This window comes from Cebidichthys violaceus, unplaced genomic scaffold, assembly GCF_023349555.1.
Source record: "Cebidichthys violaceus isolate CVI_PGR_0920_01 unplaced genomic scaffold, fCebVio1.0.p SCAF_6, whole genome shotgun sequence".
In the NCBI taxonomy this organism is placed as follows: Eukaryota; Metazoa; Chordata; class Actinopteri; order Perciformes; family Stichaeidae; genus Cebidichthys; species Cebidichthys violaceus.
In genome coordinates, this window is record NW_027176816.1 from 17,214,994 (window position 1) to 17,437,493 (window position 222,500).

The window sequence follows — 222,500 nt, forward strand, 5'->3', positions numbered from 1 at the left end:
AGAATTGTGTGTGTGTGTGAGTGTGTGAGTGTGTGTGTGTATATATATATATATATATATATATATATATATGTATATATATATATATGTATGTGTATATATTATATATATATATGTATGTCAACTATATAGTTCATAGTGAATGATTTCAGACAGCCACAGTCTTCATCAGCAGATGGATTTATGTCAGTTGTCATGGAACTGTAGATTTTTTAAACTTCCCAGGTTTAGTTTTTTTCTTATGGGACACTATAAACAAAGATCAGTGACTGAGACCTTTTTCTGATATTGCCACCTCCCTCTGAGTATTGCCATACTCCTACTAGCCAAGTTGACAGAATATCAGCTTCCATTGAGCTATTCTTAGAGATTCACCGCACCAGACAAGACACAGCTCTACTATAATTGTTGTTGATACAACACAACACACACACACCGTATCCAGCAACTTGGAAGACCTCCGGGGGATCACGGCGTACGTGCTGTGCCGGGATAAATTTCCAATTCTCTGCTCCCTGTAAAAATATCTAAGGAATCCGCGTGCCACCATGTTACCCCATGGTAGGAATAACTGGACGCATAGCGATGGCTCAGCCTCATGCCACACAATTATCTCAATTAGCACCAGCCACGGGGCCCTGCAGTTTTGTGGGTGCTGTTTTGGATTCATCAGATGGAAAAGAAAAAAAAAAAGTTGGAGAGAGAGGAGAAAAAAGAGAAGAGAGTTCACATTGTAATGTGACTCTGGTGTGAGGACCGCCTTGGTCGTTGCTCCTCATTCCATCGTTTGATATTTGCCTTGGCAGATCCAGGAGGCATCAAAACATGCATCCTGAACATAACTTCTGTAAACCAACCAGGACGTAGCACACCAGTCATCGAGTGTCTTTCTCCCTCCAGCCACCTGTGCTGCTATCACAGCTCAATTTGTCATTTGTCCCAGTCAGGTTTTGGAGAGGTTTTGCTCTATAAATACTGAGATTAGATGGGACATACAGGACCGTAGAGCCATTGAGTACCAGGTGTCATCAACATATAATAAATGTGAGGCTGGATTTATACTCCTGCATTACCAACCCACCTACAACCTACGTACCTACAGCAGCTACATGTGGAGGCTCTCTGGTTACGCCATATGTAACCGTAGGCTACCTGTGCTTCCTAAACAACCATACACTGTATATATAAAGTGGACGTAGTCATTGTGACGTCACCCATTGGTTTGTGGACTGCCGTTATGAAGCCTTGAGTCCGGCGATTTTGGTTTACGCCTGTGGTCATGTTTGTTTTTTGCAGGTAATGAACGGAAGTTACCATATTTGGAATGTGGAGGAGTGATGTAGACAAGCCGTATGTCTCTGGTAGCTGCAGCGACCTGTCAATCACAGTAAGCCCGCCTCAAAGTATACCCCTGCTTTATGGTCTATTTGACTCTAAATGGACCATCATTTACTAAATGAACATCATCCTGTATTGAAGAAGACTTACCATGAATCTATGTACCAAATTTCATGATAATCCATCCAATAGCAGCTGATATTTCACTGAAGATTAAAAATGCCAACATCATGGTGGTACTTGAGCTGCTGAGAGAGTTCAATGGATGATTGAAAACTTTGACCTGCTGGTGCTGCTGGACGAAAGGTCTGGATTACTAAAGTCATTAGGATACACCTTCCTGGGGACCATGAATGCCTGTTTCAAATATCATGTCCCCTTGAAGTTGTTGAGATATTTTGATGACTTTCAACTGATAGACCGACAGACCAACATTGCATCCCTAGAGTCATGCTGTTAGCGTGGCTAAATTTAAACACAGTGCCACTATAAATCCCACGTAAACTGAGTTGCTTCTCTGATTTTAACAGTGGTTTTCATGTAACTCCTATCGGTGAACAAAACAATATCCGTTCAACACTTGATTAACCTTCTAATCACAAGGCCTTGGCATGTAGTTGACAGATTAGGGATTGGACATTCCTTTACCCAGTAATTTGGGTTGTTGGGGTTTTCATGCGTTTTAAGGATGTATCAAGGATGTCAAACAGATTCAGCAGTGACAACAGGTTAGAAGACAGAAGCTAAAGCCGACAGATCACGTTGTAAAAGTGAATCACCACATCACCTGGCAATCAAGACAGAAGACAATGAATGGAACAACACTGTTCACGGGCGGTCATTATTCACTGTTAAAATCATTAAAAAGCAAAAGCAGCACATGTATTTATGTATAACAGAGTACGTTATGTATAACGTACTCTGCCAATGTTAGCTCCACAGGTTTTTACGAAGAATCTTATAATTCTAGAATTCTCTTTCCAACCTCTCAAGGTAATGAGTATCACTATTGCACAACGTTTCACCATGACTTGCTCCAAATCCACAAAACCAGCCTAAAAATGAAGAAAATTTGAAACAATAATGTAAGAGTCTACAGAGCAGAGCTGGTTGGTTGTCAGGCCCAGGTCGGAATTGGACAAAGCTACTTTTTCTACTACATCCTTCTAAGACAGGTCCCAAAGGGCCCGAGGAGAGTCAGGCCCACATCATGAAGAGCCCTCTATTTAAAGTTTTTTTTATTTCATCAGTCATCGTTAAACTATAATTTAATTTGTCACTAGGGCTAACTGTTTAGTCCCAAATAATAGCTTAAAGAATTGTCTGAGCAATAATAATACAAGTTGCCAGAGCCCAAAAAAGGGTAATGCATTTTAAATGACATGAGAAAGCATAACACGTCAGATTTGTTTGATACTTGGGTAGTCAGTGACTAATTAAATTATTTTTTTTAAATATAATATTTTTCAAATATAATTATTTTGATTTTATTTTTTCAATTAACAAATTAATAGTTACAGCTCTATCGGTCTCTAAAGAATACAATTGAAAACACTGTACATTTGTTGTCAAATTCACCTGATGAACTGGAAAACGTTCAGAGGTACAGCTCCATTGGGCAGAAAGCTCTAACTGTGAAGCCGCATGTCAGTCTGTAACCATATCTTAGCAGCCTGTCTTCACCCACTCCATCAACACTAGCACTGCTGTAAACCTCATCCCTTCACTCCAGCCACTGACTAACCATTCTATATTAAGGCCCACTGACCACCTCCCCTTGTTTGACCATCAGAGCTATTCTGTAGTACGTTACACATGCACTACTTAGTGAGCTCTGATTACTATTTATTATGCATGTACGATGAAACTCACTAAGTCTGTGCATTTTATTATATATTAAAGACACATTTGTTAGGATTTGTTCATCATATTTCTGTAATTTGTATGCATCATTATTAAATATGATTACTGGTATTCACCAGTTATGAAGTAAAAGTTGTTGATTAATACATTAATAACCTCTTCAAATGTCAAAATATCTGCATACAGTAACTTTACACTGTGTTCCACTCATATATTAAGTGTCTATAAACTGCTTATGAAGGCCAATCATTTTGTAATCATGGACACTAAATCAACCATCAGGGATTACCAATACAAAAGGACAACAGTAAAAACAACAGTTAGATGGATGATCATTCTGGAAGGTGCAATAATCAGGAACCTTCAAATCTTAAAAGCAGCAGCTGAAGAATGTATTATGTAATGTTGAAGCTGTGTGTGTGTGTGTGTGTGTGTGTGTGTGTGTGTGTGTGTGTGTGTGTGTGTGTGTGTGTGTGTGTGTGATTGATTGATGTACAAGACGAAGCATCTGTCACTAAGAGTTGGAACGGCGAAGATGCAGTTTCTCACGCCGAAGAACCCTATACCCCGAATCATCACTGGTAATTAATAAATCTTTTCTCCCACAGCAGTTGCTTACACCCGAGTGTCTGGCCACGTCTATAGTTCAATGTGTGCTGGGGTCAAGCGTTTCACTCTCGTAAGATGGGCAAAACCACACTTGCACACAATGCACCGACACACATGCCACATAAAAAGAAAGCGGCTGTGAACTAGCCAAATGACTGAAACATCGTGTACAGGGCGATTTGTGCACGTACAAAAAGAGTGAAGTCACAAGTTCAGATTAATGGACTGGACAGTACAGAACAGCTGTCAGATATGGGCTGTGATAAACGCGGGCGGCCCTTTTGAAAATGATGACACGCTAATGTAATTTCACGCAGGGCTAAATTTCTCAGTCTTAGCGTTCATATGTCGTCCAGCCTCCTGTTTGTTTGGCTATTGTTCAGAACAGCTGTGTGAGAGATACGCAGTTTGGGAGGAATTCCCCGTTCAAAACACCTGCTGCCTGTTCTACTCACAGTTGGGGATAAATGGAGTAAAAGTAAATTGCATTTGAGGGAAATGTCCAGTATTTAAGGTATTTTTTAAGCTAAATTATATTCTGTACCATTCACAATGTTAAATAATTGATGCATTAAAGCTGCTTTATCAATATTTTGTAAGACTGGATGAATTGACAATGTGAATGTGTCAATGATAGTGACTAATCCTGAGATAATAACCACCTGACAAACCTGTTCAAACGGCCCCAGATTATTAAAGACATTAATATTGATAAGCTCTACATTACCGGTTCTTTTATCAGTAGTTTTTTTTGCAGTTTTCATATTATTTATTATCCTGCTTCAGTTGAACTTCACTCAGGATTGTGATGTCAGGAATATTATTCATTTTATTGACATATTAGCTTCTCAGATATAACCGAGTTGATATAGTGACTTTGTTGTTGTAAACAGTACTGTTGCTGCTCTAGCAACAACATTAGTTATTTATCAAATATAAATACATTCTAATTCTGTTCTGAATTTACTCTTTTTAAAATATCTTTTTTAAAACAGCAAGTAATTAGAAATTAGAAATGAAAATTAACCTATATGAATATTGATAAAGAATTGAACCCCCTAAGCAGTATTGAGTATTGACTAGTAGTAGTATTAATACATATCCTAACGATACTTCAGTTCCCCTCAGCTACATGTTTATGTGTTTTAGCATCTTCTGAGCAGTTTTTATGGCCTGCAACTTTACTGTTTTGGTTCCGTCTCATCGCTGTTTCCAGCAGCAGCCAGATGTTTTGCAGTGAAACAAAACCAGAGCCAGAAATTCCATTTACACTTATCTAGTGACCAGAAACATAACATGACAAATGAATGCTAATGTCACACCCAGTCTGCTGGATTTGTAGCCTAAACCGGCAATCATCTTCATAAGGTGATTGGTGTGTCAATGTTGTGCTTACATTTTGTTGTGCTGCTCCCAATTAATGTATTGTAGCGGGCCCTTGTGACACCACACCTCAAAACACAACTACTCATTTTATTTATTTATTCATTTATTGTGTATTTCTCATGAAAATAATTGATTACTGAACAATTATTAGTAACTACTGCCACTCAATGTAATAGAGTGCCAAGGTGCAAAGTGTCCCTCTCGAATTCACGTACTTTAGTCAGTCTGAACTTGTTGCATTATCATGACAAGCATGTTGCCACTAGTGATGTCAGTGCTCTCTGGCAGAAGTACAACTATGGGAGTGTGTTTCCACAGCCTGTAGACACCGTTATAAGAAGTAGGATATGAGAATTAGAACAATGGCTACACATGGTAACCACGGTACCATGAACACCGCCACATACTTGCTGAACTTGTCAACTGACCGGCTGGATGGTTTGTTGACACATAATCATCTGGGAAGCCGTCATTGGAAACTGGGAAAAGGCAAGCACTTTCAAAAAAATAACTGCAGCATCTACGGTAACCTCTTTAGGAGCCACCATTGTTTTTTTGGAACCAACTGAAGTGTTTCTGTGCTGTCTTGCACACACCTAAGACACGCATGTAGTTGCCAATAGCCCCTCACAGGATGCCGATTGGTCCGTGCACTAGCTTGTCGCACACAAATGCATCGCTTGAAGCCTGATAAGATGAATTTTCATTTGATATGTGATCCAGCAATTCTTGCATGATCTTGTGACATCGTGAGAATCCAGCTGCCATGCAAGGTCAAGTCTGTCCTCTCCACTGGTGAAGAGAGTAGCAAAATGTCCACCAGAGCACTCTGTCTATGCTGGTAGGTGACATTTGGGAAACTATGCTTGTTTGCAAGTGTTCCTGTAAGATTTTGACTGATTTCTTCAGAGAACTGTGGGCACTATGAACTTGAAGACACCCCAGCTGATTAATAAGGCACACGGTCTACTAAGGTATGTCAACTGAAAACTGATAATCTTTTAAAAACTTTGGCCCCATTTCTCCTGATGAACTTTCCATGATGCGGTGGGTGGAGCAATCATCAGTTGGGGTTGATATTCCCTCCAGTTTGTTTTGGAATTGATAGTCTTGGCTACATTTTCACTTCATGTCATAAACAAGGACATTTTGAATGCCTCCCCAATATTAATAGTGGAAAATAGCAATATTTTTCTCACTGATATCCCTGCACTGACAGCTGATTCTACACTCCATAGTGCATCTTCTTAAAATTGATCTCAAAATGTTTGCCAAAGGAACTGCAAGAACTCCTGGTTTGTCACAGCTCAGTAATTCCATTCCTGTGAAACTATGAGGACAGCAGTGGTACGGTGATGGGATGGGAAGTTGGGATATGGACCCCGTCTGGCGCCTCGAAGACTCTGCACCATCCTGGGATGTAAAAGATCCCAAATATGAAATGACCCCCATGTCTGTGGTGACAGCGTAACATGATGATCAAAAACTTCATAACACAACTTCAATCACGGCAGCCTCACACAGCCTGACTGAGCGCTGGGGAGGGTTGCTAGGATGTTGGTGGACTGCTACAGAACATAACAGGATGCTTTTGGGATCCATGTAGTAGAAAAAATAGATACATAAAGGTGCATCTAAACTTTGTCTCAGACTATAATGAGCTGATTTAAAAATTCAAAACCTCAATCCATGTTAATGTCCGACCACTTTCCTTGGATGGGTCACCCACTTTATTTCCAACAAAATGACCTTTAGCTTCAGTGAAAGCCAACAGCCCTGGACTGTAGTGACTGACACCTCATTAACCCACCACAGTCCTGTAGAGACCAACGCACCAAAGTATCTGTTTCTTTGTACCGTTAGTCCTGCTCATGTGGGCGCTTGGTGCCTCCAGAATAGCTAGCAGAGGTCACAGTGTTGAGTGAATTAACTGTAAATGAAACACAGGCTAACACACACGCACTCACAGACAACGACACACTTACTCGCACACAGGTGCAGACAACACCCCATTAGGCCTGCCCGAGTTGTGGGCGACACCGCAGGGGATTTGTCTGTATGAGTGCCACAGCTTGAGTGCATTCATGGCTTCCAGTTCAGGGCCATGTGTTGAAGTGGAAAGTTCTAATCAGTCAATGTTACTCTCACATCCATATTTATCCTACGCTGCAAAAACATTGTTTGATAATCAGTGTTACATTTACCGAGGAGTCTTTCGTGTAATTTTTTCTGCAACAGTGTAGACGATGTAAGAATCTCACAACAAGCCTGAGCTTTAGATTCCGTCTTGCATTCTTCCTTTATTTGAATTTCTTTGCAGATGAGATGAAGTACCACACAAAAAAACAACTAACAAGACAGGAAGTCTCATCCATGCTAACAGCTCTGTAATGCCTACTTCACACCATCGGCACATGGGAATTGGTGCTCAAGTGCCATTTATGTGAATTGTGAATTGTTTCCAGATGTATCCCAGATATCTAGCAGGTTAAATATCTGGGGGAGGGGTTGCCTGTAACATTAGGAACTTTACTGTCTGTGTTACATTTGCAACAATGACCAATGTTGTTGTTGCGCCTAGAAGAAATAGTAAAGACGTGTTTAAACCATGGATGTATAAGTGAAAACAGGTATTTTGTGGACATATGTGCCAACGACAAGCATAACTAGGAGAATTACGCAGATTGCTTGGAAGAAAAGGGATTCCTCCTGATGAAAGATCTTGTATTGTGTACCGCTGTTACGTCCCCCTTTGTTAGTCTAGGAGGGAACGTTGCAGGAGGAGCCTCACGTTCAACAATGTCAACAATTTCCCAGGTGTAGCGGGTGCAACCTTTTTATCTGGAACAGAGAAAGCACCTGGTCCAGCAAAAGGAACATTGTTAACAGAAACCTCAGCCTTAGATTGTGCAGGATGATGCGGCTCGGAGTTTGAGCCGGTCTTCCACTAATTGGATGATCGTTGTGTCATGTGTGTGGATGTGTGTCAAGGAATATTTAGATTAGATCCTAATGGGAAGGTTGGCACCGTGCATGACAGCCTCTGCCAACAGTGTAAGAATGCTTTTGTGAATGTTGACATGTAGTATAAATTGCTTTGAGCAGTCTAGAAAGAAGATATATAAATACAAGTCCATTTACTATTGACTTAGAAACCTTGACAATGCTAATGCGAATGTTTAGCAGGTGTAATGTTTACCATGTTCATCTTAGTGTAAGTATGCCATCATTTTCTAATTAGCACTAAACAGAATTTACAGCAGGCAATGCTTTGGTCAAAAGGTTTTGGTCATAAACCAAAGTGTTCGATACCATGACATTTTGAACTGATGGTGGTGATAGATGAAAAGTCAGTGTCACCAAATTCATTAGGATTCATCCTCTGGGCACCATATATATCAAATTTCATGGCAATCAATCCAAATGTTGTTGAGATATTTCAATAAAGAAACATTATCAACCTTGTGGTGGCTCTTTGAGGAAAACTCAAAGGAGCATCAAAGGAAGTAGGATTCATCCTCTGAGGGCCATGAACATTTGCGAGAAATTTTAAGGCAATCCATTCGACGGACCTGAGTGGTGGTGGATTGAAGTGGTGGACCGAAGTGGTGGACGGACAGGGCCTAAGTCTTGTTGCAGGATAGGATGTTTAATTTCCTTCCACGGCAACTTGTATTCGCTTTTCTTCTGTAACTGTAAAAGTTTAGTGCTCTCCAGAAATGCTTATATTCTATTATTTCTTCCACAAGATCTGAAAATTATAAAGCCACAGCGTCACAACTGTAGAACATGATTCTGACCAAATGTGGGATGACACTAGTATTACAGTACCAGTGTTTAAGTTTTCTAATACTGACTAAACCACAGTGTGGCAGGAGCCTTGCAAGATGTGTGTGTTTATCTGTGTGCAATCTAATCAGAGCATAAGACCCATGTGTTGTTTCATGTATTTATTTAGACCTGAGATCTCAGCTCAGTGGTGACAAAGTGGCAAGAAATCCCTCTACAGAGGTCAAAGGTGGAATAATGGAGGAAAATTCTGATAATGTACAGAAGTAAAAGTAGCATTACTACACTATAAACAGATCAAAATAATAATTAGGCACTGTTTTGAAGATGTTAATTACTAAAAGTACTATCAGAAGTAGTCGTAGTAGTATTAAAAGTATCAAAAATAAGCTTTTTATTTATAGGCGGAATACTGCTGGAGCTCACCAAAACGCCACTTTTTTTCTCCTTAAGTGAGGAATATCTGGTTGAAAGTCCCATACGTGTTTTAGAAGCTAAAAGATCCAGTCGTCACGAAAGCCTATGTTAAGTAAGAGAGACAATAAAAAGAAATGGAACGGTCAAAGTTGTCATATTGACATTTAAGTTGAGTTGAGAGATTCACAACGTCAACTCATATACTAAGTAACTTTCTCAATATGATGAAAGGTCTGTTATAGTTGGCTGATGTATGTAAACTTGCCATGGTAGGAACAGTCGTTACATGGGGGCCCTCCGGTACTTAAACAAATAGCACTACAGCCCTGATTTTACTGCTTTATTTTTGGATCAATATAGAGATCATTTTACATATTTCATAAACTCTTAGTAGCTTCTTCTTTAACAATTCATGAGTCCATATGTTTTTCTTAATTTATAAAGTAGGGTGTATAACAAAGTGTAGCTTCTGATGAAACATTCGGTTCAAGTATCTCACATTGTTACATCGCACCACTAAAAATGCTTTGTGGTAAAATGTTTTGTGTCTGAGATTAAATAAAATATAGACGGGAAATGACATGTGTCATGAAATGACACATTTGCAAAATTTTAGGGACCTTTATTTCTTTACAGTACTTAAAGATCATTGTTTTATTAATTTAATCCAGTTTAAAAAAACAACAACATGCATACATGTGTGTGTGTGTGTGTGTGTGTGTGTGTGTGTGTGTGTGTGTGTGTGTGTGTGCACATGAGCTTATTACATCGTGGTGACAGACCCATGACAGTTGATATCTGTGTCAAAGTTTATGCCAATGCTTTTAATATGCATATGCATTACATACTTACATCTATATGTGTGCAGCTGATTATACTGTATGTAGGCCAGTGTGTCTGTGTGTGTGTGTGTGTGTGTGTGTGTGTGTGTGTGTGTGTGTGTGTGTGTGTGTGTGTGTGTCTGCCCTATACAGAGGCAGTTTATAATCAGCTGTCAAAGTGGGCTCTGTCCACATCGCAGCAGTTGAGAGCAGAGCTGCGTGTCGGGCAGTGAAAAGCTCCCAGGTCCACTCTGCATGCTGATCCATGCAGCAGCAGCAGCAGCAGCGAAGGTGGCGGACGGACAGGACAGACGTTCAACCGACACTTCTACTACATATTGATAAACTAGATTTTGCCACCTGTTAGCATGGTGGTGTGAGTCCTTTTGTGTGTTTGGTTTCGCCTGTTTTCAGACTCCAGTGACTATATTGGGAACCAATTGAAAAGAGGTAAGATGTGAAACTGATCAATATCTAATCATGGTTAATATCACGTAATGTCCAATACTATTGTTTGCTATTACTGCTACTGTTATTAATGGCAAATGCAATTGTTTGTTTAATAACAGGATAACACAATATGTATGTTATAATATAATACAAAATGTAATATATTATAATGTGCAAAGTCAATTATTTAAACTAGCAGCTTTGCTACACAAGGCCCAGGATATGCAGAGGTTAGAGGACTGAGTTCAACATCCTAATGCCCTGAGGAAAGAAGATTTTTCTGAGTCTCTGTATTGGACTTGTGTTAACAAAGATTTTTGCCAAATCTTAGAAACGAAATGGAACTAAAGAGAGGAAAATAGTATGCAATAATGAGGGTAATGACGGAGGTTAATGTTTTTATGCTTCCTTTTATCCTTGGTCCTCGGCCAGAATCAATCCAAGGAACTCTGCGGTTAGATAGTTCACGTCTTCCACACTGGGCCACCAGGACCAGGACCCATTAATAGTGTTTTAATTGTCAAAGTTGCCAATGTAATCACTTATCACCAAATCTTTGAAGTAAATGTAACACGTGAAATGTTCTACCATGAACAAAAAATCAAGTAAATTGTCTGTGTAATTGAGGACATTAATAATGAAATACTATTGCAATTTTGTCACTTAGATCGTTGTTAGAGTTGGGCTCGAACGGATTATACTCAAACAGAAGTAGTTTGTACAACGTGTTTTCTGACCAAGTCCAAAATCAAAAGTATTAACTTGTTCCAAATATATAAAGCAACTGACAGGAAGTGATTTGTTAAAAAATGCATCAAAATTTTTGGTAAAATGTAGGTAGGTAGTCAAAAATCTGTGTGTGTTCATACTCCTAAGATTTGTGGAAAAGTATTGGTTTTGTCCTGTCGTGTATGGGTAGAGATGATTGAGCTGGGCCTCGTTGACGGCAGCCTGATTGACGAGCTGATAGAGCTGACGGCACAGAGCCTCGGTCAGCTGGAGATCCAGGAACATTTCAACATCATCAAGGAGATCGGCCGAGGGAAATACGGCAAAGTGCTACTGGTCACACATCGCTTCAGGGGTATGACCGCACTTCGATTTTTTATCTCTTCCAGTGGAGAATAACCTTGTAGTGATTTCCTTCTTTTCCATCACCAATAACAGTAATTTAATCATGTAATAAAATGTTTTACATTTGCTCATTCTTTGTTGAATTTTTTTTTTTGGCTGTACAATCCCAAAGATGAGCAGTCCAATCTGCGAAAAACCAATACCTTTCCAAGACTTTCCAGCCAATGCAAATGTGTTGTAATTCATAGCACACAAAGTTGAATTGGAGAGAGAGCTAAGGAGAGAGAAGGACGGACCTTTATGTAGCCATCACACTGAACAGAGAAGCGGTGGGAATAGTAATAATTGAGAAAAAAAAGACAAGATGGGTGACTGCTCTCTTCTGATGGGAACCTCAAACTCTAGAAAACCCTGAGAGGACAATAATCGAGCTAAAGTGGAGCGATGATCAGGTCAGTGTAGACCAAGGAGAGAGCAGAAGTCAGAGGACGGGCTGGCATGTGGCTCGAGGCTTGCAGGCTTTGAATTTGAAAAGCATTGGGACGGGGGATTCGGGTGTGTGTGTGTGGGGGGGGGGGGGGGGGGCTTAAGGTTTTAGAAGAGATATCCAATGATATGTTAGATATTCATTATAGTATACAGCACAGTTTCACTGAAGAGGTATTACTGACTCAGTTTCTCTAGTAAGACAAAGAAGATGTGCATGAACAGTGATAATAATAGCGTAAACTATGATCTGCAGGAACTCCCATGGCCTTGAAAGTGATGCCCAAAGCTTCGACTAAGCTGCAGGGCTTTCTGCGAGAGTACTGCATCTCCTTACACCTGTCCTGCCACCCTTGCATCGTGGGCCTCTTTGGCATCGCCTTCCAGTCCAGTGAGCACTACTGCTTCGCCCAGGAGCTTGTCATCGGAAGGGACCTGTTTGCTGTCATCCAGCCAAAGGTGAGTCACACATTGGCAAAAACAGAGACTGCCGGGTGAATTCACAAAGAATGGGTTGCGGCCGTTGATCGAGCCATGAAATGTGCATCACCTGCAATCGCTATCTGTCCCGTCTCAAGGTCTGATTTGGAAATGATGTGGCACTAATGATAATACGGCCCAAACACGCTCATAAAGTTTTGCATCTGATTGCCATTATCCATGTGGCAAAGTATAAATGTTGCCTTTGTAAAAGAACATTGCAGGCAGAAAAAAAATTGCACAGAGAAAAAGATAAATTAAATTGTCAGACCGCAACCTACGCATGTCCTGAACGGTAACGTGAAGAGGCATTCCTCAAAACTTATGGCAAGAAATTGATATGTTAAGTGAAGAATCCGTATTTAGGATTTTAATAATTCAAAATGGTGGTTCATATGGACTCTCTACAGACTTTTCTTAAGCCGAGAAAATAATGAATTGCGTAGAAAGCAACTGTAACAATGATCCTGTGCACAGTACGCCTGAAAGTCTGGAGGCTGGACATTTGGATCCTGCCATTCTTCCTTTCTTTCTTAAAGCCGTGCTTTGTGATGAGCGCTCACTTTTTTATTCTGGCTTCTTTGAAAATGGATCAAAGAGCCCAATCCCTCCTTTGTCTGATTGTTCTAGGTGGGTATCCCAGAATCTTCGGTTAAACGCTGTGTACTCCAGATCGCCAGTGCTCTGGAGTTCATCCACAGCCACGGCCTGGTCCATCGAGACATCAAGCCTGAAAACATCCTCCTGTTGGACAATCGCTGCTGCCAGGTCAAGCTGGCAGACTTTGGACTGGCCCAGAAGAGAGGCACTCTCATACGCTTCATCACGGGAACCCTGCCCTACATGGCCCCGGAGCTCTGTACCATGGCCCTGCTGGAGGGCCAGAAAGAAGTGATCGCTCCTCCACTTAGCGTGGAGCCAAGCCTGGACACCTGGGCCTTTGGGGTGGTTATCTTCTGCATCCTTACAGGTTTGTTCCCCTGGGAGTGCTGCCTGGACTCGGACGACTTCTACCAAGAGTTCGCGGACTGGTGCCAAATGGAGGAGAGACCCAACACTGAGGAGGACGTTCCTCCCTTGTGGAAAAGGTTCACTCCGGAGGCCATGGAGATGTTCGGAAAGCTCCTGGCCCTGGATGTAGGAAAAAGGTGTACAGTGGGGGAAGTGAGAGCGTATGTGGAGAAGGACTGGCTTAAGAAGGTAAATGGGATGGGGCAGCAGCCAACAGCAGAAAAAGTCAGTGCCTCCGGGAATAATCCTGGGTGTGGCGAGTTGGAGGTACAGCCTAATGCTTAGTGTTGGATTGCATTTTATATAATCTATAGCTTCTATATGCCTAGACAGCATTTCACATACACAATCAGTGGTGCTTGGTATCAGCCATGTGATTTGCAGCGATGAAACACATGGTGTTTACATTATCGAGATGCATTTTTCTGAATCTTGTGTCAATTTAAAAGACACATTTGACAGGGAGATTCAGACAGCAACATAAAGTCCACAGTAGCTGGAGTTCCTGTAGTAGAATACATATTCAGATCTATCATTTAAGTAAAAGTCTTGCATTCAAAGTTGTACTTCAAGGAGTACAAGCAAAATACTTACTCACTTAACCAATCCTCATATAACGGTTCGTAACACCCTTTTCCATATTTACGTGGATAACATGCAAAATAATTTGATGGAATATCTACAAATAACAGTGCATTATTTTTTGTAGGCTACGAATGCTGGATGAGACCAGCCTGACTTAACATATTAAAAGTGAAAATACTTATACATCGTATAATTTCATTGTTATTACTGATGCGTTAAATGAAAGTAGATTTAACTGTTCAAGATAGAGCTGATTTTAACAATTTCATACTTGCGCCACAAAAGTACAGTAGTACATTGTTACCTAATCTTTGTCGCCCTGTCTTGTAGAGGGACCTTGTGTCAGAATCTAGTTTCAAGACATAATGTTGGTTTACGCTGCGCTCAGATGGGACCAAGTTGTGCTCCAGGGTAGGAGTACTGGTTGGTCTCTGGGTCTAATGGAGGATGGGAGCAACAGGTCAATCCCGTCAAGTGGCTGTTTTTTTGTTTTTTGAAAATACTCAAGTTTGTACTTAAAGGGGCACTTGAAAGATTTTACATAAGTTCAGTACAGTTTGCAGGTCACGAGTTTTTTTACATACTTGCATTTTGGGAATGTAGGACCCAGTGCTTGACCCATACTAGAGACCAGGATTCACGTCACCTCTGCTACTCTATTCTTGTGGTCCCCCGACTTTGTTAAAGTGCAATACTAAAATACTGGCATACCCCTTCAAGTATAAAATACCAGAATATGTACTTAGGTATTTTCAATCACTGTGGATTTCATACATTATTAGGAATAGAATGACTGAAAAAAAATGTATGTGTGAACTATGTTTTAATGAAATTGTTTCTGTAAAAAAAAGTGCTATAGTGTGTAAACGTTTTAACCATAGGAATATTATACAATACATGGCAACATAAACCGATAAATCGAGTCCTAGGAGTGGCATAATAAAGAATAATTCTGTAAAAGAATAAGAAAATAACTGTAAAAGTAAAAATAAATAAAAGAATAAATATATATATGGCAATATAAATTCAAATAATATATAAAAAAATAATTATAAGCATTTTCATTTATTTTCACATTTATTTGTTCATTTGTTTCTGCCATGATGTTTCCTTTCCAGATTCAAACCACTACCAATATCCACCCTGCATATGTGGAAGTCTGTTGCATCTACTGTGCGCACTAAAAAGCTCTGAAAAAATAATAAGTTATTTACATGTAAAAAATAAATGTTTTTTATGAAATAAATATAAATAACTAAATAAATGCTTGCAATTATTCTTTTGTTATTTGTCTTTATATTTCTACTTTGGGGGTTTATTTATTTCTCTTCATATTTTGACTTACATGTTCTTTTATGTTTAATGTTCTTTATATTTCCACATTCATTTGTTTGTATTCATTTACAGATTTATTCGTTATTATGGCACTTGTGAAAGTAAATGAGGGTTTGGAGTTTTCCAGATATCACTGTGGTCTGAAAGCACCAGGCAGCAGATGCTCATTCACTGCCAGACACCATGTGGAGTGCACCAGTATGCTGTTACATATTCAGACCTTTGAGCTTGATGGAGCTGTTTTGTCAAGTTATCACGTTGAGCTTTAAGGAAAAGCAGCCCAGTTATTTCTAGGTTTTCCCTCTGTTGCTGTACAAACTAATGCATAATGTTGAGAGTTTTAATGGTGGATGGTTTACCTAGATCCTCAACTTCAACACTTCTGACAGTCGATGCAGGATGCATGACAATTTATTGTATATTAATCAGTATTTTAAAAGTTGACATGTTCATGAATGTTAAAGCCATTTAGGAACCAAACTTTTTGTTCTATTTTGTTATTTTTACATAGATTTTATAACTAAATATTTAATTTGCAAAAGTCAGAAATGGGTGGGTATACTAATAAATCATAACGAAATAATAAAAATATATTACAATATAATAGATGCATCGTAAAGCATTGCACAGTGTGCACAGGTGACGATTTCTTTCTGTAAACAGTCCCCCCTCCCACCACCACAGTCTACGTGTTTGTTGATGCTGACATGCTGTGACAGCATGAATAAAAACCCACGCATCCATCCACTTAGTCTTGATCTTTTCATCCCCTCTCTTAGAGGCAGATATCACGTTACACCATTCGAAGCTAGAACCATGACCTGTGTCCGATGTCTGTGTGTCTCGTGTCCCTCCCCTCTCACCTACTTCACTGACCTTCTTCAGCACCTTCACAATCAACAAACTCCCGGGTGCTTTCAGGACGGCGTCGGTCTCAGCGGGGTGGCACGGGTCTTGGCCCGGGTCCGGAACCCTTTTGCACCCCTACCCCCCCCCCCCCCCCCCCCCCCATCGTGCTTTACAACATATTTAGGGCATTACACTAACCAGGGTCATCTTTCAACTGACCCCTGGGCCCCGACTGCACATCCAGGCCTGTCATGCAAACAGTTATACAGCCAAGTGAAAACTGACCACAAAGTTCTGTGTGCTGGCTTACACACACATACAGTAACAGACCCAGTGTTTGATAAAACACAGCATTACAACCAGTATATATTAACATTATAGACTTGTGAAAAATCTCGCCTCACAAAAGAACTCTAAATATATATATTCATTATATATAATATATATATATAAGTGTTTCATTGCTGATTTATTTTTTGCATATGATGGAGAGATTATGCTTTCCTGCTGAATTTAACGGCACAAACTCTTAGTGGTAGATGAAGCAGATGAGCAACATTTTATTTCCAGGAAACTTCAAAAGTCTTATCATCGTATGGTTCCCTTGCCTGCCAATTAAAGATCGTTCGTGCTGTTATAAAAGGCTGTTGCGGTCGTGGACTTCCCCCTTTTATCGTATCCACAAGGCTGCCGTGTTTCCGATACTCAAGTACTTAAACGACACGTTGGTAAATCCTCATGCACTGTAACACAGATAGGGCCTTTCTGACCCTTTTTATCGCCCTACACCAGTGGCCCCCTGCCAGGGTTGCTTTTCCAGTTACCTAGGGGTAACTGGATAGAATGTCAAGTAGCTCTGCTTGTATGAAAATGTATAAAGTATGATATAAATAATTGACTTAACATACTATATCTGTTGGCTCAAAAACAACTTTTTGTTAAACCTTCGAACCAATCTAATTACCTTTTAATTCTTGATTTGGTTCCATTTTTTCACCTGCAGACACAATGTCTTATTATATAATGAGAGAGCCATTAGCATATATTAATGTTGCTGACATTCATAACTGCGTCATATCCAAATGGAACAGAATAGATTGGTGACATTTGACTTGCAGCAATGACATGATTAAGAGATTATTACAGCTGTTTTACCTTATTCTCACTCATTATCTGTTTATACACCAACCTCCACCTATGGGTGACCACAGATAGAGTTGCAGTCGTTGGCAAATGTATTAATAAACACTTACACCTGCCTACAACCTCATGTTATAAACAATTTGTTAAATGTTGATCAAAATGAAATGTAGCCGATGAATAGGACAAAAATCATTTAAATGGATTTTTTACAACTTGGCCACTTATAAACTGTCAATAAAGTCACTAGTTACAGCTCAGCCTTAACCATACATTATAGTTTATCATATTATATTCAATTAAAATACATACACCTCAGTTTACCACAAACACAAGGGGAAACTATACCCCCAAAATGACCATTTGTACATCAACTACTCGCCCCGAGTACTGTTTTGATGTTTTAGATGCACATTTGTTTCCAGTTATGAGTCTTATTCGTATGTCTGCATTCATGATTTTAGGGGTCTCAATCTCTGCAACTTTCTTGTCATTCCTGTACTAATTGAGGTATTACCACAATCAGACATTCACCTGTTTTCTTGGTCCAATATTAATTTTAATTGTTTATTTTTTTTTCTACATTATACAGCTCAGAGTGCCTTATATTATTCTTATAATTCAAAAAATACTAAATGATTTTCCTTCTCTTTGGCACATCGTATGATTTGATACGGTTACAGTATGTGTGGAGTACACATTGAATCAAAAGACCATATATTGAGAAGTCATGTGTTTCCAGTTTGGATTAAGTCAGGCAGCCTGACGCGGCCTCTCTCTCACCGTTCTTGTCTGTTGTTTTCCCCCCCGTCTCCCACACACACACATACACATACACACACACACACATACACACACACACACACACACACATCCAGGCATTCTGGATGACACCATATTGGGAGCACTATTAATAATACCATATTGTTTGTGATGGAAAATCACCACAACTGCGGCCTTTCTCTCAGCCGATGGCTCGTCCGTCTGTTACCTCCATAAAAAGACACCGTGAGGTGTCTGAGGAAACTTTTATCAACACCGATTGGTCCAATTGAGGCCCACGAGAGCCACGAGCCAGCAGAGGAGACCCGTCAGAGTCTTCCGGATGCACAATGGTAACAGGAGGAACGTCTTCTTTGTTCTTTCAGAACATGAAAAGGTTCCATTTAAAGGACGTGACAGTGATGCAAAAAAAACTCTTCAAACTAAAAATATGATAAAAGACTAAAACTGAAATTCACTTAAGATAAAGAATTATTTCAGTCTGGACCAAAGTAGTGGGCCAGCTGACATTGTCATTCTTAAGAACAATGGTATTTTTTGGGAAATGAGACATTTTACATGATATTGAGGGCTAACAGACTCCAGTATGACGCCAGACATAAACAGGGTCAGAGGATCACAGAGACCAGCGTTTGCTCAGGACGGGATCAGTTCTGTTGTAAACAAAGCAGATTACTTAAAGTCTTACAAATTTGACTGAATGCTTACTGAGAAACGTTAGCGCTTTCTCTTACAGACCACTTTGTCTCTGCCATGTCTATTTCAGCTCCAGCCGCACAGCAGACTTAATCCCACATCTTGATCCCTCAGCAAGGCCCCTGACATCGAGGCTGGGCGTGATGTTTACATATCACAGGAGGGCTGCTGCTTTCAAATTAGTCCCTTTGGGTGTATCGCTGGTTCTGTGATCTCAGTGGCCCTTGGCTAACTCCTGACTAAACATGTGGGGCTCTAGCGGGGTCTGTCAGTCTCTTGAAAGCAGCACCAGTGTGTCTGTCGTTCCCTCACGGATGGCACTACTCATGTTAACATTTGTAGTGAGCAGCTGCTCTCTCTATGCCTCCTCTGCTGGGGGAGGGGGATGTTTAAGTGATTATAGAGAATGTCCAACTGCACGGGGATGAAACTGTATTCAAAATGTTTTGAGCAGAGCCACATTGTTTGGATTTATTTTTAAATTTGTTGTCGTCCGGGGTGACAGCTCGTCTCTGTGTGATAAATGCCGGGCAAAATAAATCAACAAATTTAAAAAATGTAAAAAATAACCAGAAAGTTACATAAGATTGTTAAAGATGAGAGCAGCGGTGAATTTCGGGCAATCTTGAGTCGCTCTGCGAACGGAGTCTTGTGAAGAAAACGGCTTATTGTGCTGTGTATCAAACTATATATGGCATATATAACATACAGTTTGATACTCAACATCTGAGCCATTTCCAAAAAAACGCTCTGAATTTCTGGGGCATCACCTGTTGCAAGTGGAGGATAAAACCTAAAAGTGGAAACACAACACACACCAAGTCTCTGCAAAGAATTTAATGCTGTGCTGCACAAAGCTGCTGTTAACATCAGGCTAACACAATGGAGCATTGCCACAGGATACACTGACTGCTTCACAGCCGATACCATGGTGCACTGACTGAATTGTGAACTGTGTAACATTAAGTGGCAAGATAACCGGCAATTTTACAAGAATCAAAAACAATGCAACAAACACAACACAGGGAAAGAGATCATTTTTCAACAGTTAATAGTAACTCGCCAAATGATGTTGAAGTCACAATAAAAGACGACATTCACGGCTAACTGAACGTTATATTCATGTTTTATAAGAACACTTTGACAATTTTGAAAGGATGTATATTTGCTTTCTTGCCGAGCGTTAGATGAGAACATCGATACCGCTATCGTGTCTGTAAGGTAAATCTGAAGCTATAGAGCCAGGAGATGGTTAGCTTAGCTTAGCACAAAGACTGGAAACAGGGGGAAACGGCTAGCCAGACTTCGTCCAAAGGTAACAAAACCCGCCAAACAGCATATCTTTATATTAAACACAATATATTGTCAAATAGTACTGAAACGCATTTGACAACGTTACTGTGGTGGAATTTATCACTGAAATTCATGCAATTGGATTTTTCGGGTTGCCAGATAGTTTATATGAAAAAATAAAACGATACAAATAGTCAAATCTTTGCTTTGAAAAGTCAAATCTGATTCAAATTCTAATTTATTTATGTTGTATCTATTTATTGTTAACTTATAAATGCTGCTATTTTAATTTTATTAAAATTAATCTTATTACCTATGTGCCTTTCATAACCTCTGTGCCATTTGTCTTGTTTTTCCTTTCAAACTGACTCAGTAAGCATTGCTTAAATAATTCCTATGTACTTTCTACGGTGCAAATGGCAAATACATCTTTTGAATCTTGAAGTTGAAGAATTCTGATTTGGTTACAGCCCAGCTGCCAAATGGCTGTTATTACCTGCGGACATACCCGGGTTTGCTTATTTACCCTGTTTCCAGTCTTCATGCTAAGCTAAGCTAACCAGCTGCTGGCTATAGCTTCGTATTCACCGTACAGACATTGTCTTCGAACTCTCAGCAACTATTAATTTTAAAAAAAAAACATGAATGTAGCCGTAAAATCTCAATGTTATACATTCTTACAACTTACAACTATGAACTTACACAGATATATACAATGTAACCATGTGATAATATGGGTTTACACTATCAGCTATGTTATACCATTTTATACACGTTTGACAATTTTTTCGACTACTATTGTTCACATACTGTATATGTTTTTATAGCAATCACATTTTCTCATAAAATAAAATCATCGAAGCTTTGTACAACAGAAACTACTGCATACACATCAGATTTAACAAACAAATCATAAAATCATACATGATTCTAAACCATCCTGAGCACATTTAATAATAAAAAAACATAAAATCAACAACAGGCAATAGAAAAACAGAAAGCTGTTATTCCAACTATGCTTATGGCTCTAAGTTCGCCTCACTTTCATCTACTACATTTGAAGAGGAAGGGCATTTTTACTCATCCACGGCAGGCTAACACTTTGTTTGTGATGACTGATGATACGCACTTGTGTAAAAATTATGAGATAAAACACACTTCAATCAGATCGTGTTTTCAGTGTATACAGGACATTTCTAAGACTCTTTTCTGTTCATAATCTATACAATATTGTCTTATCCGAAATTATCAGTATTTCAGAGTATGGATGATTCACTCTGATTCATCTAGAGATGCTTTTTTTTCTTCTTCTATTTATATATAATTTTAAGGTTATTTCAAAGTTTATTTGAACCCCTTCAGCAAATTTCTGCAGCATATAAAGACCCTGTACTGTAATATTCTTACTTGTCTGTAATTTTGACTTTTTTTTGTACGTTTGTCTCAGAGTTTAGCTCCCATAGTTTATGGGATCTAGGTTTTTGGGGAGATCGGTTTTGCTTAGCCAAACTCAGTTTTGGCTCACCCGTCTTGGCACCAGGTAGTCGTCATCCCCCTGCACTGATCCCAGAGGTGCCGCTGCGTCGCTCTCAGGTGTGGTTTGGGTGCTGTCGTGGACTTCAGCTTCAGTCTGAGTGATTTCAGGCCTGGCCTCGACGTCGTCGTAATTCTCCTGCAGGTCGTCCACCTCGTAAGTCACCTCATCTGTGAAAACAGTTAGTTGCCTGTTACAATTCCCTCAAGTCTGATTGCTGACAATGCGAGACTTTGTCAAAGTACTGGTATTCTAGTGTAAAAAGATGTGATCAAACTGGTTCTGAACTTTGGACGCGGTCGTCTCCTGAGGCCCCGTCAGTGGCGGCTGGAGAGATCAGCGGCTGAGCCACAGCCGGGTCGTCGATGTCGTCGTAAGGAAATGAGGAAGTGCTGCGCGCGTCGTTCTCCGTCACGACTTCAGGCTCGGATCTCAATCCTGCATGAACAACATTCATGCGCCTTTAGCAAATACGTTCACATCGTCCTGCGTTTCCAAATCACAATGCAGCGCAATTCCATTATGAAAACAGTAAACCATTCAAATGAAAGTTATGTTCTGTTATATAGACTGTGTGTAGAAGTATACTTATAATATACACACTATAAATTAATGACATAGTAATTTGAAGAATATATTATATTACATATATAATGATAATATTGTAAAAGCACAATGATAGCAATATAGTTGGGATGCCGAGATAATGCAAAGTAAAATGGAATATTGCTATATGAACAATTATATTCATATGCTGTAAATTATTGCTTTTACAACATCGTGCAATATTACGGCAATATCATGTTTAATAATATTCAAATGCGATACTTTTCTATTTGCAAGGTTTCTTACTTTTATTGTTATTCTATTAGGCACTGGTGTTAGCATTATTTCTTATTCACTTTCTGTTTTTTATTCTTATGTTGTATTTTACATTTCTATTTCAGTAAAATTGATCCTACTCTTATTGCTGTTCTATTTCACTTCATTTTAATATTACTTCTTTTATTTGATCTATGTTTGCTACTCTCCTTTGGGATTCATAAAGTTCTATATTATCTTATCTTTTCTTATCTTATGTTACCACACTTCCATTACTGCACACATGTAAATACTGGTGATATAAAACTAGGATTCACTCTTCTTCAAATTGATTAGGAAATTACACAAAAAAAAAATTCAAATAAAACAAATGAATGAAAATGTCTCGAGACTCACTGCCATGATTCAGCTCCTCCATTTCATTTGATTTGCTCATCACGTCGTCATAGCTGCCACTTTCAATCTCCACTTCTTTTCTTGACAACATTCCAGCTACACCAAAAAAAGAGCATTAGATGTTTACTGGTCAGGACAGCACATGTGTATTTTAAACTCTTTTTAAAGGCAGAATATTGCTCCAGTGCTGTACTTTAATCCGCTTTCAAGAAAGCATTGATGGGTAACAGTCATGTGCTGTTAGTTAAATTTTGAAATTTTAAGAGCTGAATTATAAATGCTGGACAAAAGCAGCTGTTATTTCTGATGGTCTTATACAGCAGCATACAGCAGTCAGAAATTAGTCAGCATGCAGAAAGTCTGGCCTCTTGTGGCAGCAGGCTCCAGTACATCTTTATTCATTACCTCTGTTCGAATGGTTCAAGACATTAAAAGTGAAACAAATGACCAATACTCAATTGTAACTCAAGCAATAACAACTAATACAGGTGTGATAGAAACATATACTCACACAAGTCGTTCGAGCCTTTCTTGGCTTTCTTGACCATGCAGATTCGAACGAACACGACAATCAATATCACCAGAACCAGAATGAATCCTACCACCAGCATTGCAGGCCATATGGGGGTGGTGGGGGGGTCGGGTGGATTGGTTGGTTTAGCCACATGTGCTGAAATCAAACACAGCCACCTTGTCTTTTACTCACAGAGCCGGGATGCTGCTGGATTCTTCTAGACATTCAGTGCCACGTTAATCAATTGTTTTTTTTAGTTGAATAAATTCAGATTTTACAGATTGCGAAAAGCGGATTCCGATGCCAGACAACTGAATGGGTATTTGGGGAACAAGCTTGACTTCTTGGGAAAAGGATTTGTGGTTTTGTTTACCGTTACAGTAGATCTCAGCAGGTTTGTCTGTCTTACAAGACTGGTGGCTGAGGCAGTGCTTGATGTTCCGGTTATTAAGGTCGCAACTCAGTGATGTTTCCAAGCTGACCTTGAAATTCAAATGTGTCTGTCTTTAGAGTGATACTTTTAAATTCAGCCATACAAAACAATGGAAAGTCTGACAGCTACAAGTGAGGGGTGAATGAACAGCATATAGTGAAACAGAAGATCCTGTGATGTCACAACACTTATTAGACTAATGAGTGGAAACAAACAGAACAGTGGAAATTCAAAGATTTACCGGCTCGTCGTTGTATTTTATTTTCATGTCTTTGTAGCCACCACAGTCAAGCTGTCGACACAGCATTTCCAAATGTGTCTGGGTAAATTCAGCGGACTTCAGGGGACACACTTTTTCCCACGTCTCTCGATAGTTGACTTCAATCTGACCTCCACATTTTTCTGTGGTCCTGAACCTGGCATTGCCTGTAAAAATGATAAGAATAAAAAAAAGGAATATGTTTAAAGGAATAGTTTGGCATTTTGGCTTATCCATTTTCTTGCCGGGAATTCTCTTGAATGAATCATAATGCTCTAATATATCCGTTTCGTTAATATTTTGTTAATATAATATCTGTATTTGAAGGGATTCACTATTTCGGCTGGAAAGATCAGAAAAATGATGTCACTCTCGGGACGCTTTCAAGGCATCAACAGAGAAATAAGTAAATACTTTATATCCTGATAAAATAGAAGAATCAAGAATAACGTGGAAAAACAAGGTGTGAGGGCCCTAAAAACTTAATTTGGCTCATTGGTAACATATTTTTTCCCTCTAAAATAATATTAATAACATTTCTTCAAACAAGGTGACAGGGAGATCAGATGAATACTCTGCATTTTCGACAAAAAGCACACATAATCATACTTACCAACACAGTAAACGGACACCAAATTTCCCTCACACTTTCCCCGGAATCTCTTGCACTGGCCAAGTTCATAATGGTTGTCCTCACAACTGACATGGTAGTACTTTTCATCTTTGATAGGCATTTTAACATGGGAGGTTTTGGCAAAGGCGTTGCTACGATTCTTCTGTTGGCAAACCATATGTGAGTTGTTCTGCTTCCAGTTACTGGCGCACACCTGGATGCCATTTATCATCACATCACCGGATGCATTTGAAAGGGTGACATTGGGTTCATCTAGGAAGGAAAGCAGTATAGTAACAATATCAAATATCAAAGGAGCAACGACGGTGGTTTTCTGGAGGGCTGTGTGCTGGAATATCTAGTTAGCTAGAAATAGCCGAACTCATAAACTCCTGAAAATTATTATTAGTAAATTAGTGAGCATTAGTGTTTCTTTTTTAATCTTTTGGATAGAACCAGGCTAGCTGTTTTCTCCTGCTTCCTGGTAGTCTTTATGCTAAGCAATGCTAAGCTACACTAAGCTTGCCGTCTGTAAAAACAAAACAGCTATAGTGATAGTGAAGATACTATGATCATTTACAAAGGCAATCCTGCAGACAATTCATTTTACCTTGACATTCAATAAGGAGCTGCTGCTTTGGTTGACTTTCAACAGAGGGAGAGACTTCCTTTTCACAGTCCCAGATGGTTTTGTTTGGATTCTCTACATCTGCACAGCTGAAGCTTGTGAACCAAAAAGACTCCAAAGTTGTTTTTGTGTTGTTCTTCAATGTGCCACATTCCAAATGCTTGCAAAGTTTCTCCCCCATAGGTTTTGTCCAGCCCTCAAAGGCAATGGCACTTTTTTTCCCCTCCGAGTGAATCATCGCAGCTCCGCTACAGGCCTTGCCTGTAGCCAGCGCCATCTTTCTCCATTCTAACAACAACAAGACGCAGATGACATGTGTTAATTATCTTACACTGTGATTAAGATTAAGGAAGACATGTTGAAATTTTTTGGACAAAGTCATTTGACATACCGGAGCATTGGAGGCCACCTGGCTTGCAGGAGCTCTTGTCAGGACTGACAGTACATGCCGCTAATGACTTTTTTGCAGAACACTGGATTTGTGAAATGGAATGAGTCCCTGCTGCCTTAGGTCCAAAGTAGTCGATCTCTTTGACGGCCTCACCACAGTTCAGCTCCTCACAGATGGTGTTTTTTGTGTTACTGTCTTGGAGAGCACCGGAGCAAACTGGGAGCCACTGGTCTTCATATTGCACCACCACATTTCCAGAACATTTATCTCTTGAGTCACTAAATCTGGGTTTGATGCTACCTGCAACACAACAATTCAAGTTACCAAGTTAGAACCCTTATGTTATTTATGCCATTTGTTAAAAGACAGAGAAATAAACAATTGATTGTTGGTTTTTCCCAATCCGTTCTCAATCTCAACTCATCAAATAGAGATGCTTGGTCCGCGGCTCCCGGCGTCTGATAACGACACACCGGGGCACCCTTTAGGATGAGACGCACCAGGCTTTCAACTCACTCCAATGTAAACTCATCTGACGGTATTAGACGGTCAGAGCAACTGAGGTAATATAAGGAGTAAGGAAGTCTGCTTAGGGAGGTCAGGGGGTGTGGTCCCGTCAGACAAACATAAGACTTTCCCCCAGGAGGCCACTGTTTGTGTCCCGTGTGACACCAAAAGTCAACACCACTTATTTTAACGTACTTTTGTTACGTCATGTCATTTATGTACTTCACTAAAACCACATACACACTTCGTAACGAGTGCAGTTATTTCAAATCAAACCACAATCTTTTCCTAAGCTTAACCAAGAAGTTTGGTTTCCTAAACCTAACTAGGTAATCTAAAATCTAAGGAAACTTATGTTGTACGACCATGTAACATTTCCCTGACGCTAGCAGCGTACCTATAGCATCATAGCTTGAATTGTAGGGCCACTGATAAAGCCTCAGTTTTTGACAAGTTGGGAGTGAGGAAGTATTTTTCCCAACTTGTTTTGACGTAAAATGATTTGGCCTATAACGAAAGGTTGTCCTTTGGAAGTTCCCTCTAGATTTCACTAGAATCTTTGAGATGTTCAGGTAGCTGCCTAATAAACAGAGTAACTGAAGGATACAATTGAAAATATTACCAATAGGGGCAAGAATCAACTGCAATTTGAGGTGGTAGGAATCCATGAGGCATTCAAGATGACCAAAAGGATAAACATTTCATTTTCCAAAAAATATTGGTTTTGAATATATATATTTTTAAATCAATTACCTGAGCAGACAACATAGGCTGGGTTATGGTTACAGGGCTTGTCATTGTCATCAATTCTGACGAAGTTGCACTGGTTCAGGTTGGTCGTCTTATTCGTGGAGTGGACACGTTTGAAAATCACCTGGCTTTTTTTAGGCTTGGTGATGGCTTTCAGGACTTCCCCGCAGCCCAGATTTTTACACAGCAACTCTGACTTTTGGTCTGTCCAGGTGTCGGCACACACCCCTCCGCACGTCTTGTTCAAACAAACTCTGACATTGCCCCAACACCCTTTGTCCAGCACCACTGTAATGTTTCCTGTGGTGAAAACCAAACAGTAAAAGGATGTTGTATGCAAACTTGCATCAGCAGATTTATTTCAGAACAGAATCATTTATCTCTATTCATGTATTTCTAAACTTGATCACAGGACAACTGGTGACGTAATAATTAATGGTTATGACGAATAAAAGACGAGTTTTCAATTAAAAAATGTAATTTCACATTACCTGAGCATGTCACAGTGGCAATAGTGTGTGCATAGTCAGATGGCGGTGTTTTGATTTTTTCACAGTCAAACAGAGATTCCTTGTTGGATGAGCAGCTGTAAGATTCATTCCAAATGGATTTCATCATATCAGCATTAGCGATTGTGGTATTGAGTAAGGCATTCCCACAGTTCATCTGCTGACACACAGTGTTTGCAGACTCTTGGTTCCATGTCGTGTTAGAGCCGGAGAGCCAGTAGATTTTGTTGCCTTGCTCTATCCCCACCATGCCAGAACAGGACTCACTCAGAAAAACCACCTTGTGCTCTGACAGGGACAGGAGAAAGACAGGCCGTTAGTATTAGGTTATTATAGACTAGCAACGTGTCCATGGTGTACCCTTCTTTCCTCACAAGATAGGGTTAGCAAGTACAGAAAGTTACTTTAGCCTAAGAATCATGAAAATGATGAGATGTAGTTTTAAAGTTTAGCAGTTTAGCGTCTTCCAGCTAATTGGGTTGATTGTACAACTTCACTGTTTTGGTTCAGTATCAGCAATATCATCAACCGCACTACGGTAGCAACTAGCTTGTGAACATAGTGGAACATTTGTTTTAATTTTACCTAATATTTCCTCTCAGGAGTTGGTGCTGTAGCAGAGCGAATATTGGACTGTCAGGTACCCTGAAACACGACTTGAATGCTAATATCGCTCCATGTCAGCTGGATGTGTAATGAAAACTAAATAAACTAAAATAAGCAAAATAAAAAGATAAAAACATGAATGTATTTGCTAATGCACTTTTCACAGGGCGAGACCATCAGAGGGTTAAAATGTGGAGTCAAATTTCACATACAAACTCCAGGTGGAGTCTTTGCAAGGGCTGTATTAGAATCAAGTTCACTTGAGTGCCTACACCTCTCTGCTGTAACTGACAGGTTGGATTTGGTGAATGAGAAAAACAGACAAATGGAAAGAAAAAAAACCACTCACCCTCACAGGTTATTGCTTTCGCCATCGCCTTCTCGTCTTGTTGCTTGATTGGAGTAGTGATGCAATCAGATATGTTTATGGCGTTTTTTGCGCATTTTACATTATAAGCCAGAAATTCACTTGAACCCTGGCTGAATTGTTCCAGATCGGATTTTTGGTTTTTACCGCAGTCCAATTGTTTGCAGATAACATCGGAGTTGATGTCTTTCCATTTGTTAGCGTAAACTCTTCGCCATGTGTCCTCATGCTGGATCTCCACTCTCCCGGCACATCTTCCAGGACCGTCTATCAATCTCACTCCTATGCTAGCTGCTCCAGGACAGCAAGAGAATTGTCAAACATGTAACATGTAAGTGTTCATATTGCACCCACGTGGGCAGAAATAAATGACATTGGATATACAGTATACTTTGTATCACAACATGACATCACAAAAATCTTTGCTTCCACCATGATGTCAAAGTTAAAAATAACAGGAAGAGACTATCACCATATGACTCCTGCCATATCTCACCTGCACAGACTACGTAGGCGGTGGAAGGACAATCAAAAGGGTTGTCGTCACGCTTGGCTCTACAGTGCCACAGTGAGGCTTCGTTGCCTGAGCACCACACATGGTCCATTATCCCCTGTGTGTTTTGGGTTTTTGGCTCACTGAGTGAGTCGATTGACTGAAAAAGCACAGAAAAAGTTACTTTGATGAGATTACTACTACTAATACTAATACTAATAATAATAATGGTAATAATACTCATAGGCACTGCTGATATAAATACAAAAAACACAAAAGTAATATTTTGACATTTGGGCTTTTTTGTCAAGAACTACATGAGAAGACCGAGTACCACTCTCACATCTGTCAGTGAAATATGAAGTCACAGCCAGGAGATGTCTAGCTTAGCTTAGCATGAAGACTGGAAATGAGGGGAAGCAGCTAGCCTAGAGGTAAAAAAGCCCTCCCCACTAGTTTCCAGCCTTACCGCTAAGCTAAGCGTCTCCTGGTTTCATGTTTAACGAAAAGATATGCGAGTGGTATTGATCCTCTGATGGAACTCTCAGTAAAATAGTGAATGAGCCTATTTCCAAAAATGTCAAACTGTTTCTTTCCACATTTAAAGCGAGACTATGTAACTTATGTAAAAAAATAATAATTTAAATAAAAAAACAACAGTCTTCTTACAAATGAAAAGTTATATAAAGAATGATAATAATATAAAACGCAATGCTCCATGAAACATACTCATGCTTAATTTAACACACTCAGGGGTTTTGCTGCTTCAGATTTACAAGGTCTGGCATGACCAGTAGCTTATGCTGCTAATGTTTGCTAATGTTAACACACATTCGATATTATTGTCATTTTGCTGACTTCATGACTTTAGTCTCTACTGCAACTGATATACTAAATTATACTATACTGTACGTTTGCCATTATCCTGTAATTGTCACTTGTGGCCACAGTGGCTGCTATTGAGCAAAGTTACATGAGCTTGCATTAAATAAAACATTTATTTTAAAAGTGCCATTAGCCGTGTTTCCATTCAATTGGCAAGCATGTTTTGAGCAAACTTTTTAAAATGCCACAAAAAATAAATGCTAGTTAGGCACGTTTTGGTCAGAAGTTTGGTCAGAAGTTGGCGCTCTAGGCTACATGGATGTAATCCGTCAGAAGAAGAAGAAGTAGCGGTTGTAAACCAAAAGTCCCTTAACGAGAGAAACATGGAGAGAGGTCTTTGGGAATTTCTTTCTATTGGTCAAGTTTTAAAAAGTTCTTTAATTTGAACAAGTATCGGCCATGTTTCAAACTGTCAGGAGTCGAAAAGACGAGCCTCGGCACGCTATGGGAATAACCGGGAAGACGGCAACAGCTGAAACAGCTGTTCAGACACACAAGTTAAATGTTTGCTACGTCAGAAGTTTTTTGGCCGAATTTGTCCGTTCCCATACAGGTTTATCTAATGCACATGAATGTACGTGAATGCCACATGTAAACACGGCTACTGAACTTCTGGTTCTGAAAACTCACACTCCCACAGTTTAGCTCCGAGCAAACCACTTTAGAATCCTCTTTGGTCCAGGTGGAGGCGCACACCGGTTGAGGTGTACCATTCACTTCAACATAAACTGAACCATAGCAGCTGGTGCGTTTCTCATTGACCATCAGAACCACTGACACATTGGCTGTGAAGGAAAAAATAAAACAAACATAGGCAAGTGTTTTTGGTATCACGATTAATATTTTACAAGTGGCTCAAGATATAAAGGTTGAATAAAAATGTAAAATAATATAGAAGACAAAACAAAAAAAGATCATGGTGATAAAAGTTGTTGATGATCTGGAAATTCAACAAATTAGTGGTTGCTTGTGGGAAAGAGGAGGTTGGATATGAATTAGCTCAAATACCTGAACATGTCAGATGTGAGCCACTGACATCCTGACTGTGATTGACGCTGTTGCCACAGTGCATTTGCTTGCACCAGTCATTAGGATTGGTTTTGTTGCTTTGGACAGGCTTCCAGTCGCCATTTTCCTTTTTTTGCAACTGCCCGGAACATACATTTGGGTTTCCTTTGAGTCCTTTGAGTTGCACTCTCTCGTGATCTGTTCATGAACCATTTCTTAATTATCTGCAACACTCGAGTAAACTTAATGACTGTATGTATGAGTGTATGTGTGTGTGTGTGTGTGTGTGTGTGTGTGTGTGTGTGTGTGTGTGTGTGTGTGTGTGTGTGTGTGTGTGTGTGTGTGTGTGTGTGTGTTACCTGTGCATATGACAGAAGCAGGGTTGTTGCATTGATGTTTTTCCGACTGGGCACACTGCCACAGGTGAGTGACATTTGTAATGCCCAAACAATTGATCGTCATCTTCCTCTTTTCTTTAAATCCCTTCCAGCCCATCCATTGCTGCTTAACAACCTCCTTGGACGTGCCGCAGTTGAGGGTTTTGCACAAAAGGTCAGCTTCATTCGTTCCTTTTATGTGAGAGAAATCACATGTACAGTGTTGAATAATTATTATCATACCAAACATATCACAACACCTGACACCTAACCCAAACAAATCCTTTTAAATGCATTACAAAGTCAAAAGTTAACATTAAAACTTCTTTGAGCTTTAAAATATAGAAAGAGAAAAAAAATTGAGTTATAAGTTGTCCCACAGCTTTCCCTGCTAAACTTCTCAGGTGGTTTCATTTAAAGTTACTACGAGGAACTTTCATTTTGTGTCGATTTTGGCGGTCCCTGTGGACGAGAGCGGTAGTGTTTCTGAGCACCAGATTCCCTTTAGAAAACCTCTCATTTTACTGCAGCAGGGTCTGACAGTCTGCTCCGCACAGTTCCTGGTTCTGGTTCTCCCGTGTCTCTCTTCCCTCCATCGGGCCCAACAATACGGCCTGGGCCTCCAGCAGCGCGGTGTCGGTGTTGGCTCCCAGTGAGGCAAAGCTCTGCTGGTCGGAGGCCCGGAAGGAGTTTCTGGTGAACCTGCATGATTTCATCTGATTTTGCACTAAATCTAACACGGTGGCACAGATGACAAGGATTGAGAATAACTTTGTAGAAATAGCTAATCTTCTCGCTGATGGTCTCGTCAAATGTAGGTCATATAGAGACATCAGTATTAAAATTTAAATTTCAGAACCAGTTAAAAGTTCCTCATAGTCACTTTAAATAAATACCTGAGGCCCAAAGATTTGAATGTTTCACACCAAAAAAAAAAAAGAAGCAAAAACAGGATTAAAAGAAGGAAACACATTTTTGAAGCAGCAGTTCGTCTCATCTCACAACCCCTCCGATTTATCTTGTGACCCTTTAGAGGGGGGGGCCGGACCACAAGGCTAAGAACCACAGAATGGAACTACCTGACTTTGTACAAAGTAGAGAAAACTACTGCACCTCCACCTCGGCCAGCAGTAAAATACACATTGATGCATAACAGGCCCACTTTTCATACATTTACTGAAGCCAAATTTTGAATGCAGGACTTTTACTCGTAATGGACGTCTTCTACCCACTGGGTCAAGACTGAATGCTGTTGAAGTGCACTGTATGCATGATGTTAACTCTTACCCCAGTTGGTATCACAAAAGTAACCCGAATACGTTTCCCCTCCATTTGTGGAGTACTGGACAGCTCCCGCACACCTAAATCCATCCAGGTTTATATTGATTTTATCTAGATGAGCAAACACAGGTAATCCAATTACATCATCATCATCAGGAATACTTTTAGCAGCACATTTTGTATCTTAATAAGTGTAAAAGCTCAGCCTTACCTGAACATTTAATCTTTTGCAGAGAATCTATTCGGGGGTGGCTGATGTCCCAGCCGGGAAAATCACAGTTCCACAGATTACTCTCGTGTCCTTTGCAGTTCACCTCGCTGATCCAGACTTTGTCAATGGGCCATGGCACAGGCTTCGTCGAGCTCTCATTGCGGTGCCCACAGCTAATGCTCTCGCACACCACTTTATCGTTATTCTCGTTCCAGTTTCTCCCCCCAACGTAGCCCAATTTGCTACTGTGGTAGATCCCGATGTAGCCTTCGCATGGGTTACTCCCATTTATCAGAATGGTGCTGTCCTTATCTGGTCACATGACAGGAGGTTTATAGAAGTGGGTAAATATACGCAGTGACCATTTTGTCATCTATTCATTTTCTTTTTGATACATTATTGCTACACATTTTACTGTGACAGAAAATGCTTTTCATTGAGTCAAATTTTATAAGAACTTTGCAAAAATGTGTGAGCTCTGTTGTCTTGAAGGCTTTTTTTTAGCTGTCACAAAAACCTGAACTCTCACCACAATGAAACATTCTTTTTTTCCCCATTTTTATCATGTGTTACTATTAGTTCAAAATTTAGTGCAACTTTAACAAATAAAGAAATTATTTAATAGAGAAGAAAACTTTATTTTACAAATATGTAATTTCTGTATTTCCAGGAATATCTTTTTAGGTCTATCTTTGACAAAAAAAAAAGGCTCAATTCAAACCCAAGTACTTTTTTATTCATTTTCCTATTTTCTATAATTTAAAAAAAATATATATATATATATATATGTGTGTGTGTTTATATATATATGTATATATATACATATATATGTATATATGTATGTATATATATATATATATATATATATATATATACATTTATATATATATATATATAAACACACATATATATATATATATATATATGTTTATTTTTTTCCCTTGCAGCTATGCTGACAACACCCAGGTCTACATCTCCACCTAATTCATCACCCCCACCACCCACTCCACCATCAACAACATGCCACACTGATATAAAAACCTGGATACAAGCCAACTTTCTCAAACTTAACAGTGACAAATCTGAAATCCTCCTCATCGGCCCCAAATCACTAAACAAATCTCACCACAACTTCTCCCTCTGCATCGATGCACCACTGTTCCTGCTTACACATATGTCCGTAAACTTGGAATCATTTTTCATCAAATCCTCTCCTATGAAAGCCACGTCAATCACATCACAAGAAACGTCTTCTTTCATCTCAAAAACATCGCCTGTCTCCGCCCCTCCCTCTCCTCCTGAGCCGCTGAAACACTCATCCTCGCCTTCATCACCTCTCGACTGGACTACTGCAACAGCATCCTGTACGGCTCACCCACCAAAATCATCAACAAACTACAATACATCCAGAATCCAATTCAACATTCTCCTCATCACATACAAAGCCCTTCATAACCCTGAGCCCCTTCATACCACTCATACCTCCTGCATCAACACGCTCCCACCTGCCTCCTAATAAAAGCAAATACTATATATATATATATATATATAATATACATATATGTATGTGTTGTCAAACATAAAAAAAACTTTCACTGCAACCTGTAAATTACTTAATCCAAAACATCGCAAGATTATCTTTGAAGTCATTTAAATATCACCCACATTGCTTTGTGACTTTACTAATGTATTTTAGACAATTTTAGACAAAAGTGTTCCGATGTAACTTCTATATCAAGAGACTAACATAAGCACTTACATAATATGAATTAATATATCATACAGAGGACACGTGCTATGACTGTTGGTCACCCTCATACATTTTTTATGAAAGATATGAAATTGGCACAAATTTGAAATGTACACGATGCATGGGATTTCTTTCTACACATCAAAGTTATCAAATAATATATACAATATTTTGTATTATTCAGCTTTTAATCTTGTATCAAAATGTGCCAAGTCAGTCAGCATCACTAAATTGAGGCTGTCAAAAGCTTAAAGAACATTTCTTTTCTGACACTTACATTTTTAAACCTTGATAAAAGAAAATGTCAAAAATAAACTTCTACTGGAACCATAGTCGCTAAGTTTCTGCCAACGGGTGTAATTCTAGTATACTACTGTGCTGTTCACACAACCCCTTATCTTTTCATTGGAGCTTTAACCTTCAGGAAATGACAAAAACATTTCTTTTTTAGGTTCAGCAAGACATTTCCTGCAGCATCTGCCTTCCAAAACTGCTATGCTTGACATTTAAGTGTTGAAATGATCCCAGATACAGAGAGTTGACTCTAAAGAGAATAGTTGTAACTTGCCTTGCTGACTGTGAGCCGTGCGGAGGAGGAGAAGGAGGAACCACATCATAGCCACAGCTCATGACCTGTCATGAGAGTGAGGCAGACGAGTGATCGGCTCCGCTTTATATTGCCAAGGATGTGCCCACCGAAGACGGACATGAGCTGCTACATGTGTGGTGCGTGAGAGTTAGACTCACAGATATTGTCTCATGAAAGAAAACTGAATGGCTCATATATGTGAAGGACCTGCGGCATAAAAGAAAAAACTAATATGAAATATTCTTTTATTATTTGCGACCAAAATATCCTGAATAAATCAGTGGGTGAAGGCTACAAAAATATATAACTTATAAGATATTTTACATACTTATATTTGTGTAAAATAAATATGTGAACACTAAAATTCACTCATCATTTGAGACACACTAGAAGTATCTTAGAGCTGCTACAGATTTCATGAGATTGTAAAATTCATGTCCGTTGATAAATTGTGAGGTGATTTAACATGCAGCATGTTTTACAACTGATATGCATTATGTATTTGAAAAAATGTGGTTTTGTCCTCTAGCAAGGATTGCAATGTAGGTTTTTAATTTTTACAGTCTGCAATATACGCATTTAATGAAAATGGAGGCTTGAATGTACGTCCAATCAAATCCATTTATATTCTCCTAATATAAGTCTGATATATTGAATTTATTCCAATTCTTTAAAGTTGCATCTAATTAAAGTGTCTTTTTTTCATCATAAATATGTCACGGCAACACAGATGGGGTTGGTAGATTCAAATTGATATTTATAAAAATAGTTAATAAATGTCAATAATTGCTGTAAAGCTAAAATCTAAATTTATTAAATTTTCATTTTTCAATTATGCGACATGACTGCTCAGCCAAAAGTTATATTAGTGTACCCAACAATGTAATTATAAGTCCTGAACAATCCTAAAACAAACAAAACAGACAATATTCTGTGAGTAAGAAATAGGATTAAATGATTTAAAAACGTAATAACCTTTTTATTTGTAGAGAGATCTCAGTCACATAGCAGACATGTCGTATAGTTGTCTTAAAATCGATGACAGCATCGTTAATATATGACAACTGCCTTTAATAAAAGTCAAATGTATGAACCTCTTTAAGTTGTTCTGACATCTGAGAATAAGTCCTTAAATACAAAGACTGAGCTTTAAGAGCAACACACTGCCGTCATCAAGGGAGCCAAATGCCGAATTTCATCAAAGAAATGTCAAGCTATTAATATTCTTGGAAAAGATTTATTATTTTACTGAGAAAAAAAAAAAAGCGACCAACCTCCTGCTGCCTATTATCAAAAAAGCATCTAGGAACTATAAAAAGCTCACATAGTGAAATATCCTGCTTCCTCAACAGAGACATCAAGACTTTGAATATCATTTGATTTATTTGTTGCGTTACAATGACAAAGAATATAAATGTATCAATTACTCAGATGTAACTCTCCATTTACATTTGATGCAATCGTTCAACCTGGACACACTTGGAGAACATGGGCACATGTAAGGACACAAGTTAAATGTTATATACTGTATATAGCACCTCAACAAAGTGCTCGACAAAAGAATAAAAATGACAACTGATGAAGATAGCACATAAAAATAAAAGCAATTAGAAGCATCTCAACTCAGATAGAGTACATGATTCAAGTACAAAGACCCTCAAACAGACCCAAAAACAAGTGTTCTCAATATTTTGAATGGGGGCTACCGGAGATAATGGCATTAGTATTTCACTAAGACACTCGGCAGCAAGATCATTCAAAGCCTTCTAGTTGAGGAGGTCAGGTTTCCTTTCTCTCAAAATGATGATTAACTGATTCTTATAGAAAACTCTAACACTGATTTCCTGATTCAACAAACTATTTGAAACTAAAAGACTTATTCCTTAGTGGTGGAAAGTCACTCAGTACATTTACTGAAGTGCTATGCTTTAGTACAAATTGTTTTGAGATACTTGTACCCTCCAAAAGTATCCAATATGCAACTCTATATTAAAACAACTATTAACTCTCTAGTAACGATCATATGCATAACCTGTACCGTTACTTTTGAAACTTTGAGTACATTTTGCTGACCTCTGTACTTTTACTTATGCACACTTTGAATGGAAGACTTTTACATGTAACGGAGTATTCTAAACTTGTCGTTTGGATACTTTACTGTAGTCCAAAGATTGGGTCGGGACCCAAAGGTCCGGAGATTTTATCAGGGTCGCCAAATAAATTAGCAAAATGTCTTCCATTGTCTTTTACTCAACATTTATATCTGCAGTTCACCTTTGAGCCGCATAAGGGAGCCTGAATGATTGTACTGTTCTGAAAATTGAAGCCTATAACATTCAATCTAATATGAAAGGCTAGCGAACATTGTGTTAGTTGAAAAGAATGAGATAGCGTTAACTCTTATAAAGTATTTACATGTGTATATGTTTTCAATAACACATGCATAAAATAAAAGTTGTGATTTATCAAACGTACGTCTCTTCTCAGTGGCTGGTTAATCTATTCAAGATAATATCAGGTGATCTAGAAATGACTGTTATTGACGCACAAATTCTCTCTTCTCAGGATTTAGAGAAAAGGCCTGTTTGGTCGCGATGGTTTGTCATTTTTATCAAGTGGGTCCAGTTTAGGAAACACTGGTTTAAAGTACGAGTGAAGTATCTGAGTTCTCGTTCCACCACAAATGATCATCGTCCCAAGTTTAATTTGTAGAAAGACGTCAATATAAACATTTCTGTTAAACCATGTTTCGTTAGTGATGCTTTTAATTAAAATGTCACAGTGATAAAAAAAATTTTTAAATCTACAATGTTGCAAGAACAAGAAACAAACTCCTTCCCTGAAACCAAATCAGCATGACAGCCTCTGGTGCCCGTGGTCAGATTTGACATGTGCATGCTGCCTGGATGTGGACTGTGGTTACAGGTGCAAACTGAAAAAAAATAGCACAGAGCTGCTCAGAACTGTGCCTGTGTGGTTTCAGACTCCAGAGATAAAACACACCAGCAAGTAAACATCAACCCCACGGAGCTGTGCAAAAACACACGTAAGGCCAACAGAAGTACTCTGAAGTGACTTCAGCTGTTAAAGAGCATCTCTCACAGGACTCGTTCAGATCCTTTACTGCAGCGTTAAAGCCCAGCACTGAACACGCTACTCTAGTAAAAGCACCTACGCATTATCAGCAGGATTCACCTAAAGTAGCAAATGTAAAATTACCCTATACAGAAAAATGGCCCCTGTGACTCTTATTACATATTATTTTATAATTATTCATGTTTTGGTAAGCAGCGTTTATCTGTTGCCTTCTGTCAAGCTGGATCACATTTCTAACCATTTAAATACAATTCAGCAAAGTCTATGAACTCATATACTATCTTTAATATGTCAAATCTGAATTTTTAATGTAACTGACAAAAAATGGTTGATAACAAATAGAAGTGTTAATTAATGTATTTGTCAACAAGGCAAGTTTATTCACATAAAACATTAAAAACATCAAAACATAAGGCAAAAGAAAAGGAGATTTAAAAACAATTAAGAACATTGATTGAAACATTGAAAACAGTCATTAAAACACTAAAAAGCAGTGTAAGAATTAAAATACAGTAGTAGTAAAATGCAGAAATTGATTAACAACTAGAACTCCTCCATGAGCCCCCAGAGCTGCAATTAAATACTGAATGACATATTTGCAATAATATAAACCATAATTGTTGACAAATACTGTACATAAATAAGCACTTAAAATGCTCTTACATCTCCAACTAGATACATGCTGCTCATCAATGTCATCGCAGCCTTTTGCCTACAAGATGAGATAACAGTGCCTTCCTTTGAAATACTCTCAAACCACTGTTTTCTTTGGCTTGTTTGAATGTATTTTATGTCTTATAAATACTCACTATTCTTATCCTTTAAAACAAAAAGAATAAACACAGATGCATTCAATAAAAGGGGTAAAATTGTTGAACAATATTGAGATTGATTTTTTTTTAAAACCTGTGATACAATAAAACAATTTCAAAGAATGCAAAAAATAAAATGTAATGTTGTTCATGCAATCTGTTGATATAATGTATTAATATTAAAAAAAGCTTGTATTTGTTTGCAGATTGTTTATTGATTTAGTAAATTTTGCAGGTGTAATAAGCAGTGGTTCCAGTTTATAACCTGCATGCTTATTGCTATAATTGCTAGTGACAGTGAATGATCTTTTTGTGGCTGTGCCAAAGGTTTTCTTATTCATTTTGAAAGTTTTTTACTCTTAATTTTAAGCACAAATTAAAGATGTTCAGTTTAGCTCAGCGTTAGACTATGCAAAAAAATTTCTCCTCATCAACTAGTGAAGCAAACATTTCTGAGATGATTTTCTGCAAAAGAACAGTCATTTTAATAGGTGTAATTTCCAGTTCAATATTACGGCAGAACATTCTGAGGTTTGATCTCGCGTATGACTCATGCAGAGGAGTTTTGACCGCGCACGCTACATTTATCAGCGCAGATCAGAGATTAGGCATAACTGACTCAACCACTAGCTTGTGAGCGGAGCTAGCTTAGCAGAAATGAAGCCACAAACCTCAGGGTGTTTGTGTAGGCAAATCGTCTATCTAGGCAGGAAATTGCGATCTCACACTCACTTTTGCATCAGATGTATTCTCAGAAATCATGAAATGATCCACTCCGAACTTTGTTTATTAGAGTTTAAGAAAATGGAAATGTAGCGCACAAACCAATAGACGTCTTTCAGAAGTTTTCAATGGCGGTTCTTCTACTCCCACAGAGTTAAAACAAGAGACTGAGTTTGTTCATTCATGTTAGAATTACCTCTTGTTGCCAACGGAGATGATTTGGTTGCTGGATAATGAACAGAAATGGCTGAAAATTGACTGAAAAGCTACATTTAGTCTTTAAATTGGGAATTAAATTAAATTTTAAAATGTATTTAAATGTATTTATTTAACATATACTACATATATATATATATATATATATATATATATATATATATACATACACATACACCATATATACCAATGATATATGTTTCTTTCTGTCAATAGGCCTGGATCCCATGAAAAGAACAAACCAACAATACATTGATCCCACCAAGTACTGTCAGTTAAACACATCAATGAGCCATACTGTTGCACTAGCTGACATGTTCCTTCATCACCGTGAACACACACACACACACACACACACACACACACCCTGTAGCATACTGTATATTAATAAGTCACATACACTGTCCTGCTGCCTTAAAATACTCACTAGTACTAGAGCGGAAATTTAGATCTGTGACTTTGCTATGTGCTTTGGCATGATTTAAAAAAGGAAATGTTTTGTCACTAATGAAAATCTTAATTCAACTGCAATAAGTGTCCTAAATATACTCCCTGTTCTTATTCTTAATTTTAAAAAAAGATGCATTCAATAAAAGGTTTAATATTCTGAAACAATCTTGAGATTGAAAAGAAGTTGATATTTCTGAGCCGTTTTTGAAGATTGACGCCTTTGGTTAGAACTAGTGCGCATGGAGCTGAGAGCCACAGACAGAGTGGGGAAGTCTTTCATTATGTAGAGACTGATGAACACATTGTTGTTTTGTTTTTTTAATTATGAAAATTGTCTAAAAAGAGAATCAATAATTGTATTAGGTTGAGATATCCTCTGGAGAAATTATGGAAAATAAAATTCTCCACTGAACCAACACTAATGGATATCATGTAAGTGTGATCGCACAATGAAGAAGCTGTTTAGTGAAATTCTCTTACACAAAACTCAAATCATTTGTCAGGCCAATAATCTTAAGGAAAATGACTAAGACAAATTCTTTAACCCAATTATTATTGTTAAGGTTCCTCTCTAATTCAATGTTTGTGTTTATATCATTTATAAAAGCCTGAAATTAAAGTAATTAAAGTATATATTTTATATCTCAGGGACTTCAAACTACATTCCTTGTTTTTTCTGTATTTCAGATCCCCAATTCTGAAAGAGAATGAGAACCACTTTGTATGATCTATGAAGCATCTAAAGGAAATGCCTTATCACAGTGTGTTAAGTGTGCGTGTGTGGTGCAAGAGATGGGGGGAGGCTTTATGGGTTATTGCAAAGGGGTGGAAGAGGGAAGGTGGAGGTTTTTTAAGACGAGACACGACAGTCAAAAGCAGTTTGAGAGTTTGGGCTATTTTGCTCTTATAAGTGGAAAGAAAACATCCAAAATACACGTTAAGGTGTTTATTTTGTCTATTTGCGTCTGTAGATTTAGCCAATGCCTCATTTGAATTTTAACAAAACATTTCAGAAAACTTGTAATATAAAAAATAAATGTCTTAATGTGAGTAATCAACTGAGGAAGTTTTATGGTGATATCCAATCATTTCATGTTTTACCCCATTCAGCTGTAGTGTGAAAATGTATGGAATTTAACAATACATATCTTTGAATGCCAAGTGTTTTTTCAGTCTGTGAGCATTAATCTCCACTTCAGCAGCACTTACACACACCAAACGTTCCAGTTTCATTCCTCTCTGTATTCTGAAGATTTTTACAGAGAGCTTTGTTTATATATCCTTCATATTTTATTCATAAACACATGGCAAAAGAGATTTTGTATGGCTGTTGAGAGCATTTAATTATATACATAATATACATGTGTGTCCCCACCCTATTTTTTCGTAGCCCATTGTTGGTGGGATTTTTCTCTATTCTATGGTAGCCTAATTATTAGGGTCAGAAAGGGTTACTAGTTGTAGTCGGTGAGGGCAAAAGTAAAGCAATTTTAATGTCATAAAAATGTAGTGTTAGACTTTAATATGTCATAAAAGTCATATGTCATAAACAATGTAATAAAAAAGTCATACAAACTTTCAGTATGTCATAAAAAGTCATACAAATCTGAGTATGATTATAAAATGTCATAGTTTAGTCTGCTATAAAAAGTAATGAAATTGTCATTTTAAAGTATATCATAAAAACATTTATAGTAGGATATATTTTGTAGTAAAAAGTCCTACATTTTTTGAATATTTGTATTCATGCCATAAACAATGTCATAGAAATAGTATAGCATGTCAAAACAATAATTTATATTTGTACTATGAAGATGGCTGCGTCGGCATTGTTTTGTGTTGTTTAGCCGGAGCTCTTTCACCAGAGATGAGCTCATAAACATCAGCCAAAGAAGTTCAACCTGCCAAAGACGATGATGGTGCACTTCTTCACCGCCATCATGGAGCCCATCCTCTGCTCTGGTAGGCTGCAGACACTGCCGAGGACAAGGGCAGACTTGTCTGCTGAGAGAGTGATTGGCTGCAATCTGCCGTCCCTCCAAGACTTGTACGCCATCAGGACCCTGAGGAGGGCAAGTAAGATTGTAGCCGACCCCTCTCCCCCTGGACACACACTGTTTGAGTCCTTTCCCTCTGACAGGACCAGGACCTCACGCCACAAAAAACAGTTTCTTCCCGTCTGTAGTTGGGCTCATCAGCAAAGCCTGGGACCCCCACTGACCTGGATATAACATCACAGACATTAACACATCCTTGCACAACCCTTCACTTTAACACTTTAATAACAGACTTATTATAACATACTCTTAATTTGTTGTTATGTGTTTGTTTATTCAATGGCGGGCCGTGAGTTTTATACCTGGGCCTTCAGTGTTGTCCTACTACAGTTGAACCACCTCCTAATAACCTCATTATGACGCCACAGCTGCGGGTTATTAGGGGTGTAACAATACACGTATTCGTATTGAACCGTTTGGTACGAGGCTCACGGTTCGGTACGCATTATGAACCGAACAATACAGTTGTATATTACTGTTGCATTTGGAAAATTCAGAAGCTTAAATTGTGGCAAATAAAACGCATTCCCAGCCATAAAATGTGCAACGCTTCTCCAACGCTGTCAGCCAGGAATACCGTTCGTGGCGCACAAATCCTTTTCCTGTCTGGGTCAGGGCTGATGTCCAGCTTTTCTTGAAATGTCCTTCTCCAGAAGTCTGTTTCTCCTCCTTCAGCCATTGAGTGTTAAAAAAACAAAGCTAGGTTAAAAAAAAAAAATCTACACTAAGCAAAATGCTAAAAATGTCATGTCAATGTCATAACTTCTTACATATCTTTCAACTTGAACTCTTACTACTACTAACTTCTGCTAGCTAGCTTCAGCTTCACAACGGTCATGCTAGCCCACTGACCAATCACGCCGCACGTTAGTGCTGACATACTCGGCTGGGCCAACCAGAAGCTCTGACATGTCAAAGAATACGCCCAACATGTCAAACTAAAAATCTGATTGGTTGAAGACTATGACAATCAACAATATCGTCTCCATTCACTTAAACTGCAAAGGGTTTCCTGCTGGCCTCAGGCCTCTCTTCTTACCTAGAGACATAGAGGTGAAATCTGATTGGATACCAGTTCTACTTAAAACAAGCTGCACTGGAAGTAGAGCAACAGAGGAAGACAGTAACTGTGCAATGAGAAAATAAGCTAATGGGAAAAATAATTAGAATACATGTAGTGTATTTATGAAAAATTATTAAATAGCTATAACTTTGTGATTCTGTTTAGGCCAGCAGAGAAGGCTTTGCTGGCCCTGACGGCCCACCACTGCTGTATGTGCAAAACGTACTTGACAATAAACCGATTCTGATGAAGATGGCGTCTGGCCTTGGACTTTGTTTTATGCGTTTTGATTTTGATCACATAATCATTCAGTGAAATGTTGTATTTTGGCCACTAGTTTCCAGCCCCTGAACAATACCACTACTACTACCACTACTACTACTACTATCAATGGCAATATTAATAATAAACTAAAGGGGTGGCTTTCCACAATGTGTCAAACAACCAGCTCTGACCAAAAACAACAACAAAAAACAAACATTGTTACGGATTTTAGTTTCAGGTCGAACAGAAGTCATAAGTGCATCTCTTTTTTTAAACAAGCATCTAAAATCATAAACCAGAGCATAAACCAGAGCATAAGTACAGTGCAGAAGCAAACTAATATGAATACAATATGTGCAGTTGCAGTGCAGGCCTCGTCTTTAGGACCTTTTCACTACTTCCTGCGTTGAGGCAAAGACCTGCACTAGTACTGAGTCATTGCTTTACATTATTTCTGTATATTTCTTGCAATTATTACAAACAAAAGGTGCTTAAAAAATTATATGTGGAATTTTTAAGTTAATTTTGTCTTTCCTCTCTAGTTTTTCTTTCTGCAGGTTGGGTTAAGTTTGCATTCGTACTACAACTACACTGCTGTATTGCACCGAGAAAGTTATTCAGGTGTGCATACATTCATCAAACTCTGTACCAAAGTACATTTTTGAGGTACTTGTTCTTTACATTAGTGTTTCTATTTCATGCTACTTTTGTATTTGTGTTTGTACTCCACTACATATCAGGAGGAAATACTCCCCGACATTTATCTGACAACTATAGTTGAAGGATCATTTTGCAGATGAAGCTTTTACATACAAAGATGTGTGAACTTGTAAAATATGATGCATTGTTCAGGATTTAAGTGATCACAAATTATACAAGAATTCAAATCAAACCCACCACCGCCAGCTGCATAATCAAAACACTGCTAGAAGTGATGCATTAATAATAACAATACAATTATATCACATACCACTCTGAAAAGAGCATTTTCACAATGAGTACTTTATTTCTACTTAAAGTACATGTAGCTGATACTATTTGTGTACTTTTACACACATACACACATACACCCACACAAGAAACATGTAAGGATGTTGGCGTTGAGCAGGGGGATGTTTGCACCACTAGATGGCAGAAACAGACAACTGCTCAGAATAGAATATCTGCCGTACCAAGATAAAAGTTAAAGTAAAAATATGTAATTCAAATTTGGTTGACGCTTGATAAAAATGTCTTCTAGAGCCTGTCCCTACACAAGAAAAGAGAGGTGATTAGACAGAAAAAAAGAAGTTTGTGAGGATGAAATGCAGCATAAAAAGATCATATAATAAACTACTTCATAACATAATTTTGATGAGTATAAAATAGACAGTGTATTTAAAAAATCACAGAGAACATCTCATAACGTCACATTAAGAAGTAGTTCATTATTCAAACCTTTGGGAGACGAGGTCTGTAGACTGAAGGGCTCTCGTTTCTTTAACCTATATGTAAATATATATGTATACATATGTATATGTGTACATATGTGTGTATAAAAAGTCATAGTATAATATGTTGATAAAAGTCATGAAAAAATCCTAGTATAGTTTATCTTAAAATGGTCATAGTATGGTTTGTAAAACAAAGTCATAAAAAGTAATTGTTGTCAAAGTCAAAAGCTGTAGTATGTTATGTAAAAAAAATATTTAATATTTTAGAAAAAAAGTCATTGTTTCAATGATATTATAGTGTCATAGTATAGTATAGTATGTTACAAACATTAGTATAGTATGTTGAAAAAAAGTCACTAAAAATCCTAGTATAGTACCTTTTAATAAATGTCAAAGCATAGTCTGTAAAAAAAAAGCCTTGTATAGTATTTCTCAAAAAAAGCTGTTTTTAAAAAGCCAAGTATAATATGTAAAAAAATGCATGAAGTCATATTATACTATTACAAAAATTCATAGTATAGTGTGTTGAAAAAAATCATAAAAAGGCATAATATAGTGTATTGTATATCAAAAATAGGATGTCAAAAAAGTTATTGTATAGTGTATAAAAAGTCATAGTATATAGAGGTGTCTTTCTGCATCTCACCATTCGATTCAATTTCGATTCATGAGGTCACAATTTGATTCTTGATTCAGTGAGTTGGGGTGAAAATGTCAGGACATACTCCAGTCATGTGTCTTATAAAGACAGTGTGACACATATGGCATGAGAGCAGAGTAAAGTGTGTATAAGGTTATAGACTTTTTGTGAAAAAGTCTTATCAACTGATAATTTAACGGCACAAAGGCAAAGGTAACATTTATTCATGCTACACTTATAAACAAGTCATGAAAAAGTAATAGAAAAGTATGTAAACAAAAAGTCAATGTATGTTGAAAAAGAAAAGTCATAGTCGAGCATGTTAAAAAAAGTTTTAAAAAAATCAGTGTAGTATATCAGAAAAGTCATAGTATATTATGTCGATACAAAGTCAAATTACAGTACATAAAAAAGTCATAGCATGTTGATAAAAAGTCATAGTGTAATATGTCAAAATAAAAAGTCAATGTAATATGTCAAAATAAAAAGTCAATGTAATATGTCAAAATAAAAAAAAAGATAAAATTATAGTATATGAAAAAGTCATAGTATAGTATGTCGAAAAAAGTAATAGTATTTGGCAATAAATAAAAAAGTTATGGCATGTCAAAAAAAGAAAAAAAAGAAGCAATGTATAGAATTTTTGATAAAGTAATTAAAATATATATATATATGTAAATATATATATATATACATATATATATATGTAAATATATATATATATATATATGTACATATATATATATATATGTATATATGTAAATATATATATATATATATATATATATATACACATATATATATATATATATATATATATATAGAATGTCGAAATAAGTCATAAAAAAGTCTTGGTATAGAATGTCAAATGAATGCATACTATTCCAGTAAGTTGAAATAAATGCAAGTCAGAATTCTCATGATTTTATTTACTTTGTGTTTAAATGCTCCAAGCCTGGAGAGGCTTCATCATGCATTCCTCCACTTTCTCGTGTCGTCTTCTTCTTTGCTTTTTTTTGCAGATTGCAATGCCAGCACCTAATAAAGAAAAGTCATAATGTAGTGGCATGTTGTGTTCAATATGGTCCAGGATTATTCCAGTACTCAGTGCTATGATGACATGGTCATAAACTCTGACTGTTAGAACAGATAAAGGGTTCATTTACTCCAAAAAATAAAGATCAACAAGACTCCCGCACGCTGTCCCCTTCATTCATATTTAGAGATATTTCATAACAATTTTTCGCTCCATACAGCATCATCAGGTTATTTAACCAGACAGTAGGAGAGCATATCTGCATTAGGTTGGTGGACCCACATGGACCAGTCAGGTCACACTACAGAATGACAATCAATCATGTAACATGATCATCACGTCATGGCACCACAGGCCTACAAAATATACATGAAATAATATACATAACCTCATATACAGAAAGAGTATGTTAAATAGTCATAATAAAGGAAAGCTGCCATATCAAGATAAATGTTTAAAATACGCGATTCAAATTTGGTTTCTTTTATTCTTCTCAGTTTTTTTTATGCTGTATTTTGTTTAGGATATTTTTATTGCATATGCTGTAAATGCACAGCACAAAAAGATCATATAAAAAATCACAGAGAACATCTTATAAGTTTTGTGGTCACTTACACGTTGCTTCAGCTTTCTATAGATGAGCCCACATGGACAACGTAGCATGTACACAGTGCAGTGATGACTCTCTATGGAAAGTACTTAGTTAGTGTATGGACGACAAAAAGTGCATCGCTGCACCACAGCGGTAGCTGCCTTTGGGTCGGGGGTTTAGCAGCCTCTGTAGTATAGGGACAGTAGGTGCTTTCTGATTAAGCCCCAAGGATTCATGGGTATTATCAGAACACACCGAAACACCGCTCGCAATTATTGATAAAAGCAAGAAAAAGGAGGAGAGATTTTCTGTGACTTGCATCACCTCTTATTTTCCTCACTAACGTGTCACAAAATCAGTTTTTTAGAAATCATCAGCATATTTGTACAACAGACCGTGATCTATAAGTGACCACAGAAGCTCTTTTTTAAAAACGAGGCCTATTTGCAGGCCTCAGCTCGAAAAAAGATAAGAAATACCTAATTGAGTGTATAATTAAATTAAAAAATTAAAAAAAATTAAAAATATATATATATATTTTTTAATATATTTTTGAGATGTGAAAAGTCATGGAAATATCAGTATACATGTTACAGGTTAACATAAGATAAGGATGGAACACAGCACAACTTGGAAAATTCTAAAGCTCGCCCTGGAAAAACAGCAATTTCAGGATATTGTTTTTTGGAAATTATGGAAATCCAAGATTTAACATATTCCCAGCTCTTATAACAACTGATAAAGGCTCTCTATACACAGTTATACATAGATACAGTGAAACATTTATAAAATATAGAGCATATAAAATTAAAAAACGGATTAAATATTCCAATATTTGAATAAAAAAATGTTTTTTAAATTAAAAAACACTCTATATCACTTCTATGTATCACTCCTGATGTTCAATGAATCAAAAGACAGAAGATTGGGCTTTTTTTGAGTGTTTTAAGCTCTTTCTAAGCCCTTTTTATGGTCATTTTATGGTCACATACTGCTTCAGATTCAGCCCAGTCTCTCTGTTCAGGGCTGTATCTCAGCCCCCCTTTCTCCGATTTTCACCATTGAGACCTCCTTCGAACCGTAGGAGCCAATAGAATTGCCTGGAATTGAAAGCTAGATGATTGACAGCACTATTAGCCAATAAAGCTCAAAAACGTCCCATCTGATGGCAGATCTGAAATCTAATTTGCTGAGCTTCCAACCCTCCCAAGAAGCCGAGGAGTGTCGGAGAGACACGAATCGAACGGATTCACACGGAGCACCAGCAGCTGGACATACCGAGCTGTGGAAGTACGGAGATATTTCATTTTTTCGCTGAGATTCGACCAAAAGTGAGTACAATATTCGATGAAAGCTGTGTGACTTTTTGTGTTCGAAGCTGAATATCTCTGCGATGGTTTACCAGAGAGAGAAATGGAAGATATGTCCGTAATCTCCGTCAAGCGGACATGCTTTTTCATGCTGCATGTTCGTAGGTAGCACGTTGCTAACGGAGTGTAGCAGCTGTTTTCTCCGGTCTTTTCCAGTCATTCGAGTTATGATTTATCGAGTTTTGTTATTTGTTTGCTTGGCTGATGGGAGATGTGTTTGTCTCATGTAGAAGTGACCGAGTTCATGTTGTTCCCAGGACGCTGAGGTTTCTGCAGAACTATAACATCATTATATTCGTTCTTCGTGGGTTCTCTGCCAGTTACTTTTAACACAAAACTCTCTTAAGTTTTTATGTACTCTGCGTCCAAATGGGGGACCCTCGGGCTTAAAAGGTAGTGGCCAAGACTTTCCTGTAGACAAAACCTAAAGTGTAAATGTCATGTTTTTCATCATTTAATGTGCAATTAAATGATGAAAAACATGACATTTACACTTTAGGTTCTGTGACATTGAAAAAGTCAACTCTACCACCTAGAGGTGGCGATCTTGACCTGCTGCTAAAGAAGCGTGAAGCCTTTTGGATCCTCGTCTCCCAAATGTTTGAATGATGAGCTACTTCTTAATATGACGCCAAGAGATGTTCTCTGTCATTTTTTTAATGTCGATTTTGTACTCATCAAAGAATTTTATGATCTTTTTATGCTGTGCATTTACAGACAAATTATAGCATAAAAATCAGAGAAGAATGAACATATAAATGTATATGTATTTTTTTTTTTATTTCTCTCAAAAATCATCTCTTCTCTTCATATAGGGACCGGCTCTAGGAAAACCTTTCTGGAGAGCATTAACATTTATCCTGCTATGACAACTTCTCTTCAGTATAACCATTTGCATTTTTAGCTAATTTTAACACTCTCTGTGTGTGGGTTTATATATGTTTTGTCATATTAGTATTGGCTGATTATCATTATTGTTTTGGCATTTAGAAATCCAATATCGGTCGACCTCACACAGCGAAAAACAAACAAAATCAGCCATTTCATTCAACATTCTCTTCGTTATTAAATACATTCGCTTCTTAAATCTCTGTGATCTTCTGCTTAAGGTGGGTTCTGTGTTCATTATCAGCTGTTCCCCTCCTGCCCATCCTCCACTATCTGTTTCTTCCCTCCATGTTGTTGATGAGCCTGTAGACTTGTCAATTTCGCTAAGTGCTCATCCACAGGTGCCGTTGATTTCCTCTGACTACAACAGTAGGAAACGAATGACAAAATCAATATAAAACGCCATGTTCCTTCTCACAATGATCGTTGGTTTTCGTCTTGTGTCATTAGGGTGAACATGATGAATGGACGGTAAAAAAGAGAAGAACTTAAAAACTCAAAAGGATTTGGAAAACCTGTATAAAATCTGTAACGTTATCTATTACAGTGGAGCCTGGGGCATCTAGTTTAAACATAAGAGCAGATACATTTAGAAATGTTGTGCTCCAGAGTTAAAATGTTACTTTTGATACATCTCCAAAAGTATATAGAAGCAATAAAAAAAGTTTATTTTTGCAAATAAAAAAAGTAAATTTTACTCCTCACTTTACACATTTTAGTTTACTGCAACACCTTTATCGTTTCAGTAAAAGTTTCTTAATTGATGTGATGATCTGAACTGTGGCAACATACTGTACCATCATATATTACCTTAGCTAAAAGTACATTTCTTTGAAAAAGGTGTCTGTGTGAAATTTCCAACGATGACGACCTTGTATCATCTAGTTTAATCATAAAGACATATCTTGATATTCATATTGCTTTAAGGGGAAGGGCAGATAAAAGCAAATTTGATTTCTGCATTTTTTTTCGCCAGTGGGGTGAGTCAACATATTGATCACTTTCGTCACGCCTTGCTGTATTTTGCGTATGAAATAAGTTTAGCTATGATCATCATCATCAATCATGAATGTTGTGTGTTCTATGTTTTTAGTGTATAGCTTTTTATGATGATTTTAATGTTTGTAAAGTGTCTTTGAGTATCTTGAAAAGCACTCAATGTATTTTTATTATCAAAATTATGAAAAATATCAAAATTTTCAATTTATATGTTCGACAACCGTAACATGACCTTGGGTAACAATGGCTGGAGTCACTTGAGTGTAAACGTATGGAGCACAGAGCTGCTGTGAAGACACACATTAACATCTATGGTGCCGCGCTCTGCGCCTATCGAAGCAAGCTAGTTAGCCGTGCGTGCTAACGGAGGGGTTTAGCAAACGGTCAGTTGAGGAAGACACTGCAGCAGAGAGCGGTCCGATGACGAAGCACACGTGTGTAATATGGAAATCCGCTAAAAAAAAAATCCATTTTCCCTCAGCTCTCTTGACTGCTGAGCAAACACGATTAGGTAACAGTGACAGCAGAAGATAGCAACGAGCGAAAAAGAAACACCCCCGCAGAAACTGCTGAGCCGTTGTTCCAACTTGACTGGAAGGGAAAGGGAATTAAAGCGATGGACACTATTCACACACACGACTCGCTGCAAACAAGAGGAAACATTTCAGCTCTTTGTGGCCTCGCTTCCGCTCAAGTGAGACCCAACATTAGGCCGCACAGTTAGAGGTACATATATGATGAATGATAATCAGTCATTAAAGATTAACAATCAAACCGATCACCTGGTCTGACCCAGACTCATAATTAGCATCATTATAACCATTGATTGAATGTAATGGCGATGATGAACCTGCTGTTGAAGATGCTTATTTGATCTCAACAGGGCAGACGAGAGACGGATAATGCAGAAAAATAAGATGGAGCGCAAGCAGAATATGAGTTTGCCCGAAGACAATAGTGTTGTATGAAACAATACTCTAATATTTGTTCTGGGATCCTATTCTTAATGGCTGGTGAACAAGAATAATGAGGCTTATTTCTCATGGGACACGTGCACAATGACTTTGGTAGCTGTCTGGTAAATGTAGTTTTTGTATTTTTGCCGAGGAAAAAAAAAGAAGAAGAAAATTAAATAAACATCAGAAAATCCCGACTGGGTGATATTCTTTCATCCAAGACACGTTGTTATTCCTTCCCTAGATATATTGTAACATGTGGTGTAAAGTCTGGCTGCTGTGTTTTGTCCACATTGCAACAAATACCAGAAAAGGACATGTTAAACATGAAGCATCGTGCCAATGCAAAATTGCTTTTTACTGGGTGGGCCGATTGAGCGCATGTCTCATGAGTGCTGAAACAAGTCCAGCCAAAAATAATGCAAGTCCAGAAAAGATCCACAGCTCCAACCCTCCCCAACCTGGAGCACCACATCTGGACCGTAAAGGTGACGTCATCTTGAACCCTGCAGGTGTCGTGAAAAGAAACCTTTGAAAAAAAATACCATTAGGGGTGGAAGACGGAAATATCACCAACACCCGTTTTTCCCTGGCCTCCAGGATTCCTCTCTGTGTTTAACGAGGCTGAAATAGAAAGCTAGAAGGATGACATTTAGAGGAGAGCAGTTAATGTCAGGAGGTGACAGAAAATCAAGTGGTGTTTTTTTAAAGTTAACTAGCAATAACAAATCAAACATCGCAGGAGTCACTCTGCTTCCCACATGAAGAACAAACAAGACTTTTTACACCACTCTCTTTTCATTTCCATATTTGTTTTTCAATTTTATAAAAAACTTGTGTGATGTTATTATAAAATAATTGACGTCCACAGTGCTTCCTCTGTTACTGTCAGTTGATACAATTCCAAACAGTTGTCTGTTTCCGCCACCTAGTGGTGCAAACGTCCCCCGCTCAACACCAACGCCCTTAAAGCGGAGCGCAGTTGCATCAAGTCAAGCTGCTTTGCAGATTGATCAACTAAGAACTACAACTATTGCATTGCTCAGAGTATCTGGCTTGTATTGTTCTGCAGTAGACTACCAGAACAATGCTGCTCCGTTGTTTCCATGTCTACGTAGATCAGCAACTGGATGGGGATGCTGTTTGCCAGCAACATGGCAGCATCACAACATGGCGTTAACAGCTGTTTCCTGAACACTGCAGCTTGTTTTTTATAAGAACAAATATTCTGTGTGACAGACGAAGGAGAGAGGAGATTCATTAGGCAAAGACGCTGACCATGGAGCCATGAATCTAGTTATTACCACAGTGGGAAGAGAAACGCTCACTCCAATTTCTTTTCCTCTCTATAGGAGCACTCCATCCATGCGCTGCGTTTGAAGTGGGTTTTGATGTTGTCGGCCTCATCTATTATGGATCGGGTGACATTTTTCTGATGACAGCCCCCGATACGCCTCTTAAGAGGCTGGCATGGAGATATGCACATGGAAATAGACGCCTGTATGCTCTTCTCTGTTATTATCGCCGCTGTTTTTTCTTCTCCACTTTTTCCCCACAAGAAGGTGCTGGAGTCAGACAGGAGGAGAGAAAAAAAGAAAAGAAAAAAAAGAAAAGAGTGGACAGGACATATGGAATCAGACAGCAAGTCAAAATAGTTTATTGTAGAACAGGATTCATAGTCGAGGCACTACCTCACATTTAGTATAGGCACTGAACTACTGCACTGGAGTCACAGCCACGACTCGGTCTGCAGACCGAAGCCTGCCCGCCACGCCGCCGCTCGCTACAGTTTGTCATCACCCTGACTGACCCCCGGCCAATCGAGACTCTAAAATATGACATAAATGCTAAATGAAGTGATCTGACGTGGATCTATATGCACCAAAGCATGTAATCATAATAAATGCTGCTAAGAAGATGTGAGGCTTTCTTTTTTTGTATTTGCTTCAAGGTGGTAAACAGGGCATTATTATCATTATTATTATCTTATGAAGCAGAGGTGGAAGTAACAGGTTTATGTATTTGTACTTTTTTTTTAGTACTTTAAAAAACTTTTGTAACTACTAGTATTTATGAATTTCGTTTAACTCCAATATTTTTAATCTCAAGTATTTCATCCGTTACAGAGCGCGGACAAAAGAAACACGAAAATGCAAATGAGCAGTGAAGAAGCTGCTGTTCAGGAGGGCTCCACCCACAGAGCGGTGACTCTGAACACGCAGCATGTTCTAAATGTAAATGTTGTTATAGTTATAGAGTTATAGTTAATGTTAGCGCTATTGCGACTCGACCGCTCCCTTCTGTGTCCACTTTGGGACCTTATTATTGATGTACAGCAATGAACGAGGAAAGAGAAATGACCTTTTTGATCCCGTATGATTTGTGCCATGAATTAAAACGTTTGTCAATTAAAGAGATAGTTTTGCAAGTCAACATAGATTTGACGTATGATCATTTAGTTTTGTGGGAAACCGAACTACATCTCCCGTCTCGCACAATGTATGTCACCAACACGGCCGTTATCTTCCTCGCTAGCTAGCTAGCTAACTTAGCGGTGTTCCATGCACAAATGTAACGTTGTCTTACCTGATGTGTTTTTATCCAGCGACTCTCAAACGCACCCACATGTTGCGTGACCAACAGGTGCATGCTGGGTCTTCCAACAGTTAATTCTACGTTCACTTTGAAACGTCTACCTTCAGTGAGGAAAGCTTTTTAAAGTCCACAGTTGTAACTGCTGCGCCTAATTCAGCTTGAGACGTCTGACAACACGTTTCAGTGGACCGTGTTATGCATTGAGAATGGCCGAGCAGAGAATGAGCTCGTTGAAGCTATATGGCAGACAGGCGAGTAAAACAATAAACTCACCGATGGACGCAACGCACTCTCCACAGGGGAGTGTCTGTAACTGTCTGACTTTTGTCCTAGTTTGGGGTTAATTCTAGTAAAGCGATACAGAGGAGGGAGGATGGTTCTGTTACTAGTTCTATCATACAACATTATCATCGTCGTATTGATGAAACTTGAACCCGTGTTGTCATTTTGAAAACCCAATGATTGGTATCATTGGCGCGACCATGTGACTGGCAGGCTTCGGTGAGGGGAGGCGGCCTTTCAATGTGTACATTACATCACCCAAACACATCCTGAAGCTAACGCGGTCTCGCCTTTTCCCGGACTTTTGTAATACATCATGATACATTGCTTGTTCTCTTCTGCGTATGTCGTCTCAACCAACAGTTGAAGAACACACCGCAGTGTCACATTGATCAATTACAACAACAACCACAACATAATAGTATTGTGATTTCTATCGTTATCATAATAAAAGTTACAATAACAAAAGTAACGCCGTCTCCCGTCCTGCTTCGCTCTCTTCGTCTGTGTGAGCGGGTTCAAGGAGACTGATGGAGCAGCACAATAATAACTTTGTACATCTGTGGAGCAGAATAAGTACCTCACAATCAGCGACCCAACGAGTTGCTTCTCCTGTTTAATTAGCGATGCCTAACCATTAAATCTGACCATCAGATCTGTCCTCACAAGTAAAGAAATACTATTTTGCTACTTCCCTACTAAAGCTGGTATGACACTAGTATTTGAAACTTGTACCATTGTTTCTCATTCACCCACCTACAGTATGTATGACCCCCGGCAGAGTCAGCAAATTCACAAAATGTGTGTTGATGAAAAAAAGATAAGAAGAACACCACTCTCATGTCAGTGTGTATGAAGCTAGAGTCCGGAGACAGTTAGCTTAGCATAAAGACTGGAAGCGGGGGAAACTGTTAGCCTGGCTCTCTCAAAATCCAAATGAATATATTGTAACTCTTTAATCCATACAGGACCAGACATGCACAAACAAGAGTTTTGTGGTTGAAGGGGGCGTGAACAATTACTTAGCAAACAGCCAGGCGGATGGATAAAGTGTTAACAAAATAGTTACAGCAGGTAACGTCCTCTAAAACCACAAATTGTGCTTTTCACACTTCTGTTTTCCCTGCTTCCAGGCGTTATGCTAAGCTAAGCTAAGCTAATCGCCTCCGGACTCTAGCTCCATACTAACGCACAGACAAGAGAGTGGTATCGACGTCTGAAGTCTCAGAAAGAAAGAGAATAAACTTTATTCCCAAAATGTCAAACTACTCAGTGAAAGGTTAATCATATATCATTTGTCAAATTTGGTTCAGTAGAGGCTGACATATCCAGATGTTCAGTCCTCCACGCTTTGTAAGTTCTCTCGTCTTTCAATGTCAATGGTCCAGTTTGTTATATCTCAACCCCAAACCAAAACGTTTGCTCAGACTGTAGAAAGCACGATCCGGTGTAACTGTTGTCTCCAGCTAAGCAGTACTCAGCATGAGAAGGTAACTCTTCATGTGTGACCTTGGTGGAGTGTCCCTTTAATACATGTTTAGAAGTGAATGTCCTACCCATAATGCTGTGAAACAACTGAAGCAGAATAGTATTTGTCTCGTTGGACATGATCTCAGTGCGATAAACAATTGTGTAAAACTGTATGTATAACTTATGTTGTATTTGTGTTGTTTTAGTTTTTTAAACTATAAAAAAAAAACTTGTCAGTACTGTTAAACTGGGGTCATATCTGGCTAGTTATTGGTAGTGTCACATGAGCATGGGCTTGATTTACTCTCAGTGCATAGTTTGAAGTGGCAGAAGTTACTGTGTGGGTCTATTTCACTGCAAGTGTTTCTACAACCAAATGTTTACAGTCATATGGCTAAGAATACAAAGTGTAAAGCATTATAACACAAATAAGGATATATTTAACTTTTTTGTATTTCTCACACACACACACACACACACACACACACACACACACACACACACACACACACACACACACACACACAGCATCACACGCCGTCTGAGTGAATCCAGTCCAGCCTTCCTTACACTCAGTTTTCTGTCTTTCTTATCACCTTGAGTGACATTTCAGTACATTTCATCAAGTTCAGTAAAACCTCCCAAATCACATTTTGCACATACAGTACAGAGCACATGGCAATACTGATCCACTGAGACCACAGAGCAGTTTACCAGGTTTTCTACCATGTCAATCACTGTTAGGGAAACGGCACAGCGAGAGGGACTAGAACAGGAGAGGGATTCTGGGTTTGTGTTTCCCAAAATGTCTGTACAACCTAGTTTCACTTCGACGCTCGTCGGTTGTAATGACAGACGGTTCTCAAGCCGCGTGGGTTTTTGAGATAGTGCTCATTTGAAGCATCTTGGTTCAATCACAGAATCTAAAATATAATCAATCTGTGTTGAAATGAATTAGTATTTTTATTTTGCTGATGACCATTTAGGTGTGAAAACCCAGGTTATAAATCACTCAACAGATAAAAAATACAAAAACAACATCCAAATCAATCTCTGTTGTCTTTGTTGTCACAATAAATATAACCTCATGTACGCATTTCTACTGAATAACCATACATTAGATAATTCTCCCCCCCAAGTATTATACAAATACGCTCTGATGCGTCTTATCTGAGCAACATGGTGAAAATAAACAGATGTCTGTATATAATTCTATTAAAAATATATTTGCAGCAACATCCACCCAAGCGAAGCTTTGCAAGAAGGCCCGACTAGTGACAAACACTTTGGGGAACCCAGCTCTGATCTGGACGACACCACGACACATCTGTCACCTCACAACCTCAATCCACGACACCAACAACTGGAGGGCAAAAAAAAGAGGAACAAACATGAACAATCAACACACACAGAGAGATACAATTATACCTAATCCTGGCAACCCAATCAATAATAATCAAGGGGAGGTTTGATATAGTTTTCAACTACAGGCCCAAATAGGAAACAGAACATGTGGGCATGTGAGGGGAACACGTTTATGCTACCTGCAGGTGTTGACACTGCCTGCACAGAGGGAAAAAAAACAAAAAAAACTGGAGAGGCTTTTAATTGTCAAATATAAGACACAGCTCTGCATTGAATTCATAAAACTGAAAACAGTGTAAATTCAGCATCCTCCACCCCCGGCTTTGCACCGTGCTGAATGCACCCCCGTTGTTTAGTCAGAACCTGAGCCTGTGGGGCTTTTTTTTTTTTTTTTTTTGTGAATTAAGGCACAAAGCGTGCCGCGCACAGCGTGCCTACACTAAAACAGGGCCCTGAATGTATCTTAGACATAGCGTATCTACAAATGTTTGAGAGGTAATGATGCTCAAGGCAACTTTTTGAGGCAACGCAAGTTGCGCCCCGTTTGCTCCTGATAATAAACACGTGCCTGAAAGGGAGTGTTGTACTTGTTTGCTCTACACTGTGCGGTGTTAAAGACCTGTGTGATAATTTTGGGCGCTTTATTGCTTGTAAAAAAATTGCCCCGTGCCTCAGGTTCTTCAGACTCCAGTTTGAAAACAAATGTCACCCAGAAACAAATTCAAACCATATTCATGCTCTTGTCGTGGAAAGCAGCTCCACAATGCATTGTGACTCCCAACTAGTCTTGTAAGAACACATTTACATAGGCTTGTGCATCATCTGCTCACAGCCTGTTAGAAAGGAAAAAAAGGACAACGTGTAAATTTGCTGCGACCGTACTGAAGCATCCAGCTCTTTTATGATGAAGATTTATGAGCCATCTTTTCTATTGAAAGATACATTTTCTTCTCTAAAAAGAAACAAAACAAACAATCGGACACTGCTAGGGTCAGAGAGAAAGAGACAAGCAAAACAAAAATAATTATTCAAAACCAGACAACCAAAAGACAGAGCTGGCTCTGGCAAAGTCCCAGAATTCCTTGGGGACTGCAGTGTGGCATGTAAACTGGAACGAAGAGCGGGAGAAAGAGAAAGACTGCAGAGGAGACACTGAGCGTCCTCCAGACAGCTCGCACAATAATAGATGGTGAGTGTGCGTGGCTTGGTGTCAGCAATTTGGACAAGCTCAAACACAAGCATAATAACAGCCACCTGACATGCGCCCACACGCAGTCACAAACCCACGTAAAACCGTGGACGCAGACACACGCGCAGCCGCACATTGAATATCATGACGTGTCAGATTTCAGCTTGTGGTAGAGTAAGTATCCCGGCGCTCAACAACCTTGTTTCCAGTCACAGACGGGCAAAGTTAGCTGGTGAACACAGAGGAACATAAGAGCCAGATGTTTCAACATGTTCTCTCTTGGTCAGTGGCCCTGCGTTTCAAACTAGGAGGCTCTACAAATAAGTGTCAGTTTTGGACGTGTCAGGGACGACGCGTCACTTTCTGCTCGTTACATGCAAAGTGTCTTTCCAAAAAATACTTCCAACGTAGGTTTACTTAGTTCTTAAGTATACTTAAACAACAGCAGTACTTGGTTAGGTTCGGGAAAAGAGCATGGTGTGGTTTAAAATAAGTATATGTTTGTTACAGGATTGTGAATGTCGGCTTGGTTTCACCCGGGACACAAACAGAGGTGTCCCGGGTGAAAGTTCCGTGCTTGTTTGACCCGTCCAACCTCCCGTCTCACCCGCACTGCACAGACTATTGTGTACTGCATCACTTCCTGAAAAGGACGCGGATGGGTTTACAATGACGATCGTTGAAAGCCCGCTGCGTCTCATGCAGACGCTAAAGGGTTTGTATCAGTTGGCACTGACCAAGCTGTGGTATTTGACTAATTGCGGGAGAACGGGTTGGATATTCTCCTCAGGAGCTGGTGGAGACTAAAGAGCTTAAAGAGAGTGAATATCAGAATATTAGACTCCAAACCAAAACGGCTCCTGGAATGTGCTAAGCAACTGTTTGCTAACAACTTTGTCCGATCAACTTAAGGCGATAATAGGTTCATGCTGAGTCAGCTTGAGCTGCTGCCCCCGAGTGGCCAACAAGAAATCAGCGAATGGAGCTTTAAGATCTAGTGTAGCAAGGTCAGCCTTGTTGCCAATTCTTCCCCGTGGCGCCATTAAAGAGGCATCTTTGAAATACCACAAGCCTCACACAAGGATGTGCTGCAGGAGCAAGTTACAGGCAAATAAACTGGACATTTTGCCAGACCTTATCTACTTCATTATCTACATTTTCATCTCTCCCCGTACACACACACACACACACACACACACACACACACACACACACACACACACACACACACACACACACACACACACACTCTCAGTGGATTCAAGTAGGCTGATCAGTGTTGAATGGAGAGGGCAACAGTCCCAAACCAGCAGTGCTGTTTACAGACAAAATGCTCTCGGTGTTCTCTCCCAGCTTTTGTTAATGTTGCCAGATAGAGCTGTGAGCGATCGACTGCATTTCTTGCACCCTCCGGCTAACAGGTCTGCTCATGGCTCTGCATACAAACGACACAAAAGGTGTGTATGTGTGTGTGTGTGTGTGTGTGTGTGTGTGTGTGAGTGGCTTATACCTGACGCACTCATTGGATGCACACAACACTGCACCAGAAATAGCCATCCCTCAACTGGCATCTCATCTGAGCTCCAGCGGCTCCAGTGCTCCCTCACAGCAACAGAAGTCTGACTCTGTTAACGAGGTCTGACCAGATGGTGCAGACCAGACACGTGTATGAAACGGGGCATGACCGGTAAAAAGATGCGTCTACCTGTGTGTGTGTGTGTGTGTGTGTGTGTGTGTGTGTGTGTGTGTGTGTGTGAGAGACAAGGCTTATGGGTCAGACACAGCTCCCTCTTCCTGTATGTCTCTGACTTATCTGCAGTCTGTTTCTCTCTACCGTCTCTGTATCCATGAGTGCATATGACTCTTTTGAAATAGAGTTTCCTGTATTGAGAGACATAATTGGTCAATTCCGTTTTTCATGCAACTGCAACAATTATTCAGTTATTGAAAATAGTTTTGAATGTAGCGGATGAATGTCGTCTCTAAATGAGCATCTCTGCTCTTTCTTGTGCAACTTTTAGTAAAAGCACACCTAAGTGCTTTGTCTACTTTAGTTGCAAAAAAATGCCTTTCATAAGCTAAATAGATTCAGTTTGAAGTTTTACACTGTAGTGTGTCAATAAAACTTTTCAAATTAAGCAGGAACCCATCATCTTCCGGCTGTAGCGCCATCTGGGACCAAGCCACATGGACTCCTGAGTTACAGAATATTCTTAATATTCTGATTGGAGAAGCTGATTGCAAAACTGCTAGCAGACAGAGGCAGCTTGCCACATGGTAACACAATGCACTGGGTAATTCCTTTGTTTTATGCCCAACCTCGCCTGCTGTCCATAAGTCACTGAATCTGTCACAAAACATTCTGCACTGCTGCTCCCTCTGTCGTCTTTCATCCCCAACTCTTGTACGCAAAGCCTGACCTCAGCCAAAACAAACTAAATCTCCACCAAAGGTCTTTAGAGTATCCGTTGCTCACCCACTGTACACTTTTGGAAATAAACTAGAACCATGACGGGTTCTTCGGTTTGTCCCTTGGAGAACCCTTTTTGGTTCCAGGTAGAACCTTTTATGAAAGGTTTCCAGCTGGAATCCTTTCAGAGGGTTCTACCTGGATTCAACATAAAGGGTTATATGTAGAACCATCTGTGAAAGGTTCCACCCAGAGGTCCTATCCAGAACTTTTCCACCTTCTAAGGGTTCAAACAAGAAGCCACCCTGGGGGTTCTACTGAGATCCCTTTTAAATTCAGAGGGTTTCATCTAGAACCTTCCCAGATACCATTATGTATTCCTATTAATATTTTTGGGATCTTTCTCCACCCTACCTTTAGTTTAATCTGGAGCCAAGGGAACCACGTCCAGCAGTCTTGGACCTCATGAGACTCATACAGGGAGGGGCTGATGTGGTGCAACACTCAAGGCTCACAATCACAGTTTTTGGGGGTCTGGCTGGGAGGATCTTTAAACACCCTTGCTTTTAACAACCCTCGAAAAAAAAGGATTCCTCAGAAGCAAATGGTTCTGGGTAGAACCTCACACTTCAGGAAGAACCTGTTTCAATTCTGATCCAATCACAAAAGTCGCATTGAAAAGACAAGTGTAACCACGGCCTTGGATTCACATTTTGAAAGGAGACCGTATGCATGTTATGAGCAGAAACTGTACGTTTCCTGTAACCATGGAAGTTGATTTTGAAAAGTCTCTATGCATGTAACGAGCTAGATGAGTACCTAGAGCGTCACAGTTTGAAGTGTAGAGCTACTGACCAAGTGCTGACCAGTTGGGAGTGAGGATGTGAGGATGTGTGGGTGTGTGGGTGTGTGGGTGTGTAGGTGTGTGAGTGTGTCGGGTGTGTAGGTGTGTGAGTGTGTGGGTGTGTGGGTGTGTCGGGTGTGTGGGTGTGTGAGTGTGTGGGTGTGTGGGTGTGTGGGTGTGTGGGTGTGTAGGTGTGTAGGTGTGTGGGTGTGTGGGTGTGTCGGGTGTGTGGGTGTGTCAGGTGTGTAGGTGTGTGGGTGTGTAGGTGTGTAGCTGTGTGGGTGTGTGGGTGTGTGGGTGTGTGGGTGTGTGGATGTGTAGGTGTGTAGGTGTGTGGGTGTGTGGATGTGTAGGTGTGTAGGTGTGTGGGTGTGTGGGTGTGTGGATGTGTAGGTGTGTAGGTGTGTGGGTGTGTGGATGTGTAGGTGTGTAGGTGTGTGGGTGTGTGGATGTGTAGGTGTGTAGGTGTGTGGGTGTGTGGGTGTGTGGATGTGTAGGTGTGTAGGTGTGTGGGTGTGTGGGTGTGTGGGTGTGTGGGTGTGTAGGTGTGTGGGTGTGTCGGGTGTGTGGGTGTGTCAGGTGTGTAGGTGTGTGGGTGTGTAGGTGTGTAGCTGTGTAGGTGTGTGGGTGTGTGGGTGTGTGGGTGTGTGGATGTGTAGGTGTGTAGGTGTGTGGGTGTGTAGGTGTGTGGGTGTGGAGGCTTTGGAGTTGTTAAAAGGCACCTTTGACAGAGCTGGGCTGAGTAAGGTAATGCAACCAATTACTTTTGTGGTTGACTAAATTCTTTCAGTAATAAAGTAACTTTATCAAAGAGTGAAATGTAATCTGTAATTGACTAGATTTGTTTCCATTAACTTGCCTAAGACTGACAGGTACACTATGCCTGTGTTGCGTTGTTGCTTCGAAGCTGTGCAGGAAGCAGCATATCTAGCAATTTATTGCAAACGTGACAATTATTTGGAACATACTGAACACACAGACAAATGGTGGAAAAGTCGAATGTGCTGCAGGATTGTTGGCATTTTGCTTCACCACAACACACTTCCTAAGCAAGCTACACACCTTTCACTCCTCTTTTAAAGCCTACAGGTATTGACTTGATATGAAGACTGATTACGCAAATATGCAGCAACTATGATCATGACAGCCCACTGGGGTTAGACCAAAACAGGCCGTTCCACTACTCTGCCAAAAATCACACTGCATCATTGTAAGCATAATCAAATCCATAAATACTGGATCCTACTGTAAATCCTCCTTGCTTAAACCCAGAGTAACAATAGTGCTTCAAATTGTACCTTAAAATCCTCTTCTCGGGTAAATAAAGTTGAGGTAAATAACACAATATACCGCTATCACTCAAACAAACTCGAGGGGGCTATAACATGTCAGGAGGCTGTTGTTCATATCAATCTTTATCTGTATGGATGCTTCAGTGCAGCAGGTACCACATGCTTGTGCTACTGTGCGACGGACCGTTTGAGCCTTGGGGACTGATTGGGATTGATTGCTGCGGCGCTAGTAGAGGCGGACAGATGGGTAGCAGAGCGAGGAGCCGGCAAGTTCGACCACAGTCAGCTTTTCTGCAACTAGGAACAAAGGAAACACAGTGACTGTGGTCAAGGTAAGCCAACGCTTCACTCCTTGTAGAAAAATGGCCGTTCTTCTGACAAGCAGTTGCTCGAGATGCAAGCGGTGTGAACGCATGTTAAGGGACACCGCTGTCGGACACTGCGGTAGCGCTTTCTAGCAGTGCTAACTTTCACACGTATGCAACAAAAAAAAGAAGAAGAAGAAGAACCGAAACATTCACAAAGCTAGAACGTCACTGTCTAAAACTCAGCTGTTGTTTCTAAGGTCATAGAAAAGCGTCCGAGTCTCACTGTCGCAGCAGCAGCGCAGAGCGACGCTGCCGCAAAACAAAAGGTTACAGATATGGCCCTATCTTCCTTTAATATCCAGAAAAGTACCCTGCTTTTATTCTGAAAAATGCTCAACAGGTCAAAGGCGTGTTGTTTCTCCAGACACCATGTGTGTGTGTCTGTTTTTTTTTTTTTTTTGCTCATGTTCTTCTTCCTCTGGTTTCCCCAGCGTAGAAAAGCTGTCCGTTTTCTGTCCTTGCCAGTCACAGCGGCCGGCTTGAACGTCCTTTCATCTCGTGTTCTTCCAGCTCCGTCACAAACCGTCTCTGCACCTGAAAATGCTTGTTGAACGTCAAAAAGTTTTCTTAAATCCCAGCGTCCATTGGTTGGACATAACGGTAGACAAATCAAATCCATGTGATCCATTTCCTCTGCGATAATGCACGCACATGAATAAAACATCAATGCCGGTTTGGGCTCCCACGTGTGTGTGTGTGTGTGTGTGTGTGTGTGTGTGTGTGTGTGTGCGTGTGTGTGCGTGTGTGTTTGCGTGTGTCACACCGTTTCCGGTAAGCAGAGGGCTTCCAAAGCGTTACTGGGTCCCTGGGCGACTCCGCCGATGACAAAGAGCATGTTGGCTGCCTGCAGGAGGGCAGAGGAGCAGCGCGCGGTGGGCATGGGCGCCACGTACTCCCAGCGCCGCTTCACCGGGTTGTAGCTCTCCACCGTGCCCAACGGCGTCGGTTCATTACCTGCCAAATGAAAAAGGAACACGTTAGGTATGAAAGCAATTATGTTTCAAAAGCAGCATCAGCCAGGCCTTTCATTCAGCTTGGAACAGACAAATATTCATGGCTTGAATTTACTGTCTGAACTGGACAAAAGGCATTTTAAGCAAACGAGAGAGCTTATTCATTTTGAATAGATTGTGATTATTATTGATTACTGCTGACATTTTAAAACAGGGGAAGTCAGACAGCAGCTAACACATTCATATGAATTAAGTTAAATAAGTCAGAGCTATGATTTTAATGGTGTTAAAACAGTCAATATTAATTTGGCTCCAGTTGCTTGGAAGATTCAAATCTTTACGGCACGTATTCATGACATGTCTCATCAGCGACTTGTCCAGCTGTGACACACACACTTGGACTCCACTGAGAGCTAACACAAACACACATGCTCAGACAAATGTAAAGACATTAAAGCCAAGGTAACACCACCTACAGCAATGTGATGGAGAATCCCCATGACTCCATCAGCCCCTGGAGTCGTAAACACGCTAAAATAGTCTCTGAGTGATAATAATACAATAATCAGCCTTTTGTCTGCAGCTTTAGAGAAGGTGGTGTGAATATTGGACTGGCATTCAATGGAAGGAATCAGGGCGATAGAGGAATGCTGATGTCTGCCAAGATGTTCGCCACCACATTTATAAGGTGATAATATATCAATGTGCTCGATTAATGCAGGTTTAAATATGTCATGTTGCAGTTTACATCCATGGCTGTCCAAAAATGTCACCACCTCATCATTTTTTATCCACATTCTAAGCTCATCTTTGAGACCAGGTGGATCTTTGTGACACATTTGAAGAAATTCCCTCGTGGCGTTCCTGAGATATCTCGTTGGAATGGAACCAGAAATCATAACTCCTCCAGCCACGACTGTCGCCGGCATGAAAAGGCATAAAAATACAGTCTGCATCCATGTCATCTTAAATTAGGGCTTTAACAGATTGATATTTTCTCGGAACGATAACCATCTTAGAATATATCATGGTTTCTCAGTATCGTGGCATATGATATTACACTATATTAATACATCACAGCTAATAACATCAGCTCTGAGTTTTTTTAAAACACGTCCTATGATATTTAATAATTAACATACAGTAGGTGCCTGACAGCGCAGCCAGACTTCTTCTGTCTGTACCTTTTTACTCACACACACACACACACACACACACACACACACACACAAACACACACACACAGTTTGATAACCACCGGTTTTAATGCGCGGTGTACCGTGATAGAGGTATCAGCTTTGTAGCACTTATTAGCTTCTATATGTTCCATAGTCAGGACTTTTGAGTTTCCTTATTTGGAATTCTTGCCTGTTATTAAAAACATAACTACCTGCTAAACTCACAGATTTACCAAATCCAAACTGTCTGTTAAAGGAAAAAAAGCTGTATTTTTCTTACAACCCTCCTGGTTATTTAGAGAAGATTACTTTAGAAGCTGCCACTGTACTGTGGCTGAAGGTTCAATTACTGTTCTTTCACATGATTTATAAATGCAAAGTAGCAGCAGCAGTTTTGAAAGCTTCTTTAAGAGTGCAGCAGCACTATTATCTTCGACATGTTCCGTCTCTCTCCTCTCTGAGGTCTGCTCTGCCTCCTCTCTTTCTCCTTCCCTTCCCCCTCCCTCTCACCTCAGGTGCAACGCTCGCTGCCATTATGCATCAGCTGGCGCTAAGTTGTTGCCGTCGCCATGGAGACCCACATCACAGCGAGTCCCCGAGTGATATGGGCTGGTGAGTGTGCGGTGTTGTGCGTGTGTGTCCGAGGAAGACTATTATCATCGTTTTGTTGGAAGAACAGAGGGCGGCGCCGAGTCGGCCTTTTCAAAGCAATCTGGGCCTGCTCACGCCAACACGCCCACACACACACACACACACACACACACACACACACACACACACACACACACACACAGAAACATACTCCGCGCTGCTCTTGGAGCTCAAAGGCTTCCTGTCGTTGCTTTGATTCACGGCCGACAGACGTCATGTCAATTTGCCGGCCGCTCCTCTTGTCCTCTGTTCTGCTCCCTCTCTCCTCCTGACCTCCATTCCTCATCTCCTCTTTACTTCCATTACTTCTCGCTGTAATCCCTTTGTGGCTCTTCTTGCCTGTCACCGATAAAGCTCACTCTTTCCTGTCTTTTCTTTATTTAATTGCTCATCTTCCTTATCTGTAAGTCCTTTCTTAGAAACAGCTTCTACTTTTCCTTAGCCGTCGACTCATCCGTCCTCCTCATGCTCTGTTCAGCCCAACTCCTCTTTCACGATGTCCGCCTTCTAACCACTTCCTAAATCTCCATTAGCTTCATGCTAACATTTAGCTTTAACACTGTTGGATTTCACCAGTCCTTCAAGGAGTGATTTTGATTCATAAATTGTCGTGATTGACTTTGAAATTAAAGACACTCTCCTTCGATGTGCCTCACGTTTGTTCTACTGTACCTGGACTGTGGTTTCAAAGATCTAATAGAGGCCTGCTTGTATCAGTGAAACGGTAAAGCTGGGAGCAAACTTTAAGATAACTGAAAGCTAGAATAGGAGACACCCCACACAAAAGCAGTTTCAGCTGATAAAGACAGATTTTCCATTATGTTTTTCACACATGTAGATATGTAGGTGATTAGGGTCACAAGGTTAGGCAACTCCTGAAAGGGATCAATCGCACAAAAAACAGTCGCTTCAAAAATACTAAAAGTCCCAAACAACAATTCATCTGTTGCAGTCTGTATTTCTTTTGTCATTTTCAGCTCCAATATCGGTTTCGTCCTCTGCTGTTTCCCGTCTCTGTTCTTCAGTGTTACCCTTTCCGAAGCTCACAGGTGTTTATTTTTCTGTCTTTCCTGTTCGCCTCCCTGTGACTTCCCGTTGCGTCTGTTTTCAGACAGCGAGACAATAGCGCAGCACAACAAACCTGCAGAGGATGTTTGTGGTAATGTTTGATATGTAAACAGCCTCATTTACAGCACTTATCACATTTTAGCAGGTAATTCTCAGCACTCATCCTTGACCTTCTTACTTGCTGTTCTCCGTAACTGTTTGTGTAGTAGAAGCAAGATACGTTTTCAGTGAAAACATGGTCGCCATGACTCATCACCACATGGGCGAGCTGCACACCCTGGTAAGAGACGCAATGAGACAAACAAGTTGCCTAAAATCTATAGAAGATATGTGTGCTGTCCAAACTATGTCTCATTACCAAGCATTTTAATAATAAAGATTGAGCCTTTGTAAATATATGAGTAGGTTGTGTTCGGTGTATATCTTTCGACGGTCTACAGAAACATGCTCCGTGGTGCTGTAACCTAGAAATGCCGAGCTGTCTAATGCATCTGAACAAAGCTTACATCTGAACACACAGCGGCCTGTCAACGGACAAACAAAGCAGGCAAACTTCACATTTCACCGTCACACTGACATAAGTCGATGTTCCTGTCAAAGCATTTAACCAAGGGCTGTGTTGTCTTTGACAAAACGGGAGATTAAGCTACCTAAATGTCATAGAAATATGTCGACCATAGTCCTTAGCCTCTTACCATTCAGATGAGACCTGAAATATGCATTAGGCCTCATGTTGTGGAGTTATTCCTGGTATATCATGCGTTTTTCTCTGATGGATAGGGCTAAGGGTTAACAGTTAACATCCTATAATACACCGGAAAAGATCTTGTAAAGAGAGGCGGAAACCAGCAACGGCCTTACTACCATTACTGCACCTCCATGGCTAGTGAAGTGGAATGTTGTCCTCCTTTGCTCTCCGTGTCTACCTGATGCTGTAATACTTTATTAACATACATACACACCGTACTTGATTGGACTATATTGTATTCTATAGAGGGCTGTGGGTGGTAGTGGGTCCTTTGTTTTGTGTTTCAATAGCAGACCAACTGTTCCTCTACACAGGAGAGGAATGGAGATCATGTTGCCCTGTTCTCAATCCCTGTCTATAATTGTAGCTCGGGGGGAGAATAATCAGTAATGTATTTGCTCATAAAAACTCATAATGACAATCAGTCGAGCTCGGGATTCGTATTTTATCTTACCCGTATCTACCTCCTAAATGGCACTAAGTGTTCCTCGCTAAAAGTTTCTCCTTCATAAAGCTGCTAAGAGCAGTTTTCTTACTGAGAAAGTGAGAGATAATAAACTGATGAAGACTGAAGGGAGGGGTTGACGTCATTATGGATGACATCATGTTTTATGAATTCACTTTCTCTCTAGGTCTACAGTGATTGTTGATGGTCAGTGCTGAGATCTTCCAAGTTCTTCAGCGCAGCAATAGGCCTTTCTCAATATGGGGTTCATCTAGTTTGGACTCCTTTGATTGGGAGTTTGAACTTGGCAGGCTAAACTCAAGAGTACTCAGCTTCATCAGGCAAACTGTGCATTCTGATGCTGTCAACAAACTCTGATGCATTTTACAATATACAGCACACTTCTTCTGTTTGTTGTTATTTATATGTAGGTACTAATCTTTATTCATATGTAGTGATGCCTGGACATATAAGGATGCAAAAAGAAGCCGTTGTAGTCAGGACCACCCAAACGACGACCAAGCCATGACCGAGATCAGAGTGTATTGAGACCGAGACAGGACCAAGACTTTGAAAAATGACACCAGATCAAGATCAAGACCAAGGCAGGTTGAGACCTTGTCAAGACCAAAAACAGACCAGTACGAGTAAAAATGCGGCCAATCATTTCCAGAAACATGGAATAACAGTTGTATGACAAAAAATATGAAAGACTGGCTCCAAATTCCCACCATTTCTGTTGTTGGACACGAAATGTATCCTGAATTCTTAGCTACTCCAGCTTCACAGTTAACTCACAAAGTGTTACAAAGAAAAGAGAGGCAGAGTATCGAGAGATGTCCAATCCGTCATCTCCATTGTTATTGGATCTATTGGTGAGCTAGACCCTAAATAACCTCACCAGCCACCAACATGTCTGTTGTATCAACTGGTTTTATCGTTTCATCTATTTGACTGTTTATTACTTTAGTTTGTTGAGCTTTCTGTTGTTATATTACCTTGCTTTGTCTTAACATCTTGTAAACTGTTTTTAAAGAGGCTATATTATTGATTATGATTATCAAATAGGCTTTTAAAAGTTCAGTATCATTGTGTTTTTCTATATCGCTGACACAAGGTGCCCTACCTGCAGCAGCTGACTGACTGTGAGCTACTCTGAACTGCCTCTGACCTCTCTCAGACCCAGGAGCTCGTTTGAGTTCTGGAATGCTTTGAGAATCACTCCAGAGTCTAAAAGTTAAGACTGACCCACCCCTTACCTTCAAAAGTTCTTCCTAGCTCAATTCTTCTTAGCTCAATGAACCACAATGTAGACAATCCAAAACTAACATTTAAATATTGTTTCGTGTGTCATGAGCCTGTCATACCATAATGTTACGTGTGAACGTTGCCATGGCACTTTGCATTGACACAGAATGGCAACATTACACAGAAGTTAGTTGCAGACACGGATCCTATCAACATGTAGAAATACAGGGATTCACCTCCTGATTTTTGAGTTCAAGCCACATTATGATTCATTATACGTCTCTGACATTGAGCTATTTCTGACTTGCGGTTTAGGCGGCTATAAAAATGTAATCCAGTGTAATAGGCTTAAAGCGATGTCAAAGATGATGATGATGTTAATGCACATTCAAAAGGTTGAGAGGCGCAGATGAAGCAAATATTAAGTATATGTTAGTGCTGTATTAGGTACGCAAATGCCTATCTGTGTGTGTGTGTGTGTGTGTGTGTGTGTGTGTGTGTGTGTGTGTGTGTGCGCATTTCTGGCAAATAATCCGATGATGAAATGATATGGCTGAGCACATAATTGCACCTCAAATCGTCCTTCTCTGACAAGTTGCATCTAATTGCAATTAACGTGTGGATATCAAGTTGTCGGGCGCTCATCATGAGCTACAGACGCGGTGGGGGTGCAATGAAGAAGAGGCGGACTGATACAGGCTGCGTGAGTGTCACTAATAAACACAAACACGGAGAAATGAACACGGACACAAATTGACAATCACTTAGTAGCTTTTTCATGCGTGGGACATTTTTTTGAATGGCTTCAATAGTTTGTTTGTTTTTTACATTTTCAACTAACATACTTGAGCACAGAAGAGCTATAAAAGCCATACTAATAGGTTATGGCATCTGCTTGTGTTTCCTATGGTACCTTTAGAATTTGTTATGTCATATTAGCTACCAAAAAAAAAAAGGTGTTCATAAAAGAAAAGCACCTTAGATTGTTTTTTTCTTTATATCTTTTCAGATCTGAGAACTAACTGTAACAGAATTCTACTTTACCTTCGACCATCACTTGTCAGGCCAGAAAGTTTCCTAACAGTTAGAATGAGCTTATTGAAAGGGCAACAACAAGTTATTCAGGCCAGCATGTTTGGTTGTGCCTGTTTGTTTGATGCCGTGTAACTTTGCCTTTAAAGATGCAGTGTGTCGGATTTGGCTGAGGTTGCAGATTGAAACCAGTTCAAATGAATCCTGTCTGCAAAGCGTGTAGGAGAACTACGGCGGGCGACCTCAAAACCTGAAAATGTGAATGGCCTTATCCAGAGCTAGTTGTTGTAAGGGTGGCGTAGGTCATTTGGAGAAAAGCCAAGGCCAGTGTGTGTGTGTGTGTGTGTGTGTGTGTGTGTAGTGGAAAGAGAGAGAGAGAGAGAGAGAGAGAGAGAGAGAGAGAGATCAGCGAACGGGTTGGCGGCGGGGCAGAAGCGAGTTAGCTTAGCAGTGAAGATTTCAAGTGAAAGTAGAGTAGAAGTTGCAGTTTGTGCAGAAATAAAATGCTGCAGCTCCTCAAGACCAACATGGAGACTGAAAACACCGGCGCCCCCCTTGTGTTCTCCAACCACAGCGGGGAAGCTGAAGCAGGTCGGTTGGTTTGTTCTGACCTACTGAAGAAACACGGCGGGCTGGACAATGTATTATTTTTATACTATTTATAACAAATCTGAGGAACCTGAAATAATACAAAAAAATTCCGGTAATATTGTTGTTGTTTCACATTGCGGCTTGGTTCAAAATATTACATCACCCTATGATTCATGTTACTTACTCAGTCACTTCATGCTAGTATCCTCAGATTAAAACAAGCTGTGAAAGGGTGTTACGTTACTGTGTCGCCCAACACCTTGCAAAGACCTTAACGGCCTAAAATATGGTCAGAAGCTGTTTATTCTATATTCAAAAAATATCCAGGCTAATTGTTTTATTCTATCAGCATTTGCTACAATGTATGTCCACTATATAATTAAAATGAGTCATTTTGAGTTTATTTAGAAGAAGAAAAGAACCCAGGGTTTACATAATGTCATTTGTGTTTGGTGGTTTGCTTTGAAGATACAACTACTTAATAGACTCAACTTATAACTTATAAGCTTTTAAAAAGGGTCCTATTTATTTAGCGTTGTTAATGTTATCATACTCGACTATAAAGGTTCTGCAAAGTAGGAGACTGACCATCAGCAGTCATGTTTCAGCCTATTCATTTATGTTTCAGCTGTTCATTGGTAGAATATTAATGCCTGAAGAAATGTGGCCCCTCTAGACAATCCTGCTGCTGCTCTTTAAAATTCTGCTTTTCAATCAAGTTAATTTATACACATATAATACGTATATATATGCAAAACTTATGCAAGGACTACTTCATCCTACCCTGGACTGTATACATTTATTAATGTGCACACACATACAGTATAACTGCATTATAGATGCACTTTGGTCTTTGCGGATCTATTTTCCTCTTTTATTTCCCAAAGGCAGAGCGTTGGAAATGTCCTATAAAGCAGCTATGACTCACAAGCCCAAAATATCCCCACGGATTAGATGGTGAGCCGGACGCACAGCTGACACTCGCAAAGAAAATAATATAGAACATAGCTCCTTCTTTTCCTCTCACACTCGCAACCTGTCATTTTCACTTTGAAAACAGGGGCGCACACACACACACACACACACACACACACACACACACGCACGCACGCACACACACTTCACTCTTGTATCTCATTCAATCCTCTTCAAGTTTCCCTGTCTTTCTCTCTTACACACCGACTGAACAGATGTCTCTCATATTATTGTCTGTCACTCTGAGCTGTGGACATAGAAAAAAACAAAAACTGCCAAACTGAATTACGGCTACATGGGAATTTGTGAAGAAACTAATAGGAATAAGGTTTAAATCAATAAATAACTAAGTAAAGACGTAGCATTTTTAAACATCTGTAGAACACTTGTAATGCAACAGAATGCACCTTTAATAAAGCCTTAACTGCTTGAACATGTTATTCTACAGTAGCTTAAAATTGATAGACAGCAAAATAAAGCAAGTATCGACTTTGATAGTAAAACAGTTCCTATTCATTCTGTGGTTCATCTAGCTCTCTGCACATCACACACCAACAGTGCCCACACTGTTGGTGTGTGATGTGCAGGAATACAAGATGCTTTTAAATCTGCCAATAGAGTTCCTTTCATAACAACCACACATGATTAATGTATGTGTATATATATATATATATATATATATATATATGTGTACACACACTGTAATGTGTGTAATCTGCTGATGCATGCAGGTGCACTGAAACGTAAATCAATATCTGCTTAACAAGCATGTCTGCGAGGACAAACGCTGACCTTTGATTCATTTGTAGCATTGCTCAGTCTCTCTTCACACTATATTTGTATTATCACATGCAGCTCGGTCAAGCAGAAAATAGAAAGTTAATGGAAAATTAATTTGGTTGTGTGTGTGTGTGTGTGTGTGTGTGTGTGTGTGTGTGTGTATGGTGTTTGTTGCGGCGTTTGATTTGCCGTAAGCTTCACTGATTGTAAGTGCTGAGGCCTCTTATTATCAGATGAAGCAACTGTATTGGGGTAATATCTTAAATGAACAGTAATAATTACTGTATGAATTCAGCAGAAACACGTTACTAGGTAGTTCCTTTAAAGCCTTTGCTTTGTGTCGTCATTTCAGTGTATTTGTCGTGAGGATTACTCAGCCTGTGAAAACATAATTGCATCATGTCTTCTCTGAATTCGGAGGGTGTTCTAAAGTCAGAATGTAACCTTTGCATGGGCTTGTATACAACACATTTTGAGTATGGGGTGTGATGGAGGTAAGATGATTGATGGACTGCTGTGACCTGCGTAGCACGACCACTAGTTAGCTAATCTACTAGTTTACAAGTTTATACCTGGTCATCAAATATTTAAGAAGTAACTTCTTATTTGGAAAATGGTACAATACACTTTTCTAAGTAACTGAAAATTGAAAACTACTTATTTTTTATAAAAAAAAATCTTGACAATGTTTTCCTCTTTGCTGTTAAAAATGAAACTCATTTTTTTTAGGACAGTATCTTTGCTTCCTCACCGTTTCCCGTCTTCTGCTGACAAGCTAACTGGGATGAAATGCGATAGAAAACTATCCGGCTGACTTCTTTGTCTTTGTCAGTCAGTCACGTGACCCTCGCCCTGCAGGTTGTAGCAGCCGGTCAAGAGGCTCCCAATGAAAGACGCTATTGAGGTGAGGAACGGGAAAAGCAGAATCCAGCCTTTTTGGAGCTTGTCAATACTGCAGATTAAACTTTCTAGGCCTCTGCTACATTGATTTACTTACCTCCAGAGTAGAAGAGAACAACCAGGGGAAATTAAGTTTAACAATCAGTGTAATTCTAGAACTTTTTCCTTAAAATCACACACTGCAGTCAGAAAGCATCAGGCACATTGTTGTACTCCCGCTGAGGTGAAACACTTAACCTGAACACTGATCAGATTACTCCAATACATCACATGCCCCATTGTAAGGTTTGGCCATTAACAGACAAAAGGTGCTGCGACATTGGAAATCAATCACAGGATGACCTGCTCCGTTGTTCCGTCTCTCTTCCCTTTCTTTTCTTTTTGGGTCAAAGCACAGCGCTGTTTCAGATTGACAGAAAAGAACACACGGACCACGATAAGGGAAAGAGAGGTGCTGACCTAGACCACCGGCTGCAATCACCCTTCCTCCCAGACATCCTGCCACAAAGTCGGCCCTCTTCTCCCTCATCCTGGATGTTCGGCTGGGTTTGATCCAGATACCTGCCAGAGGTGAGAGGACACGAGATACTGTCAGTCATCACGGACCACAACAGAAAACGGGAAGTCCCCCCCATTGCCAAAGCATTTTAAAGAAGAACACAAAAAACAGCCAAAAAAAGCATGTTGACACCCAAACATTACACCCATATAGAATTGTTAAACAATGAATTTCAATAACCAAATGGTTGGCCTGGTGCTGGAACCTGCTGCAGGGATTTTTCTCCCGTTCAGCCACAAGAGGGTTCATGAGATCCAGCGCTGATGCTGGGTGATCAGAGCCGGCTCAGAGTCGGTGCTCCAGTTCATCTCAAAGGTGTGGGATGCGGCCGAGGTCAGAGAGGTTGTTTTTTTCCTTTTAAAAGTATTCATTCGTTTTCATGTTTTGTTACAAAAGAAGCTGCATCTAACAAGATATCAAACAGTGATTCCAAAAACTGAATCTTGACATGAAATAATATGTTTATGAGAAACAGATTCAATAATAATAAAAATAAAGGCAAAAAATACATAATGAAAATATTTCCCGTTTACAAGAAGTAAAGCTATCATAGTGTGTGTTCTCTTTACAGGAACCAAGCAGCCCAAACGTGACGAGCAGCCTGTTAGGTCGTGTGTGTGTGTGTGTGTGTGTGTGTGTGTGTGTGTGTGTGTGTGTGTGTGTGTGTGTGTGTGTGTGTGTGACTATGTGAGTCTGTGTATCTGTGACTGAGTGAGTGTGCACCTCGCTGTCTGTCCACGGCTAATCTCGCATTCTGCTGCAGCAAACTGCATCATAATTTGGGTGCCCAGTTATGGCTGCCTGCTCATGGACCTCTCGTGGTTGTGGGGATTCACACTTTCTTTTAAACATCTTTGATTACCTGTTTCATACTGAATGCTGACTTTTCACTCACTAGTCTTAACCTTGTCTCTATGACTCCCAGGATATGAAAGGTTAACAATCCTTTCTTTGCCTGTATTAGTCTTTGTTTTTGTACACCACCTAAAACAAGATCAAATTAATAGGCAACAAATAACGGAGAAGGTCACTGCTAAGCACAGAGATAGAAAAAAGAAATACTTTTTCTATTTTTGTGTGCAAACCTAAAAAGTGTGCAGTAAAACACATCATATCACATCCAGACATGAAATAGAGAAAGAAATGGAGTTCATCATAGAGGGATCTGTATTTGACAGTCACAACAAGGCCCGCCTCAGGACCTCCGTCACTCCCTCCACCCCCCTCCTCCCTCTTTCTCTGGCTTGAACCCCACTACCCGACAGCAGATTACATTTCTATATTTGGGACAGCGATACGCAGTGACACATTCCATTTCGTACTCCTCCACGTCTCTGTTGCAGAGAGCATCGTCGAGGGACACGAGCTGCAAATTCAGGCAAATGCAACAAAATGCAGCACAGAACAAGCAATAAAAAAATGTGCTGCATGGGCGTAATGCTAATTAATGCAGAATGCTACAAATGATCGGATGTTAAGTACCTATAAGTAGCAGTTTCTCACTCGTGGATGGAAAGCATGGATGGAAAGGTGAAGGGGGGCATTTCTCCCCCTCATTCCAAGAGGAAATTAGGCCCAACGGCACTGAGCATTGTGGGATTGAACAGTTTTGATTTGATCTCTACAGTCTTCTTGTGCTGAGGCAGCTTTGCTGAAATGAGTCTTTGTTTTTATCAAAGCTAGAAAAACAAGACAAACGTCTACAGGCATGCTGGCAGTTCTGTGGAGCCGTTCTTGTCCGTTGAGCTAAATGCTAAAGTGCTACCCATAGACTGTATGTCAGTGGACGTAGTCATCATGACGTCACCCATTGGTTTGTGGACTGATGTTTTAAGGCCATGCTGTTTTTTTGTAGCCAAAGAACGTAAGTTACTGTATTTGGACAGCGGAGGAGTGACGTAGAGACGGCGTACACGGCTCCGGTAGGGCAGCAACCTGTCAATCACAGTAACCCCGCCCTAAAGCATACCCTGCTTTATGGTCTATTTGACTCTGAATGGACCATAATTTACTAAATGAACATCATGCTGTGTTGAAGAAGACTTGAAACTAGAGATTGAGACCATAAACTCATGTTTACAAAGAGAGAAGTAGAGTCATTTTCTCATTGACTTCCATTCAATCAGACTTCTTTTGCAACCAAAGGCGTCGCCCCCTGTAGAGAGGATGCAAGTTTTAAGACACTTCCACATTGGCTTCACTCTGCGGAACAGGAGGTTGCCACCTGGTGCTACCCATAGTAAACCAAAGTAAATGTTGACCTCATGATGGCTCTAGAGGAGAGGTCAGAGGGTTTTACGTTGCACCACAGCTTGATTCTCGCGATGTCACGATATCTCAGGGAAATTCCTCCTGTCAGGCTTCACGTAATTTGTTTGAATCCTGTGAGGAGCTACTGGCAACTATGGGCGAAGGCTTAGACACAGAGAGACTGTTGTTCAAAACAACAATGGCGGCTCGCAAAGAGGTTAGCGAAGGTGCTGCAATAGCATCAGCTCTATCGGAACAGGGTAGTATTTCTTCACTGAAAGAAGAGCAAAAATCGACACAGAAGACTTTTTTTTGATAGGAAAGATGTTTTTCACTCTTGACTTGCTTTGGCAAGAGTTTGATTGACAAACTGATTCATTCAATCAACTGCCACGTATTTATTTGAAAGCGGCCGCCTTTTTTTAAACAGTTTCCAATGGCGGCTTCTCAGATGGTTCTGTGTAACAGACGGCGGGTCACCACAGTGATCACAGTTCATCCTGAGGGAAATATGTGAATATAATGTCATCCAATAGGCATTTCACTCTAAATCACAAATTTCAATCTCATGGTGGCAATCCACCCTACGTGGCTTGAATGCACTTATTGGGTGTGGCTTTGGACAAAAACGGCAAAATGAATGTAATGTGCTGTAAATGTACTCTGTCTATGTTTAAATCTGGACCAAATTGGTGGACTGCTGTTAAGGCATCTCAATTGTATCGGAATTGTGTCGGATTGTGCTAAAGCCACACATGCAGGAGTTCTATATTTACCCACCGATTCTCGCTCCAAACCTCACATATGGTCAGGAGCTCTGGAAAGTGACCGTAAAGCAAATACAAATGGATAAACTCAAGCTCTTCAGGGTTTTTCTGAATCCCTCAGAGTCAAGATGCTACTCCTGACACTGAGAGTTGCAGGCTGACCCGGTCGCCTTCCTGTTGTGGTGTTACCGAACAAACACCGAGGATGAATCCAGGAGGCACTTAAAGAAAATAGTGGAAGACATTGCTGGGGGGTAAAGGGCGGTCTGCTCTTTTCACCCTGCCACCATAGACCGGGATAAGCAGCATGATGGAGGTATTGATCAGTGGATAGATGGATGGATGAACAAATGAATTGCCATTTGATGACACAATAAGCTTAGTTTCACATTGTCTCACAGGTGCAGGCCAGTAAATGGTCACCAGAGAGCAGTTACCTCACCTAACGGAGAGATGTTTGTTTGTAAGTGCACTTCTGCTGCAGACAAGTCTCCCAGCGCTGGGAAAGCAAACAGACTTTCCTCTTCGCCCGAACCGCTGAGCATGACAGAGGCCAGAGAGAAAGCTGATGAAGTGCCAGTACTTTTACAAAAATGTAGTTTTTAAAAGGCAGGTGCTGCTCTCTGAACTTGCATGCATACATATTGCTGATACTTTCCTGTTTACAACCATTTCTGAACCGCTGGTAAAACTTCCCAGAGAGAATTAATAAGAAACCATTCTCACTTCTGTTAGTCAGCGATAATCATAAAGAAGCATAACAGGATTCAAAGAATATGCTCTCATAACAAATGAAGGGATCAACCCGTTTTCAGAGATGTTCAGAAACTGGAGACCATTAGCAAATTTGATTTCCTGCCAACATTGACAGGAGAGCATAGGAGAGGACACAAGAGGATAGAGGAGAGGAGAGGAGTAGAGAGGACAGGCGAGGAGAAGACAGATGAGAGGAGAGGACAGAGGAGGGGAGAGGACAAAAGACCAGAGGACAGGGAAGCGGAAAGGAGAGCACAGGACATTTGAGGAGAGGACAGAGGAGAGAAGAAGAGAGGATAAGAGAGAACAGGAGAGGTGAGGAAAGGACACAGGAGAGGTGAGGAAGGGACACAGGAGAGGAGACAAGATGATAGGATAGAACAGGAGAGGTGAGGAAAGAACACAGGAGAGGAGACAAGAGGATTGGAAAGAACAGGAGAGGTGAGGAAAGGACACAGGAGAGGAGACAAGAGGATAGGATAGAACAGGAGAGGTGAGGAAAGGACACAGGAGAGGAGACAAGAGGATAGGATGGAACAGAAGAGGTGAGGAAAGGACACAGTATAGGAGACAAGATGATAAGGATAGAACAGGAGAGGTGAGGAAAAGACAGAGGAGAGGAGACAAGAGATAGGAGAGAACAGGAGAGGTGAGGAAAGGAAAGAGGAGAGGAGAGGCGTTTCTTTGAGATAACACAAATGTGTTGCAGAGCTGCTGTAGTGCTGGCTGTAGGGAAAGTAGTTAAACGGTAATCTCTGAGTAAGAGGACGTGAAGGCAGAGCCAGCAGCAGCTCACTAACAGATATATGCGGGCTGCAACACAGCAGCTATTGAGCCGTGGAAAATGGAAAGGCCAGATAACATGCAAATGTGCTGCAGATATACGGGAGGAGAGGCTGGAGGAGTTGAGCTTTCTAACAGGCATGCAAGCCCCCCCCCCCCCCCCCCCCCGGTACCGTCTGCAGATAAATTTGCAGAAACAGCCATGACAGTGTTGTCGTCTGTGTTCAGTTCAGCCTCTGCACTTCTCTGATTGACTGATACGTGTGTGTGCGTGTGCGTGTGTGCGTGTGCGTGTGTGTGTGTGTGTGGGTTTGTATATTTCCTAATGTTTATTTTTATCTGAAGAAGCATATAGCGTGCACCTTTTGCCACACGCCACAGCATACACAGCCCACGCTAGTTTGCGATGCATGTCCATGGATGGATGATTACATGACTGAACTTGTGTTTCGAATGACTCCATTCATGATCAGTCTGTATTTCTGTGGGCTCCACATATTGATCCATCTAGTAAAAGTCTGGCCAAAGGAGGTTTTGCGAAAGGGCACTTTAAAGTTCCAAACCTCAGAAGTTTAACCTAGGAAGCCTGGTTATTTAGGCCCTGATGGCCTCGGAGTAAAAACAGTCGCCCACAGAATTAGCATTGCATGTAATATTGTCAGACTCGCAATGGACAGTTTAAAAAAACAAACATTCAAAATCAATGCAGCAGAACCAAAGATAGTGTCTTTTTTGTTCCACACATTTTCCTCTCTTGTCAAAACTTGATGCTTCAATTACCCACAATGCAAATCTACTGCCAGTATTATTTTTATAGCCCAATATCACAAATTTGCCTCAAGGGGCTTTTTGTTAGCAGAGATGAGGAGTGGGCTGCAGAGGTCGGGGACCTTACGTGTCACTCTCCATCTCTCTCTACCTTTGTTGTCAACTCTCTATCGAAGATATAAATATGACATTTATTGCACGACTGTATCTCATCGTGAGAAGTTTGATTGTTGCGGGGACTCGCTCTGAGCAAGGAAATGTCCAATAACTCTGTGGAATCATGGAATGCAGTATTTACATTAAGTTCCCTTTCACAGCCATGCTCAATATATATATTTTTTATAAATCAATTATTTAATAATGAAAAAGAACCTTTAAGAGTAACAATGAAGAACCGAAGTGATAAGGAGTATCGATAAGAGTAGTACTATCGATAAAATCCTAACGATACCCATCCCTAGTTCAGAAGACCAATACCTTTTGAAACCTGCGAAATACATTGTCCATGAATGTGTGCTGCTCCATAAAATAATTCCTGTCTTTCATTTATTTGTGAACTGTAGGAAGGTGGGCCAAAGACAGAACCCTGAGGCATCCCTGTTTTAATGGTGTACCTCAACCAAAGGGCCCGTCGGACCGCCAAACAGCCTCGGAAAACACCCCCACACCCCCACACCTGTCGCTGATATTTCTGTAACTTTGGCAGGGTTTGAACTTAGGCCTAAGGCATGGGTCACTAATAGGAGGACCGCGGTCCGGGTCCGGTCCCAGACGCCGTTGTATCTGGACCCTGGATCTACAACCGATAGATAATTGAGAGTTATTTTATTTTGATGGAGCACTTTAAAATAATTCTGTGGTGTAATTTATTCTTTAATACAGCCCTTATTTTACTTGAAATGAGAGAACGTTTATATATTATTATAGTTTGTATTATTTATAATTCATCCATTTCAATTTGAAAACTGACGATAAATAGTGTTGAGATATTATTCAATAGAACTTTCTTTATTCGATTTGATAATGAGTTTTCTACTACATACAAACGTTGATACTTCAACATATGTAGCACTAAATCACAGCACACGTTAGACATTACTGTGATGTTCCAGACCTTTGGATGAATGGACCTTGTTGAACTTGAATTGAACACCTCTGGCCTAAGGCCTTGTTTCTTGGAGTAATTGCTTCCGTCACTTCCCCTGTGTACAAAAGAGCAAAATACTACAGACGTCTTCAAGGAGAGACTGAAAGTGTACAGCGCCTCTCGTCTCTCTCTGTGACGATCAGCTTTTCACCCTGACTCCCAGTGTGACCAGTTGGAAGAGCAACAAACACTTCAGCTTGAAGAAACAGTCGGACGACACTTCGTACAAACCTCACTCTCTACAAGAGGAAATCTCACAGTTGATGATAATGTGTCGGTTACAAAGGCCAGACTGAACCTTTGTAGAGTTTACATTTGGAGAGTTCATAAATGAGGATGCCATAGTGCTTTTATAAGTCCAGAGAATGCGAGAGAGACATGCTGTGTGCCTTTCACATGTGCATTCTGACACACAGCCTCTCACAAAGCCTGTCAAGCAGAAAGCTACCAAGAGACAGAGCGAAACCCTCCTCTCATACCAAAAGGAACGACTCCAGAGCAACATTCTTCACTGCAGCAGGAGGACAAATGAGCCGCTTTGAGGACAGAATGCTGCCATTCATCAGCAAGAACGATTCATTCCTTTGCTCTAGGCAACTAAAAGGAATGAGCGGTTTACTTTGGCCAACGATCCTCTTATTCCTGTTGGACTAAGTGACTGACGGGGCTGCGCACACAGACAGATAAACACACACACACACACACACACACACACACACACATGGCGGTGAGTTGAGTGACGTGTGGGGCAGATTTGTGTCTGGTGGACTCAGCTGGAGGAGAGGAGAGTGTGTTATTTAAAGCTCAGAATCAATCCCCTTCCTTCTCTTGTTTCGCCCTCCCAGACACCAGCAGTTCACTCTGTGCCCATCGCCGAGCTGAATAGGACACACACACATTCAAAAAGGCATATGAGACGGAAGCAGGAGCACACACGCACACACACACACACACACACACACACACACACACACACGTTAAGACACAAGCCTTCAAACAGTTGCACATGCACACAAATACACAAATGAGCAGATTCTAAAAGTATGTGGGCAGATGTGGACACGTACTGTTTATATGCACAATTTCACCCATGCATACAAAAAAATCTTTCACTCTCTTTCCCCAATACACACACACACACACACACACACACACACATCTGCTCAATGGTAGGATACAGTTGCACCCCACCTACCCCCATTTCAAAATGTCATCACAAGGTAGAAATGGAAAGATGTTTGCAAGAAAATGAGGTTGTGATGACAGCGGGTCCTCTCTGGAATCCCATTCTGATAGATGTGTATTGAATTATTCAGGCAGAAATCAAACAGCCACACTGCATGTGATCACAACACACATGCAGCTAGAAATACCAATCAGCAGATGTCCGTCTCGTTCACAAAATCTGGAAAAAATGTTACTGACATTACACGTTTTTCAGCCGCCCGTAGTGTGCAGACAGCTCCTCCTCCTTTTCAGGGGACTGACATTTTCGGGAGTTGTACTGCCGTAAAAAGCCAAAGTGCAGCAACTACATACTTATATACAAATGTGTAATTTCATTGCATTGCATTTCTAAAAGCATTACAAGAGTCCTGAATTCAAAATGTTCGGTGGGTAAAAGTAGGTGGGAAACATGAGCAAAGTGTAAAGTATTACATTTAAAAACACTTGATGCAAAAAATGCCCCCTGCGAGTCTCATATCATAAACTATTGTTTAATTTCATGTTTTTATTACTTATGCAAACAAAAAGTGGGATATTACTGTTGTTCATTTGAACTATTTTATGTGCTGTTGGGTAGTTTAATCTAAAACAATGCGTCACATTTAAATTGTAGTGCAGTAACAGTGTAAAGTAGTTACATTAGTAAAGCACCTGAAATGAGTACTGTAAGTACAGCACCTGAGAAAATGTGACTGACTGCACTTGTTTTTTTGTTAACATAGTTATAAACACATCTGGAAGAAAGTGAAGGTGAGAAAAACCGTTTACTCCCACATGGCTCATCCACTTTCATTCACTGTAATGCACTCATAATGTCATTCAGATATAACATAATCGTGAGCCAGGCGTGCAGGGCTCAGGTGACGGAGTATAAAGAGCGACAACGTCGTAGCGAGGAGGTCGGGGTGGATGGACGGGTCAAACAAACACAGGACTTTCACTCAGGAGACCGGTATATGTCGTCCGTGTGAAACCAAAAGCCAACGTTGACTTATTTGACCTTACTTTAGTGATGCTACCTAAGTAAGGCATACAACAAACGGGCTTGTTTTACGGAACTAGGTAGTTATTTTAACCCAAACCACGATCTGTTCCTAACCAAGTAGTTTTGGTGCCTAAACAGGTAGAGAGACGATTAATCAGCAAAATATATATATATACACTCAATAAAGTTTCTTAAATTAAGCGAACCAGTTCAAACGACTAGAAAGCTGAAAGAACACCTGTTGCCTTCTGTTAAAAATGACCAATGGCAGAGTGCACTGTCTGAAATGTTTAGGTATCATATTGTTAATATTGGCCGATATTTTTCTTAAAAATAGAATATCCATCCATTATCTGAACAGGGCGGACACAGAGAGACAGACAACCATTCACACCCACATGCAAACTCCACACAGAAGGGCCATACAGACCCCCCCCCCCCCCCCCCCCACGACAGTGCTAGCCACCACACCAACGTGCAGTATTAAAAATAGCATCTCTATCATTAAAAAAAAAAGAAGCTAGATAGAAGAAGATTATAGAAGATAACCAATGTAATGGAAAGCTATTTGGTATAGTTTGCACCTATTACAAAACACATATCCATCTTAGATCTCCTACATTCCATTTATGAAAAAGCACAATCCAAGCTGATTTGAAAAATGATCCCCATTATGAGGGAACAATTTCACATTATCTATTCCCGAATGCAATATATTACCGTCAAGATATTCCACAACCACTCAGACATACTCAACACTCCACGCAACACATCGCAGCATGTGAATCATCGCTGAAAAGTGTTTGCAGAATGAAGAGAAATGACCTTAATATATCCACGGCTTGATGCGTTTTATTGTCGCGACACACTCAGCTGAGATACATCAAGGTCCACAGTGTGTATGGTAGACACCGAGCTGTCTACGTGCCGTGGAACACATCTGCATCTGTTGGCTGACAAGACTGCTGGTGAATCCACACCGACCTGTACCGGCGGCTGGGATGACATTTCATCATGATGGAGAAAGACGTAGGTGCTGGCATTCAGTCAGCCAGCAGCAAGCCGGCTGAAGCCACACTGAATGCTGCTGCATACAAGCTGTTGTTTAAAAGGCCAGTCAGACTGCTGCAAGAGAAGTACGGCCGCACAGCAATTAGCAGAGCTAATGCATCTGTGTTCCACTGATGCAGAGGAATGCAGGGTTTTCTTTGGTACGGCACACGACGAGTGTTGAAAAGCCATCTGTAGCACGCGGCTGAAGTACCGCCTGTTACACCTTAGAAGAGTCACCTTGTTTTCAGGAATTCACCAAGTGCAACACTTGTTAAAAAGTAGTGTTTTCCATGAAGACACCTGAGTTTTGTTAAGAGCTGGAGGCGGGATGGAATTTGACGGAGGCGGCTCTCTTGTCATTTTCAGGAAAACTCTGATGACATTCCAAGACGTGACTTTTTATCATCATCGGTTCAAATTTTGTATTTCTCCAATTTGATATCCTACAACTTTGCTTAATGATCAAATACCAGCAACACTCACCCCAAAGGTACTAAAAAAATACAAAGAAATATATTTGTCCATTTCTTTTTGTCTCTTGTAAATCACGTTACACACTGCTATGAAAGCCTTCAAAACTATTTGTGCGTCGCTTGTCCCTTCCTCACGTCACCAGGTTTTCTGCTGGATCCGCTGGTGCAACACAAAGCCAGCGGAGGTCTCGGCCCCTCTCTGCCTTTCTTTATCTGGCGCTCTGATAGTGAGTATTTATTCCCCCTTTTCTCTGAGGCTGGATTTGCATCTTGGGACGGACAGATAATCCCATCCACACACACACACACACACACACACACACACACACACTCATGAATCTACTACAGCTTGCGGCAGTTGCTGCAATGCAGGGTTTGAGTAATAGCGCTCTACTATCTATTACAAGATTGATGCACTAATCCACGTCTTATGAGCATTGCGGGGATGCGCAAAACATTCCTAAAAAAACAATGCACCGCAAAGCAAAGTTTCTGTGAGTGCAGAGATAAGAGCGTGTGTTCATTCATAACATGGAGTACGGACGAGTTGAGCTCCACCGACATGAGGGAAGACTGAGCTGAATGAGGATCTGATGAATGAGGGAAGATATCGTTTTGGAGATGATCCCGGACAAAAGCCAGTATTGCGGCTCAGCCTGATCCAGCGGGGGCTTTGAGGGGGAACTTAAAGTGGTGGAGGGGCAGGAAATGCAAACAACAGGTCTCTACCAGGTCTGCTAATGAGTCTCCCTGGCCTCTCAGTAATCCTATAAATATTCATGCTCAGTGGGTGGGCATGAAAGTTAGTGTGGGCTCTAATGAGCGATAGCATGCACCCTGACATCTCTGAACTACTGACAGATCTATCAATGTTCCAATCGGATTCTTAGAAATTCCCCTTTTGCTCAGGTGGGTGGTGTGTGGAGAAGAAGAAAGAAAAAAAAAAGCGTTCTCTGAATGACCTTCCAGTATGCAAACTTGTAGAAATCAGTCAGTCAGTCAGTCAGTCAGCTGCTGGACAGTATATGAACGTTCACCCACTGAAAGCAGAGCACAAATGGATACACTTATCAGAACCACGCCTACATGAAGATGAAGAGCACTCATCCAGAAACGCTGTGGGTTAATAAATATATAAATCTCCGACTCATTGCAGCAGGTAACGTAACAGAGAAACTGCTCATCTCTGTCTCAGTGCGCGAGACTCACCCGGTGGCAGATCTGGAAACATTTGAACTGGGTGACCGCAATGTTTCTAATTCACATTTCTTTTTTTTAGCCGACAAAACTATGCCGTGGTTATTTGACGAGGTGCAGACTTCCCTCTGTTTGGCAGCCAATAAAAGGATCCAGCTAGAGCCGTGTCTCGTTTAAGATGATGTCACGGCAGTTTCATGCGGTGTCGCTATGGCGATCGGCTAAGGGTCCCGCCAACACTGGTGGGGTACTATCTGCAGTGGAAAAAGTAAGCCGAGTAGAGAGGATGGCTAAAGCATGCAGCGGAACTGAGGCATGCAATTTAAAGGCATAGCGGCGTGGAGGTCAACCCAGCTGATATCTGCAGTGTTCAAAAAAACACAGATAGTCAGTTGTCAGGATCCATGAGGTCATTGCTTTTGCTTGCAAGATGGAAAGGAAAAAGATTTATTTTTCAAAGAATGGTTGCACAATGAGATCAACGATTACGAATGGCAGTCAAGAGAGCTCCATCTGGGTCACACGCTTTGCACTCACTCTCTCATTTACTGCCGCCTCTCGACTGTCACCTTCCTTCCTCTACGGCGCTGCGTGGCGACAGAGAACAAAAGAGAGAGAGAGAAACATACTGGAAGGAAAGAGCTTAGTGAGATATAACATCCAACATCGAATCTTGAAAATCTGCTCGTAGAGCAGCAGAGAGACGACACGCAGGGGAGACTGTAAACATGAGAGAGCTGAGTCACATGGAAAGAAAACAAAGGTCTGGTTTTTGAAGGTCTGGCAGCGGCTAACGGGTTTTTGAGTCATCGTTCAACATCTCTGCGGTCCCCCCCCCCCCTCCCGGCAGTGTAGAGTATCACTGATTTGCACGCCGTAATTATTCTGCAGATAGTGCTTTAAAGAGAAGTAATCAGCGGGAGGCTTAACAGACCTATTTATCCTGTGTTAGTCTATCACAGGGTAATATCAGCACCGGTAGAATAACAAGAGCGGAGCTGACAGCTGCTGCTTGAAGGCCACCGTGGGCTGTGAGGCAGAAATGATATTATTCTGTCTCTCTTTTTGTCTTCAGTCCACTCTTTCTAACTTAAATATGCACGCTCATCTGACTGCTTCTGTTTCTGGAGGTCGGTCACATGAAAGGTTCACTCTTCTATCGTCCACAAACGAATGTGCACAAAGCTGAAGGCAGCGCAATTGTTGTGTGAACCAAAGCCAACTGAGTCCGTGTCAGATATCCTCTCAGCACGAGTGTTTGAGTTCAAGTCAGAAATGAGACATTCTGAACCGTGTGTGAGTCAGAGAGGAACACAGGTTCTACCACATTACAAAACATCCTTTCTCACACACTGCTGGTGGTCTCTTCCAACAAGTCCCACCAAATTAAGCGACATTATAATCATTATAATAATAATAACAACCTTCCAGAAAGAATAAAATGAAACGTTTTCTGACCGGACACTGCTGTGTGTGAGGGTTGGTTAGGATACGGCAGAAAAGGGACTTTGTATGGAAGGATCACGGTTTGGGTGAAAACACGGCACGGTAACAGAAAGGGAACGGTCCTGCTTTAGAGAAACCAGCTTCCACTGTTAGTAGGAAATGGGAAATGGGCAGGGGGTCTCCCAAGTCCAACATTTCACTGACCCCTCCATCCATACGCTTGCATACACGATGCCACACTATTTCCTTTTTTTGCTCCCGATGGACAAGAGGCCGCTTGAGGACTTTCTCATTTGACAATGAACGGTTTGTCTTGGGAGGACAGTCTTAATACTAATCTTTTAAAAAAAGGTCACAGCTGGGCGTCCAGAACAGAGGCTTTGTTCAGCCATGAATACAGTTCTGTAGAGACAATCCAGGACATGAAGATGGTGTAAGTGGTATTCAAATTAAAATAAAGTACAGAGCCCACTGTGAAGGGAAATGTCAGCTGTACCTGTGGCTGATTTTAATAATTTTTGGAGAACAATGGAGGTCTATGGCACAGAGGAATAAGATATATCAGGCTTTGGAGACGCATGCAATGCTTGTTAGTGGGGTAGTAGTTATTTTCATAAGAATGGTGGTGAAAACTAAAATCATAGAATATCTGCAGACTTATTTCAATGTTGACAGCACCACAATTCCATTGACCTCCATTATGTTGGGGTTTCAGCAGAAACCAATTTCCAAGATCAGAGGCTAATGTGTCAAAGCTTGAGTAAATTAAACCAAAACGATGTGCTTGGCTAGGTGTCACTGGAAAATACGTGCTTTGCTTCGTTTCATTTTGTTTCGTTATTTGGGTGAAATGGCCCCTTAAAGGGATGAAGTGTTCCCGGCGTGTCCGTTCACTGCTCATGTCACAGAGAGGGATTGGGTGGGAGAGGAAACGCAAAAAAGCACGGGGTCAAAGAGTCAACAGCGTCAGTCCTATTCCTGCAGAGGACTGATGGTCTGTTAAACACTCTCACAGGAGGACACACCGCCGGGGCAAAGCGCTTCACCCCGACAAGGTCAGAAGCGTTTACGACGACGCGTTCAGGTGCAATGCGTGTTCCTCAGGGTGCTTGGGGCGGCGGGGCGTGTCGAGTGCGTCTCCAAACCTCTTGCTAAAACCTTGACTTTGTCTGACGGCTGATGTAATCACTCTCTAGTTCAACCTGCTTACGCATGTTTTTACCGGGAACAAACTGTGGTCAATAACCCATTATTGACCTTACATTCAGCGCGGATATTGCTGGCTTTGATGTGATTTAAGTATTTTACCAGAAGAATGAAAAGTCTAACACCAATCGGAATATAGTCATTCCAAGTATTTCTGTCTTTGTGGGTGCTTTGAACACAACGCTGCTGTCAAACGAACACAGACGTTGTGTGTTTATGCCTCTATGCACTTCACTAGAATTACCACCTTGTGATCGCACGCCTCCATTTTATCCAATTAGATATTTGAATTTTCATGATTAGCATCTTGAGTTACGGCCAAAAAACGTGTTTTGTGAGCTGGTTTGTGCAAAATTATGAAGAAATTCACTCAAGGTGGGATTTCACGTCAGTGGGTTTGACGTGAGGCCACAGTGACCTTTGACCACCAAACTCTACTCGTTTCATCCTTGACGTGGACGTTTTCGCCAAATTTGAAGAAATTCCCTCCCACAATGCCTTCGGCCGCTGCTGTCAACGGTTCAGAAGCTTAATAAAATGGGATCCATGTCACTAAGGTGACGTGTGCTTTTCAGTGCGTAGAGGGTCATGTTAGCAGACAATGCTAAAAATGACATTGCGTCACAAATCACTGAAATGAGCTTTTCATGTGCCTTATGTAGCTTCTGGCTCTTGTGCCAATAAGCAATGCCAGGTTTGACTGAATTGATGACGACTTCAAATGCCAGGTCCTGATTAGACACGTTATCCATTTACAGGTTGCTTGAGGTTTATTCATTGGGTGCCTGATGTATGCGTGGATACGCTGTGTGCCCTTCAGGGAATAGAATTAGCACCTACCGCCTGCCAAAAACAGGGTAAATGTTGGCTCTGGCAGGTAGAGGATTCAGGTCACCTGCCACCATGGCAGATTGGTTTTCCTTATATTTAGAATCTCCTGTCTGCTACCACACACAATTTACATTCTACATACTTTTCAGAAGTGGCAGGTAAAAAAACAAACGAGCAGCCAGTAGGAATGCTCAGTGATCTGCCACAGCGGCAGGTGAGAGGGAAACTTAATTTCAGACCATGGTGCCCTTCATGTAGCAGCCTGGTCTCCAAAAAATAGCTTCCCCATTTGACAAAACTGCTTTGTTTGCTCTCCGATTACATATGTTTTTGACTTATCCCAAATACATTTCCCGTCAAAGTACAGAGAACTCAACACATCCTATATATATGTCAATTCTTCACACAGTTCAAAAAAGTCTCATATGTTCAGAGACTGTGACGATTATTAAAAGCGGTAACGTGAAGCGCCACTACGAAACAAAGAACAACTCTTTTGAGCTCACATCTGAAATGAAGGCACAGAAAAATGAACTGATCAGAATCCTAACGCGTTAATTCACTGTCCAACAATGTTAACAGAGAGGAGCTGAAACAGGTGCTTTATTAATAACCACGGATAAAGTCCCTCCACAGAATTTTCTCGTTAGAAGATGAGAAGAATACAGATATTGTGGCTTTTTTGATTGACATCACACCGGAATCAAAAAAATGTAAAGCCGCAGGGCAAAGACCATTCAGTTACATTCACTTCTAAAATGAAGAACTTTATTTTACTTTTATTTTACTTTTTTTTTTATACTTTCTGTTATGTATTTTATTTTTTTAATCGAGCCCTTATTTTAGTTGAAATAAGAGAAGAACGTGTATTTATTATTAGAGTATGCATTATTTATAATTTATCCAGATCAATTTGAACTGTGCCAATAAATATTATATGAGATAATATAAGATATTATTCAATAGAACTTTCTTTATTTGATTTGACAGTCAGTTGTTGACTACATATGGATGTTGATAACACTGCTTGGCTACTTCAATATGTATGGCACTAAATCACAGCGCATGTTAGACGTTACTGTGATGATCCAGACCTTTGCGTGAGGAAGTTCTCTCTCACTGGACCTCGCTGAATTATAATTGAATATCCTGCAGTAATTGCTCAGCACCCACCAGCACAGACGACATGTTCAGTGCATTATGGACGAGCTTTGGTTTCAGGCTCCTTTGCGTCCCGTACGGCGCCACATAATGAATCTATTTTCCCCTTCTTCTTTCAAGCCACATTTCACCACAGCTGGGAATCTACAAATAATAACAATCAAGGAAGATTTATGTCATCGTTTGTTGTGTTTATTTGCCCAACTTCATGTTTCAAAACATCTTCCCACCCTGTGCAATCATCTTGTTAACATAAGGCTCATACATAAGCAAATGCACACACGCACAAACACACACACACACACACACACACACACACACACACACACACACACCGCCATCAGCAGCACACCCTGGGGTCTATTTATAGGCTTTCTACAACAGCATGTCCTAACCAATAATAGTCTGAACAGGAAGCCGGTCTTTTAATCACATACTTAGTCAACAGATATGCGACACCTATTCGGCTTCACACTTAATATAATTACAGTTGTTTGCAGCGCCCGTCGGTTAGGAGATCAGTTAAATATGCATGAATATAATTACCATGAAGCCAATGGGCCGCGCAGCGCTATGACTGCGGCGCCACGTCTTTGCTGCCCTGCTGCGCCTTGACTAAAACACGTAGGAGGGAAACAATGGCCGCGATGACCTGTTGCATTTTCACCACCGGAGGAAGACTTTTAGTGATGGAACTCATTATCAGCATCAGTTGAGACTGAAAGAGAGCGACACAGAGTTAGAGAGCAGGTAAGGAAAACAGAACGCCACTTTTGGACTGGCTTCTTTGACATTTCACAAAGTGAACTTCGCTCCTAATCACCAGGCGCTCATGTCAACTGAGCTGATTACTGTGTAATTGTCTGGTAATCAGTGTCGACACCGGGAGCAGATGCAGTGAAATGTGGATTAGTTATAAATAACTCCGCGAGTAGTGAAATGGTTTGTGAAATTATTGTTTGTATTTATGGGTTTAATGTATTTATCTTGCTATACAGCAAGGAAGAACTTGTGCTTTTAGGGTATATAAAACATGTGTGTACAGCGAAAACTGCTGATAGTAATCACGGCTACATTAATCAACTGCTTATAAAATCATTCCTATAAAAATAATGTTGAGTGTTCATTTTGGCTCTTTTTATAAATGACAAAATATGGAAAAAGAAAAGTAAATAACATAATAAACATAAATGGTATATAACTAGAACTCCACCAGCCACTGCTGTGTTGTGTGATTAAATGAATACAACCCATAATGCGCTAACCATATATAGACACTTTCAAACTCCAAAACAATCTTTTTTTTCCCTTCTTTTAATTTACTGCGTTGATGCTTTGCCTGGCGGTGGCCCATCTGCTTATCGGCTGGCGACCTGAGGCTGATGCTGCGCGCACGTTGAGATAATGACGGGGAACAAAAGCCATTTTCTCTCACTGAAAAACGGAGTCTCCTCGAAGCTTATGACAAAGCGCCAATGAGCTGCAGCAGCTAAACGCGCTGTTCCTCAGGCTTACCTTGCGTAGTCTAGGGGAAACAAATGCGCACGGGTGAAGCGCCTCGTCGAGTGGATTGATAACGTCTGGTCACGTAATAACCCAAAAATGCAGCTCGGGCATCACATGCGGACGTACGGAGCCTGCCTCCCTCATCGGCGCCGGCGCCCCAAGAGGGGCTTCGTTCATTTGAGTGGACCCGACAGAGCCTCACCAAGAGGGGCCCTTTGTGAGGGGACAAGGCAGCGAGCCGGTAAATAGCGAAGCTGCCCGTTTCATTGATTTATGTGATGAATATACAAATGTAAAGTAAATGGTAATCTGCTTCAAGAATAAAGAAAAAAAAAAAGATTTGACATGGAGTTTCACTAAAAGCGGTTTCCACTGTAATGTGCTCAGTGTCTCGGCTTCCTGAGCGAGTGTGCCACCGACAGGATGAGAGTGTGAAAGAAGTGTGACAAGAGCAGGGCCACAGAGGACACCGGTGAGAGGAAATTGACATTGACATCTAAAAAGTGAGAGGCTGGGGGAGTTGGATGGGGAGGTGAAAGTGAGAGGAGGTGGACCGTGTGGATGGACGGCATGAGGGAGCATCAAGCTCAAAAGGAGACGTCTGGGGAGACTCTGGGAGAGTTTGTGGAAGGCCGAACTAATCTTCAGAATTCACCCAAACACACACGCGATGGATATGACTCACGTGGAGGACAATTGACAATGATTGGTTGCTATCAAGCTTTGGATTTCTCAGCTCCCAAAGCAGTGTGATATGTGCAGTGGGGCTGTAAGAGCAATACTGTATATAAAGAGAATGTAAAAAAAATCGAGAGCAAAAGTGTAAGAATTGGATTAAACTGTGATAAAATGCAAACATTAGCTGGTACGGCTAACTAGGTCACTACTTAGAGTACTGCTACAACCTAAACCAGCGTTATGTAAATGTTTTAAACTCCCCCCGGCTTCATAGCTTTATGAATATATGTATGTTCTTCGTCCGGGACTTGATAGCTTTAGCCTCAGTCTTTTAGGACCATATCACTTGTGTAAACCTTCAAGTGCATGTGAAACCATTTTACAGTCAGCTGGATACATTAAAAAAAGAGTTTCTACCAACTCATGGAGTTGCTTAATTCACTATCTAGAGCTAATAAAATCTGCTGACGACGGTTGTCATCTCGGCAAACAGAATCGACGCTCAGCGGCTGGGAATGAGGTGCCTGCTTCTGTCGACCTCTGTCTGGCATCAATGACTCATTGTCTCAATAATTACTGAGATTTGTTTGGTAAAGGTTAAACTGTTAACTCTGTAAACTCCAGACGTGTCGTGCGAGAAACTGGCATAGCAACTTGAGTCAAGCTGATGCCAAAGTGTCTTTAAACTTGGAATTTCTCTACTGACCATCAGGGGGGCGACTCCTCCAGCTGCAAAAAGAATCAATCAATCAAACTTTATTTCAGACTCAGGGTCCAGATAAGACAAATATAATAAAGTGACATACAGAAGAACAGTAAATGTACACAGGCCTATCAATGCCTTACAAAGAGACAGCTGGGACTGGTAGTGTGTGCTACTCAACCTTCTGTTGGATAAAACCAAGATGGAGTCATTTTCAGAGTCATTAAGCCGGCAAATAAATCCATCTCGGTCTCTTTAGTAATATTCTCATGGCGTCATTATAAGCCACTTGAAGTCTCTGTAAGCTTGTTTTTTTTGTAGTTTGACCACAAGTGTGCAGTGGTTTACAACACGCTCTAAACCGAGACAGCTGTACTCCATCTGGACACACACTAAACTTGCGCGAGAGAGTGTTTGCTTGTGCATCCACCCTACGACATTGCCTAGAAATATCATTATCATCGGTCATCTGTTCTGTTATGAAATGAGCAAGATATTTTACTTCACCACAGACACCAAGATCCATTGTATAGAAGTCTATGAGAAAATGACTCTACTTCACACTTGATTTATTCCCTCAGTAAACATTGAACGCCGAACTTGGAGGCTTCAGAACAGCAGTCCACCAAGCAATGGGTGACGTCACGATGACTGCGTCCAGGTTATCCTGTACGTCACTGATCTGTATGGGCCTCTTATCTCTGAAGAACCAATGTGATTATTCATGAACCAATAGCTTTATATTAACATGCAAATCAATGCAATATCTATGTATAATCGCTGCAAGAATATTTCAGAATCTAAATCTAGATTCTTCAGTATGGTTGGAGGGGAGAAAGACAAAACCGAATCCTGCTGATAAAGAACTTTCTATTTGCAGCGTTGTAAGCTCTAGCTTTTCAGCTTAACTTCAAACATTTGATTTATCCTTGGCAATCAATCAATCAGTCAATCTATCCTCATGAATCCAAGTGTCATTGGAAATATCCAAATTCTTTGACATGCAAAAGCATTCAGGCGTTTCAAAATTGAATCTGTAAACGCTTCACTTTACCACATAATCTGTGCCAACCGTCTGTCCTAACAGCTGGGATCAGACGAAGGGAGGAAGGAAGAAAGGAAGTGAGGGAGTAGGAAAAGGAAAGGAATCTTAGATGAACGGGTTGATATGACTTTCCCACTATAAGCAACCTGTTGGCAGATCAAAGCCCTCATCCTTACCCTCTGAGGAGCAGGTGTGCTTGATTGGCATGTCATTTCTGGGAAGAAGATCTGCAGGCATGTGGGGTTCAAGCTTCATCCCCCGTGTGAACTTTAAAAATCCACACTGACTTTTCACATGAATTTCAGCCGAACTAGCCTGAACAAGCCTGCGGAGACTTTAAGGCAGAGAAAGCAGACGGAAGGAAAATATCAAATCAACCCGGTGACCTGGTTCAGGTGGCAGAGACAAGGGCAGGATATTTTTAAGATGGGGAGAGCAGCGGACCACCTCCACCTGGTGATTAAACTGTGATGCAGCTAGAAGAGAACAAGAACCAGACTAAAGCTGATGGAGAGTGAAGGAGCAGACTTCCCTACAGACCCATCGCCACTTCTTATGAAGCGCATTTGGAAAATACAGGTGAAGTTTAGTGCATCATTTGCGATCAGACTCATAACTCCTTCCATGAAAAGCAGGTATGTGATTTATTATAACTTATTATAACGGCACATAAACAACAATGAAGCACTAAATAAAAGTATACAGTAAATTAAATAGTAAATAAAATGTTACAGTATAGTTTTTGCTCCATCCTTGGGTATTGCTTTTCACTATTGATGTCCATTTGGAAATTACGGAATTTAACGTTGCAGATTACATCTTAATTACTGTACAGACAGATGTTGATAGACAGATGAGTTTTCATTTCCCCCCCAAAAAAAATTCCTGTAAGGCCTATAATAATCACCACACTGGGACAGGTTCTAAAAACGTAATGAGTAAGGGAAAAGTTACTCCGGAAGTGACATTTGTACTTGTAGTAATAATACTTTAATTAAAAGTAATCTAACCAAAACCGACCCTGAGAATAACCTTTATTGTGGCTAAAGCAGTGAATCAGTCTGCAGTATCTGCCGTCCACAGCTGCTTTGTTCTGGATGGAAAGCTTCTCCTTGGGTTCATGAAATCCATGCAGCGTCTTAAGGTAGCGGGACACGCGTTGATAGACGTGTCCACACACGGCCGCTCGCTGCATTCACCCTCATCAAACCGCCTGAAAACAGCAGCAGGCTGCCACAGTTCAACACTACAGACCGCTCCACACATCCGACTGGTCCGTTAGAACTCAATATTCGGCTTCTTTGTTTTTTTTTAATGAAGCAGACCTCTGGTTTGCTGATCAATATTCATCAATATGCTGCACATGAACCAAAACAGAAGGCACGTGCGCTAACCAACTTGCCCTGGCAATTTATTATTTCGATTGAGCGTGCGAAATATGAAACAGAGGGAGCAATGCATGTTTTTGCACCGTCGTAGAACCGGGCCTGTCGGTCCCTCTCCCTCAGGGCACGGTCACACATGCACTCGAGGCCATATCTGCCTGAAAGTTCTATCAATAACAGCGATATAGTCACTGTGTTATCTGGTACACTACTCGTTACTGGGGAAAGTAACGGTTACAGCGTACAACACTGCACTTTCCTCTAAAGCCTTTTAGTTTTAACCACACTACTGGTGTTGTATCCTCACATTGGCAGACATTGTTACGGCGAATCTGACTGGACCAAAACGCAGAGAGCTCCAGAAAACAGTTTGTCTGTCAAAGCAAAAGTGTTTCACATCAGAACAAGCCAAACATTTGAGCCCGTCTCTCATGATTGACCTTCATCCAGTTGCTCTAATACCTCTCCCCTCTTTACAGGTCGTGTTGATGCACTTAAAAGCGCTGTTATCACTTAATCTCGCACACAGGAACGCTCTGCCCTAGATGCTACGGCTTTTCTTTTTTCTTTTTTTTGTTGTTGTTCCACACAGCAACGACTCTCAGTGAACACCGGAACAGCCGTCAACTGGCTTCTCATCAGCGCTGTAAGCCGATGCGGGGAACGTTTAAAATGCAAATCACCTGGATGAAAACGGTCCGACCTGCTCGCTGTTAGCGAAAAGGCCCAGAGGGTCATAACCTGTATTAAAGAGCATCATCACAGAGCAGCTCTCATTCACGTTGGAGCGTATGATTGTGCTCTGGATACATTTGACTAAACGCTCCATTGTGCCACTCAATCAAACAAACCCAAACCCAATCTACTTGCGATGGTTTGACTTCTCATGTCCCCTTGTCTTTTTCCGCGCCTCGTTTCTACGCTCTTGTTCTATCTGCATCTGAATCTCCTCGGGAGGAGCTGTGTCGCGTGTCCTTGGGAGGACATCATGTTGTTGTTGTTGCTTTAACGGCTCGCTTGTGTACCTGCTCCCGTTTGCCGGTTACCCCCCCCCCTCCTAAAGGATACCGGCAAGACACGCTCAGAAGGAGCAGACATGAAACGAGGGAGCAACAGAGATGAAATGCGTATTCCGGAGCAACAATGCAAACAGCAGCTTCTTTTCCTAGGACTCTTCAAACCCAGTGAACAGTCTTTCAAGCGTCACGCTCTTCATTTAAAAGCAGACTTTCGTTAGGAATTTGTTACAACATTGGAAATCCTGAAGCCCAAGTGGAGATAACCCTGATGACATCATTGGTAGTAGTCAACTCGCTGTATTATCACAGACACACACAAGTCAAGTAACGATGCTGCGTTCACAACTGGAGCGCACACCAGGAACGCTGCATTCACCTCTCTTTCAGGTCGTGGCTCCCTCTCAAAGGCAAAGTGAGAATGACACCTGATAGCTGAGAAGGGGGCGTTACCCTTTAAAGCCAAACACATTAAACCTGACTGGAAGGATTCACAGGGGTGTGTGTGTGTGTGTGTGTGTGTGTGTGTGTGTGTGTGTGTAAAAGGATGCTTTGTTAATATGGATGGCTGGCTCGCTTGATTTTCCACGTAAATGCAGCACGCACACACACACACACACACACACACACACACACACACACACACACACACACACACACACACACACACACACACACACACACACACACACACAGTAGTACACTCGGAGGGGGAGATCTCTTCACGAGAGCAACCAAAAGATCTACATAGGACCGTTATTAGTTTTGCATATATTTGGTCATAAACCTAAGTTAGGGAATTTGACCTGATTAGGACACTGAGAAAAGGTGGGGGATCGCCAAAGTGACTATAATCCATCGTGAAGAGGACAAGAATGTCTGTGCCAAATATCATAGGGACATGTCGCTCAAAAGTACAATTGTTAACCTTGTGTTGGCTTTAGAGGAAGAGTCAGGGTACATCATCTGGGAACCGTGAATGTCTGGACAACATTTTGGCCAATCCATCCGGTTCTTTTGAGATATTTCTACATTTTGGTTCGCTGACTCACCACTTACCGAGCACCCATGGGAAGCGAAAAGACCATGAAATAGCTCCTCCAACACCTTTAGCTCTGACACCTCTCTAAAAAAAAAATCACACAAATCCCTCGTCTTATTCTGCATTCTTCAACCGACCAACACCTGATCACACGTACAGGTCTATTCCATTTAGAATGAAGACTAGCGGCTGTATGAGGGAAAAGGTTTCTCACCACAGGATTCTCAAACTGTCACGATGACAGCCCTGTGTTTCTAAGCAGGCGAAAGCAGCACATGTGATTGGCCAGGATTGTCACAGCCTCTAACACACCCACCACAATGTGTGATCAGGTATTCTTTCTGATCCGGCCCCGTATCTAGGCGCTCCAGGTGCCTCTGGTTACAGAATTATCAAAAGAGTGTTGGCAAGCCCGGGGCTTGGCACACTTCACTTCACACCAGGCCCCTTAAATATAGGGCTCAAAACAACCCTTAGCTAAAGCTCTGGTAGGGAGGCTTAGAAACCGTGGTTTTTCTTCCAAGTCCAAATTTCCTTCTTCAACTCTTAAATTGCCCTCAAGATGCATCAAATCACGACTCACTGAGCAGAGCCTTGAACAAAGGCCATCTATGTATCTGAAGATCTGTAAGAATCTGAATCATCACGATTTCACTGAGGACACTTTGAGACACTGTCTGGACGGAAGCGATTCTGTCTAAGAAACTACATTAAATGACAAATACGCATAAGACAAGGCGTCAGTCATGTACGGTAAAGTAGACGGACCCTGTTTTTCATTCATCCATCGTGAACACTTCACACTCACCTCGAAGCGTGCGCTCACAAACTGCATGCACTGCATGCCCACACGTTCTAAATTTACATCATCGGTTCCTATTCATGTAAGAGCTTGTACTCCAAGGTTGTGATAAAAAAGTGTGTACGGCGTGTTCCAAAGACGAGACATGGGAGCAACATGACAGACTTCCAACGGTGCTTCATTATTGTTGTAGGATGAACAATGTGATATTATGATGTTTCTTTGATATCGTAGTGTGGGTATTACACAGCAGAAGAGCTCATGTGCAACATATTAGTTCAACAGGAGGCAGAATCAGCTGTCAGTGAGGCAGAAGTTCTGCTCTCATGACATTGGCCTGTAGTTTGTAGTAGTAAGAGGGTCTTTCGGGGCGAAGAGGGACACATGAAATGCAGCTTTTGCTCAGTGAGTTTGAGGTTTTGATTGAACAGTGGCGTTACGTTACCTCAACAGTGTATTCTGCTTCATTTCATGTCGTATTCTATAAATATGGGTCATGGCAACAATCACACTGTGGGAATTTTGGTACTTTTTTTCTCAACGAGTCCTATGTGACACATGTGATTGGTTAGAGAAAGATCCCTAGTAACTCCAGTCCCGGGTCTGGCTTCAGAACGGAGCGGTGCTGCCTCAGCAGTGATGCAGGTTCTTGTGCTGGACCGTTGTGGTGAAGTAGGAGCTGAGCTCTTGATTTACCAGTTCACCAGTTCCAATTCTCAGCTATGGCTTTAAATAATGAGTGAAAAACATTGCTTGGGAGAGGGACGTCTGGAATACCCTCCCTCCTGCTGGCCCTGCTGACCCGGACCCGGATAAGGTGAGGAGAGTGGAGAGACGGATGTCTTTGGTTGCAGAAGCTCTGGATCAGCCGTCGGTCAGCTTCTCACAGTGTGATCTAAAAGCTTTTGACTGAAGATCAAAGGTTTTGCCGTGTGTCAATGGGCCATTATGAATTGCCTAATGGCAGTTTTCCAGTCTGACTTGCGCCTTACCATCTGTTGACGGCCAACTGGCGATCTAATCCCATTCCTTTCATTTGCACGACTAACGCACACTTAGACTTGGCTGCGAAATTGCCATCAAATCTCTTCTATAAAAATCAAACACGCTCCAGCATTATGCTGATACCATAAACTCACTGTTAAATATAACTACAACATTTTATATGTAGCAGTATTGCTGCCGTGTTTAACTCTTCTGCTATCACACTAGAGGCTTCGGTGTTGATTCACCCTTTAGCCAGCGACCTACTTGCTGAGTTACATAAAGATAAACCACGGTAATCCCCTAAAATTCACTTAAAATTTCATAGCACCACGATTCCATCTTTCTCAAAACGATTAGACTTTTTCACAGAGCTGCTGAAATCCATCTGGAGTGTCAGATGTCTCCTCCTTGTTAATAGCAGACATAATTACAGCCTAAAACACGATGACGGCACTGTGTTCTGTATTTGGTGCTGGTTAAAATAGCAGCAAATAGTGCTAAATAATAAAGCACAAATCGTCCCGTCCTCCACAATGATTGGTTTGGTTTCGGGTGTTAAACCTTCACTGTGCAGCAAAATGCAGCCTTAAAGTAGAAGGTATGAGTAGAGCATACAGTTACATTCCCTCACAGATGTACAGCAACTGATGTGTTTGCCTCATCTACATCGGCAGGCGTATTACCCACAATGCATTTATACATTTGTTCAGTTACCTTTTATGCGAGCCATAACTCATCGGCAAAAGCCCCCGTCGGAGCGTTTGCTTGCGTCTTTCACCGACTGGAAGGGTGGTGCAGGAGAGGACTCTCTGAATCAGCATCACCATCAGCTTTGATACGATCTGACTCAACTTATGCATAATCTTCCCGTCTTATGAGCACAGAACAGGTCGCTTTATTCAACGCGCTCCAGGGTGGAAGAGCGTACACTGTGATGAACCAAACAACTATTATTTTGGGCTGCATACAAAGCAGCTTCTTTCTTCTCATGCATCCAAGAGAATCACGCAAAGAAGGAATTACCTCTATAAATATTAATGCCGAGCGGAGCGCTCCAAATCTGTATTCAAATGCATGTTTGTTTTTTTTAAAACTATAGACTATGCATCCCACATAGCACATGGAAAAAGCAGTACTAATCTTATGTTAGTTATTATGCATCAAAGTTCATTATTATGAGTTCTCCTCAGATGGATAGCGCAGGTTGTTCAGTCGTTTTGTCGCTGTCCAAGGTGCTGAAACGCAGCAGAGGAGTTTGATAGACAGTTTGAATGAAGCCAGCTATTCTATTTTCCGCCTATATGTTAGCATATGCTACAATATATTTATTCATCCATCTGTGTATATGGTCTAACTATGAGCAAATTCATTTTCATGAGCTATCGCTGTAACTGTTTTGATGAGATCATTACACAATTAGTATCCGTTTTCGATTCCAACAAAAGGAAATTCCTCGAATTCAGATTTTAGTAAAGCACAATATATGAAAATGACGATCGCAAGTATGACCTGTCACCTATTATTCTATTCACAGAGTAACGCTTCATGTTGACGCTTCATGTTAACTTCGGTCCTGCATTCACACTGTGCATTTTTCAGCATTTAGTTACTTCTTCTTCTTTGGATTTAAAGGACTAGCTCCACTAGTATTAATGTGACGTTGTCTCAACACAAACAGTGAAGAGGCAGACTGCTCCCTACACTGGGCCTGTTACTAATACTGTGTGTGTGTGTGTGTGTGTGTGTGTGTGTGTGTGTGTGTGTGTGTGTGTGTGTGTGTGTGTGTGTGAGAAGTCGTTTTCTTTCACGCAAAGGAAAGCTCCGGCTTCTCCAGATGGGCAGTCCGCCCTTGAGTCCTGCTTTGGAAGTGCCAGTTTAACGAAACGCTCAGGTCACCGCTTACCTTGATCCAGATCGTACTCCTCCATGGTGCTGACGAAGTGAGGCCTGGAGTAGAAGTTGTGCGGCCCCGGCTGCTGGAGCCCCCCCAGGCTGAAAAGGCTTCGCTCATTGGTGGCGCAGCAGGAAAAGGCCCTCCGGCTTGGGATGCAGGGGTAACGTGTCCAGCTCTTCGTCTCCAGGTCGAAGGCCTCCAGCGCCGTCACCGGCATCTTCCCCTGACGACCGCCTGGACGAGGAAGGAGAACGTTCAAATTCAGATTCAAATTAACGATAACATTGGGATGTGATGCTGTAACAAACCGCTGGATCGCTTGATGTCGTTGTTGAACACAACCCTGTTTAAAGATACAACTTTCAACATCATCAGCGACAAATAACTTCTGTATTATCATAACGGTGCATTCCCAGGAATATTAGCCTTTATATGAGCAGAGCCAGAGACTTGCGAATACAGATTTTCGGTGTGACAAGGTTTGTCCCCGTTTCCCTTGTCCTGTTTTCTTTTCATCGCTTTTAATCCCCTGCTCCTGTCACAAAGTTTCCTTGGCATTTATGTCAAAGTCTGGCAAGCGCTGGGACCACATTTCATTTCAGACTGAGAGCAGAGCACAGCGGGGGGGGGGGGGGGGGGGGGGCTCCCACAGGACGCCTACAAGTTGTTTACTTTCACAAATCATAAGTTAACCTTGTAAAATATAACAGCAGTGGGAAAAGTCAAGTGGCGAGAGAGGGAGCGAATAGCGGGGCGGAAAGAAAGCGAATGACGGAGGAAGGGAGGGAGGTTGAGGCGAGCGCCGGACAACGCCAGAGGGGTGCTGAGGGTAAAAACAATGACAGACAAAAGGGGAGGAAAGGAGAACTGGGAGGAAATAAGGATATAGAAACACACGGTGAAGAAGAAAGAGGCGGAATGAGGTGAGAGAGGGGAAAATGAGATGGTGACACGAGGGAAATTGTGCAAAAGAAAGACCGGGAAGAGAGGAGAGTGTGGAGGAGTGAGAGAAGAAAGTGGAAGAGGGTCGACTGGAGTGGGCCGGGTGGAACGGAGATCGATAGCGGTAGCGAGACAAAGAGTCGAACTGAGTGGGAAGCATTAGAGCCGGAGAGGCGTGAGAGAAAGAAGGACGTTCTGGAGCTAAGAGATGTGTTGATTATAACATAAATGTTCAGCATACAGAGGTACTAAAAATCCACAATAGGCAGTATGTTCAGTTTATTCTGTGTAGGATTTGATGTGGGATTGGATAGTTCACATTGACTACATTTACATGCATCAAATATCAGTTTTAGCACTTTTTTTCCAAAAAAGACAATATACCTAAAGCTGTTTATATGGCTGATACAAATGAATATTCCACTAATATTCCCGTTTACATGCAGTTGTGCATATTCCGGTTATTGTAAAGCGACCCCATGCTGCATCCTCGTCACCGGGGCCTGTGAATCCCACGTCGACGGCGTTCTCGGCTGTGTTTTGACGGGTCGATGGCCTGACATGTCGTTTACCAGGTCAAACTGTGGACCGAGCACAGCCTCCCTCTCTCATGCCTTCAACCACCTTCTGAAAAAGGTCGGAGTTGCGATTTTTGCGCGTATCCAAAAACCTGTTGGTATCCAAGTCCTCCATCATGCTTAAAGTAGGTGTGTTTCTCCTTTCGACCAGCTTTTCTTCCGGGCATCTCTACTCCAGCTTTGCAAACTATTGGCTTGTTGGTTTGTGTTCAAACGCACAGAGCTGCTCGTAAACAGGAAAGAGGCTGTGTGTCGCAAAGTGACCATAAAAACCCGATTGAGACTCATATTCTAAATGTACTGTCCAGGTCCAAAGAATGCTCCTGAAACCAGAATAATATCAGCATATCCCAAGTGATCCATTCAGAATGAGGCCTAATTCAGAATTTACAAAGAGATATATTTACATAAACCATATCAAATTCAGAATATTTTCATATTCATAATAATAGTGGAATATAAGATGCAAACCTAGTCATGGAGTGTTACCACAATACTCCAGAGACACGATCATAAAGAAGAGAAATCGTGCTGCACCATTGACCAGCATGATTCACTTATAAATCACTACCAAACACTGATCTCAGCACTGATGAGTCATCCGTCTAATTTGCATATCTGACAGAAAAACTCAAAAAATATACATGCTAAAGAAACGCCAATACATTTATTTTAAAGTTAGAGTAATATTTTATATCTGGAAACCCAGAGACATGTATTCCATGTTTAAGATATTTGGTTTAACTGCTGATTGGACACTTTAACAAACATGTGACCGTCCTCTGTAATCAACCTGAAGCGTGCTTTGCATTTCATGTGTTGTTGTCCTTGTTTTTAAGTATTTCAGGTGTTTTATGAAATGTGTTTTGATATGAATATTGCTGCTCCTGTGTTTATGTATTTCGTGGTTCTTTTGTGGTCGTCTGTACACCTGCACAGGGAAAAATCAGCCACGACGGCTAAACTGGCACATTTAAAGAAATGTGTATTAAAGTGCATTGTCCCAGTAAGTTTCAACAGAATAAACGAATATGCTAGCGTTAGCATTGAGCTGAAAGCACCGCTGTGCCTCACAGGCTGCTAGCATGGCTGTAGTCGGAGACTCTTTTTGTCAATTGCATCTAATCGAATGGAGCAAACTACACCATAACATACGCAACAAGCAGCATTCAAATCCAAAGGACGGCGTCTGCTAGAGATCCCACAGGAGCTACATATTCATGCTTCTGAACAGGGCAAAGCTGAAGATCACTGGCTCTCCCTCCCCTCTCACCGTCTCCTCCTAAACAGAACCAGGAAAGCTATAACAAGTGGGGTTTTTTATTTGCTTTTTTTTTTAAAATCCATTTGCACTTTTTGCGACAACAAAAAAGAAAGTAAGCCGTCAAAATCCTGTTCTGGTTTGTGTTCCTACAGGCTGCTTGCTGCTACAATAATAGACCTGCCGCTCCTGCTGTGTATGAGATTGTCCTTGCAGATGAAGGTTCAAGATGCTGGCCGGTATAAACAGCGACCGTTTCTGATTGGTCTGCTGTTAACTGACCCAGAGCTTCAGCGGTGTAAGAGCTGCAGAGAGTGAGCAGATTTGTCTTTGAGGAGATTCCTTATCTGACTTTGCAGCTGCAGAAGGAAGCGGTTACCTCAAAACACATTCGCTCATTCAAGAACACCCGATAAGATACTCACGCAATAAAAGCAGTGCGGCGTGCGCGTGTGTTTATACGCGAATTTTTTGGCTACACACAATTTTTTTATCAGCTTGTTGAGGCCTCTTTCCAGCTGCACTTGTGTGCCGATTACCGGCACTGCGAACGGAATCCTTCGATTTAAAACGTGCGCGCAAGAATCTGAAAGCAGCATGAACCTTGAAGAGTTACGTCACGATGCCGGTAAGCCTGCTGCTGTCTGCGAACACACGGCAATTTAAATCAAAAGGGTTCAGGCACCAACTGATCCAGACACACCCGCCGAAGTGGAGCCGCAGCTGAAGAATTAACAAGGTGTGATCAGCTTCTCAAAAGCAGCCAGCGCACAGGAATCACGCTCACACAACACGACAGAGAGAAAGAGAGAGGGATGAATAAATAATGACCTGGAGTTCCAGTTATAAGAGGAAAAGAACGAGAGTCACGTTTTGTGTTTGCACACCGCTCAGAACTCTGAACGTGACATCACATCTTTAAACTGTCGTGTGTGTATTTGTGTGTGCGCTGAGTCCAGCAATCATTCACATTTAGTGTGCTAGTCTGCAGTTAAGTTGTAGTAAATTGTGGCGGGACTTCTCGTTTCACTGCACCGTGTTTTATTTTGGTGTTTAACTACAATCATAAAAGACACTTGTTTTACAGTCCATGAGATTTTCATTTCGCTGCATGAAGAAGCCAGAAAAACAGCACTAAATTATTTCAGTTCAGAGTCTTGACATGTGATTATAAATCCAAAGTGCAAAAGTTCATCTGATGCGTGTGTGTGTGTGTGTGTGTGTGTGTGTGTGTGTGTGTGTGTGTGTGTGTGTGTGTGTCTCTGACTCTCAGGAATAGTTTGATATTCGGCTAGCTTAGCTTAGCACAAAGGCTGAGAACAAAGGGAAACACCTACAGTGGCCTGACTCCTTCCAACATTAGAACCCACCAAGCAGCACCACTACAGCTCACTAATGAAATAACAATCTGCCGCTTCACGAGGGCGGGGGAACATTAACTTCCTGGTGTCCCCCGCTGGTTGCCGAGCAACTGCTCAGAGTCAATCTTCTCATCTAACTCTTTGACGGAAAGCAATTTAGCACATTTCCCAAAATATCCCACTTCTTTCAGTTAATTGGAAAAGAGGGGCAATAGTAGCCTGTAACAACAACCTAACACTTTGTTAAATCAAATCTTAGACAAGCCGATGGAGTTCAGCTAATTTGAAATGTTTGAAATTGTGATTTGGTAAGAAAAGATAATACGTATATATCCACAGAAACAGTGTGTTGAAAATGAAATGAAAACTCAAACAAGTGATGGGGACACCAGATGTTTGTCCTTCCATTACTGGGACTCAGGTGATGACTCATGTGTCTGGGTAAAGGGACTGTACTTAGTGCTTTTCTAATCTACCACTCACAGCGCTTTAACACTACATGTCATCATTCACCCAGTTACACACTGATGACAGGACTACCATGCAAGGAGCCACCTGCCCATCAGGACTCTAACTAACCATTCACACCCATTCCTTCACCGCAGCGACCTGTGGGAGCAACTCGGGGTTAAGTGTCTTGCTCAAGGACACATTGACATGGATTAACACCGATCCTCTGATTGAAGGACGACCCTGCTCTACCACCGAGCCAAAGGTTTTGTAAAAAGAAAAAAATAAGTTTAATAAAAATGTGAATTAAAGCGGAAAAAACGAAACACTGAAGTCCGTTTTACAGGTTGTCCTTGTCACGGTTCTGAGGCGGAGCAAAGACCCAAGAGCAGAGAAAGACACTGGAGACGAGGTGAGCTAGATGGCAAGGTGCTTTACTAGGCACCAAGCAGTCAATACACAGGAAGTCACGAACCCTCGAAACTACACCAGAGAATAATGCTGGAAACACGATGAACACACGGGGTCGAACAAAGACAATTTGGCACCGGAACAGGGAAACCATGGGAGAGTATATGTGTGTGTGGTGATTAGTAGATTAAAGGCAGCTGGGTGGACTGGGCAGGTGAGTTGAATGAGTGCAATCAGGGGAGACACACACACACACACACACACACACACACACACACACACACACACACACACACACACACACACACACACACACACACACACGAGGCAAAGCCTAATTGTGACAGTACTACCTTGTCATTTGTAAGTGCCTTCATCATTTCCAGTGTTGACTGAAACACTGAAACTTTATTTCTTATCCACAAGACAAACAAAACAAACAAACTAGGAACTGGTGTGATGCAAGGGGTTAATGTCAAAATATGATAAAGTAATGGATACATAATGGTCGAAAGATAAATTCAGCTTCAGCCACTCTAACTTGACTGAACCTACTTAAACTATGTCTATCACTATGGATTCACATGAACCACAGAACAACCACAGACACTGTTTCCTGAGGGGGAAATCTATTCTGTTCTAATTCTATGAAGCCATCCTCTCTATTGAAGGTATGCGGTGAAGAGGTACTCCAACCCTGCTAATACTAGTCGTCATTAGAGATAACAGGTATATTGGATGAATTGGGTAATAGACCTACAAGTTAAAGTCTTTGTCAGGCCACCAACTGCAAGTCCACAGACATCAGTGGAATGTTTGGGTGGTGTCACCACTTTGTCTTGAGGAGCGGGAGGAGGCTGACATATAACTTGTGGAATGGAATGGCTGAGTTTAAAAACCCGCCATGTTTTTTTCTGCAGTGACAGGGCTCTAAATGTGAGGACAGGTCTTGTACAGTGTACAATGTACAGTAGTGGTTTCACATACATGGACCTGTACATGTATCAAAAGTAAAATGCTGAAATATGAGTAGCTAAGCTAATGTTTGCTTGATGCCTGAATAAATCTTGACGACCTGTATTGTTACTCTTTCTAGAAAACTAATATGTTTATTGTTCCATATTCATTTTAATCAGCTCTACATTCCTGACCCGGTCAATTGTGACCATCCTCTTAGTATATAATAAAAAGCAGTATTGTCACTTAATAATCTTCTGTTTTTACTCGATGATTTAAAAAAATAAATAAAAAACTTTAAATCAGATTTTTACATTTCAGAGATACTTCATTTTTTTAATGGAATATTGCATCCAATATCGATATATGTCTCTTTTTTACAGCTCAGCTTAATTGACCACGGCGTGGTTTTGCAGGTTGTCATTTTTTAGAATCTCGGTCAAGTGATTAAAAGACATGCGGCCACTATTGACGGTAGATTGGTTACTTAATTCTGGAGACGATGCTCTCTGACCATCTGCAGTGTTTGAACTCCGTCTTCTTGTATCGCGTGACTCTGATTAACAGAGAGGTCGTTTCCCATGGTCCCGTTGTTGACTATTTTCCAGACTGGTGTTGTGAGTCTGTTCTAGTGCTGAACGTGTCAAAGACGAGGACGCGCATCGATTTTAGACGTTCTCCGCCCTCTGCTGACAGTGCAGTGATCGATGGCCAGAATACAGAAATAGTGGAATTATTGGGGAACCATTCAAGACAATAAACTGACATTTGCTGACAAGGTGTACAAGAAAAAAGCAAACAGCGTCTCTTTTGTCCCCAATAAGGATCAAGTTGACAGGACCCTGATGACAAATGTCTTAGCAATCTGTTATTGACTCTGTGCTCACCTTCTTTGTTATCTGCTGGTATCATTCTCTCTCAGTGGTTAATGTCTGAGACCAGATAACCAGCACTGAACAGGAAACTCTGAAAGATCTTTACAACCAGGGGGTCAAACACCAACCCTTGGGCAGTGGCCCTCTGCATCTTGATACCGATGGGTCATGGTAGTAATATCAGCGTATGACTGATAGCCCCAGAGGAAGAATGCTGGAAAGAGAGGGACTTGTTGCTACCTGATATTCAGATTTCTAACAGGATCAAGTGAACAATAAGACGTTTCATGTCTCTGTAGGGTTCGTTCCACAATGTTGTCAGACACTTAGAATAAAAATCAGCCCGTCAGTGACAAAACCAAGCTCTTGGGGAGGGAGTGATGGGTCAAACAAACACAGGACTTTTGACCACATGTTAACCGTGACCGTTTCACAACATCAACCACCTGATGGTGGAGATACACAGTGTGTCATTATAGTGACGCCGGGGGCTTCTGCCCAAGCAACACAATATGACCAGAAGGAATTAGATCACGTTGTCACAACAAACAGTTACATAAGAAAGAATCCATCCTGTCTGATTGTTCTCATCCTTTACATCAGTGGTTCCCAAACTGGGGGGGGGCAGTGGAACTAGTGGGGGGCCGCAGCTTCTCTTTGAGAACCATTGGACTGGCGGCAAAACCAGAGAGAGAGAGAGAGAGAGAGAGAGAGAGAGAGAGAGAGAGAGAGAGAGCGAGAGAGAGAGAGAGATAAGAGGTAGGAAGGAAGCGATGTACCGAGATGGACAGATGTGTGACTGGTGTAAAGCGCAAATCAGATGGCAAGTCTGTCACAGCTGTAACAGGCGACGTGACGACCACAACAACAATTGAATACATATGAATATGTCAGAAAGCAATGTCCATGTAGGAATAGGAATGTGATCTATGCAGAGGAAGCACTGAGTCACCTGCACATCTTGTCTTTGATCATTATTCTATATGTAGGGTTTTTATTTTCTTGCACACTAATTCAGTTTGAATAAGCTTTTTTTTCAGTAAAACAAACTGAACAATAAACTGAAGTGGAAAAGTGAAGTGATATGTACTTATTTTAGAAAGAAAAATACATATTTCATAGAGGTTATATATTATAATTTGATTAATTCAAAACAAAGAGTGAGGTGAGAGTGAGGTGAGAGTGAGGTACGACCTATTTGGGTCGTACCTCACTCTCACCTCACTCTCACCACACCTCACTCTCTGCCAACTCCCTCCTAACCTCTCGGTGGCAGATACATGTATTTGTATTGTTGACCCTGTGTAAACCTCGTATGGCAAAGAAAGTACAACTGGAAAATCTTTTTTATTATTGCCTGTTTGGTCTTAGTGTTGTATTTATTCGCCCTGTGTTCATGCTGAATGTATCCCACTGCTGCATAACCCATTCACACTTCAGCTCATTTTTTTGTCTCCACCCACTCCTGAGTGAAATGTCTATATTGGCTCTTTAGTTGCTAAACGCCCCACTGTGTTCTCTCCTGTTTGCTGCTTAGCAGGTAGTGAACAAAGGCTTTATCCCAACTTTATATTTTTTTTACTGAAAACAATTGCTTGCTTGCATTTATGTCCGAGCAACAAGTTCATGTGGCAGCTGAAATTATGTTAATTCAAACTACTTTATACCAGTTAGTATTTTAATCTATATCAGTGAATATCATATTTTTCGCATGTTTTGTTAAATCTTTTTTTTCTACAAAGCGGTACAAAGTAGCACATTTCCCTCTGAAATGTCATGAATAAAGTAACACACAAGTACCTCAACATTTCAGCACAGTGCTTGTGTAGAAAAATGCTCTAATGCGTTCCATCACTGTCAACCTGCTTGTGTTTTCAATATTTGCAGTAGTTCTAAAAAGCAGACTACATGTTGCCAAATTGATGAATATGGTTCCGCCGCCTGCTCGTCCGCGGTGTGTGTCGAGCTCTCTCACAACTCTGCACATAAGCAGCGAGTTATTCTACCCCTCTGGTGGAGCGTGGGAGAAACAAAACGCCGCTCTCTGCTCCCGCTCTCAGGAGGGCACGGCTACTTTGTGCTGAATGAGGGCCGCGATGTTGCCGGCAGCGCGTGGCGAAATGAATTCATCTCTGCTGCGAAAACGCTTCCGTGGCGAGATGAAATGATCGCACCCCGCCTTGTGTGATTCCAATTTTCCCTCTCAGCAGTGGTGTGAAATTTTGACCGAGTGTCAATGAGCGGTAACAGCCCCCCAAAGAGGCACAATGAGAGCAAATGTAACCTCCGATCGCGGATGGGAAACGAGTGGATTGACGAGCAAACAAAAACACAAAAACACAAAAACACAGGATCTGCACTGCGGTGAACGTACGTTCGTTTTTCCTCTCCTACAGAGAAGCTTTTACCTCCGACTCTGTCCTTCTGATCAATACTGTACCCAGACTGTGAGGCTCCTCTGACCTGACAGACATTCTTTGTCTTTCCATCAGGTCCTTTCACACACACACACACACACACACACACACACACACACACACACACACACAGAGTAAAGCAGAGAGACACCACTAAGTGATTCAGACTGGACTGTGTACAGCCACAACTTTTAGGGAGGGATTTTTGGGGCAGCCTTACAGCGACTATCCCGTCATCTACTCTCTCTAAGCAGTGATCGTGCATTAAAGTAGCCTTGAGTTTGAACGTGGTCCCACAACACCACCGCCTGAGGACTGAGGCACTTCAAACATGTTGTCAGCCATCGATGTCCTTGAGAAGGAGACTGAACACGTCCCTCCCCGCTCAGCCGAATCCCTGAACTCCCAGGAGACGTCAGAGAGACTGTGGGGTCCGTGTGTAAGAGGGAGGAGAGAGATATAATTAGTGGGGTGGAATAGTGGTTCCGAAGGGTGCTTTAAGAAAACGTGCCAAGGGTATTCATTTGTTCCTTTCCCTTTTTTTAACAATATTCACCAAGGTGACATTAAGTTATGCTGGAAAGCAAAGAACTTTAAAATACCAGTACTGACCGTCTCTCTCGCTGAGTGACATGCTGATGGAACTCTGCGACCAGAAGGAGAGAACACATAACATCACAGAACATCTGGCCTCCAATTGTAAAATGAAACAACTTCTGCCTTTTCTGTTGTTTTCGCGGTCCACACAATCTTATCAGTCGTCTATGAAGCCCTCTGCACTAACCTGTATGAAAGGTGCTATGAAACGAATACAGCTTGATTGAGCACTAAATACCGTACCGAATATGGGGTTTTACCACAGTGGGGAGAGTTGTCATAGTAACACAAAAAGCTTTCTGGCACGGGAATTTTCTAGGAACACAGCGGTCAGAAATATTGACTGACTTGATGGAAAGATGTGTCCCTGTAAATAGAGGTAAAGGAAACGCCGATCCATCCTCACCCTCAGCAGGATCATGTGTTTCCCTGTGTGCGTTTGTTATTCTCAAACGTTGGCCAACCCTCATTTGCATAAAGTTGAGCTGTAGGCTAGTTTATGCAAATTAGTCACTTTGAAGGGATGCCATGGTTTTAAAAGGTCTGCGGACCACTGGGATGGAAACGAACAGTGTTTGTGAATTAAACATTGAGAAATGGCAAGATAACAAAAAGAGAGATTAGATGATCGGATCTCGTTTCCTACCCATCATGTAGATTTTGTTTCCTCGTACGAAGGGCGTGGCTCCGTACCGCGGCGTGGGCATGGAGGTCACCGGCTGCCATTGGTCCTTCTCTGCCTCATAAACCCTCACCATGGCCTGTGGCGTTGTGTCGGCTCCCATTCCTCCCAACGCATACACCTTTCCATCTGCACAGACACAAACAAGAATGTATATCAGCAGCTTTTAAAGAGCTTGTGATGATTGACTCTCTCGGTGCAACAATGTAGTCATCAGACATTTGCTCTCAAGTTTGTTGTCAGGGAAAGTGACGCGTCGCAGCGCTCTTTTGTCCCGCCATTTATGGTCCAGCTGTCACGTCTGCTATCTGTCTCATCCATCCACAGGCTTCCAAGCAACTTGAAATATTTATGCCCCGGGTCTGAGAAACCTCCGGGCAGCCTTTGTTAGACTCCTCTCACAAGGACGCCGCAAACATCACCACTGCAGTGTCATTAGAATATACAGGGGAAGTGAGAGGAAAAGTGCTGAGCGAGCAAACTCGGCACTCCTGCTGAAATACTGGGGGGGGGGGAGACATGGAGGGAGGGATGGAGGGAGGAAGAGGGGGGAGAGAGGGAGATGGCGAGCGCCTCAGTCACCCGGACGGATCCACAGAGCTGTGACTTAAACCGTGAAGAATAGAGCGATAATAAATCTGTCACACGGAACGCAGCTCAACACTGACGGTAAATCAAAAAAGCCGCTGTTGTACATAAAATAAATGACGCCGCAAAGGACACTTTCATCCCATAAAGCACGTCGCAGAGGCGGGGACGGAGGGAAATATTCACACACTCCTCGGCTCCTAAAAACTTTTTTCTTTTTTTCTTCAAATCACCAGGGAGCTCAGTGGGTTAAGCAGAGCGCTAATACTGTAATTGCAAAAGGCCACGCTTACCAAATTGTAAGCACGTCTGGTGCTGTAATGAGCTATCTATAAATAGTAGCTTTTTACTGGGTGTGCCTTTTCGGTAGGATCCCCTTTACAATGCTTAAGGAGAGGTGACGTTTAACCTTGTACCCTGAACCACAGATATCAAGCCGTGTGAAGGTACTAGACATGCTCTAACTTCCATACTGAGCACATTTAATGAGAAGGTATTATAGTTTTATAGGCGTCATTCTAAATGTCAATGGGTGTCGGCAACTTTGCGGTTTCCTGAACGGCCCGAGGAATGTCCTCCTCATTGGCTTTCAACTAACTTTTAAATAGCGCTCATCATTTGCACTTCACAGCCTAAAATGACAGACAGATGTGCACTTCAATTTGAACACTAAGATTTTATTTCAGTTTTGAATAATAATCTTCTAAATCACCACTTAATCGTATAATAGGGGGGAAAAAAGGCTGCTACACAGCCGGAGTGACAATTGAAGCATGTGTGTGTGTGTGTGTGTGTGTGTGTGTGTGTGTGTGTGTGTGTGTGTGCGTGTGTGTGTGTGTGTGTGTGTGTGTGTGTGTGTGTGTGTGTGCGTGTGTGTGTGTGTGTGTGTGTGTGTGCGTGTGTGCGTGTGTGTGTGTGTGCGTGTGCGTCAAAGGGAAAATAGACAGTGTATTAAACAACAATGGACAGTGAGAGTGAGCACGTATCAGTAAATGTCCATAATAGAGCAAATGATTTCACATGCAGGACGCGCGTCAGAGCCAATTCAAAAGCGCACAATGAAAATAACTGTCAAAAACGTCCGTCAGACTAAATTGCTTTTACACTCTCCAAAGCTCCTTTGTCACAGCAGTATGACACACATTTCCATGTACAATGAAATGAGAACCTGTTTCCATTGAGATTAAATGTACTGTAGGTAAAAAGCATTGACGTGAGGAGAGGAGAGCTTGAGAAAGGGTTCTACTCAACGTTTCCTGTGGGACCAGAAGCTTCTATCAGGCAATAAATCACACCATGTGGCATCTTCCAATACTTTCATACTTGATTTGACACATTTTTCCAAAAAAGACAGGTTCAAACTTTCTCTTCTTTTAATGCTTTTTTTTAATAAATCTTCACATTACCATTTACATTACTATTTTGGCAACTGTGGATCAGTGGTAGAGAATCGGCGGTTCGATCCCCGGCTTAACCCCAAAGTGCTCCCGTAGCTGTGCCTACGGTGTGTGAATGATTAGTCTGATGGACAGGTGGCCCCATGCATGGTAGCCCTGTCATCAGGGTGTGAATGGGTGAATGATGACATGTAGTGTTAAACTCTTTGAGTGGTCAGAAGACGAGAAAACAGATATGCAAGTACAGTCCAGTTACCAAAACAAGGGACAGAAGGAATATATTTGAATCACCATGACAACATTTTTCCCATCCCAGTTTCCACCCAGTGCACGTTTAACCCTTTTAAATCATGTCACGATATACTCGGCTCACAAAGGAGCAGGCGTTGCACAAAAGATCAACATGACGATACATCATAATCCAAAGAGATCACGAGACTCACATTTGTCAAATTACCGCCTCACGGTTCTACGCCTCTGTCAACCAGTCACGTTGCCGTTTTTTCAGTCCAAAATGTCATCACTTCATTTCATCCTATCAGACGACATGTTTTCTGAGGTCACAGTGACCTTTGACCTCCTTGGATCCTTGTGTTTTTTGCCAAATTTGAAGAATTTAGCTCAAGGTCTTCCTGGTATATCGCGTTCACAAGAATGGGAGAGACGAACAACCCGAAAACATAATAATGTGAATAAAAATCATAAAAATCATAAAACCATATTTGGACTGCGGAGATGTGACGAAGCGACGCCGTATACGGCTCTGGTAGCGGCAGCGACCTGTCAATCACAGTAAGCCCGCCCTAAAGCATACTCCTCTTTATGTTCTATTTGACTCTAAAAGGACCATAATTTACTAAATGAACATCATGCTGTATTGAAGAAAACTTGAAACTAGAGATTGAGACCATAAACTCATGTTTACAATGTTTACTGAGGTAATAAATCAAGTTAGAAGTAGAGTCATTTTCTCATAGACTTCTATACAATCTGACTTCTTTTTGCAACCAGAGGAGTCGCCCCCTGCTGGTTAGTAGAGAGAACGCAAGTTTTAAGACACTTCACTTTTCAGAACTGGAGGTTGCCGCCTGTTTCTAACTCGATCGATCGATCAACGCTGGTTTTAATTTCAGTTTTTAATATTAAATTTAATATTCAATCTATCTCTCTCTCTCTCTCATTCTACATATTAGATGTTAAATCTCTTTCCTCCAGGAGATCCAGCCTCTCCTCTAGTCTCTCTCCTCCTCCATGTGTTCACTTTATCCTCCTATCTGTGTGAATGATGTGCTTCCGTTTTTTAATTCTTGCGCTGTATGTTTGTGTGGCCTGTCCTCTTCCCAGGTTACATGGTGGTGAGGAGGTCGAGTGGCTCAGGCTCCAGCTGTTTGGCAACACCTGGAACCATCGTTTTTTTCATACATGCACACATTCTATGGATCATTTTGTCATTTGGATTGTCTAGATGGCAATTTTATTACGTTGGTCTATTCTGTGCACACGACATCCACCGCTGGTGTGTCCGTCCAGGGAGAGGGATTCCTCCCGGGTTGCTCTTCCTGAGGATTCCTCCATTTCTTCTCTGTTACAGTGGCTTTGTTTGGGGAGTTCTTCCTGAACTGCAGCCAGTATTTTCAAGGACAGATTGTGCCGTACGCTGTGCAGATTTAAACCCCCCTGAGGCAAATGTGGGATTTGTGATGTTGGGTTAAATAAAACTGACTTGACATGCTTGACATTCACTGTCCGCCCACACAGTTACCTGTGACCTGCAGCATCTCACCATAACTGTGTGTGTGTGTGTGTGTGTGTGTGTGTGTGTGTGTGTGTGTGTGTGTGTGTGTGTGTGTGTGTGTGTTGACGTGTGAGCTCTCGTCTTTCGGCCCGCCCGGCACCTAATCATGCGCAATCTCCTCTAATTACGGAAACCGTGCTCTATTCCTTGCCAGTCACCCCGGGAGACTCCATGGCAACCACAGCGTAACCTACAGACTGTTATTATGGGGTGGCTGTTTGATGCTCTGTGAACACAAATCTGTCACCACTCAAAGCCAGACCGCTGAATCACTACCTGGAGCCAAGCGATAACAAAAGAAAGGGGAAAAAAAAAAAAGAGAGCGATGTACGCATCGCGCTCTGAACTGAACGTATGCAAATCAACAAACGATGACGCACAAAAGTGACAGAGGACAATCAGGACGAGGCAGATGTATGGGACTTATTACACATAATGATGCTTTATAATTTTGCCCTTCTCTGTCATAACTCTGCTGCTTTGATTCCTCCACAGCACATCTTTCATCACTCCTGGTCTGTGCTCCTCTCTTGTTGACATCTCGCTGCCTGTCCCTCATCAATTTTGCTACTTGCACTTTACTTTCATCATTTTTCTCCCATTCGGTTTAATTGATTTCACCCCTCTCTTGTCACCCTCGTTCTTCTCTTGGCTATCATTATGTCCTTTTATCCTTCTCTCTCTCTCTCTCTCTCTCTCTCACAATCTCTTTTTTTCCTTTCCTCCCTAACCATTAGCAGCCTCCCCAATGTAGCATCCAGCCCTGGTGTTGAATCCTCTGCTGGAGTAACTGCGTTTTTTTCTTTTAGGGGTTATATATTATTAAGTGTTACTTTAAATAAATGTGTCATCACAGTATGAGTCTAAGTGTACTTTTGCCTTGAAAACAAATCATTTGCGTGCTGCATGAAATCATGTTTCTGCTCAAGAATTTCTAGTTATTCTACTCGGAGAAAAAAGATGTAGGAAGATGCAGTTGAACTATAGAGAAAATTATCATGAGGGGGATTAATGAATGAACTAGTGACTAACATGTATTCCTTCAGTCCTTCTTTTTTAGGCCTCTTTCTTAGAATTGTCACATTTGGCTTTGCAGACCAGCTTCATGTAAAGCTGACAAAAAAAAAAAAAAACATTCAAACAGTACATTTGTTCCCAGCATTGGACCGCTGGAGTACATGACACAGCTTAATCATTAGTAACTCATTCCGTTTCTTTATTCTAGGGGCTTTGCTCGCTTTGGAAACACTCGTTTGCTGGCGACTCGTTTCGCCTCTGGAGTTATCGTGAGTTCAGTGGAGCGCTTATATCATAATAACCTGACCAGTGATGAATCCTCAGACCAGTGCTTCTGTTTTTACAGGCCTTCTGAATCCAGGCTCAGTCTGGATTAAACACAGTGAGAGCGAGAGAGAAGATGACAAAGTTAAATAGGAGAGAGCGGGATAATACAAATTGAGAGCTGAAACTTTAAATACTACTGATTTGCATTTTAAAATAAACATTGGAGGAATTGATTGCTGCCTGACTGCTACCACCTCACAGGTGGATGACTCCCCCAACCAGTCAAGTTGCAGTTCACATCCATGTCTGTCTAAAATGTCATCACTTCATCACTTTATCCTCATAATTCTCATAATTAGCATAAGAATTCTTGAGTAATGGCCAAAAATGTGATTTGTGAGGTCACTGTGACCTTTGACCACCAAAATCGAATCTGTTGATCCCAGAGAGTTCAGAGAGGAGGAAGAAAGCCCACTGAGAGTCAGTAGTAGGGGTGGGGAAAAAAATCGATACAGCATAGTATCGCGATATTTTGCGATATTGTATCGATACACGGAAGCCAAGAATCAATCTTTTATTATATAAACTATAAACTTTGTGGTACTAAAAAAATAAAATCAATTGCTTTTTCAGTCCACTAGATGGTGCTGAGTTGTTTTGTGGTGAGGTCAGCAGAGGTCCCGGGTCAGCGTGATTGGGAGGACGTTGGTCAAAACAAAGATGGAGACATCGGAGAGAGAAATCAGAAATGGCGCCGTCCACGTCGGACGTTTCCGCGTTTAAATCAAACGCGGACGTTTGCCACCGTGCTTCTGAAACAGCCAGTTACGCTCCGCTCTCCCCCCATGAGCCTGGCTGCTGTCGGCTGATTTAACGCCCGCTGTGAGGCCAGATTGAGCGAAACACTTCACATGCAGGTGTCCCGCTAACCGAACGGCATCGCCCATATTAGAAGCATTGTCGGTTACAACAATCCCCCATTCTTATGCTGCATTTTTTGAACAAGTTGCATTGTTAATACCTGTAATAGTACAGCTGTCCTCACACATTTGCATCCAGTTAAGTTGGACTATGTAGACTGGAATACAAACGGTTCGTCAGGTGCAACATTTATGACAGTGTTGGTCAGTCTGCTTGATAATCCCAATAATAATGATTGAAGTGAGATGAACTGACTGAAAACTTGATCTTATTAGATAAAACATAATTTGCAGTTGAAAAAAGGTAATAAATTGCAATATATCGCAATATATGTTATCTCAATACTCAGCATATCGCAGTATCGTGATGCTATCGTATCGCGGGACCTCTGGTGATTCCCACCCCTGGTCAGTAGTGTCACATGGATTGTGTTACTGCGCCGCCCCTTCAGGAGACTCGCAGCAGGTCCTGATTGACCATGACCACGCCCACTTAGAAGACAGTATACCGCTTCAAAGCACTGGTGGAGCTCGGAATGCCTCATCTTTATAATAGAGCATTGTTGTTCAACCTCAGCTATAGTGGTCACGAGGATGGGACGGACGTGAGGCACTAAAAAAGCACTAAAACTGTTATTAAGTTACACAAACATTTGTTATGGTTAGGTTTTGATAAGGTAGTTCTTGTTCAAAAGTCCACTTACCAGCTACTGAACCTGGGTGTTCTCTACAATGTACAGAAAGAGCTTTGCATCTTCAGCACTGCAAGCGCAACACGTTGCTTCTCATTCCTGGAAACACACGGCAGGAGCAAAGTTGTCCTGACAGCCCTTACTGCTGTGATGGATGGAAGACAGCGACGCTTAAAGGGCACCGCGCTCTTCTTAATGAACACTCAATGCTGAATCAATGAAAACCAATGCCTGCTGTTAGCTACAGTCACCAAGCACTATGTGTAACACTTGTGTCATGGAGCACAGCACCAGAGTCCCTTTAGAAAACCTCCCATTTTACTGCAGCAGGGTCTGACAGTCCTGGTTCTGGTTCTCCCGTGCCTCCAAGCGGGGAGCGAGATGAATCTGCTCATCTGCTTACTTTTCACAGGTTGAAAACAACTCAAGTGTTCTCTCTGATGGGGATGTTTCTTCCAAACTAGAAACAATCAGCATTATTCAACGTGACTGTTCAACAATACAAGGCCAACCGCACATATGTGCACATGAGCCTGCACTAGCGGTGGAACAATGATACCGTCAGTATCGGTTCTACCAATAATACGCCTTGTTTTCAGGAACGATGGTAGCGACGACGAGACCCACAACCAAAGAATGCATCGTCTTGTTAGTTAGGAAAATGAATACAATCAGCATTTGTTATTCACCATTAAATATCTAGTCTCATAGCGTGATATGAGACTAGATATAATATATGCCATCATAACATGGCATAAGTGTTGTCTATTGCTGGTTTTAAAGGCTACATCACAGTGAAGTGATGATATTTTCATAATTCACCAGACGGTTCGAGCTATTCTATCAATAGTCCTTACTCACTTAGTCATTATATCCGCTACTACCATGCATCACTGATGATTAATTATCAAACATCTCATAATGTAAATTTTTTGTGAAAGCAACCCTACCATGTCGGCGCAATATCAATATCTCCATATTTTGTTAATTTGATTTTCTCCGTATCGCCCAGTCCTGAAATAGTTAAAAGAAAAGCGTAGTGTTTGGTAATAGATTTCAAATGTATTCATAAATTGCATAATAATGATGACATATGGCTGTCCCCTACAATAGAATACTAATGTATGTTAATAATGAATATTATAGTAGTGATCCTGACCCTGGAATAGCTCGGTATGGGATTGGACCCAAACATCCCCTAACATGAGAAGCTATACTGCAGCTGGTCCCACTTCTCATTATTCGCCTGATACAGAACCAAACAATGCCGCCCTCAGACACACGCAACAAACGCTGGTGTGTTGCATTGTTGGTAAGCGGTCGAAGGTAAGAGCGTGGGCGGAGACGGAAGGTCAGTCCAGAAATAGTCCTGTGCTACGATACCAATAGCTTTAGCATGACGTCCACCGATAGAATGTGGGGGTTAACATTGAGCACATGCTCCATCAACGCAAGGGGCAGAACCAACTGTAACGCACTTGTTATTACACCTCTCTGGCCAAAAAGAGTCTGAATGCATGAAGTCAATGGAAATATACTTCCAAGAAAAAACGGCAGCATCAGTCATTTCAGCGAATAAGCAGCTAGAAGGAGAGCACCGACATCCGCCACGCCCACTATTCTGTTCAGCTCCCATAATGCACCGTTCCACCAGCTGTTATGGAAATCGGGCCAAGAGTGTTTCTGTAATCCTGCAGACAAAACCGAACCGAGCACTACCTCCTTGGCCGAAATTAGAATAATATATATATATATATACAGAGTATATATATACACAGTATATATATATATACAGTCTTTTTGCAATAACCTCAACTAACAAATATAGTGGCCATAGAGACTATGAGGGTTGGAAGCAAAGGAGTAAGTGTTGGTGCCATTTAGACCAACAGGCAAAACATTGTACCTTATCATTAATAAAGTAGTTATTATTTCAAGCATGGTGACGAAGGTCGGCGATCCTCAAAGTAGTACTTGTTTTAACGCTTAACATTAATCTTCCCCATCCGGACGTTATTGTGCCTAAAACTGAGAGAGAGAAAAATGCTTCATTTGTAGGATTCATGTTGTTAGTGCTGGAGTCACAGGTGAATTGTTCTTGAGCAGAAGTACATTTGCGGTGTAAATGTAATGAGCTTCATTAGAGAAGAGAAGATAAACACTAATTATGACATTTCCCACGGAACCAGCTACATAACAACAAAGTGGGTGCTGAGGCAGATCCATTTCACAGTGGACCAATCCCTGACGCAGCAGGAAGACGGAGAAGTACGAAGATTTAGTGGAAACATTTCCATATGTTTGACATCTTCAAGTTAAACGGCGTGCCTTTTAATATAAAGTGAAATTATACAAACCGAGAGAAAGTTTGATTTTGCTATAATATGAGATGTTTGTTAAAATCAATTGATATTACACGTCCTCCACAGCTGCTCTTTTTACTGTTCCAAGAACCATCTGAGAAGCCGTCAGTGGAAACGGTTTGGAAGGGTAAGGGGGCGGGGCGTTAGGGCTGGCACTTTCAGGGTATCTTCTGGTTATCAGGCTTAACTAATCCTAACAAGACAAGTTGTCGTGTCTTTCTTGCCAACTGTTGAGTAAAATGAAAGCTGTTACTATTCTGCCCTCTAGCAGGAAAACCAGCCTCCTCTCTGCTTTGCGACCACAGTGAACCCATTTCCTTCATTTCAATACGATGGGGCGATTTCCGTCAGTTCATTACCTTGAATGGTCTTTGCTTCTTCAGCGGTCTTTACGCCTCGCCACCGAGGAACTGACCCGTACGACGACCTCCAAAGCGGGAAACGGGAGCAATTGAACGTCGAGTGACTTCGTCGAGAGCACCGACAGGGAGGGCAGAGCGTTAAAGAGCGGTGACAAATTCAAACAAACAACTCGCGAGCTGCAAGTTCACTCCTCTCAGGAGTCTCTTCCGGACTAATCGACGAAGAGGAAGCTTCTCTTTCCTGACCTTTCCATTTCCTTCACCGCTGTCGTGCCTTCTCCTTTACTCAACTCACAATCGTGCAGCACAAAAGCTTTTCTTTCCACCTCACCCATTACTTTGACTGGCATTTAAGTGTCTTCTTGAAATAAATTATTCATTCGACAGCATTGCGCCTGCTGCACAACTTAAATGCAGTAGTCACAATGCCTCTGAGGCTGGGATTGAAAACCATAATTAGAGGAGTCATTGAGGCTTTTTTACCGCTCCTGTAATGTAAGTCCTCTGTACACTTCAAACTGGGGTTTAGGAAATCAGACACTCAGGAAATTAGCTTATGATTTGAAGCCCAGTATAAAAGTTAATAGCAAAGTGTAAAATGTGCGCTGTAGTTCAAAGGGGGGGCTGAGTAGAGATCATATCCGGTTTGACAGGAATCAAAGAGTGCTAGCAGGGAAAGGCTGCGTTAATTATTGCTACTGTGACACTGAAATGAAAGAACGGCGCTTGACGTTTTGCAATTACCCGACTTAAAACCTGAGTAAAATCTGTCTGTTACACCATTAAGTACTATTGTACTATGTTTAAAGATGATTGAACAATGTCCTTGCAGTGTATGTAAAAAGGATCAGTACCTCCTGAAAAACACTTTTCACTAAAAAAATGTTTTATTTAATTATATCTGATGCAATCATATTCTTCAAATGATGAAAAAGTACTCTATGGATTATTCCTCTTTTTTATTTATAGTCATCTCCCGTTGTTTCAATATTTGTTGTTTTATTTCACCTCGAAAATAGTTTTTCAATCCTTAAAAAAAAAAATTAAAAATAAAAGTCAACAGTCATGCAGTTCTGGCAGAAATTGCTAACATGAGTATGCTAACATGCTCACAATGACGATACTGACATGCTGATGTTTAGAAGCAATAATGTTTACTATGCTCAACATCTTAGCTTAGCGAGTTAGCATGCATAGTTAGGAAATAAAGGCTAATTATAGCACTAAACTCAAGGCACATCTTAGGCGGATGGGAGTGTCATTTATTTATTTTAAACAAAAGTATTAAACAAGTTAAAAGTCTGACTCGATGATGGCGCTAAATGAAGCCACCAAAGTTATCCCAATTCATCCTCAGGGAAACATGAACGTCTGAACCAAATTGTTTGACAATCCATCGACCAGTTGTCGAGACATTTCACCTACAACTAAATGTGTTAACCTGATGGTGGAGCTAGAGGAAAAGTCTGGGGATCACCAGAGTTGTCAGGAGCTATCCTCTGTGGATCATGAACGTGGGTACAAAATTGTGCCAATCCATCCATACAGTGGATGGTGAGATATTTCACTGGATCTTGACCTGCTGGAGGCGCTATCTGAACAGTCAGGGGATCACCAAAGTCAGTGGGATTCATCCTCTGGGGACCAAGAACTGTCTGAACTAAACTGCATGGTTATACATTCAACAGTTGTTGAGATATTTCAGTATGGACCAAAGTGGTGGAGCGACAGACAGACAGACAGACCAACTGATAAGTGCCATCCCTTTAGTTTCTTTAGTTTCTTGAACTTTTTGCAGACAAAGAATGCAGAATGGATGAATGGATAAAGCCAAAGGCTGTTTGACATGGAAAGGTAAAAAAAAAAGACAGATCACTATGAAAGGAAAAGACTCAAACTGTCACTTCCTATATAAGTTATTTCTAAAGTAAAACTGCAGCTCGATGTGAAAACAAGAATAGCTTTATTTTCACTGATCTCAAACCCTGTTTAAATTCACAATGAAGCAACTACCAGCTAACAAGTCCAGGACACGTTGGTTGCCGTTTAAGATCCGGCAGCCTCTCCTCGCTGCAGATAAACGCACACAGAACATTCACTTTCCTGATCTGTGTCCTGGTCCTCCCCACTGGGCTGAGACATTCACTGCTCTGCACATGCTCTATGTTCATTCAGCTAAAACTCGAGACAAGCAAAGTGAATCACTAGTTGTTGTCCCCCATGCTTTTAATGACGTGTGATGTGGCCTTGAGCAAGGCACTTAGACCTCACTTGTTAAGACTGTGAAGGTGAAAAAAGGAAAACAGAAAAATGTCTCCAAGAGATCCCACTAATGTCCCCTTCTGTGGGATACTTGCAGTTGAAGAGGACTAGTGCTCAGTCGGCCATCCCTGGTTAAATAAGCCTTGCTGACCTGCGAGGCAACGGAAAGCCGGAGAGTCCAAAATGGAGAAAGCTATTCTGGCTTTTTTTTTTTTTTTGGCCCTCTTTATTGAATAAACGATGTACAATCCTGAAAACAAAAGGTCAGGGAGGAGTGAACAGCACAGCACAGGGGAAATTAAAAGAAACCTGGAGAGCTCTTGCGTCTGACTAGTGACACCACTTCTCCGTTAGCCGTTAGCTTTGCCAGCTACAGCGGTTCACCAGCTAGCTCTGCCAGTAGTCCCTACACCACCAAGTACGTATAGCTCTACCTATTTCACAAGGACACATGGACGAACCTGTGACCGGACCTCTAATCTGCAGATGTTGATTTAGCTGCGATTACATCACAGCTATAGCTACAGCTGTAATATTTTGAAATCTTTAGGTCCCCTTTAAGATTCCTTGACATTACTAAATGTGTAATGTTTTTAACTTCTGATGTCCAACAACAGTACTTGAAGCTGAAGTTTGTTTTTAGTGAGTGACATTTTCGTGACTGATCCTTTCACACAAATGGAGCAAAACGGGAAGTTGTACTTTTGGCATTGATTGTGATCAATTGTTAAATCATCATCATAAGTGAACAATCGATAATTGAAACAATAATTGAAACAATCAATTTACTACAAGTTTGCTGAATATTTGTTTTTTGTTTTTTTTACTTTTTTGTATGTCGCTGTGTGGGCTGCTTTTACACATCCTGTTGGAAGTCTGATTGAAATACAGGACCCCGCTGTTTCACAAGAGAATCTTCTCTCCGCCATTAACACCAAACAGCACCTTTCCATTTGGATGCTAATCCACCGGTGCAGCTGCGTTCTCTCCAAAGTCTACCTCCATCTCCCCGGTCTCCGCTCGCTGCTTCCCTCCGCGCTAATCACATTTCCTGTAAAGCCACCGTAGAAATGATTGGGAGCAACTGTAATGAGCGTGTCTGTTTGTTAACTGCTGTTTTAATTTGGGAGTCTTGTACAAAGCCGAGCGCGCCGCCTGTGTATTCGGCAGCAGAATGAGGGCAGGGGTTTTGTTTTTGTCAAGCTACACCGGAGAGAAAGACACTTTACAATTTGTGATACAGTTGCAGTGAGAGCATCGCAGCAAAGGACTGTTAATGATTGTAGTGCTTTCTAAACCAATACTAAAAGCCTAGTTTTCACCCAATGATTATTATTGGCGTGCTTAATTAAACATTCCAGGTTAGGCCTTAATGGTGGTGAATTAACTGTACATCAATGCAAGCGGGTACCTGGTTGGACAACACTGCCCTCGATCTCACCAAGCTCGTGTGTGTGTGAGCGAGAGACCGCATACAGCATGGATGTCAGTGAGGCAGTGTGTGTATGTGAGATGATGATGATGATGATGATGATGATGATGATGATGATGATGAGATGAAGAGAAAAGCTAGTTGTGATGTTGTGCACAGGCTTGCACTTGTTTGTCAAACACGACGTGGCAGCCGTGAACCAAAAGTGACAGCTTTGGCGACGCCCTCAGCGGCTGTATTCATTCCCCTTTCCCCGTCTTGGTCTTGGTGACACATGCGTAATCCCCCCCCCCCCCCCCCTCTGATACATCCTCTGATCTGTCCCATTCTGCAGATGTGACAGCAGCGATCGCGTCGTCGCGCCGCCTGAGCTGAGCTGGCTGACGACACGGCGAGCCGCTGGCAGCAGGCTTTTTCCTCGCACGGTTCAAAGGCAGCGACAACAACCACATCGCTACCCGCCGAGTGTCAACACCGGCACAAACAGGCGGCGGGCGGCCCGTCTCCTTTGACTGCAAAACAAACGGCATCTGAGCGCGTGAATGCCTCGCTGACGACCACAATGAAGATCTGCCTCTCTTTCTCAGAAACATTAACAGAGTACAAAGTCACTAAGACGAGTTTTGTAGGATACAAACATTTTGTGCGTCTTTGCTCAGATTTCTGAGGTTGTCACCCCCACAACACAATGGAGGTAAATGGAATCCTGTTTGTGGTGATTTGAACATCATTCACACAAGACTAGTATTACTATGGGACCTCATGTCATCTCAAAATCAATTACACAACAGACCCCCCCCCCCCCCCCCCCCCCCGACCTCTGTGTTCACTCACAAGGGTTAAGTGAAGTCTGTATTTTAATTGAATTTACTGACATTATCCCCCGGGTTTGATGATGAATTGCAAATTATATTTGTATTGAATATTATGAATATGAATATATTGTATGAGTCTTTACACTCACAAAGACCTCTTGCTATAGTGCGAATGGGTCTTCATTGCTGTGTTGCGAGGTGAGCCTCCTGAATTGGCACCCAAAATAGTGTCAACGTTTTCATTTAGAATTGCCAACGCAGCCTCCGCAATTCTCCACCAGGAAAGAGGCGCGGAGAAAGCAAAACACTCTGGCAAAAAAAAAAAAATCAAAAATACTAAACAGAATCAGAGAAAATGACGTTTTGCACGGGACTATTTCTAAATGACGAAATGATGTCCTGGTTCAAACAGTTTTTTTACCCGGGAACATATAAAAATAGATGTTGAGACATTCTATTTTCACCCGCTACACAGATGGGTGTCACACACTAAGTGCCTCGCGAGAGCGCTGCCGTTTCCCGCTCGTACTTTTGTTTCTTGGAATCGGATCGCTGCCTCCTCACATGTCCCCTTCATCTCCCCTCTGAGGAACTGCAGATTCATCAATGTACTGTAATCACCCATGTGTTGTTTTCTTCTAAAAGGTTGCCAGGCCCCATGTTCAGCTATCTGAGGAAGTCGGCTTTAAGAGAGTTCTGTCTCTTTTAAATGTGCAGTAAAAGATGGGCTAAATGGAAGCAGGCAGCACAGCTAGCACAGCGGTTTGGACCACGGCTCACAGAAATAAGAACACCGGTCTATGGAGCCTTCAGAATGAATGTGATCTTGTTAGCCCAGAAACAGAATGTCCTTGCCTTGTTGTCCAATGGATGCTCGTGACAAGAACAAATGGTCAAATGCAACAGTCACATAAATCACACCTAATTCCCAATAATATCACCAAAGTGGATATCGACAACCTTGCCGATCTCTTGGGGAATAAACAGAGCACACTCAATCTTGTCTATGGAAAAAAAAATAAAAAACTATTGAAGGGGTCTCTTTTATGCTTGTGGACCCCATTCTCCGTGGTGTGTTATTACGCGGCGCTGCTCTGGTGTGCTCTGCAGTGTGTAATCCCGGGAAAGCTCGATGGTAATGCAAGTTTTGATGGGATCGTTAGCTAATGTTCCGCTGAGGATTCCGCCGAAGTAACAGAGCTCCGCCAGCACAGCGGAGCGTAACCAGACAGATGGCTGGGATTCTCACAAACCACAGGAGCTCTTACACCCCCCCCCCCACCCCCACCCCACGAATGCACAGACACACACACACACACACACACACACACACACCAAGAATACACACATGCATCCCACAGCAGCGGTTGGATAGAGAGGGAAGGCTCCTTTAAGGTACGACTTTAAAAAATATGGGATTGAGCAGCTCTTTAAGGTTGATTGGAAATTCATTCAGCATTTCCAAAGTCTAAAAAAAGAAAAGACAGGAATTGTCTTATATTCCAGAAATCGCTCTGTCAGCTGGAACTTTGGAACAAGATTTGAGAGTTTTCACATCATACGTCATTTTCTTTTCCTGCCCGATTTGCATTAATTAGACTGGACCTTCACTTTATGCAAATGTAGAGCAGTCAATGTGAAGTGCCTCCTCCACGAAAACCCACCGCTCTGCTATGCATGTACTGTATAACATGAGAAATGAATGGGAAGCTTGCAAATGACACCGCTCTTTGGAATTGTTAAAAAAGAGAAGAATTAGACTGCAGCCTTTGTTAGATCCCAGAAAGCAGACCCCAGAGGCCTCAGCAATATACATAGATAGAGGTTTAACCTAGAGGTTTGCATTTTAAAATGTATTCATTTCATTTCATGTTTACGATGGTTTAGAGCAGAAGAAAGCCGATATCTCCCAGCAAGGGAAAAAAGCGTCAATCTTTTACTCTCATGTAGAATGTACAAACTGGATAACAGTTGAACATCCTAGTCAAAGTAAATAAACAGATCACTCAGAGTAACAAATACCTCTATGAATAACCTACATACGTAGTTTCACCCCGGAGATGTGTTCAAGGAGCAGAGCCACGTAAAACACACCTCATTCAAACTGACATGAGCAAAAATAAAACTCGCCAAAACCTTCCTGTCTTCTTCCTGTTCTGCCCTTAATTTATCGCATTAAGTTTTGTAAATGTGCCGGTTCTACACCCTGTTTTTCTCTAGTGTCTCTTCCCCTGGAGCTTCTGTTACGTTGTTAAATGCCACTCTTACGAATCAATAATGTTCCCAGAGTAAAAAGGACCCCAAAGTGTGCAGTTCTACCTCATGAATGGGTGTTTACCTGGCTGGATTGTTAGGAGGAGAGAACGTCTAATTGGTAAGTCAGTTGAAGTACCAGTCGAATGATTTCATGTCCTCCCTGTCAGCCTGACAGAGCTGATAGTGTTGTGTTGTATATTCCAGTGATAACCTTCGTGGGGAGAAATAAACTGAAAGTGATCAGATAACATTAATAATAATCAGCTGTTCACTGCAAGGGTAAGCTCACATTTCTGTGTCGCCAGAAAGAATAATCGTTGAAGGTTTTTGGAGTTTTTACGGAGTGGAGAATTGCTTTCTGAAAAAAAATTCTATAATAATAATCTCTGATGTCGGCTGAGTAGAAGCAACTAATTCAAAGTCTGGCTGGAGCCATAAATACAAATATAATATATAATAATAAGTACAAGTCCGGAAGTACGCATGCCATTTCATGTTGTATTTAACAGCTGTTTGGATCAAATTAAATATTAAATATTAAATTCATGAATTAACTTAATGGACGGATTGATCAGCTATGTTGCAGTCCACTGTGTTTTCTTTTTTTATAAGGAAATCATCACTTTTAATTTAAAGGATGTGTCTGGATGTCCTCATGTTGGCTCTCTGTACATTGATTTATCTCCACTGCAGGACTGACAGCTCACCCTCTCATAGTTTAATGAATGCTGCATCGTTACCATCAGTCTTGTTCAAACACCGACTGAATCTGCACTTTGTCTCCACCGGGAGCTGTGAGTGACGTCTCAACTTTACGATTGAATGTGTTTGCTGCAGTGTGAACACACATCAGTCCTTATTGAAGTAAAACATGAAAAACAGATGTTTTTCTTAAGACGTGACATCAATAAAACGCGTCGAGGTTGTGTGAGATGAGGCTTTTTTTCAGCAGCACCAGTAATGTTTCATAGTGCCCAGCAAGTAGAGTGTTGAACTGTCTTACAATCACTTGCTCAAAATGAATTTGGCCCCTGGAGATGGCAGCGAGGAGAGAAAAGCAACTCAGGGCCCCTGAACTGCCTCCGCCTTATTAAAATGATAAATGGTTTGACAGCCACCTTGGTGCATATCAGATTACTCCTGCAGAGAGTGGAGCCAACAGAAAGTGTGGTTCTATTTCAGTCTTCCTCACCGCCACATCTCGGTCCATCTCGCATAAACGCAGGTCCAGTCGTTGAACCAACAAAGTCACCTGTGACCATGCGATGGCGTGGGGCGCCCGGTGCCAAACCCTCACGCCATCGCGCAATCTGTTCCTTCTACCTCCTCGCAACGGAGGAAACTGATAGCAGCTCAATTTGGCTCGTCGCTTGTAGCTTCGTGACCTCAGGGTCGGCGCTACGTTTTTTTCGTCCACCAGAGGTTGCTTTGTTTTTCGAGCTTATTTATGACATTTTTTCTTTCGGACGGACAGCGGTGATCTCGCCGTTACTGTACCGAAGCCTAGTTTGTGTCTATGACGGCGGCACTGTGCCACAAACTACTGCTAGTGGTCCCAAACTGGCCAGGGCTTCTGAAACTGCTAAGTGGGGAGCCATGGTGCCTCCTGAGAAGACCAGACCTTCTCTCTCAGCTGGAGGGTCGAATCCGGATCGCCTTCACCATTGACTCACTCCTGGCATCCTGTGACCAGACAGTGATCCGTACTGTGCCAGGTCTGAGGGCTCCCTCTACTCTTTTCGGTGTAAGCTTTTTCCCCAGTGGTTGATGACACATGGTGAGGTAGCAGAGAGCTGCTCGGCGGCCATCGCTCTGCGTTTCCTTCAGTCGTTGATGGCTGGCGGTTGCAGACCGTCACGCGATGATGTCCCAGAGTGATGACTTTGTTACAGACTCGTGCCTTTTGCTCCCCTCATAGCAGAAGTTCCATTACACAACACACACACATTATGATTATTCAATTACACAAGCACACAAGCACATACACAAGATCTAAAACAGACGACTGCCTTATAGCACACACTACAGCAAGACACTATTACAGGTAGCGATTTGGGAGAGAACAAATTATTCTCCATTACGGTGATGTGTTTCTTGACAGTGGACCATTAGTGGAGGACGGCATGCTGTTATGAATTCATTGGCTGCCAGCTTTGTTTGCTCAGGGGAGGTCTGAGTCATTTGTCAGAGAAGTGTTTTGTCAAAAAGTCTTCCCCGGACTCAACAGGACTAGATGTCATCAAGATGTCCGTCCAGCAAAACAGTTTGGTATTTTATTTCCTGAATTAAATCAGGTGTCAGATCTCTGTTTTAACAGCTCATGTGATTAATGATTATTAATTAAATGAAATATTCCAAAATCCACCAGATTTAGCCTGCATGGATATTCTAGTCAGACTTGGAATTGGCAGATTTCCTCGGCATCTTTGCTCTGATTCTGTTAAACCGTTAACCAATGATGAGTGTGAGTTAAACAGCTGCATTAAAGATACGGAAGCCACAGTTGATGCTAACGTCGGGGCTTTACTTGGGTCTTGAGGAGTTGTAGCATTTATTCACTTTCACAGCTGTAGCGTTACTGTTCCATACTCAGTGTCACACACACTCTCTCACACACCGTGGCTGCTAACTCTCCCCTACGGGTGAATTGGGGATCTGTTTCTGCATCGGGTCATTGATGCAGCTGTTGGTGCGGCTAGCTACACCAGCACGCAAGGCATTAATCTTGTCGTTAACGGATAATGATCCGGTCAGCTATCAGTCAATGAAATCAAAATTAGCATCCCGTATTCTGTTTATCACTTAGCCTGCCCTGTTGTTTCCAATATTTTAGTCAAGTGAGAAAAACTCTTATCTTCAAGTTCTGATGGCAAAAACGGCAACACTAGTTCACAGACATATTGATTCTCCACCAACACAGTTCACCTCTGTGAGCTGCGGTCTGTTTACATCTTCCTGTGGCTCAGCGCTACGTCACTCGCTCCATCGCTTTAATCGGCTGCACGTCTATCCAATCGTGTCCAGAGGCATTTCGGCCCGCTGCCTCTTAGGAATCGTTCCAGCTGTTTTGCAGTCAAGACCACCTAAAACGAGACCAAGTCATGACCAAGACCCGAGTGTTCCAAGACCAGACCAGTGCAAGTCCCACGCTGTGTGAAAAATGCAAACCATAGCACTCCTCAAATTGATCTACAGTATAAGATTATATAAGATTCCTCTGTTATTGCCACATGTATACTGAACCTGTGTGTATGTAGGTTTTTTTGTACCATGACATTTGTCTTCATAAAACAATCAAACGCCATTACAGAGGTGAATTTTAGGTTTGGGAATGTTCCTTCGTTTTCCATGAGCAATCACAGTAATGATGAAAACAAATAAATCACCGATGCAGCCGTGGTCTTGACCGGACCTGAGATAAAATCCAGAGTCCTCTTTGTCTGAGACAAGGTAAAAATGCGCTCAACCTTGTTTTTCAGTGCGAGATCCAACTGTTTGTCAAACTCTTTAACCAGCTAAGTGGAAACAGACTTTGCCTTCCTGTGACGTTTTTAGCCGTGATAGTAGGATGGCCTCTCACAGAGGTGGGTTGTGATTAGAAAAATGAGCTGATTTCAAAGTGAAGGATGATTATATGGCACTCGAATCCAATAATAGAGCCTGGACTGGCTGTCATTAAGACAGAAGGGTGGGTGTGAGCTGCTAGATTGCTGAGGTTGTTGAGTGGGCAGCTCCTGTCACTGAGACTTCAGGTCAGTTTGGCTCGCGATGCTAGCAGGCCATTCCCCCTCCACCTGTCACAGTGTCTGATGTTGACTAAAACAAACAAAACCAACAAAATACCAGAAATATCTCCCTCTTGCCCATCGGCGTAGCTGTGTAACATCAGACTCAGAAGGACAAAAGCTCATTTCATATCTGCTTTTGCAACAACAAATGAATATAATTTTTCATCTGTGTCTGAAGGCGGGCAGAATAAATACCGTACAAAACAGAAAGCTATTACACGTTCCCGGAATGAGCTGCCGACACGAAATGGGTGTTCATCGTGTGCCGGCACACCTACGGCGTGACGGCGCATTGACATCCAGGGTCACAATAACCACAGTTGTCCCAGCAGGAAAGCACAGGTGGAAGTAATGGAATGAATGCTGGCTGAATTCCATTTAGCTGCTTTGATTCCAGGTGTTGTGCGCGCTGGCTCACTGTCACTCTCACTGGGACACTTGAATAGAACCTGCTCGTCTGCGGGAACAAAGTATTTGCATAATACTTAGCCAGCGTCCTGCAAAGCTGATAAGTTGTTGCTCCCTAAATTGCCCAAACATTCAAATTCTTAGAAGATTAACTCGAGATGAGTTCTGTTTCTTTTTGTCATTCTGTAAATATGACGTGAAAGAATCGTGAGATGCCGTTGAAAGCATCTCGATCCAGTTGAGCTTTGACTTTATTAGATAACAAAGAATATACTTGTTACTATGTTTAAGGGACCTTGAATCATATATTGCCACAATGGGGCAAAAGCATGTGGGTTTTAATCTTAAAAATGTAGGTTTAGGGGAAAGCCGTGTTGAAGATAGGCAGACAGCTGTAGGTCAACGGATGTCACATTTTACGCAGCCCATAATGGGCATTTAAAAGATTATACAGTCAATTAAATCACACTCTTTTCCAAAATTAGATTTCAGCCTCTTTCTCTTTTGCAATAATCACTCTAACATCAAAGTAAAACCCATTACGGATCACTATTCAGTTGTAAGAAAGCTTGAATATCTGCTCTGAACACGATTCATTATTGAATGAAACACTTCAATTATTCTCACTAACCAGAAAGTGAGGCAGAACGGTTCAAAGACCGGAGGGAGCCCCAAAATCCTTCAATCCCCTCCCCGTGTGGGTCGGTTATCCACGCGGGGGAAAAGTCCTTCAGATCAAGAAAGAGACGGGTCAAGCGTGAAGGTAAAAAGACGCAGTGTGAAAGATAAAAACCGCTCAGGCCTCTCGTAGATCCACAGATATCATTCTGATGGATAACTCAATACAGAAGCTGACGAAGAGCTGTGAAGAGAGACACACTTCCTTTTTGTGAAAGGCTTCTATAAGCTCCTCCACAGGTCTGTGGGGACGTGATCCAGCGTGACACGAGCATCCATCTTTTACCGAGAGAGACACTCCTTTCTCCCCTATGCTGAGTTTCTCTATTGATTTTGGTCTTGATTTCTGCATCGCCCCTGAATCTTTTATGATTTTTGTGAGCTCTCACTGAGAAGCGTAGACTTCAGCGTTGGATAAACTGGAGCAGCCGTATGGAAGATTAACAGCAGCGGCAGTGAGTGGCAGCAGTTGTTTAAACCGCGGCTTAATTGGCTCATATTGTGCATCTGTTAACCTTTAAATTCGACCAGAGGGGGGTTAGCTGTGACGGGCTCTGTTGCTACATCACATTCACAAGTCAGCAGCAGACTTCTACAGAGCTGTCCGCTATTCAGTGCCTTGCTAAAGGGCACATCGGTGGTGTGTGGAAAAAAAAAAGAAGAAGGGATAACCTTTGTCATTTGTCATCTGCGCTGTTACACGATTCAAAATGTCACCTTTCCGAAAAAAAAGATCCTTTGCTGACATCCACAAACTTCAAACAGTACAGAGGAACTAGAGCTAACGCATCGCAGCTGTATCCCTCCGCCAACCAGTCAGGTTGTAGTTTACATCCAAAATGGCATCACTTCACCACCTCATCCTATTAAGACAATTGTGTGAAATTGTCACAATTAACACATGAGCTCTTGAGCAGAGGAACAAATACTCTGGAGCATGTACTCAAGTAACAAGTAAGAGTGACATGTAACACATTGACACTCTTTATACAGACACGGTTATTCTAGTATGAACATAATCAAATAATAAGTATATATAATATTTACTGAACTATTTACCTATTGGTATGTACGATATTATAATATCAATACAATATTTTGAGATTTGAGACACACAGACAGGGAATATTGTCGAACGTATATGTGGCATGTTATGTAATGAGGAGATGATGAATTGTCATTTTTCATTAAATAAAAAAGAGGGCAGTAATTTCCAAAAAAGAGCTCACAAATAAATACAGAATGAAGGAAAAAAAACAAAAAAAAACAACAACCTGTCAGCGGATATAATCAACAGCGTTCCAGGACTTAATGTGATAAGTAAATAAATGGCGAGGCGCACCATGCATCAGTGCCACTCATAATAACAGCCATGACATGAGCCCTGAGCTCTGTTGAGCTCTGTTGAACTCTGCCGTCATCCACACCTTGCTCCGTGTGTCACGGCTGAGAACAACTCTTTAATCCACGGCGAGCACAAACAGAACAACATGATATCTTTTGCAGTGCGTGACTCATTGGTCCGTCTCTCCTTTTCTTGCTGCTCTTTTAAACGCGCTGCAGCTGAAGGTTATAGAGGAAGAATCCGGTATATAACGCACGGTTGTTGGCCATCACTTCTGCCGGTTCTGACAACACTGTAGATTGGCTCTCCGGTTGCGTCGACCTCTCTCTGTGATCAGGGCGGATGTTGAATTGGGGCTGTTTTTCACAGACCGCGTTCCAGCACTAAACAAGAGTATTGACAGTGAGCTGCGTAAGCACGGTGCATGCCAACTCATTTTATTCCACCGAGTAGAAAATATCAAAATCCAGTAGTTTGAAGAAGACGTTTTCACAACAACATGAACAGACATTAGAGATGAATCATGAGCTGTGTACACTCGCTCTAAGCAGCTTTAAAACATCATTAAAACTACTAATGACTCCATTTGTTTTAGTCCATAAAAATACAATCTCTTTTGAATTGTGTTTTTATGAAAAAATATGAATTACTGTAACAAAGTAAAAGGATGACATCTAGAATGTTTGATGGTTTACTGACTTCAGTGTGGTTGAAATGATTTTTGGAACTTGTAGACCAGCTGCTATAATCAAACAACAATATGGATCATCAATGATCGAAAAGTTAAAGTTTTTCTTTGGTGCTGATCCGATCCATGTCTCTGATCCGTGATCCGATCCGGGCCGAGAGTTTTATGATTTTACGTTGCACCACTAGCGTTCGGGTTCTCTATCTTCCCTGTTCTTTATATTCATGCTGCCGTCATTTGTCACACGCTCAGCAGGTCTGACACAGAAAAGATGACAGAACGACGCGCACAACTCATGACTCGCTCGTTCATGAAACTGCCGCTGCCTCACTTAAGGTTTAACGTGTGCTTAAGAGTACCGTCTGCCTCCAGCAGCAGCTAAATCAATCTAAGCTTCCAGTTTAACTGATTTCTAACCAGTGACACGAATCATTAAAGGAAGTACGCTGGAAGCTGCTAACTGCACATTGAGCTTCGCTTTTATACTGAACTCCTGCAGGTATAAAACGTTTCCTTGAGTCCTTTACAGCACTTGAACTTTGTGTAAATTATGCAAAGTCACTTTAGAGGCTGTAATGACATCAGCCCTGGGTTTTAACGTCGCCGATGTTTTTGCCCAGGAGAATGTGAGAACACTTGAGATGCACCGATTGATCGGCAGCCAATGGAAACCCCATGGTGTTCACCTGATCAGCTGATCAGACTTTTCAGATTTCCCAAATGTTTTAAATTCACAGCCTCAGTGTGAGAGAAGAAGAAATAAAGCTCGCAATTTGCCAGAACTGCAAGTCGGCAATAAGCCGTGGAGGAACAACCTCAACAACATTTGGAACAATGAACTTCATCAGACTCTCATTATGTTGTTCTTCATTCCCATCATGCAGCTGAGTAGTCTCAGTGACCGGCTCGTCTGCTGACAGCACAGAGACAAACAGCTGACTTTAACAGCTGACTTTAACAACTAACTTTAACAGCTAACTTTAACGAGGTTGTGTTGACCTGCATTAGGATGCGTTCAAGCTCTGCTCAGTAGAACTGAGTATTGGGCGAAGGTAAATTATAACCCTATAATGATGTTTTATAATGCAATACTGAAAACATGCAGCTTTTAGTGAAAAATGAATTTAATGAATCCAGTTGTTTGAAGGAGATGTTTTCACAGCAATATGAATTATATATTAGAGAGGGAATTATGACTTGTTTAACTTCCAAACACCAACTCTAAGCAGCTTACAATACATCATTAAAACGACTATTGCCGACAATATCAAAGCTGAAATGAAAAGCGAGTTGCGCTGGCAACCGGTGTCACTCGCCTCTCTCCCCCCCCTCCCCTGTTATCTGTTCACACATGGTGCAGGAAGGAGGAGAGAGTGAAGGTGCCATATTGAGTCACATAGGACAACTTACATCACAATCCTCATTAGAGCTGCTCTGTCTCTCTCTCTCTCTCTCTCTCTCTCTCTCTCTCTCTCTGTCTCTCGTGCTGACAGACACCCACCCAGCTAGAGGTACATCACACACAAACACACACAGAAGCAGTCCAAGAGTGCGCTGCAATCAATAATGGATATAGCAGACGCTGCAGCTGCAATCATAGCTATATATATATATATATATATATATATATATATATATATATATATATATATATATATATATGCAAGTGTTGTTTTCTTCCTGTAAGAAGCTTGTTGCAGCACACAGGCGCACCAGCTTATGAATAAACATTCTTTCCCTCCCCGTTTGATTTTTTCTCCCTCCCCTCAACATCCAGTCTAATCTCAAAAGGATGTCGTTTATTTGTGAGGGAATCTACAGCTCTGTATGGAACGTCGTTGTGGCTTTACAAGCACCCCTCACCTCCACTTCTCTCTCTCAGCTGTTGCCTGAAGCTTGATCTGGCACCCAGAGACGGCGGTGAGAGAAAGAAAAAAAACACTCACAGAAAGGTGAGATAGCACTAAGTGCGTATGAGACACGTTTATTCCATCTGCATGCTGCATGCTGCCCTACATTTTCATGCCAGGCAGCTGTGTGTGTGTGTGTGTGTGTGTGTGTGTGTGTGTGTGTGTGTGTGTGTGTGTGTGTGTTTCCCCTCGTGCTAACACTCCGGAGGCCCCATTTATATTTAATGCAAACCTGTGATCATTTAAATACACATGCAATCCCAGGCTGGCTTCCCCGGACGGATTATTTATGCATGTGGCGGACAGCTGGCTTTGACTCTTTAATAAAGGTGTTATTAATCAATAGGTGACCAGCACACCTGTGGCTCTGTGAATTATGGCGTGTGTGTGTGTGTGTGTGTGTGTGTGTGTGTGTGTGTGTGTGTGTGTGTGTGTGTGTGTGCACTTTGGTGTATAGGGAACATGTAAAAAGAACAAGTCAAACTATGAACTCAAGTGTTATTATTTTGTAAGTGTGCTTTTTGTTTTTAATAACTGAATGAATTATTTTCGCATTCAAATCAACACAGGAAACAAAGAAGACGGTTAAAACAAACACAAAGAGAAAACACGTGCAGCAATGTGTATTATTCAGCGTCATGTGATTTGTTGTTCTTTAGGTGATTGAAATCTTCCGTAGAGACTGTGTGAGTTGTTTTCTTAACGTTCACAGCACGACTTCCTCCGAAACAGGCGAGGCATTGAAGTTGGTCCTCAGCACACAGAGGAGACAGACGACCATTAACAGACGCAGGTAGGACTACGAGCGAGTCCTCCGGGGATCAGAGCGTGTTGCTTTCATATTTCTCTTTTCCAGCTGCAAACAAGTCTGCCTCATTAATGCACATAAAAGAGCAGCGACTTCGTTATTGAACGCGCATGTCTCTGGTCTGTGTGTGGATAGAGGGGATGAGGAGAATAAAGAAAGAGGAAAAAGACAATAAGGGATTTAGACAGACAGAGATGTCTGCGCTGAATAGGGAGGAAGAGATAAAGCTGTAGTGAGAGGCAAGGAGATTCAGGGTCAAACCCTTCTTGCTTTACACCCACACACATTCAGAACCCGTGGGGGATAATCCAGAAACGGACACACACACACACACACACACACACACACACACACACACACACACACACACACACACAGCGAACAATGCAGCGCTTCGCTTGTCAATTTCAACTTTCAACTTCAAACGTATCTCTCTCATCCGCACAGAAAGAGGCTGCGTCTGATCCGTCTCGTCCTCGCGCTCCATGCTAAAGCATTAAGCCCGTGTTTCCTACGAGGTCCTGAAGAGGCCGTAAGCCAATTCCAAAGCTCCGCCGACTCCCAAGCGTGTTCTAAAATCAGTGTGACAAATGTAGAGATAAGAGGAGCGCATCTCATTTCCTGTGGCTGCAGCAGCAGCTGGGCCACACTGTGATCTTTGTTTCACCGCAGATATCTGGTCAATCAATCGCTCCTTCTTGTATGGGGTCGGCCTCCTGCGTGTGCGGTGTCTGTGGGCTGAGATGACATGGTGGACCATTTTGCAGACCCAACTGAACCCCAGACCTCAACTCCGCTCCATTTCTTAGAAAAGCCCACAAGTGATCCACTCTTTCTGCAGAAACGATGTCCCTGTTACTCCGTCATCAGATCACAGCAGGAAGTACATTTGAGTGACAACTATTTCTGGCTCATCTATGAACAGAGACGTGTCACTACTGTTTATTTAAATTGCCATGCATGTAGTTAAACTGTAAATAAGACGTGTGAAATAAACAATAAGTTACATTCTTTGACATGGTACAACATATCAAAAACAATGTTTTTTCTAGCCAATCGTATGCCAGTATTTTAGGGATGGGCAGCCCTCCTCCCAAAACTCCCAGTGGGGTTGGTTGGTAGCTGAAAACATCACACGCTGTTGTTGTAGTGTCTAAAGCGGATTATTGGAGATGAGCGCTACTTCAGAGGAAACCGAAGCGGAAGCTCAAGAGTCAAACGTTAACTCTGCCGGGGAAGGTGGGAGACGTTGATATCGTCGTCTATCACCTGAAGAAGCCCACAGAGTGAAACGTGTTCCAGGCTCAGTCACCTGGAGTGAGTAGTGAGACAGAGAAACAGTTCTGTCATTACTCAGCCTTTCCCAGCGTTAATAGACACATTAATAAGCGCCGTTGCTTTCCTGAGGATGAAAGATACGGTGAAACTTTGGAAATGAAGGATTTCAACTGATGACACTGGGGTGTCCTTGACTAAAGAAATGCTTAGTCATACATACACTCATAGAAAGAATCACAAGAAAGAGCCACTAAAATCCTCCACAGAGATGTGCTCTCACTTTTCTTGGAAATTGGTAATTCAGCAGGAAAAAGCATAAAAAAGAACTAAAGGACTAAAGACATCTTAGTCGACTGAAACCAAAACAACCGATCAGTCAACTAACCAACTAAAGATTGTCAGTTATAGCAATAAATATCGACTCTTAAACAGTTATATTTGCATCTCACAAAATCCTTGGTCCATTTTCAGCTTCTGAATCCACCGCTCAGAAGTTTCAAGCTCAAAGTCTGGCAACGTTCTTTATTACCGACAACACATTAAATAACCATAAACAACTCGATCCTGCTCACAAATACTGCATTGTGTGTGTGTGTGTGTGTGTGTGTGTGTGTGTGTGTGTGTGTGTGTGTATCCACAGTCATACAGACGTCCTGTTGCCATAAATACTGTTTGACACATGAAAATAGTCCCCAACAAATTGCATTGTCTACTCCCGTTTAAGGGACATTTGCTAATAACTACACTTTTTGATTTTTAAAGTGAAAACATACAGACCGTTTCGTCGTGGCCCTTTTCTAAAGGTTCACATCCTCATGGGGAATTAATGAGCTTCTGTCTGAAGTCTGAAAGTATTGAGAGACGGACTTAGACTTTTCATGTGATTTATTGAAAACAGCAAAAGTATAGAACACCACCAGCCTTTTTCTCTGAGGTACTGTCAGAGCTCAACAGACATAGAACTTTATTCATATCCTGTTATGAATAAAGTCGACTGACTGTCGTTTCATCTAAAGGGCTGCTTGATAAGACAACCGTGACTTATGGTGTTTAAAGTTAAACAGCGGTTAAGATAATTGCCTCGCAATGGTGGAGTGGTATTGACGGAAAGACGTTCTATCATCTGACTTTGTCTTGACCGACAGAGCCAGCAGAAAAAAGGGAGCTATTGATCCCTGATCACGTGATTCTAATTGATGATCATTGATGATCCATATTAACAGATACAGATCTCTCTGTTGTTTGATTATAGCAGCTGGTCTACAAGGATCCATCCATCCCAAAAATCAGTTCAGTATAAACCATCAAACATTCTAAATGTTATCCTTTTACTTGTTATAGTAATTTATAGTGGGGTTTTTTCTTCATAAAAACACAATGATAAGGAAATAAAAGATAGTTTTTTTATGGATTACAACACATCTAGTCATTAGTAGTTTTAATGATGCATCATTAGTGTGTAAACAGCTCATGATTCATCTCTAACATCTCATTCAAACTACTGGATTTATTCAAGTTTCTCACCAACGCTACATTTTATGAGCTAGTTTACCTTCGTTCAATACTCATTTTCACTGAACAGAGCCTGAATGCATCATAATGTAACCCAACCTAGCCTTCAGTGGTTGTCCATTAGCCACCTTACTAGCTCTCCTCCTGTTCATTTGAACATGGATTGGTTGTTAATGTAACGTTATCAGAGATCGGAGACTAGAAAAGCATGAATGCAGACGTCCTGATCACATGTTTTACTGAACGAGTGTCAGTAAAACATGTGATGGTTAACCTTAAACTGTGGATTGATTCCACGGTTCACATGCGTGCTGAACCGTGAGAGGGGGGGGGGGGGGTCGTACTGATCAACAGTGGTCCGCTACACATTGAGGAATACAGCTAGTCTGTATGATGGACTTCTATGCATTCAATTCAAAAGGAACTTGTAGCTCACCGGGTAGAGCACCTACATGTAATCCTTGACTCAGTGGCCCCTGTTCGTCTGGCACGGGGCCCTTTGCATGTCATCCTCTCTCTGTCTGAAATGTCAGCGCTTCATCATTTTATCCAATCAGAGGATTGTGTGAAATTGTCATGTTTAGCGTTCGAATTCTTGAGTTGTGGCCCATATGTGAGGTCACAGTGACGTTTGACCACCAGATGATCTCAAAAAAGAAACTTCCTCTGATGTTGCTCACCAAGCCTGAGACACACAGACACACGAATGAATGAACGCCCCGTGAATAGAGGCACGCGCGTCAAACCAAAGCACCCTTCACATGTAGCGGTACATCCAGATACATCTTCAAAACACAGCCTGTCATTTCGCTCCAGTTGTTTGTATGAGCAGGTGTGTTCAGGCATGTGTATGCGTGTGTTTATTGATGTATATGTATGTGTGTGTGTGTGTGTGTGTGTGTGTGTGTGTGTGTGTGTGCTCTCCTTTGTTTCTGCAGCGTGAACTCCAGCATGTAAATCTGCATTAGTGTGTGTGTGTGTATTTGATTTTCCCCTCCTGCAGTCGTGTTTGTGTTCAGCCTATTTAAGCAGACAGAACATTACAGTTGTTTATCTTCATATCCTAAGCTCTGGCAGTCCTAAGCGAACACTCTAATGATCCTAAGCGCTCAAATGAAGTGAGCTCGTGTTAAATTAAATTACAACACAAAGCCTTCTGTGAAATGCACACTTTAATGCTACAAGGCCATGAAGTAGAGGAAACAGGAGAGAGAGGAGCTGAAGAGACAACCTACACACAGAAGGATAATGGTTCTTAACTGCTTCTTTAAAAGGCTCTCTGGTTCCACGAAGAACCACCACCCACTAAAGAACCATGCTATCTATTGGATGGTTCTACATGTTTGTCATATGGTTCTTTGGGAAATGAAAGGGTTTCTAACTCATGTTTGAGTTATTGGCTGGTGGGAGATGATATAAATTAGCAAAGGTCTTTAGAGAACTTATTTTTTTTAAGTTCTTCAAAGAACTAGAAATGGTGCCTCAAAGAACCAGTTTTTAATGGCACCTTTTCTGGTTCTTTAAAGTTCTCTTTGAAGTTCCTTTTAAACAAGCGTAAAAGAAAATGGTTCTTTTAAGAACCTTGGTCTGAAAGGTTCTTTGTGGAACCAGAAATGGTTCTTCTTTGGCATCACTCTAAAGAACCATATTCGGTTCCAGATGGCCTCTTCATCTTTCTCTGTGTATTCTTACCTGTGCAGTAGTGCTGTGAATGGTGCACTACAGGAACTGCAGCTTCATGTGTCTATGAACGGCTTCACACCTGTCTTCGTGGGTGTGTGTGTGTGTGTGTGTGTGTGTGTGTGGTTCTCAAAAAAGTAGGAGGTGGAAAGACTTCATGGATCACACACTACACACTCTCCTCCCGTCTTTTTTCAGTGCCTTGGGCATTTTTAAGGGTTCAGTGGGGGACCATTATGTGTAGGCTGGCTCTGTGAAAGCTGGGCAGCCAGAGGATGTATGATCAATCCTGACATGCCCGTGTGAGACCTGGGGGTGGGGGGGTGGGGGGGGGGGTGGGGGGGGGGGGGGTGGATGGACACACAGAGAGAGACAGAGAGCAAGGAGGTAGCGTAAAAGGTGATGAGGTAGGAGCAGACCAGAGACAGTGAGAAACAGGAAAGGCAGCGAGGAGAAACGAGAGGCAGAGATGAGGTGTAGGTGATGTGATAGTGATGGGAGCAATGAAACCTCTGGACTCCCTGGGGGGAGCAAAATGCTGCTAACCTGGCCACAGAACCAGACGGTAGGCCATTCGTCATATAGACACACCACATGCTCAGGGCTGATATGGTATATAGGACAATATAATATAATCTATTGCCCCTCAACGGCTCTCAACTTGGCAAGACATCTTGATTTACTTCCTCCACTAATGCAATTCTAAACTGCTCGTTTTGTTTTTTGTCTGCAGGTTCTCAACATAAGGCAGATTTCTGTATATGAATGGATATAGGAGAATACAAGAACCATGCTGAGTTCAGAAGAAAAATATCGTTACTGATGGTTTTGATGATGAGTCAGCGAGTTAGCTGTGGGCTACCACTTGAGTCCTGTGTTTTTAGCCCACATTTGTTAACATTTTGGAAAACTGCTACTATTCAATCTTTGCTGAATCATCGGTTAGGTTCCGTTTTAAATTTACCCATTAATGTACAACGCATCCTCACTCCCAAATCATCAAGTACTGCAGCTGGGTCAGTGGCCCTTCACTTTAGACTATGAATTCTAAGTACCCCTCAGTAACATGCACTAACTACCTTTTCAAAATAGACATACGTGTTCACAGGAAGCAACTTGGTTAGGTTCAGGCAACACAACTACTTGGGAAAAGATTGTGGTTTGGGTTCAAATAAGTACGTATGTTACGTAGTTAAGTAGGCTACGTTAATACGCGATATTACCTACAAAGTTTAAAATATTAAACGTTGACATACAATAAGTCAAATCTCACACAGGACACAAACACCGGTGAGCTGGGTGAAAGTCCTGTATTTTCCTCTATTGCTCCCACTTTAACACATACAACTATCACTGAATTACTTTATAATACTGGAGAAAGCTTAAAACAGGCAGATTCTCTGATGTACATTGACAATAATTTCCTCAGAAAGAGGTCACACGTATCCTAAAGATTTGTGTATCATGTATGTGTGTTAAGACTTATGATTCAGAGAAGGTGTTATAATTTTGACACAAATTGCAGCAATCTTGCAGCAATCTCGTGCTTATTGTGTTTGTGAGTGAAACTAAAAAGAATCTGAGGAGCTCTAACCCAGTCACAGATATTTTGAAATTCGGTCAGTAAAAGAAGAGTGTAGTAATGCAGTGTTAGCAGGTCGGTGATGCTTCCTTCCCCCCTCATTTCTCTCAACTCTTCCCTCCTGAACTCTCCCCATCCATCCTCTGCCGGTTACTTCCCATATCTAACAGCCCTCTTTTCTTCCTCCTGTCTCCTTTCTACAGGCAGTCTGCAAAGGAGCAAAAGGAAAACAAATCTTGTACTCAGATTACTTTTAAATTCAAGACGTGTCTACAACAGCTTACACCCTGCACCATCTTGTACTATGAATATTCAAAAAAGATATGCAAGACAACTTCAAAGAAACACAAACTGAACATAGAGAGCCCTAAAACGACATCAGAGATACTAAAAACAACTACGGACACAAACGGACTAAATAGAGACACAAATGGACTACAAAGAGACACAAACCGACTACAAAGAGACAGAAACGGACTACAAAGAGACACAAACTGACTACAAAGAGACATAAACTGACTACAAAGAGACACAAACTGACAACAAAGAGACATAAACTGACTACAAAGAGACACAAACCGACTACAAAGAGACACAAACGGACTACAAAGAGACACAAATGGACTACAAAGAGTTAAAGGAGTTATAGATCAAATAATGAATTGCTGAGCTCTCACTTCCTCGTATAATAAGAATGTATCTGTCAGAGCATCAGAATGGATGTTTAACGGTTTCAGTCTTGAGAGAAATCATTTACTCCATGCAGTTAAATTGGGTCTGACAATTCTGCTGCTCCTTTGTTGATGAAAGTCAAATAATGCAATAGAGCGCTCGATAAGTGCTTGTACGATGGCACTATTGTTTTAGTTCTGTACTGCAGCTTTGAATTTGAAATGAAACAATGACTAAGAGATTCTGACTTTCAGCTGTTTGAACCTGTTTATAAGAATAGAGCAGTGCAACAGTCCTGAACATACACCAAAACCATAGACTGTATATAAGAAGTGGACGTAGTCACTGTGGGACAGAGTCACCCATTGGCTTGTGGACTACAGATTTAAAGCCTTCAGTTTGGCTTCTGGTTTTTCTGCTACCAGAAGTGACAGTAGAGTAGTGGAGCTAATTACAACCAAATTAAATAAGACATTTTTAGGCAACACAAATGTTGAAAACTTACTGTGAAAGGGTTAAAGTTCTAAGACAAAAACAAAGACAACTCCCAGACTGGACAACACCGTGGTAGCGACCTGCCAATCACAAGGTAGCCCCGCCCTAAAGCATACTCTGCTTTATGGTCTATTTTACTCATTTACTAAATGAGCATCATGCTGCATTGAAGAAGACTTGGAACTAGAGATTGAGACCATAAACTACTGAGGTTAGAAGACAATCAGAATTATTTTTGCAAACAGAAGAGTCGCCCCCTGCTGGCCATTATGAAGAATGCGAATAAGAATGCAAGTTTAAGGTGTTTATGCATTGGCTTTATTTTTTATCTCAAAAAATGAGAGATTTTAGTTTTCAAATGGATTACAGCGGAGTTATTGGAAGAAGGCCGTACAGGAATTCTGCCAGTGTTACTGTCCTGACAAGGACAAGTATCATCCCTATACCACCACCTTTGTCACACCTGTATGTCAAGTTGGGTTTTTGTCCTGTCTCCACGTTTGTTTTGTGACTTCCTGTTTTATTTTGGAAATTAACTCTCCTCTCGTTTCAGGTTCCTTGCCCTTCCTCATGTGTCACCAGTCTGATTGTCTTCCCTGATTCCTGATTGTCTCCACCTGCTCCCCCACTTCCCTCATGTGTACTTATAGTCTGCGTCTCCCCTTGTCCTGTGCCAGTGTGTCATGTCCTTTTGCCTTGCACACCCGCCTCATGCTATCAGCAAGACCAAGCCTGAGTATTGTCTATCCCGTTCTTGTTCCTTGTTTCTCGTTTCTTGTTTCCTCTGTAAGAGCGACCTTGTTTTGCATTTTGCCATTTTGATCATCCAGCTCTTTGAGTTGAATCAGAGCTTTTTTTATTTGTAGTATTATACCTTCCTTGCGAAGTGATTTTTGGTTTGGCTTTTGCCGTTTTAACTTTACTGCTCTTTGAGTTAAATCAGAGTTTTTAGTTCTGCTTTGTAAGTTTGTTTTCCTGCCTCGCTAAAAGAGGTTTTGTTTCCAGGGATTTCCCTGAGCCTTTTTGTTGAAAATAAAAGATCGTCAGTTGAACCTTAACACCTGCGTCCGAGTCCTCATCAAGAGTTCCCTCCGTGACAACCTTTCCTTTTTCTTTTTTCTTTTTCTGGAGTCTAGGTTGGCAGGGCAGCTCAGCTTTTCAGTTTCCTCCTTTCAGCAAATGTACAATTCAAATGAGTGGAGAAGAAGAAAGGTAAGGCAACACCTGATACTTCGCCGTGATGTGTGGCGGCGCAGCATTAAACATTAGGGCACTTTAGTGCAAAAGTGGAAGCTAACTATGATGGATCGATTTACAAAATGAAGGTGAGATAACGTGGCAACGAGCAGGTTAAGGAGGTCATCTGGTTCTCCATCTCAAACACAAGTAGTGTCTGTCTACAGGAGGATTGATAGCCTCCTCACACAGACTTCTGCAAATAATGTGATTGGTTTCATAATGAACACAAAGTCAAGCTCTTTCCGTGGCCCTTGTGACCACATGTACACACCATTAAGATTTTATGGTTTCTTCTTGATGAACGTGACAGTAATGGTAATGATCACATTACAAACAGTTGAGGAGAGCAGGGCAAGGACAACTAAATTAACCTGAGCTTCTGTTGTCTGATACATCAGTCTGTTATCCTCTCTGGTTCCTACACTGTGTGTACGGGTCAATGTCAAGGACCGGTAGTGGATACAACGGCCCCGATTCACTAATATGTACGTAGAAATGCTCTTACTTTGCGCACTAAGTGCACGTGCAAAATTACTGTCAAGATGCATGACGTGTATGCGTAGCCTTCTGCCCACTATTTGCATCAGCATACTGCCAAGCTCCCGTTTCTCTATATGAGGATGCACGTTTGCAGAGAGGTTTATCATGGAGAGAGCGGTGGAGTTGTTGTAAAAGAGAGAGGCATCGCATTAAGTGTTCCTCTCTCTTCCAAACATTTCCAATAACTCCAGAGCGCTATAAAGTCCAAAAGTCAACATTTATTATAACATCTTGCTTCAATCTAAATTTGTCGGCGTTTCAAAAACATTTTCACTGTGGTCAAAAAGCTATTCGCTCTTCCGTTTGCTGTATTAATGGGGGTCTAGCAGCGATCTAACAGCACCATGAATCACATTAATATTACCACAATAACATCACATCATATTTTTCTCTTTTTTCGGGTGATGGCATCAGAAAGTATGACCACAAACATGTCCTCCAGCCTAAATGAAAAAATGAGTTGTTCCAAAATGACCCATTTATTTATATATATATATATATATATATATATATATATATATATATATATATATATATACACACTGTATATATAAGTGAACAGCTGTGGTTATGTGACTATTTACACTAAAGAGATGACCCTATTCAAATCTCCTTAACACACATTGATAATGTAATATACATTAAAAAAGTACTTTTGCTATAACTATTGGGACCTGAGGGACTAAATCCTTTTAACAATATAAAGTATGTATTCAAAGTGAATTAGCTACTTGTCAGTCCGTGCAAACTATCTCCAAAAACAAGCGTTCTTTTTTTCCTTCAAGCAGTTGAATAAGTGTATTTTTGTGACTTTGAAAAGATACTTTAGAAAGTGTGTCTTTCAAGTCTACAGCCTGTTTAAAATGCAGCTGGAACGTAGCTGTTATAAACAAACAACATCACATCACTGCGGCTCTGCAGTCTGGTTACCCACTGGGTTTCAAATTGATTTTATTTGTCAGACACCAAATCTACAGATCTTGTTAAACCGTCAAAATGTGTTACAGAGTTTAAATGAAGCATTTTCTTCAGAGGCCGGCAGAAGAAAATGGACAGCAGAGCTCGTCACCCTGTCAACTTTGACACGGGTCAGGCCCTTAACTTGCTCTCCAATGTTAAAAACAAAAAGGACATGAAACCCATTAGTGTGTAATGATCTAAATGCAGAGGAGGAAGACTGCGAAAGGAAAAATGAAGACCCCTGAGGAGAAAAGTGGTGGGTGTCTTCAAACACTCACCCTGTAATTCTGGTTTCTCAGCATGCAGAGCAGCTGTCACTGCACAATCTTTGGAATACGTTCATATAAAAAGGAGGCGGAGTCTCTGATCTAAATGTGAACAAGAGCAGTATCACACTACCAGAGGGGCTGCTCTCACTGTAGCATGAGCACAGCATACCGAGTGTTGTGATGAAAAGTTCTTCAACTGTCAATCTTAACAGAGACTGAAGTAAGTAGTGTTATTGAAACATAAAGCTGTAAAAGTTGCCTCTTGTTTCCATCAAGTAAAATCAGACTTTGTTTCTACAGTATGCATCAGAAACCACAAGATGACAACTTTTTTTTTCGGGTTCTACTGTAGGTAGACTCATTTGTCACGGCAACAAGTGCTGCAGCCTCCTCTCTCTCTCTCTCATCTTCTGCCTCTGATTCAGTTCCCACTAGTGAGAGTCACAGCACCCTGGGGTTCCTTAAAGTGACACTGTTATGGATTACCATCTGAAGTTCATTGAAATGATGCGCTGCCTTTAAATGGGTTAAAACTCACTCATCAAACTTCATGTCACTGATAGTAATATGCTCATGATATGGCCTCATATTTATCACAGCCCCCTGACTTGAATCAAATGGTATCGTGGCAGACTTTGTGATATCAGCAAATATCACATATATCGTATTGGGATGAAACATGGGATTTACGCCCCTACTTTTGGGGAGCTTACATGTCGTCCATCTTTATATATAGCCTATGGTCTACAACAGGGGTCACTAATAGGCGGACCGCGGTCTGGATCCGGACCCAGACGCTGTCCTATCTGGACCCGGACGTATAACTGAAGAATTATACATTTGGGCGGAGCGCTTCTATTTGAACCTGCACAGCTTTTCTAGCCTTTACGGCACTCGGTCAGCAGTCCAGGAAATACACCGACCAATTACATGCATTGTAAATCATCTCACGTGACGCTACTCAGCCAATCGAATATGTGTATTCTGAAACGCATCGTGAGAAGTGCACAGAGACGTTGTTACTACTACAGGGCTTCTTGAATATACAGTATATATATGGCACTAAATAGCACAAGTTAGATATTATTATAATGTTCCGGACATTTGCATGAGGAGATTTTCTCAATCTGGACCTTTTGTAATTTGAATTGAATACCCCTAGTCTACAACATCACCAGCTAACATCATCAGTTAGCAGCATGCTAGCTACAACAACCAGCTAACAAGATACCAAGCTAACTAGCATGTTGCTATCACCGGCAGCATGCTGCTCAACCCGCCAAGCAACAGATCATACACTCCCGTCTACAGCCTCACCAGCTGCTGACGTCACCTAACGAGATTATAGTCAACAACAACCAATGCAAGGCTAACTAGCATGCTAACATCTTGTTAACTAGCTAACGAGCATGCTGCCTGAGCCACCCAAATAAACCAAACAATGACCTTCAGCTATTTCACCTTAGCCATTAACAAAGCGTACACCTAGTATGTCGACAGTATATCTAGTGAACACCATCAACTCAGGCTGAAGTTCTCCTCCCGTGTAGAACTCCTGTTGTTGTGGCAGAAACACTACCATTAGGTTGTGGCTGAAATGAAGAGAAGAGACGCACTTCTTGGAGTAGCAACCAGCGGGAAGCGTTTTAATGCGCACAACATCCAACAAGTCCAGTGTATTACCTCTTACAGCTTACACTTATAGTCTAAATTCAATGAAGTCACTTTCCACCAATCAAATCCGTCGATTGAACCACAAACCCAGCACCTCTGCTTACCAAATATGGTATCTTATATAATATCTAATTTGGTCATATGTTTCTTCTATCTTCCTCGGGGACACAATAACAGAACGTCTTGGCAGGACATTGGGCTCGTTGGACGGGAAGTGTTTATTGTACTAGGCCGATCATCCTTCCTTCTAGGAATGTGGCTCCCAACAACGACCTGTTGTTCAACTGTGTTGAGATATCTGTTATAAACCTGTTTTCAGCATAGTTATTCTTCAACACTGTCTCTCTGTGACTGAGGCATCAAGTGGCTCTTTGACTGCATCCTGAGTGGCTTTAAAGTGATAATATAATAAGTAGCACCTGTTGCCGTAGAGGGGCTTTCTGTCTAAACACCCAGCCAGTAAAAATCCTGAAACTTACAATCTTCTAGGTCTTGTCTGAGTTACCATATTTTAAATAATCGTGTTTTCATAAGATACACCTCATTGTAAACTGTGTACGTACCAGAGGAGCATGTGGGAAAGACAGCTGATGATGGAGCAGTATAGAAAAGGGCATACTGTGATATCAAAAGAGAAGTTAGCAGAAAATAACAAGACATCATAGCGCTCTGAGCACCCCGGCGTGCTGCTATAAATAGCATATATGGGTCTCTCCGTGGGTGTGTGTGTGTGTGTGTGTGTGTGTGTGTGTGTGTGTGTGTGTGTGTGTGTGTGTGTGTGTGTGTTACTCGCTTTCATGAGTCAATTATTTGTGGAGGCTGTGAAGAGAGTTGCAGTGCCACATCACCTAAGGGCTTCATGGCTTGCAAAATATTATATAAGATACTGTAATATTTTATTTTAAAACCCAGATTTTTTCCCGTGCATGCATACACAAACATGCACACCTCCTCTTACACACACACACACCCATACTGCAGCAGAGCAGCAGTATCAACGGCCTTCAATCTCCCTCCTCATCTGAACCACACACACACACACACACACACACACACACACACACACACACACACACACACTGGACTCTTCTCGTGCCATCTCCCTGTAACATGCTTGGAGCTAACACAGACGGAGGGGGAGGTGTGAGAGCTGGGATTATTACTCCAAATATAGCAATCGCTACACTGTGGTAGATACACGGATGCACTTGATCTCATATGGATGCACATTCAAACTTTTAGATGGGAACCAAACCAAAGAGGGTTCACCAGGGCACGCTTTGGTCGAGAGGCTTTTTTAAAGTTAATATCAACCTTTACAATTTTTGTTTTTCTATGATTTGAAAAGCCTTCTTTCAAAGGTAGACGCATCAAAAAAAACAGACCATGTCATTCCTGAAAGGCAGGTTTGTTGCCTAAGGGCCGGTGTCCCAGTCTCTTTCTGTCGGGAAAGCGCCAGTAGGGCGCTGGGGAACGCTTCATCCCAGCGCTTCATCAAAAAAGCGCTCAGGGCTCTTTTTGAATGTTTCTATGACAACAATATCTTGACATTATATCACCACTCAAACCTATTGTACGGTAATCTTTCACCGCCCATTTGCTTTTCATTATTTAATTGGGCTATACAGTGCCTTGCAAAAGTATTGACCCCCCTTGGCGTTTTTCCTATTTTGTTGCCTTACAACTTGGAATTAAAATTGATTTTTATTTGGATTTCATGTAATGGACATACACAAAATAGTCCAAATTGGTGAAGTGAAATGAAAAAAATAACTTGTTTCAAAAACTTCTAAAAAATAAATAACGGAAAAGTGGTGCGTGCATATGTATTCACCCCCTTTGCTATTAAGCCTCTAAATAAGATCTGGTGCAACCAATTACCTTCAGAAGTCACGTATTTGGTTAAATAAAGTCCACCTGTGTGCAATCTAAGTGTCACATGATCTCAGTATATATATACACCTGTTCTGAAAGGCCCCAGAGTCTACAACACCACTAAGCAAGGGGCACCACCAAGCAAGCGGCACCATGAAGACCAAGGAGCTCTCCAAACAGGTCAGGGACAAAGTTATGGAGAAGTACAGATCAGGGTTGGGTTATAAAAAAATATCCAAAACTTTGAACATCCCACGGAGCACCATTAAAGCCATTATTAAAAAATGGAAAGAATATGGCACCACAGCAAACCTGGCAAGAGAGGGCCGCCCACCAAAACTCACGGACCAGGCAAGGAGGGCATTAATCAGAGAGGCAACAAAGAGACCAAAGATAACCCTGAAGGAGCTGCAAAGCTCCACAGTGGAGATTGGAGTTTCTGTCCATAGGACCACTTTAAGCCGTACACTCCACAGAGCTGGGCTTTACGGAAGAGTGGCCAGAAAAAAAGCCATTGCTTAAAGAAAAAAATAAGCAAACACGTTTGGTGTTCGCCAAAAGGCATGTGGGAGATTCCCCAAACATATGGAAGAAGGTACTCTGGTCAGATGAGACTAAAATTGAGCTTTTTGGCCATCAAGGAAAACGCTATGTCTGGCGCAAACCCAACACCTCTCATCACCCCGAGAACACCATCCCCACAGTGGAGCATGGTGGTGGCAGCATCATGCTGTGGGGATGTTTTTCATCGGCAGGGACTGGGAAACTGGTCCGAATTGAAGGAATGATGGATGGCGCTAAATACAGGGAAATTCTTGAGGGAAACCTGTTTCAGTCTTCCAGAGATTTGAGACTGGGACGGAGGTTCACCTTCCAGCAGGACAATGACCCTAAGCATACTGCTAAAGCAACACTCGAGTGGTTTAAGGGGAAACATTTAAATGTCCTGGAATGGCCTAGTCAAAGCCCAGACCTCAATCCAATTGAGAATCTGTGGTATGACTTAAAGATTGCTGTACACCAGCGGAACCCATCCAACTTGAAGGAGCTGGAGCAGTTTTGCCTTGAAGAATGGGCAAAAATCCCAGTGGCTAGATGTGCCAAGCTTATAGATACATACCCCAAGAGACTTGCAGCTGTAATTGCTGCAAAAGGTGGCTCTACAAAGTATTGACTTTGAGGGGGTGAATAGTTATGCACGCTCAAGTTTTCAGTTTTTTTGTCTTATTTCTTGTTTGTTTCACAATAAAACATATTTTGCATCTTCAAAGTGGTAAGCATGTTGTGTAAATCAAATGACACAAACCCCGAAAAAAATCAATTTTAATTCCAGGTTGTAAGGCAACAAAAAAAGAAAAACGCCAAGGGGGGGTCAATACTTTTGCAAGGTACTGTATGTATTTGTTTGACTTTGTTTTTGCACCATGAGCACTTACCGGAGGCTGCTTCGTAGAGCCTGTCTCCGCTCACTCTGACGGATGACGACAACGTGTACCGAGATAAAGAGCACACACTCACCAGCAACTACCTGTGTCCGCCCGGCCCGTCTACTCCCACAAATGGGCTTTTCGGTCTTTGTTGTGATCGTGTCAGTCTGACATATAAAAGTCAGGATAGACGCGGCCAAAACAAGCTTCCCCTCCATTTTCTACAGTGATGTCACCAGTGCCTTTCAGAGATTTTCAATCTGAAGAGCTCCTTTTTGAAAACAATTGTCACTCTATCTGGACACAGGCTCTTAATTGGGGGGCATCTAAACCAATCAGGCTTGCTGGTGCATTATAATTTAAAACCCAAACAAAACCCAAAAGTCACTGCGGACAATGTTACAGACCACTAGCAAATAAAAATATTGTTCATTTTATTTACCGAAAAAAATGTGTGATCTCCATACCTTGCCAAATCAAAGTACTTACATTGCTAACATTATCTAAGAAATGTGGACTTGTGATACGTGTGAACTGACGGGACTTTCCAACTTTGGAACTTCACAGTAAATATTGCGCCACTGAATTTTGAAGCTTTTACGAGTCTTAAAAAAAGCCTTTATAGCTTCATTGTGTACAGTGGCCCTCATGTGACCGAGGCGTAGTTTGTTTATAGCCTAACGAGAGCAGTTTCATAGCCAATGTTAGCCAAGAGTCACAGAACTCCAGTACGACTCCCTGAGAGCCTTCTACAGGATTCCACACTCTGTGACCTTGCTGTCAGCCCTTAAGAGGGATGAATGGATTTAACCAAAAATGTGAATATTAAAAGAGATTTAATTAAACAAGTGAGGATGGTGAAGATGAAGCAGCCCACAGAAAGCGAGGGGGAGGAGAGTTTAAAGATGAGGAAGAAAAATGAGTCAGTTTGGCAGAAAGAGTACGGACGGCATTAAGAGTGGGACAGCAGCAGGTGTGTGTGTGTGAGAGATAAGGAGTGTGTGGATGACAGTAGAATATATAGTCCTACCTCTATGGGTCCTTGGCCACTTAATAGGTGATTTGAGAGAGAGAGAGGGAGAGAGGGAGAGAGAGGGAGAGAGCGATGTCTTTGGCAAGCCAGAGAACACACGAGCTGAATCTCTAATGAAACGTTCTTCCTGAGACCAGAGGTCCCGTCCCACCGTCAGCAGCCTCCAGTGGAGCAGACAGAAACCACACAGGCTGGAAAACTGAATGGTGCTGACAGGGGCATATTAAAAGAAATGGAATCCAACAGAAATCCCTCTTTGTGTAAGGAAATACAAACCGTTTCTAGAAAGGTGTGTCTGCAACCGCCACTGCTGCAATGTCACGTGCACGTCTCACGCAACAGATATGCTGTGATGTGGATCGATGCAGCTGTACGCGCCGCAGTGCAGCTCAACTGCAGCTCAACTGCAGCTCACTGTGTAACAGCTAACAGTTAACCAGGTCTGCTCCTGTGAGAAGACACGCTCCACTGTAGTCAGCACTCTGCTTTATTTATTTTGTATTGTTTATTATTATAATTATACTTTTTGATCAGATGTTGCTCAAGTTTTAGTTGAGAAGATTTAAAGGATTCCCTTCAGATTGTTTCTGTCTGATGACAAGAAATATTCCCAAAAAGAAATACAGTGACATTATAGACCGTTTCAATGGAATTGCATGGCCAGGCAACAGCTTGGGTGCATGTTTACGTTTCTGTCGGCTGATGTCATTCACAAACACTGCAAACCGGACCGTTTATCACGCACAATGACAGGTTCATTTTTAAAAGAGTCGGTCAGTTTTCTCTACTTTTCTCCGCTGTATCTTTAGTTTCTGCCTCCAACGTTTAGCAAACGTTTCCTCCAGAAACAAAGGAGACAGCGTCATTTCCTGTAATTCATTGCGTGAGCAATCAGCTGTCTTACTGTCACATGGAGACTTTGTCACAGCGTCGTGCATCATAACATAGACCAAACTAATCGATTAACAAATTCTTTGCCAACTACTTCATTAATCGATTTTTAAATGATTTAATGGATTAGTTGCTGCAGGACTAAAACACACAACTGCAAGTAGAAACTGAAATATTAAACAAAAAGCAGAGGAAATAAAAGTCAAAATACCTATATAATATCAACACGGATTTGCTCTCCACATTGTAGCATCATCACACAAATGTTCCATCGTCTCTGGGTCAATGGTAAGCAGTTGGTCTCGAGCCCTGATCCCCGGTTCTTGGGTTAACTGTAGAAAAATGAGTACTGTCACGTTTTCAGAAGTTTTGTCATCGACTTGGTACCGAAGTATCGCTTCTTGTGACAAACCTACTCAAGACCGTCAGTTGCGCGCCACTGTTTAGACGTGTAAAAAAACATGTGGTAGTGTGTGTGTGTGTGTGTGTGTGTGTGTGTGTGTGTGTGTGGGTGTGTCAAACTTTGAGTCAGAAGAAAAATGCCAACATAACGGGCCTGTAGAGTTTTCATTACACGACTATTCCGGTACAAACATTTACCCACTAGCTTTTCCGTGATTTACTCGCCATCGTTTTCCAACATTACCTTCTGCCTGTGCGGTTGCAGGGATCGCAAATATTGTCCGTCATTGATGGAATTTCTTCAATGATGACGGAAAAGTCATTTTGACGGACTGGAGGCCTTGGAGCGTGGCTGTGAGTATACGGGTCACCGAGCGCTGCAGCCGCACCACTGGTGCAGAAGGAGCGTTTGAGGCGCGATTTTCCCGGGTTGAAGCGAGACGTTTGAAGGATCGGGAAATCCCACGTTCAGAGAGTCCGGTAAGTCCAGTCTCCAGTGTGGAAGCAGAGTGCGAGTTCAGCCTTCAGAACTAGAATAAAACCGCGGTGAGAAGTCGTCTGTATGAGGAAATGTGTGTGTGTTGACATGAAACGTGACGGCACGGCTGGTGTCGTGTCTCTGTTGATATTTTCTCTTCATTCTTCGTCTTTTTCGGTATATTGGTTAGTAAAAAACATAAACACACACACACACACACATATCATATACAGTCGTAAGTCCAAAATTCAAAATCCATCCAAAAAAGACAGATGAAATCATTTCTAAAATACCTTTTAATCTAACAACATATCCTGCTTCAATCCATATTTGTTGGCGTTAAGATCTTTCAAAGACAACATTTCCACTGCGGTCAAAAAACATCCCAAATTGCTGCCGCACACAAAGAAGGCTCGCAACTATATCAACAGAAATGTAAAACTTCATTCAAAAATTGTATAGAAGCTTTATATGTACAAAAATAAAATGACATCAAGTGCATACACAGAGCTGTGTATGAACAGTTTTTTTTCTTGTGCACACAGAACGGACAGCTAGCGAACCGTGAAGAGATGTTCACTGAAGATTAGACTCCGCCTTTAAATAGGCCTTTAGTCCATGTCTTTTTTTCATTTTTAAAATGAAAATGATGGGTAATAATAGATTGATGACGGAAATTTTGCAACACTGTCCATCAAAAATGACGGGCAATAAGAAAGTTATTGTTCGTGTACTGTACAAAATGTGCCTGATTGTGTGTGTGGATGTGTTTTATCCGAAAACATAGAAAAGTTAAGTGCAAATGCATATGACTCATCTTGCATAGAGATTTGAATTGAGTAGTTGGTCAGAAAAAGCACTCATGACATTCATGACTCAATCACATTTCTAACAAGTTGATGAGATATTGAGACTGCTGTTGAGAGCAAAAGAATGAGTGTAAGTGGTAGGTGCTGCAGAGAGAGCGAGGTGAAGCCAAGGTGAAGTAGAGTGGTTGAGGTGAGGGAGGAGTGAGGCTGTGTAGGAAGCACGAGGAGTTAGAGAAAGGCACGCTGAGATGTCTGAGATATCTGGAGAGTGCTGTGAAAGGTGAAGGTAAAGCTCCAGCTCCACTCCGTGGCAATTTTGTAATTTCATTAATTACAGATTTGTTTGTTTATATCAGGCGATCACCTCAACCTCTGAAACGCACAGCCAATGCAGAAGAGCCTCATACTTGCATTCTTTCAAATGGCCAGCAGGAGCGACTCCTCTGGAGAGTCCGATCATATAGAAGTCTATGAGAAAAAGACTCTACTTCTCACTTGATTTATTGCCTCAGTAAACATTGTAAACATGACTTTATGGTCTCAATCTCTAGTTTCAAGTCTTCTTCAATACAGCATGATGTTCATTTAGTACATTATGGTCTATTCAGAGTCAAACAAACCAATAGTCTGGGAGTTGTCTGTGTTTTTGTCTTACAACTTTAACCTTTTCATTGTGTGTTTTTAGTTTGTGAAAGTTTAAAGATGTCTTATTTGGCGTTCGGTTGTTCTTCGGACCTCTCATGTTACTTCTGGTTGCAGAAAACAAGATGGCGATGGCAGTACACCACTTTAGACTGAAATATCTCAACAATTATAAGATGATTGCCATGACATTCGCTTCAGACAGTCATGGTTCCCAGAGGATGAATCCTAATGACTATAGCGACCCCCTGACTTTTACTCTAGCGCCAGCAGCAGGTTGACATTTTTGGTTTTGAGGGAAAGGTCTTGACGGCTTTAGATGGATAACCATGAGATTTAAAACAGACATGACATGTATTAAGAAGCTTTAGCTATTATTCTAGCACCATTATCAAGCTTAATTTAGTTTAGTTCTTCCAGTATTTGGCTTTATGAATGTCTAAAAAAAATGACCATCAGCTTAAGCTGTACTGTGTTTAAAACGAGTCGGCAAACTAAGGCGGTGAACATGGTGAACAACATTAGCATGTTAGCGTCGTCATAGCGACGCACAGAGCGCACAGCCTCACCAAGCCGCTAACATGACACTTAGTGTTCTTCAAGCAGAAATGATGAATATTTTCTGGCTTTTCTTTGTCTTGACTGATAGTTCATCAAATAACGTTGGGTTTTAGGCAAAACAAGCTATTTCAAAAACCTCTCTGGGAATTTGTGATTGACGTGTTTCACTGTTTTCTGACATTTCATAGTCAAAACAATTACTTGAAAGATACTCTGCAGATTAATTGATACTGAAAATAATAACGGCTACTTGCACCCTAATTAGAAAGCTGACTATGAGCCAAAACTAGTGGGCAACTTCACTAATTAAATACAACTAAATAAAGAGAGGAAATCCCTGCAGACAGGTTCCAAAATTAGGTGAAAAAGATCCCCAGAAGAGTGGAGGTAGATATATAAAGCACATATACTTTTGGCCATGATATTGTTAAGCTTGAGATCGGTATCTGCATGTTTACGCGACCCTGCTGCTGCTGCTGCTTGTGTTCTGTGTTTATCTCCACTAGTGATCGTACAATAATGCCTCTATTTCCCTGAATGGATCAATAAACTTTTATCTCATCTTAACAGGGTAGATTAGGGTTTGCCTATGGTTGTCCATTGCAGGTATGAGTCACAGCTTTGCGAAAGTAAACAACCTCCACAGGGACTCACATCAATTCTCCACACTTTTCACCGAGCATCTTTTTTTTTTTTTTTTTCTCCCACTGCATGTCCTTAATATAAGCATCTCTGTCTCTTCTGTCCCCAGACCAGCTCCTGTCGGACCTTTTTCATTATGGTCTAGAAAATGATTATCCTGTTGTTCTTGTTGTTGTGCTGACCTCAGTTATTGTACAGACCTTGAATCAGGTTGGACAGATTAAATTAGAGCTTATTCTCAGACGAGTGTTCATCATTCTCAATGTAATCATCGTTATCTGTCCCCCGACCTGCCCTGAGCAATAATGAGACTCTCATCCATATTCAGACCGTGTCATCAAGATAACACCGATACTCTGTTATTCAGCTCACTATTACTATGCACAGAGCGCAAGTGGAGACGCAGTAATGGCCAGAGGCAGACGCAGGAGGAGAGATGGCATGAACAATAATACAAGTGAGAATGTTTAATTAGTGACAAGAATGGGAAAGAGAGAGAGAGAGAGAGAGAGAGAGAGAGAGAGAGAGAGAGAGAGGAGGAAAGGGACGAGTATCAAGGGGAAGAAAGTTAAGAGCAGCAGAAATGAAGGATTGGACACAGCCTTTACAGGGTTCAGTCACACATACACACACACACACACACACACATCTTTTAAACTGGAGAATTGTCTCCTTTTAGTTGAGCAGTGAGGCTCATTAGTAGCGAAAACCCAATTTGATCCAATTACTGAAAACAATCCCCAAAACACAACACAAGAACGGAGAGGTAAATGAAGAGACAAGTCTGGTAGCCGGTAGTTACCAGCAACAATTAAACATGGCAGCGTGACGGCTCCTGCTATACCCGATGTGCTGCCTGGAAAAGTACTCCTGGTAAACATATAAATAAAACTTTAAAACAGTCACATGACAGCATCAGCGAGCGGCTACAGTGAAGATGTAAAATATGTGTGTGCATCTTGTCTAAGCGTGTGTGTGCGTGTGTGTGTGTGTGTGTGTGTGTGTGTGTGTGTGTGTGTGTGTGTGTGTGTGTGTGTGTGTGTGTGTGTGTGTGGACGTGCCCTGTGTGTATTTAACCCACTGCTTGGGTTGCTGCTCCTCATCACAATATCTAATGGTGCACAGCCAAGGGAGCACATCAATCTCTATTTACATCCGAACAACTGTGGGGTCAAGCCTTGAGTGTGGGGTTCACTGACTCAAAGAATGTTAAGTAGGCTATCAAATGTGTTGTTTATTTCCACTGCACTGCAAGTCTCTGAATGTGTCTTTAATCTTCAGTTGTTCCTTCAGTCTGTTGCTGGTTCAAGCTGTTGTGTTCAGCACAAAACCAGCCGATTCAAGCAAGAAGCCTATTATTTTTGACAGGTTTTTTCCAGTCCAGTCTTATAATATTCTTTAACCGAGGAAGTAACATATTGTGAAACACAGCTGAGCTGACAGCGGTGAGAGGATCGCTGCTGCTAAAAACAAATGAGTTGGCGACAAATGGTGATTCAGTAGTTTCTGTTCATTTTTTAAAGATTGAGCATTAAAGACTTGTTTGTACACCTGTAGGTGAAGCCATCGTTACCTTGGATACGATGGATAAGATTAAGAATCCCTTACGATCCATGAGGTTCATTACATCCACACGGGACACATGTGCACTTACACACCAAGCCAATCTCTGCAAAGTAGCGCCACCAAATTTCTGGCAACATCTCGATTGACTTGTCACAAGTCGTTACAAATACACAACACAGCAGAAGCTGCTAACCCAAATGGTGTGACTGTAAGGCTAGCAGCACCCACTGGAATAATGTGTGAAAGGCGGTTTTCCTTTTCTGCCCATCTGCTGACGTTGTGTTGAATGCAGCATAAACACAGACCTGGTGTCAGGACTTGGTTAGCCTGAGCCTTTCTCTCACTCTCTCTCTCTCTCTCTCTCTCTCTCTCTCTCTCTTTTCTCTCGCTGTCTCTGTCTCTCTCTCTCTCTCTTTTCTCTCGCTGTCTCTCTCTCTCTTCTCTTGCTGCGTCTGTCTCTCTCTCTCTCTCTTTTCTCTCGCTGTCTCTCTCTCTCTCTCTCTTCTCTCGCTGCCTCTGTCTCTCTCTCTCTCTCTTTTCTCTCGCTGTCTCTCTCTCTCTTTTCTCTCGCTGCCTCTCTCTCTCTCTTTTCTCCTGCTGTCTCTCTCTCTCTCTCTCTCTCTCTCTCTCTCTTTTCTCTTGCTGTCTCTGTCTCTCTCTCTCTCTCTCTCTCGCTCTCTCTCGCTGTCTCTCTCTCTCTCTTTTCTCTCGCTGTCTCTTTCTCTCTTTTCTCTCGCTGTCTCTGTCTCTCTTTTCTCTCGCTGTCTCTGTCTCTCTCTCTTTTCTCTGTCTCTCTCTGTCTTTCTCTCTCTCTCTCTCTCTCTCTCTCTCACTTACAGTTGTTTGTAAGATTATTTCCTGAGTTTGTAAAGTACTTGTATTTCTCACAGAAACAGCATCGGGGAGGATCAAACAGTAAATGTCATTCTGTACTTTTCTACACTTCAGACAGGTAAGCTGTCACACACGGATTCTAAGTGAGAACTACTTTTTACAATGACGACCAAAGCTGCTTTCTTTTCTTATGCGTCAGTGATGTAAAGTTGAACTTTCACATTCCTCCCCTGTTGCTGCAGCACCACCGGGTGTGCATCGACAGACGGTGAGGGAGCCGTCGATGGGCTGCTTAGTGCCAACAGTCTGAGGAACGACTGCAGGGAAATAGCTGCAAATACAAAGTGACACCACAGAGGAGAGAAGGTGTCCTGTTGTGCACAGGTAAAGCCTTCCAGCCGTTTGTCTGTCTGTCAATGCGCCTACTGGGACAGAAAAGCAGGGTATTCTAATGTAATGCAGTAAACACCAGAGAGAAAGTATTACTTGTACTTCTAAACTGCGATAAACAATGCTGATGTTTTGTCATATACAAAGGAATGCAAGCCTGAGGCACACACAAGTCATAAAAATCAGGTGGTGCCAAAATGTGGTACAGTGAGAAGGTCAGACGGAGAGTGAGGGGGGGGGGGGGGGGGGGTGCGATGCGATGGTACAGTGTTTTTCCAAGCAGCTCGGTGTCACTGCCTGCGGCGATGTCGGCCTGTCAGGAACCGCTGTCTACAGAAGTACAGAAGGAGCTCCCTCAGGTCTCCCCGTCTCACCAGATCTCCCAACTTTTAAATACACAAGCGCTTCTCTTTTTGGGGCCTCTCAGCTACAGAACGATCTCTCTCTCTCTCTATCTCTCTCTCTCTCTCTCTCTCTCTCTCTCTCTCTCTCTAACCTATTTTGTGTGGACGAGTTGACTTCTGTTTAGGACAGCAGTACAAATGCAGTTTGGTGATAATTTTCCTATTGCAGCTCTGCTTTGTGATTCTGACTGAAAAAATGCCATTTTTGTAGCTTCTAATGAACAGTTGAGACATGAATGTAAATAGTGTCAATATCAGCTCACTCTTATTTCAATTGATACACAGAGCATAACCAGGCGGCAACCTCTGGTTCTGCTGAGTGAAGCCGATGTGGAAGTGTCTTAAAATGTGTGACACAGTGAGCTCCGCTCCATGCTCGTCCTGGGAAATCTGATAAAGTGTCACTTGAGTCAGTGTTGGGCCTGAAAATAACAAGTTTGAAAATGAAAGAATCTGGTGGTGTGGACCAAACCTCTGTAGCTCGCTCCTCATCTCTGCTAGATTAGCCGCTACTAGCATAACACTATAACTGCACAATATGAGAAAGAATATCCAAAATGCGATGACGTTGAATACCACAACAACAATATTACTTGCGATAAATGAACAGATAATAACGTTCATTTCATTAATTTCTTTCAAAGTAAATTATGTATTTTACAGATGCAGCCACCTAGAATCATACTTTTAATGATTATTATCATAAAGATCCAATCATGAAAATATTACTACACTGAAGCCTTTGTTGTTGCGGTTCTGAGGTTAGATTCTCAAGTACAGGTCTGTGACACGACGGTCTAGTCTCTGCTCCTTTACTGAGCCCATTAGCCCACAAGAATCTCAAAATTGTACAAACAAGTACAGTACTAGATCAAATGAACCAAACAGAACGATAACAGACTCCCATCATGAGCCTGAACGTGTTATAGGAGAGCAACGTGAGATGGGTGGAGTTCTCTTTCAAGGGGGATTCGTCCCCACAAGTGCCACAAGTTTTTATTTCTCCACTGCTGTGTTGTTACGTTTAGTGAGATGTTTTAAAATAACCTGAATAAATCGCCCAAAAACACCAAGCTCCATGTAGACAGGAATTTAGTTTTCAAAAAGCCTGCATGTGATTATGAGACCAGTTTTCACAGTGAAATAAGAGCAAAAACACGGCCGGTCTGTAAAACAAATATCCCTTAAAATTGAAGAGCAGCAAAAGCCTGAAGTCAGTCTGAATGTAGAAACTGATAGAAGTGCTTTATTTGCCAACCTAAAGCTGCTCTATTATCGCTGCACCTACAAAGTCAATTGATGTGTGTTTTTCTAATGTCTGGTCATATTCTCTCTCTTTTTAACGCTTCCTGCCAGCGCTCGCCGACGGTCGTCTTTGTCACGCAGGTGTTGATTTCCATTATAACGAGCTCACATGTTCACTCTCCTCCATCACGTTTACCTGCATCCCCACTTTTCCTCTTGAGCGTAGAACCCCCCCCCCCATCCAGATCAAGGAACTCGAGTGAGGGTTGTTGTTTAATGCCGTCAGACTTGACACCGTCAGGCAGCCGGCTCTTGTTTGTGTAGGTCTTGATCTGTAATCACCCCCCTCTCTGAGCTTCTAATGGCAGCCTCAGCAGGGCTCCGGGCTTCCCCTGATAAAGCGCTTTCACCGGGGGTAAGAGGTGCTGCCCCCGGCGTCTACGGAGCATCACCAGACACCAGCAGGAGTAATGCTGAGCTTCAACATTTAGGAGTCAGCGCGCAGTCTCTGGCCAAAGCCCCTCAAGTCTAGACTCATGGCTCTGCTGGGAAGGACATCAGCCCCCTCAGATAATCTACAGCCGTTATGCATCATCAGCCTGTGGTGGTCGCTGCACTTGTTTTATTTCACCTCCCTTTATTGACTTTTCTTTCAGCCACATCCACTTGTGATCTGCCGCTCTATCTTCCTCTGCTTTGACATCCGTACGTTTGCTGACTGGAGGACGGCCATGTTGGATGTTTTGCAGTCAGTCTGTGAAGGTGGAGAGAGTAATGGCGGCACTCATAGCGATACGAGCGAGGGTGTCTTTCCAGTCGAGAGAAAAGATAAAGAGCCGTGCTCCGAAGTGTGTTGCACTCAGGGTGATGAGTCCAGAAAGAACGATTTCCACAAGACACACAGTTTCTGAGTGACTGACCCCAGACTTTCTGTTTACTGTAGAAGTTTTCCTCATATCTAACATATTCAACATGTTGTACATTTTGTGTAAAATCTACCCTTTGACTAGCCATCAATGGAAATGACAAAATGCACCAACAAACAAATAAACAGGCTCAAAAATACAAAGAACGCTAACAATAACTGTTTAGGTTAGCAGTATCAGTATCGGGCCCGATGCTGTGCTCAAAGTTACACCAATACAACGGCACCAGACGTCACTACGGCAACGTGACGTTAACCTCTCGTCATTTGAGCCTAATAAGCCGCCCGGCTGCAAACGATGCACAAACAGGCAGAGCCCACTTCACCAGAGCCCAGCAGAGTCAGCAGCTACAGTTTAGCTGTAGGACACATGAAGCTACTCTAGTCTCCACCGCATCTGTTAGCTTAGCTGTAAGTTTCAGGGTTTCCACCGTATTGCAAGCCGGGCGTATCATTAGGGAGTGTCCGGTAAAGAGTGTGTGTGTGTGTCAGCAGTAATGTTACAGCAGTGCTGTGTGTGTGTGTGTACAGCTTTAGACAGATACTGCTGCGTGACAGTTCACTGCCTTTACGACTCTTCCCTATAATTGTGCTAATGTTAAACTACATATTAACTATGTACAACACATGTTAAATACTGTAGAAAGAGAAATGTACTTAGGTCAGTGAACTGAATCATTACATTACAGTCATTTAGCAGATGCTTTTATCCAAAGCGACTTAATTCAGTTCTATCTACACACCGTAGACGCAGCTACGGGAGCAATTTAGGGGTTAAGTGTCTTGCTCAAGGACACATTGACATGAGATTAGAGAAGCAGGAGCCGGGGATCGAACCACCGACCCTCTGATTGAAAGGCTGCCCTGCTCTCCACACAATCAGCACTGTCAGTTATACAGCAATATCTATATAAACGTGGCTAACACTAGCTAAGATTGTAGTCAAACAAGACCAAGTAAGGCTGAATTATTATAAATAATAATAATTAATATTGTATATTTTGTCCCTCAAAAGTCACACGCAGTAGTCTTGCTTGTTTTTCCGATCGGCGAGTTGAAAGTAAATGCAGATGTTTCTCTCAGCAGTAAGTGATGCAGTATGAGTATGAAGACACTCGTGTGCTCTGCAGCAGAACATCTCAGTTCCAGCTCAGTCGGTCCACACTATCAGAGGCTCCTGTGATCCGAGACTCTCACCTCCAATAGAAACCACTGCGCTCAGCGCTGCGGGTTTAGGACTTTACTGAGGTGCTTGAAAAGCAAAAAGTTTGAAAACTAGCACCAGCTTTATTTTTTTAAAGTCCACAACACTGAAACCAGAAGCGTTGTCGAGCAAAACAGTACGAGTGCAAAAATGACACTTTGATGTCATTATCTCAGGCTTCTCTGCTCTCGTGAATATAAGCCTCTCAAAATAAAAATCCCGTATAAAAAGAGGAGCTTTCATGTTTGCACGAACATCGCTTTCTTTGAGTTTCTAATGCTAAGATACTGGATGTGAACAAGCTGCTCCGAGTAGCATTCAACGAGCGTCTTAATGGTGCCGTGTTTGTTTGTAGGGGGTGAAACACAGACATTATTTTGAATGAAGACAAACAGAATATGTAACCAAAGCAGGGAAAAGGCACACACACACACACACACACACAAACAGCTCTTGTTTAAGTATAAGCCAAAGTACAAGCTTAAACCAGCTTATTCAAAGCTAAAGGCAGTTTTCATTTCAGAAAATGCATATTGTTGTACTTATTTAAATCTTTTACACTGATGAGAGGTATAGAGATAACCAAGTATGTGAGAATGGCTCTGCAATAGTTTTCCAGGTGTGAACATGATTAAAATCCCAGCTTGATGCTGATTTTCATGATTATGTATCTAGAATTCTGGATCCAACGGCACTTTTTTAGCTTATCTTGTTGTAAAATGTGCCCGGTAGCACTTAACAGATATTACAAAAATAAAAATAAACCTGACAAATCTGTTCCCTCATCTTAATGGCCACCAAAGGTTTGCGTGCTCATTTTCAAAGGGATTAATGTCACGCACTCACTCACTTCATGTTCCACTTATCTGTCAGATTGTCTACTGGTGTCATTGGTCACAACATATTAGGGCTGCAAATGTCAAGCAATTTCCTTAATCCATTATTGGATGTGTTAACGTTCAATCAAGCCCACTGTTCACTGGAGCCAGCGGAGCGGCTTAAAACAGCTGGTCCCAAGGATGGACCATTACTGTGGTTAGGTTTGGCAATCTCATGATTTTATGTGAGCACGATCGCTTACTGCAGTGCACTGTGAGCCAAACCACTCACTCCACTGAGAAGCATGATGAAACAGAAACGGGCAGTAAAGTTACCCGGATACAGACCGAAGAGAAAAACAGCAGATAAAAGTGAAAAAGTTTGATGACTGCAATTCTTTGAAAGCATGTTAACAGTCATGTGTTTGTATATGATGAAACTGAAATGAAAGGGTGAAAACGTGGTTGATGAGTCGGTTGAAAGAAACTGGAATTGTGTGTCGCACTACACTGTTGTGGCTCCACAACAGGATGCAACACAGAAGGCATGAGAGGCATTTCTTTTTCATACCACTACAATTAACATCCATTTACAATGCACAAAAGGCACAGGAAGGGATCAGCGGAGCAAAATACACAGCAGCACTGTGACCGACTGCTACCAAAACCCTTGGAGAGGAAACACTGAAGACTAGTTTGATAACTCCTGCACTACAGCTACCCAAACGTCCTCAGTGAAGAGCAACCGTTTGATTCAAACTGCTGAGCAATCTGCCCTGCTGTGTCCTCTGGCTCTTCTCTACCGTGTTCACACAGAGATGTAGAGACAGAATCTGAATTGGCATCAGTGTTGATAAAAAGAAAGCTGTGTGGAGTCCATTCATCTTTTCCGCAAAAAAAAATAAATAATAGAATGCCAAAAGCATAATATCACTTATGGATGTTACTTCAGTGAAGTACGAGAGTTGCAAGCAGAGGAAGCGAGAGACCGTCCTGCAGGTGGACAAGAGACGATCATTTCATACACCAGACTTAATGTACCGCAGACGTGCTGATGAGCATTCAACCCGCACCGGACCTGTTCTGTTGAGTGGTGGCTGACACGACTGTCCTGCGGCTGTGTGCCCATGCGTTCTGTGCAGGCAGCTCTGACGCATACATGGTTCTTCGGTGGATTGCGTGTAGCATGTCATTTTTTTTTTTGGTTTAGACCAGCGGCTTTCTAAATCCTTTGTCAGGCGGGCTTCAATATATTTGATAGTTCCACGAGGACCAATCAAAGTGCTGCAGAGTCCGTGGTGCTGGGCAGCTCTCAGCGAGCTCCACAAGCGTTCTCTGCAACTTTGCGCAAGATCTTCTGCAGAAGTATAAATTATAGTCACAGCCGTCACTCTGTGTCACGCTGGAGAATCCATCCTGCAGTGAAGTTCATACACTTCAGTGAAAAAACAGACAATTGTAGATTAACATTGAGCTTCGATGTCAAAGAAAGATTTCAACTACTGTAGCACCAGAGCTAGGTTCAGTAAAGAAACACAGCCCTGACACCTGAAGATATTTACTGCTTTGCTGTAAATATAAAAGTCAGCCAGGAAACCAACTCCTTACATATTCCTCAGTTAGTTTTTACCAATCACAAATGCAAACTGACCAAACGGACCCAAAGCGTGTTACCACCTCACAGCACCGTGCTCGTAGCAGAATGAAACGGACTCTTGCATAATGCATTCTGAGGCTCCAGGAGCCCAAAAAAACCAGGTCATCGCAGGATGTTCAAGAGAAGCGAGCCGGAGAACAGATGTTGCTATAGGAAGTTTTGAAGCACAATGAAAGTAGAAACGCAAATATTTAACTCAATTCTAAGAATTGGAGGCGACTACTGTTCTCTATTAATAATTTGAAAAAACACATTGCAGCTCGGCTGCCTTCAAACCGTCTTCTATCTCAAAAGAGGAGAGAGTGAAGTCTTTCCTGGGATTTTGTTTGTAACTGACTTCACACCCCCTCCACCACTTTGAAGCCATGACAGCATGCCTTCATCTTCCTCCCGGTAGAAACCTACTTTGCATCATTCGGGGTCTTCACAGACCCTGTGGAGCGCTTCTCTTTCAGCCGCAGACAGCGACTGTTGGCTGAGGAGAGGGCAGTGGCCGGTAATCATAGGCCGAGGGAAAAAAGGGAAATTATACTCATCAGTGCAGTGGGAGTGTGACACTTTTGAGTCACGCTACAGCAGCAATTAAAAACTCGGCTCTGCATGAAGGGGACTAAAATCTAGATGTTCTGAGGGAGCAGTGGGGGGGCTGCATTTATCATACACTACCTTTCATGTCTCTGTGCAAAGGAAAAACATACATGTTTCACAGTTCACTGATCCCTGAATTAAAGAAGGTGAGAGGGGAAATACAAGCTAACAGGGCAAAGTAGGGGTGTAAGTATGAAGTGAAGCCCTAACCTGATCGATACAAATCTCACAATACAACTCACTGATCGGTCAATCTTCTGTGAAGAAAAAATATATTTTATATAATATACAGTATATAGAGTGTCCCTCACATCATCATTACAGATATAAGGCAACTGTTAGGTTATTATCCTTAAATTACAAACATGGCCAATGAGCTGCAGTGAGCCATATTGGTATAGGACAGAGGTCACTCAGGCGGTCTGAGTCTAACCCTAAACCAGACGCTGTTGTATCCGGACCGGGACTTATAACCAATACATATTTAAGAATTATTCTTAATTAATTACTCGTTCAGCGGTCCAGGAAACACACCGACCAATAATATGCGTTGTAAATCACATCACGTGATGCTGCTCAGCCAAACAAATACGCGTATTCTGATAAACACCGCGGCTTGAGTGAGATTCACACAGACGGGAGAAACTGGGCGAGAAACAAACAGTCGGAATAATACGTCAGAGTCAGAGAAGTTATTTCACATGACGTTCTCCAAAGAGAGAAAAGAGACCAGAGTCTCTCTGGTCCAAGAATGGACAGAGTCTTACATATTAATTCTTCCCACAGACCGTTTAAAACCATGCAGTATGTCTCATATGTTCAGGGACTGTGACGATTCTTAAAAGCAGCAAAGTGAAGCACCACTACGAGACAAAGTACCCACTCACATCTGAAACAAAGGCACAGAAAAATAAACCTTAGAGCCCAATATGATCAGAATCCTAACACGTTAATTCACTGTCCAACAATGACGATAACAGAGGAATAGAGCTGAAAGAAGTGGTTTAATAACCACAGATATAACGGAAGTCCCTGAACATAAATGTCTTTTATTAGAAGATGAGAAGAATATGGAAATCATGGTTTTCTTGGGTGACATCACTTAACACCCGAATGAACTGAATTTAAAGCTGCAAGGCGAAGACAATTCAGTTATTGTTATATTAACTCTTCTAAAATAAAGTACTTTATTTTAAGATAAACATTTTTCAAAAGCTTCCTTTAATGTTGTTTTTATATTTTCAAATCCAACCCTTATTGTAATTGAATGAGAAGCACATTTATTTAATATTAGAGTCTGTATTATTTATAATTCATCCAGTTCAATTTGAAATCTGACAATAAATATTGTTGTGATATTATTCAATTGAACTTTTTTTATTTGAGTCAGTTGTTGACTACATACAGACATTAATACAACTGTTGGGCTTCTTCAATAATAATGTCACTAAATCATAGTTAGCTAAATTAACAAGTTAGACCTTACTGTGTTCCACACCTTTGCGTGAGGAAATTCTCTCTCACTGGACCTCGTTGAACATATACTGGATACGCTTGATATGAGGAAAGGCTGTATGTGATACATCATGAGAATATTACAAATTAAGTTACATTGACTGGAATCTGAGCTGAATCAGATCAAAGCAGCGTTATATTGAACCGTATCGGATGGTTACATGATTTACTGAATCGTTTCGTTTGGTAGCACAGACCATGTATCGAAATATGTATTGAAGCGTCTTGAGGGTGAAGGATTCACACCCCGACGACAAAGACCAAAACTCAAAAGAAGAACAACAAGTGGGCCAATGTTTGAATGGAGGGATGGGGGGGTTTCATTACAGCAGCATTTGGGATTCATGATGAAGAGACAGAAAGAAGTGATGGATAACAGAGCAAAATCCAAACACATTCACTACAGTAGAGGCCCACACACACACACACACACACACACACACACACACGCATGCATGTTCTGTCGGCTGCTAATATAGGAATACAGAAATAAGTTACACACATGCTCTGTATGTAGCTCTGCCTGATCCACACATTCCGACATTTACAACTAATCCACTGGCTCCCTCTGATTAGTCTAAAAACAAACATGGCAGTCACACACACGTGTTGCCAAGGAACAGCAACGCTCGCCAGAGAAAGTCAGGAAACAGACAGGAAAACAGCTAGGGGGCGTCTGGTGAGAGGAGAAAGGGAGAGGAGAGGAGAGGAGAGAACAGGAGAGGAGAGGAGAAAACAGAAGAGGAGAGGAGAAGAGGAGAGGAGAGAACAGGAGAAAACAGAAGAGGAGAGGAGGAGAGAAGGCTTTAGGGCTGCAGTGTTAGCCAAGACATGTCAATCATCAGACCACCATCTGAAAGACACACACACACACACACACACACACACACACACACACACACACACAGATGCACAGCTTATGTATTTTTAAACTTTTTTTTGCACCTGTACCCCTTGGCTGCAGAAACGAAAGAAAAAAACAAAACAACAGGACAACTTGCCATCGCTGCCAAGCTCACAATATAATGTGGACACTTAATGTTAATCCTGCTAACAAAATGTGTTTCTCATGTAAAGATAACTTTAGGGTTGGTTCACCATTTAGTGAAGACAGGCTACAGAACTATTCAATATGTCAGACAAGATGGCAGCAACTGCAGCCCCCAACCTTTTTTGCACCGCCGACCTGTTTAATTTGAACAATATTCTTGCGGAGAGGCCGACGGGGGATGGAGACAGCAAAGATTGTTGATATTTAAACTCCACACCTTAAAAAATTGTTCTGTCTCTTTATGCATCCATGGCCGTTCCCCTGCTGGAATAGTGTCGTGTGGCTTGTAGGGCCAGATTCACTGACATAAGATGCAATCATTCTCAACATTAAGATAAGCACCTTTATTCAATGTTATACGTTTATTTTAAAATTTTGCGCAACGGATTTAAAGTAATTCTTAGTTGCCATAATTGTTAATTTTTAGTTAAAATCTTAACTTGCAGTGATTGATTAGATTGATTGATTAAAAATACGGGTTCTAAATAAAGCTATATCAACTTTACGGTAAGCAGCTGAAGAACTGCAGGTGATTATTTATAGTATTTATAGTTTATAGTTTAAACTGGATATTAAACATAATCCCAGGCTCACAGCACAGTGTGTACAACTCTGTGTCTTCATACACACCGTCATGCAAAGATAATGGTGCTGACAGGCTGACGGGACCGGTAGGAGGATGTAAACACTATAGGTGGTGCTCTGACACCCACGCCATGGAAACGTGACATCTTGGGTTAGGCTCTAGCTGAGGCCCTTCATCTTCCCTCTGCTCATCTCTTTCATGTGACTCTGATCTCTCCAACTATGATAGACATAAACAAAAGAAGTGTCAGCAGCAGAGCTGAATGCAGTAAATGAGTCTATTCTTGTCTTTGTTGACGCAAAATTGAAGTAATGAGCGGCAACGAACCGGTAATCATAACACCAGAGAACATCCGAGAAGTAATGTGTTTTGAATTCTACGATGACAAAAGTCCCGGATGAAGGTGAAGCTGGTGGCTGACTTTGTAAAATGCAACTGCCTTATACTACAATAACTAGTCAAAGGAGTCGCCTGTCGTCACCTGTTGAGTGAGAAAACATTCATTCTACTGCATGCTTCAGGACTAGGGGCATGTGCTCTATTTAAATGAAGCAGCAGGGTTTTAAGGCCGATGTTTTGCACATGTCGTGCCCGAGCACTCTCATCCCCGCTCTGCACCTCCGTCAGCCTCACACCCCATCTCATTTACATTCTGTAACCCTCACAGGCAGCAACGACTGCAGGAGCTTCACATGAATCAGCTGCAGGCAAACTTCAGAAGAGACTGTACGCGGGGTTCTGCAGAATGAAGTGTTCCTCCAAGTCCTGGAGCTTGGCAGGGATCGTAACTGTAACGCTAAATATCACAGGAAACAGTGCAGGATGTATCTAGGGCTAAAGTGATAATATTGACTATTTTCATCAATATTTAGATTATTTATCGCAGATTTTCATTGATTTTAGGGACAAAATTCTTCAGGAAAAATGTGTTTTTATTGCACTTTCACATTTAAATAAATGTGCTACATTCCTGCTAAAATATTGAGACTGGTCCGTATTCACAGTTCATCTCCTAGAAGACAAATGAAACGGTTCCAAAACGTTTTACCCAAAATCAACAAAAAGACAGCACTGCTTTCATTTGAATGTTGTGCTACAGTCCTGCTAATTAACACCTATTTGCGTCAAAATAAGACTTAAAAAAACTTTTCCTGAAGTAATAAACAATCGGGTTACGTCAATGTCAGGATTAACATAGACATAATCCTCGTAGGTTAACACTGACACCTGTACTGTCTCAGATTGATACATCCCGCAGGATTTACTGGTGGTGGGGATTATCGACTACATTCAATTTCTTCTTCCTTCCACAATCACTGACAAGTGGAAACAGTGAGGGTGGAATAAATAACTGTGCAGTACGAGGTCTCTGCTTCCAGTTCACACAGCTGCTGCCCCGGTGAATCTCCTCTGCAGCGCTCACAGGACATGAAAACACCAGCGCTTGAGCCGTTGATGTTGAGCTTTTTTCTTGAATGGGACTTTTTCTTTAATGAGTGTGACAGCATCCACTTAGGGAAAGTGTTTCGACTGCAGGGCTTTAGAGCAGCACTAGTTTCTAGAGTGAAGCATGTCCCGTCTCATTACAACGCACGGCCGACTGCTCTCGGTTCCCAAAGAACACCGCTCTGTTTGGTAAATATAAATATGTAACGTACAACATTGTGAAGGCGGTGCTGAAAGCAATGTGGCTTAAAGTTGTATCATTATGGCTCGGAATCAAACAACACTTTTGGACTCAAGACAGAATAACGTTCAAACTCTAAGGCGTCCCATTCCCCCTGGGTTACAGTTACTCTTGTCTATAATTGGGCGATCTTCTCCAGAGTCAAATGGTCCCTTCTTCACCCTGTGATATATCACTCTGTCGCTGGGGGAGGGGCAGTGAAAATGTGAATTTTTGAAAACCCAAACGCCAACACATATAGACATTTTGGAAATGATTGCACCTGTGTCTTTTCAAAACATTTTAACTTTTAGCTTGAGACAATTACAGAGAGGAGGACTGAGTGCCGCATCACCCGCTATGTGTTAGAAAGAGTGACAGACGGAGGGGCAGAGAGGAAGGTGGACTTTCCTTGCAACGTATCTTGTATGTTATTATTAATAACAGTAATTTAAATGTCAACGTCATAAATGAAGCGTTGAAGCTTCAAACCATTCGGTACAGCCCTGGTTCAGTCTCTCCTCAGCTTCGTCCAGTACAGAGGACTGACTGTAACCATGACCGCCAAATAGACCTGAATCTATTACTGAGATCGATATGGAGATATGTTGTTGTATTACAGGGTAGGACACCTGTAATAGAGCATCCAGTCTAGAACCTGGCCTGTCAGCAGTAAGCCAGTTGTGCTATGTTCACACTGTTCACACACAGAAGCAATAAAAGTAGCCGGCTACACTGTTGACACACTTGAGTGTTGCTCTAGTGTTAGTTATGTCGTTAAATAGCACTGAGAACTGGCTTCCGTCATTCTGGGTTTTTTTTTTTGAAGGAACGGGGCATTGGTGAAGCAGAACCATATGATTGGTGGACACTTCACTGTGTCACCGGAGCGCTGAGTGTTGTAGATTTGTGGTTTCATACCTTGACTGTCATTGTATTTCATACCTCTTTAATCCAACATGGAATGCTGGCTTTGCACTGAATACGACAACCCTAAATGCAGGAAGAAACAAAGTGATGTGCATTACAGTCAACAGAAAACCAGTCATACAGCGTGTGGAATAAAAATCTCAGAAATATTTCCTCGCTTTGTCTCTATTACCCTGAAAGGTCATATTGATTCCCCGGTTTATCGCGCCAGCACTCGACAGCGTGCGGCCTGAGATATAAACACAGGAAACTGCAGCAGAATTTCAACAAGTGTATCACACTCCTGTTCTCTCTCAGTGTCAGTGCAATATTTCAAATCTCTCGGTGTATCTTTTCCCCTATTATGGCCTGCGATCGCTTCATTTTCCCGTTTTTCCTTCGTCCCACTCGTCTCTCTCTGTCTCACGACTCCCTTCCTTCCTCTGTGCCAACATGCACAACCTCAGACAGCCTGCACACGCCTGGGGAATGAGCATTAAGTCCGCTATGTTTATTCAGTGGAGGTGGACTGCGTGACTCCTGGCTCCTCCACACCAGCTATGTTTGACATTTGGCCAAAGCACACGAGGTAGCGCACACACAGGCGGGGATATCGCAGTGGACTTTTACCAACAAACCCATACAGCATATTGACCATTTATATCATCACGATCCTGGGACTGCCTCACTCCCATATGTTCTAAACCTGAGCCCAGGTTGGGCACCAGCGTCATGCTTTGTGAGAGTAGCCATCGACCTTAACGCCACTCAGCTTTAATCACAAGCAGCTTCAGCTGGAGAGACACTTTAGCAGCTTCACAGTCCCTGAAAGAGCCTGGAGGGGCCTCTTCCAAAATGAACAGCTAATTAGTTAACTTCAGAGGAAGGAGGTTGTTGGTTTCAAAGTCCTGTGAATATGTCAAAAGCAGCTGCATAATCCGTTCTTAATGAGCCCGCGTGAATTTTTTGGCAGTAATTGATGGGGTGACGGCACAGTGGTCCCGCACTGACAAATTCAGAATATCAGAGCGTAAAAAGCACTGCGATCAAGTAAACCTGTCAAACGAAAATTTGTATACATCTCGTGTGTATGTGGATGATTAATATTACGGGACGCTACAGAGCACAAACATCAACAATCATCCAGCCATCCAAGTAATTATTCAGGCCGAAATAAAGAATAGAATGTAATATAAAGCGCTATCCTGAAGAGCAGAAGTTTGAGAGATTTTTTAACCAAAGTCTGTGGAGAGTATAGTTCATAAATGTACAAAATAAACTTTTCTACTATTCTTCTCTACAATGGCTTCTTGACTTAAGACAGACGCAGACAAAAGCAGCTTCTCTGCTCATTCTTCGTCAGGTATTTTATTAACTATAGTGAGCTAACTAAACATTTACGAGTACCGGTAGGTTAAAAACTTCAACTACAAATCTCCAGATGACTTTTTTTGGTTTCCGTGTGACTCAAATAGCATTTGGTGGCTACAGGCCTTGAGTGCGATGTAATGATGCAACAAAGTCCGAGGCTAAAGCTACACGTCCCCAAGCTAAAACGTTAGCTTCCTCACCAACCGATGATACATGTAGTAGAGATGGAAATTAAAAAGCAGCATTATTAATCCTGGTATAATACAGAAGCAGCCTCCTAGAATTATTGTATTATCAGGAACAAAAGTCAGATCAGCCGTTATTTCTTTCTAACAGAACAGGATTCAGACGTATACTACAGAAATACATGATAAGCTACAAACAACCCAAAGGTTAAATGTTGTTACACAACAAAAAGATTTAAGGTCGAGGACAAAACGAGTTTAGCAAAGTCATCTTGAGTAAACTTCCCTAAAGTAAGAGCAGATCAGAGCAGTTTCTACTTTACCTTAAACTTTGATAGGGTAACATCCAGCAATGGTACTCAATGGGGCTTTTTATAATGGAAGCCAGTAATAATGTTGATAGCTAATGATACACTAACTCCTGGGCCTGGCCCTGGGAGCAGCGCTATGGTGCCACTGTAGGCTGCTGGTAAGCCATCCACCAATCTCTTAACATGCCGAGTATTGCTCTTACTACGGTTCGGCATGAGGAGAATTCCAAAGGCAGCCCTGCTGTGCCTGGTCACAGTTGCTCAGCTATGATTGGACAAATGGGACAATTGTTGTCTTTTGACAGTTTCATTCTGTCAATGCGAGGACAACAATGGACACCCATTATGGAGGTCAGCGGATTTGGGTTTTAAGACCAGACAACCCACAGGAAACGATTCATTCCACCAACTTACACAGATGTTTTAGGCTTTGATGGTCAGGAAACACAAACCTTACGACTATCAATACACAGAGACACTGGTCAGTAACGACTGGAGTGATGATGGTAGACAACACAGCAAATCCTGCAAGGACGCCACCTGTTGCGTGTTCTTGTACCAAAACAAACATAAACAATAACCAGCAGCAGGCTCTGTTTATAGTCGATAACCAGCTCAACAGTGCTGATGCCTCCCTGTCTTTAGGTGAGCGTAGCTGCTGTTTACCGACAACAATGTTGCGCACCTGGGATGGAAAGCAGCGTTACACACAAAGCATTCCCCTTCCTTACCTTTCTCCACAGTGGTGACTCCCATGGATGACTGACTCAGGCTGGCCCTCGTCTCCCATTTGCCCTCGTCGGGGTGGTACATCTCCACTGAGGCCAGCGGGGTCTGCTGCTGGTTCATGCCCCCGAGCACCATCACCTGGCCCCCTAACGCCACGGCCGAGGCCCCCGCCCGCGCAGTGGGCAGCGGCGGCAGTTGGCTCCACGTCTGGCTCTCTACGTCCAGGACCTCAACGCTGTCCAGGGGCGTGCCGGTCTCGTTGCAGCCCCCCAGCACGTAGAGCAGGCCCTCGTGGAAGACGGGAGTGCTGTAGACGCGGCGCTGCGACATGGGGGGGAACTGCTCCCAGTACAGGGACTTGACAGGACTCACCGCCATCTCCTGCACAGGCATGTCTCCAGGACAGAGAGGAGGGGACACACCATCACACAGCGCGTCGGGGAGGAGGAAGAGGGTAGAGGGAGGGGGTCGAGTTACGAGGCTCGCAAAGGTGGAACCAAACTGAGCGAGGGCAGGAAAAACAAGTGGAGGCACAAGCTTGTTTCTGTCCGGTTTGTCTGACCGCCTGAACCCTTGAGTCTCCAAAGGGACAGAGACAAGGGAAAGAGTGGACAGAACAGGGGGAAAAAAAGAGAGAGGCAATGAGGAGAACGTCTAACTCGCTCCTCAGCCAGATGTCACGACTCCCTCTCTACTCAAATGTTTTATTCATCCGGCTGTTGGTGTTTTTCGAGCAGCGGAGCCTTCTGCCCTTCAAGCCCCCTCTATTCCTTTCTCTCCGGCTCTCTTCTCTCCTTCACTGAATCCCGCCGGGAGGTTATTTTGGTTAAAGTTTTGGCTTGAGTATATTCCTGGGGGGGGGGGGGGGGTAGAAAAAAAAAGATTCTTGAAGAGGGTATCCTAGGGCTTAATACTTAATCCCACAAAAACCTCAACGTCAATAGTGGAGGAGTTGAAGAAGAGAAAAATGAACCAGTAGGGAGATGGCACTGGATCAAAGACCCAGGAAGAGGGAGTTAAGGAACACTGACCTTCACTATTGCCCTCTTAATCCAAGGGAAAGCCTTAATGGCAGAGAAGTTTATACCTTCAAACAAAAGGAACTTATCCAGGTCTGTGAGTCCCCCTCAGCTGCAGCGCCACAGTTCTATTTGCACCCTGGTGATAGAGCCTGCAGTGAAAAATAAACCTAAATAAATGAACTAAAGTCTTTAAATGAAAACTCTACGGGAGTTTAATAACTTCCTTGCAGTTTAAGAAAGATCTTCTTCGCTTAATTAAACCAGGATTCCAAATCCCTGAGCGCCGTGCTGTGACTCGCTGTCAGGCACAGGGCCTTGTGAGCCGTGTGCTTCGCAGCTTCCCGGGAGCTTTGGAGAGGCTGAGGGTCACTTGACGGGGCCCAACCTGGAAGAAGAGACAGCGCAGAATTAGATGAAGAACTGGAGTATACATTAGGAGCTAGAATCACAAACCTAAATGAAAGCAGAAAAAATAGCATCCTGTTTATGTGCTGAACAATTATATGTCTTATTCTTTCCAGTAGCTATATACTGACTAATTAGGTAGCAGCCCAAAAACCGCCCTGCAGTAAAAGTAGGCAAGGGTGTGCGTCTGTGTGGGTGCATAGTTTTGGGTACAGGTGAGACGATAAAACACAATCCAGGAAGTCCGGTTTGAGTAACAGATCCATGGATGTAAAGGTTTATCAGATCAGATGAGACAGAATGACGGAGATTATTACATTTCAGGCAAAATGTGAAGCATTCTTTAAAGCAATGCTTCTGCCATAATCTGTATTTTTACAACACAGTAGCATCAAACATACATTCAATCAAACAACTTATCAAATAGAAACAAACTGTGCCATTCACTGACTAAGTATCAAAATATCTGATATAGAGGAAGGCCTCTGTGTTACTTGAATTGTATCGACTTACGACAACAAGGTCGGTCAATAAGTCAAACACATCAAAGGTGACAGCATGACAGGATATTAAGATTGTAGAACTACACAATCAGTTAAATTCTCAATTTTGAGTTTGAAAAATTGCCTCTGTCTGCTTCTAACTCAGAAGCAGACAGCTTCTAACTCAGAAGCAGACAGAATGAAAAGTAACCCTGTCAGGCATCAACATAACAGCGTGGCATTCAACTTACAAAGCATTTTGTAATCAGAGTCACATTTATACTGTTGACAGCAATGAGATGTCTGGTTGTGCATGAATATGTGTGTGTGTGTGTGTGTGTGTGTGTGTGTGTGTGTGTGTGTGCGTGTGTGTGTGTGTGTGTGCGTGTGTGTGTGTGTGTGTGTGTCTGGCGGAGACACAGCAGGAGGTGAGCACACTGTGACCCGAGGAGTGACAGGGAAAGCAAAGACATTTAGCAGCAGAGGTGGAAGGTATAGAAAGAACATCGGTATGAATTTACGGTATCATCTCTGACTCCACTGTGCTGACTGGTAGAGCCTAGAGACGGATCACTCGACTGCAGATCTTGTCACATTTACACATGATAGTTTTTACGTTCACACAGACAGTAACGTCACAACCACACAAACACAACACGTGTCGGAGAGTGAAGAAGACATAAAGTTCAGTATTTAGCAAGAACTTCAAAACAAGCCGCGGACGAACATCCTTAAAAACATATCATTTATCACACACTTATCATATTGTGATATATTCTCATGCATGCCGTTCAGAGTAGTCGCAGTGACGGCTAACTTTAGCAAAGGTTGCGCTGCCTTGCATGGTGCGTTCAAGCTCTAGTCAAGGTACATTATCACGCTATCATGATGTGTTCAAATGTAATCTAGTAAGAAACTATAATGAATACAGTTGCTAGAAGGAGATGTTTTCACAACAATATCAAATAGATATTAGAGAGGGAATTATGACCTGTTTAACTTCCAAACACCAACACTTTAATTAGCATATAATACATCAATAAAACTACTAATTACAAGATTTGTATATCAATCAACTAGTATCTAAATAAAAATGTATCAATCAATTATTTCATATTTATTTGAATTGGTTGTTTTCTGCAAATAACCATTAGAATAACAAAATAAAAAGATAACATTTAGATTTTCTCAAGGTTTATAATGACTTTGGGATGGTTTCAATTATGCCATACAGTCGCCATACCAGTGCTGTACCCCTTCAGAAGCATTCATATTGATATTTTGGGAAAAACAAATATACCACAATATATACCTTTATTGTCCATGCTTCAAAATCATACCATGATATCAATTTCAGGACATACCGCCAAGCCCTATTTTACAGATGGAAGGAGAGAAAAAAAGCAAAATAATATTCTGTTCCTCAATTTCTCCTCTGCTGTCCTCATCTTTCAGCTCAAACACACACTATATATTCAGTCTATACGGGATAATACTCTATATTCATAATTAATGAAGCCTTCTTCCAAGTCCCAATTAGTGGCCTGAACCGCACGGACATGCTGACCTTTTCCAAGTGAGATGGCAAGAGAAAGGAGGACGACATCAGAGAGGTTAGTGTCTGGACCAAGCAGGCAACCTCCACGCTGAAAAATGACGCTGACGCAGAAGTGCCAAAACTGCAGTTCATTGAATGGCCACTTGAGGCTGGCTCCAAAAAGGAGTCAATCCCCATAGAGCCCCATGTTAAAACATGTTAAATGTTAGAACTAAACACGTTTACAGCCTGGTACAGAAAACGGTTAATTGGTCTCTATATCTAACATCCCAAGTCATGACAACTAAATGTGTGTGTGTGTGTGTGTGTGTGTGTGTGTGTATGTGGTGGTGGTGGTGGTGGGGTGGGGTGGGGGGGTGGGGGGGGGGGGGGGGGGGTACATTTATATTTAACTCACCTCTTTAAATTATATTCAGACTTAAAGTTATTAACTAGATATAACTATAACTAAAGGCGAGGCGGCTTTGAGTGACAGGTGGGTGCTGTCACAGCCGCTAGCTGTCTAATAGGTTTCACTAGAGTAGCAACGTTACCGTGTATGATTTTATGTGACAAATAAATTGAAGTCATAAGCTCTTACGTTTTTTTTTTGTTGAGTGAAATTCAAACATTAGTATTTATTTTCATGTATATGTTAGCATCTTTATGTTAGCATCTTTACCAACCGGCTACCGGGAGCGACAATCCACAGGGTTAACTTTAGCCTGCTAGCAACAGCCTAGCTTGTTAGCCTTAGCTAGATTGGCAGCTTCGAGCAAGTTGGGCATGTTTCAGCAACCGGGCTTCATTAGGCCGTCATTCAGCTCCATCCATTCCACCAGAACACACAAGTCTGCCATCGACTTCATCCGCAAACAGCAGCCGGACCAAAACTCCTATCACAGTGAGCAATCAACCCTCAATCATAGATTATAGACGTGGAAGTCAGCAGTGACACTGAGCGAGAGCAGTTACCACCAGCAGTTTGGATCTGATTCATTGACCGCAGCATTCCCTTGTGTAAAATAGCGCTTACTGCCTATACGACGTGGCCACCTATGGCTATTGCAACATACGCGTCTCCTGTCCATGTCTCCATCTTCAGCTTCTCCCGTGTGCGAGTGGGTGGAATGAACCGTATGCTGGTGGAAAAACAACAAAAGCAAATCAAAGATGTGAGACTGTGACTGTGGATGGCCGACCAGTATACAGAAATCCCCTCATGACGAGTCCCCAACTGTGGGCTGAACACGAACAACAAAAGGCATTATATGCTCTGATACAGACAGGGAACACACTGCTGCTGCACCGCGAATCTCATAGCAACCATTTCTGGCACCATCAGGGGTTTCATGTACTTGCCATTATTAGCCCTTATTTGTTATTTGTGTACAGGCATAATATGGCTGTGAACAAATAAAAGCTGGATATCTACTAGCCAGGGAAAAAAATGTCTATAAAGCCATGTGAGAGCGTCATGCAATTAGTTTGGGAATTGGCGAATCCTCTTTCCTGTTTGATATCAAAAGAAGAAAAACTAATTAGTTTCTTAAAAATACATCAGGAAGTTTGCTCTTGTTTCTTTGTTTTAAAAACGTGGTTACATATTTGATCTTCACATATGCAGTCTCACTATAAATGTATTTGAAAGAATAAAAAGAGAAATTAGTAGGTAGTGTTTCAGTAAGTTATTGATAATAATAACACAATTGTCAACGTTATGAATGAAGCTTTCAACTAGTCGTTACAGCCTGACTTTCATACTTTCTTGTGATATCCATCACTGAGCACTTTGTCTTCTTTGTTTCAGAAGCATCGTATGTTTTTACATGTTTTTCTTTTCGTCCCTGTCAAATATCGGTTAATTCTGGAAAACCAAGCCTACAGGTTTATCTGTCTCAATCATCACCATTGCAATTTGTTTCGTGTTCTGCTGTGAAAAAGGTTTTGACGTCAAATGATTAGTTCTGCATCACGTCACGGTTTTAGCACCCGTCATGTCTCTGCGGCCCACTAAGGGGACGCGCCCAACCCTTTTAGAACTACTGCCATTGAGCCTGGAGGCAGGACATGCTGCATCCCGTTTGTTTAATCTGTAAATAAACTGAAATGTAAAAACAGCAACAGTGACATGCTGGAACACTTAATGTAACCACATGGTGACGACAAAACTGTGTCTGAGACGAACACTGTGCGGACAAGCTTTTAAAGCTGAAGGCACCACTGAAGAAGAAACTAATAACCGGCTATATCTCAAGAAATTGTATGAATATTGTTGCCAGCACATGTTGATGGGTATTTGATGTGCATCAGCATTGCAATGCCTATGAAGGCAACTACATAAAAAAGTTTTTAGTTGTTCTATTATTTATCAGTGTTATTTATCAGTGTTCTATTATTTATCAGCCTGCTTTGTTACAATATAAGGATTCTGCCACACACACACTCAGAAAGATGGGGGAATATTCATGGCTGCTTGCTAACATTTGATGCAGGTTAAGTCTGGCTGCTAAATTTAACATCTAAAGCTTGTCATATCATAAAATGCTCGACACCCACCTCCTCACGCCTCCGAGAAGAAAAGAGACATCAGTCCTTCCTGTGGATCCCCTGTTACTTCCAGTGGGTCTACCAGAGAGATTAGCAGACATGGCAAACTCAAAATTATGCAAATGTCTCGTATTTGGTTCACAGTTCATTACTGGAAAATATCATCTCTCTCCTCTCGCTCCCAGTCTTTATGTCTCTCTGCCCTTCTGCTGTGTGCTTGATGATGCAACAGGCGGGTGACAGAAAGGCCAACATGAATTTTGAATTGCTTGTGTTGAAACCATTGTAGGTGTTTCATTTAAGGATCTAATTGAGCTGTTTCACTATACAACACCAGCAGGCTAAAGAGCAAACAAGGTTCTCCCAATGCTCAGCGTCTAGACGTTCTCCTACTCTCTGGTTATCAGCTCTGAATGAATCGCGTTAGAGCGTGCGTGGCAGATGTGACTATGACCGAGACTCCCTAGGGTGCTCTGTCCCCACTAGTGACACATGCTGACAGCCTAGCGCAGTGAAGCCAACAGCACAAAGGAAATATGGAGAACGTTTACAGCAGTCTGACTCTTTCCAGGTCCTGCACTGGACTTTTTACAAAACGACCAACTTAATGCATTATTAACCCTGCCTCCTACGGGTTCCCTGGGAGCGCTGCGTATGTAGCACAGTCTGCACCATGACACTCTTGAGCTGAAAATGTGTTCCACTCGGAGCCTGAATATGGGTTTATGTATACATACGAATCTCGCCCGCAGCAGCCTTATATACAATGAACGCTCGAGAAAACAATCAAAGTCCTATAGAATCTAATTCACCACACTAGCAGGGGAATACAATAATGGGCCATAGAAAGGCTGATGGATTTCTATGGTTCTAATCGAAACCCTGCGGGGACCGGGTCTGTCCTTAGAAACAAACAGTGGCAGCTAAATACTGGTAAATTAGTCTGAGATACCAAACAGCTGTTTCATCAACCACTGACACAGTCACGAGGGTATTTTGTTTTGTGCGACAAATGAGGGTGGAAGACCGATCAGAATGTACATTTAAGTAACAAGACTGCTCTGCAGCACAGCGTGCCATCGACATCAGACACTCCTCAATCTTTTCTTAGCATAAAACCAAAATAGGACTTTTACTGTCATCCTGCGACTTTGCTCCTGTAATATAGAGCGGAACTGTGAGGGAGGGACTTTGCAGAAGTCGGCCCAAGGGTCTCTACTAAGATAGGAAATACAATCATCATCTGGCAGGCCTCCCATGAGACAACAGCAAAATCAGTGGCATACTGCCAAAACCCTCGTGGGGATACTTTAAAAATATGCCTACCGAAGTCATTACGCTGATGTGGCTGATGACGGTAGGGACAGCTAGAACTGCTGAGTTACAATAAGTAAGAGAAGTCACATACTAGCAATTATTCAAGGTTAAAATAACACCTAAAGTCTTTGGGAGATCAGGGATTCAGATCTGGCTGGCAGTCAACATCCTGTATCGATTAAGTATTAAGACTGTTCAAACCAAATTCCTCCATGTGTAGACTGAATCCCATTGTCAATACTAACATTTTAGTGAGAATGAACAGCAAGAGACTGACTTACTTACTCCACAATATTCACCAACAAGCTTAATATGAAGCAACTGCAGTTAAGTGGCTTATTTTAGCTTTGGTAACAGCTGCTTTGTTTTTATCATTTGGCACTCAATAATGCTTTTAAGGAGTTTACAGAGCTTCTGTAAAATGATACAAAATGATCATACACAAAGAGAGAGAGACAGTCATAGATATAAATACCTCGGACTGAAGACACATATGTTACAATACCCCTCAAGCGGCCACAATGTATAGGCAGTAAGCTCTATTTTACACAGTAAATTGTACCGAATATCTTTTGTTTTGGTTTGTGTTTTACATTCGAAGCTTGTATTGAGGTTTTCAAATGAGCTAGAACTTCTATTGAAACTGGCTATTGAAACCAATGACCCATGAATACATCACACCTAATTTAAGTTCAGCCTTGAGCCAGAAAGTTACTCCCAGTGCCGATGTTTGTGCAATAAAAAAGTTTCTGATCTAGCTTGACGAGGAGTGTTTGTTTGAGATGCACCAATGTCACATAGCCAGACCTCAGTCGCATCAAGCTCTCAAAGGTCTGCACATTTTGACAAAGATTTGGAATAATAATGAAACTTTTGTGTCGTTGTTTTTCTGAAACCTTTATGAGGTTGATGGTCTGGCTGTCACAGATATGCCACAGACAAATACCTGGATGTATTTACATCATATGTATTTTGGAGTAGATCCTGAACGCCACTTCCTTGGGTTGAGGTTCATTAGTATTTTATTAGACCATATTCACTTATAGAACCTGGATCTGCATCATTTTTAATAGATAGAAATATATTTAAATAATTTCACACTTTCAAGTTCCCTTTAATATTCACCCTGATACAAAAGAATACATTTTAAATGATTGTTTCATTATCCAGAGCGCCAAAGTTTGGAGATTTGCTTCAAGTTAAAATGTCAGCCACTATTTGAATGATTATTAAACTTGATTCAACAGCTCCTGCAAAACCACAGGTCAGTGGATTTAGATCCTAGAGTCAAAAATGTTTTTAATAATGAACGACGGCTCCTGCTGTGAACCATGTGTAAAATCCCTGGCAGTGCATCAAACACTGCAGATGTAACCCACATATTTCTTCCACTAATGGCTACAGGTTGGCTTCAACTGCAAAAACAACTTTGTACAACAAGTCAAAAAGCATTTGTAAATACAATATTGCTAAGATATTTTTCATTTGCAGGTTAGGAGAGGTCTGGCCATGAAAACAGCATTCAAAGTGGTGTGAGCAGACAGGAACGCATAAGTACAATCTATTATATATATATAAGTATATATCTATTGAAGGAGGAGGAGAGGAGATTAAAAAAAAAAAAGTATACCAACTTAGCCTATATCAGTATCTCACCGTTCGTTGTATACTCCTCTTTGGCGCAACAACCACAAAATGACATTCAGCTAATGCAAAGTTAGTATTTGGTAAGGTAACGTTAGCAACCACCTACACACGGCATACAATGTAACGTTAAATCACTATGACGAGTCGCTATCATCAACCCCTGATTATACCCGGAGACCAACAGTTCAACTGTGAAATGTAACGTTACTGAATGAAGAACAAAACAACCGGAGGTTGTGTTTCCTGATAACAACAGAGGATATTTCGTCTCACACAGCTAACGTTAGCTGGTTGTGAAAATACCCGAACAGTAATTTAACCGCAGACTGGTAACGTAAGCTAACTAATTTCAAATAAAACAAAATGTCAGCACATGTATCTAACATTAGTCAGTTCGCTAACAGAAGAATGCTATTAGGTCTCCCAGACAGCTTCAGTTGTAACACCTTCCAAAAATATTACAATGATAGGCTAACATAAATACATAAATCACTAATATTGTGGCGTGCTCGACTCCCCAACACATGACCAACATAGTCATAGAAGCGTTTTGATGGGAATTAAAAGCCATGTCAACATAAAAAGTAAAGAAAATACACTTTCACCCTCAAAAAGAAATATATGGATATTTTTGAACGGAGCTTACCAGTAGTACAGATCTGTCTACACCAAGATCAAAGACCTGACATTGGGTCACGGACACTGCAGACTGGTAACAAAGTTTGGGGTGCCCCCCTGAAACACGCAGGGGCTCAGGGCCTTAGGTTAGGTGGAATAACTTTTTTCCCCATTTCTTTATTTCAGAAAACATAGGTATTAACAGTTTATACACACAAAACTAAATAGATATTTGTATTTAAATATATATATGTCATTGGTCCATAAAAAAATATCAAACATGTAATGTAGCGGACCCCAGCCGGACAATGGTGAAGCCTACTGATGTTTCCAGAGGCCTTTATTTATGCTCAACCGTACTTTTTTCTCCTTAATTAATTCCTTAAATATACATGGGAGCATTAATTAATCATTTTCTCTCATATATACTTTTCAAAAGCACATGTAAAAACCGAAATCTAGCATTAGCTTAAAATTACAGTTTAGTCATTTAGCTATCCCTGTTAAGCTAACATTAGCATCTAGTTGAAACAGTAACGTTAATACATCAAACACACAATAAACACAATAAACGCACACTACCTTGTTCCCGTTCCAGCTAGGTGTTTAACCGTTGATTGATAAATTCTTATTGCAGAGGAATATTTTATAACACTTTTCTTTTAGTCGGCACCGTCAATTATCTTACGTTTATAAATCCAAAGTCAAGCTACTATACTCTCCGACGCGATTTGTATCTTTTTCCGGTTTCACCAGAAGGACTTCAAAATAAAGGACCCAAAACGTAAAAAGACACTTACAAAATAAAAGCTAGCAGGAATTGATTGACTTAGGTAACAAATAAAAAGGTTTATAGGAAATATTCACCTTGCACAAAGCTCTTAAGAGTCATTTACATGAAATAGTTGTAATACCGTCTTATTCTTAATTCCCAATGTTTGTTATCGTGGTGCCATATTGATGAAGTTCTTGATAAAAATGTCAAAAATTTGGTTTGAGGTCTGCACATCTCTTCTTATGAATGTGGAATTGTCCCAAAAATGTAATTAAATGTCCAAAATAAAAAATCTCTTTCCTTCTCATTATTTTCAAAACATGTAAAAATGACTTTGTCCTGAAATTGTATTGTTTGCCTAGTTGTTGTTCTTGGAATAACACTCAAACATGGCAGAGATGAAGAGCTATAAATGATTTAGACACGCCATAGGAGGATTTCAGTTTAAAAAGGGTTTAAAAAAAAATCCCTGTTGGGCAACATCTGCCAAGTGATTCTTTTCTGTATTCACCATACGGTACAATCACCAGGGACATGGTTGGTGGCCATGGAGTGCTTGGCGCTATGTTTTGCCATTTAATTTAAATAACAATCAACAAACTGGATAGCACTTACTGAGGCAAAAGCAGATGGCTGCTACTCAGATGAAAAAAAGACATCAAAATGCATCCACTGCCACCATCCACAAAATCGTTTATTTTTCTGTCCCCTATTTCTCTCACAATCAAAACAATCATGGCAGTTTCCAGTCTCCAGTGATGTCAGCGGCCTGTTTAATCTGTTAACAAAATGCTAACAGCCCACATTTGCTTTTATTGCATATTCTCATCGTGGGAATGGCTCACAGCAAGAGAGCTCTGTCTTGCTAATGTGTAGCCTACATATTAAAGAGGACGAGTTTCTGTGATCACACTCTGAAACAAGTGAATTTCCCTCGACACAATCTGTGACAGTGGCAATAAAAATCCCACTGATTCGTGTGAATGTAGAAATGTGCTTATATCGTCTTGAAGTAGCAATAGGTGTTTATGACACTAGCATTTAAATAATAGTTTAAGTAATGGAGGATGAAGTTGTGGAGGTGATGATGAGGGGAAGTGCAGAGAAATAATGATGGATTATAATTACTCAAATTCCAAATGCCGGTGAACAATGCTCCCAGTGGTTCGATTGGTATCTTTACCCCGCTCATGTCCTCAAATTTCATTTCCACGCATTCTAACGAGCATCAGGGTTAATCTTTAATTACTGCCGAGTGAATAAGATGAATATAAATCACAGAGTGACTTAATAAAGTAATAATGCTTTGAATGCTGAGCTTCCAAATTTCTTACAGGCTATGAGCCACAGATGCTGACAATCGGTACAAAATGCCACATTAACACATGATCTCATTTCAAATACATCAAATGGTATTTCAACTTCAGGGAGCGTTGGCTTCCTATTATCAATAAAGGAAGCAAAAGAACAAGGTTTGTATATAAAAGATATGGAAATCAGTCACACAGCAGCACAGGTGACGGCTGCACCTTTTGTTTTTATAGAGGTACGGTAAAAGCACTCGATTTTGATAGCTGATGGCCTGAGGTTTTCTGTTGCTTTTTGGGTTATTTACTTTGCTAAAACTAACATTGGTGATCCTGGATAACAGGGATCATGAAGCTGGTTATCACCCGTCTCTGTTAACACTGGGGTTTGCAGCTACAAGCAGACAAGGCGGGTGGTTAACTGTTACGTTACATAGTCCTTGATGTTACATGACACAGCTTTGGAAATGACCACGACATATAAAAAAAGCATACCCTGATTTATAGTCTGTGTGACTCTAAAAGGACCATCATTTACTAAATGAACATCATGCTGTATTGAAGAAGACTTGAAACTAGAGCTTGAGACCACAAACTCATGTTCACAATGTTTACTGAGGTAATAAATCAAGTGAGAAGTAGAGTCATTTTCTCATAGACTTCTATACAATCAGACTTCTTTTTCCAACTAGAAGAGTCTCCCCCTGCTGGTCAGTAGAGAGAATGCAAGTTTAAGACACTTACGCGTTGGCGTCACTCAGCAGAACCGGAGGTTGCTGTCTGCACATATGCGGACACAGCAGAGTCCCTATCCTGTGCATCCGATTGCAAAGAAGCCGCTGAAAGACGTGTGTAATAGTTAAGCTTCTCTTTATTTATTTTGTATCTGAAATGTAGGCGGGGAGAGTTTCAACAATCCAACAGGCTCTTTGTTTGAATAATAATGGTCACTTTACCAAGCCCTGGTGCCATCTCCTCTTTGACCGAGGGAAAAGTCACACGTACGTCCAACTGTTCATGTTCAGATTAGCCTACTTTGTTCAACCTGATTCAGGATGTGGGAGATCACTCACTGATGTTGAACTCTTTCATTAATGTTCTCTACAGTCCCAAGGTCACAGCGAGGGCCAAATGATCAAATCTCCTTATATCTGGATCTTCAGAAACTAATAATCCTTCGACAGCTTTCGGGCAGCTCACAGTGCCAGCGCGTTTCTACATGAAAGAGAACTTGGCGAACACAACGCAAATATCCTGGAAAAGGCAGAGCACTGTACCAGCATCTCGATGGTTCATGGTTTTCTGACAGTATGCCAAAGTAAAAAAAGACAGTACAAAACGTGGCTGTTTGAAATTATTCCTTGAAACACAAAAGACAGGAGAATTTCTGACAGGAACTACATAGTTATGTGATCTTATACGTCACAGGATGTGAGTATAGGAAATCCACAAAGAAGTTGAACGTCTCTCTCAAGCTCTTTTTTTCACTCTTCACACAATCACTTCAGGCACCTTTTGTTTCTACAATTGAGTGCCACACCATGACTGCCTCAGTGTTAGGCTCTATGGGTTGTGTTACAAATTAATTTGAACTCATTTATTCAAGCTTGAAAGCTGACGACAGCAACAATAAAAGGAGGATGAGAAGATTCTACTAACATCTCATCTATGTTCGTATATTTTAATTGTGGTTTAAGTGACAAAAAAACAGCACATGACATTGTTTTCATGGGCTGTCGCCCATCTGTCCTTGTTGAATGCCATTGTTCCTGTTCCGGCTCATACGCCATTCGTAGCTATGCCTACAATAAGTAATGCACTATAATTTGCATACAACCCATAAAATCATTAGGATAAGATAATAATAACTGTAATTAATCCACGTAGTCGTAAACCAATACAGGTGACCTAGAAAAGGATGATGAAATGGAGGGGTCAGGGTTGATGGGCGGTCCAACAACACCGGACTTTCACCCAGGAGGCTGCGGTTCCTGTCCTGTGTAAAAGTCAGTCAGCGTGACTCATTTGTCACGTTACTTCCGTACTTCAGTAACGCCTTTTCGTAGTTATTTTAAGCTACTGCCAGCTATTTTATTGATTTCTCTTTTAGCCAAATAAAAAAAATGACTCATGACAAAAATGACAAATGGCAAATTGATTGCACGAAAAACAACAACAAAAAAACGCCTCCAGTGTGTAAAGGCCTTTAGCAACTTCACTTCTACAGTTATTTTAACCCAAACCACCATCTTTTCTTTAGCCCAATGTAAAGTAGTTGTGTTGCCTAAACACCACGGGGGCTTCAGCAGGCGCACTGATGGCTCCTGTTGCTGGACAATTATGGGAAAACAAAATAACTTTTCGGAAGATATCACACGAACAGTGTGAGGACACGTTGTCTTGTTATACGCAGAGAAAAAACATACAACATATGTGTTCACGATCAGAAACAGACAGAACACATAATATTCTGTTATGGTCAATTAAGGTATTTTCACCCAATGTTAGTCACTCACTAATGTCCTGGGTAAGATATTTCCTAATATGTGGTCCAAACAAACGCACTAGATGTAATAATACCTGAAATCAAACGTGCAGAGTTCAAAATACAAGTCAGTCGACTTGTCAGCTGAGTCATGCCAGCAGATCTCGTCTCTGAACAGGATGTGTGCCAAAGTCTTGAGACATCTTGTGCAACAGAAAAGGTCGAGTATGTTTGTGTGTCACTTCCCACAACTCAGTGCTGGAGAGCCTCTCCCCGCAGGAAGCTGTGAAGAGCGGCGAGACGGCCGCGTAATCACAGCCCATGCTCTTCTGCTAGCGCTTAAAAGCCTTTTAATTTCCTCCTCGCCATTCCGTCGTGAAGGCTGAAATCCAAGTCCCACCAAAATAGTACAAGACAGCTATTCACTGTACCCTCCCCCCCTCTTCTCCTCTCCTCCTGCATCTCTGCTGCATCCCAGATTCGGTGAATCTGAAGGTTTGATGCTGCTTGTCATTCATAATTTAAATCTGACATTGTGTTCTGTTTTCCCACTTCCACATCCTTCTCCCTTGGTTCACTACTCCCTTGAGATTACCTCCTCCTCTTGCCGTTTCTCAGCTCTTTTACTATCAGCTTCTAGTTTTGGTGCACTGTATCGTGACTGATTTAACCAATGTATAATTGAATATATCCTTATCATGTAGGTGTATAATATATCTGTCTCTTTGCTAGACTCTCGGTTACTGTTTTTATGCATAGTCAGCTTCCCAGTCTTGCATGACAAATATATAATTCACAGCGTCATTTTGAAACACTGAACCCCTGCTTTCAAACAGAGGTAGACAAAGGCAGCCTCTCATTTGCTGCTGACAACCGTCAATTTTGCCGACTAAGATGATGACTGCATGTTGTATTTAAATGCAGCCAGCCGAAATTAGCTAATTGATGTAAGCAGTTAACGCCACGTGTTGTCTGAAAATGTCTCCGTGCTGACGTGTTTTAAAACAAGAACCCTGTAAAAAAGGGTGTCACGTATGAACGTGATGGCCACATACATAAAATCCATCAGACTGGGGCTGGTTACACGTCTCAATATGGAATAGAAGTAGAAATAAATCAGCCGTTTTATTCTTGTTTTTTTCAAAGGAGCAAGTTATCCGCAGTAATCTAGTACATTAACAGTGTAGTCATTCTTATTTCTACAGCCCATATCACAGATTTGCCTCAGGGGGCTTTACAATATGTACAGCAATCGACACCCTCTGTCCTTAGACCATCGATTCAGAGAAGAAAAACTCAGACATAGACTATTCAGTAGAACTCTTACTCGAGCCTCATGGTCACTGTAATGAGAGAGGAGAAATCCAAAGCTTGGCCTGCCTGGTTATGGCTGATAATATATGATTGGATAATCAGTGTTTGGGGAACGGGTTTAGCAGAAGGTCAGTTGGTTGCCTAATTTGTTTTTGGACAGAGGGTAAATTTCTTATTTCTTTCTGAATAAATTGGTTCTTGTGATTTTTACCAACAAAGACAGCGTGTGGCTGGTTATTGTTTTCACCTTGAGTCTGTGTGCATCTCGTCAGAGCAGGAACTACTGCAGAGGCCGTTTAAAGTACTTCGCCAGGTGTTTATTTTTCTGTATGTCTTTCTGTCTGTGGACACATTTTGCCGTTCAAAACACGCCAGAAAATTTTAGAGGTAGTTGAGTTCAAAATGAAGGCCGAGTTTGAAGATGGATGTGGTACGACCAAGGGCACCTGAAGTAGAGGGGGAGGTGGGAAGGGTCACATTGCCCCTGGTGCAATGTGGCGTTGCAGCTGTTGAGTGGTCTGGTTGAGTGAGAGGTTTTTTTGAGTTTTTAAAAAACAAAAACACAAAGGGGTGATTTTTAGGATTAAGGACACCTGTGGGTTAATTGGTTAAATATCTAAATACAAAATGTAAAGTTGAACCAATGATTGCTACAAAGCGAGCTGTCAAATCTATACGTAACGCTGCAGTATTTTGAAAGAAAATATCTTGTCATTGGACATGACCGTCATCCCATTAACTGTACAACAACAGGTTTTTATTGCCACTTACTTCTAGTGTGCCGTGTACGTTTTATGACTGATGAGAGGAATTTCAGAGACAGATAGCTGAGCTTAGCTGGTGAGAAGGCCTTAGGCAGGTTATCATGCAAGCACACACACACACACACATTTAGAGAGCAGTGCAAGCATGAGATGAGATCTAATGAGATGTTGTATTCATAGGGCTGTTTAGCCCAAAATACTCCCGGCAGATCAGGGACATGGTGAACATGGTGTAAATGATGTGCTTCATTTCAGATTTAAATTCCAGTCTTTGATACAAAAACTCGAGCGGGCGTTCAGTTTGTGTTTGCTTCTCGTAGCGCACAAATTGGTCGGGAAGTCCTCCCAAGCTGCTGGACTTTTGATCGAAAGAGACGGAGAAAATATCACTGTGGCTCACACAGATGCAGCCATGTCTGAGCATCATCCCATCGGCTGGCTGCAGAGGCTCAGTCGGTGTCTCTGAAGGTGTAGGTGAGCGCGTGTGTCTGCCTGAATACTGTTCAGGTCAGGTGTATCCAGAGAATCCTCAGTGAAACTCTCCTGTGGATGAGGAAAACAATGTATTTTATGTACTTTGTTGACATAAATGACATCAGGGTGACTGTGGCGAAGTGGAGCGCAGAGCTGCCTTTCAATCGGCGGTTCGATCCCCGGCTCCTGCTCTACATTCTCATTTCAATGTGTCCTTGAGCAAGACACTTAACCCCAAAATGGCTCCCGTAGCTTCGTCTACGGTGTGTAGATAGATACTGAATTGTAAGTCGCTTTGGATAAAAGCATCTGCTAAATGACTGTAATGTATTATTTCCTGAACTAAACTTCCACGGTTTAACTTGTGTGCTTGATAAGGTCTGTTAAAGCCTTTTGCAAACTGTGAGAACAAGCCGCTAACTGTTTCCTCACAATACTAAAAGGTACTTTCAGAGAGCAATCGATTGCCACCACTGTCTTCAAATGTCAACCTGACTACAGTCATGCAACCGGAGTAAGGGACCGTATCCGGCTGCTGCCGTCTGGAGCTTTTTTTGTTTTACTTGCTGCCACAGCTCGCCTCGTGACCATGGCAACCACACCAACAAGGCAGGAGATAACTTTACTGGTGTCTGAAACCCCTGAATAATTAGATCTCTTCACTAGAGCTGATGATCGGGCCCCAAAAAAAATTAACATGTGTAGTTTCTGCACAAGCCCGACGAGCCCAAACAGTTTTGGGCCCAAGCCAGAATAAAAACCTGAATTTCAGCTGTAAAAATGAATACATTATAAAATGTATTACAAGCCCAAAAAGCACGGTAACGTTTCCCCAAAATGAACACTAAACATAAAGTCTGTCTGAGGCTGAAGGGAGTGTCATCAGTTTTGCAGGTATTTAGTCATAAAGCAAAGTATTGAATCTAATTAGAATGTTGACCTGACAGTGGCGCTGGATGAAGCATTTTGGGATCATAAAAGTTTTAACAATTCATCCTGAGGGGAACGCGTAGTGTGTCTAAACAGTTGTCAAGCTAGAAGAAAAATCCTCAGGCTCCAGCATCTGGAGACCATGAATGTACAACATTTCATAGCAATCTATCAGATAGCATATTTCAGTCTGAACCAAAGTAGTGGACCGACAGAAGTTGAGCAGACGCAGCTCAACAGCGATGCCATGCAGTGTGTCTCGATAACTCACGCACATCTTATTGAACTAACAGCCCTTGTTCATTCATTTGTTTGCATCAGTTATGAAAATAGCGTGCGCACAGACATTAAGAAATCACATGTGTCTTCTGCAGGTGACTTAATCATAACGAGGGTGTCACTAGGGCGCGGACATCCCTGGATTAGTGAGGTGAAAGTCTGAATTACACGATCAATAACTGCAGGTATACAGGTATTTATCAACAGTAAGTCTGTTTGGTGTTTGTTGCCTTGTGACAAACACTAACACTGTATTTTGCAGCCATCAAATCCTATGTGTCACAAAATGAGTTGAATTATCGTAATTACCCACAAGCCCGAGGCAATGGGCCTTCGCTGTTACGGTGACAGGCTTGACAGTCATTTCCATCAAGGCTAGTCAACAGGATTAAGACGTCTAGCTCTGCTCAGCTGTATTCTACTCGCGCCGCAGACATTTCCTTTTCACTGCCTAGAGAACTAAAGGCATGATATAGCTAATGCACATCTCCTACAGTATGCTAGAACAGTTGGGTGTGTATAGCTGTCATCCGAGGACAATGCGCTGCCGTGTACAAGAAGATAAATGTTGTGTAGAGCCAGCCGTCACAGCAGCCCGAGCCGAATGGTAAAGGATGCTGAATCCAGCATCTTCACGTGGAAACGATACAAAAATGCAAACTGCATTAAAAGGCCTCTAGAAAACTTAGAGATTATTTCCTGCGGGGCCGAGTTGAAAACGTTTGTGTCGAGCTGTTAATACCCTCTGAAGTGTTAAATTGGATCCCAACGTTACACTGTGAATCACCCCTATAACACTGCCAGGGCGGTTTGATAGAAGGCTGCATTTTTTAGGATTGTCACTGCAGCTATTTCAATTGCTCTAAGAAAACACAATCCTTTCTCAGTGTGTTTCAATAGTGCACTGATACAATAATACCTCCGGTTCTGATCTGGCTCAGGCAGAATGGCAATGAATGCTCTTCTGAAGCAATATTGTGGCTGCCGAGTGGCATGGAACTGATACCCACTGCAGCAGTACTGCAAAACAGTCTGGGTAATAATAGAACGAGGCTTTATCTGTTGGATAAAAGTTGGGTCTTGTAACATCAGTGCAAAACAAACGTGATGTGAATATCTACAACCAATGACATCCGTATCAAGCGGCCGCTGCCAGGACAGAAGAATGGGGCCAGTGTGGAAGTGCCTTAAGGTCCAGAACTGATGGCCGAAAGCTACGTGGATCCAAAGACACATTTATGCCTCCAGTTGAAAAGCCATTCAAATGTCGACATCTTTTTCAAATATACATACATTGTATGATGAAAAGCACTTCTTCTGATGTGCTTCATTAATATTATGTTCAAGACATTAGAAGTTGATCCAAGACTTCTTCTGTTGCATTAGTTCCACCAATTACATCTTCAAAGGATGCTTGACTCCAGTCTTTTGGAAAGTGTAATGTTTTAGTTTGATAGAGGGCCGCTTAACGAGATATATCCATGGCCAGAACTCTAAGCCCAGAGGCTTAGATTCTTAACAAGGACTACCCCATTGTTGTTAACTGACTTAGCCACGTAGACAGCAAACAACTAGCTCAATGGGGTTGGGCGATCTTCTCTATAGTCAGATTGTCATATCATTAGTCTATTAAAAGCAAGCAACGCTGAACCAAAGTGATCTGTTCTGGGGTTTTTAGCTCAAGTTACAGTCAATCATGTGGCACATTCCACTGAAGGAGGACATATTTATATTTCATATACAGTATATAAATATATTTTCTACCAATTCAATATGGCTTATATTTCCAAACAATGTTTGACACAAAGCCTATTTAAGGGTACAGGACTTTGCTTAAATGACAGTTAGTCGGTATGTGTACCATGTGTGTGTGTGTGTGTGTGTGTGTGTGTGTGTGTGTGTGTGTGTGTGTGTGTGTGCGTTGCAGTTGTTATATGCATACGTCAAACTATGGCAGGGCAAAATATCTTAAATATGAATCTAATACTATTACTACCACTACTAACAAATAATAATAATTTCATACATTAATGGGAAAACGAGCAGAGACATCATCAATCCCCAAGGTCATCCATTGGCCCAACCCTACAAGCTACCTATCTGGTCACTACCAGAATAAATCTATATCAGAAGAATGGAGTGATTTCTCCTGTAAGAGCGATAGGAGTGATAAGTTATATATTTATTGTATATACACAAAATGTCTTCAGTGTGGCGGTTCATGTAACAGCAAATGGCAACGACCAATTATTTTATCCAGCTATAAAACAAGGCATGAATGACGGAGAAAGAAAGCTGGCAGTGTGTCATCCTTTACCAGCCAATGTGAGCAGTATAAAAAAGGCCTGCTCTTGTGGAGACTTCAGTGATGTATAGTGAAATGTGAATGGGTTCTGGCTCAGTCATCCCATTCCTCGTAAAGCTCGAGTCACCTCTAGACGGGGATTTAATACTGGAACCAGTGACTGTAAACACGAGGTGTGGAAATTTCAATAAAGGTTAGGACAAACAGAGGATGGTATGGAGACACATGCACACATACAGCTGAGTCATACTATGACCAAACAAGAAGAAGAGCAGCGAGAGAGGAGAAAAAAAGGGAAGAAGAGAGAGAACACCAAATGCAAAGTAGTTTCTATTTGCATGACAAAAAAATGATAAAAAGGAAGATGGAACAAAAAGAATACGAAGGGAACAGCTTCTGAAAGATGTTACTGCATAAAAAGAAACACAGGGAGAGCGCTGGTGAGCAACAGAAAGTAGAGGGAGACGACGGTCACAGTCCATGGGGCACATAAGAGCGGAGAAAAATGTGTTTGCATGGGAAGTATACCAACGCAGGCTGTCGGCTAAATGAGGGCGTTTCTCTCCGGCGCACATTCCCCATCAGTCCCACTAAGAGGAACAGCAGGCCCAGTTGTCACAGATGCCCCTGAGGTCCAATCAAACGCTCCGCAACCCATCTCCACGGAGACAGCCTCGATGACATCATCGGGGGGGGGGGGGCTGAAGGCCGGTAGTGCACTGCAAACCGATAAGCAGCCACGTCACCGGTGTCGTGACCCCGCGGGAGCGTGTAAGACCGTTAGTGTTATGTTGCTTGTTTCACCTCAATCTGTAACATTTAATCTTCTGGATGTAATCCTCTTTGTCCGGCTTTCACTTTCTTTTTCTCCCCTCCCTGTAACAGCTGATGGATAATAGCCTCTGGACAAACTAGAAACTCAAATGAAATGAAATGTCTCTTACAGACAATAACAAAAACGTGTATATTGTTTTATATCCGGCAGGGCAATCGTTCCTGAAAGCGTCGATAAGAGTTCTACAAACGCGTGTTTTTAACCCGGGCGTCCCTCGTGGGACTGATCTATGACCGACACCTAACTCCACTCATATTAACCCAGTCGCATACCTGTATATACTGTCAGTTTTCCCATTAGTGCCGTGTCTCTACCACCGCTGTCATCCATCACCATCAACGCTGAAAACTCTCCAACTAACCTGCACTAACCACATGACCTTTTCCTCACTCCAGTGAGATCTGACTGATGATCTAATTAATACCCAGAGGCCCCAGTCTGAGGAGACCAAAGGGGTCCAATTGTGCTCATGGACCACTGAGACGAGCTACAACTGAGCTAATAATACTGCAGCCAATTGTTCTCGATGGTGCTTATGTTACGAGGAATAAGTCATTTTGTGAAAGTGACTTTTATTTGACAAAGTGTTCTCCACTTCGGAGAGGAATTTGAGGATTTAGTTGGGAAATGTTATTAACCACCTTCCTTTCTTTAAGTGTCTGTGTGTGTGTGTGTGTGTGTGTGTGTGTGTGTGTGTCCTGTGCATATTTCAAGAAAAGTTCCTCCAATCTACTTCACTAAAGGACGTGCAACGTCAAAATTGGTGCAATTTGGACATGCAACACCTTCAATATTAAGAATTTTTTTAATAAGCCATTGTTCTGTGGCGCGGCGGGGCTTCAGGGCTCTGCAGACTGTGCCTTGTGTATATTCCATAGCAACCGCCATTACGTAGCAACCACGTCGGTATGTGAAGGAGGGCCTATTCTATTGTGAGCATTATCTTGTATTAATAACAAAATGTAAAAAGGAATAGCTCACTTCAGACAGTGATACGTTGTGATTACATCACAGCTAAGAGGGTTCTCGTCCCCTTTACCACGACACATCAGTCCACGGCCTGTCGGGAGCTAAATAATGCATTGTAATAGTGATTATAATGTTTACCAGAATGGGAATTATAGCGACGCCAGGCCCTGCCTTGAGTTCCAGCAGGGGGCGCTTCTAAAACGCACTGTTGTTCCCTGTAGACTATTGTTGTCATCTTCGCTATTGCAAAATGAAGAAAACTAACGGGCTGTGGTGTGAGGATAATCCTGACCATCTGATGTGAGGAAACACATGGATTCAACATAGATGAATCGTGGATAAGGTTAAGACTATTTGCTGACGTGTGATGTTCAGCTTTTCAGCTGAGGCAGCGGAGACAAAGCAAACGAATGAAACCTTTAATTCTACAATGTAGTTTTTCAGCGATTCAAATGTGGCTTAACTGTGTTTGAATTAGAATTGTTTAAAAAAATAATGACGGCCTTGCGTATGGCATTGTGTGTTCAAAATGATGTTTGATGTAACACACACCATCAAAGCGACGGGTTCACGCTCCAACAGCCTGACATGCTCCGAGTCCATCTGTTATTTGATAATGCCGGCCTTGAGTTTTAATCTGCAACTGGTTTGAGGTCATAGTACAAACACGCAAAGGCACGCTCGAACACCCTAACCATAAACCAAGTCTTCATCCTAAATGATTTATGTTGTGGAGACGTGCATTTTGTCCCCACAAGAAAGGAGAGTCCCCACAATGTGACTGTGTGAACAGATTTATGTCCCCACAACACGTGTAAACCAGGCCGACACACACACACAGACACACTGAGCTGGACATAATACCAATGCTTGACTGGTTTAATTGGAACAGGATGGATACTGGGTGGGTTTGACTTTTTCTTCAAATCCCTGGGGTTGGATGGTACAGTGTCTTCATCCTGCAGCTGTGCACTTCACAATTCTCATAATGAATATATGCAATGCGACAATTTCTGTGTAGCGCAAAATGAAAAAAGTCATTTGAATTCAAGGATATGATTGATATTCACATTATTCATGACACTTGACGCCCTTTAATCTCTACTTCTCCGTCGCTTCTGGGTAAAATTTGAAGCTCACAATGACATGCAGGCTTTTGTTATTTAATTCATTGTAACTCTCTCGTCTTGCAGTGATATTGAGTGGTGCGCCTTCCTGCAGAGAGGAGAGCGAGCGAAGCCCATAGCTCATATTGCATGGGAAGTTTTCGGAGAACACAGCAGTGTACAGCTCTGACTTCAGAGATACAGGAGCATCGCTCTGAAATGAAAAACCGAGAGAAAGGGGAGAGAAAACCACCTCCACTGAGCGACCAAGGGAAATCATGAAGTGGGTCAGATTGCTAATAAAAATGAAAAAAACGTTTGGGGCGGTGGGGTGAGGAAAAGAGAGAAGACGGGTGGACATATGAACAGCGAGAGAACAGGCCTGTTGTATACATGAACGGAGATATCTCAGCACATTTAGGAGCTGCCACTGACGGCTGTTTTCCTCCCTCTGGGAAGGGTTGCCTGGAAACAAGACTCAAACAAGTACGAAACGAGTACAGGAGAATGGCTGTGAGATCTTTCACAGGAGGTCAGAATAACAAAGAGGTGAAGACTGGAGCAGAACTAGAAAGAGCTCGACAGTCGCTTGTAAACCTAATTTCTGCTTTATTAGATATGACGCTGTTAGACAGCTTTCTAATGGTCACACACCTCCATCATACGCACGTCGCTCTGTGCCATGATGGCATACGGCATGTTGTGTAGCAGCAAGGGGTTGGAAAAAAATCGATTAAATGGGGTGAAATGGTCAGCTGATGGTTAAACAGCGGTAGTGAGACTGAATACTGCGTATTGAGGAGGACAAAAGATAATGCTGTCAAGTAGGCGGTAGAAGTATCCTTAATGCCAGGCTAAAGGTATTTTGCAAGTGCAGTTTTCAAGCACATAATTAAAACTAGGGCTATACAGAAGTTAAAAAAATATCTAACTGTAGGGATGCTAGTTTAGATCTTTTTTTCTGACCGATAGCCGACCCTCGTTAACCGATCATTAACCGTTATCTGACACGATCAGTGCCTAACATGCAGGGGTGCTGTGGATTAAGTTCCTCACAAGCCGTCAAGCCGCAGCAATAACCCGATAAAACAAAGCGGTTAAATTCATCATTTACCACCAGCTGCAGTGTATTCGCAAAACCCCTGGTCCCCGGTTCACAAGCCCCAGGGCCCGGCGTGTGTGTGTGTGTGTGACGGTGAGAGAGAAGTCAGCAGTAACACTACAGCTGTGAACGTATCAGTGCAGCGTGTGTACACTTTATTTATCGGTGAATAAATGCTACAACTCCTCAAGATCCAAGCCAAGTTCTTGTGTCTAGCCACCTTCTGATTAAATCCAAGGGAGGTTAGCCCCAAAGATAGCAACGGATTATCAACTATCAATCAATTACAAGATTAACAACGATCCAGGCCTACTTAAGGTGGACTGACCTTTAAGGTGGTAGAGCTGTTCTCATTTTGGCGACGAGGCGCTTCTCTGAGTTTTGGACGGCTTTTAAAAATAAATGTTTTTTTTACCGTCTAACTGATAATTGGTTAAAATGATTAGTTTTGTTTACCAGTTAAATGTTAACATGGTAACATCCTCTATCCCTATCTAATCAGCAGCCTCTGAATTCACAGTAGGGAAGGGATGATAAATGACTTTATCGGGCACTGCAATAAAAAAACAATTACCTTTTTTCTGGATAATCGTGATTATCGTCACACGAGTCACTTGAAAAATCTGTCAAGCTTGCTATCATGGTAATGGAGTGAAAAATCAAGCCCGATTTTAAAGATATAGGAATTAAAAAATTTGACAAAGATCTCACACACAGTTGCTATTTTTTTTTTTATTTAGTTATTAACTTTAATAACTTTATTCATGACTGTTTGATAAATAGGGGTGTTCACTATTTCACAAAAAAGAAGCGTGTTCTATGTGTGATGCAATAAAACAATTTGTTTCTTTAACACAATGTAAGATAAAGTGATTCCACTATGTTTTAGTGCCATTTTAATCACAATTACTTTGGCCAGGATAATCACTTTTAAGGAAGTGAGAATGATGATATGAAATGTTAAAGTGAAGATTCCAACAACTCTTTTCCCTGCTGTTTGTCATTTACACTGGACAACTGCGAAGCCACCCGCAAGCTATCTGTTTGAAGTAAAACAGACCACTCAAAAACACAAGACATGACAAGAGTGATGTTTCAACAAAAAACCTATTTGGCCAAGCGTAAATGTACAGTCAGTGGAGACCATAATTAAAAGGCCCAGAGCCAAGAGTTTCTCTTTTGTTGTTCTGCCAACTCACAGCCTAAACGTTCATTAGCTGCAGCTGAGTGACTCTGCTGGTGACAGAGTCGTCATTATAGCCCAAAAAATCAACAGTCTCCAGCTGATGCTCTGACTTGTCTGCTACAGCTCGTTACAACACTAAGTTATGTGAGGTATTAAGCTCTTGTGGTCTTATTCAAATTGTGATTTTAAAGTAAATGAGAACAACTATTTTCCTTTTTGATTGATTCATCTCAGAAGTACAAAAGAGAGCTCGCACAACCCAACCCACATTCAAAATCTGTATTTTATCCAATCCCTGTTGTTTGGCACCATTTCTGCTGTCGACACAAACGGGATTTACCATCAAGTGTACAGAATCTAAATGGTTTCGCGTAAACCACACCCGTCTGGCACGACCAGCGCCGTTATGATCTCCCTTGGAGCGCACAAATGTATTTCCTAATTGCCTCCTGCTGCTATCTGATTTAGACTTCCCTCTCTGCGGCTGTTGTCTCTCACACACGTACACCTTAAAGGCATAAAGCTTGTTACAAAGCTTCAGACATAATTCAGCTTTATTGGAGCACGGATGTTTCCATCATTTCTACTGGGTATAAATGATGCTAACAACATTTCTACCAAAAGAATTTAAGAAGAGAACGGGGTGACAAATCTTCAACACCAATGTTATCCAAACCACTTTATTAGGAAGTAAAAGTGAGAAGGAATGTACCTTAAATAATTTATTTGGCACAGGAAGACCGTGTGTGTACAACTACGACAAGTACAGAAGGTCAAAGTTGAACTATTCGGTCAGTAAATTGTCGGCTGTAAACTTGGCTTCTGAGACTCCGTAAAAAGGGCCCAAATGACAAACAAAATACGTCTTCCATTGTCTTTTATATGATGGGCAGGGATTCTGGGATGTTGGTGTGTACGTGGAAGAGTGTGTGCAGGATGGTTGTGTGTCATGGTGGAGCAGAAACATTAAGAGGCTTTCACAGCGGGACAGGGCACAGCAGAGGTGGAGCTCAGCACACCGTGTCTTTTCTCTGCTCCCCGTTTCCATCATAAATCCTCTCCACCGTCCGCTCTCCCTTAACTCTAAGCAGTTGTTTTCTCTCATTCCCCGCTGTTGCGCTGTCCATATCTGTCGATCTGACTCAGTCCATCGCCGTCTCTTTTTTTCCCCCATCAGCCTCTGCAGCGTGAGCCACAACAGGGCATCTGGGGACTTGCTGTGCCGTTCAGCTAAATCCCTCCACCCAGCACAGCAGTTTCCCAGCAGATGCTGCTTTCTTCCTTAAATAGATAGGATGTAAGGCTGAATTAAGAGAAGACGCAGCAGAGGGAGGGAGGGAGGGAGGGAGGGAGGGAGAGTAGATGATGGAAGACAGAGTGAATAAACAAGGGAAAATCCAGTGAGGGTGAACGCTAAGACTAAAATAAAAAGAGCTGGTTAAAAAAAAACCTGAGGAATGAGTGGGCTACAGGATGGTACAAAAATGCAAAAACATACCCGGCTGGCACAGTCATGTTGACTAATGTGCACGTTGGCAGCAAAAGCACAATGTAATAAAGAGATTAATGTGAGGTGAGAAAGAGCAGCGACGTTTAGAGAAGAGACTGAATGGAGAATGAGACAGCAAAAAGCAGAAGAAAAAGGTGAGAAAGTTCGTGGTGCACTCAGCCACCTAGGCTTGTTATATAAATGTAGAGGTAGGATTGCATTAACGTGAGTGCGAGACATCAATGAGCCCAGCTACGCTTGATTTCATCAAGCAAGATTTAAAAAAGGGACGAGAGCTCAGATGGTATAAGGAGACTTACACTGATCCAAATACAGAAGGTCCTGATTTTAAACTGATAGGGTTGATTTGCCTGACTGGGAGAATGTGACTCCTGTAAACACACAATCAGCTAACAGTTTTACTAGAGATGCATGTCTCTTCTGGGAGTTGTTGGAACTCATGGCTGTGCAGTAATTAAAGAGTGGCCTCTACAGCCTCTGTATGGAGAGTGAGAGCCCCCCCCCCCCCCCCCCCCCCCCGGCATATTACTATACTATTATGCTGACCAATACACTCCAATGTCATCAGGATATGAAATGAAGGCTCTGCGTGATTTCCCTCAGTGTTCCAGTGTAGTCTGGGGTTTTATTGTGAAGGGGGGAGCAGAAGGATTGAGGCGCTGTTGTTGGAAAGGTTGGAGTAATGACTTGTTGGCGTCTTTAGTGCACATAAGTTCCTGATCCATCCCAGCTGCCCAGTAAGACCACTCTGCCTCTGATTGGCTACTGGCTGTTAAACGCCAATGTTGAGTCTAGCTATGATGCTAACCAGACAATTTATTGCTTTTTTGCTATTTTTTTGTATGCTATTTCATCATTAAATTCACTCTTGAGAAATCAACTGTGAGGTCACAGTGAATTTTGCCCCCCAAAATTCTAATCGTTTCATCCTTGAGTCCAGGTGGACGTTTACGCCAAATTTGAAGAAATTCCCTCCAGGCGTTCCTGAGATATCGCATTCACTGGAATGGACCAAAAACAAGTTGTATCAAGCTTGTTGTGGCTCCAAAGGAAGCTGTGTGAAGCCTGAAAATGAAAAGAAGTGTGGTGTGTGTTGATTTAGAAAAAAGTGAGCTTAGACCTCTGCAGCCTGCTCCTTATCTCTGCCTGAGGCTGTCGGTTTTGGCATAACACACCCGAATCTCTGACCAAACAGCCAGCGGTGGAGTTGAATTGTGGGTAATGTTGACACCAGGTTTCGACGAGGTAGAAGAGGGAAAAAAAGAGCATTTCTCTGGTTCTGCTGCACCAACTTTTGTATGTTATTTCATCATTAAATTCACTTCTTTCTCAGAATATTTGAGGCGAGAAATCAACCGTGTAGATTTAGAGTATTATAGAAGATTTTTGGAGTTGAGAGCTCCACAAACTGGCGTGACAGGAAGCTAGCGCCAGCAGCGATCGCTAGCTGTGAGCTGGTTGGAGCGCAACTCTACAAAGACGTACAACTTAAAATGAGTAAACGCCTTTTATTTCCCTGTTGACAGACGGTTTGTTTAAATATCACAACACAAAAATCGACCAAATTTTTCATTTGGTGCGGGATTTGATTTTAAATTAAAATAATGAATAAAATAAAAATAAAAAAAGAATCAAATATGACTATATTTTTGTATAGAGGATACCAATTGTCTTGGTAAATGGCTTATCTACCAGACACAGTTTAATTATTAAAACTGTGTCATCATAAACAAGTGAAAAAATGGCAAAGCATTCATGCAATTAAGCCCCACACACTGCCGAAGCACCGTCAACCACCAAGCTCTTCTGTGTGTCCTTGTTTCCCTGATTTCCTTTTTTCATATCAGACCTACAGGGTCTACCTGGTGGTCCTGCCAATCAGCCCCTCCGTGGCTACCAACCAGTGGGAAAGAACAGGACCTCAGCAGCCAGTAATGAAGTGTCAAGGAGGACAGGGACATAATGAGTAAGAGAGCAAAAGAAGTAGAGAGAGGTAGAGTAAGGCCGAGGAAACACAGACCCTGCAAAAGTGTTAAGGAAAGTGATGAAACCAGAACTTTGCTGGCTGCATACAGAACGGCTGCGGGGCTGAATGCTAAAGAGATTTTCTCCTCCCACTTCTTTGCAGCGTGTCAGTTAACCTGCAGTGAATTATGACACCCGCATTACAATCATTACAATGAAAGATGGCGTGTTTCTCTATAGTTAGACTTAGTGTTGTTTCGATACCGATATCAACGATGTAAATGTCTCCAATACGGCCTAGAGTGCTGGACCGGCCAGTGTGCAAGTCTATGCACTGGGAAGCACTGAGAAACTTGAATACATACAATTGTTTAAAGGAGATGTTTTCACAGTAGTGTAAAATAAATTTTAGAGTGGAAATGTGTGTGTGTGTGTGTGTGTGTGTGTGTGTGTGTGTGTGTGTGTGTGTGTGTGTGTGTGTGTGTGTGTGTATATATATATATATATATATACACACAACATATATTTTATCCAGTGAAATATTCTGTCTCAATCCATATTTGTTAGCGTTTAGCCTTTCAAAAATATTTTCACTGCAGTCAAAAAACTGTTTACCCAGCTTACCCCTTTTGTAGGCTACGTTCTCACAATTACAAGCAAGTTCATGTAATACAATTTTTTTTTTTATTATATCTTTCTTTTGTTTGACAAAGAGGACACTGATTTGTGAGATCAATATCCAATTTGTTGTGTGACGGTGCAAACAGAATTAGGACATAGACGTCTGAGTAAATCTATTTATCTCGTGAGCAAAAGTTATTATTTTGTTGGTTGGCTCGTTTTTTAAGCTCTCAAATTTTTACGTGTGCACATGAAGTCCACGGAGCCAAGTGTTTCTGACCCACTGGTTGGTCAAATTGTGTTGCATCATCTGCAGCTGTTGCAATTCAAAAATTGAGTTTGGTCTTTGCCACAAGGTCCAGCCTTTTGTGGCAACTTACACTTCCCCAGTTTGTATCAAAGCCAATGTTTCTGGTGGCAGCAATCACACGAAGCGATCAAAGAGCAATCAGCTTCCGTGAGCTGATGTATCTCTGTGCCTCTGCCAAACTTGAAATAATACCCACTCCTCCATGTGGCAGCAGTCACACAAAGCAATCACACAGCGATTTGTTTCCATCCAGTCAGAAGTCAGTGCTTCTGGCAATTCTAAAAGTGGAACGTAATCACAGCAAATAGCTGAGTCTCTACTGGGCTGGACTGTCTCAGTGCTGAACTAAAACTTTAAGCCATTACAGTAATTATTTAATCAAACCTCCCATCCTGGCTCTGAATTGATTGCAGCAATTAATGGGCCTGTAATAATGAAACTTATTTCAACCTGACAATTATTTTCTCTAAAAAATATGAATAAATTCTATTGTCATATGAAGCTCTACAACATATCATCCTGGAAGTATGAGTTAACGGAATAATCCCATAGTAGAGTGCTGATAACTCTCCAGGTTTTACTGCTGCTGGTGTTTTTCATTTGGTTGACAATGATCAATTTTGTTTTGTTACCATAGTATTGTTTTCATCTCGTGAGTCATCATGGCAAAATGTGGTCGTTGGAGACACGTACTGTAGTCGGAACTACGTGGTTTTTGGGTAATGTGCCAGGTGTTTTCATTTATTTCTGTTGCCGTGAAAGATGGTGTCCAAAACTTTTACAGGTGTGTTTGGTTGAGATCAGAATGAATAATGGGTGTAGTCAGACCAAGGGTAGGAAGTAGAGGGGTAGGAAGTGTGGAAGGGTGTATAAGAGGGGAACACCACAGATTTCACGTCTGTTTAAAGTTGTTGGGGAGTACTACTGCGTATGTGAAACACAATTGTAACCCTAACCCTCATGTTGCAATTTACATCCGTGTCTGTCCAAAATGTCATCCCTTCATAATTTTGTCCTATTAGACATGCGTGTGAAATCGTCATAATTAGCAAATTAACTCTTGAGTTATGGACAAAAATATGTTTCGTGAGGTCACAGTGAATTTTGCCCCCCAAATTCTAATTGTTTCCTGCTTGAGTCCTGGTGGACATTTGTGCCAAATTTGAAGAAATTCCCTGCAGGCGTTGCTGAGATATTGAATTCACTGGGATGGACCAAAAACAAGTTGTATCAAGCTTGTTGTGGCTCCACAGGAAGCTGTGTGAAGCCTGATAAATGTCCCCAGGTGATGAAGTCTGAAAATGAAAAAAAGTCTGGTGTGTGTTCATTTAGAAAAAAGTGATCTTAGACCTCTGCAGCCTGCTCCTTATCTCTGCCTGAGGCTATTGGCTATTGGCATAACACACCAATCTCTGACCAAACAGTCAGCGGTGGAGTTGAATTGTGGGTAATGTAGACACCAGGTTTTGACGAGGAAGAAGAGAAAAAAAAAAAAGAGGATTTCTCTGGTTCTGCTGCACCAATTTTGATCCTTTAATTTATTTATTTTTTAAAAGCTGCCAGTTGGGAGTCCTACAATGCTGTATGACTGCAATGCTGAATCAGTGTAGTACTGCAGCATGCAATGCAACTTCCACATGTTCCGAGTGTGTGTGTGTGTGTGTGTGTGTGTGTGCCATACATTTAGCCAGATCCTGATTTCATATAATAGCCCTTTTTTCCGAAGCAGTTATTTAGACATGTCTGAGCAGAGAAGGCACAGGTGTAACAAATAACATTAACAATCATTCAATTTAACTGCCTAGTAAGCCGTGACAGCGAGCCAATCCTGCACAGTACGGCCCGGAAACCATGTGAAATAAATATAATTCAGCCATCATTAAATGTTATTAAGCACACCTGCAATTTTCCTACTGAGACACGTCAAAACGCCCCAAGTGGAAAATGTCTATTATGCCTCATCTTCAGCTGTAGAAAACCTAAAATAAACTCATTAGAAAAATCATTTTGCACCACCATATCAAAGAAAATGCGCCGTATAAAGTGCATGTTGTCATAAAGGTAAAAACATAAATTTAGCTATAGCGCCCAACCTCATTTTCCACAATTTGCTGCATTGAGCTGTGAACGAGCCATGATCCTAGATGTGCGCTCATGCTTGTTATTCCAAACGCACTACTGCTGCTACTGTTGCTACCGGAAACAAGGCAATAGGACTTATTGTTCCCAATATATGACTGGGACACAACTAGTGCATGCCAACACACGCTTTCCAGAACTCCACTGTCCTCCACGGTCTCTGTAATCCCACTAGCCCCAACGGGTCAATGGGCCGAAGGAGGAGAATCATATGAACAACCCACACACATGACACGCAAACCTTGTTTGCCTGAGCTACTATGTGCACTTAAGAGAATCCGAACTCCACACACGACAAGCTGTTTGAATCAACATGGCGGTGACCTGCTGACACGTGGACCAGCCTCCAGGAGAAACGGGCTCACACGCTGCGCTACGTCGCCATCTTCACAGGCGGAGGGAACAAACACAGACATGAGGCGATCACGTTTTTCTGCTTTCTCTTCTCCTCACTTCATCTCCGCCGCGTATCAAATCGGAAAATATGACGATTAAAGGAAGAGTTTGACATTTTTGGGGAATGAAACGATTGGCATTCTCGTCGAGAGTCAGACGAGAAGATTGATACCACACTCTGTCTGTACGTTAAATATGAACCTACAGCCAGCAGCTGTTTAGCTTAACATGAAGAGGGGAAGCATGGGGAAACAAGGGGAGAAAAGGCAAGGGTCACGTGACCGAGCAGTGTTGCCAACTCCTCAATAAGGACAGTAGCTATTGGCTGTCCAAAAAGTCGCTAGAAGTCGCTAAATGACGTCATTGACTAATTTGCATAATTGTAAAAAGTGAGTAAAAAACACCCTAAATATGTTTACAACTACAAATGTACTTTCTTCTGTTGATTATTTTTTAAATTATTTTGCCATTGAAATAGGCCATCACTTCTTATGGACAACACCTGAAAAAGTCGCTAGATTTGTCGCTAGTAGCTTTTGTCAAAAAAAGTCGCCAAGAGGGTTCGGAAAGTCGCCAGATTTAGCGAGAAAGTCGTTAAGTTGGCAACACTGCGACCGAGTAGCCCAACCGCTGGCGAGCTAACCTGCTAGCATGTTTTCACCGCGGGCTGACCATTTGGCTATTAGAGGGTTTTCTAAAAGACTGGAGTTAACAATGTCGCTTTGAGGTTTTTTATGTTAAAATGGACACATTTCTTTAGGAATTGATTACTGAAAATTACGTTTGATGGACTAAACAAATGAGATGTAAAGCTTGGAGGGAGATTTTTTTTAACACTGTGGGTTTTTTTAACCCCTGCCTGCTGTCTTTATGCTAAGCTAAGCTAAACTAACCGACTGCTGGCGGTAGCGTCATATTTAGCATAGACACATGAGAGTGGTATCAAACCCCTATAGGCCCACTCTAACTTTTGCAAAATGTCAAATTATTTCGACTAAACCCCTGACTCAGTTTTCTGCCGGCTTTGGTAGCTTAAATATTATGTTCTCTACTTGCCCCACCTGTTTTATTCCTCTCTCTCTCTCTCTCTCTCTCTCTCTCTCTCTCTCTCTCTCTCTCCCCCCCTCTCTCTCTCTCTCTCCCTCTCAGACATCTCATCCATGTCATCCTCTCTCCCCTGTTAAAGCAGGCTGGATGTCCAAACTGTCCACTGTAAGCATCCCACTTAATCCTCTGATGGGAATATTGGCTCAGTTCCACACTCATCCGCTCGGGTTAATGTCTGTAGTATGTGTGTATGTGTGTGTGTGTGTGTGTGTGTGTGTGTGTGTGTGTATGTGTGTGTGTGTGTGTGTGTGTGTGTGTGTGGCACTGTCTCACACAAAGCACCTTAATCACATTTAAAGACATTTTGTACTACACTCATACACCAACTCTGTCTTGCAGAGTTCAGGGGTCTCATTTATCAAAGCATGCAAAGAACAAGGTTCTAAAATGGTATTCATGAAACATGCCTGCACTTTCACTTGAACAAAGATGAATGTCACCTCCGCTGCATTGTGCACGTACAGGCCATATATGGTCGATCGCATCTCTCTAAAAGTCCAAGCAGCCTTGATGTAGAGTTATGCCGCTGTCGCTGCGTGGTTTCGGCTTGACCCGACTCACTTTTGGTACCAGGTACTTGTCTCTATTTCTTTTCTGCTGCGGCTAATACAGTAACTTTTGTTTGCCACAGAGCTTATTTTCTGCTATAATCCAAAATTCAACGGAGAACCAGTTAGATGCTAACTTCGAGGTTGGACTGAAAATACGTCATTCCTACAGCACTCCATGCGGCTTAGATACTGTAGTCTCAGCTCAGACAAGCAGACTTCATTAGAGGCAGCCATGCACATCCTGGCTCACGATTATGTGGGTTCTACACGTATTACAGTGCATTACTTTTCGTTTTTACAAGTACGAACAGTGAATGAGAAAAGCGCCGAAAACAGACAATCGGGCACAGATCCACTTCAGTGTGATCCATAGATTACAAAGTGATTTTTAATTGCAGCACAACAGAAATGGCTAAGTTGCATCACTTTAAATCAGTGGTACCCAAATGTAATAGTTCATTATTACAAGCGAATATAATTAAGAGGTTCTCTGAATCCACATGGGGCCACAAGAGCTCAGCGTGGTTGATGCTCTAAACGTGTACACATGGCTGACAGATGAGGCCCCAGGCTACCGTCAACTGTTCTCAGGTGATGCTAACACACGGCACACATCACAGCGAGTTCAGCAGGAGGACAAGCCTCAATTCCTAGATCACAAACATCACAAATAACACCTAACAGGTCATTTAAGGGTAAGAGCCACACTGCTTCCAGTAGAGCACCAGGAAATGGCCAGATGATGATGGTTACCAGAGGGTAAAAAGCAGTCATTCGCCTCGGGAATCTCCGTCTAAAATACATTTTTGTCATGTGAAGACCGACATGGCTTCGGGGCCGCGTGTCCTCTGGTGGGCTCTGACCCGTGGTTTGAGCTTTGGAATAAATTTAGCTGCAAAATGGGCGGCATAATCGTTTATGCAGCAAAACAAAAGCAAGAAAAAAATAATATCAACAAGCACTGACAAGAAGAAATGTATTTCCTCCTCCAGATGGAAGTGACGCTGCTTAAAAACTAGAAATGGATGAAGCAAATCAATTTGCACCGCTTGCATCGTGTGGAAAAACTAAAGAAAAGCGTCTGTGCACTTTAATTAATCCATATCTAACAAGCCATTCTGCCAGCTACAACAACAACAGCTAATTTCAGACATGAATAATTTCATCCTCAGACCGTCCATCTGTCATTGTCCCTCACTGCGTCTGCCCCGGCGACAGCAGAGAGGCACGAGCAGCCTTCCCCCGGTTAGTCCTCGCATTCTGCTGCCACAATGAGAGCTGCCATGCAGCACTATACGGGAGACAGGCCCAGACGCTGCATGTCAGCTGTAATCCTCATTATGCAAATTAACTCACACCAAGTTAGGAGCAATCATTGCAGGTCGGATGGGAATAGTGCAAGCACAAGCAACGGAGTGCAGAGAGAGAAGAGGAGGTATAGTGAACAAGTCGGAAGGAGCAAAACACATCTTTAAGTAGAGCTGACAGCAGCAAGAGAGTGGAGCTTTAAACAGTAGGATGCTGCTCTTAAAGGACAGTGAGGAGGGATGGAGGGAGGGATGGATGGAGGGAGGGATGGATGAAGCAACCACAACACAACCCAGGAGGAGGAAGCAGACAGGAGCTCTCTCGCTCTCTCTCTCTAACTGAAGACTCAACTCAGTTAAAAAAAAGTTGCTCCAAAAACCAAATAAAGAGTCCAGGCCGATCTACCAATGGTGACTCACGGGCGCATCCAGATGTTGGACACGCAACGCAGCAGATGGTATCGGGCTTGTCTACAAAAAGACGCATCTCACCAAACAGCTGGATGGATTTGGCCCTGCAACCTCCAACTCCAGCGGCGCAACTTGGTGGCATCGTTACTTTGAAGCATCCCGACAAAGTCAGGGGTGATCGGGGTGAGCTAGAGGAGCAGCCCCGCGTGCAAGCACGTGATGGGTATTATTGTGGCTATGGCGTTATTACTTTACTTGCTTACTTATTTATTATACCTTGTCTTTTTATGTTGTTTAGCCTATTGCTGTTGCGCTGTCCCATTTGTGGGACTAATAGAAGGATTGTCTCCATATAAAACTAATTTCTGCCGATGTTGTGCTTGATCCCCGTCCACCATTTTCTCGCTACAACGGCGTCATTAAACTTATGACTCACACCTGTTCACACCGAGATGATGTCCATTAGTGGCCCCGCAACGCCCAGCAACGAGAGCCACCGGGAGCACATGTGCGCGCGCGGAGGTGAAGCGCTCCGCAAACACTGCGTCGAACCTCCCGCATCTAAAGTCCTCCGAGAGCACCAGGTTGTGTAACCACATTTATTTTGTATTAGTCCTCAGCCGTCAAACGTGAGACGCAGAGAGGTGGAAAGTTTGGGCACGGCGGTGCTTACCTTGCGTTTGTCCGGTGGGTTGGACGGCAGGCGGGTCCGCGGTGCGTCGGAGCGGCTCCGCGTAACCGTTTGGACACGGCACCTCAGCGGCGGGGGGTCAGCGGTGGAAACATCGCTCCTGCTTCCTGTTCAGCGACAGAATCCAGCGAAACCAACAGTTACCTTCGTCCTCGCAACCACTGGCTCAACATTACTCTCCCCCACCTCCTCGCGCCTCCTCTCGTCTCCTCCCCTCACTCACTCACTCACTCACTCACCCGCGCGCATTTATAAAATCCCGAAACAGTCACAGTGCCGGTTTGTCCCTCCACCGTTCTGAAGTGACACCACCAGTCACTCTCATCATCATCATTGGAACATATCAAACGCACGCGCTGCTGCTTTTGCGTCGCGCGGTTTAGGGACAGATGGCGGGTCCCCGGCGGTATCAGGTGAGTCCGCGCTCACCTGGAGGGGAAGGATGCTGCCTCTGAAAGGTGAGGGAGGGTGTATCCCCGGAGCGGCGCTGCTGCCCTCATGTGGTCTGAGGGAACCGCAAAAACAGATCACACTGTCAGTTTAAATAGTACTACAGGCTACTGGCTTTTTCGTGTGTGTGTGTGTGTGTGTGTGTGTGTGTGTGTGTGTGTGTGTGTGTGTGTGTGTGTGTGTGTGTGTGCATTCTATGTATTCTATTTCATCTTTTTCTATCAAGTGTTTTATTTTCAATATTATCCCGTTTGGATGTGCATTTTATTCTATTGCTATTTTCCCTTATTGTCAATCACTTTGTGCTGCATGTCTTATGTACTAATATGTATTAGTATCATATAAACATTGCAGTTTAATTCTTTAATGAAAATGAAATAAGTGATGTTTCACACTCGAGGAACAGTAGACTACAGCAGCAATTCAAATTGTAACTGGGAAAGATGACCGATAGGACAAAGGCCCCTATAAGAGTGTGTGTGACTCTGACTCCTGTATCATACATGTAACTGTGGTATCACTGTACATACTAAGGATCGACAGATCAGAGCAAAGTAGAACATAACAGAACTACAGCCATTCTTCTAGTCATCTCGGCCGACACTTGATGACGCATCAGCTTTGTAAGTAAACCATCAAACGTTCGGTCAATCTCCAGCAGCGACGCCATCGTCAATCACAATCAGCCAGACAGACCGTAATGTGTCTGACCGCTGTCGTAATGGAGCACTCAATTACACGAAGGCTTTAGGAGAGCACCAGAACATCTGTATCAGGCTGCTGATGAATGTGTTCAAGTTGGATATCAGCTTTGAAACGGCATGAAGAGAAGTATGAGAGGTTTTTAATGTTCATTACAACATATAACGCAGACCAATTCATGCACTGACCACCCTTTGTACTTTCTTTAATTAATCCACAGTGGACCTGACCTCTCACTCACACTCTCACACACACACACACACACACACTCTCACACACCCCTATTGATCAACCGATCTGTAACAAAGCCTCACCATCTACCTCTACCACACTAACCACCTTGTGTTGTGTGCTTACACCAAGTTGTCATTAAGCAAAACAGCAAACAGTTCAACAGAAAACACAGCAATTTATTACACAGCAAATGGAAACATTTACCATCAGAAAAATAAATAAATGACAGTTTTCAAGTGATGCACGTTCACGTGCGTGGCAGCATCAGAATCCATAGTAACCACGTGATGCGATGATGCTTTAATGAACAATATCAAAGTATTTTGCAATTGCTTTCGGGAAAGTTGGAGTGTTGCAAAGCTCCTTGTGTGAAGAGCCAAGCTGAGGAACAACAAAATGCCGTCTTTACATACAAAGTGCAAAACTCAGTCCTCCTGCGAGCTCATATATATATATATATATATATATATATATATATATATATATATATATATATATATATATCTATCTCTTAGTTATTATTAGCTTCAATGCTTATTACCAAGCCTACAGATCATAAAGCATTGCTCCTTGTTTTTCAGTATTTCTGTAACTTACAAATCACTGAAATAACTGAGGAACAGTTAAAGTCATACTTGCTCTATATATATCATTACAAATCTCAGATCCTCATCGCTACTTGTATAATAAAGACCACTGCAGACTGTTTTGATGAGAATTAGTAAACATTTGATAGCATTATATCATGAAGATCATTTTACATATTCAATGTTGTGAGGCTCTGACAAACCTACTGCGTGACGTATGGCATACTTTAGTACAGATGTTTGGATTTTGCATATTTATCTCAATCAAAGGAATCATGTGATCCCTCGTGTGTCGGCTGATCTCACATGCTGCTGCAGCAAGTGTGTGTGTGTGTGTGTGTGTGTGTGTGTGTGTGTGTGTGTGTGTGTGTGTGTGTGTGTGTGTGTGTGTGTGTGGGGGGGGGTGTCTTCATTCGATCAAGGTTTAAAAAGGTTTAGCACTGGCAGCATCACTCCACTGTTAAACGTGCATTAGTATTTTTCTCAAATAATTGATCATATTTGCACTCAGTCGTCTCTCTACGTTTTGACCTGAGAAAAAAAAATAGATATTAAAAATCTCCCTGAAAGCTCAACAATAAATAAAACCTAAAACCCTTAAAAGCAAAAGATTACCATAACTTCCAAACACATTCAACTTATTGAATGTGTCACACAACGATGCTTTCAAACCAATAGTAAAAACATGTAAAACCCAGGTTCAACCTAACGATATGTCTATAGATATCAGTGTGCACCATATATATATATATTCTATATGAACTGCTCAGACTAATGCATCATGGGTATGGATTACTCCATGGTCATATCAGGAAATAATAAGTGTTATGAATCTAATATGGAGGTTATTCCTACTAGAAATATGTTCACATTAGATCATAAATGAAGTCACTTTCTGATGCAATGCCTTCAGAATGTGTTTAGAGTGCGCTTTTCTTACAAAGTCATAGTATGTAATCCGATACTTTTTCAGTCATTGGGGCGTCTTCAAGTATTACCTTTCAGTTCTGAGTGGATGTAAACAGTAAACAATGCAGACGATGGTCAACACTGGAAGTTGAAACCATGTAAAAAGGAGAAGCTATGCAAAGCGTCCCACCCTGAGGATGACGAAACCAAGAGCTGAAGCAAAAGAACCTGGTGGATTCTACTGGCTGGCCAAGTGACGCAACGCTTGAAGGGCTTTTCACCATACCTGACCCCAATTATGCGGCCTGACACAAATCTCAGAGAGTTGGGGCAATTATCCCGTGGCGTGATTAGTTACAGAGCCTTTGATGCAATCAAAGCGTCTGGCCTGGCCACTTAAGTGCTTCATTAAGTCAAAACCACTTTTCTTTTTGTGGTGGTTCACGTCAGTACAGTAGACTATTGGTGAAGTGCCCTCTGTTTAATATGACATCCCGTTACTGCTCTCCTGAAGGAGATGCAATGCTCGCGGCACTTGAACCGGTTCAGATGAAACTACTCATTTAGCTGCCATTGTTCCATAATAACTGGGATCCTTCCTTGTCTGCTTATTTATTCCTGTAATCTTCCTCCATATGAAAACTTCTTCCATGTGTGGTTTTATGAACTCCGGTCCTTCAACAAGTCATCAGCCTTTGTGTTTAATAGCCCTACCTACAGTCTACCGTGTCTGCTTCCTCCGTCCGTGCTGGGATTGTGGTGTCTGGGTTCATGGGACCCTAACCTGGAGGTCTTCATGAGCAGACACACGGACATGGAGGTGAACTGTGTTCTAGTCTGCCCCCTGCTGGAGATTCCTCTCGTAGTTCTCCAGGCAGATGTGGACGCGCTGAGTGAAGTAGCTCGGCTGAGCGATGGCCTGAAGGAGGTCGGTCTGGACCAGCGTGATGTCATACAGCTCAGAGGTGCTGGCTGTGCGAGTCTCAGCGCCACCTGGGTCCAGGAAAACCTGAGAGAGAGAGACACAGAAATAAAAAGGGAGAAACCAAGGAAAGAGGGGGGGGGGGGGGGGGGGTCAGGTTAGCTTTCTGGACCACCTATAGTGTCTGTCTCTACAAAGCTACTTTGTGGAGACATAGCTGCATAAAAAAGTCCCCAAAAACCTCATAATACACATAATAGTATCTATAGAGACCATAGCATGAACATCTCCCTGACAACACACACACACACACACACACACACACAACTTGAGAATGTAAGCAGAGTTGGACCAGACATTACACAGAGTGCATGTTGGGAGATGATGGTTTGTTATGAGACACACAGGAGGATTCACAAAAGATGAAAAAGGTCTTAGTAAAAAGTAGGACTTACAATCTTTGATTACAGAAGCTATAAAGGAAGTCAAGTGTATTCCTTAAGGACAAACTGCAGGGACTCTTAGGAGTTGACGCGTCACTGTAGCTAAAGCACAGCCGTAAACAACAAAATAAACGATGGCTGAATTCCATTTAGCTGCTTCAGGTTCAGGTTACTTGAATAGAACACCGTCATGGTTTGCTGGGACATCTGAATAGAATGGAGCCTTTGTTGATGTTATCAGTAACACCTGTGCTTTCCCTGCTATGACACGTCAAAATGTCTCATGTGAAAAATGGACTATTATAAATATATGCTAGATATACAGTATATGAAACGCATAGATAGGGACCCTCACAAAATAATTGAATGAATATAGAGAAATAAAAGAAAATACAGACAACATTCTGAACATAACTTCATCGACGGGGAGAAAGGACAAGTCAATCTAGAGAAAGTAAGTAGATCTATTCTGAAATACTGACTTTGAGTTGTTTGTAGGGTGACAGGCTAATTTGATATGAATACAGCTTTTGTTCATTTCTACTACATCATCGCACATAGTACAAGTGACTTAATATACGGCCGTTCATCTCATTGTGTTTGCTCTGCAGCGACATGAGAGAAACCATATGGTCAGTCGTTTGTGAGGAAGAGCCAAGCTGTGTAAACTGCACTGCCAAAAGGCAGTTAGAAAGACAAATAAGCTTAATGCTTAATTACAGCAAAAACAAAGGGGGGGGGGGGTCAGAAACCCTTGCTGTTCATTCATTATAGACCAAGTTGCAATTGTAAGTCACTTAGTGCCAGCAAGTGTGATGCTAGAAGAGTACATTTATGCGTTTCTAATGAGCGATCATGGTGTGCTCTCACTGCCTGGTTTTATCCACAGACAGATGTGACTCCTTTAAAAACAGCTGTAGATGACGGGAAGGAAACAGCACATCCGCTGCAGCTCCTTCCCATCGACTCAGTGGTTATGTAACAGAGTGCTGAGATTCTGCTAAGAACATGAAAGAAAATGACACTAGAAATGTGTTGACATGGCTCCAATTAAAAACGCTGAATCATTTCTAGAGCGGAAAGAAAATGAGGAAAAAGAAAATAGCACTCGTTTGTTTGGAGTCAATTTAAGATGTGCTAAAAACCTGCGAATGCTGTTACAATCCTGATGGTTGCCAATAGTGGTTGATGTATTCTACAATAACCCGATGTAAAAGACGGACGGTACCTTGGGAAGGACGATGGTATCCTCGTCGTTCTGTCGTATGTTGTCGTCGATGAAGATGTGCTGGACGTGTTGGTCGAAGGGGTCGACCCACAGCGGCTTCCCCCCACGGATGGAGAAGGCATTACTGGCCCACCTGAACGAGGAAACGGGCACAGGTGGATTCGAGGATGGACGCCCCACAAAACCCACATCCATGACGGCTTGAGTGAGTGCTATGCATACCAGTCAAAGTGGTCCTGAAAGCCCCCCAGGCTCTGGACTGAGCTCAAGTACTGGTACAGGCCTCGGTCTCCATCGCGAGTGGACACGCGCTCCTCGGCTCGGCTCAGGACGGTTCCCCTCTTGCTGCTGCGGATCTTGCCTGGAGTCATATTCACATTTAACTGAGCCGAGAGTGACAAGAAGAGTCAGAGTCAGAGAGAGAGACACAGAGGGAGAGTCGCTCTGAACTCAAACTGTTGTGAAATTATTATTCTCATTAATGTATGGCCTCTGGCAGATTTGACCTAGATTCATTGTGATATCAGCGTTAAACTTTCTAAGACATAAAATACAACTCTGGCAGTCTGTGGCTTCAAACAGCATGGAAGGGGTTAATATTTCTGGAGGATGGAGGACTCTGTGGAAGAAGACCTGCTGTAGATAGAAAGGGCTTGTTCTAAGCTAAGGGAAACATAACGATCCATAGTTTTGGGTGATTATACACAGATTAAAACATAGTTATGAATACTATATTCAATATCTGCCAAAACCAACCACCCCAAGACCCCACTGCATCCATCTCCAAGACTTGACAACGATATTGAGTCATGGAAACAAAGTTCAGAAACTGAACAATCCCCCCCCCCCCCCCCCCCGGTCTGTCTAAAGCAATATATGACCGGCATGATGTGACAGGAGGCTGTTTGAATAACATTTCCTCTGCGCTCTCCACCAGACAGCTCACTTAGCCTGACAGCCTCTCTTTCTGACATCTCTTCCACCTCCTGGCATCCGTCCATTCCCCTCTCCGCTCAAAATCAATGTGCTCCACTCCAGCGAGCTAACAAGCAAGGTACAAAACCCTGAGAGAGCGACTGTTTGCTTCCTCGGGAGGGTCTGTGTTGAAAGGGGGAAGAGGGCCCTGCTCTTCAAGAGAACATCTTCGCAGTCACTAACCCACATCAGCGCACACACACACACACACACACACACACACACACACACACACACACACACACACACACACACACACACACACACACACACACACACACACACACACACACACACACACACACACACAAGAACCCGACAGCGCATCCAAAGCACATGGCTTTGAATAGAACAGCTTCGGTTCCCCATCGTAAAGAGCTGTCTGATGATAGAGGTATCCCTTTAAGTCTGCATTATCAAGTGTTGCTTTAAAGTCCACTCAGACAGTGTGTTTGAGATATTGGGCGATACTGCATAAGTAACCCAGACATTACCTGATCCCGGTAGAATTACCCCAAACTACCCGCTGGACTTAAGTATGTTGATAGAATTTAAACAAACTGACCCTTTAACTTAAAAGCAAAGAGCATTGTACACCACTGTTTGTCTCATTTAAACTTGAGGCATCATAATAAATCAGTGCGATTCTACTTCTACCTTGAGATCGGGCAGATCAGGGAACAGCGGATGAGCCCCTTCGTTCAGCGCTCTGGATACAGCACTCAGCACACGAGGCAGGTCGCTTCCAAACGTACGGAACACGACGGCGAACTCCCTCCCTTCCTGCACCAGGTCTTTGAGCAGCTGGAAGAAGGAGGGGAGGATCCAGTGGTACAGTCGTCCACCCTCGCCTTTGACAGACAGCTCTCGGTCTGCCTGCAGGGAACAGAGTGAGGCGGCGGTCAGCAACACGTACCTACATCAGGGATCGAGGATGCTACACTGGTTAAAACAAAATAAATGATGTCTGAACTTGAGCAGATTACTGAGTTCAGTCGTCAGACTTTATACGGACACTTTCCATCCGGCCTTCTTCTTCTCTTATACGATGCTTGCCTTGGTGCCCTCGGGCCAGCGGAACAGATCCAGATGCTCATCCAGGATGCCGCGGAAACGTCGCCCCGCAGCGGAGGTGAAACCCGGCGTCCGTCCGAATTGAGAGTAGTAACTAACGGCACCGTCGCACGGTGGGAGCAGGGAGGTCGCGTCGCTCAGCCATTCCCACTTTCCTGCACAGAGGTTGAGGAGAAGACGGGGTTCGTGAATGGTTGGAGTATGGAGCTGTATCCTGGCTCCCAATGTGGTTCTTTCTGTAAACAGATCTTGCACCATAAAGATTTTGGCAGACCAACATCAGACGTCATCCCTCTGACAGACTTTCACGTTCCAAAGAATCTCACTTCCACTGACTGCTTTGAATCACAAGGCACCGGGCGCTACGTCCATGTTGTTGGCCTAAAAAGGCCGATCCTACAAAAGTGACATTTCTGTGTAATGTTTATGTTCATTATTACAGCTTGCTATCTGAGAAATATGATCTCACAAAACAGAGAATGCTTTCTTTTGTTTTACTTGATAAAGGAATCAGCTGAATTGAAAGGTGATTCTGGATGTTTATTATAGTAATATAAATACTTAGATGATAGAATTTCTTACAAATTGTTTAAGTTGATTTATTATTGTTCGCTTAAAACTCACTGACATGTTGTCTCACTATACAGTTCAGCAGAGATGGAGGTCCGATGTCTGTTTCACCTCATCTATCACGAGATAATGTGCATATATATATATATATATATATATATATATATATATATATATATATATATATATATACATATATATATATACATATATACATATATACATACACACACACACTAGTTAAACTATTCCTTGTTGTTAGACATTTGAATATGATACAACAATCAGATCAAGTCTCCAATGAATGGCTCTAGACTAGGGTTGGGCCAATATTCAATATGATAATTCATCATATCGTGATGAAATCATACATCGAGATATCGTAATGCACAATAATGTCTATTATTGATAATAACAACCACATACAATCTTTTTTGTACTTCAGTTAATAATTAAACGACAAAATATCAAGTACTTTTCACCTGTCAAGTAATTAATTGACACAGGAGTAATCAAATGGTAATTTCATGGAATTACGTCAGATTTTTGCCACGTAGCTCAGCCCCACAATTTACGTAAACATACGTTATTTTAATACAATACATAATAAAATAATACTTCCACATTAGAATAAAGAGAAGGACCTGACATTCCCCATATGCGTTATTCCCATTCCATTTGAAACATCTCTATTTTATCTGACTGTATATATTTTTTTTTGGGGGGGGGGATTGGTTGACAGCTTGTCGGTACGTTAACGTAACAAACAGGAACAATAGCCCCGCTGACTCAGCAAACACAGAGTCCTCGTTTACTTTGATTCGTCAAAGTAACGTTTCCACTTCACCTTGTTTGCTCATCTTTCCCCAGGTGACGGTTGAGAGGAAGTAGTCCAGGGCAGCTGCTGGCCCCTGGCCCGTCACAGTGTCCGACACCAGGATGGTGTTGTTGAGGTCGATGTGCAGGACCAGCTTTTTCTGATTCGAGGTCCACAGACCCTGAGGGACTGTCCCCGCGGGGTCACCTGCAGTCTCGAACACGGGCTCAGCGACATTTCTGCTGTTTGTCCCGTCATGTT

At 41.8% G+C, this 222,500-nt stretch overlaps 4 protein-coding genes across 4 annotated transcripts in view; 1 reads left to right on the forward strand and 3 right to left on the reverse strand.

Moving 5' to 3' along the window:
* Nucleotides 1-10,432: 10,432 nt before the first annotated feature.
* si:dkey-8e10.3 (serine/threonine-protein kinase SBK1) lies at nucleotides 10,433-15,587 on the forward strand. Its single transcript, XM_068733858.1, has 4 exons — nucleotides 10,433-10,673; nucleotides 11,593-11,757; nucleotides 12,490-12,692; nucleotides 13,344-15,587. Exons 2-4 carry the CDS (start codon nucleotides 11,595-11,597, stop codon nucleotides 14,007-14,009), a joined length of 1,032 nt encoding a protein of 343 aa, XP_068589959.1. The 5' UTR covers nucleotides 10,433-10,673; nucleotides 11,593-11,594; the 3' UTR covers nucleotides 14,010-15,587.
* A 4,347-nt stretch (nucleotides 15,588-19,934) lies between these two features.
* LOC137889110 (scavenger receptor cysteine-rich type 1 protein M160) lies at nucleotides 19,935-42,681 on the reverse strand. Its single transcript, XM_068732742.1, has 19 exons — nucleotides 42,531-42,681; nucleotides 32,990-33,301; nucleotides 32,785-32,889; nucleotides 31,480-31,689; nucleotides 31,121-31,318; nucleotides 30,743-30,897; nucleotides 29,231-29,387; nucleotides 28,717-29,025; nucleotides 27,744-28,049; nucleotides 27,256-27,552; nucleotides 25,996-26,295; nucleotides 25,587-25,892; nucleotides 24,977-25,249; nucleotides 24,346-24,530; nucleotides 24,045-24,153; nucleotides 23,669-23,827; nucleotides 23,158-23,253; nucleotides 22,228-22,377; nucleotides 19,935-22,109 (listed from the first exon to the last, which is right to left on the reverse strand). Exons 1-19 carry the CDS (start codon nucleotides 42,679-42,681, stop codon nucleotides 21,916-21,918), a joined length of 3,972 nt encoding a protein of 1,323 aa, XP_068588843.1. The 3' UTR covers nucleotides 19,935-21,915.
* Nucleotides 42,682-53,552: 10,871 nt separating this feature from the next.
* On the reverse strand, nucleotides 53,553-177,564 carry klhdc8b (kelch domain containing 8B). The gene is made up of 5 exons (XM_068732683.1): nucleotides 176,914-177,564; nucleotides 112,470-112,634; nucleotides 101,984-102,208; nucleotides 74,767-74,868; nucleotides 53,553-64,692 (listed from the first exon to the last, which is right to left on the reverse strand). The coding sequence occupies exons 1-5, from the start codon at nucleotides 177,302-177,304 to the stop codon at nucleotides 64,496-64,498; spliced, it is 1,080 nt and encodes a 359-aa protein (XP_068588784.1). The 5' UTR covers nucleotides 177,305-177,564; the 3' UTR covers nucleotides 53,553-64,495.
* Nucleotides 177,565-215,228: 37,664 nt separating this feature from the next.
* si:dkey-32e6.3 (uncharacterized) overlaps nucleotides 215,229-222,500 on the reverse strand; it is a 7,419-nt gene continuing 147 nt past the window's right edge. The window contains exons 1-6 of the mRNA XM_068733832.1: nucleotides 222,270-222,500; nucleotides 220,835-221,007; nucleotides 220,436-220,654; nucleotides 219,026-219,186; nucleotides 218,804-218,936; nucleotides 215,229-217,219 (exon numbers count right to left, since the gene is read on the reverse strand). The exon at nucleotides 222,270-222,500 is cut by the window's right edge and continues 147 nt beyond it. Of these exons, the coding sequence (XP_068589933.1) occupies nucleotides 217,043-217,219; nucleotides 218,804-218,936; nucleotides 219,026-219,186; nucleotides 220,436-220,654; nucleotides 220,835-221,007; nucleotides 222,270-222,500 (1,094 nt within the window). The 3' untranslated portion in view covers nucleotides 215,229-217,042. The remainder of the gene's footprint in view (nucleotides 217,220-218,803; nucleotides 218,937-219,025; nucleotides 219,187-220,435; nucleotides 220,655-220,834; nucleotides 221,008-222,269) is intronic.

Coding starts and splice junctions, on each gene's coding strand:
- si:dkey-8e10.3 (XM_068733858.1), top strand. CDS start 11,595: ATGATTGAGCTGGGCCTCGTTGACGGCAGCCTGATTGACGAGCTGATA. Junction 11,758..12,489: donor GGTCACACATCGCTTCAGGG/GTATGACCGCAC, acceptor TATGATCTGCAG/GAACTCCCATGGCCTTGAAA. Junction 12,693..13,343: donor TTGCTGTCATCCAGCCAAAG/GTGAGTCACACA, acceptor TGATTGTTCTAG/GTGGGTATCCCAGAATCTTC.
- LOC137889110 (XM_068732742.1), bottom strand. CDS start 42,681: ATGGCGTACAAGTCTTGGAGGGACGGCAGATTGCAGCCAATCACTCTC. Junction 27,553..27,743: donor TGCCACTGTGACATGCTCAG/GTAATGTGAAAT, acceptor TTTTCACCACAG/GAAACATTACAGTGGTGCTG. Junction 25,893..25,995: donor AGGTGGCCTCCAATGCTCCG/GTATGTCAAATG, acceptor TGTTGTTGTTAG/AATGGAGAAAGATGGCGCTG.
- klhdc8b (XM_068732683.1), bottom strand. CDS start 177,304: ATGCCTGTGCAGGAGATGGCGGTGAGTCCTGTCAAGTCCCTGTACTGG. Junction 112,635..176,913: donor AGTCACCACTGTGGAGAAAG/GTAAGGAAGGGG, acceptor GTGTCTGTGCAG/ATGGAAAGGTGTATGCGTTG. Junction 64,693..74,766: donor GATTGCAGCCGGTGGTCTAG/GTCAGCACCTCT, acceptor TTCATTTGGCAG/GTAATGAACCGACGCCGTTG.